The sequence below is a fragment of the Neofelis nebulosa genome, chromosome 3 (assembly GCF_028018385.1).
Source record: "Neofelis nebulosa isolate mNeoNeb1 chromosome 3, mNeoNeb1.pri, whole genome shotgun sequence".
Classification (NCBI taxonomy): Eukaryota; Metazoa; Chordata; class Mammalia; order Carnivora; family Felidae; genus Neofelis; species Neofelis nebulosa.
In genome coordinates this window covers 201,903,573-202,128,158 of record NC_080784.1, presented here as the reverse complement: position 1 = coordinate 202,128,158, position 224,586 = coordinate 201,903,573, and the positions used below count along the sequence as shown (strand labels likewise).

Sequence of the window (224,586 nt, the reverse complement as noted above, 5' to 3'; positions counted from 1 at the left end):
TTGAGAAGGAAACACTCAGGCAAATTGCTTGTTCCAATTTGCCTTTAGTCGTAGTGACAGTGGTGGTGACGATTGATGACAGTGATGGTGGTGGTGACGATGCAGGCAGTATGTGTGTGGTGTTATGCCCAGAATTTGTGATCCCCAAAGACCACCAGGGAGCCGAGTCCGATGCAAAAGCAAAAGAGCCTTTGTTCGAGCTAGCTCGAGCTCAATCCCCTACCTGCACCGGCGCAGTGGTGAGATGCCGGGGAGAGAGAGCGGGAGTTTCAAAAGCACAAAGGTTTTATAGGGATCATGGCCTTAGCTGACTGGCTGGAGAAGGGTCGTGGCCTCAGCCGATTGGCTGGGGAAGGGTCGTGGCCTCAGCCGATTGGCTGGGGAAGGGTCGTGGCCTCAGCCGATTGGCTGGGAAAGGATAGAACAATGGCTGCCAAGGTGTGGTCCCACATCAGCAATTATCAGCGTCATCTGGAACTTGCTAAAAATGCAAATGTTGGGCCTGGTGGTCACAGACCCACTGAGTCAGAAACTCTGGGGGTGGGGCTCAGCAACCTGTATTTGAACAAGTCTTCCAGGAGATTCTGATGCACCTGAAGTTTAAGAACCACTGGGTCTGGGGCGCTTGGGTGGCTCAGTCGGTTAAGCGTCCGACTTCAGCTCAGGTCACGATCTCACGGTCAGTGAGTTCGAGCCCCGCATCGGGCTCTGGGCTGATGGCTCAGAGCCTGGAGCCTGCTGCTGATTCTGTGTCTCCCTCTCTCTCTGCCCCTTCCCCGTTCATGCTCTGTCTCTCTGTCTCAAAAATAAAATAAACGTTAAAAAAAATTTTTTTTTTTTAAATTAAAAAAAAAAAAAAGAACCACTGGGTCTGAGGGTCTCGAACATGTTTGGCCTCAGTGTATACAGAACGTTTCTCGCTGGTCACCTATTAACCATTGGCTGTCAGCCTTGCTGTGCTATAAATACCTAGCACCAAACACCATCCCCAGAGACTCTGATTAATTGGTTTGGGGAGGGGTAAAATGCTCCCAGGTCATTCTAAGCCTGGACAGGGTTGAGGGCTCCTGCCTCTGGCCCCGACCTGAGAGAAGCCCTCCCTCTTCTACTCACACTTTCCACGCCTCTCACACTCCCCTTCCTCCCACCTCAGACTTCAGAAGAATGCATCAATCGGTAAGTTACTTAAGGGGAGGAGGCGTGTTCTGAGGTTTGAGCCGGAACCTCTTTCTGCGGCCATGTCGGGGACACAGTCGCTAGTCGGCCGGCCTAGGTCTGCTCTTTCATGTGGCAGTGGCCACATGTTGGGTACTCTGCGAGGTAGGCTCTATTACTATCCCCCTTTCACAGATGAGTCCCAGAGCGTTCGGTGACATGTCCAAGGTCACACGGGGAGGAAGAGGCAGAGCCAGAATTCGAATCCAGGCCCCATGCGGTTTGGCTCAAAGTACAAAGCTCCTTGCTCCTAACCTCTAACCCTTACCACCGTTCAAGGCAGGATGCCTTTGATGGTCCTGCATCTACTTACTGGTTTTAGTGTATTCTCCCTCTGCCCCCAAGGTCTGTTGGACCTTGGTTAAGGTCCCACATGGTGTTGGCTCACAGCCTGCCATGGATTTTCTTGAAACAAGGCTAAATAACGCAAGGTCAAGAATGGAGGGTAAGGCCTTTTGACATTTGTCCTCGGCTCATTCAGACTATTAAAGGGCAGCAAAGAAACTTCCAGATAGGTAAAGTTGGCAGCCGCAAGCTACTCGTCCCACTCTCCAGAGAGCACTTCGTCTCTGGCATCCATCATCCCCCGCCCCAGCCCACCCAGAAACGCAAGCAGAAATCTTCTCTCTAAGGCCGACCCTGGAGGGGCTGCCGTCCAGCTGCGTAACCGGCTGAGGTTCCCCACCACCCACTGTCCCACACAACGTTCCCCAGCACGTCCAAGCGGCAGTCACGGGTCCGGGCGGTGCGAGACAGACGAGCCTTAAGTCTTGGAGGCCGTGCTGGAACATTCCTTGTGAGGCACATGCTTCTCTTTCGTGCTCCCCTTTGCCACGTCATCGCCTAGCCCCGGGCTCCGGGAATTAGGATGCGGACATCTTGGAGGGGGGATTATTCTGCTGTCCCGTCTTCTAAGTCTCTTTCCAGAAATTTTGTTTTATCTTGCCACGTTTGGGTATACGGTGCATCGTTCACTAATCCTTGTGTCTAAGGAAAAGGAGGGCCCAAGACTCACATTTTCCCATATGATATCCCATTGAGCCGCACCATTAATGGAAAAGACTAACCCTTCTCTCATTAAGCTGCAGCGGTGGCTTTCTTGTGAATCAGGTGACCGTAGTGTGTGGGTCTTCTGACGCAGTGGTCCCGAGGTGGCACGGCGAAATGTGGAGCACGGGGCTGGGCTGGGCTGGGAGCCCCAGTCTGCAGTGCTTGCTAATTTCCACTGTAGTCAGTTTCAAAGTACCAACGTAAAGCCAGCAAGCTGGCAACTCCTAAAATTTAAGCGGGCTCTGGTGTCCCATAAGGGTTGGCCTAGCCCCGCTACCGCGGCTGGTCTATTTTTGCACCCACGCTGCACACGGACTGTAAACAGTGAGACAGAACGGCCAAGGTCTCCTCATACCCATTTGCCCCCTGCCCGTAAAGCCCCAACCATTTTCCGACATCCCCAGCACTGCCTAACGCGTTCTGGCCCCCGAGTTTGCTTGGCCGCTTTGGTTAGCGCATGCGGACCGGAGAAGGCTGCTCCCCCAGCCCGAGTGTCAGATCTCCGCACCACCCCCCGGGAGCTGGTCTCTGGACCAAAGTGCATGTGGTCGTGACTCTCTGTGGCACAAAGCGTGAGCCCCGATGATGCGCATTTGCAGGGACAGATCTGCATCTGACCGCTTTGCCTGTATCTCAACTGGTTCCAAATGTGGATGGGAAAGAAAGGGATGCTATTTATTACCCTCCCCATCCCAGCAGCAAAATACACAGTGCTGAGGGCCCCAGAGGAGCGTCCAGTCTCGTCAGAGGGGTGCAGGGAAGGCTCTTGAAGACGTAAGTCCTGCTGTTGGGACGTGGATGATGATTACAGACTCGGGAGGCAAAGGGGATGGGAGGTGGGTAGAACTGTTCCGGGCGGCAGCAGCAAAGTCCTGTGCAAAAGCCCAGTGGCAGGCAGGGGCGGGCACGTATGAGTCCACGAGAGGAGACAGGCTGCGTGGCTGAAACTGGACCTCACAGGGTTCCGTGGTCCTTGTTAAAGATTTCCTTTTTCTCCTTAGAGCAAAGAATACCGCGGAAGCTCGTGAGTCAGATGTGCGTTTTTGGAACGTGTAGACCAGGAGGCTGGGGCAGGGCAGTTAGGAGTCATCTGTGGCAGCGTCTAGGTCAGCAGCCAAGGTAAGGACAGGACAGACACCAGGCTGGCCAGAGAGGTGCTCGGAGCGTGTACAGCCTTTCTCCTCGCAGCCGAGCTCAGACCAGAGGGTGGGTGTGTGTAAAAGAAGGCATCTAGAGTCTTCTCATTGGATCGTCACTCGTCGTCCCCACCAGCGCCACCTCCTATCTCTGTAACAACCCACAGCCCATAATGCACGTGGGGACGGGAACCCAGTGGAGGAGGGGGGTCGCGGTGTGTCCTCGGTCTCCCCTGCATGGAGCGTGTGCTGTGTTTGCACAGCCCGGCCCCGGGCGTCCCCAGGGCTAGAGCTGGCAGAATCGGTCTGCGATGGGATGAAAACAGAGAGTCCACAGCCTTTCCGGAATCACGGGCCCCTAACTGCGCCAAGCACAGTAGTGGGGCAGCAGGGCCGAGGAAGAGCCCAGAAGCACTGGCATGTGATACAGTCCCTTGGGCCGAGGAGGCTACGCTCGTGAAGCAGAATAACTTTCACGCAAGGTCTGCGGAAGCTGAGATGGCCTTCGACCTTTCAGAGATCCCGGTGCTGCTGGGGGGGGGGGGGGGTCCGGATTTACCAAAATCAAGTTACCAAAGCAGACACTCCCAACTCCAGAATGCCTCTGTGCAGAGGGCCCACATGACAAAAGTGGTTTCTATGTAAACCGGGTTCTCAAAACGCGGCAAGAAGGAAACCACCGCCTGTTACGGGACTCAGCAGAATAATGAAATGCTTTATTCAGCCACAAGAGGGAGCTGGCGGTTAACTCTGGAAATCCCGCCTGCTGACCAGTCGCTCTGATGGGGAACATCCTTAACCAACCAGGGAACTGCCGTGGGAGACTTCTTCTGTCTCAGAGCTACTCCTTCCTAACAGAGTCTAATTTAGATTTTAAGAAATAAAAATTCAGCCCACAAACGGTTCAGAAATCTCCCGAAGCCCACTACATTCTGGGCTCACCAGGTATTGGCACACTTTGACTCAGGGGACATGGGGCCACGTCTGAACACATGTCTGGTTGTCACAACTGGGGAGGGTTCCTGGCATCTGGTCAGTGGAGGCCAGGGATGTCCCTAAACATCCCGCAAGGCACAGGACGGCCCCCACCCCCAAACAGAGGATTAGCTCACCCAAAATGTCCACAGTGCCGGGTTTGAGAATCCCTGATTTCAATGAGAAGAGTAATTTTCATTCCCAGTGGGAAAGACCTCTCCCGGCAGTGCTTTAAGTGTGGCCAGTCTGGAAGCTCTTGGATACTGTCCCTGCCCACTGGGAGCAGCAGTGCCCCTGGGGAACACGTCTCCTGAGGGAGAATTGCCATCTGGCAGAACGGCTTGTCCCCTCCCAGGGGAAGTCTGAGGGCTGAGTGGGGCCGCCCACAGAAGACACTGCTGTAGGTGTCATTAGGTACCAGTCAGGCCTCAGGTCCCCAGGGTGGGTGACGTAGGCCTGCAGGTCAGGGATTCCGTGGTCTGTGTCAGGGTCCTGGGGCCCTGAGACAACCTCCAAGGTGACCAGGCACTAGCTGCTGGTTCAGCCAAACATGGGGATCAGTCCAGATGAGAACCCTGCGGCCAGATGCATGGGACACGGTGCGTGGGACACGTCTCATGGGACAGGAGAACAAGGATGACACAATTGGAGAAAAAGACGCGCCTGGGTGGCTCAGCTGGGTACGTGTCCGACTTCAGCTCAGGTCATGATCTCGTGGTTCGTGGGTTCCAGCCCCGTGTCGGGCTCTCTGCTGACAGCCCGGAGCCTGGAGCCTGCTTCGGATTCTGTGTCTCCCTCTCTCTCTGCCTCTCCCCTGCTCACGCTCTGTCTCTGTCTCTCTCAAAAGTGAATAAACATTAAAAATAGTTTTTAGAAAGAGATGGAGAAAAGGCTTCAGGCCAGGAAACGCCAGCCCCGCCCGGAGACCCCCGCATTCCCAGCAGAACTCCATGGAGAGTCTGGGGAGCAGGGGGGCCCCGAGGCTGGAGGCAGCCTCACGCCGGGCAGGCAGGGTGGGGGTGGGGGTGGGGTTCAGAGACCCAGGGCCGAAGAGGTCCCTGAGGAAGGGAGCCACGTCTCCAAGCCAAAGAGAAAGAGAAAACTGCAGGCAGGGTTCGGACACGGGGTTTTCATTCCACAGGCGGCAGGGTCTGCCATGCTCACTCAGGCCTTCTAGGCACTTCTCCGCCTGTCCGTCTGTCCGTCCGGCCCCCCGGTGGCCCTCCCCGTCCCAGCCGGCTGGGGCGGGCAGGTGGCATTATTCCAGCTGGATCTTCCACATCGGCCCCCACCCAAACCGTAACCTACGGATGGCTTCTTTCCTTTAGCGGCTTCTTGGGGCTCTCGCCGTCGCTAGCTTCATTCTCCTGCTGGTTCAGCCTTTTGCTGCTTAAAACAAGGAAGCAATGCAGTGGTCACAGCGTGAGTCCAGATCTGTCCAGAGGCAAGAACTCATCCCATCTGATCAGACGAAAAGGCAGTGACAGGCCATCAAAACAGCCCCACCCCCTTTAACTGGGGTTGTCCAGAGACAAACACGGCCTCCGGTTTCCCTCTGTTGGGGGGGGGGGGGTGGTCACCTGAGGGCCACGGGGTAAAGGCAACCCCCCACTCAGATGGCTGGGCGCACCGGGACGCACTGACCCTACTGCAGACCCCAAAGTGTCTGCAGCCAGTGGGGGCCTGGCAAGGCGGGGACCGTTCAGGCCGGGTGCTGGCAGGACGCGGAGCTAGGTCATGGCCGACCCGGCCAAACTGGACACGAATAGTAGCAGTGACAGGGATATCAACAGCTCCCATCATCATCCATCATTTCTGGGACCCTGTGGCTAACACCTCTGAGAAAGGTGCCTGTTTTCCTGCCCGGACTGTAAGCGGTCAATACGCATCCACTGGCAATAAGCCGGGCCCCCCCCCCCCCCCGGTACCTGAGTGATCCCGAGGGGTGGCCCCCTGCTGCAGGGTCATCGTCGGTGGGGCCCCCCGGGTTCCCTTTCTCCCGGGGTGGGGGCTTCTTCCTCCTCGTCCTTACAGGCTTCTCTGCAGAAGACACATAAACCCAGACATTGGGTGACGTCAAGCACGTGACAGCTCCCCTCGGCCTCACCCCGACCCAGCCGGGCATCTGCTGAGGACGTCTGCGGCCAAGGAGACACTCTGTGCTTTCTGCGATTACACCCATTTAACTTGTAGGGAAACTGAGGCCCAGGGAGGTGACGTCCTTTCCCAAGCTCACACAGCCGTTACGTGACGGAGCTGGGATTCGAACACGGGGCTGCCAGGCTCCCGCTGGGTTTCTGCCACGCCCAGCTGACCCGAGCTTCCGAAGCAGAAGGACCCTGACAGAGCAGCGTTGTTTCAAGAGAGCCCTGTGTTCTCACACACCCCTCTGTCTCTATCCCGTCAGCCGGCTACACCACTGTGAGGTCACAGTAGTTGCCGCCGGCAGGGGGCCAAGGGCTAATCACCCCCGTCTGTAAGTCGGGGACACAGAGGCCCGGGTGGTGAGGTGCAGACCTCAGAATCCAAAGTACTGAACGCGGGAGAGCAAGGCGGCCCTGGGGCTAAGTGAGTCCGCTCGTTGATGGGCAAGGACACAAAAGCCCGGAGAGGGTAAGCACGGTGCCCGAGGCCACACAGATGGTTAGTGGCGGACACGGGACTGGAATCCATACTCCCGCTGCTGTGCACCGCCTTCCACGACTTACCTGACGAGCCACGCTTGCTTGAAAACAGTCTGCTTTCGGCGAGGGGCACCCGGGCCAATGCCGCCAGCTCTGAGACAAAGCTCTGCTCGGCCTCCTGGATGCAAGGACGGAGGGTCATCTGGGTCCCCCTCTGCCCCGTCCCGCCTCTGCACCACAGTGAGGCTGACGCCCTCTCCAGGGTGGCTGATGGCCCCGCATCCCTGGTGGCAGACGGGTCTCCAAGAAGAACCCAGAGACGGCAGGAGCAGGGCGGACGCGTGTGTGAGCACAGGAACCAGCACTTTCCGGCTCCTGCCAGGGAACTGTCCGTCCTCACTCACGCCAGCCAGGGAGCCCCATTTTACAGAGAAGCGTGCAGAGGTGAGGGCTCAGAGAGGGACACGGCACCTGCTTCCGCCCGACTTCAGAGTCTGAGCTCTTAGCTGCCGACGCTGTGGCTTAACCACCGACCTGGATTCCGTGACTTATTAACTGCGTGACACTAGACGGTGACTTCAGCTCTCAGAGCTGCAGTGTCCCCACCTGTACCTGGAGTACGACAGTGACCTTGTCCTCAGTTATGGGACGACGAGGTCAGATGGCGTGTGTAATGCTCTTGGTTCCGTGTCAGGACAGACGCTCAGGGAACGAGCATTAACCACCTTGGCTCTCACCTGTCGCTGCCACACCGGTGGGGACTACTCTGACCGGGCCAACACTCTGTTAAGTGCTTCCATTCTGGAATATCTGATTTTGTTTTTAAGGCACCCACTTTGCTTTAAAAAAAATTTTTTTTTAATGTTTCTTTATTTTTGAGAGAGACAGAGACAGAATGCGAGTGGGTTAGGGGCAGAGAGGAGGGAGACACAGAATCCGAAGCGGGCTCCAGGCTCCGAGCTGTCAGTACACAGCCCGATGCGGGGCTTGAACTCATGAACCATGAGATCATGACCTGAGCCGAAGCTGGACGCTCAACCGACTGAGCCACCCACGCGCCCCTATTTTAGTTTTTTTTAATGTTTATTTATTTTTGATAGAGACAGAGCGTGAGCAGGGGAGGAGCAGAGAGAGAGGGAGACACAGAATCCGAAGCAGGCTCCGGGCTCTGAGCTGTCGGCACAGAGCCCGACACGGGGCTCGAACCCACGAACCGTGAGGTCGTGACCTGAGCCGAAGTCGGACGCTCAACCGACTGAGCCACCCAGGCGCCCTGCCACTTTGTTTTCATAACCGCACCTTATGAGACTTCCCTGTGATAGCTACCCACTTCATTTCACAAGGGCCGAGCCGCCCGTGTGTCCCAGGGAGAGTGCAGGCCTCGGTCACCAGCCGCACTGCCTCCGTGACTCTGAGAGGCCCACGTGATGGTGAGCCACGTGCAGGGAAGAGCTCACTTCTCCTCTGGCTCAACAGCGGGGAGACGATCGGGGCGCAGGGCCTGGCCCCCCGAAGCTGCTCGGGAATCAGCACAGCGCTGCCCGCCCCCAAGGCTCACGGCCAAGCCGTCAGCCAGCGAGACTCAGCCAGGGCCAAGGTCTTTTTGCGGCGACCTGTGGTCACGAGAGTGGCCTTTTGCTGCTCCTGTTCCTCCCTAAACCCTGGCCCGCTCCGTGAAGGCGCTTTTCCGACACTCGTACCTGTAGCTGGGTCTCCAGCTGGGCTTCCAGATGATCCATAGCCCTTGCCTTCTGCTTCCAAGCATCCAGGCGGATCCGCTGGTGCGCGGTGAACTGGGCCAGAAACTCTTTCTGCCGTGCCGCCATCCTGGCAGAAGGAACGAAGGCCATCAGCGCCGCCCCAGCCGGCGGCGGGTTAATCAGAGACCCAGCACAGACGTGCCCCCGGAGGCTGCTGAGTCGTGGGAACTGGGGAGCGGAAGCCGTCCTTGGGCCCGTGGAGCCCAGAGAGAGGAATGGCCTTGGCCGGCAGGATTTACGGTGGCTGCACGGCCTGTGACAGCGGCCACAGCTGGAGTCCCTCCACCTGGGGCGGGGGGGGGGGGGGGGCTGACTCATCATAAACGTGAGTCACGCTCGCGACTCTGCAGAACCCCGCGTGTGCGTTTTTCGTTCGGTCCCGCTGGGTCCTCAGTGATACGAGCAGGACAAAGGGTAGAACGCTCAGGGCAGGAGCCACTCAGAGGGGGCGGGGGCATCCCTGGGGTCCCGCAGCTGCCCAGTGACTGGACGGCATGAAAATCATCTCAACCCAGGGGTGGGGGTGCATTCCCCTGAAAGGGCCAGAGACCCACCAGCTACCCATCCTTATGGAAAACGTGCAACGCGATGCTCATCTCCTAGCCTGCAGCATCCGAGCCACGTGCAGGGAAGAGCTCACTTCTCCTCTGGCTCAATGGCGGGGAGACGACTGGGGCCCCCCTGAAGACGGGGGCCCGTTACTCTGGGTGGCACAGCTCCGAGCGGGGGCGGCAGCAGGGTCCCTGACCGGGAGACGGCCCCCGCTTGCTTTCACCTTGCCTCCCCCCTACCCTGAATCCCCTCCTTCCTTGGCTGACCTTCCTCAGACCCTCAGCAAACAGGAACATCCCATCCCATCCACCTTGTTTTCCTAACGGCCCTTTGCCTCTTTCTTTCCAATCTTCTGTGAGTTCCTACAGCTGCAGAAGCCACGTTTAGTGTCAACAGGGAGCTGTTCACGGAGTTTACCGCAGGCACAGAATTGCACCTTGCTTTCGCTTCATGCTCCTCTGCCTGCCAGTCATAGCTTTCCCCTCTTCTTTGTAGTTGCCTGGCAAACTCCTATTCATTCTACAAGACCCCATCACTCATCCATCCATCCGTGTACAACTTCATGTATACATAAAAACATCCCTGGCCTGCCAGGTGCTGTCCTGTGTTTTGAAGATACAGGTGCGAACAAGAGACTCACAGTCCCTGACTTCACGAAGCTCCACTTTGAACTCGGGTAGAGGATAGATGCGGAACAAATAATTGATACAGATGAGGTCAGTGCTCTACAGTACAGCCTCCCCCACACCCTCGAGGAGGCTGCATTGGTTTCCTGGAGCTGCTCTAACAAAGGACCACAGGCTGAGGCGGGGGAGGGGGTGCTTAAGACAACAGAAATCTATTCTCTCACGGCTCTGGAGGCCAGAAGGCTTCGATCAAGGGGTCAGCGGGGTTTCTTTCCCTCCAAAGGTTCTAGAGGAGAGCCCACTCCCTGCCTGCCCCAGCTCCGGGCGGCTCCCGGTGATCCCTGGCATACGTCCGCACCGTTCCCATTCCTGCTCCTGTCTTCACATGGGCTTCTCTGTGTGTGACCAAATCTCCCTCCACCCCACCTGCCCTTGGATTTGGGGGCCCGCTGGAATAATCCAGCATGATCTCTTCTCAAGATCTTTCACTTAATGATGTCTGCAAAGATCTTTCCTCTACATAGGTCACGCGCACGGGCTCCAGGGATTAGGACATGCATACACAGGTCACACGCACAGGCTTCAGGGATTAGGACACGCACACACAGGTCACACGCACAGGCTCCAGGGATGAGGACATGCACAAATCTCCTAGGGGCCCCCATTCAGCAGCCAGGCGGCTTCTTGCTGTGAGCAGCCTGTCCTGTACCCGTTCTGCCAACAGTCCTGGTCACTCTCGGCTGCCACCCTGACTTCCTGCCCGCTCCCCACCATGGACTTGGCTAATGGGCCTGCCAGGCAGTGAGAACGCTATCCGGGGGTGGGGTCGGAGTGGGGCTTCCCCCCGCACAGCCCGGAGATCCACGAAAGGGTCCAGGGGAGACTGAGACACAGCCGCCTGTGTTTACGCGATGCCCTGGCTACACGTAGACACAGGACAAGACGGGAGGCCAGAGGCCACAGCTCTAAGCCGGGAGGGGCGGTACAAGGACATGGGACTAGAGAGCGGCCGAGAGGCAGACAATCCTGCCTGCGGAGGGACAGCCATGTGGTGCTCTGGCCCGAGCATGACCCCCTTCGGCACTGCTGATCCTCTGGCACCTTCCGGAAGGAGAGGATGCCCTACTGTAGGATCTGAGTCACCTGGACGGGTCATAAACCCTTTCCTTTTGGACTCCTATTTGGTTATGGAAGTGGGTGTTTAAAAAAGCATCCCTCCTGAAAGAGTCCCGACTGCACAACTGTTTCAAGCCGCACTGCGCACCGTGCAGAAGGCACAGCAGTGACAACTGTGCTGGTGGTGAAGGACATCAGGCGTGGGGCGCTGGCCGCGAGCCGGCCCTGCTGTGGGCGCCGCAGTCTCTGTGGGTCCTGACGGTAACGCCCTGTGAGCCAGGAGCTACCGTCACCCCACTTCACAGGTGGGGAGCCTGAGGCTCGGGGCGTGAAGGGACCTAGCCCGCGTGTGGCCAGTCCACCGCCGTGTCACCTGGCACCCCTCAGCCGGGCTCTCCCACGATCCCACTGCTCCCCGGGGATGCAGCGTGGAGTACGCCCTCGGACCGAGAATTGCTTCACGCGCTTAGTCTCGTAACGTTCTTTTAAATCAACGATCCCTTCTCGCTACACGGCTCTGTCCCCAGGAGCCCTGGCGGACCTTCACCAGAAACTGCGAGCGGACGGGCACGGAGGAAAGGGCACCAACAGCCACGTATGAGCCTCTAAGTCACAGCGAGAGTCGGTCACGCACCCGCACCCCCACGGGGCTTTGCTTCCATCTCCCGTAAACCTGGCGGGGAGGTCGGACTGGGGGCGGCTGAGGCCCCTCCTCTTGGGTCACTGGGGTCCAGGTGAAGCCCCTGGGCTCCATCCATCAGAATCCCTGGAGAGGAGGAGTGGGGTAACAGCTCAGATTCCTGGGTCCCCCCGCAAAGCCCCCGAGTCTGAGTGTCCAGGTGGGGGGCCTGGCATCTGCATGCTCGGGAGGAGAACCAAGTGAGATGATGCCCCCCCACGTCTGAGAGCTGCTGGGCCCGAGTCAGGTGGATATCCGACCATCAGGGCCAGGTGGCACCTAGGCGCGGGATGGCGGGACGTTTCCTGACCACTGCCAACGGCCGTCGGAGGATTTATGGACAGCGTGTGCGGGACTTAGTCCGATCCAGGGGACCCTGTGGTTTTTGTTTCCAGCCATCCGATGAGGGGCTGGAATCTACTCTGAGGCCGCGCATGGAGCCCACGCCTCCATCCTGCAGGGCCGTGGCTGTCTGCTGCTTCCAGCCACCGGGACGCCTCTGCCTAGACAAGGGACCATCACCTGTCGTCCTTCAGCGCCCCTCCCCTCCCCCACGAGAGCGCCCGCACAGATTTATTGCTGTTCCCCTGTCCGTCTCTCCCTCCAGGCTGTGAGCTCTGGGGTGATAGGCATTGTCCCCAGTGGCTAGCTCAGGGCCCAGCAAACAGTCGGTGCTTACAGGGGCATGCTGGGTGGCTGTCCACACTTGGGTGGACAGTTTCCACACAGGCCAGTGGCTTCTTCCGCCAAACACCTGTGTCTGTGTCTGTGTCTCAGTGCCTTCTCTGGCCACGGGGGCGTGTCTGGCCAGCTCAGGGGCCGGAAGTGCTGGTGACATAACACCCCCAGGGCAGACCCTCAACCCGTGCGGAACAGGGCTTGGCAGACAAATCCCCTATCTTTCGCACCCCTTGTTGACATAATTGGAAGTTGAATTTTATACAGTCTCCCAGAAGGTCCAGAGCGGGATTGGGCCTCAGTTGCCGTGGACAGGCTGCACGACCACAGGGTTGGTTTGCTTCTTCTCCATTGCGGTAGGCCACACGGTGCCCCCACAGGTGGCCTTGCCCTAATCCCTGGACCTGTGAAGACGTTACGGTACGTGGTAGCCGGGTCTCTGCAGGCTGGGTTAGGGTTATCGACTTTAGGATTCGGAGATTCTCCTGGACTATCCACGTGGGTCTCAATCACCACAACGCTTACAAGCAGAGAAGTTTCTCCAAATGGAGTCAGATGAGGCAGAAGAGGAAGGCAGAGGACTTCAAGCATCGAGACGCAGGGACCACGAGTGACGACCAAAGAGAGGCCACTAGAGGCCGGGTGGCCCCCAGCCGACAGCCACAAAGCAAGGGGACCTCAGTTCTACAGGGACCCGCGTTGTGCCGGCGACCTGGGCAAACCTGGGAAGATTCTCCCCAGAGCCTCGTCAAGAGCCCACCGGGCCGACACCTCGAGCTGGGCCGTGGGAGACCCACAAAACCAGCACCCGCCGCGGGGACCTCAGGTCCGCAGAAGCGTGGGCCGCGTAGCTGGCTGTTGTCAAGCCAGCAGCGGGAACCAGCTGGGGGCCTCACCTCCCTGCTCCCTCACGGTGCTTTCTGGGGTCACTTCCAGGGTGAACAGCCTGCTACCAGCCCCCGTGCACGGGGGGATCCCACCCCACCCGGACTCGCTCGTTCCCGTGTGCCAGGCCCCGTCCTGGGGGCCGCGTGTCGAGCAGGGAGCCCGACCGAGGCACGGGGGCCTCCACTCTGGCAGCCACGTGCACGCACCATCGGACGCTGACTGCACGGAGCAGACTCTTGGCAGGGGAGGAGGGCGCACAGGACAGAGGGGGCGAGCTCACCTCTGGTGGACGGCCTTGCAGGCTCCGCCAGATCCAATCACCGCCTTGCTCCCCGGCGAAGGGTCTCCGAATCCCTGCTTTGTCCGCAGCTTGTAATTCTCCGTTCTCTCACCTAGACCATTTAGCACACAAGGTCAAGGGGCATGCTTGGGGCTGGCCTCTGAGCCAGGTCGGGGGTGGGGCCGGGCACAGAGATCGGCAGGAGACGCGCTCTCAAATCGTGGGCCACTTACGCAGCACCTGCGCTGCCCCTGGGAAAGGCTCCGCGTGCGTGAGAAAGCGAGGCTTCCGTCAAGGACCCTGCGCCCCCGGAGGAAGGTGACCCCTGCTCTCCCTACAACTGCTCAGACCCCACTTTCTTGAGAGTGCCAGGAGCAAAGGTGTAGAAGAAGAAAGATTCCACTGCAGAGAGGCCACCACGGGTGAAAATTCAGAGCAGAAAGAACAAAGCGTTCGACAGGCGGTGCTGTGGGTGTGCAGCCAGCCGCTCCCATGTGGGTGCTTTCCGGGCGAAGTCCGGTTGGGCCGGAGCTTTCTAGAACACACAGGTTTAACCTGGATGGTCTCTAACCGGGGTGATCTCTGGGGATGTGGCATTCTAGGACTCCTAAAAGAAAAAAAAGAAGGAGCACTGAACGAAGCAGCAGAAGGAGCTTATGTGGTCAGCTAAATTGTATCATTTCAATGTATTTCCTGGGAAATCCTCGCATGAGAGCCGGGGTGTCAGGGAAACAGGAAATCTGAGCTGAGAGGATGCATCGAGGGTGAGCCCAACCCTAGCCTCACAGATGGGGAAACCGAGGCCTAGAGAGGGAAGGGAAGGCCCCGGCTCCCGAACACCCTGTGGTGACCATCTGTCTGTCTCCTGCTGACAGAGACCATCTGGAGTCATTGGGCAGATTTCCAGGCAGGTGTCCAGATTTTACTTTGAGTCTGGGATTCAAAGTCCCCAGGACAGGGGAAGAAAAGGCACCTGCTGTGCTTACTGAGGGGACTGATATCCCCAGAAGACTGCGCCCAGGACCTGCTGCCCATCGTTGGTCGAGGAATCGGTTCCAGCTCTGGGAAATCCAGGCAAAACCCATCTGAGAACATGGGGTTCTACGCTGTTCTGAAGTCCCGGATGCAGGGAGGGACGTTACAAGCAGAGGCCTCGAGGAAACTGGCTTGTGTCTATTCTTATACACGTATTGTTGCTGGCTTTGTGGATGTTGTCCATTCTGTCACCCGGGTGGCCTCTTGTGAGGACACATGGGGGAAACTCTCTGGGTCTTAGGAACATCAGGGCCACTGATCTGTTCTCACTCGCTGTCACTGCACAGCTGTAACTGATGAAGTTCCCATCCCTTTGGCCACTAGGAAGCCCAGAGTCAAAACCGTGTCACCATTAGGTAGAGATCTGATGGCTTATGTCCCAGATCATGACCTCACCTGAACCCCATCTGACTGTCCTATCCTTGTCCTGATTCATCTACTTTTTTTAAAAAAAAATTGTTTTAACGTTTTTTATTTATTTTTGAGAGAGAGAGAGACAGAGCACGAGCAGGGGAGGGGCAGAGAGAGAGGGAGACACAGGATCCGAAGCGGGCCCCGGGCTCCGAGCTGTCGGCCCAGAGCCCGACGCGGGGCTCGAACTCACGCGAGATCACGCGAGATCGTGACGTGAGCCGCAGTCGGCAGCTTAACCGACTGCGCCACCCAGGCGCCCCTTAAGTTTTTTTTTTTAAATGTTTATTTATTTTTGAGGCAGAGAGAGACAGAGCATGAATCGGGGAGGGGCAGAGAGAGAGGGAGACACGGAATGGGAAGCAGGCTCCAGGCTTCGAGCCGTCGGCACAGAGCCCGACGCGGGGCTCGAACTCACGCGAGATCACGCGAGATCATGACCCGAGTCAAAGCTGGACGCTTCACCGACTGAGCCCCCCAGGTGCCCCCTGATTCATCTACTTTTTAAAAATCCTCTTATACCGTGTGGTCCCCTAGGTGGCTTTTTAAAAGCCTATTTTAGGGGGAGGGAGCAGGCAATCAATCAATCAACCAAACCGCCCCAGTAACGTTCGGAAGGTCTGACGTGCCATTGAGTCCCAAAGCAGGAGCGCGTCTGGCCTGCTGTGTGCGGGGCTTCCCTGGGGAGGGGGCCGTTACCCTGCAGGGTCTTCAGGTGCTGCAGCCTTCTCTCCTCGTGGTCCTGCATGACCCTCCTGATGTGCTGGTAATATGCCCGCACGAGCCGGCCGACGCCAGCACTGGTCACGTAGACGCTCTCCACGGCCGCCTCCGTCAGCCCTCTCTGCGGCAGGAGGGGGAAGACACAGCAAAGTCACGCGCGGTCCCCCACCCGCGTCCTGGCTCTTGGCTTCTACCACGCCCGACCTTGACTGGTGGGGCAGAGGGCAGAGCATGGGTGGGTGGGTGGCTTAAGCCTGTCTCGGTGATCTTATGTCCTTGGTCAGGGGTGCTCTGGGGACGGCCGTATGACCGGTTCTGGCCAGCGAGACCCAGTGTTAGGGAAAATCTGTCGGGGGGGCGGGGGGGGGGGGGCACCTGGTGGCTCAGTCGGCTGAGCGTCTGACTTCAGCTCCGGTCATGATTCCAGCCCCGTGTCGGGCTCTGTGCTGACAGCTCGGAGCCTGGAGCCCGCTTCGGATCCTGTGTGTGTCTCCCTCTCTCTCACTCCCCCACTCACTCTCTCTCTCTCTCTCTCTCCAAAATAAAATAAAAACATTAAAAAAAAAAATCTGTTGGGAGACCTTCCCTTTACAAACATTAAGGCAAAGCTTAGGATATGGGTGAAAGATTTTGCTGTCTTCTTTTTCCTGCCTGGAATGCAGATCTGACGTCTGGAAAGGCAGTGGCCATTTTGAGACTACGAGGGAGCGAACTGATGTCAAGAATGGTGGATCAGGAAGAAAGAGCCCGGTCCTTGCTCGCAGCCTCTGTGCCAGCCTGGAACCACCTACTTGCACATTTCTTGTTATGTGGGCTGAACAACGTCTATTTTTTTGCCATTTGAGTATGTCTTTTTGTTACCTGCAGAAACAGGCAATCTTAAGCGATACACCTTCAGACCCAAAGCGGAGGCTGAGATGCCCCACCATCAGGCACGTGCTGGCCGTGCCCTGGCCAAGTCACCGCCCTTCACTTCCCAAGATGATGGGCAAAAGGTCAGAGAAGTCAGACGCCAGAGGCCCCCGTCTCAACAAACATCTATCAGATGGTTCCAGGCTTTGAGCAAGAAAAAATACCCACTTATTGCTGAGCGGTTACTGCTGCGCGGTTGGTTACGTTACGTTCCTGGAGCCGCGCTATGTCATGGCGCCGTGGGAGACGTGCAGGGGTGCGTGGAGGCGGGGAGGCGGAGCGGGTGGCGGAGCTGGTCTGAGCCGCCTGGAGCTCCCACGACCCCGCTCATCGCTCACAGAGCCGGTGCCCTCTTCCCCTCCCCTCTGCTGACCTCAGCACCCTCACGGAGGGGTTCCGACTCCATGCCTCCAAGGCCCCCGGCCCTGGCCTCGAACTTTCTGCAGGAACTGCCTCCGATGGCTGCGCCCTTCCTTTCGCTTTCATTTAGCTCACGGAGCCGGAGCCCGGAGACAGGAAGCCCCTCTTCTCCACCTCCCTCCCAAGTCAGCCGAGCCACCGAGCCACCGGCATCATCAGGCCTCTGTCCCCCTGTCTTCCTGCCACAGGGGGGCGCTGTTCACTCCCCTCTGTGTCCGGCCGATGCAGGTCTCACGGAGAGCGCTTGCCTGCCTGGATCGCCAGCCCAGCACCTGTCACGGGGCTTGGCACCAAGAAGCCCCACGACTGGGACATTCTTCCAGAAACTGAACACCTGTTCTTTCTCGTAGCGGTGTGTGTGGGGAGCACTCCTCCCCTATCCTGACTCAGGCTCCCTTTGGGAAGGGACCATGTTCACGTTTCACTGCAATTTCATGCCGCGACCATCTATCGGGGAGGAGCTGTAGACTTTTACGGAAAGGAGGTGACCCTTCCCAACATGGCAAACCGGGCCCGGCCCTGATGTCTGGATGGCGGGCAGCAGACATGAGCTATGTGGAACGAGGGGGGTGTCTCAGCAACGTGGGTCCCCTCTCTTTGCTGTGCATATAAGTACGGTGTCTGTAGCAAGCGGAGGTTTCTTGCCTTTCCTTATGGTCTGAGCCCGGGAGGCGGCCCCGGGGGAGGCAGAGTGTGTCCACGCTGTGCGGGGAAGACTGGGGTCCAGTCCCACTCGGCCACTTCCAAAGCCTGGGAGTCTTTAACCATGTCCTTTGCCCGTGATAAACCTCAGTTTTCCCATCTGAACAAAGGGAAGGAAAGGATCCTTTCTGGGCAAGGTTGTGGGCAGAGCCTGCTGAGACACGGCCGGCGAGGCACTCAGGTAGGCTTACGAGCACACCGCTGTCATCTTTCTCCCTAGGGCTCATGGTTGGGGTCGGTTCAAGCAGGACACCCCCGCCCACCCAAGCCGAGCTGGTTTTAGCTGCACTCAGCTGTCAGGGTCAACTCTGCAAGGCCTCGTGTCCACCGAGGCAGCCAGAGGCAGGAGAGGCTCACGCCTGTCTCTCTGTGGCAGAGGCTGTCTCCGGATCCTGTGTCCGCCACTGACCGGCCGGGCGGCTCTGGCTGAGCCCACGTCCCTCTCAGAGCTACTGGAAGGGCCGGGCCAGTGCTCAGAATAACGTTACAGGCGGGAAACCCCGCCGTCCTGTGGGGGAGGCGATTCCCGCTCGTGGAGGAGGAAGAGGGGGCTCGGAGAAGCCAGGTGATTTCTGCCAGGCCCGAGGCTGCTGGACAGGGCACCGCGGGGCCGGTGTCCCAGGCTGCTGCCCCGTCCACACCCTTCCCCCTGCCTGCCCAGCCCACCCCAGTCCCTCTTGCCTCCCGGGGCCCCGGGGCCGGGGGTTGGCTCGCACCTTGAGGTCGTCCCAGTCTTTGGCCCGGCTCTTGGTGGCCGCATTCCGCGCGTGGGCCAACAGGGCCTGCCCGATGGCTCTCTCCGTGTGCTCCTGCAGGAGCCGCCCCACCTCCTGGGCCTCGGCCAGGAGCTGCTGCTGGAGCTGCAGCCACATCTGCTGTGCCTCGTCCTCCAGCCTGCTGGCCTCCTCCACGACTCGCGCCTCCTGGAAGGGACGGGAGAGGGAGGAGCCCACGCTGCACAGAAGCCGCGGCCAGGGCCAGGACTGGGATGTGGGCCCCAGGAGGGGTGGGGGAGGGACTGAGAAGGGGCAGAAAGTGGGGACCTCTGGGCTCGCAAAGCCAACGATGGGTGAGCCGGGGCGTCTGTTCAAGAATCCCCCAAGCATTTATTGAGCACCAACGGTGTGCCCAGTGCCCCCTTGTGGCCCCTCACACGTACAAGAACTTCCTCATTCTTCCAAAATCCTGTGAGGCCTGAACGCTAGGAGCGACGGGGACACAGAGGCTCAGAGACACTAAGTAACTTTGTAAAAGTCACACAGCAGACCTACGTTCTGAAGCTAGACCTGAGTCTGAGCACAGTCCGGGACATCATGGAAGCCAGGGCAGGGTCCTGGGACTGCCCTTCGTTATGGGAATCGGAATTAGAGAAGGAGGGGAGGGGAGTCAGAAGGAGGAGGGCCAGTCCTGCCTGCTTCCCGCTGCACGCTCCTGGGGAGAGTGAAAGTCACTGTGAGCTCGTCCCCCACTAGTGGTCAAAACGCCAGCTGCTCCAATAGCTCGGTGACTCCATGAGCCCTGCAGTCAGCCTGCCTGGGTTGAGATCCCAGCCTGGCAATTTCCAAATCCTTTCTTCCCATTTGTTGAAACGGAGAAGCCCCTTTCTCCCAGCACCCTGATGGCGACCGTACGTGTCTGTTTTGTGATTCCACCTGCATATTTAGCACAATTCTCGATACGGCATGCACTAAAGCCCTCGGGCACACGGGGCGCCCCCACGGGAGGCTGCCATCATCCCACCCCCCCTGCGATAATAGGCGCGGCGGGATGTGGGCTCCGGCAAACACGGCCGAACCCGGACCCGGCACGGCCTGGCTGGGACGGGTAGGGCCCGACATGCCGATCTCACCAAGGCTCTGAGCAGCTGCCACTGATGCTCGTCCAGACACTGGGAGGAGCCCTGCTCAAGGGCGTGCTGCTCACGCAGTTCCTGGAGAAGACTCTTCTTCCCGGCAAGTCTCATGTGGGTCAGGGTGGTGATGGCGCTGCCCCGGAGGGCCAGCCTCCGCAGGGCTGAGCACAGCAGCAGGTCGTGTCCCTGTAGGATGTACCACGTGGACCTTTGAGGAAAGCAGGCAGGGGGCCGGGAGTCAGTGCTGTTGGCTTCACTGAGGGTGACGGTTAACTTTGCCAGCTGGAATGTTCACAAGGCGCCTGGACATCTAACCAAACATTATTCTGGGTGTTTCTGGATAAGATGAACATTTGGATCAGTGGGCTGTGTAAAGCAGACCACCCTTTCTGATGTGGGTGGGCCTCATCCAATCAGTGGAAATCCTGAAGATCAGAAAAGGCTGACCCTTCTATGGGTTGCATTGGCCTAGAACATGGGTTTGGTTTTTTTTTTTTTCCCTGCCTTTGGACTTGAACTGAGATACCAGCTCTTCTGGGGTGTCAAGACTTCAGACTCAGGAGTGAAAATATACCATGGTCTCTCCTGGGTCTGCAGCTTGCCAACTGCAGATCTTGGGACCTCTTGGTCTACATATATTTCTCCGGTTGGTTCTGTGTCTCTGGACGACCCTAATACGTTGAACTACCAAGAAATGCCTCAAGTAATCACGCTCCACAGGGAGCCCCTCCAGAAGGAGGGAGGTTGGAATTATCCGATCTCATGTTGCCTATTCTCCATTTGACATGGGTATTCTCACCTATATTCAGTCATTTGTTCTTTGATTCGTGTTTTCAACTTTATCACATCCTGCCCCAAGTTTCTGATGCATTTATGCAGCTTTCTTCAGTACACATCCACATGAATTTCTTATATTAATTTTCCAAACCAACACATCCCAAACTGAAATTGTGGGCTGTTTCTGAGTTCCCATCTCAATGACTCAAGTGAAAAATGATGGTCTAGCAGACAGGCCCAGCGTTTGGTATTTTCTGACAGCCTGAAAAGCTGAACAGAGTGGGGGCAGTCAGCCTACCAAGGAGGAGAGACCAGGCAAACACTCCAGGCTTTTCAGCTGGGGGCTCTTGTCCTAAGAGTAAGGAATCATCCCTCACAGAGGCTTAATTTTGAATCCACTAAATTCAAAACTGGGGTAGCAGACCTGCCACTATGGGAAATCCCTGCTAGAAGTAAGATAAATCCTCTCTGGAGGAAGATCCCATCATTCAAAATCTTAAATTATCTCTTAAGTTATCAAAATTATCTTAAATTGTCAAAATGTTAAACTTTGAGCAACAGCGTCTAGCATTCGATGAAAATAATCAGACTTGCAAACAGATACGAACTGACCAAAAATAAAGAGAAAAAACAGACAATAGAAACATACCCAAAAGATACTGGCTGTTGGGCTAATCAGACAAAACCTTCACAACAATTATGATGAATATGTCTAATAAATTAAATAAGTGAAGAGTTTCAAGAAACAAGTGAAAGCTGTGAAAAGAATCCAATGGAAATTCGAGAACTGAAAAACAGTAGATGGACTTAACAGCAGATAAGACATTGTTCGAGAGAGCGTGGATGGGATGCTAGCTCAAAATAAGTGTCTAGAACTGAACCACAGAGAACAAAAGAATGAAAAATAAAGGACAGTATGTAAGATGTATGTGAGATAAGGCAAAAAGTTCTAATAAAATGTAGAAGCGGAGCCCCAGAAAAGTAGGGAAAGAACAGGCAAAAGGAATATTTAAAGATATGATGGCTGAGAAACTGATGGGTATAAAACTGAAATGGCTATAAAACTGATGAAAGACTGCAAATCAGAGAAGGCTTAAGAAGCACTATAGATTATTACACAAACAAGAAATGCCCACGAAAACCACACGCATGGTTAGATATATCATAATACACCAATGAAAACCAAAGAACAAAAGGACATCTTAAAAGCAGCCAGAAATTATTGAAATCAGAAGACAAAAGATTATCCTTAAAAGTATTTAGAAAAAGAAAAACCAAATTAGGATTCTATACCCACTGAAAACATTCCTCAAAAAGGAAGATGAGATAGACCTTTTCAGACAAGCAAAACCTAAGAGAATCTGTCACCAGCAGATCTGAAATAAAGACACAGGAAACAATCAAGAGCAACTGAAACGGTAAATATGTGAGCAAATCTAAAGAAATACTGACTGTTGGGGTGCCTGGGTTGCTCAGTTGGTTGGGTGACCAAGTCTGGCTCAGGTCATGATCTCGCAGTTTGTGAGTTCAAGCCCCACGTCAGGCTCTGTGCTGATAGCTCGGAGCCTGGAGCCTGCTTCGGATTCTGTGTCTCCCTCTCTCTCTGCCCCTCCCCTGCTCATGCTCTGTCTCTCTCTGTCTCAAAAATAAATAAATCATTAAAAAAAAAAGAAATACTGACTGCATAAAACAATAATTATAATATCTCACAGGCTTGAAAATAGATAGAGAAGTAAAATACCCACTAAGAAAAGCATAATCTATGAGGGAGGAATAAATGGAATTAAGGTGTTCTAAGGTGTCACACTGCCCAGAAGAAGGAATACATTAATGTACATCAGATTTTGGCACAGCAAAAATTTAAAAATGTTTAACCATTAAAAGCACAGTAAAAGAATACATAACTAACATGCCAAAAGAGAGATAAATTAAAATGATTAATAATAACAATAACAATAATAATAACACCTAATCCAAAGGAAGGCAAGAAAGGAGAGAGAAAGGAACATAGAGCAGGGAGAACAAACAAAATAAATAGTAAGGTGACAGATTAAAAATCCAAATATATCAGCATTAAGATTTACATTAAATATAAATGGACCAAATATTAGTACACTTAAAAGACACAGGTTTTCAGGCTAGGCAAATCTTGCAGTTGCTCCCTATTATCTTAGCAGGGCTCACAGAATTTTCCTGTGTGTTGTCATCTCCTTCCCCTGTATTATCCCATAAGATAGTTATCCCCCTACTTCTTGATGTATACACAAACTAGTTTCCTGGAAAAGGCTGGCAACTAGTAAGAATAGTTTTAACAGAATAATTATTCTCATAGAAAACAAGGAAAAATATTTTAGAGTAAGATGAAAATATGGTATTACACTAATAGCTACAGAAAAAACAGACTAGGATATACATTAATAAATTGAGAGTGATGGAAACTGGGCACAAAGAGTTTTGTTTTTTTTTTTAAGTGATGGAAACGTTCTAAATTTTGATCATGGTCATAGGTGCAGAACTCTTGTCAATTTACCAAAAATCACTGAATTGTACACTTAAAATAATGTATGTGAATTATACCTCCAAAAAAAGTGTTTAAAAAGTTCCTATCAAAGACAGCTCTACAAAGCAGGTGTGATTAGCCCATTTTATAGGTGAGGAAATTGAGGGCAAGAAACGGTAAGTCATTTGCCCAGAACATTTCTGACTCCACGCCTTTATCCGTGGCACCCTATCACTCTCTTCCACGTTTACATTTACAGTTCGGCTGGTGTCCAGACCACACAGTAAGAATGGCAGGGGACGGTTAACTTGTCCCCTTTGCAGATGAGAACACTGAAGCTAGCATGGATCACACAGGCCCCCACCCTGCAGAAAGCTGTACTCACTCTTCACTGAGGCCACCAAATCGGCCCAAGACTTGGTGGACGATGCTCTCGTGGCCATCTCGCAGGTGCGTCTGCAGCACGGTGGACAGGGTCCACTCCTCCATCCACACCTAGGCCCGGCACAGAGGAACAGGGGTCAACTCACGGTCACTTCACCCATCACTGCTTTGTTGGAACATGCCTTTTGTTTCTTGTCTCAAAGGTCCTTTTCTCCCCTGATTTCATTAAATATTCCCCTCACCGTTCCTTCTAGAGATTTTTAAAGTTTCTTATTTGCATTTAAATCTTAAAGCTAATTTAACATTCATTTCCTGCGGTTTGAAGAAGGGATCCAATTTTTTTTTTCCTGCATAAATGGATACTAATTGTGCCAGCACCATTTATTACCTAATTTGTCTTTTTATGACTGGTCTGTCGTGCCACCTCGTCTTACATAGTTTCCATACACACACAAATGTCATTCTAGGCTCTCTGTTTTGTTATGAGTCTCTTTATTTCTGCAACAGTACCACACTGCTTTTTTTTTGTTTGTTTGTTAAATGTTTTTTTTGAACGTTTATTTATTTTTGAGACCAAGAGAGACAGAGCATGAGCAGGGGAGGGGCAGAGAGAGAGGGGGACACAGAATCCGAAGCGGGCTCCAGGCTCTGAGCTGTCGGCACAGAGCCCGATGTGGGGCTCGAACTCACGGACCGTGAGATCATGACCTGAGCCGAAGTCAGACGCTTAACCGACCGAGCCACCCAGGCGCCCCAGTACCACACTGCTTTAATCGCTGTTGCTTACAGCAAGACTTCATAGCCAGGCAAGTCCTCCCATATTCTTACACAAAACTGTCTTAACTATTCCTGGTTGTTTTTCCTCTCCTATGAATTTTAGCATCAGTTTATCAAGTTTGGGGGGAAAAAGCTTTTTGGATTTTCTTGTAGTTGAACTGAATTTATAGATTAATTTGGAGCGGATGACCGTCTTCCCAAGATCGAGTTTTCCCATTCAAAAACACGGCATTTCTTCTCAGTCTTACTTCAAGCCTCCAATGACATTTTATAAACTTCTCCATTAAGCTTTTATACACATTGGTCAGATATATTTTTAGGGACCCTACGGCTTTTATTTGGAAGGGGATCCTTATTTATGTTATCGCTGGGTGCTGCTGGTATATGGGAAACATACTGGTTCGGGATGCTGGTTTTGTATCTGGGAAGTTTACTGAGCAATCTGAATAGTTGTAATCGTTTGCAGATTCTTTGGGCTTCTCAGTGGAGACAGTCACGGGGTGCCTGAGTGGCTGAGTCAGTTAGGCATCGAACTTCAGCTCAGGTCATAATCTCACAGTTTGTGAGTTTGAGCCCTGCATTGGGCTCTCTGCTGTTAGCACAGAGCCCACTTCGAATCCTCTGTCCCCCTCTCCCTCTGCCCCTTTCTCTCCCTCCCTCTCTCTCAAATACACACTTAAAAAGACTTCAATGGAGACAGTCATATCATCCACAAAAACCTACATAGGAGCCACACAGGTCATCGATTGTGTGGTTTAGATCTTATTTTTATGGCCTGATTTGTCATCTGATCAGTCTATCATGTTCTGTGAGATGAGGTGTTAGAATATTCCATCATGATTTCCATCTGTTCATTTTTCCTTTTAATTCAGTCAAATTTTGCCTAATGCATTTTCCTGAGGAATTGCTTCTTTTACGTTATATAATGACCCTCTCTTATCCCTCAAGAACGCTTTCTGCCTAACGTAGTTTGTCAACTTTCTCTTGGTTGGTATTTGCCTGGTATATAACTTTTGGTGTCATGATGCTGTAGGTGAATCTCATACTGTCATGTAGCGTGGGGAAGGTTTCTCTGCAACTTACATGAATTTGTTACTATTCATTGTGACTAATGGTATACTTGGACTTATTTCTACTATCTTGTGGTTTCTAGTTGCCATGAATTTCCTTTGCACTGTTCCCCCCCTCCCCTTCTATTTGCCTTTTAATGGGACTGACTGAGCAGTCTCCAGGAGCACAGCTGTGGTTAACGAGCTGGGTTATGGCTCAGTGCAGGGAGGGAGAAGGTGCACCACGGGGACACGGGAGACCTCTCAGGTAGAGGGTGTTAGGCCTGACTGTAGGATTTAGGCTTTGGAGGGTTCAAGGTAGTGGAGCCTTGTTCTGGATTGGGTGCTGTTGAAAGGGGTCATGCAGTGATGGGGCATCTCTGTAAGTCCGTCCTAAAAGGAGGGCAATCTGGGGTCCCCGGGTGGCTCGGTGGGTTAAGCGTCCGACTTTGGCTCAGGTCATGGTCTCACGGTTCATGGGTTCCAGCCCCGCATCGGGCTCTGTGCTGACAGCTCAGAGCCTGGAGCCTGCTTCAGATTCTGTGTCTCCCTTTCTCTCTGCCCTCCCCCGCTCACACTCTGTCTCTGTCTCTCTAAAAAATGAATACAAATTAAAAAAAATTTGTTTAGAAGGAGGACAAGGTTGTCATTGCGGAAGAAGCAGCCCTCAGTCATCTCAGCCAGGATAGGGGCACGGTTGGTCATTTCTGTGGCTCCGGCAATGTTCACGTGTTACCTGCGTTCAGACACGCTTACGAGCTGGTCTCACTTTGTCCCCATCCTTCCCGGTCACAGAGTGGCCTTGTCCAATGTTGATGTTCTGTGACGTGGTTCAACAGGAGACCCAGGCCCGTGGGTCTCAGGCGGCTCCTGCATGTGAGGGGCTAGTCCTGTCTCTCTCACGTGGGGAGACTTCATCCCGACCTTACACACTTAACCTGTCAGTACAAAGCTCAACTTCCCTTCCTCCAGAGTAGGACAAATGCAATTCCGCTGTTCCGTCCTATTTTCTAAACTCCTCGTTTTTGAACCATTGATGTTCCTTTTGTCGGTATTCTTATTTCCTTTTCTCTACTGCTTTCAAAGTTGTGTATCGTATACCTATTCCTTTTGTGGATTTAATTTTCTTAACAAACATTCCTGACTCCGCAAACCTAAGCAGTATTTCCTTGACCTTAGAATTCATGTCTGCCACCAGTTCTGGAAGTCTCTTATCCACTGTCACTTTGAGCACTTCCTCTCCTTCATTCTCTCCATCCCCTCTTTCTAGGATCCCATGAGAAAGCTCCTGTGGGACATTATCCTTCTGGTGCCCACGTCCCTCCGTCCCTGTCCTATGTCCCCTCTCTGCCCTGCATTCTGGACCTCATTCTCGCATCTATCTTCTAACATTTCACACCCTGCCCCGTCAGCCGTGTTGAATCTGCCATTTAACTGACTCATCCATTAAATATCTGCTTCCATCGCTAGAATTTTCATTCATAAAAGTATATGCTTTTTTTATGTGTTGTCTTTTTTCCCTGCGTCCTGTTTTAACAGCTAGTAATTCCTTCTGCTAAGGTTTTTTGTTGTTTTAAACATACATCCTTTATAAGAGCTCCTTGTTTATAAAATTATTTTAATGTTTCTTTTTGAGAGACAGAATGCGAGCAGGGGAGGGGCAGAGGGGGAGAGAGAGAGAGAGAGAGAGAGAGAGAGAGACAGAATCCGAAGCAGGCTCTAGCCTCCGTGAGCTAGAGTGCTGACCCTCGTCGCTGCTACAGGTAATTTTGTGGCTTTGGACAAGTTTACTCTCTGTTTCAAACGTTTATTTTCTAAGGAGAGAAAGGGGAAAGGAGCCAGCAGTCAGGACATGCCCGGTACATGCTAAGGGTTTTGTAGTGCCCTCCCACAAACAAGGTGGGCTTACAGGCAGGGGGGGTTCTAAAGCTAGCACTTCAGGCAAATGATGTAGTACAGAGGGAGGGGAGCACCGCCATTTTAAAAAACACAGTCGGGGTAGGTCTCATTGTGAGGGTGGCCTCGTGTGAGGGTGACATGGGAACAAAGACTTCTTGCAGACACAGCAAGGCAAGAGCAGGCCCGTCAGCTGGAGGAGAAGAAGGCCAGTGTGGCCGGAGCAAAATGAGCCGGGGAGGGGGGGACGGAAATGAGCAGGTCACAGGGAAGCCCGGTCCTGATATGCAGGGCCTCGTAGGGCACTGTGAGGACACCGGCTTTACACACGAAAGGAGAAGCCACTGGGGGTTTGGAGCACAGAAGTGACACAACGTGACAGGGTCTTTTAGCAAACCTGACGTGCTGGAGATTGTAAGATGCACAATCATTTTAAGTATCGCTAAGGGAAAAAAAAAATCGCTGCCAATTAAATTACGATGCACCGCAACTTCCAGGCTGGGAAAGCACGTTTAAAATGTGCATCTTAAAAATTAGTGTCATGTGGTATGTTTTTAAAGTATCACTCTGGCCGCGGGTTGAGACTAGATCACAGCGGGGGAAGGCGGTTTCAGGGGGACCAGGGGGCCGGCCGTCTTGGTGATCTGACAAGAGGTGTGGTGGCTACGACCAGGCGCGAGAGCAGGGGGGGCGAAAGTGGCTCCACTCTGGACTAGACAGAAGGCAGAGTCAGTTGGATGTGGGGTGTGCTAAAGAAGGGTGAGTCGTGGGGCGCCTGGGTGGCTCAGTCGGTTAAGCGTCCGCCTTCGGCTCAGGTCACGATCTCGCGGTCCGTGAGTTCGAGCCCTGCGTCGGGCTCTGGGCTGACGGCTCGGAGCCTGGAGCCTGCTTCCGATTCTGTGTCTCCCTCTCTCTCTGCCCCTCCCCCGTTCATGCTCTGTCTCTCTCTGCCTCAAAAATAAATAAACATTTAAAAAAAAAAAACTTAAGGGGCGCCTGGGTGGCGCAGTCGGTTAAGCTGCCGACTGCGGCTCACGTCACGATCTCGCGTGATCTCGCGTGAGTTCGAGCCCCGCGTCGGGCTCTGGGCCGACAGCTCGGAGCCCGGGGCCCGCTTCGGATCCTGTGTCTCCCTCTCTCTCTGCCCCTCCCCCGGTCATGCTCTGTCTCTCTCTGTCTCAAAAATAAATAAACATTAAAAAAAATTAAAAAAAAAAAAAAAAGAAGGGTGAGTCAAGGCAACCCCAAGGGTCTTGGTCCGGTTGACTGGAAGGATAGAGGAAGGACAGAGAAGAGTGTGGATGGAGAGGGTTGGCGGGAAGACGGGGGGCATTCTGTTTCGGGCATGCGACATTGCACATGCCTACGAATCACACGCACAGAGATCTCAGGCAGAGAGCTGGGCCGGGACACATTGCGAGCTAGAGACATAAATGAGCGAGTTGCCGACCTCAGCCCCACCACCACGAGGAACAGAATCCTGCCGAGGACTGTGTAAGTGAGCTTGGATGCGATCCCCTCCCAGCCGAGCCCCTGGAGGAGACTCCAGCCACAGCCTTGACTGCAGCCGTGAGACCCCAGGCAGGGGACTCCGTGTCTGGACTCCACCACTGAGGCGGCAGAAGCGAGAGAGCCAAGCAGCGGTTTCAAGGAGGAGGGGAGAGCCCAACTCCAGAGAACAGGAGCTCTCGATATGGAAAGTGGGAGCGTGGACGGAGCCCAGGTGCTGTGGCTGAGTGCGGCAGGAGAGGCCGGGAGCTCAGCATAGGCGGGGGCAGGTGTGGTGGCCAGGTGATGGAAACCCGCCAGGGGTGGGGTGGAGAGGGTGCGGGCAGAGTGGGAGGTGGCACCAGGACTCAAAGCCTGCTGGACCGACTGCAACGCGGTGTCCCTGACAGCGGTAAGTGCTACGGGGCACGCCGACTGCCACGTTCCTTGTCAAAGGTGCGAACTCCGTGGTGGCCTATTATTCTCCTACTTCTGCTGTTTGCGCTGCAAACTTCGTAGCTTGAAACAACACAAACTCATGATCTTATACTTCTGGAGGCCAGAAGTCCAAAATGGGGCTCAAGGGGCTAAAATCAAGGTGTCAGCAGGCTTCCACACCTTCTGGAAGCTCCAGGGCAACATCCATTTCCCTGCCCTTTCCAGCTGCTGGAGGCCACCTGCATTCCTTGGCAAGTAGCTGCTTCTTCAATCCTCAATCCGGCGATGGCTGGCTGAGACTTTCTCTAACCAACCACATCACTCTGACTCTCCTGCATCACCCCCCCGCCACTCCCTTGTAAGGACCCTGGATAGTCCAGAATTACCCTATCTCAAGATCCAAAACTTAATCATTTTTGCCAAGTCCCTCTTGCCATGTGAAGTCACATGATCACAGCTGTTGGGAATTAGGATGGGGGTTCCTCTGGGGGGGGGGGGACCTAACCCAGCGGACTGGGGAGAAGCCCAGAAACCGACATTAGAACACATTACTTTTTGAGAACCACTATGCTACAACCTGTTCCAATCGGGTAATTGACACATTCCATACTATTTAACAACTTCCTGGAGTCCTAAGACACGAAATCACCAAAGCCCTTTGAGTAGAAGACAGTTTCACAGTCTGGGTGTGCGTTTCATTTTCCACGAATAGTTTGTTGGTGCTTTTCTTCTTACCACTAAATATTCACCCGAGTCACAGAAAGCTCATCTGTCACTTTGATCGTCAAGGAGGAAATATAGCAAGCGAAAGTGCACACGGACCTCTAAGTATCTTGTGGAAATTGACTGCAATTAAACGACCAATCAGTCAATTAACTGTGACATATACACATGGAGAAAATGGTCTTGGGTCATACTTATCCAATCAGCTGATGAGGTCAGTAACTATCCTGCTTGCTTCTTGCATGCAAAACTCCTGAAACACTGCTACACAAGCCAAGGAAAATTCACATGCACGCAAATACAGAGCAAATAAATAGGAATTAATAACCAGAAGCTATGCGATGTCTACGATTTGCTTCAAATAACTTAAGACTCATAACCAGAGGGTTTCCGATGCATCGTGGATGTGGGTGTAATAATTTATCGGAAATGAAATTCTGGATCTTTTTTCGATGTCAATATCATTAAGTAATGAAACAGACGCTGTGTGAAAGGTCTTATCTTGCATTATCTCACAGCAGCCCTATTGGGTATTTGATCCCAATTTTTCACACCGAAGCAGAGATTCTGAGACATTTAGCAAGTTGTGCAAAATCCCAGAGCCGTGAGGAGTCAGCTAACCGGCCAAGGTCACCCAGCCCATTAACGGGTTGCGCTGACTCAAACCCAGGCATCCAGCTTCCAAGGTTAGGAGCCCGCCTGCATTTAGGGAGCCTTCATCAGGGGCACGTTAGACTCACCTGGCGATCTTGTCCCCGTCCCTCCCCAGAGACTGTAAATGAAGCGGCCTGGGCCCAGAATTGCTAGGAATCCGCCGATTCAGCTTCACGTACATCCCTAAGGTGAGCCTGTGATAATTTCCAAGGCCGCACTGTTGTTGTTGGTAATGCAGCACACTTTTCCCGAGCCCTTGCTGTGTCCCAGCCCCTGGGCTTTCCATAAGGGAGTGTAAAAGTGAAAAGCAGCGGTGCTGTCCTTCAGGAGCTTAGAGCCAAAGGCAGGACACAGTAACCAATGAAAGGAAAGCATGATGCAGCCGACAGAGGACTGAGATAAACCAGAAGGAAGTCCAACAGGAAACTTGGTCTTGTGCTGCCCTGCGGCTCTGAGTGGCCGTGTGTTTGCATGATGCTTCCTCTTACTTACTTGGTACTTTGGACAGCTCCAGTCAGCTGCTCTGGAAAACCTGCGTTCCTTTCATCAGCCCAGTGCTCTTTGGTAATGATGGGTGTACTTGGACTTGGGAGACCCATCGTAGAGATGGTGGGGGAAGGTTGTTTCTTATAACAAGCACGGGGTGGGGGGCAGTCCGAGGCTGGGACAGTGACGCACACTCTCTGTCCCTCCCATCCTGAGCTGCCTCCATTCTCCTGCCTCTGAGTCAAAGGAAGGCTGGGCCACCCCAGGCCTGCTGCACACGCTCTGGGCAGGAAGAACAGGGAGTCCTGAAGAAGGCGATTTCTCCAAGCAACACTTGGCTTTTGTATTAGGTATTGGGAAAGGAAAGCTCTTTGCAGGGACCACACTTTGAGGCCAAGACTATCGGCCACTGCTAGATACCCGGATATTGAACACATTAGCTTGAGAGCCTCTAGCGTGCAGGAAGGCCAGGGAGAGAAAGGACACGCAGGTGTCTGTCACACTTGGAAATTCCCCCTTTGTTGGACACATTTTAGTTGTTCTTTAATAAAATTAATGTCTATTTGCTTCCTATTGCGGTTGTCACACATTCCCACAAATTCTGTGGTTTAAAACAACACAAAATCATGACCTTACAGTTCTGGAGGCTCCGGGGTTGGGTGGGGGGGGATCCGCACCCAGCCTTTTCCAGCCTCCAGAGGCGACTGCATCGCTGGGTGCGTGGCCACATCATGCCGACCTCTGCTCAGGTCGCTACTTTTCATTCTCCGACTCTGACCCTCCTCCTTCCCTCTTACAAGGACCCTGTGATTACACTGGGGCCACCTGGTGACTCCACCTGGAGAATCTCCCCATTTCAACACCCTTAATAGAATCACTTCGGCAAGGTCCCTTCTGCTGTGTTAAGTGACGCGTTCACTGGTTCTGGGATTAGGATGTGGACGTCTTCGAGGGCCATTATTCTATCTACCACATTTATACGTGGTTTTAATATTGAAACAGACTCGCACTGAAAAGCGGGAGTTCTATGTGTATAGCAGCCTCCCCCCCATGACCAAGTCCACTCCCTTATAAGCCACCTTTTGGCCTCCCGTCATTCTAGAGAACAGGCATTGCTGCCCTTTCCTGATGGGTCAGCGGGAGACATTATCTAGTGACTTCTCAGCCTCTGCTCTCCTCCCCGGCCCACCCTGGCGGCCCGGGGCTGGCAAGCACAATCTCGGTACCGTGCCCAACACGGGCACTAGGGGACGCTCCATGGACGAAATCTCTCATTATTCTTCCTAAGTGTAAAGCATGCGGATCCCAGACCTGGTTTTACAAAATACCCACCTGCTTGTCTTGCTCCAGGAGATCTTGGAAAAGTTCCCACTGCTGTTTCCGGAAGCGATCGGACTTCTCCAGCTGCCAGGCTGTGTTCTCCTGGACCTCCTGCCTCAAGTTCTCACAGTCTGCCTGGGACAGGCCAGTCATTCCTGGGAGCGTCTGAAGGAACAGGACGTCCACAAACTTCTGGAACGTTTCCATGGTGCTGCGGTACAGCTCCTGAAGCCGAGAGCCACATGATGGGGTTATAAGTCGTGGTCTCACTCTGGGCAGGGCCGTGGGCTTCCCACAAGACAGAGAGCAAACCCAGGGGAGGGAGCTCTCAAGCCACAGACACACACACACACACACACACACACACACAGGAAACACCTGCTGCCTTCCAGCCCGTTCACCCCGACCCAGTCCTGCCCTCTGCCCCACAGGCCCTGACTCTCTGGTGACCCCTCTGAACCTCCGTCCAGATTATTTTTACCACCCCTGGCCTCTCAGCCTCCCTCCACCCCCCACACTTAGGCCGGTTATTTGCATAAGCCACAGATCTTATTATAATTCCAGCTCAAATAACCTGGAACCCCTCTCTTCCGGTCGCTTTCAGGGTCACCTAGCAGGGCTGCCGGGAGGTCCTGCCCCACTTTCCACCCTTGTGTTCCCTTCAGCCCACCTCGCCCACTCCAGTCTTTTCCCGAAAATGTATTTCTTTAAATTGAGGCAAACCAAAAAACACATGTATGATAATATATTAAACACCTGTGATTCCACCACTCAGATCTTTTTTTTTTGTAGGTTAAAAATACTAAAGTTTACAGGTGAAATTGGAATCCGTTATGTTCCTCCTGTCGTTCTTTTCCCCCTCCCTCCCAGCATCCTCAGAGACATCCATCCCCATGACCTCAACATCTCTCTTTCCAGCTTGGATTTCTACACCCTCACTCCATATTATGTTCATAAATGTGGCTTTCGTGTGAGTTATCCACATAAATGGCATCTTGCGGCATGTTTCACGACACAGAGGCTTTTTCAAGCCACTCCCTTGTCCCAAATCCAGACACTTTCATTCCTGGAGTGGACTCCTCTTCATCCTGCAAAACCCCTGCAAAACAAGCCCTTCTCTGTGAAGCATTCCCTGGGTGGCTCAGACTAATGTGGCTGTCTCTGACCCTGGCTTCCCACAGCTCTTTGGTCAGCTGCCCAGGGCACTGAAACTACAATTTATTTGTCACCCCTCCCCCAAACCACAGTTCTCTGAAAGCGGGGGCCACATGATATCCAGATCGCACCAACATCTTGCGTCCTCCTGGACCAAACACCTGGGTTCAGTACCTGAATGTATCACGCACGGACGTGATGTCCAATGCCCATTCTGCAATCTCTGCCTGAGAACTCCCCACACATGTCCCAAAACTCAAGTTGCGGTCTCCTCTTCGGGGAAGGCCTTCCTGACTGCAGGGCTTGATTGGACTCAGTGTGATTTAGGCTGAACACCTCCTTCCTTCTGGGGTTCTGGAACCTCGGTGCAGACCAGGTAAACAGCACCCATGTGACTGACCCCCCCCCCACCTCAAAATCCTTGGACTCCTAAGCTCAGGAGAGCTTCCCTGGTGACACCAATCCACACAGGTTATCACGCTGCAGGGGTGGAATTATGCACAGCTCCGCTGGGAGAGGATTCTGGAAGCCTGCTCTCGGTTCCTTCTGGACTTGGCTCGCCCCGTGCACCTGTTCCCTTCGCCGATTCTGCTTTGAATGTCTTCACTGAAATTTAGCATAAGCGGGTTCTGTGCTGAGTCCTACAAGTCCCCCCACCAAATGATCAAACCTGAGCATGGTTTGGGGGGCACCAAAGAGGAACCCTTCCTTTGCTGCCCCTCTGGCACCTGCCTCCCTTTGTGGTCACTGGCTGTGTCATTGTCCTTCTCAAGGACGAGACCAGGAAGTTTCTTAACAGTCTTGTCTTACTACCTAAGCATCTGTAGGGCCTGACATAGTGCCTGGCACACAGCAGGTAAAACGCTATAACTGGTAATAATTATGAATTCCTACCATATACCAGGGGATGCCATGAACACTCTTCTTGTATAATCTCTTTCGATCCTTGTAGCAGTGCAATGATGATGTTCTATTATAACTACCATTATTTCAGATGAGGAAACTAAGGCACTGATCAGGAAAGTAACCGGACATGCTTTGTAGAGAGTGGGTCCTGGCCACTGGACGGTCGGACTCGTGCTCATAACCAGTATGCTACAAGGAGAGCACACTCTTTTTTTGAAAGAAAAATAAACATATTCTCAGCACCTGGAATGGTGTACCTAGGTCATACCTGGTGTGTTCAATGAATAGAAATTAAATTGAATTGAAGTCGGTGTTAATTAAACCCAACGAACGTCCTGCTTTAAGGAGCTCATAGCCAAGCTGGAGTTTGTTCAGAATACAGTGATCACGACGGGGACATAAGTGACCCACAGCCTTTCGAAGGTTTAGAGAGCCTACCGATAATGGACAAACAGCTCATTTGGACCAATCCTCCCTCTGAGAATGAATGAAAAACAAAGCTGGACAAAAGGCTTATTAAATGATCATGAAAGTCCCAAGAGCCAACAAGACAGCGAGGAGAACACGAGCAGAGGTCGTGAAGAAGGCACAGTCAGAGAAGTGTGCCCAGCTCTGGGGCTGTGCTTAGCCATGGGGAGCGGGTCCATTCAGGGGAGACAGCTGAGCACCTGATAGGACTTCTGATGGCCACCAGCTCAAAAGGGAGCTCATGGCTCCCCAGGGGTGGGTCCTGGTAAGTCATTCCATGCTTAGCATCAGAACCCAAAAAGCTCCACCACGAATGCAATGGAAGGCAACAGGCTCTGACTGGTTTAAACAGCTGCAGCCCAGAGTCAGTTCATGGGGGTGGCCCAAGACATTTCAGGCCCTGACCTCAAATTAAGGTCACCTTGAACCCCAGAGGCCCAGTCATCTGGCAGAAGCAAAGGCAAATCCTCTTTGGAGGACATGACCGTATGCCTGAAAATACTTTCACAAATAAATGTACACATTTGGAATAAGGCATATAATAAAAAAACAAAGAGGCACACAAGGAGATCAGACAACATCACCAAAGACCCCACAGACAACAGACATCAAAAACAAGCCCTCAGGTACCCCCGGGGGCGTAATTATAGGACGCGGACTTTAAAGTACTGATGCTCGCTATAGCACGAAATTAAAAGCCACTCCTGAGACTCGAAGCAAAGAGCTGGCCATGTGGCATCAGCACATCCTCTGGCGGGGCTGGGGCTCGAGGTCAGGCAGGTCCGCGTGGCTGAGCCCCGGTAAACTGCGGACCACGGCTCAGGCGGGCTTCCGTGGCCGGCCACACTCAGTGCGTGATGCCGCGAGGGTCAGTGCCGTCCACACTCGGTGGGAAAGGACACCTGAAAGGGTCGGGATGGGAGCCCTGGATTCTGCCCCACGCGCTGACTGTGCTCTGCATGCTTGTGCCGGAATAAACCGTAACCGTGGGCAGAACAGCTTTCCGTGGAGTCCTTCTCGAGGACTTGGGGACCCCCAAACTTGCATTTGGTGTCAGGCTTGAGGGTGTCTGGGGATTCCTCCCAAACGCTCCCTGGGCGCCTAGAATGATCACTGCTGCCTTCTTTGAGGACAGTTTCATTTTTGCTTTTATTTTCTTCAGCCCTGACTCTTGGGGGGAGACTCGGAAGCTGAGAGAGGGCTCAGGCTGGGCAGGCTGCTGTCCCACCTCACTCCTCAGCAGACCCAGCACGGGTGGGACAGTCCGGAGTGAGATCCAAATCAACAAGTAGGTCGACGCGGCACCCTGGAAGGGGACGGTGGCAGCCCAGCCGTGTGCCCATCACTACCAGGACGACTCTGGGCTCGTTCCAGCCGTCTCTCCACGAAGCACCAAGACATGTTCTTCAGCGGCCACTGTCTCCGTCTCACCGAGAATGTGCCATTTGTTTAAAGGCCGAGCGATGGTGAGAATTTAGAAACATGCCCTTTTCTCCGCAGCCTGAGAACCCTCAGGTGGTCATCGAATTTATCGCACAGCCTCCGTGCCCGTGACATCATGATCGACGTCCTGCCCAGAGAGGGGAGATGACGACTCCCCGTGCCTGGGTCTGCGGAAGAGCCAGCCAGACCACAAGGCGCATCATGTCCTGCATATGTTCTGTGCTCACACAGCCTCCCGGGCAGGCAGTAATGACGACCGCGGTCGCGATAATATGTTTTGAATGCTCACCACGGGCCTGACGAATGTGCGAGCTTGTTTAAGCCTCTGAATAGCTAGTCCTGTGGAGAAAGCTTATTATTCCCGTCGTAACAAAGGAGATGAGATGCTGACCATCAAAACAGAGCCCGACCCAGACTTCTCGCCGCCCCCACCCGCACCATGCCAGTGCAGGCCCCCATGGTCTCCTGCCCGGACCGCCGCAATGCGTCCCCAGGTCCCCGCCTCCACCTCTGCCCCCCAACAGTGCCTTCCCTGCACAGAAGCCAGAGGGATCCTCGCAAAACATGAGCCAAGTCACTTCCCTACTCAAAACACGCCAGTGGCTTCCCGTGCTGTTCCGATGTCAGTGCGGATGTCTTCAGATGGATTGCAGGGCCCTTGGGTGGAGGCTGTCCGACCTCGGCCCGCGTCCCGCTCCCCTGCCCTCCCGCGGCGGCCGCATTGGCCCCCGTGCTGCTGCTGGATCCCCGAGCTTGTCGCTGGCCCCGGAGCTTTGCAAAGATGAGCACTTTATTTATTTGGTCTGCAGCTGACTAGGTTGCACAAAACAGGGCTCAGTAATACTGAATGAAAAGGAATGAACAAACTCCCCGCGTCGGCAAGGAAGCCAGATTCACACTCTGCAGCAAGAGCTGTGCTCCTCAGCCTGGGGCCTGAGATCCCCTGTTCAGTGTGCTCAGCAGTCGGGTAGCCAGGGAGGTATTTACTGAGCACCTACTGTGTGCTGGGCCCTAGGCCCCAGCCCTGCTCTCCTGCTGCCATAATGGTCGATAACGTTCTCCGTCTCCGTTCTGCAGATGAGGAGGTGAGCTCAGAGAGGTTAAGGCTCTTGCCCGAGGTCACCCAGCGAGGAATGGCTCTGCCAGCATTTAACCGGCTCATTCAGCTTCTCTCTACTCCACCTGAGGGCTTCAACCTCTCCTTCCGGAAATACCAGGAAAGCAATTCCCAATAACCAAAGGAAACGATTTCCACAATGAAGGAACATAAAAGAAACCAAAGTTATCTGGAACCAAAGGGTTCAACAAGAGCTGATAAAAAGAGTCTGAGGGGGCACCCGGGTGGCTCAGTCAGTTAACCGTCTGACTCTTGATTTCGGCTCAGGTCATGATGTCACAGTTCCGGAGACTGAGCCCCGCTTCGGGCTCTGTGCTGAGAGCACGGAGCCTGCTTGGGATTCTCAGTCTCTCTCTCTGCCCCTCCCCCACTCACTCTCGCTCGCGCTCTCTCAAAATAAATAAATAAACATTAAAAACAATGGATCCGAGGAAACATGGCTGGACTAACTCTGGGAGACAAGCTGGCACAGGACTTTGGTTACGTCCTTTACAAGCAGCTACGCAGATGCACGCAGTCACAAGGACCTTCTTGTGCCGTGCGCCTCCAAGGACCGCCTCAGAGGCACAGAGTCCAGCAGGTGTCACTCCTGGTTCGCACCGGACAGCCTCTCCTGATGCTAGAATAAAGGGGGTCTTTAATCTCAGCCCGAGCTCTCACAGGCCCGGCAACCAGACCCAAGCGCAGGAAAACCAAATGCATAACATCGTAAGGACGCCACTGGAGGGATGGGGCTGTGGTCACTTCGGTGTCACCACAGACCTTTACTGAAGCGAATGTAATTCCTGGCAGCCACGGAGACTGGCCAGGCACTTCCGTACACGCTGCCGTTCCTCCGGCAGCAACGACCGGCGGGCATTTCGTTCTTGCTTTATGGAGAAGGAAAGTGGGTTCGGTTGAAAGATCTTCGCCTCCAATCCCAGCTCAAGAGAGGGAGTGTGTCAGCCTGCCGGAGGGGGGGTCGGGGGCCGTGGGGCGGGGCATTCAGAGCAGCTGCCCCACGAGTGTTAGCTCACTGGACCACCCCACCCCCTCCAAGACAGTGGTTCTCAAACTCTGCCGCATCGGAATGTCGTTGGGATGGAGGAAACCGAGGCACAAGTCAGACAAGCTGTTCCTGATCATGTAACTGGCGAACAGCCTGGCTGGGATTAGAACCCAGGCCGTCTGGCTCCACAGCCAGGATGTCACTACTACACGGCCCCCACACTGAGCAACACGCTTCGTGGCAAGAACATCAGCACCGAAGGTAGAAGGACTTCTTTTAAATCCCGTCTTCACTACTCGTTGACTCTAGAACCTGAGCAGGACGGTGGGGCCAGCACAGGGAGGCTGTGTAACCAACGCAAGTCACACAGCATTGTTAGCATCCAGGGTGGGCCTGGGACTCAGCTTTCTCACTCCCCGTGCAGGGATCTGAGTCCTGACAAGGTTGTTCGTTTCCTGCCTGGGGGGTCTGGGACTTTGACTAATTGAATCCCACCCTGCACATTTCTCGAGAAAACCCTTCCCAGCTCCACATCTGCATAGGAAGGAAAATGCAGTTTTCACCACACAGGTTTCTCATTTGGATTAAGTGATCAAATACTCAGAAAGCACTTAACACAGTAGCTTGCCTGGAACAAAGATCGGCTTCTGTATCAGTTTCCTGTGGCCGCCATAGCAAAATCCCATAAACCATGTGACTTTAAACAACAGAAATGGATTCTCTCACGGCTGTGAAGGCAGAAGGCAGAGACCAAGGTGTCGGGCAGCACTTGGAGGGCAGCACTCCCTCCAAAGGCTCTACCGGAGGGTCCTTGCCACCTCCTCCAGCTCTGGTGGCCCCCGGTGCTCCAGGCGTGTGGCTGCCTCGCTCAGGATCTGACATCATCTTCATGTGGCCTTCTCCCTTCTTATGAGGACGCCAGTCATTGGATCCAGGGCCCCTCTCAGTCACTATGGTCTCATCTCAACCAATTACACCTTCAAAGACCCTATTTCCAAACAAGGTCACATTCGGAGATTCCAGGGGAACTTGAAATTTGGGGGGATGCCGTTATGAATAGGATTGTGTCCCCCAAATTCAAATACAGAAGCCCTAACCCCAATGTGACTGCACCTGGAGATGGCCCTCAAGGAGATACCGCAGGTTAAGTGGGGTTATAAGAGATGCCCTCAGCTCACAGGGCTGATGTCCTAACACGAGGAAGACACCAGACTACTCTTTCTCGCCATGAGCACAGAGGAAAGGCCAAGTGAGGACACAGTGAGAAGGCGGCCATCTGCAAACCAGGAAGAGGGTCCTCAACAGAACCCAACCACGCCCCCACCTTGATCTTGGACTTCTGGCCCCCAGAACGGTATATACAATGATATATACATCCTCTGTTTAAGCTCCCCTGTCTGGGGCACTTTGTTACAGCAGCTGAATGGACTCATACAGACCCTATTCACCCAGTATAGCTGCCACGACGGTGAGGGTTTGCACTTCCCGCCTTCACACGTTTTTCTGGGCCTGGGATGTCCCCCCAACTCCTCATCCACAGGGCCTGTCTCCTCCCTTAAGGCTTGGCTCAGGCATCACTTCCTACAGACAGTTGTCTTCAACCTGGCCTGAAACCCAGGGCATCCCTCATGCCCCCTCCCTGTACCCGAAAGCGGGATGTTACAAGGGGAGCCAGCCCCGAGGGGGTGTGTCCCAGATGCCCGCGGCTGCCTCAGGGCCCCCCGCAACCCCCTGTGTATTCGGTGTTCACGCCACTCCCAAGAAGAAGGGCTGTTATTGTCCCCATAGCCCAGGCGGGGAAACAGGGAACCAGAGAGGCCCAGGGAAGTCTGGAGGCCACACAGTGAGGAAGGGGAAGAGCCAGGACGCCGACCCAGGCACTTTGGGTCTGGTGTCGACCCTTCACACGCTACCCATCATGACGGCACTTGTCAACTTCCTTTGCGACGACACGTCTGCATTTCTGCCTTTCCAGCAGCTCAGGGTGTATACCCGAGGCAGGCGCTCTGTGCCTCAGTGATCACCATATCCCTGGGAGCCCCTGTCACTCCGGAGGGCGCGTGCGCACGCCTGTTCTCCCAAAGCCAGCCCTCCAGGCAAGCAGGGATCCCCCCGCCCCGCTCCTCCGGAACTGCATGAGGTTGTCCAGTGAGAAAGGGGGGTGGGGGTGCCGGCACTCCGAGCCAGGCCTCGCGCTCCCTGCTCGTCACGGCTCTACCCTGACGACACCCACAAAAGCCGGCCTACTTTCCATCCTGGGTGAACTCACTTCCAAAGGCCGTTGCCTCTAGGGACACTTGGAGGAAAGAGCCCTGAGCTCCACAGAAAACAGAAGGTTTTCTGGTATATGAGGTGGGGAGGGACCCATGGCGGGCGTGTGCCCAGCCAGAGGGCCGGGGCTGGACCCAAACCTGCATCTCTGGGGCCCCGGGCGGGAGGATGTGAGATTCCCACACACACGCAGATCCTGAGGGTTCTCTGAAGGTCCCTCCGTGATGCCACATACCTGGCAGAGCACAGCCATGGCCTCGGTGGTCCTGACGTCCTCCTGTTCCTCCAGGTAACTCTGGGTCAACCTCTGTCTCTCCAGGACTTCGTGAAAAGCCTGTGAGTAAAACAGGGGCTGAATCAATCCCACAAGACAATGCTGATTTTTTTTTTCTAGAAAAAAGGACCCCTGCCTCTCAGATCTGAAGGATGTCCATCCCTGATTTATATACAAGGAGGGGCACCTGGGGGGCTCAGTCAGTTAAGCGTCTGACTTCGGCTCAGGTCATGATCTCGAGGTCCATGAGTTCGAGCCCCACATTGGACTCTCCGTTGTCAGCGCGGAGCCTGCTTGGGATTCTCTCTCTCCCTCTCTCTCTTCCCCTCCCCTGCCCCACCCCAAATAAATAAACAAACTTCAAAAAATGTATATACGTGAAACCAGAGGCACAGGGATAGCACGTGGCTGCAGTTTGCAAATTTGGTCGCCTGGCCACAAGCCACCCAGACATCATTCTGTGACTAAACTGCTGGGGACCACCACCCAGGCTCTGGGAGACCACCCAGTGGAGCCCACCGCCTGGCAGGGCCGGTCCAGACAGGCCATGAGAGGTCAGTGTGGTCAGTGACCAGCCAGGCCCACCCTGACCACGTGGCTGGGCCCCGCCCTGAGGAGCCCAGAGAAGGGCAGGGAGCAGACACAGGGGTGCATCAGGGGGTCCCAGACACGATCAGGGAGGCATGGCAGGTCATAGCGACAGAGGGAAAGATTCCTCTCAGGGAGGGCCCACAGGGGAAAACTCCTCGTGTACGCTGAGTCTTTAAGGACAAGGAAGTTTCCCTGGAAGACGGGGAACCCACGCTCCTGGGGTTCTAGGAGCCGCTGCAGCTGGGACCAGGTGGTACGAATCCATCTGGCCCTGGCGTGGAGCGGGAGCTGGGCTGAGAGGGAGGGGCAGGGACCAGAAAAAGAAAGGACACCGGGTCTGGGTGAGAGTTGCATTCATTCATTCATCCGTTCATTCATTCCTTTATTCACGTATTTATCCTTTTTCTCATTCACTTGCGTATTCATCTATCCTTTTACACACTCGTCCAACCTGTTCTTCCCACACCCATGTCTCCTGAGCACCAACGTGTGCCTGGCCTGGGCTGAGGTCCTGGGCAGCCTGTGCCATGCGATGTTGGCAGAGGGGCCAGTACAATCATAGCCTCTCTCACTCTTTTAAAATTTTTTTAATGTTGATATATTTTTGAGACAGAGCATGAACGGGGGAGGGTCAGAGAGAGAGGCAGACACAGAATCCGAAGCGGGCTCCAGGCTCCGAGCTGTCGGCACAGAGCCCGACGCGGGGCTCAAACCCACGAACCGTGAGATCATGACCTGAGCCGAAGTCGGACGCTTAACCGACTGAGCCACCCAGGCACCGCAGCCTCTCTCACTCTTAGTTCTGATACATTTTCCCGAGGACAGAAACAGCTCCTGCCCCGCTTTACTGCCTGGAAGGGACCTGGGAGGAGGCTCCTTGAGGAAGGGGGCAGCTGGACCTTAAAGGGACTTCAAGGCCTCTCCTCTGTTCTCGAGGGTCTCCTCTCCTGGCTCCTCACTGGGGAGCTGCCGCTGCCCTCAAGGTGCCCATGGCGGGGGGGGGGGGGGGGGCGGTGCGTGCCTGTGACCATGCGGGTCACCGTCCCTCGATCCCCCTGGCAACACCAAGATGAGGTCCACCACAGGCCAATGCAGAGCAGAAGGGACCAGACAAGCAGTCTCGCTGGACCCTGACAACCCACGAGGTAGGTGCCATTACTCCCAGTGTGCAGATGAGGAAGCTGAGGTCTGGGGGGGTGAGCGATGCGTCCAAGGTCACTTGGCCCCCTAGCAGCAGAGTCGGTGTTCCAACCCATTTCCAGGCAGCCCCCGTGCCCAACGGCCTGACCACCGTGCAGGAAGGACAAGCAGACCCCGACGCCGCCCATTAGCGGGGAAACACAGGGGCAAAGGCAGGGTCTTCTTCCCTCTGAGAACCTGAGCCGGGGTTGTTTCAGCCTATGCCAGGGACAGCTCACTTCCTTGCCCTCAAGGACAGTGACCTCTTGTCTCTTGTCGGCGAGTCTCCTCGTCCCCTTCCTCGTCAGGACAAGGGCATTTTCTAGCGTGGCCACCTCCCTGGTCCTGCCGACTCAGCCTCACAGGCACGGTCCCCGGGGCCCCTGGACGTGCTAAGGTCACCGGGCTGACACGTGGAGGCGAGAAGCTGACCTCGTGCCTGGCAGATGTCAAAGCGTCTGGCCTTCCTGGCTCGGTCATGAGGACCAAGCCCCAGCACTCAACCTGCGTGGCCGTTCCCGGGACGGCCGTGCCCGTGGACATGGTGGGGAGTCAGGAGCAGGTTTACCTGGAGGAACTCGGCCGGGTCGGAGGTCAGCTGTGCCTCGGCCAGGAAGCCCCTCTGCTCCTTTTCTTGAGCCAGCTGCAGCTTCGCTGTCCCCTCTGCCTGGTGGACCAGCGACGCTTTAACCAGGTCTTTGCCTCGCTGCACAAACTCTGAAATGGAAATGAGCCACGGGACGTGGCAGGTGACTCTCCCGGCAAGACCTTCCTGTCTCCTGCCGGCACCGAGGAAGAGCCACACGGTTTGATCTTTCAGGCACGTGTGCTTCCAAAAGGCCAATGTTAGGAGCTCCTGGTCCCACATTATTTGAGGGACCCCCACTTCCCCTCGGGCCCAGTGCTCAGGACACCACACGAGGCTTCACTTAGCTGTTATGCAGGGCAGCCGGCCAACCTGACGAAGAAGAGGCATTTTCCTGGGGCACAGTGAGGGAGGTGGGGGTGACGCAGGGAGGGACAGGTGGTAGGGCAGGATAGAAGAGACGGGGTCTGCTGGGAGACAGTGACATCTCAGACTGTAGTTGAGTCAAAAACCAGGAGGATGAGCCCAAGGGCAGGGCCTCTGCTTGATGGGGGAGGTTACAGGAGGGAGAGAGGCCGGGGTCTAAAACCACCCTCCACCCCGCCCCCGGTCACTCAGCCCGGCAGTGTGGCACAGCCCCGGGCGCTGGGGCCGTCCCAGGAGCAGGACCCAGCCCTGCTCCCAGTCTGCTCCTGGTCCTGAGAGGTTGACACAAGGGTTAGGGAGAATCAGTGCCATGTGGATGAGGGACGGGGTGGTGGGGTGGGAAGGATGAGGCGTGACAGGCAGTGTGGGACCCCAGAGAAGGATCCTGGGAGAGGAGACAGAGAAGGCAGCCAGATCCTTCTCCCCAAATGGGGGCGATGTTGAGTGTTGAGGCTGGAAAAGTCCATGGGGGCCCGGCTACAAGGGGTCTGCAGTCCTTGGAGATGTTTGCTTCAGCATTTCATACACACACACACACACACACACACACACACACACACACACCTTCCACACTTGAGACACAAGCACACTTCCTTGGGTTTTGTCTGAGAATCTCCCCCTGACTGTCTCTTTGCCTCCCCTGTCTTGTCCAAGTTCAACAGAGCCTGATCACTGGGGGCTGTGTGTCCTGTCCCTGCCACTCTCTGCTGCTGGGGCCTCTTTCCGCTGGTAAAGCCCAGGCCATTGTGTATGATGACCCCCAAGGCCAGATGTGCTCATTCTACACAGTCCAGAGCGCCAGCCAGCCAACGGCAGGCTTCCACGTGGTCACACCGTGATACCGAGTGACACAAAGACCTTGTGGAACGGCCTGGTTGGAGTCCTGAGGTCCCAGCACTGAGTGCCTGCCCTCTGGCCCCCTCTCCCCAGGGCAGCGGGCAGGCTTGGTGGAGGGGACATGAACCACTGCAGACAAGAGGACCAGGTCCCTGGCTGCGATGAAACCCAATGCTATGGATGGAACTGCGTCCCCCCAAATTGATACACTAAAGCCCTGCCCGCCACATGACTGCATTTGGAGACGGGGCCTAGACAGAGGCACTTAAGTTGAAACGAGTTCATGAGGCTGGGGTCCTAATCCCATAGGGCCAGGGCCTTAATGAGAAGAGGAACAGGTACAGGAAAGCTCATTCTCTGCCATGTGGGGACCCGGGGAGAAGGTGGACATCTGCGAGCAGGGCACGGTCTCTCAGGATCGGCTGGAGCTCTGATCTTGGACCTCAGGGTCCCCACAACTGGGAGGGAAGGAATGTCTGCCGTGTGAGCCCTCTGGTCTGTGCCATCTTATTACGGTGGCCCGAGGTGACCAAGATACCTGGACACCCCCTGGTCCGACAGTGTCCACACCCGTGTGGCTGTTGGAACCCGCTGGGGAAACTGTTAAGCACACGGGCCCCGTGCCCGGCAGACACCCTGAGGGCAGAGAGGCCCCAGCCTCTGCCCGGCCACTATCATGGCCCCAGGCAAAGGCCATCACAGAGCCGCCCGTGAGCTCTTCTGCCAAGGGCCCGGGAAAGCGGGTGCGGGCAGCGTGTGCCCCGCAGGTAAAAGACGTGGCTTCCTTTTTTCTACTGATGTGACCTGGACTGGGTCTCCGATGCCCTCAGTGCCTTGAACCTTAACCTGCGCACCTCCCAGGGCCCACCTTAGCCACATCAGGTTCCCTCTCCTGCCCCACACGCTCAACCACTGCCCGCCCGCACCTGCCCTGCTAAGCAGGGCCCTGTGCCTTGCGTAGGGCTGCAGGCTGCAGCTGAGTGGCATGTGTCCTTTCTAGGCATTTCCACGCCCCTCTGCGCTCTGCATAGTCCAGGCGCTTTTCCTGCAGGACCCTGGGGCCTCCGTCAGCCCGGATCACTGGGGAGTAGACGCAGCGGGCAATCCCTGACCCCAGGGGCGGCCTGTATCGAATTCTACCTTAGGGGGAAGGCAAGCAAGCCTCAGAGAAGTTACGAGATGTGGTTCCAGGGGCAGAAAGGCCATCGCAGGCTGTGCTGGTCTCCCGGGCGCTGCTCCACGTCTCCTGACACTTCCAGGCACTGCCTCCCAGGCCCGGGCCACCCCGCACCACCCCCTCCCAGGCGCGGGAGGGCTGCGCCCCGGACCAGGCCACCGCTCACTCACCCCTGCCGAAGCGCTCCGCCTCTCCCCAGAAGGCCTTGTGCTGCTGTGCGAGCAGCTCCTCCTTCTGTCGCCCGGACAGCCTCCCCTCGACAGTCAGCAGCTCCAGGCTGCGGGACAGGGCAGCCAGTCGGCATCTGGTCTCCTCCTGGATTTGCAGCTTCAGGGACTCGATCGTCTTTGCCATGTGCACCCGCCCCATTGTTCTCTCCAGGGCGTCCTGGGAAGGGAAACACCCTGGGTCAGCGCCCTGTGGCACAGGTCTGCTGATGGCCACGGGCTGCGTCCACCCTGGTGCCCATACCTCCCTGGGAGCGGAGGCCGGACCACCGGGCTGTCCTTCTGAGCCTCCCGTGTCTGCCCCTTGGATGCGGACAAAATCACCCCTTACGGGGGTGTGGAGAGGCCGACACGGGGTGGTATACAGAAAGCACTTAGTACACAGAGAGCCCTTCTCCAGGGCTGCTCTTCCGGGAAGGGATTCAATCCGTGCCCATGGCCCAAGAGGAACATCCACCTTCCTTACGTCCCCCCGCCCCTCCCCAGTCAGCTGGGCCTCTGGCCTCCGCAGCCCTAGAAAAATAAGGTGAAGGAATAATAAAGGTTACAGGAATCCTCGGCTTCTGAGCCTCAGAGAGCCTGAGACGCGGGGATTGAAGAGACCTTAGAAGGTAAGACTGACTTTATGAGCGGCTCCCTCGAGGTCAGACTTTAGAATGGGCCCGGCCCCGCCCTACCGCAATGTCATCACTTAGGACAGGACTCGTGGAAAAGACACTTCCCCAGGGCAGGAAGTGACCAGAGCCAGTCGGGACACTGTGGATCCGGAAGCTTCAGAGGGTAGCTGCTCACCTGACAGAATGAGTGTGAGGCCCATGGAACCAGGGGGGAGGTGCTGCTGTGCCTAGGAGGCCCCAGATCCCGGGGGAAGGACGCCTTTCCCACCCGGGCGGGGCCCCGGCAGAGCCCCGAGTCAGTGTCTGCTCCCTTCTCCTCCTCCATGCCTGCAATCCTGCCTCCTCAGACCGCCTCTCCATCTCCTTCCCGCTGGCTCCGGTCACAGCCAGTTCAGGCCCCGGTCACTCGTGTCCTGCTGTCCTAGCCTCCACCCGTCCCCCTGTGCTCTGCACCTGCGTGGCAGACAGGGCCTTTCTGAGATGCACACACAGAGATGTCCTCTGGCCTGAACCCTCCAGTCACTGCCTTCAAACCAAGACTGACCCCAGGGCATGGTGCCCCTGGTCCCCAAGGACCAGGCCTGGCTTCTGTCTCGAGCCTCGTCCACACACCTCCCTGCACCAGGCTGCCCTGCGTGCCTGGCTCTCAGCTCCGCCGGGCCTTTGCACACTCCGTACCCCCTCTCCTCTGCCTGCTTGTCCTACTCACCCTTACTGGCTGGGCTGTGTGGTGCCCTCCCTGATCTTCCCCACCCCCACCGGGCCCCTCCTCCGTGCTCCACTGCCCCCGTGCTTCTGTCTTTAAGGAGCTAATCACAAGGGACAGTCCCAGGCCGGACTGAGAGCCCTTGAAGACCGGGTCTGTGTTCTGGCAACGTGAGAACAGGGCAAGGATAAGGATCCCCCAGTTACAGACAAGAATGCTGAGGTTTATTCCGGAAGGCCACGTAACTAGCCCAAGGACAGTGGCTTTGAACCTTCCTCTCCTATTAGAGGCACCAGCCAGCAGCTGGCAGGCCCATGACCACTAGGGGGCGCAAGAGGATAAGCCCTGGGCGGCCGTGTGCCTGGCGGGAGGGCTCTGTTCTGCAAGGACCCAGACAGGGCGACACTGGGAAGCAGTGCCCCCAGCCACCACAGCTGCCACCTCTGAGGTAGCAAGGTGAGCCCTTGCCGCTCAATAGTGACAGCACAACCTCCGGATGTATATTCAAAGAAAGACAGCAGTGGAAAGAGGCGAGCACGGGCAGAGGGGCGTCAGATGGGAGGCGAGCGGTCCCCTTTGCTCCGAGAGTGTAGCAGGGAACTCGACAGGTGCCTCGGCTAGAACTTGACTCAGCCTCTCAGAGCAGCAGACTATGGGCACAGGGTCCTCCTGGGACACCAAACTTATGGAGCTGCTGTGAGGATTAAGTAAAACATGTAAAGTATTTAAAATAGCAGCCGGAACATAGTAAGTGTTCATGAATGCAAGCTGCCGGCATAATTATCTACAAGCCCCCACATTGCTCTTGGCATGGCTTATTTATAAATTTTTTTAATGTTTATTTATTTTTGAGAGAGCAAGGGAGGGGCAGAGAGAGAGGGAGACACAGACTCTGAAGCAGGCTCCAGGCTCTGAGCTGTCAGCACAGAGCCCGACGCGGGGCTCGAACCCACAAACCTCAGGATCGTGACCTGAGCTGAAGTCGGACACTTCATCGACTGAGCCATCCAGGTGCCCCGATCTCAGCACAGCTTTTTTGGTCAAACATCCCAGGAGATTGATTCTGGTGACCTCTGGGGTCCTTCCCAGGACCCTACCAGTCTGACACTCATGATGCCATGTGAACATTATAGATCCAGCGGCCCAGGCCAAAATGCTCAGACACCGACCCAAGAACTTATATCCTTAGGGAGTTTATCAGCAACATAAAGATGCTACTATTTTTGGGATTTTTGCTGTTGTTGTTGTTCTGTTTTTTGATACCTATGATGCAGGCAGAGCCTTGCTCTCCTGTAGAAACAGATTATAGGCCTTTGCCTGCGGGCATGTGGCCCGCAGGAGTCTAATTGCTAACACACACTGAGCATTTCCTGTGTGCTAGGATCTGTTCTAAAGGCCTTACGTATTATCCACTCTCTAACATTCTCAGAGCAGGTGCTATTCTGACTCCCCACTTTACAGAGGAGGAAACTGAGTCACAGGGAGGTTAAGTAACCTGCCCCAAGTCATACATACAGATAACAAGCAGCAAGACTGTGGTGTGAGCTCAGGTCTCCAGCTCCAGTCTGTAACACTGTTTCTGTAAGAGAAGGAGGCCCACAAGGAGGTGCCCATCAAATGTTGGCTAAGAGAAGGACATATTGATAGCCTGGATAGTGCCTTCCCTTCTTCCTATTTGGAAGTTACTGGCTAATACTTGGGCCGGAGTCAGCTAAGGATACATTTTTTTTTTCTGCATCAATATCCTGTTGGCAGAATGATAACTGAACAAAAAGAAAAAAAAGAAGGAAAAAAAGTCTTTCTCTTTTGATCAGCATTAGTATCAGCAGCCTTATCAAATTAAAATCTAATTCACAAGGTTTGGACGGCAAAGCTGGAAGCTTGTTGCCCAGGCTCAGCAATGTCAACCGACAGCACGCGGATCCTAGGCGGGTCGCTGAGCTGGCTCCCGCTCTGCTCATCCCAAGTATCTGCCGGACCTACCTTCCAGCAGCACCGAGGAGGGAAAGGAGATCGTATGTGGACATGATGCTATGTTCTCAGACAGCTGCTGCACCGCGGGCGTTTGTGAAAATGCATATCCTGATTCGGGTAGGGAGGTGCTGCATTTCTAACAGGCTCTTGGGGGCTACGGATGCCACTGGTCTGTGGGCCACACTCTGAAGCCGAGTGGTTGTGGGAAAGGCGCAGGGCCTGCTCCGTAGGTCTAAGCTGCTGGGTCTCTGAGCCAAGAACCGGGTGGCTGCTACAGGATTCTGAGCTGGGTGTGACCTGGGTGGGTGCATGGGCATGAGTTTCCGAGGTCAGAGGAAGGGGGAAATGGGTACATAGTGTGCAGGGCAAGGCCAAAACCACCACTGGGAAACCCCACAGTGACTAGGGTATTACGGGTCACAGAGCACTTCCTGGGGCCCTGTGTGCAGAAACTCCTAGGACTACTCTTTTATAAATAGAGTAATTGAAGTTCAGGAGGGTCAAGTAATTGGTTCAATACACACACAGCTTCAAGTGGCTGCACACTAGGTTCAAAGTCAGATACCAGTGGGTTATATCTCCAACTATGTATCAGAATTGTTTAGGGAGCTTTAAAACCAGCCAATACCAGGGTCTTCACTTTAGACCAATCAGGTTGGATCTCTGGGCATGAGGTCCAGACATGGGCATTTTCTGAAAGTTCTTCAGGTGATTCAGAGCCATCAGGAAAGCAAATGAAGTTCTGTCCACACAAGTGGGAGTCAACAATGACTACCCACTATGCTCCCCTGAAGCCCTAAACACTCCAGACTGATTAGGTCAGAATCTCTGGGATGGGGACCCATCTGGGACCCAAGCATCAGTCCTTTCTAAAGCTCCCCAGATAACTTCAGTGTGCAGCCAGGATTGAGAACCAGTGCTCTATTCAGCAGTAACACAAAGATGGTCAGCATCTCCACTTGAGGAATGGGTGAGTGGATATATGGATGGATGGATGGAGGGACGGATGGATGGATGGATGGACAAATGGGATAGATGGATAGACAGATGGATGGAGGGATGGATGGATGGATGGATGGATGGATGGATGGATGGATAGACGGATGAACAAATGGATGGATGGATGGATGGATGGATGGATGGATGGATGGATGGATAGACGGATGAACAAATGGACAGATGGATGGATGGATGGATAGATGGATGGATGGATAGATGGACGGACGGACAGACAAATGGGATAGATGGATAGATGGATAGATGGATGGACAGACGGACAGATGGATGGATGGACAGACGGACAGATGGATGGATGGATGGATGGACAGATGGACAGATGGATGGATGGATAGACAGACGGATGGATGGATGGACAAATGGGATGGATGGATGGATGGATGGATGGATGGATGGATGGAAGGAAGGAAGGATGGATGGATGGATGGATGGATGGATGGATGGATGGATGGATTCACTGCTTTTCTCTGGGCTCTATATCCCCATCTACAACTTAAAGCTGTTCAACTTGATCTCTACGGGGCATCAAACTTCTGGATTCTCCTTCTCTAGAGTGAGTATCTTCATGTTCCCTCCCCAGCCCCTCCAGCATACCAGAGCCTGCAAATCCTGAGAGTCACGCAATAACCCTTCGGCTGCAATCATTCTTTCCGTGAGAGTCACCATGAGCTGTCGGGCTTTGGAGCTGGAACACTTAAATTGGTCCATAAGAAAGTGCTGGATATTTTCCATCTGTTTCCAGAAAGCTTCCATCTGTGAAATGAGAATGAGAAGCAAGAAGGTGGGTGTAGAAAACTTATTTAAGAAAGCTATAAAGCTAGATGGCTCATGCTTGAGAATTACAATTCATTCCTTATCACAAACTGAGATTCTAAACAATTCTGCAATTCCGAGGAGCTTATCTTGGCAATAATCGAGTTCTATAGAGAGGTTCCTCCTCGGAGTATTGTAGGTGCCCGTCAGTTTCGAGGTGGCTTTTCAGCAAACACCAGTGGTCTGCTGATAAGGAAGGCAGGCACAATGAGATCACCCGGCGTAAACAGCTTAAAGACTCTTAAACAGGCCATGATTGCTGCCTGGGGAGTGCGTGAAATTCGACAGTGTGCTCCTGGAAGCTTCCAGATCTCTGAAAAGGATTAAATGTGTTCTGGGAATAAAAGCACGAATGGCTGTTTACATTTTAGTTATTGCCCTCAAAGTACAAAAGAGCAAATCTGGCAGAGACGATGCCAACCATGAAAAAATTCTGCTTTGAAATCTTTTTCCTCCGCCCTCCCCCCGCCCCCCTGCATCTCCTCAGGAGGAGAGGTGGGAATCACGGAGGGTCTCAGAGTATCGGGGCTCATCCAGCCGCCCAGAGCTGAGAGCCGTGACACCGGCAGTCAGGACAACTTTCCTTTACCGCACGCAGGTAGATGCCAGGCTCTGTGCTTCACGCATTTTATTTCCAGGTGAAGTGCGTATTGGCTGGATGCAGGGACAGGCTCAGAAAGTTAGGTCGCTGATCACGGAGCTGACGGGAGGCAGGGGCAGAGTTGGTGAAGGTCCACCCAACTCCCCAAGGAGTGGTTTCCTTCCCCGTGGCTCTGCCTCTCAGACGCTGAATTCGTCTGGGCACCTCTGGCTACACCGGGCATGGTGGCACCAGAAGCCCACCCTGACCTTGTTGCAATGGCGAAGGGTGGAGATAAACGCAACCTGAAACACTGAGTCACTCTGAGCAGCCCCCTCCCAGGGGCTGGGCACGGCCGAGAGGCAGCGCTCACCTGGGTGCCCTGGCGCCTCGTGTACTCAGTAACCCGCTATTTGCCCCAGTCGGCTGGCAGCCCATCCATCAAACCTCCAGCCTCCCACCTGTCCCTGCTGCCAGATGACGTCCTTCCCGACGGCTCTAAGGGAATGTGACTGTCATCCATGACACCCCACACACCCCCAAACAGAGATGGATGTCCAGCCGGCTTTGGCACTTCCCCTCCAGCCCCAGGGAGCCGGGGTGCCCCTCTGTTCTTAGAAACTCTTGATTCCCTTGATTTCCGGGACATGATTTTCTCCTGGTCCCTCAGAGTCCATACTCTGCCTTCTCGTCTCAATTCCCCTTGACTCCTCCTCCTTAAATGCCGGCAGGATCCAAGACTGGGCACCAGGCTGCCTCCCCTACCCACTGTACAGACACCCTGGCCGGGCGTCTCCAATGCTGGAGGTTGCCGTACTTCAGGGCATCTTGGGCAAACTATGAATCATCTGTCTGAAATACGCAGACATGGACACACAGGTCCCTTGCTTCGGGAGCCTGAGGACCCCGGAATCCAGGCTGAGCGCCCTCCCTCTGCCATCTCATGCCACGAACATCCTCGCTCCCCGTGTCATCCGACCCGAGCTTAGCGGACACTCTCCATCCTTTGGCATCTCCACCTCAAGATGTCAAGCCGGGACTCACGAGGTCCCCTCCCAACTTGGCTCTCGTTCTGGGGTCCTTATTTCCTCCGCGCGGATCCTCTACACCCGTTCCTCCCCCAAACTTCCTTATCTGCCGTCCTGTCAGCTCTCCCACTTTTTCTTACCCCCCTGCTCCTACTTGCATTTGCCTTCCACGAAATTCCTACCTCCCTAGCCCCAGAGCTCATACCTCTCCCCCACACAGCAGCCTGAGTGGTCCTTCTGAGACAGAAATGGACCCAGCCACATCGGCTGCCAAACTCCAGTGACACCTACCTCCCTGGCACAAGATGAAAACCCTCGGGCCAGATCTCTGGCTTTATCTTGCTCTGCCAGCACCTCGCCCCCACCCCCACCCCCCGGCTCCCTTCTCTGCCAGCATCCCCTGGCCAGCATCCACCCACACGTCTCCCAGAAAGCCTCTCAATGGGTCTCTTCTTCTATAAAGACTTTCCTAACCCTAGGGTACAACGAACTTCTCTCTCCACGGCACCCCAGCCTTCCGCTGTTTTCACTTATCACAACGCTTGTGAGCTCTAAAGTCTGCATTCTCCTCACCTGTCAGCTCCCCCGCCAGACCAGCCTGTGCATCTGTCTGGCAAGGCCAGGTCTAAGTTCATTCTGCATCCCCAGTGTGCAGCACAGTCCTGGGTGCCAAAAAATGTTTGTTTAATACCTAACGTAGGAACGGGGGCAATGGAACTGAGAAGCAAGAAAAGGGATATTTGAGAGAAGCCACCCTGGCTAGAATTTAAACCCAGCTTTCATGAGTGACGCCTCGGGCTGGAGAAGTTAGCTGCTCACATCTGTTCTAATCCACGGGGTGGTATGACATAGAGGGTTAGAGCAATCTTTGCTGAGAATGATCAAAAGATCAATCTAAAATTTAAACAAGCGGAATTCATTGGAATTCCCAAGGAACCTTGGCCCCTTAATTATACCTTCTCTATCACATAACTTCCGAAACTGGATCCCTGGCTCTGGGCAGAGCGCAACAGGGAATTCAAGTATGAAGCATGCTTCTAGAAGCCATCTCTTTAATCTCGCCAATTTAACTGTCCCAGAAAGCAAGGTTTTTATACAGGAAAAAACTAATCCATCGCATACATTATCTATTAGCTGCTCAGAGTATTCTCGCTCCTTCTTTTCCACATCTGCCAGAGTGATGTATTCAGAATCGCCAGTCCCCAACATTTCCGTGTTTGATAGTTTGACCTGAAGTCTCTTTTCTAATTCCTCCAAGTCCTGGGAAAAATAGGGGAAAAAAAGCAAAAAAAAGCAAGTAAAAAATCTAATATATCTTAAATTCTACAAAAGAAATGCTTTTATCTTTCATCATATTATCATAAAATATTTCTTAACCGTAACTTCCCTAGGCATTGTCCTACTTAAGGTTTGATGACAGAAATCTATTTTTCTCATTAAACATAGAGCCTCAAGAATACTAGATTCTTTTCTTCTATACTCCTCATTCCACAACCGCCCCCCCCCCAATAGAATGTATTTTTTAAAAATGATGAAATAATGTGTTTCACTCCTTAAAGTCCTGGAAAATACCATCACATCTGGGGGTTGGAGGGGGAATCCTTCTTCCCCACTCCTCTGGTTTCCGTGGGGAAGGAATACTCTCTACACCCTAGGGGAGGCGTGAAGCAATGCGATTGGTGGGTTCAACAGCAGGAAGTGTGCACCCATAGCTTGTCCAGCCTCTTCCTCTTTGGCATGGACCATTCAGGGGAGGCCATTGCTGTGGTGTGGCCTTGGCCCAGGGTGGGCTGGGCAGGCCAGAGGTGGCCAGCTTCGCCCCAGACGAGGCAGGTATTTACCTAGTCCTGAGTTTATGACTCTGCTGCTCAGCTAAGCCACGTCCTCCAAGCTGCCCTGTGAAGCTGACCTCTCTGTATCTGTCCCCTTGACTCTGTCTCTTAATCAACTCAGAACTGGAGCAGGAGCCCCCTCTGTACCGGGTCCTTCAGGCCCCGCCGTGGGGCGCGAGAGGAGCCCCGTCTCCTCCAGGACCATGTCGAGAGAACTGGAATCTGCGCCGGGGTGGCTCCAGCTTCATTCGGAAAAAAGATGTTGCTGAAAACTGCTTCTGCGCGTCCGTGGTGAAGCTGTGCGTGATTTCGGGCCCTTGTCACTACCAGAGAGAGACGCTGGCTCCTGCCAGAGGGAGAGCCTGATGTTCGGGGAGTTGGGGTATTTCGTCTGGAGTCTCTTCCCTGTAGGAAGAGGCGTGCTGGGCTCGACGCTCAGCCTCGAGGACCCCAGATACCTGCGCCTCCAACCGCACACACCCCCATGATGCTGCTTCTCTCCCAAGAGCAGCTACCGGTCTGAGTACCTTTGTCCTTGTCTAGAAGTCGGAGGGTCATGATGAGCATTAAATAAAAGTACACAGGTGCGCCTGGGTGGCTCAGTCGGTTGAGCGTCCGACTTCAGCCCAGGTCATGATCTCGCGGTCCGTGGGTTCGAGCCCCGCATCGGGCTCTGTGCTGACAGCTCGGAGCCTGGAGCCTGTTTCAGATTCTGTGTCTCCCTCTCTCTCTGACCCTCCCCTGTTCATGCTTTGTCTCTCTCTGTCTCAAAAATAAATAAACATTAAAAAAAATTTTTTTTTAATAAATAAAATAAAAGTACACATTGGAGGCACTTGGCCAGACGACCTCTCGATAAGCAGCAGCCACTGCAGTGATTACCCTGCTGTGCCGGTACTGGTGTTGGAACCGGCTCCTGGGTCTGCAGACTACAAAGCTTGTTACCGTTTTCGTGTAACACAGCTTCGTTATTACTTGTGCAATTCCCAGTGTCGCCATGATTATTGTCATTTATTCACTGGAGAGTCATTTAGACTCAGCCTCAGTTTCCTCAGCTGTAAACAAATAATAACGGCTCCTCCCAGGGCTGTTGTGAAGACTGAATAAAATAATGTGTGAGGGGGCGTCTGGGTGGCTCCGTCGCTTAAGCGTCTGACTTGATTTCGGCTCCGGTCATGATGTCACGGTGGGTGAGATCGAGCCCCTTGTCGGGCTCTGTGCTGACAGCATGGAGCCTGCTTGGGATTCTCTTGCTCCCTCTCTCTCTTCCCCTCCCCGCGCACTTGTGCGCTGTCACTCTCTCTCAAAATAAATGCATAAAGTTAACAAAAAATTGCGTGAAAACCCCGTGTACGTTGCCTGATGATGACGATCCTGGCAGCGGTGATACCGAGGACGGTGACGATGACCACCGTGGTGTACCGTGTCCTCCCTGGGGTGTCTTGGTGTCTCCTTCCCCATGGGATGCAGGAGAGTGGGGAAGAAACCTTCTCTCCCAGTCCCCCAGGTATCATGGCGGTGGTGGTGGCGGTAACGATAATGGTGTGACGATAATCATAAGAATGATTATGATGATTGAGATGATGGTGGCGATGACAATGATGGTAGTGGTGGTGACAGCGGGGATTAAACGGTAACGATGGTGAGGACGCTGCTACTGATGAAGTGGGAGACGGTCGTTGTGGTCGTAACGAGGCTGATGGTAGCCACCATGTATTCAGGGTCTAACTATTACTGTGCCACACGTGTCACGCACTTTCTCTCATCCCTTCCATGATCCCATAGGACGGGAATTATTATCCCATGGCACAGGAGGAACCTGGGATTCTGAGAGTTTGTGAAGGAAAACCAGGATGTCTGACTCTGAGACCCGGCTCATTTCGCGGCACGTAAAACAACGGAAACTTCATGTAAAAGACCGAGAGGAGGGGAACGCAAAGTAGGACAAACCGTTGTAACCAATAAACCGATGATGTATTTAAAAATACCCCACCTTGGGGCACCTGAGTGGCTCAGTTGGTGAAGCGACAGACTTCGGCTCGGGTCATGATCTCGCGGTAGGTGGGTTCGAGCCCCGCGGCGGGCTCTGTGCTGACAGCTCAGAGCCTGGAGCCTGCTTCGGATTCTGTGTCTCCCTCTCTCTCTACCCCTCCCCTGCTCATGCTCTGCATCTCTCTCTCTCTCTCTCTCAAAAATAAACATTAAAAAAATAATTAAAAAATCCAAAAATAAAAATACCCAACCTTGGGCAGAAGCTAAAGGTAACAGTGGTTCTCTCTGAGTAGCGGGTATGACCAACACTCTTCTCTTTTTCCTGCTTTCAGTATTTTTCCAAATTTTAATAATAACCTATGGTCATTTTTACATTTGTACACATACTTTTGTATGACTGCACTGTTCAAAGGCAAATATTGAAATAAATTATTTTTACACGTGAAAGCAAAAATAGTTTCATACAATGTTGTGTTTTACATATTGTAATAAACTCTCACTAAGTTACCTTGAGATACAGGTTGAAGACTTACTTACGTTTTCTTGTTTCGAAAGAATCCTCTGGTATAATTCATCATCAGACTTCTTTTTGGGAAGAAGATCAAGGAGGCACATTTTTAAAATCTGAATAAACATCTATGGCCAAGAAGGAAGACATAACGGAAAGGTTTAAAAATGGTCTCTCTCTCTTCCTCCCTCCTTTCCTTCACCTGCTCCCAGCCCCTCTCCCCATCTCAATCTCTATATATCTCTTCACATGTACATATTTTTACTATAGAAAACTATCTCAGATTATAAATCACGATGATAGTATTTTCATGAAGCTTCTAAAAAATATGCTCTACTTCTTTTGTTGTCTTTTTTAAATTTTTTTTAATTTTGTAAATGCTTTTTTCTTCATTTTTGAGAGACAGAGCGAGAGCAGGGGAGGGGCAGAGAGTGAGAGGGAGACACAGAATCTGAAGCAGGCTCCAGGCTCTGAGCTGTCAGCGCAGAGCCCGATGCGGGGCTCGAACTCACAAACCGTGAGCTCATGACCTGAGCCGGAGTCGGACGCTTAACTGACTTAGCCACCCATGCACCCCATATTATTTTAATTTTTTTAATGTTTATTTATTTTTGAGAGGGAGAGAGAAAGAGTGCAGGTGTAGGTGGAGCAGAGAGAGAGGGAGACACAGAATACAAAGTAGGCTCCAGGCTCTGTCAGAGCCCGATGTGGGGCTTGAACCCACGGACCGTGAGATAATGACCTGAGCCGAAGTCAGACACCCAACCGACTGAGCCACCCAGGCACCCCTTGATTCAAGAAATCTTCATTAGGCGCTTAATGTGTGCCATTCCTTCCACGTTGCCCATTTCCCTGTGAGTCAAGAAAATACAAAAGGCAAAGAGTGTTGCTTCTTTGTGGGAAGAATCAGAGGGACAGTTGTTTGGACCTGGGATGTATGACATCATCCACTCCAGCCTCCTGTCTTGATGGACGGAGGCCTCCTCTAAACCAAAACGTGTCCTCCCATAAGTGGGGACACCCCAGAACGTCCAAGGGTGCTATCTCCATAATTTGTTTAACCATTCACCTACTTTAGGACCTGAGGGCATTTCCAGTGTGGGGCTCTTACGAATAAAGCTGGTAAGAACATCCACGTACAGGCTTTCATGTGAATGTTAAGTTTCTCTGGGGTAAAGGCACAAGAGTGCAACTGCTGGGTTTTGTGACAAACTGCCTGTCTTCCTGTGCAGCACCTTATATTCCCACCAATGTACGACAGATCCAGCTTCTTCGCATCCTCACCAGCGTTTAGTGTTCTCATCACTTGTTATTTTAGCCATTCTGATAGGTGCCTACCTCACATGGTTTTAATTTGCATTTCCCTAATGGCTGATATCGTCAAGCACCTTTCTGTCTGATTTTTGTACGTGTATGCTTGCCAACTGTATCTCCTTTTTGGTGAAATGCCTGTTCATGTCTGTTGCCCATTTTCTAATTGGATTGCTTACTTCTGTTGAGGTCGGAGTGTTCTTTATAGATTTGAGGCACGAGCTTCCTGTGGATACATGGTTTGCGATGTGAATGTTTCTCTTTCTCTTCTTCCTTACTGGGGTCTTTTGCCGAGCAAAAGTTTTTAATTTTGATGAGGTTCAATTTATTAGTTTTCCCTGTGTAGGTCACATTTTCAGTGTTAAGAAAGAACTCTTTGCTAGGGTTAAATCCTGAAGATTTTCTCTTCTGTTTTTTTTTTTTTTTTTTTTCCAAGATGTCTTACATTTTACATTTATGTCCATGATCCATTCGGAGTTCATTTTTGTACGACATGGAGGTCTGGCTCGAGGCCCATCTGTGTCCGCTTCTGGACGCCCATTTGCTGCATATCATTTCCTGAAAAGCTTATCACTCCTCCACTGAATTGCTTTTGTACTGTCGCCAAAAGTCAGATACTTTGGTGCAGGGGGTAACACATATTGTTCTGTAAAGGGCCACTTTACCAATAGTAAGCGTTTCTGGGTTGGTAAGCCATACTGTCTCTTGCAAATATTGGATTCTGCTGTTACAGCATCAAGGCAGCCAGGGGCAATTTGGGCAAGAACAGGCATGGCCAGATCAGCCCAAGGGCCATAGTTTGCAACCCTCGTTCTAAGGTTTGTTAAACACCGTTCTGTGCCAGGCTAAGATATAGATTATCTCATTTGGTTTTAACAGGATGCAGGAGGTTGGTACAATCTTCCCCACTTCACAGACAAGGACTCTTGGCTGAGAAATCTGGATAAACTGGCCTCATGTCACAAGGGACAGCCATGAGGGACAGAACCCAGAACTTTCCACCAAACTTCCTTATGCTTGCCCGTGCTAACGAGCTCTAGGAACACAATGTTGTCCTGGCTTCCTACCCACTGAGGTCGAGGCTGCATAAGGTAACGTTCTTTTCTCAAGATGTTGGTCTCAAACCCATTTTCCTCTTGACCCCAGATGGAATCAGTAACGTATACCGGTCTTGCCTCATTCCTTTCAAGTTAAACATTTTGTAATTTGGAAACTTTACAGGCTCAGAGGAATGTGTCAACCAGGACAGGGTCCCAGGTGTCCTTCCCCCTGGATGACATGTGACATCACCACAGTACAGTATCCACTCCAAAACTGACATTGGTCCAAGTGCAGTTTACTGCAGACTTCAGTTTCCACTCATTGTCACCGGCAGTCGTGTGTGTGTGTGTGTGTGTGTGTGTGTGTGTGTGTGTGTATTTCTGTGCAACTTTACCCCAAGTACACGTTCATGTGGCCACTGCCACAACCAAGACGGAGAATGTTCCAGCACCAGGAGAAATCCCCTAGTCCTAACGATCCCTCTAATGGCACCCCTCCCCCCCACACACCCTAATCTGTCCTCATCTCTGCTCTTCTGCTTTGAATGCTGACAGATGCAGCTTCCCTCCACCTCCTGATGAGCCCAGTGTCACTTTCTCCCTCAGGGGCCACCAGGGAGCTCTACGCTCCTGGGCTGAATGATGGTTGCATCTGGCCTGAGTCACTTGAAAAAAAAAATTTTTTTTTTAATGTTTATTTATTTTTGAGACACAGACAGACAGACAGACAGACAGAGACAGAGACAGAGAAAGGGAGACACAGAATCCAAGGCAGGCTCCAGGTTCCGAGCTGGCAGCACAGAGCCTGACGCGGGGGTTGAACCCATGAACGGGGAGATCGTGACCTGAGCCGAAGTCGGATGCTGAGCCGACTGAGCCACCCAGGCGCCCCACCTGAGCCACTTTTTTATTTTACTTTGTCATTGGCACGTAGTCAACCACGGTGTTGCCGCAGTTTCAGCTGTAACAACACAGAGATCCCACGGGTTCGTACGGGGCGCCATCTGTCTGTGGCCTGAGTCACTTCTGAACTCTGACCTGTGGTGACGGATCTCTACCAGAGAAACGGAACTCGAGGTCTCTGCGAGAGCTTGCCGTGTTTCTCCAGGTCCCGCACCTGGCGGAGATGTGCCCCGCAGTGAGGGAAAGGCCACGCGTGGAGAGCAGTCCCCAGGGCGGCCTCGGTGTCAGCGTGCACATTTCTACGGGGCGCCTACTATGTGCGGGCACACAGACCTTACACTCAGCCAGACCTCTTCTGGGTTCTGTGTCTGCCATTCACCAGCTCTGCGATTTTGGACAACTGACGCGACCTCTCTGAGTCTCAGGTTCCTTGTGAGGGTAAAACAGAAGTAAGGGCTTCACTGAGATCAGACATACAGAGCGCTTAGCCTAGCCGAGTACGAGTGCTGACCGAGCAGTGCTGTGACAGTGCTGGTCACACCGCCCAGCAGAGCCCAGAGCTCTGCCCGCAGAGACGACTTCACTTCCTAGAAATTCTACGGGGTAAGAGCTGGAAAAACATTATCTTTATACCTTTCCTAAAGTGGCCCAGAGAGGGGAAGCGACTTACCCAAGGTCACACAGCCCGTAAGTGTGGGAGGGTGGACTAGAACCCAGGTCTCTGACTCCTAATCCAGTGCTTCTGGAACTTTCCTAGGTTCCAGCTTATGTGTCTCCCTCCAAGGAAGCCTGGCCATCTCCCCCACACTCGGGCCCCCCTTACACATGCTCACGGCACTGTATCGTTTGTTCAGACCCACTGTCTGCATGGTGTACTTGTGTGGTTTACTGCTGTGTCCCCGTGGAGAGTGGGCTCCATGCAGGTGGCGGCTGTCCTTGTCCCCGTCCCTGTCCACTGCGCCTGGCAGGGAGGGGAGGCTGCCCACATATAAGACGGGCAGATGAGTGACGGTGGATGCTTCCTCCAGGTCCCCACAGGCACCTGCTGTCTGCTCTGGGGGCGAGGTGCCTGGCACCATGTCACTCGCAAGCTGGACGGGGCTCTGAGCCCAGTAACAGTCAGCCCTCCAGGGAGCCCAGAGCCTTTGAGAAGATGGCCAGGGCCACCTGCCTGCAGGTGGGACGCGATGTGGCCGAGCGAAAGCAGGCGGGCTGCGGCCTCAAGGCCACGGGGCTCTCCAGGCACAGTGGGGCTGCCGGAAGAGGCTCTATTTCTGGAGTCCTGGTAGGATTCCTGGTTTCCAACACTGGCCCCTGTTTACGAGGCCCTTCCTGCTCTCACGGAGCCCGCATTTCTTTTCACTGCATCCCCAACTTGATGTTTTTATTTTTCTAGTTTCTAACGAAGCACCTCCCAGGCATGTCTGTCTGTGTCTCCGTTTCTACGTCTCTGTCACCCTCTCCATTGGTCCCTCTCCCCTTCTCTTTGCAGCAGGCCTCCCCTCTGTAGATCTCATCCTTCAATCAATAATTTGGGAGAAATCGTTCCTCTTTGTAAGCCCCCTGGCCCCGATGCCTGGCCGGCCCTGCCGTTCTGCAGCCACAGTGGGACGCATCCCTCCGCCCCCCCCCCACCCCCCCCCCCCCTGCAGCCTGGATCCAGTGCTGATTCACTGGGAGGCCAGGGCATCTGGCAGAGATGAGTCTTGGTCCGCTGCCCTCTGTGGTTCTGATGGCGCCCTCATCCGCTCTGAGAACGGACGCCTACAACAAGGTGCCTGACTGCCCATCTCAGCTCCAACTTTGGGCTTTACGACTCAGGGTGAGTCCTTCTCTCTGTGCCTCAGTTTCCTCATCTGTAACGTGGAATAACGATGGCACCCACCTCTCCTGGTTGTGGTGAAGTTCAGAGCTAACTGCCTGTGTAACTCGCCCAGGGCCCAATACATAGTAAGCAATCAACAAAGTTAGTGCTCGTGAATACAATATTATCTTCGCTATTATCACTCCTTTAAAAATGCTGTGCTCTTGGGGCGCCTGGGCGGCTCAGTCAGTTAAGCATCTGACTTCGGCTCAGGTCATGATCTCCCGGTTCGGGAGTTCGAGCCCCATATCCGGATCCTATGGCCCCTTTCACTCTACCCCTCCTTCGCTTGTGCGCGCACGCTCTCTCAAATGAACACTAAAAGGAAAAATCTGGGCGCCTGGGTGGCTCAGTCCGTTAAGTATCCGACTTTGGCTCAGGTCATGTTCTCGCGGTTTGTGAGTTCGAGCCCCGCATCGAGCTCTGTGCGGACAGCTCAGAACCTGGAACGTGCTTCAGATTCTGTGTCTCCCTCGCTCTCTGCCCCTCCCCCGCTCACGCTCTGTCTCTGTCTCAAAAATAAATAAACGTTTAAAAAAAATTTTTTTTAAAAAAGCAAAAACCACAAATCAAAACGCTGTGCTCTTTTCAATGCCTTTTACCCCCGTCTCCATCAGGAAGTGTGCCCTGGGAGGAGGGTCTCATCTTTCCACCCCACCCCACAGCTCTGGGTCAAGTACAGCCTGTGCCCCATGAACAGGCACAAATTGCTTCTCTATTTTATTGTCAGAAGCCTGTCTCTATTTTATTGTCAGAAGCCTTCCTGTCATGGAGGCTCCACTGTCACTAGGACCCAGTCCCTGAGGGCACGCAGGACTCGGTGCCCATGGAGGGCCTGTGTTCACGACCCGGGAAAGGGCGAGAAACTTGGCTGGCCACCTACCAGGTGCTTCTCCCGCCTCAGCGCCGTGTCCAGATGCAGCAGATCCTTTAAGTGAAGGTTATAGATACACAAGTCAAGGTCCACACTGAAAAGTCCAAAGAGAAACGGAAGGCCTTTGAGAGTACTTGAGGTGGGGAGGGGGGTGACAGGGAGGGAGCACATCCCTGCTCACTACAAGCCTCGGTGCATCCCGAGCCCAGATTTTAAATTCTGCAGCGTGCAGAGGTTCCCAACAGCCGCCCAAGTGATTCATCCATCACTTGTGACCGGAAGGGAGCAGCTGTCTGCGACGTGACGGGCAGAAGGCAGCAAGAGACGGAGGCGGGAGAAGAAGGACACCCCATTCCGGCATCGTAACGTCTGCATCACAAGCCCTCTCCCCTCCGCCCCTGCAGGCAGACATTCTCATGCCCATTTTACAGATGGGGAAACAGACTTAGGAAGTCAATTAGCCGTCACAGGGTCACAGGGCAGGTCAGTGGCCGGGCAGAGTTGACCGTTTGTCCGGGGCGGGCACACGCACTCTGAGCAGCCCCATTCCCACCCAAACTGTGACGAGCCCAGTAAGTTCCCAAAGCTCCTCAACACCCCTTCCCAACCACTGTCAAGGTCGGCACAGAGCTCAGGGTCTGGGCCCACTCCTTCCACAGCCCTGGGCTGAGGTGGGGCCCGGTTCATTTCACGGGGGCAAGGCCCCTGGGACGTCACCGAACTTAAAGAGCAGAGAAGTCTGAGGACCAAAGCACAACGCTGTTGCCTCTGTCTTCAGCCTCTCCCACGGGCTGAGCAGCTTGGTGATTTACAGCACAGGCTTTGAAGATAAGGTCAAACCCAGCTGTACCACTCACCTGCTGTGTGACCTCCGGCATGTTACTCGGCCTTTCTGTGTCCCTTCATTCTTTGTAAAACGAGGGCAGTGATAGCAGCTACCACATAGTGTTAAGAGGAATTAATTCATTGATTAACTTTTATTCATCCATCACTGAACCTGTCCCAGGCTCCTACGGGGCAGTAGGGACACAGCAGTGAATAAAACAGACCCGGTCACACTCATGAGACAATTAATCCCTGCAAAGTGCTCAGTACTCTGCCCAGTACACAGAAGGTACCCGATCAGTGCTAGCTGCTGTTATGCAACGCCCAGGGCACGTCGATGATTCAACGATGCCCCTAATGTCTCTCCTCGGGGCTCAGGCTGGATTCCATAACCCCCACGTTGGCCAATACCACATGGTGAGCTCCAGCTCAGACCCTGGGTGGCTGTGTGTCCGTGGCTGAGTTGCTTAACCTCTCTGGGCTTCCATTTTCTCCACTGACAGTGATATGGTCCACGGGTCTGTTTCTCCATCCCTTCCCCTGCCTTACCTCTCACAGATCAGCACCTCGGGGAAGCTGTTCACCCGGACGAAGGTGCGGCTGAGGAACCTGTCGTCACTGGCCGTCGAGTGGATGCTAGACGAGGAGCTACAGTCCTCCTTCTCGGCCTGGCTCAGGCTCCCCAGGCTGCTGGAGGGGGAAGCCTCCACCGGCTGGTTCGGCAAGATGGCCTGCTTTAAGTTTTCGTGCAGAGAAGGGTTGGAGGAACCGTCGGCCAGCGGCTGGGGTCGAGGGAGAGAAAGCTCGCTCAGTCCACATGACCTATCGTGACTTTGCTTCAGTAATTCCGCCAGAGATATAGGACAAGAGTCCCAAGAGGGCCAGGCTGGGGACACACTGGGAGGGGAAGAGTAAACAGATAGGGCCCCGTGCCCCAGGGTCACGCCCACATCCACACTCCAGGGACCAGGGTCATAGCTCTTGTCCCCAGGAGGCCAGCCCCTCTGCACTAGGCCCCTACCCCTTAGCCATGAGCCTGGGTCCGCTCACCAGTGGCCCACCTACACCCCACACCTGGCCGCCAACTCTGACCTCCACCTGCTCCCTGCCCCCACTGCTTCTGCCTCTGTCCCAGACCCCCGGCTCTGCTCTGTGCACTGACCTGCTGACCACCTGGCTCTTCCCCACCTTCACTGACCTGGGCATCACCTCCTGAGCCCAGGCCTTTGAGGTGGTTCCCCGCTGCCCTTAGATAGGCCCGAAACTCCTTACCAAGGGACTCAAGCCCACATGCTGCCATGGCCACATGAGGTCACAGCCTAGTGCCTGGCACAGCTGGAGGGCTCAACAAATGTCAGCCACCACCTCTGTCCAGCTTGCTCCACTGCTCCAGAATGTTCCTGCCCAAGTAGTACAGAGCCGGCTGCCAGCTCCAAACCTCCCTCGTCATTCCATACTTCTGGGTCTTTCCAGATTCTGGTCCCCTTGCCCGCAACAGCCCTCACTCACTGTCTGCTGGGCGGAGGCATCCCTCCCTCCAGACACAGACCCAGAGCCTTCCATCCCTGGTAGCCCGGCCCAACCCATGCCGGTTACGGCACACCGTCCTACAATCTCTGCCCAGACGGTGAGGGCCTCCAGGGTGAGGACGATGCTGTCCCAACCACTGGATAATCCCCAGTGCCCAGCAGGAGCCTGCCTGGCAAAGAGTGTCGACGATGAATAAATGCCCCTGGTCTGGGAGTTTTGCCCCAACACCCACCCACCAGATAGCTAAGTGAAGGAGGCAGTTCCCAATGAGTGTCCCTGGGAGCAGTCCCAGTACTGCAGAAAAGTTCTAATCTGGGAAAGTCTGTGTTCGGCACAGTGAAATCATTTCTGTGGGGCAGGGATTTGCAGAACCTGGCTCTGGCTGTCTTCAAAAGCAAATAATAACCAAGGAAACCGAACAAGTACAGAGCGCTTGGCTGCCACATGCAGGGCTAAGCCCTATGTCTATAATCCCATTTGACCCTCAAACAATTGGGGGAGGCAGGAGGGCCCATCACCCCCATTTGCAGATGAAGAAACAGGAGGCCAAGTCAGAAAATGGCCCATAGTAACGGCCGAGATAAGAGTTAGGATGGAGTCTGTGTGACCCCAGAGCCCGTCTTGTTTACGGCCAGGAGAGCAGGCAACATTTTCCTCCAGTACTGGACCAGGGACTCTTTCTTCCAGGGACAGTCTCAAAGCCAAGGGCTCCTAGAAGCACCGTGGGATGGGCTACTGTCTGCAAATCTCCTGACTGCAGGTGAATTCCTGGCTTCAGGTGTAAGAGACCTATAGCCAGGGGACCTCGCACAGGTCATTGGCCTCTCTGGGCCTCAGTTTCCTTATGCATGAAGAGGCAAGAACAGTATGATTTACCTTATGGGAAATGCCTAACGCATGAGAAATGCTTAGCACTGGGCCAGCCCCACAGTCAGTGTTCAGCAGGGCGGAAGTGGGATCTGCGAATGAGGAGCGATGCCAGGAACTGTGTTAGGGCCGGTGTTTGTGTTACTGCTAGAAGAGTAGGGTGCTGCCCTACTGTGCTGCCACTGGTGTTCCTGGGGACACCTTGCTATACCCTGTCCCCGACAATGCTGTCATAAAGCGGATTCATCCTAAAGTTTTAGTCCATTCCACAGCCTCAAAATTATCCTTATTAAAATGACTTACCACAAAACCCTCAGAGAGGACCCAAAACCACTGCCCACTCCTACCCCCATCTCTAGGGCATTACTGAATAATTGCGTTTCTAAGACGGAGCTGAGGACTCTTACCCGGAACTTCTGATTGATGGGATAGATGACTTTTGCCTTCAGTGCAAATGCTGTGATGTTGCTGTTGAAAGATGGCTCACATTCCTGGGAAGGAAGAACACATGGCATTGGGTGCTTTCTAGAAAATGAAGGATAAGCCGCTAAGAGTTACAAAAATGCCACACCCCATTTGTAACAGTGGCCTTGGAAAGGGACTGTAACAGGCTCATTTAGATCCCAGTAGGTGATCACTTGTTAGAAGGATGGGTGGGTGGATGGGTGGATGGATGGGTAAATGAATAGGTGGATGGGTGGACACATGGACAAATGGGTGGATGGATGCATGGGTGGATGGGAAAATGGATGGATGGGTAGATGGATGGATGGATGGACAGACTGATGGATGGATGGATGGATGGATGGATGAATGGATGAATGGATGAATGGGTGGATAGGTAGATAGGTGGGTAAATGGATGGATAGACATATGGACAAATGGGTGGATGGATGAATGGGTGAATGGGAAGGTGGATGGGAAAGCGAATGGGAGGATGGATGGATGGATGGATGGATGGATGGATAGATGGATGAATAGATGAATGGGTGGATAGGTAGAGAGGTGGGTGAATGGATGGATAGACATGGACAAATGGGTGGATGGATGAAGGGGTGAATGGGAAGGTAGATGGGTAGGTGGATGGATGGATGGATGGATGGATAGATGGATGGATGGGTGGGTGGATGATGGATGGATGGATGAATGGATGGGTAAATGAATAGGTGAATGGATGGACAGATGGACAAGTGGGTGGATGGACGCATGGGTGAATGGGAAAGGGGACAGGTGGGTGGATGGGTGGATGGATGGATGGATAGATGGATGGATGGATGGATGGATGGATGATGGGCAGATGGATGGGTGGATGATGGATGGATGGATAGATGGATGGATAGATGGATGGATGGATGGATGGATAGGTAGATAGAGAGGTGGGTGAATGGGTGGATAGACATATGTACAAATGGGTGGATGGGTGAATGGGAAGGTGGATGGGAAAGCGGATGGGTGGGTGGATGGATGGATGATGGATGGATGGATGGATGGATGGATGATGGATGGATAGATGGATGGATGGATAGATGGATGGATGGATAGATGGATAGACGGATGGATGGATGGATGGATAGATGGATGGATGGATGGATGGACGGATGGATGAATAGATGGATGGATAGATGGATGGATGGATGAATGGGTTGACAGGTGGATAGAGAGGTGGCTGGATGGATAGATGGACATATAGACAAATGGGTGGATGGATGAAAGGATGGGTGGGTGGATGAGTAGATGTTATATAGCACATTCCTTATTTAATTCCAAGTCTTCAGCTTTGAAAGAAATAAGTATTTAAATAACATGACAAAAATTTATGAGCGTTCCTAAAAATTGTGAACCATCTTTTAGTGGAAAAGAAAACAGAGTAGTTTTAGCATTGCCAGGGGCGTAAACATTTACACACGGTAATATTCACACAAGCCTCTGGATCAGAGCCTTCAATGAAAAGCAGTTGGGCAAGTCTTTTCACTTCTCTGAGCCTCAGTCTTCCCAGACAGAAAACAAGGTACCGTATGTGCCCCTAGGTCCATGAGACAAAGCACCCAGCAGAGTTGCTGGGACAGAAGAGCCGCGAAGCAAGCGTGGGGAAGAGGTGCCTCCCCGGGGAGCCTTCTCTGACCGCAACTGGAAAGACTTACTCCCGGCTGCTCAAGGTTCCCCACATCCTCTCTGTATCTCCCTCTGCTGGAGCCACCCCCTGCATTTTGCTGGGCGTGCTGAATAAATATTTTGGAAACCACCTGCTGGGCATGATGGTGAACAGGCAGCCGAATCAGGAGCCTGGCGCTCCAGACCACGAGAAATCTCGACCTGCCGGGCAAAAACTGCACCCGCATCTACTGCAACGCTGTCCAACCAAAATTTCTGAAGAAAGAGCTCCATAACCAATGATTTCTTGTTGCCAACTTTACCTCGGGATAAGATACCCTATCACAGGGGATACAGAAAGATTTACCACTACCTCATGATGCGGGCACTGGGACAGCACCCGACAGCGGTGTGGCCCAGGACGCCTCCCAAGTGGGTTTCGCCGAGATGCCCTTCTGAGCAGGGTGGGGGTGGAAGCCACATGGCGAGGGCTGGACCTTGTCATTTCCACCTGTGCTTCATGACTCACAAAAAACAGACTTAGATGACGAGAATGGGGCAGACCACCCACGTGTGCCACCGCCAAGGGCCCCGCTGCTGAGTCTACTGTCTTCATTTCTCATGGGGGAGACGAGACACAGAGCAGTTAAGCCGTGAGCCCAAGGTCACACAGCTGATAAACGCCAGAACCGGGATTTGAGCTCAGATTCCCTCCTCTTTGGCTGACACCTTTCTGCCTCTTTCAATGTCATACAAAAAAGAATGAGGGTAAGAGCCAGGAGGTTAAAAAGGAAGTGGGTGTTCAGTAGAGAAGAGCCCTGGGCTGGTGTCCCCACACTCCAGGAGCACAGGCCACATCCTGAGATACTTTGTTATTCCCACACCCCAACCTGCCATGTAAAATCAACCACAAATTCCACACTCAAACTCCTAAATGTCATTCAGACCCACAGCCCTGGCCCCAGCCACCACCATAATCACCCGAAGGGCTTCAACAGCCTCATAACTGGCTCCCGTCCATGCACTGAGTGCCTACTATGTGCTAGGCTCTTAATGCCTTCTTGATCATTTAATTATCACACGTCAGCCAGTTTGGGGAGATCTGTACTATTTCCATCGTCCCTATTTTATGCAGCAAGGCTCAGAGGTTAATACCTTCCAATTCATTCTCTACGTGGCAACTGAATGATCTTTTGAACTTGGAATCCCCCTCACTGCCGGCTTAAAACCCTTCCTGGCTTCCCTGTGATCCGAGGGAGGAGGGCAAGGCCTGCCCTGGCCCCCAGCATCCAGTCCCCATCTCTGCTTGAAGCTGTGCAGGTACAAAGGCAAAGGAGGACGGTAAGATTGAAAAGGCTGATTTCAGAAGAGGTTACATAATTTGCGGGGTCCAATACAAAGTGAAAATGGGGGGTTGTGCATCTTATCAGAAAGTGATTAAGAATTTCAGGACAGCAGGGTCCAGAGAGCAGAAGCAGGGCCCGACTGAGCTCAGGCCCTGTGTGTTTGCGCAGGCTGCACGCCCGGGGAAGCCGGTCCGGGCTGCTTTCCAGTGGACACTCGCCTGCTCAGAGAAAGCCGGGGAAGCGGAGGGCACCACTGTGCTTTTCTAAACTTCTTACAAACAGAGGCGAAGAGAAAGCACAGCATGGAAAGGGTGGAAAATGAGAGGAAGGGTGTGGTCTGTGCCCTGCAGGGGAGATAGACAACAAAAATTGCACTTAATGTGAAAAACATAATTAGAAGAACAGGATGAATAGGCTGGGGTCCACCCGAGATGCAGGGAAGCAGAAGCCGGGCCTGCACATCAAAGCGTCAAGCCCAGCTGACGCGTTCCCGCAGCCGTCCGGGGAGCCTGTGAATGCGCCCCATCCACCTGCAGTTTCCACCCCATCCACCTGCAGGATGCAAGCCCATCGAGCACCGAGGACCGACCCCGTGACGGTCACGATGTTTGTCAGGATGAAGGGACCGAAAGGGCTTGGCAAATGGAATCCAGGAGAAAACTGGCTTCTGCTGTTTTTGGTTTTGTTTTTGTTTCTTTTTACAGCTTTTCTTATTAAGTTCAGATGCCCTCCAAATTCTGATGACCCTCCCAACAGCAGCAATACAATTATACAGAAAATTGTTCGTAGTGCAAGTTCACAATGTAAAACTTCCTCAGCTGAAGCAATGCAATTATTCAGAAAATTAGTGAAAGCGTAATCGCAGGAAAAGAAAAGGCATCTCGCTCACCAACATCAAGGTGTTCTTTCAGTGAGCGCGTGGATGCGACCACAGAGGAGCCATCCCCCCAGCTCTCTTCATCCTGGGCAATGGCATGCCTCAGAGCCTTCTGGAGTTTTCGGTTTGTTTTTGACCGACGTGAGCTATTTATCGAAATGAGGTTCATGCCAGGAGTGGCCTGGACCACAAATGCCTTGGGTTTTCTGTGCATTTCAGGACATCGGCGTTAGAGCTCAGCTCGCCCGGTCAGAATCAGTCCTGGCTGCATTCCTTGACAAGCTCAGCCTGCAGAAGGCAGGGCATTTTGGCAAAGCCGGTCACTGGAACAGGCAGATCTTTAACTTAACTCTTGGCAATTATTAGCTAGATAATGGACATCGGCTGGCATAGCTAAACAGTTAACAGGTAAAGCGTTACTGGGAAAAACAATGAGTGTGGCTTCCGGGGAGGTAAAAGGACTGGGCTCCCCTGCAAACGCTGAGTGATCGCTGCAGTCCTGCAGTCGGAATATTTGCAGAGTTAGCAGGTGATCAGACAGGTTAGGTTTCTTGTCCGATGCCACACAGCAAACAGGTGACGGGACTGGGGCCGGCTTCTGGGGTCCTGGATCCCCAAGCCTGTCGTGCTTTCATCATCTCCAAAGCTGCCCTCTGCGTGAGCAGGGTTGTATCCAGGCAATTCAACCACAGAACGCGTGCAATTTAACAATTTCTAGCATATTCACAGCTATGCGCAGCCATGACCACATTCACTTGGGGAACACTTTTACTGTCTCCAAAAGAAACCCTTTCGCTGTCACCTCTCTCCCTCCCACACCCTCCTCCCCAAGCAACCACCAACCTCCTTTCTGTCCCTGTAAATGTACCTGTTCCGAACATTTTATATGAATGGAATCCTCTGATAGCTGGTCTTTTGTGACTGGCTTCTTTCAGTCAGCATATCTTCAGGCTCCATTCGTGTGAAGCAGGTACTAGGATTTCGTTCCTTGTCATGAACACAGTGCACACGTTCTCGTGCACACGTATGTTCCCACTGTTGGGAGCATGGTTTTGATAACACGGATGATAGGGCCAGAGGGCCAGAGGGTGAGGGAAAGACACACAGACACACGGAGATGCGGACAGAGAGACACGAGAGAGAGGGACACACAGACAGCTGCACCAACACACGCAAGTGCAGCCACATGGGGACACCAAGCGCCTGGGACAGAGAGGCAGGGAGCATGAGCCGGACACACAGCACCTGTGTGCCAGGGGCCCGCTCCCGCTGCAGCCCCGCGAGGGCAGCTAATCCATCCATCGGGCCGCGTAAGGGAAGCCTGTGTCCAGAATCCTCGGGAAGATAGATCTGCCTCGTGGGGCTGCTCAGAGAGGTGCTTGGGGGTAATCCACACGAGTGCTCACCATCATTCAAAAGTGACATATGTGAAAATGCCTGACATTCAGTAGGTGCTAAAAAAAAAATCTCAGTTCAGTCTTCCCCTTTTCTCAGGACGTTCTCCATCCCTCCCTCTCCCTCTCTTTCTCTCTCCCTATCTACCTGTGCAAATGTCTATATTTACCTTTGGGCAATTGAGGGTAAATGGCCAGGATCCATAGTATTTTCTGGGGACCGGCAAGCGTCTAGAAATAGCACACCTTTGGAAGAAACGCCCTCCTTATCCACAGAGCTCATGCATGAAATGATGCCCCACGGCGAGCCCAGGCTGGGCAGTGTCGGGGCCAGTGAGGAAGGAACGGGGAGAATCCACCTTCAACATGTCTATCAAGAGGTCCAGAGCCCGAGTTCCTGGACATTTACTTAACATTCACGTAAAAGAAAGAAAACGAAATGGAAACAAACTTACGTACAAACACTCACAGAGGCCTCATTCAGAAGAGCCAAACCCTGGAAACAACTCGCATGGTGATATATCCCCACAGTGGACTGAGCAATTAAAAGGATAGATTGGGGGAGCCTGGGGGGCTCAGTCGGTTAAGCCTCCAACTTCGGCTCAGGTCAAGAATCTCACAGTTCGTGGGTTCGAGCCCCGCGTGGGGCTCTGTGCTGACAGCTCAGAGCCTGGAGCCTGCTTTGGGTTCTGGGTCTCCCTCTCCCTCTGCCCCTCCCCTGCCTCAGGAAGAAGTAAACATTAAAAAAAATTTTCAATAAAAATTAAAAGGGATGGATTACTGATAAGTGCAGCCATACGGTAAAAACCTCGAGAGCAGTGTGTTGAGTCACTGTCAGCACAAGAAAGCACAGGATTCTAGAACAGTGAGACCACAGTGGTGATGGGAATCACACACCTGCCACTTCTGGAAGGAGCAGGGAAGGTGGTAGACGGGGGGAAGGTAAACCAGAAAGGAGCATGGGGGAGGTTTCTGGGGCAACAGAATGTTCCAGATCGGGGTATTGGCTATAAGTGGAAAACTTAAAATTTGTGCACTTTGCTGTATGTAAATTATACTGCAGGAACGAAGCCTGTTGGGAAATCTGTCAGGGGCTCATCTGGATGACATCTGTGCTGCCAGGCGGGGCACACAACACCCAACGTGCGACTCGGCAAACAAACCCAAACACGTGGCTTACGTCCACAGCCTCCTCCTTCGATGTCTGTGCATGTCTCTTCCTCCTCCTGGATGGGGAGCCGGTTTCCGAGGGGTCCTGTACGTTAGACTCCAAATTCTTGAGCAGACTCTGAGCATCGTCTTTCTAAAATCCAAAGGTGGGGGTGGGGAGAACACAGGGAAGCCGGTCAGCCTGGTGCCCCCATAACTCGAGCCGTCACCTCCTCACCCAATGTGTGCACATCTCCATGCCTCTGCCTGGCCCCTCTGTGCGTAGCGCCCTGCCTCCTGCCTCCTGCCCCCGCCCGGGGTCGGGTCAGCCACACAGCCTTCACGACTGTCCCATCCCCACTGGATCAAAAGTTACTCCATTGTTCTTCTGGGTTGGTGGCCCCTGGCAGCCTGTGAGCTCCTTGGGGTAACAGCCTACTGCGGGAAACAGCCCATCAATATTAATTTTCCTGCTAACCCCCATAATGCCACTGGATGCGTTTAAGAAAATATTTCAGGTAACGGTACATTATAGAATGGTTTGTATTGGGAACCACGGCTGATCCTCATTATGGGAAAGGTTCTGTATTTGTAAATTTGCTTACTTGCTGACATTATTTGTAACCCCCCCCCCCAAATCAACACTTGTGGTGCTTTTGGGGGTCACTCCTGGGCAGGTGCAGGGTGGAGAGAATTTGAGCTGCCTGACTACATTGTCAGGGTCTCCTACTGCAAACAGGTGGCCCCTTTTGTTCTTAATGCCATTCTCCTCTCACACATCCGTGCTTTCTGTTGCTAATGTAGTTGTTTAAAATAACCCCTAAGTGTAGTGCTGGAGTGTGGTCCGTTGTTCCCACGGGCAAGAAAGCTGGCGTGTGCCTCACGGAGAAAATGCACTTGGATAAGCTTCGTTCAGGCATGAGTGATAGTGCTGTTGGCCGTGAGTTCAATGTTAATGCATCAACAATATGTGCTAAATAGAAACACACATAAGACAAAGTTACGTATTGGCTGGTTAATGAAGATGCTGTGGCCAGAGTCTTCCAGGAACCCAGCCCTGTGTCTCCCCTGGGAGCAATGATGGAGTCTTTGCTAATTCTGGCTTTGCAGTGATCTCATAGGTCATGATTATCAACCGTATTTAAAATCCCATCACGCCAGAGACACGTATCAAGCCCCTCTTGGGGCTGCTCATGGATATAATCTTTGCCTTGAAGAAATATCGCCCGTTGGTCATTGAATTAGTCGGCAACTGCTACGAAGCATCACTAAGCCTCAGGCTTATTCTAGTCACTGGGAATGGAGTAATGAAGGAAGTAAACAAAGCCCCTGCCTTCATGGAGCTTACATTCCAGTGACAGAGCGACATAAATAAATACGTAGAGAGTAGGGGTGGTAAGTGGTACAGAAAAAAATGACGTAGGACAGGAGGATGGAGAGCAATAGGAGGGGAAGGCCTCTTGGCCAAGGTGGCATTTGAGAAAAAGCTTTTAGTGAGAGAGCCAGCTATTCAGATAGCTCAGGAAAAGCTTTCCAGGAGAGGACACCACAAGTGCAAAGGCCCTGTGGCAGGAGCGTGTCCAAAGAAGCCCTGTGGCTGCACCAGCGTGGGGTGTGGTAGAGAGGTGTAGATGATGAAGCCAAGGACTCAGGGATTGTTTGTTTGGCAGTTACGGCTGACCAATACAAGGGTTCCACAGGCAAGCACCTAATCAGATCATCCTATGGTAGTGACTGCAGGAGATAAACCTCACCCACTCCACACGGGGGCATCATTATTTTGCTCCCCAGTGAAAAATAACCAGGAAGCCAAGGATCGCCAGCCACTCGAGGACAAACTCTAATATGAAAGAGAAACCCCAAACAAACCAAAAGAAAAAGTGAACCAAACATAGATGCTGTGTGGGCAAGAAGAAAACTTCAAATGAATCAAGCAACTATAATATCCTCAGGGAGCCAAGAGAAGATGTTACTTGCACCAAACAAGAACAGGGCAGTAAAAACACGGAGCATTCTGAGGACAAAAAAGAACTCTTGAAAATTAAAAATGTGGAAAGCTCCATACAAGTATAAAGTGGAGAAGAGCCTTCCAGAAAACGGTAAAAAGACAGAGATGGAAAACAGAAGAGAAGGAAGGCAATGGGAGGTCCAATTCAACCAAACCAGGAGCCGAGTTCCTGAAAGCCAATAAAGTATGTGTGTGTGTGTATGTATATATATATATATATATATATATATATATATATATATATATATATTTAAAAAAAAAAAGGAAAAGAATCATCAAAGAGAGTGAGTTTCCACATCATAAGGCCTCCTGAATACACAGTAGGAGGGAGGGGAATCTATTGATTGTCAACAACATCCATCCTGGTACCTCTTCTAAGCTGGGAGCAAAGATACTTCCTTCCAGATTCTCCAGGGGAACAAAACAAAGTTATCAGTGATCAGAACAAAATCCCATGTCTCCACATCAACAATGGCAGTTGGAAGGCAATGGGGAAAAAATGCCTTCAAGATTCCCGGATTGGCGGGGGAGGGGGGGTTATTCCCAGTCTGGCGTCCACAACCTAACTGCTCTCACCAAGCTAAGTGTAAAGACAGAAGGACACAGATACTTCCAGACACAGAAGTTCTCAAAAGCACCTCCCTCTATCTCTCTCGCAGGAAGATCCAGGAGTTCATGCTCTACCCACGTGAGGAGATTAGCCCAGGAAGACAGTGCAGGAGATCCCTGGAAGAGGATGTAACTCCAGGGAGGTGAAGACGTTCCAGGGTGACGGCCGGAGAGGTCCCACTGGTGACAGCAAAAGCCTAGAGTATCCGCTGCTTGATGTTGAAAAACAAAACGGTCCCTGGGAGGGCTCCTTAAATGTAAGTGGAGATTACCCACCTCCAGAGATTCTCATCAGTGAGTCTGGGATGGGGCCCAGGAACTGGCATTTCTAACAAGCTCCCAGGAAATGCTGTTGCTGGTTTGGTGCAAATGAGTCACAGTGGTCCAGAGAGCCAACCCGGTTGAGACGGGAGCAGGGAGCAGGCGAGAAGTTTCCCGGTGTTTGCAAGAAGATAAAACCTATCAAATGCTTAACGCCCTCAAGTGTCTCGACAAGAAATGTGTATAAAAGGCGGGGTGTTCGGTGTTATATGAATGAGCACGAGAATCGAAGCAAATGGAAAAAAACCTGGGTAACTATTAATTTCAGCAAAAACAAAAGGCAGTGAGAAAAAGGAAAGTAATCACAATTGCAGCTGATCCTTGACTCACGGTGAAAAAGTGCTTCCAGAATCCTGACAAAGGGAACACTGAACACTGATTGAAACAAAATTACCCAATAACCACACAGGGAGGGTGGTGGCGGCGGCTGGGGTGGGTGTACATATGAAACAGAAGAAAAGAGAGCTGAACCCTCCCGGGGGATCCAGGGGTCCGCAGTGTGAAGTCAACGCTATGCCTGAAGCCAAAAATGCAAGAAGGAGCCAGGGAAGCAAGTTCTTTAGAAAGGGGAAGAAAATTACCCTAAAACCAGCTGAAAGAGTTGGACGCATTGCTTTCTGAGACGCGGTAAGTGAACACTTGATGAGCAGGTAGAATGCCAACGCAAATAAAAAGTTTTGATGATGAAATAGATACAACGAACACACAAAGGAAAAGGAAAACAACAGAAAGAAAGCGGTGCAAGGTAAAATTATGAGCTGGGTGAACTGGACCAGAGGAGAACAGGGAACCCAGCAGGCAGGAGGGAAGAAGTACCTCATCTAGCCTGAGGGGGTCTTTTCTCTGCCTCCTGTGGGATCAGCGGGAAAGGTCAGAGAGTAGGGAAAGCCGAGAAAGGTCACTGCAGGCAGAGAGAATGGCTGTGCAGAAGTGGAGAAGCGTCGGGAGCAAGGAGATTCTGGGTGGCTGGAGAACAGGATGCTGTGGGTGCCTGGGCACCTTGTGTTGAGGCTGGATGTCCCGGGGAAGGTGATCACCGTGTACTCCATTTCCTTACGCTGGGAAATCGGACATAATCTTCTGTAGGTGACCAGCAGTCACTGGAGGTTTTTAACCCAGACAGTCAGATTGCTGCGTGGGCATTTTAGAAAAAGAGACGTAGGGAAGAGAAGAGGAAAAAGGAGTCGACGTAGAACGCTGTTGCTGGGGCGCCTGGGTGGCTCAATTGGTTAAGCATCTGACTCTTTTTTTTTTAATTTTTTTTTTCAACATTTTTAAATTTATTTTTGGGACAGAGAGAGACAGAGCATGAACGGGGGAGGGGCAGAGAGAGAGGGAGACACAGAATCGGAAACAGGCTCCAGGCTCCGAGCCATCAGCCCAGAGCCCGACGCGGGGCTCGAACTCACGGACCGCGAGATCGTGACCTGGCTGAAGTCGGACGCTCAACCGACTGCGCCACCCAGGCGACCCAAGCATCTGACTCTTGATTTCAGTTCAGGTCACGATCTCCCAGTTCGTGAGTTCGAGCCCCGTGTCAGACTCTGCAATGGCAGAGCAGAGCACGCTTGGGATTCTCTCTCTCCCTCTCTCTCTGCCAAACCTCCCCCCCTCCATGCACACATATTCTCTCCCTCTCTCTCTCAAAAATAAATAAATAAACTTAAAAAAAATAAAGAAGGCTGTTCCTAAGGTCCCATCCAAATCATCAGAAAACCCCGTCAGCCCTACCCTGGAGCCAGAGCCCCCTCTAAGGCTACTGCCCTAGTCTGAGCCACCATTAGACCTTCAACCGGACTAATGCAGGCCTTAGCGGCCAGCTGCACAAACCCAAACCCCGTGAGTCTCAGCTGTGACACAGGCCACCGGGCCACCGCTATGGTGTGAAGGTTTGCACCCCACCCCCCACTCACAGGCTGAAACCCCAACTCACAAGGTGATGATGGCATTTGGAGGTGGGACCTTTGGGAGGTGATTAGTTCCGGAGGGTCCAGTCTTCCCGAAAGGGAGGAGTGCTTTTACAAAAGAGTCCCGGGGAGTCCCCGACCCTTGTACTCTCTGAGGACAGTGAGAAGTCAGCAGTCTGCAACCTGGAAGAGGTGCTCACCAAGAACCCAGCCGTGCTGGCCCCTGATCTGGGACTTCCAGCCTCCAGAACTGTCAGAAATAAGTTTCTGTGGTTTGTAAGCTACGCAGCGTATGGTATTTTGTTACTGCAGCCAGGACAGACCAAGACAGAGACTGACCGTTACCACACCAAGTAGCAGATGGCCTTCAGAGCTTTCGGCTCTGATTTAGGTGTTCAGACAGACTGGGGTTGAAATCCAGCCCCCCCGTTTATTCACCATGTGGCCCTGGACCGAGAACAACGTTGTGGAGCTTCGATTTCCTAACCTGGCATGTGAGGATAATGACAGTTCCCCCACTCAGAGGTCTGGAGCGAGAACATAGAACCCAAATCCCACAAGCGCTTGGCTCGGAACAGGTCACCCAGCAAAGGCTCTGTACGTGTAACCTCTCTCTTCACACAAGAAGCCGAGGTCTCTGGGTGTCCCTTAATCACCAGCGGGATGTGACAACCTCAACCTTGCCCATAAGCATTCAACACATTTTACTTTCAGCCTTTATCACTCCTTTCCAGCAAAAACGCTCCCCCGAAGTCCAGGGTCAATATGAAAGAGCCCGCATTTCCACCTGCTGGGCTTGTCTCCTTCTCCAATGGGCCAGGAACTCAGGCAACAAGACCACACACCTCAACTCAGATCCTACCAGACTTTATCCTTCAAAGAGGTCAAAGCTGCAAGGACCCAAGACAGTGATCACATCACTCCTGATCGAATGAACGCCTTGCTGCATGCCAGACCTCTCCGCACGACACCCGATCCCGCAACAAAGGTCACGCGAAGCCCCCATCGATCCCCTTCGTGCATCTAGCCTGTGACCACTGCCTCTCATGGAGAGTACAGTGACTCTGGGCTTAGACGCGCATCTGTCACTTTGGCAAGTCACTTCACCTCTCTGTGCCTCAGTGTCCTCAAACGCACAGTGGGGTCACTGACAGAACAAACTCACAAAGCTCTTTTGGGGACTCAATGAGATAATTCAGGTAGACGATCCGGCTCAGGGCCCGGCACACAGTCAGCAGTTAGCAGGTGGTAGCAGTATGGTTTCCCATCACGGAGCTCAGCAGGCTGTGTTACAATCAAACGTTTACTTGCAGCCTTTTTCTGGAGGCTGTGAACCTCCAGCAGCAAGGGCGGGGTCTACCCTGCACGGGAATGTGGCGTCTCAGCCCCTCAGGACGGTGGCTGCCAGAAGGCGCTCATCAAACTTTGATCGTAGGGATGAATGAGTGAATGAATGAATGCATGAATGCATACCAGGGTGGCAGCCGGGTCTACAGAGGCTAGTTGGGTCACCCACCCAACAGGAAGCAGAAAGGATGGGTAGGGATCGCAGCCCCCCCCACCCCACCCCATCCACCGCGCTCAGCCGGGCCCCTCGGCCAGCTGCGAATCCAAACCCGTGGTGCCACAGATGTGGAGACTGACGCCCAGAGCGCTTTAGCGGCCGTCTGTGAACGCACGGCGGAGTCGGACGGAGCAGCCACTTCTGGGGGCCCCAGGGCGGTGCCCTCCTGTCACTCCACCGCCGCCCTCCCCTCCCCCACTCTGGAATGGATCTCCAGCCCCCTTCCCAGGGCAGAGGGGAAGCCGGGGCAGGACCAGGTGCGCGCGTTGCCCGCGATCTCGCTCGAGTGCGCACAGGGCGCAGGAGGCCCGCGCGCGCGCGCGCGTCCCACACCCGCGCGTCCCGCCAACCTACCCACCTGGTGCCGTGGGCGCGGGCGGGCTGCGCGGCAGCCGAGCCAGAGGCCGAGGCCGAGGCCGAGCGCGGCGCCCAGCAGCACGGCGGGGGCCAGCAGCGCGGGCGCCGGCCGCACCGCGTCCCGGCCCAGCGGCAGCCGCGCGTCGCTCCCGCAGGCCGCCGCGCCGCGGGCCATCGGGGGCGCTCAGGCGGCGGGCGGGCCGCATCGCCCCCGCCGCCGCGCGCCGCCTCGGCCCGCCGCCCGGGGCACCGTCCCCGCCAGCTCGGCGACAAGCGAACTCGGGGACCGGGCGGGCAGGGGCGCGGCGCGCTCCACCGACTCCTCCGGCCTGCGCGCTCTCCAGCCTCCGGCTCCGGTCCCCCTTCCCGGCGCGGCCCGGCCGGAGGGAGGAGCCTGGGTGGTCCGCCCAAAAGTTGGAGCCGCCCCCCGCCCGGCCTGCCCTCGCACTGAGCATGCCTGGAGCGAGGCGCGCGGCTCGGCCAGGGGAGTCCCCGGGGCCTCTTGGCTTCCCGGGAACGAAGGAGGTGGGGAGGGGGGTCCCCCAGCCACGGAGGAGGGTGTTGCTCGGTTAAGTTTCTCGAGCGTGTAAGATGGGCTAAGCATTTAGCCTGTTGATGTCAGTAACTTTCTCAACAGCCCTCCGGGATGGGTACTTATTCTCCGCCTACTCTCCAGACGCGGAAGCTCAGGGGTCACGGCGGCTAAGTGACCTAGTTGAGAGTCCGACTCCAGTCCCGCTCCTCACCCGGACCGGTCGGCCGTCTGTGGACCACACAGTCCGCCACTGCCTCTGAACTTGTTAGTCTGAAGGCTCCTGTTTTAATCCCCTTCTATGGATAGTCAATAGTTTCCTCTATGATAATGTGTAGAGACAAGATTGTTACACCCAGCCCGCACTAGGAACGAGACACTGCGTGGTCATTCATTTGCTCAGTCTTCACAGAGAACCTGCTGATGGAACCAGCCCCAGGCCCGCAAGGGACCAGACGAGGTCCAGACACCGGGGATCTCACGGCTGTGCGGGGAGATAAACAACTCGAGGAATTCACCATCTGCTCTTTGCTTGAGCAAACATTTACTGAGGAGCTCTTGTCTTGGGGACGCATTACCTCATGAACCTTCCAGGTGGGCAAGGTGGGAACTATTACCCAGATTTACTTTTTATATAATAAATGGACACCCAGAGAGGAAGAGTTGCTCATCCCAGGTCTCACAACTAGGAAATGAGACAGATACATTAACATCCGTGTCTGGCTGGCTTCAGAGCTCGCACTCTCCACTACTTAAATGTTTCCTTAGAAGCATCTCCAAGGCTTCTGGGAACCTGTATGGGGCAACAACCTGAAGTTCTTGCTTTTTATGCTGGCTGTTTCTTCGGACATTAAGAACTTATTTTTTAAATGCAGTGTTCTTTGCGTTTTACTTTATTGTAAAGTTGTTTGGCTCTTAAAACCACCCTGTAAATTACTCATGTCAAATAGAACGGATGCTTCAGCAATATGCTGGCATCTAGCCTTCGGCCTTGGCTCACTCCTGGCATCCTGCCAGATACCCCCTGCCCCCCCAGGGCAGTGGTACCTCTTGTGGGGAGCCTGGCTAATACATTTTCAGACTCTCAAACCCCACTGCCTTGTCTGTGTCGAGTCAGGGAGGGCCTGTCCTTGGAGGGGTTGGGGGAGAAGGAACGGACAGGTGCCAGTCTTACTGGCCTGAGGCTGCTCGACAGACTGCAGGATAGGAAACTTCTCCCCAAGGAGCAGGTCACTGAGGACTCAGGGAAAGCAAGAGGAAGCAGAGAGACTACTCTACCTGGCTCTCTCCCGGTATCTGTGGCCCCTTCCTTCTCTACAACCATACCCCCTTGGACAGTTCAAGGAGTTTGCTCACCTGCTGCCTCCTGGCTCCAGGCACCAAATCCCCTCTCTCCGGTTCCCCACAGTGGCTGGGGTGACTAACTGTCTGCCCTGGAAATTGGTAGATACCTAGGCAGGTCCAAGGGCTAATCCACAGTAAGGGTTCAGGAAATACGAGCCCAATGGGGCCAAACTAAATCCAATAGAAAGTGAGAGTGGCCTTTCCCTCTGATTCCTGATCCCCGAGTCTCCCTCCCAGCCCCTCTTTATCTTGTCCTGTCCCCTCAGGGCTCTCCAGGACACAGGGCTATCTGCCTCTCTAGATGCTTCTCCGTTCTCTGATAAGGGGCTGGTGGGTCTGGAGCAGGCTCTGGGGGCAGCCCGGTGTGTGCATGTGTCACGGAAGGCTCCCCGGAGGAGATGGGTCTGAGCTGAGAACCGGGAGGCATCAGTGGAGGGGCACTTGGAGCCTCTGAAATCTTTGGGAGAAGACGAGTGACCCGATCCGGATCTGATTTGGGTAGAGAGGAGTTCCCAGGCGTGGCGCGAGCAAACCCAAGTGTGGCCCCAGGCTCGCTCCCGCCCTCCGCCCCACGCCCGTCCCCCACCCAGCCTCCTCCCAGCCCGCCCAGTCCCAGATGCCCGAGCGTGTTCCAGAAAACTTTCCGCGGCGGCTCGAACTGAGCATGCTCGGCGGCGGGGCGGGCCTGGGGTCCGGAAGCTCCGGCGACTCAGCCGCGCCCGCCACCTTGGGGTCGCCGTTCCGGAGGCGCGATGGGCGCGGCGGGCGTCGCGGGGAGCGCCACGTGGGTGCTGGCCGGGGGCCTCCTGGCCGCAGCCCTGGCGCTGCCCGCTGGGCCCGGAGGCCGAGGCCGGCTCCCCGCGGGCCCGGGTCCCCTCGGGCGCCCGCTCGGACGGCAGCGTCCCCCGGGTCTCCCCGCAGCTCCCGGGGCGGGGCCCGAGCGGACTGCGCAGGTAAGGAGGGCGCTTCCCCCGTCTCCGGTCGGACTCAGGCCGGGCCGGGCTTCGTCTACACCGGCGGCGGGGAGGCCCCTTCGAGTTGGGGAGACTATCTGAGGGAGGGCAAGCTCCGAGTAGGACGCTTCGGGTGTTTCTAGTGTATCGCGCTCAGACCCGCGAAGTCCCAGGAAAGGAGCAGCGCGCGCGGTGTCTGCGGGCTTGGGCTTTGCCGGCCGCCTGGGTCGAATCTCGCTCCGAAGCCTAAAAGCCCTGTGACCTGGGCGAAGTCGCTTCACTTCCTGTGCCTCCCGATTCCTGGTCTGTAAGCCTTTGCAGCGACCACCCCGCGGGTGGGTGCCGAGGTAGGCGAGTTCGCTTGGGTGCAGCGTCCGCAGAGGGGAGCACGCCTGGAGTGCAGCGGCTGTTAGAAGCCCAGTTGGGATTCCTGGCTGGAGTTTCATTGACCGTCTTGGTTGCTGAATTTACCCACTTCCCACCTTCCCCTCCCACTGTGGCCACCAACCTGGGAAGGCACAGAGCCCTGGCTGTCTCCCTAGATTCCCCTTTCCCCTGCCTCCAAAAGTGTCCATCAGTTCTGCGTCCTGCCCCCCCTTACCCAATCCCCTGGACTTTCTGCAGCCCGCTCCAGCCCTTAGCTTCAGTCCCCACTACTTAGCCTCTGGCCTTTGGTGACTGTTTCTTCTGAGTCTCCCCCACCCCCTAATTTGTGCTCTCTCCCACTCATTTCCCCCAGATGGCTGACGTCCAGGATGGGGGATCTGTCTGTGGTGTGCGATATATTATGACCACTTTCCTCCCCAGCCCACACCCCCCTCCCACCAATCCCTGGGAGAGTTAGGCTTCTGTTCCCAGAACTGCCCTTTTCAGTGGCCTCTCCCCTCAGGCCTTGGGGTCCTCCCCATCCTCCCCCAGGGTCTGGCTTCCCTGGTCCTGTTGGGTTCAATGCCTGCAGGCCCCAAGGTGCTTGCTACACGTGCTACAGATTTTTAGGGCCCTTCAAGGAGATTCTGTTCATTTTCTATTATTAGATATTCACTAGAGAAGACAAAGTAATAACACCGTTGATTTACTGAGCTTTTGAAAAGTCCCCATGGCAACATTTCACAGGATCCTTTCATGTACTCCTGTCCCGTGAGGTGGGACGTGTCTGGCCCATTTTGCAGAGGACAAAATCCGGCCGGGGAGCCACCCATCCCCCCAGGCCCGTGCCGTGCTCTCACCCTGGTCCCCGTGTTCCGAGCCCCCCCACCTGGCCTGCTCCGCACTTGCTCTGAGAAACCAATGCCAGAACATTCTTTTGGACACTTGTTGCTAGGCTCCACAAGAAAGTGCTTTGAAAACCTGAAGATAAATGCTTAGTGTTACCTTATTATCTGTCCCTTCCTGCAAAGGATAAACTGAGAGGCGGTTACAACCATTTCCCAGATGGCCAAAGTAATGCTCTGTCCAGCACGGGAGCCACTAGCCACGTGTGGTTATTTAAACGTAAACATTTCAAGTGCTTAATGGCCATGTGTGCTAGAGGCACGGACTATAGAACATTCCCACCATGGCGGAAAGTTCTGTCGAAAGTTCGTTGGAAGGAGAGAAGGCCTTGAAGGGTTGAGTGGACAAGACGCTTCTGAGTTAGCTGTTCACTTCTGGTGTTTACGGACAAGTTTCTAGGTGCCAGGCCCTGTTTGGGATATAAGAGAACAAGCAGTCTCTCCTCTTAGGAAGTCTGCATTCCTGGGGCAGGACAAGGCCTCAACAGTGGTGCCAGGCAGTGGTTTAGGCTGCAGAGAGAAATACAGTGGGCAGAGTGGGCTGGGAAAGACAGCAGTGAGTGCTGTCTAGTCGAGTGGTCAGGGTGGGCGCTTTGAGGAGGTGGCAGGTGAGCGGAACCCTGGGTGGAATGAGGGAGGGCAAGGCCATGTCCAGGAGAAGAGCCTTCTGGAGTGCCACGCCAGAGGCCAGAGGTGGGGTGTACCTGGTGTGGCCCAGGACCAACAAGGAGGCAGGGGGGTCGACAGAGCGAGGGGGGGGGGGAGGTACGGAGGTGATGAGGCCAGAAGGGTGAGGAGTGGCAGATCAGGAAAGGTCCTGTGGCTTATGCTCAGGATCCCAGCTGTGATTCTTTTTTTTTTTTTTTTTTTTAAATTTTTTTTTTTTTTCAACATTTTTTATTTATTTTTGGGACAGAGAGAGACAGAGCATGAACGGGGGAGGGGCAGAGAGAGAGGGAGACACAGAATTGGAAACAGGCTCCAAGCTCTGAGCCATCAGCCCAGAGCCCGACGCGGGGCTCGAACTCACGGACCGCGAGATCGTGACCTGGCTGAAGTCGGACGCTTAACTGACTGCGCCACCCAGGCGCCCCCCCAGCTGTGATTCTAAGCAAGGTGGAAGGCAGGTGAGTGTTGAGCTGGAAAGTGACACGCTGTGGCTCATCTTTCTAAAGAACCCCCGCCTCCCCCTGTCCTGGGGGCAGGGGAGAGGATAGAGGACCGAGAGCGGAAGTGAGAGCAAGAGTGGAGGTGACTGGGAGACCAGGCCAAGGTGGAGGGATGCTGGACCAGGGTGGTTAGAAACAGGGGTTTCTGATGTATTTCGAAGGTGGAGCCAGTGGCTGTGGATTGAGAGAGAGAGAGAGAGAGAGAGAGAGAGACAGACAGAGGAGTCAAGGATGAGGCCAAGGATTTCGGCCTGAGCACGTGGAAGAATAGAGATACCATTGGCTACCTTAGGAATTCGGTTCTGGTCTTGCCGAGTTCAGTTTGCCTCTGAGGTGGGCATACAGTGGAGTGTTAGATGGGCAAGTCTGGACTTGGGGGAGGGATCCGAACTGGTGACGCCGGGCAGTGGTCAGCTGAGAAATGGCTGAGCTCACCTTGGGGGGAAGCGTGGATTGGGAAGAGGGAGGCCTTAAGGCAGCGCCCTGGAGCGAGGTCGGAGCCGGTGGTGAGGCAGGAAGAAGGAGGGATCCAGCAAAGGAGATGAGAAGGTGTGGCTGGTGTGACAGGAAGGCAACCAAGACTGCGACCCAGAAGTCAGGGGAGGAGAGCACTAAAGGGAGAGAGGGGCTCGGTGTAGGCAGAGCATTGCCCCCCAAAGACCTCCACATCGATCCCGGAACCAGTGAATGTGTTAGGTTACCTTGCAAAAGGGAGTTTACGTTGCTGATGGTTACTAATCAGCTGACCTCAAAAGAGAGAGAGGTCGTTGGATTATCTGGCTGGTGCTGATGTCATCACAAGGGTCCTAAAACATGGAAGAGGGGGCGGAAGGGGGGGGGGAGGAGATGTGGCGTTGGAAGGAGGTCATGGCGATGCAGTGTGAGGAGACCCTGCTGCGGCTGGCCTTGAAGATGTGGGAGGGGGCCCTGAGCTAAGGCGCGTGGGTGGCCTCCAGAAGCCAGAGAAGGCCAAGAGATGGACTTTCCCTTCGAGCCTCCAGAAAAAATATGTAGCCCTGCTCACGCTTTGATTTTAGCCCCTTGAGGCTCACGTCACACTTCTGGCCTCAAGAAGCATAAAGTAATAAATGCTAAATTATTATTTATTACTTTATTAAGAGCACTTTGAGCTCTTAAGTTCATGGTGGTTGTTACAGCAAGGATGGGATGCCAGTACGTTCCCATATCGGATGCCGCTGGTGGGTCGTTTGCAGTGAGGACGGACAACTAGCCGTTAAACGGAGCCTTGTAGAGGTCATGGTGACCTTGTCAGGGGCTGCCATTTTGGAGGCAGGGATGACCAGGGAGGGGAAGGCTGGGCATTGAAAGGGGCTATCGGCTGCCTTCTGAGCACCGTCTCTGTGAGAGCAGGCTGCTTCATGGGGCCAAGGAGCCCCTGGAGAGGCACCCTCCAGGCTGGTGATACCCAGAAGCCAGGGAGATCCCTGGATACTTGGCCAGGGGTTCCTGGCACCTGGCCCTACCAAGGGCTTTCATGGGTTGTTTGCCCCCTTGGAATCTGCCCCTTCGAGGGGAAATGTTTGTTGGTAAAGAGACCATCATCCCTTGGTGAGGTCAGGGGCCAGGTCTGGTGTGCTCGCCTGGGGGTGCCGAGTGCACAGCCTGTCGTGCAGCAAATCCTGGCGAGAGAATGGGTGGAAAGTTCCAGGGGGCAGGGGTTGTACAGACATGCAGATGCGTGGGTGTTGGGTGCACTGTGGAGCCCCTGTCCACTCTAGAGACCTCGTGGATGTGTATTTTGTAAGTTAATAGCCTTTCTGTTTTAGAACAGTTTCAGATTTTAGAAAAATGGAGCGCATAGTACATAAAGTTCGTATATATCTGCCCTGACCACACACCCGGTTTTCCTTGCTAACGTCTCACCTTAGTATAGTACGTTTGTTGTCGCTAATGGACTAATACTGTTATTGTTATATTATTATTAAAGTCCATAGTTTATTCAGACTCTCTGAGCTTTTTTGTTTTCTTCTTTTTTTTTTTTTTTAAATTTTTTTTTTAACGTTTATTTATTTTTGAGACAGAGACAGAGCATGAATGGGGGAGGGTCAGAGAGAGGGAGACACAGAATCTGAAACAGGCTCCAGGCTCTGAGCTGTCAGCACAGAGCCCGACGCAGGACTCGAACCCACGGACCGTGAGATCATGACCTGAGCCAAAGTCGGCTGCTTAACCGACTGAGCCACCCCGGCGCCCCTGTTTTCTTCTTAACCTAATGCCCTTTTTCTGTTCCAGGATTACATCCAGGACACCAGAGTATAACATTCAGTCATCTTGTCTCCTTAGGCTTCCCTCGGTCGTGCCGGTGTCTCAGACTTTCTTTGTTTTTGATGAACTTGGCAGTTTTGAGGGTCCTGTCCGTTGTTTCGCAGGGTGCCACCTCCCAGGATTTGTCTGGGTGCATACCATCAACATGCCCTACCGCTGTTGGTGTTGACCTTGGCCTCCTGGCTGGAGTAGCGTTGGCCATCATTCTCACTTTTTGTGTTTCTCATCTTCCTCCTCCTGTATCGTACTTGCTGGGAGGAGGTCCCTGTGCGCCGCCTGGATCTGTGTTGTTATCGTGAGGTTGTTTCCCCTGCCGGGTGGCGGTAAAGACTCACTCCGTCCACACTGCTGTATCACAACAGTGTCTGACAGGCGGAAGGACTCCTGGGGGAAGGGGTACCTCCTGCCTGGTGGAAGGCACTTTATGAACTGGCGGCTGTATTGGCCACGTACTCCTGTCCGAGGAGACTCTGGGGACGGTGTTCACGTCGGGTGTGAGGGACCCGGCAGACCCCCAAAAGAGCAGGCGTGCGGGGCAGCTCCTCCGTCGCTCAGTCACTGTTACTGCTGTTACAGTGACACATGGACATGTGCTTCTGCTTGTAGGAGATAAACCACTCAGTTGGCATGGAGAGAAGGGGGCCTCCCTCTCCGGCCTGCAGGGACACCACCCCTTTCCCCAAGGCCACCCAGGCTGACGCTTCAGAACCTCCTTCTAGACTTTGCCACATGATAGGTGGTCCTGATACTTTATGTAGCATATTGTTAAAAGTATAATTATTCATGAAATATGCAATTAGTGTTAAGTGGGTTATTGAATATCTGCATTCAGTATCTACCTACGTATCCCGTTTCCCGAGTCTGGGGACTTTACTGGAAAATGAGAACGGTGTTCACTTCACTAGCTTGTGCCGAAGACTGTTTGTGTAACTCATCTGAGTGCACAGCAGGGGACCCGGCCCATTTCAAGGGCTCAACCAGGCCAGCTTTGTTATTATTATTAATTTTACGGTAGAAAGGTCTGGGCCTTTCCAGGGCCCAGTGTTTTACAGAGGTGGAGTGGGAGAGTTAGCTGGGCCCTGTTTGGGCAGGTTTCATCACTGAGCAAGGTGAAGCAGGCTGGGAGGAGGCTTTGAGATCTTCACTTCTTAGATGAGGGTCTGAGGCTCAGAGAGGCTGAGAGACTTGGCTAAGGACACACAGCACGTAGACTGTTCTGGCTAGAACCCACTTCTCTGGACTCCCTGTCGAGTGTTTTACGAGCCACTCCATAGGAACTTGCAAGACTGTGGGAAGGCAGAGGCTGGAGTCCCAGCCAGTGTCACAGGGTGGGCGAAAGGCAGAGCTGGGATTCAAACTCAGGTCTATCCGAGTACATTAAAATTTTGACCACACGGTGCTGCCTTCCCAGACAGCCTCCCCAAATGCAGTCAGGACTGAGCTGATGGCCTCTGTGGGAAAGAGAAGGTAATCCCGTACTCCTGGTGGGGGTGATTGCTCTAGAAAAATTTGTTTCAGATTTCCGGGTAAAAGTGCAGCTCCTTTCTGTGTGAGCCATTTACGAAAATGACGTTCAATCACTTCTTACAAGTAGGGTCTTCAGTTAGTGACTTTGGCCTTTGAAATTTTCTAGGACTTGCCCCATTTGATTTGGCCCAACGTAGAAAGCTCTCGCCTTAAGACCGAAGGTAAGTTTGTCTTTTGCTTGATTGTTTTCGTTGCTTTGGCCCTGAAAGAGAATTAGACTTAAAGTCACAGCCCTCTTGCCTCCACCTGCCTCACATTCCACTGACCTGCCCACCTTGGGCAAATACATCATGTTATCCACTGACCTGATAGGGCAAGGGCAGTGCGTCGCCCCTCCAGCAGCTGGCCGAGCCCTAGTGCACAGAACAGGGCTCAGGGTCAGGTGGCCTGTCCTGAGTCTCCCCCAAAGGAGTCTGATTGAATACAGAATGTGCATATTAGCCAGGTGTGTGAGTTTCCCGCGGCTGCTCTAACAAATCACCCCAACCTTCGTGGCTTAAAAACAACACAGATTTACTCTCTTGGAGTTGTGGAGGGCTACAGTTCAGAATCCGTGTAGCTGGCTGAAGTGAAGGTGTCGGCAAGGCCGTGCTCCCTCCGAGGCTCCGGGGAGAACGTTTGCTCCTTTTCCAGCCTCTCTGGCTATGCTCCAATGCAGTCCGTGGGTCCTGGCCCCTTCCTCTATCTCAGCACCAGCAGGCCGGCGTCTTGCCTCAAGTGGTCCCATGGCCTTCTCTTCTACCTGTCAGCTCTCTCTGCCTCCCTAAGGACACCTGCGATGACATTTACTACCCACCCAGATAGTCCAGGTGATTTCCTCATCTTCAGGACCTTGATTTAATCACATCTGGGAGGTTCTTGTTGCATACAGGATGACATATTTACTGGTCCCCTAGATTAGCTCCTGGGCACCTTCAGGGGTCATTCATTAGTCAGCCCACCACATCAGGAGACAGAAATTGAGCTGAAACTCACCTACAGAAAACAGAACTGGCTGGCCTTGTAACTGAACCGTGCAAGCCTGGGCGTGGCCAGATCCAGGGGCTCCGCGTGCCCCGGCCACGTCTTTCTTTTTCATCTCAGCCCCACTTTCCCCTAGGAGCCTTTGGGGAGCTGTAACAGCCAGCCCTTATGCAGTGGAAGACTTCTCAATAGCTTGGCAAGGGCTCTAGGGGCGACCGATGGGCTCAGCCTGAGTCCTGTGTCTGTCCCCGGCCCCATCACTGGGGCTGTGGGTGGACTCTTCTGGGCTCTGTGCCTCATTCTGCCTCCTGGGGACTTGGATGGACTGGGGGCCAGGCTGGCCCCGCTTGTCTGCACAGACTGAACAAGATGCTTCCTGAGAAGAGGAGGGGCCTCGCTGACAAAACTGTCTTTCCAGCAGAGTCTGCTCGGCACAGATTAGAAATACACCTTCCTCGGGGATCCTCCTTTATACCAGGGCTGCCCAGATCTCACTCACTTGCGGAGTTAAAAGGTATTTCCCAGGTCTTTGGTTACTCTCTGCCGACTTTACATTTTCCAAAATACAGTTTTCGTTTGAGTAAACTAGGTTGAGATGATCTCACTGCAGTGGTAGAGAACCTTTTATTCACTGATGAGGCAGGTCTGTGGGCGAGAGGGAGCAGAGTATACTACTCTGTGACTGCATTAAGAGCAGGTATGGAGCAGTAAGATCCCTGGGAGGGGCTTCAGGGAGGGCTTCCTGGAGGAGGTGCTCCGGTACTCCCAGCAGCGTCCTGAGAAGTGACAGTTTAGCAGGACAAGGGGATGGAAGGAGGAGCTTCCAGGCGTGTGGCAGCCAGAGGCAGGAGAGTGAGGGGACAGCCCAAGAACTGCATAGACAGTGCAGATGTCCCTTGTGCTGGTGGCCAGAAGGGGGAGGCCACTGAGCGATGATGTGCTGGGTGGTGATAGTCACGGTATGGCCCGGATTCCTTCTCTACTGTCTGTCAACCCCAGAAGCGCCTTGTTCAAGTTTTCATCAGAGCCTGTGTTTGGGCCTTCTGAGGGCCAGGGGCGTGAACAGGTGCACCAGAGGTAAAGCCGAGTGTGGCCTCAGATTTTATGTCCGGCAAGTTTGCCGAGAAAGCATGTGTCCCTTAGCCTGAGAGACTGGGTGCAGGTCCAGAGACGTGCGTCCAGTCCCGCTGGCACCTGTGTGATTTATTCAGACCTTCCTGAGTCAGCAGCCGGCCTGGGAAGGCGCCCAGTCCCTTCCATGGCGAGGCCCCAATGCTCACCATCATCCCCTTTCCAACTTCGTGACCTGACTCAACCCCAGACACTGTCCGGGAAAAAAGTTACCAGTTTTATCCAGGATCCAGTTCCACACCTTTTTTGTTGTTGTTCAAGTGCTTACTTATACCAACATGTATTTTGAAGTTATAAAAGTTGGCAAGAGCACTCGTAAAGATCTTGCTGTCCATACACTGTAAGGAAGACCGAAAGGGAAATTCGTTCTCAATCAGAATCCAGTCTGTGTCTGGATAGAAGGTAAACGTTGAAAATGCACGATTCTGCAGACGTGTGAATTTCTGGCTTCGAGCCCTGGTTACTCCTGAGCGTGTTCACGTCTAGCCTGTCATCTCGTTTGCTCCATAGGGAGCCCCATCTCAGGGATATTTTAGCCACGTCCCCAGGGGAGGGAGACTGAGGCTCAGAGTGTTCTGGGGCCCCATAGCCGATCCACATCCCCTCCTGACAGCTCAGCCAGTGTGTTTTTTTTTTTTTTTTTTTTTTAAATTTTTTTTTCAACGTTTTTTATTTATTTTTGGGACAGAGAGAGACAGAGCATGAACGGGGGAGGGGCAGAGAGAGAGGGAGACGCAGAATCGGAAACAGGCTCCAGGCTCCGAGCCATCAGCCCAGAGCCCGACGCGGGGCTCGAACTCACGGACCGCGAGATCGTGACCTGGCTGAAGTCGGACGCTTAACCGACTGCGCCACCCAGGCGCCCCATCAGCCAGTGTGTTTTAAGTGATGTTTCTGTTACTCATGGCGCCTGTGAGTTGTCAACATACTGACACAGGGCGAGTTCTGGAGGGACCCGGTCCATGTTGGGTGACTCAGTAGGCACTGTGTCTGGCAGTGGCCAGTCCTCCCCAGAGTCACCATCAGTGGTGCTCACCAGGGGCCCATTCTGCAGGAGACAGGTCATCTGGAGGACCCAGTGAGGTGAGACTTACTCTCCTGTCCACTGTGCAGTTAGGGAAACCGAGGCACGGGCAGGTTAGATAACTTGTCCGAGGACACAGCTGATGAGTGACGGAGTCAGGATTCGAACTCAGGGCCGTCTGATGCCGTGTGTGTGTGTGTAGGAATCACCCAGGGCCCCCTACCTTGCCTGGCGGTCTGATTCGGTAGGTCTGGGAGGGGGCCCGGGAATGTACCTTGTATCACACACCCACCATGAGCAGCACGCACTTGGAGAAACACTCTCTTTAGGCTCGATAGCCCCTCAATGAGCCTGTCTCGTATTCCCGGCAGAGAGAGGATAAGTCATTCATTCGTTCATTCATCCACTTACTCGTTTTCAGCAAACCCCTCTCAGGCGCCTTCCGCATACATGTGGTCTGCCTCCCGAGTCTGTCCCTGCGTCTTATCGCCTTCCCGCCCATCCCTGCAGACGCATCGCTGTTTTGCAGGGGGAGCACCGTTTGGAAGGAAATTCAGCAGGAAAAGTGAGGTCTTTAACCCACTCCTGGCTTCCGCAGCCTCCAGTGAGCCCTGGACTCCATCCACACTTGCTTTTACCCCCTCGGGGCCCAAGAAGACTTTGTCTAAAAGAGAGTCTCCTATAACTCAGCGCCTGGTAAGTAACGCATTTGGTATGTCAACAGAAATACCAGAAGTTGGCAAGAAACCAGTTTGGGGCCAACGGTGTCGGAAATGCCACGGGCTTTGGTCCTTCAGAAAAGTCTGGCCCTTCTCTTTCACTAAATAGAGTTTTCAGTCCAAAGAGCTTTTCTCTTCTGTACCACGTCGAGTGTTTGAGATGAATCGGAGGTTTGAATCTGAGCCGTGGGCTGCTGGTTCTGAAGCGGGGCTCTGGTTCTGCTTCAGCTGGACCGATTGGCTGCCAGCTGTCAGAAACACTGCTAGGGACAGTAACGGTGAGTGTGTAACGAGTATTGGCTGCGCCAGGCCCCGGGCTTAGCATCGTCTGTGCATTATCTCACTGGAGCCTCATTACGAGTTCTGTACACAGGTGCTATGTTTAGGGAGCAGGATGAGAGAGATTATGAAACGTGTTCAGGGTCCCGCAGGTAAAGTGGCTGAACCCGAGTCGGAGTCCCCGCCCCTGCTGTTGTTTTTTGTTTGTTTGTTTGTTTGTTTTTTCTTTCAAAGGTTTATTCCATTTTTTTAAATGTTTATTTTTGAGACAGAGAGAGAGACACACAGAGTGCGAGCGGGGGAGGGGCTGGAGAGAGGGAGACACAGAATCCCAAGCAGGCTCCAGGCTCTGAGCTGTCAGCACAGAGCCCGACGTGGGGCTCGAACTCACGAGCCTCGAGATCATGACCTTAGCGGAGGTTGGACGCCTAACCAGTTGAGCCACCCAGGCGCCCCTGCTGTCGTTTTCCATTCTGTTTTGTTTGTTGGCTCACATAGGACTGCCTTTTTTTTTTTTTTTTTTTTTTTTAAGTTTATTTATTTTGAGAGGTGGGAGGGGCCGAGAGAGAGAGAGAATCTCAAGCAGGCTCCACATTCAAGTGTGGAGCCCAACACAGGGCTCGATCCCACGGCTGCGAGATCATGACCTGAGCCATAATCAGCAGTTGGACGCTTAAATGACTGGGCCACCCGGGCGCCCCAGGGCCGCCTTTCACTTACAATTTCATGACCTAAGATGGCGTGAGAGCCACTGCGCTCAGGCAGCAGGCTGCCACGGCCACGAGCCCCTTCTTGGCCCCGCTGCTAAGTGTTTGAATTAGTTTCTTAGAACTGCCAAACCTGGTGGCTTAAAAGAGTGACATATATTCTGTCACTCTCTCTTCTAGAGGCTAGAAGTCCAACATCAAGGAGTGGGCAAGAGCCACGCCCCCTCCAAAGGCTGTAGGGGAATCCTTCCTTGCCTCTTCCACCTTCTGGTAGCTTCTTTGGCTGTGGCCACGTCACTTCAATCTCTGCATTGAGATTCTCCAGAAAAACAATAAGAAATTGTGTGTGTGTGTGTGTGTATGTGTGTGTGTGTGTGTACTTCCTCCTCCTCGCGGGAGGTTGGTCTTTTTTGTTAACGCCTCAACTGATTGGGCGAGGCCCACCCACATTCTGCAGGGTCATCTGTTTCACTCACAGTCCACATATTTAAATGCTAATCTCACGTAAAAGAAAAAAACTGCCTTCACAGAAACATCTGGATGCGTTTGGTGAAATACCTGGGTGTCACAGCCAAATTGACCCATCAAGTGTTTGATCAACTGTTTCCACCTTCACATGGCCTTCTTCTGTGTCTTTTTCCTTTTCTGTCGCTTGTAAGGACACCTGTCATTGGATCTGGGGGCTACCTAAATCCAGTCCACCTAAATTTAGAATGGAAGGATCTCATCTTGAGATCCTTGGTGGCATCTTCAAAGACCCCTTCTTTTTTTTTTTTTAACATTTATTTATTTTTGAGACAGGGAGACACAGAGCATGAACAGGGGAGGGTCAGAGAGAGGGAGACACAGAATCTGAAACAGGCTCCAGGCTCTGAGCTGTCAGCACAGAGCCCGACGTGGGGCTCGAACGGACCACAAGATCATGACCTGAGCCGAAGCCGGCCGCTTAACCGACGGAGCCACCCAGGCACCCCCAAAGACCCCTTCTCTAATGAAGGTCACATTCGCTGGTTCCAGGGGTCAGGATGGGGAACTCCTTTTTGGGGGGCCACCACGCACCCCCCCCACAGTGGTCATCATTGTTCTTTGCAGTCTGTGTCACTAGGAACAGATGACTTGTGGCCTGGCCTAGTCGCACGTCTGTACTCCCTCCCCTCCGGTGTGTATATGCTCAAAAGCTGTGTCTGGCAATACCGTTGGAGGATCAGAAGAACAGAAAGCCAGGTGCCTGCTTGAGGGCTCTCAGGCTTGTTAGGATGCTGGCGTGTCAAAGGCACTGGGGGAGGTGGCGGACGGAGAGCCCCCCTGGGGTCAGGGACCTGGTTGGGCCGATGCTGGGATGATGCCATAGGCACACTGTCTGCACCTTCTCAGGGACATGACTTCCCTTCTCTGCGTCTTTGTCTCTGTACAAAGAGAGGGTCAGGCTCTGGAGAGGGGGTGTACGTGTGGAAGCATCACAGGATGTGGAGTCACACGGCCGGGGTGGAGGCCAAGCTTCCTGCCCCTGTGACCTGGGGCAAGTGAGTCGACCTTCCTGAGCCTTAGTTTCCTCGTCTGTAAAATGGGGGAGATCGAACCCATGTCTGTAAAGGGATGGGCATGTGGCTGGGCTTGGCAACTAATGGCCACTCTTCTGATTATTGGTATCACTGAGGGCTGCCTTAGTTTGCACATATGGTCCCCCTGCAGGAAGTAGGTGGGCGGGGCAGAGCGGGAGGTGTGGCCCAGGGAAGCTTCCCAGTGAATGAGGTCGGAATTCCGTTTGGTTTAAAGGATGTGCCCATATTTTGGAAGCCAGTCCCCGGAGTCGGGGGGTAGGGATATCCCAAGGGCAGACACGGACAGATACTGGTTGTGATTATGAGGGGCAGTGATGGTTGGCATCTGGTGGGCAGGCCCTGCCTTTCCTCTGGGATTTCCCAGGAAAGCCACAGAGGAGCTGGAGGAGGCCCGAGCTGGGTGGATTCTCCGTGTTGATGGTGGATCAGCTCACAGAGGCTGCCCCAGCACCCCATGATCCGAGCTCCCTTGGCCCCTGCTGTGTGTGGCTGGTGGACCCCGTCACCCGGTGCCCAGGAGGCACGCAGGGCGCGTGAGCAGCCCTCATAAGATTATTCCACGGCTCTGCTCACATTCCCTCTGTCAAAGCATCAGCCGTGCTTTGCCTGTCCCCCTGTGACAACGGGTGTTGTTGACATGCGCCCCCAGACTAGGAGAGAGCTTGGGTGTAACCACATACACACATTCTTTGTTCCTCACAGCCTTCAAGTTCCAGTCTTTTTAATACTCTCTTTAAAAAATCTTCAAGAGGCACCTGGGTGGCTCAGTCAGTGAAGCGCCCGACTTCGCCTCAAGTCATGATCTCACGGTTCATGAGTTTGAGCCCCGCGTCAGGCTCTGCACTGAGAGCACAGAGCCTGCTTGGGATTCTTTCCTTTTCATGCTCTCTGCCCCTCCTCTGCTCTCTCTTTCTGTATCTCTCAAAATAAATAAATAAACTTAAAAAAAAGTTTAAAAAATCTTCAAGGTCATTTAAGGCAGTTATTAGACTGCCAGAAGTAATCCTCTACTCCTCTTTTAAAAGTTCATCTTGTACATTCATGTATTTATTTGTTTATAATTTTTTACATCTTGTACTTTTTATTAAATGTGTATAATAATTTTCATTTTCTGATAATTTCCATACTTTATTGTAGTATGGAGACATCTCGAGGGATGTTCAAGGAACTGCTGAGGACGGAGTAATTTTTCAGAAATGCGCAGTGGTAGGTATTCACAGGTGGCTTGTATTGAAGAGAAAATGGCTGGGTTTTGACCACATCGCATCTTGGTAGAGTTATGTATTCAAGGACTGGCCAATCATGGGTTATCCACCTGTGTCTGGACACATGAGTGAAGAAATGACATACAAGTGATCTTCAGTTTTATAGGTAGAACCAGGACCAAGAGTTTTTGGTGACAATTAAATTCCTGTTAGTGAAAATGCACTGTGATCATTTTTTTTTTTTTAATTTTTAAAATGTTTTTGTTGTTTATTTTGGAGAGAGAGAGAGAGAGAGAGACAGAGTGTGAGTGGGGGAGGAGCAGAGAAAGAGGGAGACAGAATCTGAAGCAGGCTCCAGGCTCCGAGCTGTCAGCACAGAGCCTGAGGCGGGGCTCGACGACACGAGTCACGAGATCGAGACCTGAGCCAAAGTGGGACGCTTAACCGGCTGAGCCACTCAGGCGCCCTGTGCTGTGATCGTTTAGAACGGGAAAGAAAGAATGATGTATTTTCTTTCAGATTTTGACATTGATAGGGTGCTTGACAGTTTAAAATTTTTATTTGGTGTTTTTTACGTCTTTGATCCTTATGAATCCTGTGAGCATTTCACATTATTGTTGTGTTGGGGGTCCCACAACCACCCTCAGGCTCCATGATTCACTAGAAGGACTCATCAGAACTCAGAAAAGCTGCTAGACTCAGAATGGATTACAGCAGAAGGGTACAGGTTAAAGTCAGCAAAGTAAAAGGCACATGGGACAGAGTTGTTGCAGCACCAGGTGGGAGCTTCCCACTGTCCTTCCCTGTGGGGTCGTGTGGCCGGTGTTTCATTTTCCAAAGCACCAATGTGTGACATCACATGCAAAGCATCGTCCCCCAGAAGCACGCACCCGAGCCTTGACATCCAAATTTTTAGTGCGGGTCCATCACATAGGGGTGCAGTGGCCCCTCCGGAGGTCACCTTGACAGAGCTTGGCGTAAGGCCCCCACCTCCAGCCATATTGTTAGCACAGACGGCCTGGTGTGGCCCAAGGCCACAGGTACACACAGATACGCTTCTCAGCTAGGAAAGTCCAAGGGCTTTACAGGCTAACCAACCAGGAGCTGGTCAAGGGGCAGTCCTTTCTTCCGAGTGTGCAGGGTCTGGGCCATCCAGACCTGCAAGGTTAACCCTTTACTGCACAAGCTCGGTTTTATCTCAGGCCTTCAGCTGTCCTGCCCCCCTTCCTGGATATGATTGGTGCAAACGGTTTCTCCTAAGTCTTTGTGGAGATGTTTCTGCCGTTTGCATGCAGTAATGAGTGTGTGTGTGTGTGTGTGTGTGTGTGTGTGCATGCATGCACACCTATGTGTATACATACACTGCTTCCCTCCGTCCTCAGCTCCTACATCGTTTCCAGCTGGTCTGGCTGAAGGCAGGGCAGGGGTGGTGGGGAAAGCTTGGCAAGGTTGCAGGGCAAGGTTGCAGAGGCCAGGCGGGGAGCCCAGCTACATGGGCCGCCAGGCAGCTTCCGGCAGCCGAGCCATTCAGACCCATGGCCAAGCAGAACCTGCCTGCATGGGGGAGACTGGCCGGGAGGCTGGAGACGGTCTTGCTCCTTGCTGGAGGTCGGATGGCAGTCAGAGGCTCTGGGCAGGTCCCCGGGGCTGGGCTGAATCTTCAAAATGACCAAGGGAGGGGCGCCTGGGTGGCGCAGTCGGTTAAGCGTCCGACTTCAGCCAGGTCACGATCTCGCGGTCCGTGAGTTCGAGCCCCGCGTCAGGCTCTGGGCTGATGGCTCGGAGCCTGGAGCCTGTTTCCGATTCTGTGTCTCCCTCTCTCTCTGCCCCTCCCCCATTCATGCTATGTCTCTCTCTGTCCCAAAAAAAAAAAAAAAAAACAAAAAAAAAAAACGTTGAAAAAAAAAAAAATGACCAAGGGAGCAAGAGCCATTGTTTGCTTTTCTTGGTGATGCCGGTGGCCACAATGTCCCCAGACTGACTGCGGTTCTGTGCTTCAATATGCTTTTTGCCATTTCTCTGTAGGAGTAATTTCGCTGCATTTCAGGGTCCCAGTTCCCTTTGAAATGGTCACCAAGCAACAGCTTAGCAAAGCATGAGTCAAGACACTCCTGGGGCCTTTGCAATCAGACCTGATATGTTGTCAGGACCCAGTGAGACCGTAGTGCCCTTCCCTCCACCTGGAGACCTGACGTGCACGAAGTTGAGCTGGCGGGGGTGGGGGTGGGGGTCATACTAGGAAGGTTGGACTTTCTGGGGGGGGGGGGCGTTTATCCTAGGAGGTTGGACTTACCAGTAAATCTGCTCCTGTGTCACCTCCTGTCCTAGGTGTCCGGGCAGAGCGAAATGCAGACGGCTCAGGTGAGACTGCTTGTGGTCAACGCCGGGACCCCCGTGGCCACCAACCTCTCAGATCTGCTCCTGCTTGACAACATAACCGGCCTCTCCGTCAGGGGGTCGACTGGAAACCGGACCTCGGCAGGATTCCAGGCTTTCAGAAAGAAGTTTCTGCAAGGTGAGAGCAGAGTGTGTTAGGTCAGGGAGGGAAAGTGAACATACTTAGAGACGCTGGCGGAGCGTGCGATGTGCAGCAGATGCTTCCTTAAACACGTGACGTGGGTTCACTCCCAGCGGAGTTCCCTGTCAGGTATTGGCGGAGGAGACCTCCGCCTCCGTGGCTCAATGTCCACACCCGAAAAGCTGGATTGGTTACTTAGGTTAGAGAGAGGCAGGATTGGGGGAAAGAGGTTTGAAGAAATATGTACTTTTATTATTTTTATTATTGTCTCAATTTTTGGTCATGAAAAATTTCACACGTACAGAAAGGCAGAGTTTCTAGTGAACCCCGGTTCATCCACCGCCAGACGACCAGATTTATCAGTGAAACGCAGGTCTTGTCTCCAGGTACAGGTGGGAGCGGTTTGACATCAGCCCCGGAAGCACGCGCACGAGATGTCCGTGCGTGTTCTAGCGTGGTCTCTGGACTGCCTCTGCCGCCGTCACTGGCTGGCTTTTGGAGAGGTGTTTCCTGAGGCAAGTCGCATGGGTTAATTAACCAGGCTTAAATTTTTTTTTTGATATTTATTTTTTTTTGAGAGCTGGAGAGACAGAGCGTGAGTTGGGGAGGGGCAGAGAGAGAGAGGGAGACACAGAATCTGAAGCAGGTTCCAGGCTCCGAGCTGTCAGCATGGAGCCCGACGTGGGGCTCGAACTCACGAGCCGTGAGATCATGACCTGAGCCGAAGTCGGACGCCCGACCGACTGAGCCCCCTAGGCGCCCTGGTTAATTAAGCAGGTTTAAACGAATTAGTTGTTAGCATGATTAGTTGTTAGCATGATTTCAGGACTATCAGTCTTCTTAGGAGGGTGAGACTTCTTTTACTCCGAGTACCCACCTCCTCTACAGAGGAAACGACTGCCCCCCGTGACCATTATGCTGTTGTGCCTGTCACATGCACAGGACTGGCCCCTCCACTTCCATGTCCAGGGTCCACATTGCTCAGCAATCAGCCCACGCTTTCCCTCTGGGCCTGTGTAGGGCCTCAGAATCGTTCTTGAGCCCTTACTATTGACTGAAGCTGCCAGCAGATTTGGCCCGTGAGCAGGGCAATGTCTTTGCTGGCTGTGGTTTAAGTAATGTCGTAAGGACTGTTACGATACGTCCCAGCTAAGTGATCCTCAGCGTTTTCTTTCAAAGATGCAAAAATAAATCCTCCCCATTCCTTAAGCTGGTGTTCAGAGGACAGAACGTGGGGCCACAAGCAGAGCACAGACTCGGTCTCAAATGGACCTAGATTTGACTCCTCGCTCGGCCACTTTGGAGATGTGTCTCCTCTGGAAGTGACTGAACTTCTCTGAACTTGGGATGGCCCACGCGTGTATCAGCGCCTCACAGAGTCCTAGCAGAGACCAAGTGAGACAGCCTTGCCTGGCTCTGCCCTGGCGTCCCTCCCCACACCTCCCGGCTGGGACCCGGCTGGCCTGCCTCTCTCCTCTCGTTCCCCCAGTGCCTTCCGTCATCTGTGGTCCTGCCCGACCGCACTTGTCACTTCCCTCGCCTGCCGGCTTCTGCCCTTGCCTCTGGAGACGCGTCGACTAAGAAGTTGCTGTGGCTGAGGCCAAAGAGGTTTTTGCCTGCTTTCTCCTTGAGGATTATGATGACTTCCCGTCTTACATTGAGGTCTTTCATCCGTTTTGAGTTTATTTTTGTGTGTGATGTAAGAAAGCGGTCCAGGTTCATTCTTCTGCATGTCGCTGTCCAGTTTTCCCAGCACCACTTGCTGAAGAGATATGCTTTCCTGCTTTGTCAAAGATTAGTTGGCCATACGTTCATGGGTCCATTTCTGGGTTTTCTGTTCTGCACCATTGATGTGAGTGTCTGTTCTTGGTGCCAGTACCATACTGTCTTGATGGTTACAGCTTTGTACTACAGCTTGAATAAAGTCTGGGATGGTGATGCCTCCTGCTTTGGTTTTCTTTTTCAAGATTGCTTTGGCTCTTCAGGGTCTTTTCTGGTTCCATACACATTTTAGGATTATTTGTTCTAGCTCTGTGAAGAATGCTGGTGTTATTTTGATAGGGATTGCACTGAATATGTAGATTGCTTTGGGTAGTATCGACATTTTAACAATATTTGTTCTTCCTGTCCAGGAGCATGGAATCTTTTTCCATTTTTTTGTGTGTCTTCTTCAATTTCTTTCATAAGCTTTCTATAGTTTCCAGCGTATAGATTTTTCACCTCTTCGGTTAGATTTATTCCTAATATTTTATGGGTTTTGGTGCAACTGTCAATGGGATCGATTCCTTGATTTCTCTTTCTGTCGCTTCATTGTTGGTGTGTAGGAATGCAGCTGATTTCTGTGCGTTGATTTTATATCCTGCAACTTTGCTGAATTCATGAATCAATTCTAGCAATTTTTTTGGTGGAATCTTTTGGGTTTTCCATATAGAGGATCATGTCATCTGCAAAGAGTGAAAGTTTGACCTCCTCCTGGCCCATTTGGATGCCTTTTATTTCTTTGTGTTGTCTGATTACAGAGGCTAGACTTTCAGTACTGTGTTGAATAACAGTGGTGAGAGTGGACATCCCTGTCTTGTTCCTGACCTTAGGGGGAAAGCTCTCAGTTTTTCCCCACTGAGGATGATATTATTGTTGGGTCGTTCATATATGGCTTTTATGATCTCGAGGTATACTCCTTCAATCCCTACTTTCTTGAGGGTTTTTATCAAGAAAGCATGCTCTATTTTGTCAAATGCTTTCTCTGCATCTATTGAGAGGATCGTATGGTTCTTGTCCTTTCTTTTATTGATGTGATGAATCACGTTAATTGTTTTGCAGATATTGAACCAGCTCTGCATCCCAGGTATGAGTCCCATTTGGTCGTGGTGAATAATTTTTTTAATGGATTGTTGGAGCTGGTTGGCTAATATCTTGTTGAGGATTTTTGCATCCATGTTCATCAGGGAAATTGGTCTATAGTTCTCCTTTTTAGTGGGGTCTCTGGTTTTGGAATCAAGGTAATGCTGGCTTCATAGAAAGAGCTTGGAAGTTTTCCTTCCATTTCTATTTTTTTGGAACAGCCTTGAGACAATAGGTGTTAACTCTTCCCTAAATGTTTGGTAGAATTCCCCTGGAAAGCCATCTGGCCCTGGACTCTTGGTTTTTGGCAGATTTTTGATTATTAATTTGATTTCCTTACTGGTTATGGGTCTGTTCAAATTTTCTATCTCTTCCTGTTTCAGTTTTGGTAGTGTATATGTTTCTAGGAATTTGTCCATTTCTTCCAGATTGCCCATTTTATTGGCATATAATTGTTCATAACATTCCCTTATTATTGTTTTTATTTCTGCTGTGTTGGTTGTGATCTATCCTCTTTCCTTCTTGATTTTATTTATTTGGGTCATTTCCTTTTTCTTTTTGATCATACTGACTAGTGGTATGTCAATTTTGTTAACTTTTTCAAAGAACCAGCTTCTGGTTTCATTGATCTGTTCTACTGGGGTTTTTTTGGTTTGATAACATTAATTTCTGCTCTCATCTTTATTATTTCCTGTCTTCTGCTGGTTTTGGGTTTTATTTGCCGTTCTTTTTCCAGCTCCTCAAGGCGTAAGGTTAGGTTGTGTATCTGAGATCTTCCTTCTTTAGGAAGGCCTGGATTGCTATGTACTTTCCTCTTATGACCGCCTTTGCTGCTTCCCAGAGGTTTTGGGTTGTGGTGTTATCATTTTCATTGACTTCCATATACTTTTTAATTTCCTCTTTAACTTCTTGGTTAGCCCATTTATTCTTTAGTGGGATGTTCTTCAGTCTCCAAGTATTTGTTACCTTTCCAACTTTTTTCTTGTGGTCGATTTCGAGTTTCATAGCGCTGTGGTCTGAAAATATGCATGGTATGATCTCGATCTTTTTGTATTTACTTAGGGTTGATTTGTGTCCCAGTATATGTTCTATTCTGGAGAACGTTCCATGTGCACTGGAGAAGAATGTATATCCTGCTGCTTTAGGATGAAATGTTCTGAATACATCTGTTAAGTCCATCTGGTCCAGTGTGTCATTCAAAGCCATTGTTTCCTTGTTGATTTTTTGATTAGATGCTGAATTCTGTGATTCAGGTTGTGCAGATTGTTGTGTTAATCCTCCAATCCGTTTTCTAGGCGTGTAGGATGGTTTAGTGTTGGTCTGGCTCTATTTCATGGACGCGAGCGACACAAAAAACTTCCATGCTGTTCTGCCATCTTGGCTTCTCTATTCTCAGTTTTTTAAGAGTCTCTTATGGTTTGGCTCCCTCCGTCTCTCTTTTTTTTTCCTTCCCCTCCCCCGTGGTCTTCTGTTAAGTTTCTCAGGATCCACATAAGAGTGAAAACATATGGTATCTGTCTTTCTCTGTAGGACTTATTTCACTTAGCATCACACTCTCCGCTTCCATCCATGTTGCTACAAAAGGCCAGATTGCATTCTTTCTCATTGCCACGTAGTATTCCATTGTGTATAGAAACCACAATTTCTTTATCCATTCATCAGTTGATGGACATTTCGGCTCTTTCCATAATTTGACTATTGGAAAAGAGTGTGGAAGTTCCTCAAAAAATTAAAACTCAATCTACCCTATGACCTAGCAATAGCACTGCTAGGAATTTACCCAAGGGATACAGGGGTGCTGATGCAGAGGGGCACTGGTACCCCATCGTTTATAGCAGCACTCTCTAAGAGCCATTTAGACACGACCTGCCACCCTAGTCAACGAGGCGCAACAGGGGTTTTGCAGTGTGATTGAGGAATAGCCCCGAGCTCATCGGCATAAAGGTCCGCCAGCACTGACCCGCCAGTGCCTCCCTTTTGCAAATTCTCAGGGAGAAATGAAAATTTTAGGAGTGAATCCCTTACAAATTGAAACCCAAATATATTCAAGTCCGAAAGGAATTAAAATCTGAGATCAGAATCTTTGCCCTTCTAAGTTTGAAGTCCAAAGTCCAACTTTCTCAAATTAAATTAAAATCCCCCACACCATCCTCCTAATATTTTATTCTATCCGCCCCCCACCCACCCCACCCGAGGGCTACAACTGTCTAGAAAGAGCTGGGGTCCCTTCAGCAGCAGAAAGAATGCAGATTCTTTGTCTTAGAAGCTGAATGAGCAGAATGCCAGGTTTGCATGCCTCAATTCTGAAAAATTCCAGAGTTAAGGAACACAGGAGACTTTCATACACACACAGTGTGGTCTGTCCCCACAATGGAGTAGCAGTCGCACTGAGAAGAAAGGAAGGACTGGGGCGCCTGGGGGGGCTCTGTCGGTCAAGCGCCTGACTTCGGCTCAGGTCCTGATCTCGCGGTTTGTGAGTTCGAGTCCCGTGTCGGGCTGTGTGCTGACAGCTCAGAGCCTGGAGCCTGCCTCAGATTCTGTATCTCCCTCTCTCTCTGCTCCTCCCCCACTCACGCTCTGTCTCTCTGTCTCAAAAATAAATAAATAATAAAAAAATGAAGTCAGTACTGACCGATGCTACAGCATAGATGCACCTCAAAAAAATGTCGGTAAAAGAAATCAAACACAAGCAACACCTAGTATATGATTCCATTTCTACCAAGTGTCCAGAAAGGCAACTTAGTCCCCAAAAAGTAGAACAGAGGTTGGCTACGCCTTGGGGTGAGACGTAAGTTGTATCTCAAAGATGTTAAAAAAAAAAAAAAAAAAAAAAAGTATCACAATCTCGGCCCCACCACCACCAGCCAAGAAGCCAGGGTCAGCTCTGGCCGGGCACAGCCTTGTCCCCAGACCCAGCACTCAGCACTTTCATGCACCGTGGCTAAGGCTGGAGGCACCCGTCGTAAAGAACCGGGACAGAGATGTTCCTTATTGGTTTTAGTTCCCTGAGAGCCTTTGGTCCCTGGCAGGTGCCTAGAGCCACCTGAGGACATCAGCTCAGTGGAAGCATCCACTGTTAGTACTTAAGGTGGGCATCCTCTACCTCCAACATCAGATGGGGGCAGGGGGGCGCCTCCAGGAAGCGGGGCTGAGGGCACGCTGCCTCCTGCAAAGCTAGAAACCCACATGGTGGCCTCTCCGTCACCCGATCTCGTCTGGGGTTCCTCTCTTCCCCGGCGGTTCGTTCACCTTGGGGTCCAGGTGTGGCCCCTGTCCAGTAGCGGAGCTGGGAGAGCTGGAAAGTTCGGTTCTGGCTTCCTACTAAGCAGAGCTTTGAGCCACGGACCCTGTCTTCCAGGGAAGCTTCCCTTGAAATCCAATTGGTTTTTGTCATGAAGCAGTCGAGGGCCAGCTAGAGACCATGTGGCTGGAGGGGGCCCCACGTGAACCCATGGTGACCTCTAGAGCCCCTTCCGGGTCCTGCCTCCCCGTACCCCTTGCTGTGCTCACAGAACCAGCCCCCCGGAGGGGTCAAAGTAGTGCTTACTGTCGGTCTGTCGGCCAAGGCCCAGAAATCCCGTGGAGACCGTCTTCTTTAGTTGTGTGGACCGGATTGCGGGGGGTAAATAGGCCCTCACCTGGACCCCAGACAAAACAAAAAGGTTCTGGGTTTCCCAAATGTGTGAGTGAGCCTTATCCTGGACCAGGAAGACTGACCCACCCCGTCCCGGGCAATGCTGGCTGGGCCCGGGGGCCAAGGTAAGACCGAGCATGTGCTGACAGCCTCTTCTAGGTGACAAAGAGGGACCCCATGAGTGGGCATGCGTAGTTCACCGTCCTGATGTTGGGCACCTGAGACCCGAGCGGTGCCCTCGCTGCCCACGTCAGCGATGATGGTGGCTTCCGTTGATGTGTGGCTTGTCCGGGGTGTGGTGGAGGGGCCCCTTCTTGACTCACACCTGCTTTCTTTCTGAGCAGTTGGAGACTCCTTCTCGGTCAGCTACACAGCCTCCATCCAGGCCGGAGAAATTGGGAGCGGAGACGTCCTGATGCTTCCTGCCTGGCTCACCTTTCAGAGCTCAGCACTGGTATTTCCCTGTTACTCTGATTTCTGTCTTGTCGCTCTTGTTTTGGAAGCATTGACACTTGGGGCACGGTATCTGTTAGCTTTTTCCTTTCTTCCCTCCCTCCCTTCTTCCCTTCCCTCCCTGCTTTCTACCCTCTCTCCTTCCTTCCTTCCCTTTTTCCTTCCTCCAGTGATACTGAATTCCAGACAAGTGCGTGGGCCCTTGAATCTCACACACTTTGCCATGAACCTGGCTCCCTAGCATCTCATCGGGACCTTAATTACCCAACTCCTGTGGGCCGGACATTGGCTTGTTATAAAGATAAGTCATCACTAGCTTTAATTTGTCGCCCCTGTGTTTTGCATACAATAGGCATTCAGCCCAGTAGTTACTGTTTATGTGAGTTCGCTACGAGCTGCCTCGACAGAGTTCCACAGAGTGGGTGGCTTAACAGCAAACAGACACCTATTTTTTACATGCGCCTGGGGCCAGAAGTCTGAGATCAAGTTGTGGGCATTTGGTGCCTTCAGAGGCCTGTCTCCCTGGTGTGTAGATGGCTGTCTTCTCCCCGTGTCCTAACGCGGTCATCCCTCCATGTGTCTGTGTCCTATAAGGACACCAGTCGGATTGGATCAGGGTCCACCCTAATGGCCTCATTTCAGGTTAATCACCTCTATAAAGTCCCCACCTCCAAATACAGTCACGTCGTGAGGTGTTGGGAGCTCGGGCTTCGACATCCGGGTTTTGAGGGGACACGATTCAGCCTGTAACACCATTACTGTTAGTGTCTTCATTTTTTCAGTCACCTTTTAATCTGCATTTACAGTGAGTGTGGTTGGTTGAGTGTCATGCCAGGATGCTGTGCACACTGTGGGGACACAGGAGGAGAGTGCGTCCTTGTCCTCAAGGACCTCATGCTCTAGTCACGTTGGTCACTTTGTTATGACTTCAGCCCCTGGAAAAAGTACCTTTTACTAGATGGAGAGAATGAGGCTCCGAGCGTGACTGTCCCAGGTCACGCCACAGAATCCTAATCGGACTGCACGGCTTCCCGCTCCTTCCACCCAAGGCTGATGGACCAGTGTGTGACTTTGCTGCTGCACTAGGAAAAAAATCCTAGACAAAATAAGATAAAAGAAAGATTCCGGAAAGGTAAAGACCTGATACAGGGAAACTATCAACCTGTCAGACGAGACAAATGTCTTAGAAAATAATCAGGTACAAAGTCAGGAACAGAGGACAAAGAAGGATACAAAAATAGTGGCAACATGACCCAGAAGAAATACCATCCCAATTTCAGAGGACAGGAAACCAAGTAAGTGAAAATCAGAATTTAAGAAGGTGACAGAAACCAACAGTGGGAAACTCAGAAAGTCGATGAGACTGAAAGCCCGCCCCTCCTCATCCTGGAACATTCAGACCTCAGACCCCCAGGAAGTGCTCCGGGGAAGGCGGGTGTGGGGCAGGGCGGCGGGGGAGGGTTGGAGGGGCCCCTCACTCACTCAAGGGCGCTGCCCAAGCCGCCGCGTCTTAATGGGTCCTGTCTGTTCCTTTGCTTGATGTGTTGCTGTCATATTGACTCTTATTTCCATAAGAAACCCTCACACTCGCCCTGGTTCCGTGAGACCAGGGACCTCGTCTTTCCTCTTGACACCTGTGTTCCCAGTGCCAAAAAATAGACCTCTGCACAGGAAATAACCAGTAAATATTTGTTGAGTAAATGAATGAACAAATCTGTAAACTAATGAATCTCAGGCAAGTTTTTATTTTTTAAGTTTATTTATTTATTTTTGAGAGAGAGAGAGAAGGCGAGCGTGAGCAGAGAGGGGCAGAGAGAGGGAGAGACTCCCAAGCAGGCTCTGTGCCTGACGGCCTGTGATGCAGGGCTCGAACCCACAAACCATGCAGTCGTGACCTGAGCTGAAATCAAGAGTCAGATGCTTCACCGCCTGAGCCACCCAGGCACCTCTCTTTTATTTTTTAATGTCTCTGAACCTCAGGGAAGGGGATGATTCTCCTCCAGTCTTCTGGAGAAGACTCTCCAGTCTTCTGTGGGGAAACGATGTGTCTCTGTGCAATGGCCTGCAGTTTCCTACCCCTTCCAGACCTTCAGGGGGCTCTCTAGGCAGTTCTGCAGATGGAAAGGAAAGTGCCCACCCACCCACCTGAAGATTCCAGAATTCCGAGCTTCACTGGCCTGCATTCGGGGCTCCTGCCTGCCGGCTCTGGTAGACGGTCAGCATTGCCCCGACCTAGATTCCGCCATGGAAATGGGTCCTGGGGGCCCGGTGCTTGCCGAGTGAGCGAGCGAGTGCTGGCAGTGGACAAGGGGCTCCTGTACCGTGTTCTCAAGTCGTTTCATCCGATTGGACCTCACAGTCCATCGGGGGACTGCTGGGATTCCATCCGTGACGTGGAGAAGGTCAAGTGTGTTTGGGGCTGATAATGACCCAAATTCTGAGTGAGACTCCAGTGGCTGCACAGGAGAGCACTGGTTAGCTCTGCGTGTCAGTCAGTCCCAAGACGTCGGATACGACAAGAGGGGGGCGGAAATGACCGTTATTTAAACAGGCAAGCACTCCACAGGATGGAATCCTTCCAGTAGAGTGGGGGCGATGGCCGACCCGGCAGAGCCTGGGAACCGCCCCCCGGCTGTGTTTCAGAAGCGGTGCGGCCTCGGTGGGCTCGGCGTCCCCGTCGGAACGATGACAGGAGCAGGAAGGGTCTCACCCGGATCTCTTCTCGTTCTGGCGTTTAAGAATGGCATCAGAGTAACGGAGGAGACCGCAAGAATACAGCACCCGCCCCGCCCCGCCTTGTTCACGGTCTTGTTTCCGGTGCTTGCCGTTACCCGGACCGGCCGTGGTCTGGAGCCTGACGTTCCTTCTGACCTGTGATCAGCAGGTCAATAGTAGTCTGAGGCCATGTCACAAGGCCCGTGCCATTCACCTCCTTCATCTCATCCCAGGGGTGTGTAATCTGCACATTATCACTAACTGACGGGCGAGTACAGGGCAGAAGGCATTTTGCGAGAGAGCGAGCGAGCACATTCACGTAACTTTTACTACACTGTATTGTTACTTTTAGTTATTGTTGTCAGTCTCTTACTGTGCCTCATTTATCAGTGAAACTGTGTATATGTACAGAAAAAAACACATCTAGGGGCGCCTGGGTGGCGCAGTCGGTTAAGCGTCCGACTTCAGCCAGGTCACGATCTCGCGGTCCGTGAGTTCGAGCCCCGCGTCAGGCTCTGGGCTGATGGCTCGGAGCCTGGAGCCTGTTTCCGATTCTGTGTCTCCCTCTCTCTCTGCCCCTCCCCCGTTCATGCTCTGTCTCTCTCTGTCCCAAAAATAAATAAAAAACGTTGAAAAAAAATTAAAAAAGAAAAAAACACATCTAGTGCAGGTTCGGGCATCCACTGGGCGTCCTGGAATGCGTCCCTGGCAGATAAGCCGGGGCGGGGGGGACCAACTGTGGCTCCCACTCACTGATTCCCTCAGCAGGAGGTGGTACAGCCACAGGTGCATGGAGTTTGGATCTGGAAGCCGCTTTCTCAAACACACACACGCGTACCCCACGTTCATACAAGTTTAGATAAAACACACCCTAGGTGATGGATGGCTAACGGGGAAAGACCTAGAACATTTATGTCAAGTGTCTTATGAAAATTTCCTGCCCACCTTACACATAATGCAGTCACCATTATATTTTACTTGGTCCGTGTTTGCTGACTTCATGCTGTGATCTAAAGCGTGTTCCTGGGGGCGCCTGGGTGGCTCAGTCGGTTGAGTGTCTGACTCTTGATTTGGGCTCAGGTCATGATCTCCTGGTTCATGAGTTCAAGCCCCATGTGAGGCTCTGCGCTGACAGTGTGGAGCCTGCTTGGGACTCTCTCTCTCTCTCTCTCTCTCTCTCTCTCTCTCTCTCTCTCTCCCTCCCTCTTCCCCCCTTCTCTGCCCCTCCTCCACTCATTCTCCACCCCCCTCAAATAAATAAACATTAAAAATTTTTTAGAAAAAAAAAGTAAAAAAAAAATAAAGCGTGTTGCTCAAGCCTTGAAGTTCCCGCAGCAAGCACGGGGCTGAGGATTTATGTTTTGCAAAGAGCTGAAGTCAAGCTTTGTCACACACTTGATTGACGCTTCTCTCGGCTTAGACCTTGGGTGTCAGAAAACACTGGGAGGAGGGACCCGGAGAGAGAGAAGGGCATGGAAAACGTTAATCGAATGTGTGCTTCTGAATGCAGCCTCATATTTGTTGTTGTTTTTTGTTTTGTTTGTTTGTTTTGTTTTTAAATTCCCTTTCCCCCTAGAAAAGGACCTGGTAGTGTTTTTATTTCCCTTCAAAGCCTCCATTAGGTTGGCCTGCTGGCCCTCAACGGGTTTGGGCTGCTACTGTAGCTGCTGTGGGATGTGGGTAGGGGGTTCCACTGGAGATGGACTGTCCCTCCCGTGAGACAGAGAGGCCTCCGCAGCGGCTGTGATAGAACAACACAGGGCTGCCTCGCTCATAGGCTCCAAGCTCCAAGCCTCAAGGCCAGGTTGTACACAACGATACCACGACTACAGCCACCAGCGAGAATGCTTTCGGGGCTCCCTCTCCGTGCCACGCACACTTCTAGATTCTATCCTGGCTAATTTAATCCTCACGGCAACCCCACGAGTCAAATAGGGTTCCCGTTTTACAGATGAGAAGACCGAGGCACAGGGAAGTCAATACCTTGCCTAAGGTCAGGCTGCTGGTGAGTGAGGGAGCCTGGTGTGAGTCCTGGCAGTCTGGCTCTGACCACCAACCCAGTTGCCAGACCTTCTGCCTGCTCTCCCAGGAGGAAGTGTGTTCTCACCGTGCGTCTTCTCTGATGCCACGCGCTTGGACAGATAGCTGTCCTAACGCCCTGCGGTCTCCCGTTTCCCCGTAGCTCCCGAGCAGAGGAGATGCGACCCGAGCAGGCAGACCTGTGGGGCGTTGGGGTTTGGGGGCCGGGCACATCCCACCGAGAGGTGAGCTGAGCAGAGCCCCGTCCACCGCCGTCGTCGGCAACTTTTCCTGAAGGAAGCGGTGCTGGGGAGGGCCCGTGGCTCCTCCGTCCCGTGGCAGTGAGCTGCAGAGTCTGTCCTCTGCCCCGTCTGGCCGGACCCCAACCCCAGGCATCTCACCACAGGTCACTCTGTTCCTGCTCTCTCACCAGTTAGGGAAACTGGTGATTGGATTCACACGCACCTCTGGGAGAGAACGAGGCTCTACGTTTCCACAGACCTTTTCCCTGTTCTTTTAAAAAAAATTTTCTTTTTAAGTTTATTCATTTTTGAGAGAGAGAGAGACAGCGTATGAGCAGGGGAGGGGCAGAGAGAGAGAGAGGTAGACGCAGAATCGGAAGCAGGCTCCAGGCTCCGAGCCGTCAGCACAGTGCCTGACTCGGGGCTCGAACTCACGAATCGTGAGACCATGACCTCAGCTGCAGTCGGACGCTCAACCAACTGTGCCACCCAGGCGCCCCACCTTTTTCCTGTTCTGAAGGGACTTCAAGACCCCCGCAGGCCCCTGACCCCCAGTAGTCCAAGGCCCGGTGCCTATCCAGGCACAGCGGGTGGCGGGTGCCTCAAATGTCAGATTCCCAAAACTTGTTGATGAAAGCATTTTTTTCTTTCTTTTTCTAGAACAGAACGCAACTAAAAGCCCTTTTCACCATAACAGCAGAAGAGAAGATAAAGGTAAGAGAAAATGCCCGAGCTGGACAGCCACCTTACGCCCCGATGTGCCTTCATGCTGGTGTGTTGGTCCCTGGGTGTCCTCAGAGCCAAGGGGAGGGGCGGCCGCCGGCCTTGGTAGTCTGCGGTCCCCCAGCGTGGCTACAAGCCGTCGGCTGGTTTCCCGAATGGCCCTTCCATCTGGACAGGATGGCGTATACACACGGTGGGACCACACCTTACACTACCTCAGCACCTGCTGCAGACAGGCATTCTGAGCGGTTCACACACGCTGAATCGTGTGATCTTCGCGGCAGCGCTGGGGGGCTGGGTTCCATTTTTAAATCGCCTTCGCTTCATAAATGGGGAAACCGAGGCATATCTGGGTCAAGTAATTTGCCCAAGGTCACCTGGCTAGCGTGTCCGGGTTCCCAAGACCACTCCCAGGCTCGGTGCTTCACTAGGAGGACACACAGGACTCTGCGTATAGTCACGCTCCCGGCTGATTTCTTACCGGAAAGGATGCGAAGGAGAATCGGCGGAGGGCGGAGGGGCACGGGGCCAAGTGTGAAGGACACCGGGCCTCAGCTTCCAGAGTCCTCTCCCGGCAGAGTCACACAGGATGCCCTTCGTTCTCCAGCAGCAGGTGTGACAGCACACATCAATGTTGTCACCAGGGAGGCTCGTCAGAGACGGGCCCCAGGGTTCTTCTTGGAGGCTGGGCACACGGGCACCCTTGTCTGGCATGTTCCAGACTCCCAGGAGTGTGTTCGGTATAAACCACGCTGTTTACACAGCCGCCTAGGCACAGTGAGCCACTCTTATCAGGCAGCGGTGGTTACTGTCCAAAAACCCAAGCTCCCGCGTGCCAGCCGAGGCCCTGCCTTGCACGGTGGCCTCTCAGAGGGTACCAGTCTCGGGCCTGTGAGTGTGCTTTTCTTGCGGACGTTAGAACCAGGGTTTGAACCCTGGGGCTCCAGAGCCCTGCGGCTGGGCCACGCCGCCTCCTAAGGAGCTAAATCCCTGTCCAAAAGAGATGGAAATAAAATCCAAGTCTGGCTAGAGCAAGGAGAGGGTTTCGGGGGGGCAGGGGAGGCAGGAAGATGGGTGCAAGCCATCTTGGCTTCTCTGTGAGCCCCTGGAGGCTTGGGGCCGTGTCTGCTGCATCCTTGTGCCCCACTCCGCGCCCTACCTTCTGGGTGGCACTCAGTAGGTCAGCCTCCCTTGGCTGAGCTGATCGTCGTCAATGCTGGCGATTGCTGCTTGCTGTCTAGTCGCTGCGTGACTGTAATAAAAGTCAGAGAAGGTTCACTTCGTCGATGTTTGTAAGCCCTTCCCCCGCTCCCCAGGCCCTCTCACGTGGTTGGAGTTGAGCCACACCCAGGTCTTCGGGGCAGCCTCCAGGCCACACACTGCCTTCAAGGGAAACAGGAGTGGGTGCCCACTGTGGGGTGCAGACCCATGGGTGCAGTCAGGCAGTGGAGCATTGGGTTGGATGTCAGCCCTACCGCCCCTGGTCCCGGTGACCCTGCCCTTGTGGACCACGTTCAAGGAGATCACCGTTGAGTGGGGAGATGAGGCATACAAAATGCGATGGCCTTACAGCGTTGTGGGGCATCAGGTTCTCGGGCCAAGGGCCTAGCTTTGACTCCCTGTCTGTCCACCGACTGTATGTGACTGTGGATGCGTTACTTACCTCCTTGAGTCTCCATTTCCCGGCTATGAAAGGAGACTGACCATAGTACCCCTTTCGTAGGGTGGTCGCCAAAGTAAATGGATCGAGGTATGTAAAGCACTCAGCACAGTGCCTGGTGTTTTTTTTTTTTTTAATATATTTTTTAATGTTTATTTATTTTTGAGAGAGAGGGAGAGACAGAGTGCAAGTGGGGGAGGGGCAGAGAGAGAGGGAGACGCAGAATCCGAAGCAGGCTCCAGGCTCTGAGCCATCAGCACAGAGCCCGTCGCAGGGCTCAAACCCACAAGCTGCGAGATCGTGACCTGAGCCGAAGTCGGACGCTTAACCGACTGAGCCACCCAGGTGCCCCGTGCCTGGCGTTTTTTAAGTGCTCTGTAAGCGTCAGCTGCGGTCTTTGGGATCGTTATCACCTGCACATGCAGACAGCACCCTTCTGCAGCTGTTCTGTGGTTTTCGTGAATGGGTGTCACGTGTCAGGGTCTCAAGCCCAAGGGGCCATCGGGTGCCATAAGTGTGAGTCAATCCCCGTGCGAGATTCCAGGGTGTTGTGGAGTCTGGGGCAGCCTGGAGACTCAGATCACCTACCACCCGCTGTCCCCTTGCCCTCACTGAGACATTAAATGAGAAGAACAAAGGTCAGACCACACACAGCTGCCATGACTGAATGTGTGAGGTTGTGACCCCGAAATCTAGGTCATACATGCTGCAGATATGGGCAGTAAAGAGTGCTGGGTAGACGGCAGGCTTCTTGGAGGAGGTGAGCATTCAGCTGGAGGTCGTTAAGGGAAGGACCTAGTTAAAGACGGAGGAAGGGTGTTCTAGAATACGCCGCTGAAGATCTGACCTCGAGGCTGAGCCGGTTCAGCTGTTGGTGGGATGTGAACCGAGGTCTCCTGGCACCGGATGACCCAGCCAAGGCTCTTGCCAGCTACAGGATGTGTCCTAGCACGGCTGACGGGGGCACCTGTGAGGTGACGTCATTACATCAGGAAAGTGTGAGAGTGAACGGGAGGAGCCGGGCAGTGAGGATGGAGGCTCCCTGCCATCATACAACTAAACAGAGTAAAGGCATGAAGTCTGCGCTTTGTAGGCTGGGATTCTTCAACCCCTGGAGGAGACCCCATCGTCTCCTTTGTTTTTCTCTTACCTTCCTGAGGGTGAAATCGGCAGGTGTCAGCCAAGGACAGCAGGGTCCCCATTTCCTATCTCAAGCCCTCTTGCCCTTTCTGTCTGTTGCATGAGAGGCTCCGGGAGGAAATAATCACGCTGTATGTGCTGGACACGGGTGTTCAGATTGCGCCGGACCTCCCCACAGCTTCTTATGTTGGTGCTGTGTGCTCACGAAAGGGCTGGGCGCCGGGGCAGAGATCGGGAGAAGGGGGATCTCAGATCCAATCAAGAGAGAGATGTTTAAACTACCTGTTACGTCCCCCAAATTCATGCAGAAGGCAGTTCCAATAATCATTTTAGTCGGATCTGGGGGGAGAAATGCGATCAAGTTAATCCGTTTCACCTGCAGATACAAATTTATGAAACTAGGTGAGAACACTGTGACAATTAGAGAGTAATATAGGAGGATTTCCCCTAGCACATATTAAAAAATTCTAAAGCTACGTTAATGCCATATGCAGCTCTGCAGGAAAAGCCAGACCAAGGGCATAAAATAGATTGTCTACACAGATGTACGTATAAAAAAAAGGTATTTCAAATCAATGGGGAAAGAGTGTATCATTCATACCATTTGTGGGCAACTGGCTGGATCTCTTAGAAGAAAATAAAGCGAATTCCCTCATCAGATTAAAATCTAGATAAAACGATTTGTAAAAAATAAATATAGGTTAGCATTATATGACAGGAAGAAAACCATGAGGGAGAACCATGGATTTGAGTACACAAATAGTTGAAAATTTTACATTTAAAAACAGCATTACGAAAGTGACAAACCTGGGAAAATACTTGTAACATACATAAAAGGGGTTTAGTGTCTCCGACATGCGAAGAATTTCTATTAATAAGAAAGAGAATGCGTCTGTAGACAGCTATATGCTATATGAGAATTTCTCAAACACGGGGATTTGCAGCGTGTACCTTTGTGCCTTTGTGGAGGGAGCAGGTAACTGTTGGCAGGATCACATGGCTTTGAGATGCTCTCAGGATGCGAGGTGTGCACTCACACATCATGTCCACCTTCTCTGTGTCACCTCATGTTTGGATTACTGCACCAGCCTCCTAACTGTCCAGTCCTACTCCCCTCCAGCCCATCGTCCTCACTGTAGTGTTCTTTCTATAAAACCCAAAACCTGCTTGCTTTTCTGTTTCTGGAGGGACTCCCTGTTGCCTGCTGGATTCATCCCAGTTATCTCAGGGTAATATTCAGGATCCATCAGAAAATTTGGTCTTCTACTGTCCCCAGGTGCTACTGGGTCCTTGTGTTTTCCACATTGCTCTGGTCTTGTATATGCTGTTCTTTTCTTACCTGTGCTTTGGACAATTCATAAATGTCCTGAAAGACCCTGTCCAACTTCTGCACATCTGTGATTCCTGAACCTCCCCCAGGCATGCTGGTAGGCCCCTTGGCTGGGAATCCCACAACGCTGAGACACCTGATAAACCTTGTCATTCTGTGACATTGGCCTAGTTCCCTTGGTTGGCATTTAATACATTTTTGTGACATCCGAACAGAATTTGTGCCCTGGAAGAGACTTTAAATGTTATCTGGTTTCACTTTCTCATTTGAGAGTTAAAAAAACAAAAATCTGTGTCTGGAGAGTCTCTGGGAACTGGCCAGGGTCCTGAAGCTTGACAGGGTTAAAAGTCCTGTTGGGCAATTTGTTCCCAAATCTGCTTATTCACCAGACTGGTACCTCAGCAAAGCTCTGTTGGTAAGTGTGATTGCCTCTACCTGTGACTGCCTCTAAGCTCTCACTCCTGTCAGCATTGTCAGCTGGGAAGCCCAGAGACTGTCTGCTCTCAGAGCTGCCCCTCAAGGGTTGTGGGAGACACATCCGCAAGTAAGTAACTCCCCCTGCTTCTTGGATCTTTAGCTCAAAGTGAAGGATTTCAGCAAATTACTCTTAAAGTCAATTTCAGAGAAATCATTCTGTATGTTTTTCTCTTCAAACTTTTTTCTGTCTTTTGAGGCATAGGTGGGTGGGATTTAATATACGACCATTGTGGACAAAGAAAACACCCTCCCGGTATCACACAGACACACACACAGAGACACGTACACACACATACGCAAAGAATTGGAAAAGTAAAGTAACATTAGCACATAATCTCACCAGCAGAGGACCGCTGCTAACACGTTGGCTTCTTGCCTCTGTGGGTCTTTGAATTTATTTATTACATAATTGAAGTCAACGTGTACATAATTCCTCCTGGGGCTTTTGTAACTTGATGTTAGATTAGAAGCACTGAAAGCATTCTTTTTGAAAGGACTTTTTTCCCCATCATTGCTCCTCTTGAATGCACTGACAGAACTCATCAAAGGAATCTGCTCTCAGCCAATACGTGATTAAAACGATGGCAATAGCACGTGATTCTTTGTCAGAGACGAGAGGGAAAGTCAGAGCCTGGGGACAAGGAGGCTGGGACCACTCAACTGCTTTTCTTTCTTTATTTGTTAATGAAGTTTATGGTAAATAAACTCTTTGAAATCTGTTCTTATACTGATTATCAGTGGAATTTGGCTGCGAGATTTTTAGAGGAAGTCTTAAAAGAGTGATTACCTTGGGGCTGATTTCTGGCGCTCTAAGTGCATACATTTCTGTACCCGTCCCTGTGGTGGCTGGTCCCACCAGCCCCCAGCCTACCAAGCCAGACATCCAAGGACGCTTTTGGCCCCCATCTCTAGCATCCCACACATCCGTTCCAGCACTCAAGTCACCATAACCAGTGGACTCTGTCTCCTAAATGTTTTCCCAATTCCTGCCCTTCCCTCCAGCCTTCCAGTCGTCACAGTAATAGCAGCTCAGATTTGCTGACTGATGGCTCTGTACTACATCCCTAGCCAGTAGGTCCTATTTTCTGTGTGTGTGTAAAGTACACATACACAAAACTTACCATTATGGACATTCAGTATGTTCACAGTGTTGGGCAACCATCACTGCTGCCTAGGTTTGGAGCCTTTTCATCTCCCCAAAGGGAAACTCTGTTCCCATTGAACAGTTGCTCTCCAATATCCCCTCCTCCCGCTCAGCCCCTGGCAACCACTGATCTGCCTTCTGTTTCTACAGGTGTGCCTCTTGTGGCCATTTCATCTCATTGAATGTGGCCTTTTGCTCCAGCTTCTTTCCCTTAGCGTAATATTTTCAAGGTCTATCTGTGTTGTAGCATATGTCAGGACTTCATTCCTTTTTATGGCTGATTCCTATTCCATTGTATGGGGGGGGGGGGCGTGGACCACGTTTGTTTATCTCTTCATCAGCTGATGGGCATCTGGGCTTCCCCCATCTTCTGGCTATTATGAAGAGTGCTACTGTGAATATTCAGGTACAGATTTTTGTTTGAGCACCTGTTTTCAATTCGTTGGGGTACACACTCAGGAGTGGAATTGCTTGGTTGTATGGTAATTCTGTGTTTCACCTGTCTAAGAACCGTAAGGAGTACTTATTTTTATTTCATTTTAGAGAACGTGCAAGCAGGGAAGAGAGGCAGAGGGAGAGAGAGAGAGAGGGAGAATCCTAAGTAGGCTCCATGCTGAGCATGATGCGGGGCTCCATCCCATGACTGTGGGATCATGACCTGAGCCCAAATCAAGAGTTGGACGCTCAACCGACTGAGCCACGCAGGTGCCCCATGCCTGCCATAGGCACTATTTTAATCCTCATTTTACAGATGGGGGAGATTTCAGCTTGCAGAGAGGGAGGCCCGGGGTCCCACAGTGTGGTAGGGGGCAGAGCTGAGAGCTGAGCCCTCAACTAGGGCCAAGTCCATGGTCTTTATCAGCAGATTCTACTGCCTCCTGCAGCCTTGTCATCATTTCTCTGTTGGCTGTGACATCTCGTTTATCCTCCTCCAGGCTGATGCCACGCAATGGCCAGATCTACCTTTCTAAAATACTGATCTGACCGTGTTACTTCCTGGCTTAAAACCCTGCAGTCACCCCCCCCCCCCAAACCATTCGGACGCTGCTGCAAATCACTAACCTGCTCTTGAAGACCCTTTGGGACCCGGGGTGCATTTCCTCCACATAGCAGGTCCGGCTCATGCTGTTCTTTCTGCCTGGCTTGCCCTCCTCCCGGCCCATTCTCCTCTGTCCATGGGTCACCTCGTGTAAAGCCTCTGTCCTTTGAGCTAGGCTAGGAGCTGCACCCCTCCCCACCCTACTTCTCCAGGCTTCTCCAGCCTCACCCAGCCACACTGTGTCACCCCAGCTCGCTTGCTTGTCTGTTTTTTTCTGCAAGATTGTGAGCTCCTTAGAGCAGGGCCTGGATCTTTTGTTCCCCACTTGTCCTTTGAGGACCCATCACTGGGCTCACTGAATGAACTCGATGTCAGGAAAGTTGACCACCACATCCAAACACCGAGCCAACCTTGGTTGCCCACTGTGATATATTCACTTAAATAGAGAGTTTCAGGCAAAAAAAAATTATAGCAAAGCTTGGTTTCTGCACATGTGAGATGGACATAAGAATTCTGAGTTTAAAGTATTGTTTCAAAGACTATAAAGGGAGTAAGGCCTCACCTCTGGCAAAAGTTCAATAAAGACCCTGATGGTTAAGAATAGTTTTGAAGAATGGTTTGCAAAGGCTTTTGTCCAGACACTGAGAGATTTTTAAAATCCTGCCCTGCCACTCGGTCCAGAAGGGTGAGCTGTATACTCAGAGTGGGAATCACAATGTTCAGGGTGACCCAAGACCTTGATGACCTAATGCAAGGCTCCTGGTAAAAGGCCAGGCTGGAACCTGAGCCCCAGAGAGGCAGCTGTGGTGTGAAAGCTTCTAGTCCAGACTGCTGGCTGTGAAACCCGGATTCACTAGTGACTCATTCTGTGATCTTGGGCCATTTATTTAACTGATTAGCACTATTGAACTCTAATTTGTAGAATATAGACTGAAACAGTACCCACTTTCTGGTATTATTATGAGATGTTAATGGATTCATGCATGTAAAGCACTTGGGGCCATCTCTGGTGTTTACTGTCTGCTGAATCAGGTTAACTATGATGATGGTGATGGTGACGATGGTGACATTATGGTGATGCTGATGGTGATGATGACAGTGATGGTGATGATGGTAATGATTATATTGGGCCTCCGTCTTCCCATAAAGCTATATCTTGAGATCTTACTCTTTAGCCATTTACATGGAGGAGGAAAGTTGAAGAGCAGAAACATTTTGGGCAGGAGCAGGACCTAGCTTAAAGTAGCAACATGGATGAGTGAAGGTTGAAAGAAGAAAGTGAGAGTTGTGAGTGGGCCTGCCCCAAGCAGGCAGTCTCTACCTGGATGTGCTTACCACTTGGCATCAGATTCCCAAGAGAGAAGGGAGAAAGATGGCGGGATCCGTAGAGCTTCCCTGCCTTTGTCCTCTTCCTAGATACAGGCATTCATTCCTGCATCGCATCGGTGTCGCTGAGTTAAGCTAGATCCTGCGCCACAGTCTGCCACACTGCTTCTACTCTTCAAATTCTCTTGGCCATGTGATTGGCCAAAGGAAGGTAAGACCTCAGGTGGAGATTCAGAGATGGTGAAGGTGGGAAGAGGAGACAAGTTTGGTGGTTTGACCCCGTTGGCCCGTTCTACTTCATGAAGTAGGAAAGGAAGAGAGAGACAGAGGGGGACAGAGAGATCTCTTCCTGCCTTTTACAGTACAGTGACCCTGCCGGCATGTAATTCTGTGCTAGTCTTTGTTTCTGGTTCTCATCAATCAGGCAGGGAACTTCTACCTTGGTGGGAGGTTGGGACTCCAGATGTGTTTAGAAAACCCCACAGCCCCCTGGACAAAAGCAGTGTGCTCTAATGCAGGGAGAACACAGACTTTGGAGTCAGGCAGGGCTGGCTTTGGTTTTTTGGCTACTACGCACTTTGATTACCTACTTAATCTTTTTCCATCTCCGTTTACCTGTCAATGGAATGGGGACAATACATCCACTACAAGATTGCTGAAGATTGTATGATGTAAAGCTGACACCTTATTAGTTTCCTGGGGCTGCTGTAACAAGTTATCGCAAACTGGGGAGCCTGGGACAACAGAATCTTACTCTGTCACAGTTCTGGAAGCTAGAAGTCTGGAGTTAAGGTGTCAGCCGAGCCGTGCTCTCTTTGATGGCTGTGGAGAAGAATGCTTGCCTCTTCCTAGCTTCTGGTGACTCCTGGAAATCCTTCCTTGGTTGTAGCTACCTCACTCCAGTCTTTGCCTCCGTGGTCACATGACCCTCTCTGTACGAGTCTGTCTTTATAAGGACACATTCATTAGATTTAAGACCCACCCTAATCCAATATGAACTCATCTTAACTTGATTATTGTTTCCAAAGATCTTCTTTCCCAATACAGTCACATTTATAGCTATTGGGGGTTAAGACTTAAGCATATCCTTTTGGAAGACACAGTTAAACCCATTCCAACGTGTTTTTTTTTGTTGTTTGTTTTTGTTTTTGTTTTTTTATTTTTGGGACAGAGAGAGACAGAGCATGAACGGGGGAGGGGCAGAGAGAGAGGGAGACACAGAATCGGAAACAGGCTCCAGGCTCCGAGCCATCAGCCCAGAGCCTGACGCGGGGCTCGAACTCACGGACCGCGAGATCGTGACCTGGCTGAAGTCGGACGCTTAACTGACTGCGCCACCCAGGCGCCCCAGTTAAACCCATTCCAGGCACCTAACCTAGGGACCGGCATGCTATTGGTGATCAGATATCAGCAATTCCCTGTATCTCTCCATTCTTCTTCCTAAAGCTGAAAAAATAAATAAATAAAATATAAACATTTGCCTTCTGACACTAATCATTAGAGAAATGCAAATCAAAACCATGATGATTCCGTCTCATATCAGGCTGGCTACTATCAAAAAAGAAGGAGGAGGAGGAGAAGGAGGAGAAACAGTTTGGCTGTTCCCCCAGAAATTGAAGATAGAATTATTATATAATCCTATTATTCCACTTCTAGGTGTATTCCTCAAAGAATTAGAAGTAGGATCTCAGAGAGATATCCATATACCCATGTTTATAGCAGCATATTCACAAAAGCCAAAAGATGGGAGCCACCCAAGTGTCCAATGATGAATGAATGGATAAACACAGTATGATATATACATAACAATGGAATTTTATTCAGCCTTAAGAAAGAAGGAAATCTGTTTCTTAAATCCCACATATGAGTGAAATCATGTATTTGTCTTTCTCTGATTTATTTCACTTAGCATAACACTCTCCAGTTCCATCCACGTTGTTGCAAATGGCAAGATTTCATTCTTTTTGATCGCCGAGGAATATTCCATTATGTATATGTGTGTGTGTATACACGTATATACATATATAATGTATAATGTATATACATATATGTACAGACACACACACACACACACACCACACCTTCTTAATCCATTCATCAGTCAATGAACATTTGGGCTCTCTGCATAGGTTGGCTGCTGTCGATAGCACTGCTGAGGAGGTAGATACTGAGGTGCACATGCCCCTTTGAATCAGCATTTTTGCACCCTTTGGATAAATTCCTAGCAGTAGTGCAATTGCTGGGTCATAAGGAAGTTCTTTTTTTTTTTTTTTTTAATTTTTGAGGAACCTCCAGACTGTTTTCCAGAGTGGCTGCACCAGTTTGCATTCCCACCAGCAGTGCAAGAGGGTTCCCTTTTTCTGCATCCTTGCCAACACCTGTTATTCCCTGAGTTGTTAATTTTAGCCATTCTGACAGGTGTGAAGTGGAGAATGGAAGGAAAAATAAAATAAGACACAAACAGAGAGGGAGACAAATCATAAGAGACTCTTAAATGCAGAGAACAAACTGAGGGTTGCTGGAGGGGAGGTGGGTAGGGGAATAGGCTAGATGGGTGATGGGCATTAAGGAAGGCACTTTTGGAGGTGAGCACTGGGTGTTATATGGAAGTGATGAATCTCTAAATTCTGCTCCTGAAACCAATACTATTCTATATATTAACTAACTTGAATTTAAATTAAAAAAAAATAAAATAAAATAAAATTCTGAGACACACTGCAACGACATGGATGAACCATAAAGATCTAATGCTAAGTGAAGTAGTCAAATTCACAGAGACAAGAGAGTAGGACAGTGAGTGCCAGAGGCTGGAGGATGGAACGAGGGTGGTTTAATGGGGACAGAGTTTCAGTTCTGTAAGAGGAAAAAGTGCTGGGGACAGGTAGTGGTAATGATTTCAGACCAACATGATTGTACACACTGTGATGTACGACTGGACTGGACTTAAAATTGGTTAAGATGGTAATTTTTAAAAAATGTTTATTCGCTTTTTGAGCAAGAGAGAGAGAGAAACAGAGCATGAGTGGGGGAGGGGCAGAGGGACAGGGAGACACAGAATTGGAAGCTGGCTCCAGGCTCCGAGCCATCAGCACAGAGCCCAATGCGGGGCTCCAGCTCACAAACGGCGAGATAGTGACCTGAACCAAAGTCAGAGGCTTTATCGACTGAGCCACCCAGACACCCCAAGATGATAAATTTTATGTTATGTGTATTTTACTACAATTAAAAATATTATTAAAAAAAAAAACCTTAATGGTTAAATATTCAGAATTCCAAGGGAAAAGGGAAAACTTTAAAATTCCTAGAAAGCCAGAAACAGATCCCTCTAAGAAGTCATCAGACACAGTTATGTCAGAAGACAGTGGGGCAGTACCGTCAGTATTCTGAAGAAAAATGATTTTGGACCTTGAATGATAGATTCAGCCAAATTATAAATCAAATGAGGGCAAAGTAACAACATTTTAAGACATATGAAATAAAAAATGTTTTCTAAACAAATTTACTTGCAAACAAATAAAATACTGAGAATACTCCCATCACACTGAAAAAAAAAAAAAAGCTTCCAAGAAAAAGGAAGAAATGGGATCCAAGAAGCATAGTTTTGCTTTAATCAATGATGTGTGACAACACAGAAAGCTGTAAATAGAGGGCTCCAAATGACAGCAGCAACCCTGAAAAGTAACCAGTTCTGATCAGATCAGAATGCCAAAGCATTCCGGGAATGATGACTTTAAGAAAAAAAAAAAAAAAAAATCCACTACTTGCAACAGATAATGTCATTAAGGAAATGGTATATAATAGGAAGAAAAAAGAAAGACAGTGAGAAACTCCAGGGAAAACAAAAAGTTACAGAGAAAGGACTGTTAGTCCAAAGTTAGTTAACAAACTAAAAATATGGCATGATTTTGAATAATCGGTAAAATGTAAGAAAAAGGATTGAATTAGAAATATATTGCTTTGAGGGGCAGATATTTATTAACATAGGATTTTTTTTTTACTTATTTCTTCAGTGAATAACATTTGTATAATCATAATAATAGTGTCTTAAAATTTTTTTTTAGTTTTAGGTTTTATAATTAATCTATAAATGACAAAGAATTGTGATTGCAAAACAAAATATATGTTTTAAACCTAATAAACTGTGAAAGAAAGAAGTGGGAAAGGCAAGGGGGGAGAGGCAAGTGTGGGACATTAACTTCATTATCTTTTTTTAGTAAGACAACAAGAAATCGTCTCTAAATGTTGTAAAAACTGAGGTTTAATTTTTTAATTTAAACTTACAAAGATAGCTAATTGAAAAACTAAAAATAATCATTATAATTAGAAGGAAGGGCAGAGATATTTATAGGTCACAAACCCCACAAATTTGTAAGGTAAAAATTCATGAGCTAAATCCACATCTGTCAAAGAGGGAATAATGTGTTAATAATTATATAATATGGCATATATTTGTATATGTATGGTATATATACGTATTACACATAATATGTTACATATGTACCTATAATATGTTCATAGTAATTCAGTTAATAGTATGTAATGCTGATGAATCAAGAAATAGAGATATATGTATAAATTTTAGACTTCAATTTTATGTAACCATCTGGTTTACTAAGCCATAAAAACTAAAAACAGTATCTGTTTAAGATATTTGCCTCTGGGGGCCCCCTCAGTCGGTTAAGCGACCAACTTCGGCTCAGGTCATGATGTTGTGGTTCATGAGTTCGAACCCCACATTGGTCTACAAGCTTTTGGTACTGGAGCCTGCTTGGGATTCTCTGTCTCTCCCTCTCTCTCTGCCCTTCCCCTGCTTTCATGCACTCACTTTCTCTGTCTCAAAATAAATAAACTAAAAAAAAAAAAAAAAAAAAAAAAAAAAGATTTGTCTCTGGGAAGCTGGGTTAGAGTGGGTAGGGGAAGGCAGCAGGACATTTGCTTATCATTTTATACCCTTGACTTTTGTTAAGAACTCTTTTCTGTAGTAGATTTACGTTACTGTGGTTTTTATTTTTTATTTTACTTATTTGTTTTAAGTTTTTTAATGTTTATTTAATTTTGAGAGAGAGACACAGAGCATGAGTGGGTGAGGGGCAGAGAGAGAGAGGGAAACAGAATTGGAAGCAGGATCCAGGCTCCGAGGTGTCAGCACAGAGCCAGACATGGGGCTCGAACTCACGAACTACGGGATCATGACTGGAGCCGAAGTCAGAGGCTCAACTGACTGAGCCATCCAGGCACCCTACGTTACTGTGCTTTTTAGAAGTAGTAAAATGGCTACAAGATTGCTCCTTATATGGATTGAATAATTTATAGAGACTTAAAATATTTAACTGCTCTTTGGATTTTGCAACATTTAGGATACATTAGGATACTTTATATGATGCTCTGCAAAACAGTCTTATATAATACAGAGCTAAATTTGTGTGCGTATTTCTGGACCAAGCCAACCTTGTATATAAACTTTTATGCATAGTTTTGAATTCTTCCCTGAGGATAGAATCCTAGGTATTAAACTGCTGAGTTAAAGAACTGACTGTTTTAAAGCCTTCTTGTTATGGACACACACATTTTGTCCCTCTTATTTTTGAGTATAGACGTTTTGTTGAAAACACTCCAAGGGGTAAAAGTGTTATCAAAATGTGAGGCTCTTGGTCCAGGTCTGTTTTTGAGGTCACCTTCTTTTTTTTTTTAATTTTGTGAATTTTATTTATCTTTTTATTTTGCGAGAGAGAGCGGGAAGGGGCAGAGAGAGAGAGAGGGAAGGAGAGAATCTGAAGTAGGTTCCGTGCTGTCAGTGCAGAGCCCAACACGGGGTGGAACCAATGAACCGTGAGCTCATGACCTGAGCTGAAACCAAGAGCTGGACATTTAACTGACAGAGCCACCCAGGTGCCCCTTGAGGTCACCTTCTGATAAAACGACTGATTAATGGCCACCGTACAGCTTCTCCATTATGGTACCAAAAGGAGTTGCCTTTGTCTACACAGCCCACAAAGGAAGACACGGCAAGAATCACTCGGGTTTGGTGAGCAAGTGTTAAGGCCGGATACTCTTCTAACGACTTCATTCATTCAACTTCGTTCATATTCCTGTGTACTCCTCAGTACGACCGTTGGACGGCCACTGTCTCCATTAGACAAGGGACGGAACAGAGGCAAAGAGAGATGAACTGATCTGACCAATTCTACACAGCCAATAAGGCAGAACTGATGTCACACAGCCTGGTGGTCTGAATCCGGAGGCCAGGCTTCACCCTCTCTGCTGTTTACGGGCCCCCCTTGCCTGTGAACAGGAGGTGGGAGGTGGACCTTGGTCAGACCCAGTCAGTGCCCACAGGGAGGGTACATCCCACAAACGGAGAAAGGACCCCCTCCGACAGCCTGGTACACGGTAAGCACCCGATAAGCAATCGGTGATCAAGTAGCACGATCAAGCCAAGCTTTGCACGAATCTCTACATTACTGTTGTCTTTGATCTCCCTGCGGTGATGTATTTTTATCCCCATTTCACAGACGAGAAAAGTGAGGCTGCCAGAGGTTAGGCCTAAGCCACTCATCCATGGCATCACGGCTCTTGTGACGGAGCTGGAATTTCAAGCCAGATCTGGAGAGCTAGAAATCCAAAGCTCTTTACTTTGTCCAGAGTGCCTTTGAGAGCATTCAAGGAGTTAATTCTTGTGAAACCCTGAACCTAGGGGTTCTCAACGTGTGTTCCTCGGACAAACAGCACGGCAGCGGCCCCTGGGAGCTCGTTGGAAATGCGCCACTTGTGAGGCCCCGTCTCTGGGTCTAGGGGATCAGAAACTCAGGGTGGGATGCAGTTCTGATGCGTGCTTAAGTGTGAGTCAGCCCAGAGTTTGACCCCTTCTGAGTTCTTGTAAGATGCCAGCTGCTGTTGTCTAGACCCTAAGGCAGAGGCGGAGGGAGGGGCTGACGGCGAGTGTCCGGAACTTACCAGCTCCTCTCAGTGGATAGATGCCAGCCGCCCCTGGCCCATCCCAGAGGCACGTTTGTCCCGGGCTCTCGCTGGCTGGAGCCCAGAGGACGCCATCGAGGAGAGAGGCGGCTGGGCGAGTTAAGCCCACGGGAGCTCTAAGGGCCACCTGTCGGGTTGTTGAATCGCCCGGCAGCTGGCTGCCCCTGCTGTGTCATGCTTCCCTGCCCTGTGTATCCTTCTGCTTGGTCCCGATGTCCAGAGTGGGCTGCGGGCTGCCCCTCTGATGGGACGTGTTCCCAGCGAAGGGAGCGGGCAGTGTCGAGGGGGAGGGAAGGGCACGACAGGTTCTCCTCTGGCGTCTGCAGAAATCTGCGCCTAACTCGAAACAGTTCACGGATCCCCAGTGCCCTCTTAGGGTTGTTACATAAGGATTCGGGAATTTAACACTCTTGAGGCCTGTGAGGTGCCAAGCTTGGGGCGGATGGCCCTACTGTGTGCAAGCCACCATGCTCGGCCCCTTGCAGTGTTTGTCCCGCTTGACGCTTAGAGATGTGCTAAGGAAACAGGCTCAGAGAGGTCCAGCGACGGGCTCAGGCAGCCCAGCCAGTGTGGACAGAGCTGGGTCCAAATCCAGGCTGGTCTCGCTGACTCCCTGCTTCTTCTGCTGTAACTCTTAGCTGTGACCCGACTGAAGGCTGTGAAGTGTGACCACTGACAAGTCCCCCCCCCCCCCTCGTCCCCTAGGTTGTCCCAAACCATGGCCTTCATGCAGCAGGATTCTTCATAGCCTCCATCGCCTCCTTCGTGCTGACCTGGGCCACACTTTTCTTCACGGCTCGCTATCAGTGTTTGAAGGGAAGCCTGATCACCAGACATCAGGTGAGTCTCCACATGCATCTTGTTGCCGGAGGGTAGTCGGGTCGGCGGTAGATGTGAGGTTGATTGAAGTGTTCCCTCCAGTTCGATGGGTTGATTGATCCTCAACCCTGGATTGATGTCCGAATCCCCAGGGAAACGACAAAATGCTCGTGTCCAGCCCTGCCTGCAGAGACTGTGACTGGACCGTCCCAGGATGCGCCCCCGTCCTTAGTGACTTTTTTATTTTTATTTTTTTTAATGCTTACTTATTACTGAGAGATAGAGAGACACAGAGCGTGAGCAGGGGAGGGGTAGAGAGAGGGGGAGACACAGAATCGGAAGCAGGCTCCAGGCTCCGAGCCGTCAGCACAGAGCCCGTCGCGGGGCTCGAACCCACGGACCGCGAGATCATGAACTGAGCCGAAGTCGGTCACTTACCCAACTGGGCCACCCAGGCGCCCCCTTAGTGACTTCTAAAGCTCCCCAGATGATTCCAGCAAGTGGCCGGGGCTCAGAGCCCCTGCGGCCTGACCGAATAAGCGAGCGCCTGCCTGTGCGGATAGCGCTGTGTTCCCGCCACACTAATTCGGGGCCTGGTCCACACTCCCTGCGGGAAAGTCTTTGGAGGCTCACTCCACCCTCAGGGGGAGGCCGGATCCTTCAGCTGTGGAGCTTCACCGTGCGTGGGCAGCTCTGGGGACAGTATGGAACTAGGCTCAGAGTCGTGCTGGCTGAGGAGGGACGGAGCTGGGGTATATATCACGCCCCGGTGGTCATCGGTCGAGGATATGGGGGCAAAGGCGCTGTTAGAAGGTGGGGGAGGAGGGACTGCCCTTCCCACTGAGAAGGTCCTTTGAGACCAGAAAAATGAAGCAGGGACTGCCTGCAAGTTACAGTTTTATTCAGGCTGACTTACAGGGAACGGGGCGCTCTGCGATCCGGGCCCTGCATGGCTGTTCTCACAAAGTCTGGACCATAGCCCACGGGTGTTACAGAGCGAGGGGACGTGCCGAGGGCTTTGTAGTGAGACCAGAGGGTCCGTACGTACCTCCCAGGGTGGACGTGTGCCTGATCGACAGCTCTCCTGGAATTAGATCTCATGGGGCCATCTGTGCATCAGGAGGCCGAGAGACTGTGTTATCTTTAACCAATTTACGGAGAGCCAAAACAAGCCACCCCCTTCCAGCCTTCACGGGCATTTCTAAGGAATGTATATTAACCTCCAAGGGGCCCGGAACACGTAGCCCCAAGAGAGGAGGGCCACAGATGGAGTCAGTATTGTCCACAGTCCTACAGGGGCCAGGACAAAGGGTGACGTTATTTCCTGGCGTGGGCTCTGAAGGCCCGCAGAAGCCTTTAGGGGAAGCAGTGTAGATACTGGCTGGTGGGTCTTGGGCCAGTGGGTCTGAAGTGGCGACGGGGTGTGGGTAGGAAGCAGGCGATCTCTGCTACAATCTCCATTGCCTCCTGTGGAGCCTGGAGCTTAGGAGGTCCTGAATCCACGTGTGAGGATATGAAGGAGCCCTCGGCCCATCAGTGGATGGACAGACGGGAAGGAAATCAGGGCGGCAATTTTTAGAGTGAGAGGAGCTCCGTGGAGCCTCCCCTGGAAGGCGCTGCTGGGAGTAAGCATCCGTTGGCAGCTTCTTGGTCCCTCCAGGGCCGTGGAGGGCTGGAGCTGCTGTGACCCAGGGTCCCCCAGGGGCCCAGCAACTTGAAAGGAACACAGCCATCTGTTCCCCTCACTTTATTTTTTTTAATTAAAAAAATTTTATTTATTTTTGACAGAGAGAGAGAGAGAGACAGAGCATGAGGGGGGAGGGGCAGAGAGAGAGGGAGACAGAATCCAAAGCAGGCTCCAGGCTCCGAGCTGTCAGCACAGAGCCGGACGTGGGGCTCGAACTCACAGACCACAAGATCATGACCTGAGCTGAAGTTGGATGCTCAACGGACTGAGCCTCTCAGGCGCCCCTCCCCTCCCTTTATATTGAGGAAACTGAGGCCCATGAAGTTAAATACTTGCTTCAAGTGGCCCGGGGACCTGGCTCCTGGGGGCCGTGTCTGGAGGCTGGAGGTCGTGTCCCATTGTTCACTTTATGTCTGCTTCCTGGAGGAGAGGATGGCCATTTCAAAGTGAGATCGGCCCACAGTGTCCGTGGAGGCAAAAGTGAGGGGGAGAAAAAGCGTTCCTCTAATCAGACCTCCAGCTTCTCTCTCAAAGCCGTTATCAATCACAGAAGAACAAAACTTCCCGGCTGCTTTGATGAAGGAGCAGAAATCCTTTGCCGGAGATGAAAGGCTGATCATTACAACCGCAGAGAGGAAAGCAAAGTGTTGACTTAAGGTCTGAAGACCCTTGAAGTTCACAGGATGAACTCTTTTCACATCTTTCTTTATTTTTGGCAGCCTGAGGCAGCCGCTGAGACAGTGTGCAGTGAAAACAGTGCGATAAAACCCTCCTTCTGCCTTACGAGTTCGATCATCTTGGGACCAAATACCAACTCCTTGTACCTTAGGAGTTTGACCAACTTGGGACCAGATACCAACTCTGACTCTTCGTGAGCCGTGTGAACTCAGATAACCTCATTTTACCCCTCTGAGCCGTGGTTTCTTATATGTGATGTGGGGACAACGGAACTTAACTGTGTTGTGATAGTTTCATGATAATACACCTACAAGGCACAGGGACAGGAATTCTTAAATATTAGCTATACTTATCACCCAGTTTTCAGGATTGATATTAAGGACACAACAGATACATCTATCCAGTCATGGCGTTGGGCTTAATTATCTCTGAGGTCATTTCCCTCTGACAGTTCTGTATTCTGATTCGAAACCAGCCAGATGCATGGAATTGAAGTTCATCTGCCAACTGTAATTTTCCTCTGCATGATGATGATGATGGTGATAGTGAAGGTGGTGATGATAGTGATATAGTGATGATGATGATGATGGGGATGCTGGTGATGATGCTGGTGGTGGTGATCGTGATATGATGATGGTGATGGTAATGATGGTGAAATATTTTCATAGGTCTTTACAGGTTGCAAAGGCCTCTCCATCCATTGTTTTGTTCGTACACACGGGAACCCGGTGTGGGGCTACTGGAATTATGATCCCATTTCTTTGATGGGAAGATGGAGGCTCAGGCAAATGCAGTGTCTTGCCTGAATGTACCCTGTTCGCAAGTGGTGGGGCCAGCAAGGTCCTCCCGACTGCAGATCCCTGCCTTCCCTCGTGACTCTCAGCGACGTGACGTTCACAAGAGGGTTCACTCGGTTGTGTCTGAAATTCCCCTGTAGGTTCAGCATCATGAGAACAAGCTGGAGTACTCCCAGTTCACCTCGGCCAATGGTATCAATGAGGACCTTGCTCTCGATGACCAAATGATTGACATTCTGTCTTCAGAGGACCCCGGGAGCATGCTTCAAGCCTTGGAAGAGTAAGAATTCTCAATCACATTATACTGGGTTGGATGTGATGAATGTTTTAACTTCACTGGCCTCAGAGCAAACCCTGAGTACATTTCATTCATTCATTCATTCATTCATTCATTCTGTCATCTGTTACTCGGTTATCATAATGGAACTACTACTGTGCTTAGTATTTGGAAAAAGGGATGGATGAGACAGAGTTTGTGCTAAAAGCTGCCTGATCTAACGGGGAAGACAGACACACAAACTCAGGTGACCATACAAGTTTGACGAACATCCTGCTAAAAGGAAACTCAAGGCTAGCTGAGCCGAGAAAAGGAAATAATGACCTCTGAGAGAGTCCTGGAAACGCTTCTCAGAGGAGGTGGTGTTTTAACGCATTCTTGAAGCATGGATAGAAGCTTTCCAAGCGCATTAGGAGAAGAAAGACTTTTCAGGCAGAGGGAAGAAGGGGCCGATGAAAGGTTGAGCAGGATGCATCTGGTCAACGCAGTAGCTGGGTACGACGGACGGGCAGATTGGGGTAGTGAGTACAGCAAGACAAGGGAAGAGGCAGCTGGAGAGACAGGCCCGGCCAGGCGACGTGTCTGCCGAACTGAATTTGATTCTTGTTCTTTATTAGCACGTGCTTAGAATGGACCACCTGTGCACAGTAGAACGCGGAGCCGGACACGGTTCTGAAAACCTTGCGGATACCAACTCATAATCCTTCTAGCAACCCAACCGAGCAGGGATTATTGTTCTTACCAGGGATGAGGATTTGAGAGTCTCTGGAGCTTGCCCCAGGGCGCACACTTAGGAACGAGAGAGCCAGGTTCAGGGCCAGGCTGCCTGGCTCCGGGGTGCATGCCTCTAACCAGGATGCTGTTGCACGGCCCACGGTTTCTCCTGGCCGGCACAGGGGTCACGGTCTACAAGGTGACTCACTCGGTTCATCAACTTGGCCTTTCCTCGTTTCCTTTTGGCAAATATTTACAGAAAGCTTCTTTCCGTGTTTCCTATCTCGGCGTCCAGTTGTCTTCCAAAATTCTGTTTCGTCTTTTACTTCTTCAAGTGTATGAAGCATAATTATTGTAAAGTCTCTGAAGCTTTATTACCTTTACCATGTTCTTGTGCCTGTTGTCTTCTGTTCCCCTTAGTTTGTGATCAAATTTCCTCTTCTCCTCGGATGCCTGGGTAGTTTTGATCGTGTGCCAGTGTGTGTGAAAATTTGTGAAGACATTGGAGGACTGACTAGGAGGAGGTTACCACCTTCTAGGCGATGGGGGGCGTCATTCTGGATGACCCCCCATACAGAGACTGAGACCACGCAAGGCAGGGCTTCTGGTCCTCCAAGGTCTGGTCTGTTTCTGGCATATCTTTACTTCTGAGGCATCTGTACCAACCAAAGGGTACAGGCTGACCTCTCCTTGGAGTCTCTGGACTTGAGTTTCTACCTCCCCGGTTCTGCAGCTCTGTTGAGAACTCTGCAGAGTTTATCAGCCCTTGAGGCTGCCTCTCCTGGTACTTAGACGCCCTGGGGAACAGAGTGGCCCCAGATGCGGGGCTCCCCTCTCTGAGTTTCTTTGTTCTGCTAGGTCTTGACCTCATCTTTTACTTCTCCTTGTTGGTTCTCAGATGGTCTCAGAGTGATTTGGTTTTTGCCCAGCTTTTCTTTTGATGGGATAGTTTGTCCAAATTACCTGGACCACGAACAGAACCCATCTTTGTGTAAACCCCACTCTAGGCGAGGAGTAGACACAGTCCCGGCCACAGAGGCAGCCTGTGAGAGAGATGGACAGGGAAACAGGCAAGGCCCAAAATAGCACAGAGCAGTAGCACCCTTGACTGGTCCCCAGAGTTAGATCAGGGTTTAAGTCTGGGCTGTGCCACCAGGCGCCCTTGGTTCAGTTACGTAAGTGAAGTCTCAGGGTGAGAGGGGCTAGGTCTTGTAGGGTTCTGGATGTCAGGGAACGGCCTTTTAATTTTAATATGGGCAGATCTGTACGTTCAAAGGCCACTCTGGATACAAATGGACAGTGGCTTAGAAGTCCAGGGAGATTGTTGGAGATGTCGATGTGTGACTTGGGGCGGAGCTTGGGATTAGCCGGAGGAGCCTACAGAACTTGGCAACTGATTGCCGTGTGGCTGTGAAGGCATGATCAGGGGGCGTAGTTTGGACACTGAAGGGGAGGGGACAATTCAGGATGCCTCCCTGGGATGCTGTGTTAGACTGATGGTTATTAGCAACAGAACCCCATGGGAACCTCCCCAGGCTGGATTCCATTTAGGACACACTTCTTCTGATCGTACATTCGGGATGCATAGCTCCACCTGCTTGTTTCCCACTGGGGAGTGATTTCTATCGATTGGAGTCATCACCATGCCGATTAGCTATAATATCTTCTATTTGTGCATAATACCCCATATTCGGGAAGCATTTAAAAATGCAAGGTCTCGGGACGCCTGGGTGGCTCAGTCGGTTAAGCGGCCGAGACTTCGGCTCAGGTCACGATCTCGCGGTCCGTGAGCTCGAGCCCCGCGTCGGGCTCTGTGCTGACGGCTCGGAGCCTGGAGCCTGTTTCAGATTCTGTGTCTCCCTCTCTCTCTGCCCCTCCCCTGTTCATGCTCTGTCTCTCCCTGTCTTAAAAATGCAAGGTCTCTTTTCCACATGTTGGTTTGGTTCCCATGCTAATGCTTTTTGGTAGGGCATCTTATTTTTGGCGTTTGCTAGCTGAAGAGTCCGATGCTCATCTAGGCAGAGAGGTTTATCCACAGCCACAAATCTAGTAAGTGAGTCTTCTCTGTTTAGTCTCGGCCACGTTGTGTTCCGCAAATACCCTCTGAGCCCGAGTTTCCTCATCTCTTAACTGGGGGAAACCAGGAACACCGTGGGAGACTGTACAGCTTAATGATATGAAGGAGACTTAACGGCAGAGTCCTCACCGCAGCGTTCCCTCCGAGCCGGGGTCTCACCTGCAGGGACGTGAGCAGATGGAAGAGAGAAGCGTTCAAGACGGGCAGCCCTTCTCTGAGTCTTTCTCAAGAGCCGTGCAAACAGCAACTGAGCAGCTCCGGTGCTGTCTCCCCGGAGCCTGGAAACGGAGTGCCGTGGCAGGAGACGGACCCAAGATACCTCCGGAGACAGAGAGCACGGTCTGTGCTTCCTTAGGAGCGACTGGTCACTGGTCTGAGAAAAGCGCTCTCCTGTGTCTGACTCGTGGCATTTTGTGAGCTGAGGGAGGTTCCGAGCCCAGGGGGACTTCCGTCCTGCCTGAGGGGAGCCCCTTCCCAGCCCAGCGCCCTCATGCACTGTCGGGCCTTCAGCCACGGAAGTGCAGGACTGTCCTTGCACGGAGCTGGGCCTTGTTCACCCATTTCTGGGTCCAGGGTCGTGCCGCTCGGCTCACTGAACTTTTGGGCAGCCATTCAGGCGTGATCTTTCATTTTAGCTTAAGTCCCCAATCAGAACACCAAGGGAAGCACGTTAAAGTTTGTCACACTACTCAAGAGGGAGGAGGGAGGATTGGATGGGCAGCGGGGCGAAAGGTGGGTGGCTTACTGGCAAAGATTTGTGAATGTCCCATTACATTACATGGTAGGAGCAGGTGCATCACCAAAGTATTTCCTGGCTTTTTGTCCGTTTTCTTCCAAAACATGAAAACGCAAAGTAGAGTGAAAGGATTTAGTCTGTGTGATCAGCACCTGGATATTTAATTTGCAATTAGGTGGTAGTCCACCACCTCCGGCTGGAGGAAGTAGGGCTGTGATTAGCATATGTGTGTATATTAATACATATATAATAGTGTATGTGATAGTAACTTACAATAGTAACAGCGTATAATGTAAATAGTATCAGGACTAGATGGGAAGGCATTAATCGAAGTGCTTGGGGCACCTGGGTGGCTCGGTCGGTTAACATCTGACTTCGGCTCAGGTCACGGTCTCACGATTCGCGAGTTCGAGCCCCGCGTCGGACTCTGTGCCGACAGCTCGGAGCCCGGAGCCTGCTTCGGATTCTGTGTCTCCCTCTCTCTCTGCCCCTCCCCTTGTGCTCTGTCTCTCTCTGTCTCTCAAAAATAAATAAACATTAAAATTAAAAAGAAGAAAAGAAGCGATGGCGTGTAGGGAGCACCGTCTTCCTCGATCCCCGCGTTGTGTGAAATCAACAACAGCCACTGCAACGTGCTGGTCCTGGTGTGTGAAATGCCATGAGGATTGAGGTTACCGAGACTGTATTCCTGTAAGTCACCTAGGAGCTCCAGAATTTTAGATTTATTTCTCCTTGGAAGCTGGTCTTGTTTGGCCTGAAGAGTGTTTGACACTGATGTGCAAGCCTGACCTGAGAGTGCGTAGCCTGCGAACTGCCTTTGTCTCTCGCTCCCCTCCCCCACCCCACCCGCCATCCCGACATTCGGTATTTATTGAACACCAGTCCTGTTTCAGGCTCCATGGTTGCATGTTCATTTTAGGGTCTTGGCGGTTTTTTGATTTTTTGATTTTTGATCACCGCGTTGTCAGTTACTTTTAATCTTCCCATCTTGACTTCTAGTCAGGCTTAGGAGCTCCCAGAAAGAAAATGTCACTCAGAATGTCAGGGGCTTAGCATGCATGGAAATCTGTGATTGTCTCCCCACTAAAAATAGCTTTTTTTCTCCAGCAAATAATTTATCGCATTTGTAATTCTTATGTGAAATTTAGCTGGGCTTCTAAATATGCCATGAGGTGACTCGATTGCCACCTCTTCTAAGACCCATCAGAGCCCTAACCTTGCTGTCTCTTGCTGGTTTATTTTTGACAAAGAGCATTCCCTTGGTTGGCGTGGTGTATCTTTTACATCATTAATTCGTAGGCTGCCTCTCGCAGAGAGGATCTGAGGGACGGGTCTCTCCTTTGGTTTCTATCAGGTTCCTGGACAGTTGTCGTAATAGATACAGCTCAGCCCCGGACCTGCAGAGACGAGAGGAAAGAGGAACCAGGCAACCACCGGCTGCTCCCGAAAGCTTCTAGAAGCGTGGAGAGCCCACAGTGTCTTAGCACCGGGCCCGCTCTGGCCCTGACCTCTGCCAAGCATCTCTGGCCCATGTTCTTAGGTCATTCTCACCGCGGCTCCTGAAAGGAGCTGGTGTTCAAAAAAGGTTTATGGGTTTTGCCTAAAGGTCGCACGAGTGATAACGGGTCTGTGCTTTCCGATCCGCTGTTCTATTGACAAAACACAGCTTTTGAAGAAGATGGTGTGTAGATTTTTCCAGAGAGGCAAAGGAAAATAAGAGAAGAAAGTCCAGGGCTGTGTCTCTTTGCAGTTACTCAAAGGAAGCTCATTGCTGATTTCTGATGTTAGCACCGCCTTCTAAGCTGTCTCAACGTGATGGTTTGTACCAAGTAGGTGTTCGGGGAGTATGTGTTGAGGTGAGGCTTTTCAACCTATGTCTTTGTGATTTTCACCGGCCATATGGTGTGTGTGTGTGTGTGTGTGTGTGTGTGTGTGTGTGTGTGTGTGTTTTACAATGGCGTCCTCTTTATTCTGTATTGACACTCTACAGAGATGTGATTTTGTTCCTTATGTCTGGAACTCAGGGAAATGAAGCGACTCACCCGAGTTTCCTTAATTCATTTGTTCTTTCATTTGGGTTGCTTGCTCGTGGGTGCGATACATTTTTAAAACGTGGGAGGCCCTGGCCCGACGCTGGCAAAGTGTCCTGCTGTGGGTCCCCGTGGGACTCACGCAAGCGGGATACAGACGCGCCCATGGATAACCGCGCAATTCCACGGCGTGGTGGGGACTATGAAGGAGCAAGGCGCTCTGTTAAAGAATGGCGGGGGCTCACTCTCGCCTGGGGCTCCAGGAGGCCCCTCAAGAGCAGGGTCAGGGAGCTGAGACCTGAGTAATGGGCACCTGGTGGGGGCCACATGGACGGAGCTTAGGAAGGGATGTGGGCACTTGAGGGTCTAGGAGGGGATGAGGCCGGTGTAGCAGAGGCACGCGGAGGTGGGCTGGAGGGTGGGCTGGAGGTGGGGTGCCTGGAGCAGCCTCCATTATTCACCCTAAAATTCCTGTGTTCTTGGGGCGCCCGGGCGGCTCGGTCAGTTAAGAGTCTGGATCTTGACTTCGTCTCAGGTCGTGATCTCACGGTTTGTGAGTTCAAGCCCCGCATCGGGCTCTGCACGGACAGCAGGGAGCCTGCTTGGGATTCTCTCTCTCTCCCTCTCTCCCTGCCCCTCCCCTGCTTGCACACACACTGTCTCTCACTGTCTCTCAAAATAGATTAAAAAAAATTAAAAAAAAAAACAACAACCCTGTTTTCTTTACAACATTCACAGCTGCCAGAAGCCACCTTGCTTGTCTTTTCTTTCTTTTTTTTTGTAATGTCGCCTCTGCTTTGGCAGCTGGGCAGTAAGGTCACAAAGGCAGGGACTTTCTGTCGTGTTCGCAGATGTGGCCCCGGTGCCTCAAACGCGGCCTGGCGCACAGTAGGTGCTTGTGGGGTGATGGCACACGACAGTGATAGGCTTGATGGAGAGTCACCGGCAGATAAATTAGAGGCTGTGTGGTTAACTTGACAGCAAAGATTGGGGGGAAGGACGGCACCACTCAAACCAGCAGTTAGCACAGCACGTTCCCAAAGGTGACGTGTCCTCACGGGCTGCCCAGAGTTGCCCTGCGGGCTGTGACGGGGACACCCTGGCAGAGTGACGTTCATTCGGCGGCCACCAGTTCCCGTGGGCGTCGTCCGAATGGGCTGTGCGCGGGTCCGTCACTCGGGGCCAGCTTCCCAGGAGGACCCCCAGGGCGTAGGTGTGTGGGACATCCCTCCCGCAGGCTCCACGCGGGTCTGTGGAATCAGGGGACGCATGAGGGAGGACGAGCTGCGCCTGCTGGTGGCTTCGCGGTGGGGTTTGTGGCAGCTGTGAGCTGAGCCCCCGGCAGAACGTGACACAGCTTCCTAAGACCAGGAAAGAGGGAGGATTGAGCTTTGAGGAAAGATCCAGAGGCGCTGCTGGGCTTGGCCACGTGAAGACGCCTCTCAAGACTCTGGGTGGGTGTGTCAGGAGGAGCCAGATGCTGGGTCTGTTCAGATGTGACTTCGAGTTCGGGGCCGGACGTGGCTGGACGGAGACTGAGGAAGGAGCCTCCGGAGAGCCGCATCGAGGGGAGGGGAGCGGGACAGCGCCCGCGGGAACTGCAGCATTTACACGATCGGGAAAGTCACAGGACACCCGGGGAGTGAGGGCAGGAAGGCAGAGAACAGGGGTCCCAGAAGAAGGGGTGGCCATCCATGTCTGATATTTCCTGGAGTTCTATCAAGTGAAGACTTGGAAAGGTTTTGGTTTTACCTCCACGACATGCTGAGGACCAGAGCAGGGTTGGGGAGCATGGGGCGAGTAGCATGGCCTCAGTAAACCCCTGTGAGTCCTCCATTATGTGTTGCCGTGCAGGGGGCAGAGGTGGGGAGCTTTGCCATGCAGGGAGGCAGAGGTGGGGAGCTTTGCCGTGCAGGAGGCAAGGGGTGGGGAGCTTTGCTGTGCAGGGGGACAGAAGTGGGAAGTGCAAGGGGACAGAAGTGGGGAGCTTTGCCGTGCAGGGGGGCAGAGGTGGGGAGCTTTGCCGTGCAAGGGGACAGAAGTGGGGAGCTTTGCCGTGCAGGGGGCAGAGGTGGGGAGCTGCAGATTAAGGGGAAGCTGGGGCCAGGAAAAGGAGCCTTTAGGGGTGATGCCAGAGGCTCTGAGCCTTCCAGGGGGGACATTTCCTCCACAGAGAGGAGGAGCCTGAGGGTTTGGGGGAGGGCAGGGAGAGTTGCAGGAAAAAAGGAGAAGGTGGGAGGGGATGGGAGCCAGGTGTCAGCCCTGGGGAAGGAGAAGGTCCAGAGTGCACGGAGGTGCGTGCTGGTGTGTGGATGGGACGCATCCGTGTGATGCTTGCCACTGGGGTACAAAGTGAGGACGTCGGGAAGAAGAGGGTAGGACTGCAGAGGAGCCTGGGACAGTCCCGCCAGCGAGGGGAAGTGGCTTACTGGCAAAATCCCAAGAATTCCCGTGCACGTAGAGTGCCCATTTGAGGCGGGTGGTCCCAGCCGGCCTGCATGAGGGGCTCCCTCCTGCAGTGCTCTGGTGGGAGGTACCGAGCCCCCCGAAGGGTGGGTGGGAGAGCCCAGGGGTTAAGAGAGCAGGTCGAGAAGCAAGGCTGCCTGATTTGGGTCCCGGCCGTGCCACTTCCTGTCGGGTGACTGTAGATGTCATATCTGTCAAGTGGGGACAGCCGTGGCTGCCTCTGAGGGTGCCTCTGGGGGGCCCCAGGCTGTCTGAGGGGAGCAGGAGCGGCAGGAGAGAGGGATTTCCTGTGGCCGCTCTAATACAAACTCGGGGGCCCCGAATTTCTTTCGCACTGTTGGAGGCCAGAGGCGCAGAGTCGGTTTCCCTGGGCTGAGTGAGGTGTAGACAGGGCCACCCTTCAGACGGTGTAGGGTGGAGCCGCTCCCTCTTCTTCCAGCTTCCAGAGGCTTCTCTCAGTCCCCAACTTGTGGCCACAGCCCTCCAGTCTCCGCCTCCCCGTGGCCTCCTCCTTTTCCGTATGTATCCGGTCTCCTCAGCCCCCGTCTCAGGGAGACAGTTGTGATGGGATTCAGGACCCACCGCACAATCCGAGGTAATCTCCCCATGTCGTGATCTTTCACTTAATTCCACCCGCAAAGGTCTTTTTTTTCTTATAAGGCCACGTTTACAGATGCTGGGGATGAGGGCCTGGTGTCTCTGGGTGACCATTGTTCCGGGAAATGATCAGAAAAATCTTAAAAGAACGAGGGAGGAAGCAGAGACTTGAGGGGATCCGTGGGCTGGAAGGTTCAATGAGGTGAGTCCTGCTGTTGTTTCTGGAATGTTCCTGAGGGTTCTCCTCACACAAGGACCATTAGAAATGGTCATCTCCCCATTAAGGAGTGGTTGGTCCAGAGCTCAAACCTGGGTCCTGTGACCCGGGCTGGTTCCTCTGCTGCTTCCTCACACACTAAGCCCATATGATGGAGATCCATCTGGATGGTGAAGACACCCCGGGAGGGAAGGGGGCCCGGCCTGGGGGGCGGCTCTTCTCTGCCACCGGCGTAGCACTCCTGCTTCCCTCCGTGTGGCTGGGGTGTGAATGGCTCCCTGCACGTGGCGGGGGCCTGGAAGTCCTTTTGGCATTGAATGATTTCACTTCATGAGCTGTTGCCTGCTGTCTCACTGGAGTTCTCGTGGGGGCTGGCCACAGTAAGAGGCCAGTGATAACTCCCTTCACTTTTCGAGTTCAACTCCCTCTCCTCCCTCCCTCCGTCTCTCCCACCCACCAGCCCTCCAGCCCCCTTCCCGTATGGATCTGAAAGCATCTGCTGTGTGCCGAGCACTGGGTGACACGGTGGGGACACAAGCCAGCCTCCGGCAAGCTCCCTGCCTTCGGGCCTCCATTGGCGCCCTCGCCACATGCTTTTGTAAGGCTCGGTTTGTGTGTCTGACTCCCACGTGAGCCCCCGAGCCCTTGTTTGGAACAGGTCTGGCAGCGCTAGCTAAGTATCAGCAGCGTCTTGTGAATGAGTCTGGGTGAAACCGCACTGGGTGTTGGAGGGTCTTTAGGACCCTTAGGTCTTTAGGACAGTGTCAGGCAGGGAAGGGGGGCGTTCTTGGCAGAGTGATCCCGCGTGTACAGGGCATGGGCGTGTGACAGTGCCTCCTGATGTCCTCACAAGGCACAGAGAGAATTCAGGAGACCGGACGCGTGGGAAGGTGTCCAGGAGAGGCCTTAGCGTCTGAAAGAAAGCCTTCACGGACTCCCCAATTGCCTCTTCCCTGCCTCCCCCCCCCCCAACCCACCATGCAGATACTCATGCCTGGGCCGGTCCTGGATTTCTGGAAGGATGGATGTCGGGGTTCACCTAGAGCCTCACTTGACAGACACAAGCACACAGGCCAGCTGAGGCGGAAGCCCCGCCCTCACACCTGTGCCTTGCCGCCGGGTTCCCAGGAGGTGCTTGCTGGGTCCCCGCCAGTGGCTGACAAGCCAGAGCGGGATTTGTGCAGGGGACAGACCGGGAGAGCAGAGCAGTGGTAAGGCCCATCTCGTTCCCATGGCAACCCTCACTGTCATCTTCCCAGCAAGGTGAGGGTTTCTTGGAGGAGACACTTTCCTGCTTTTAGAAGCAGGTGTTTTGTGAGCCCCCCCCCCTCCACCGCCGCGCGCCTGGCGCTGTGCTTGGCGAGGTGCCGGAGAGGAAGCCGAGAAAAGCGAGGGCCCCCGGGATGCCCGCCATCGGCAGGGGGAAATGACTCCCACCCGGACACGTACCGCACAATGAGTAACCCTCGGGCCGCGCCTCTGCCGTGTGTGGGTGGTTTCCACGTGGTCCAGCGAACCTCTGCAGGGCGGGACGTGATCTTCTTCCTGACTTCGCATCCCACGGAATCCACACCACCGCTTCCCCGGGCCAGGAGGTCCACGCAGCCTCTTAGGGGGTTCTTGAGATGAAAGGAATCACCTCAACTGTTGGAGTGGCTGAGGGGGGTCACTACAGAGCTCTCACCTCCCGTCAACCTTGAGGTCTGCACCAGTTGGGAAATAAGACCTGTATCTGGCATGTTCTCCAGCCAAAAATCGAAATCACTCGTCACTTTCATTACTTTGGAAAGCTCGATCGGAGGATGTGGCTTTATGTGCAGGCGTGATGAGCCCCACGGTGAGACACTGCAGCCCCTCCCCCCTCCAAGAAAGCCGCCTTCGGGGACGTCCTGCTTCCGGTCAGCAGGTACTGTGGCTGCTCTTGCCAAGTGCCAACCCCTGTCCCCCTGTCGGTTCCCTCACAGAGCTCCTCCACGTGAAGGGGCCCCAAGGAGAGGGAGACCCGCATGGCCCTTCCCCAGCATTGGCCACTCAGGTTGGCCAGTCCCAACCAATGGATACTGGTCACAGACGGCAAGTGCGTGTGCCAGGCAGGAGGAGAGCCCGCTTCCCTGGGGATGGCCACCCAGGGAAATGAAAGACTTTTCAGGGCCCTGCCCTGGGCCACCAGCTTGACTTTACTATACACGGCCGGGCAGCACCAGCCACAGACAGCATCCAGGAGAGAGGTTGTCACAAGCACGGGAGAAACTCCCTGTGTCCCAGGGAAGAGAACACCCCATAGTCCCTGACTCCGATTGACGCCCATGTTTCTTTTTCCTGCCTCTGCTCAGCCAACTTGTTGAATAGTGAATAGTGAACAGGGCCAAGAATTAGAGGGGCATAAAAGGCCATAGTGTGCAAAACGAATTGTCTTCTCATCCCTGTGCCCAAAGGCAGTCCGTTCCCCGTGGCAGGCAGCCTGGGGGGGATCATCCACAGCTATCTGCATTTTTACACATGGACTCTTTTTTTTTTTAATGCAAAGTAATAGCCTATCTCGCGCACTGTTTTGCTCCTTTATGTTGCCCCATTTTGCAACAATCTTGGGGATTGTTCAACATCCATAACTATGTATAACAGCCTGTTCTTTAAGTGGTTGTATAATATTCGTCTTTTAAAAAAATGTTTATTTTGAGAGAGAGAGAGTGAGCGAGTGTGCACGAGGGAGGAGCAGAGGGAGAGAGGAAGAGAGAGGATCCCCAGCAGGCTCCCCACCGGCAGCACAGAGCCCCGCGTGGGGCTCCATCCCACCAACTGTGAGATCACGACCTGAGCCGAAACCGAGAGTTGGACCCTTAACCGACGGAGCCACCCCGGGCACCCCCAGGGGTTGCATAACTTCCTAGTAACAGGAACGATTACTGAATTCACTGAGAATTTAATGTAAATGAAAGACAGCTCTGTGTTACGTGCATGAACCCGTCTCCCCGCAAAGCAGCCTCCGAGCTGAGGACTGTTGACAGATGAGGCCAGAGCACAGAGAGTGTGCGTCACTTGCCCAGGGTCACAAGGCAAGTAGGAGGATGTGAGTCCCGGCGGTCTGAGTGCGGAGCCGGCCGCGTTCGTGAACACCGTGTTCCACAGCCCCCAGCAAACGCGTGGCCGGTAACCTCCTGCGTCGAGGGCTGTGCGCACGCGTGCAACCTTAACTGCAGTATGAGTTCTTCACGGTGGAATTGCTGCATTATTGTGAACTTTTCATGGTTGCTGTCAGACTGCCCACCAGAGAGGCCGGGCCAGCTCCAGCCGAGTCCCTGTGTCGCACATGCTCGTCCCCGTGGCTACGGATCGTCGTAGCCGTGGTCAGTCTGATGGGAAACCGAGGCTCCTTCCTGTAGCTTTCACCTGCGCTTTTCTTGTAACGCACGAGGTGGGACGTCTTTTGCACGTTGAAGACGTGTCTGTGTTTCTTTGTCTGGTGAGCAGAGGAGGTGGCCTGGGCTTAGGCTGGACGGCTTGAGTCACAGCGCTTGCCCCCCACTCCCGATCTGCCGTTTAATCGTTCGATGACCTTGAGCACTGCCTGTAACCTCCCTGTGCCTCAGTGTCCTCATGTGAACCTGGGAGTGGTGACAATGCCCACCCAGTGGGAGGTGAGGGTTTAACCAGCTCACGTACGCCCGGGGCTGAGAACAAGGGCTCTGGATGGGCTCGTGGCGAGCGGTTCACCTGTTTCCAGACCCTTTAGTGCTTGGCTCTGTTCTGCCCACTGACATCCACGTTTTTCTTTTCTGTGACTCAGCTCCATAGATGTCGCAGAAATGGACGACAGTTACTCAGCGCCTCTCAGCTCCTAATTCATTGCTGTGCCTTGTGCCTGAGCGTGTCATGTAGCTGTTGAGTCCACAGTGGGCTGGAAGGCTGGAAAAGCTACTGTGAGCCCAACCAGCGGGGTCCCGGCTCCTTGGAGATCATAGGCTGGTGGGGGAGACAGGCATTCATCAGAGAATCACATGGAAAAACACATGATTACACTGACCAAGCTGGGCGCCACGAAGGAGGTGATGCCTGGGGCTCTGAGAACCTCGCCCAGAGTCCCCTCTTGCCGGGAGGGGTCTATGGGCTGGGGGTTTGGTGTGTGCTCAGTGACCAGTGAGGCTGACTGGGGACGGCAGTGGCTCAGGCAGGGACACGGGCTTCAGGAAACACCAGGTCACCGGCTTATCCTGCAGGGCGGGGTGCTATGGATGGTCGGATGGAGAGGGAGGCCGGCCCGGTTGTGAAGGCTGGACTGCTGGGCGTGGGCTTCGGGCTTTGAGTCGGACTGGGGTCTGTCACCCTCGGAGAAGGTGAACCCTCAGACCGCCCCCTTGCCGCTTCAATTTCAGTGGGATTTCTAAGCTCCTTTCTTTTCAAGCATTCACCGATTTGGTGTCGGGATGCTTCCCCAGGGATTTAGTTCAGAAGTTTTACTTTGAAAGTCTTTGCTTTGTTGTTTCTGCTACTTTTGTCTGTTTTGTCACGAATGCGTGAAAATATCCAAGACGGTCATTTGACACTCATGTACACAGCTCTCTTTGGGACGATATTCCTTCCCAGTCACTGCAGCCTGACGTTCCTAAACATCCTGGGTATTTCGGTGCTGGGGGAAGTCAGCGCTGTAGGAGACGTGCTGTCCCCGAAGACTCTGGCCTGAGTGGTGATCACCGTGTACAGCCCAGAAGACCAGCCGGCAGGTCAGCCCTTTACGGCTCTCGTTTCTTCTCTCGCTCGCTCATCCCCTCTCCGATGGGTGTTCCCCGAGCACATTCTCACCCAGAGCCACTTTCCAGGCACTGCAGATGCTAAGATGGGCTAGGAGTGCTCCACGATCTCTGGACACTCGCGCAGTTCACAGAGAAGACAGACTCACAGAGGGTCCCGGCAAGGTGGCACGGGGTACAGGTGGCTGGGGACAGGACACTGCACAGGGTGGGAGGGGAGGGCTCCAGCTCTGCCTTCACCAAGAAGGCGTGGCCTCAGGCAGAAGGAGGAGCCAGAGGACGAGGGCGGGAGTCAGGTTCCCAGATAGACAGATAGATGTGGCCCCGTGGAATTAGGCTTTCCGGTTTATCCATCTGGGAGACGTGTAACGAGCAACGTGTCTTGCAGGCACTGTGCAGGTACGGCAGGGACCAAAGTAAAGTCCTTGTCCTCACAAGCTGTCCGTGGTCGGCGGGGACAGAAAATAAATAAAGATGAAATGTACGGAGGTGACAGGTCAGTGGGTCAAATGGGGAATGGCAAGGACTGCGTGAAGTAGATGCCTCGGGAACAGCCTTCCGGACAAGGTGGCATTGGAACAGGAAGCCCTGGAGGGAGCCGTGAGGGTGGCGTCCCCTCCTCCCTGGGAGAAGAATGGGGAGGACTGTAGCATCTTGCTGCTAAAGAGAATCCGTGGCCTGGATTCTTGGCCCAAGCAGAAATACTCTCTCGAGCACGCCTCGCAGGTGGTTATTCCATTTCTACTTGGATATCCCATGGTCAATAGGAACCTTCATCCCTCGGAGTTTGTTGTGAGTTGAATTGTGTCCTACAATTGTGTCCTTTAAGAATTGGGAAGTTTAGACACACACACACACACACACACACAGGGAGACACCACCCCCGCCCCCCCCCCCCGCACCGCCCCACAAAGACGGAGGCAGAGATGGAAGTGATGCCTCCACACGAGGGTTGCTGAGCACGGCATCCACACCGGCAGCCAGGAAAGGGGCACAGCCTCTTAGATTCAGAGGCAACCAGCCCTTGCAACATCTTGATTCTGGGCGTCGCACCCTCGCTGGTTACAGCAGCCCTGGAGACAAGTACAGCTTCTCGTCGTTGTGTGGGTGGCTTGTACACCTTCGAGGTCCAGCCCGTTTTCATTTTTTTTTTTTAAGTTTCTTCATTTATCTATTTTGAGAGAGAGACAGAGCTGGGGAGGGACAGAGGGACAGGGGGAGAGAGACTCCCAAGCAGGCTCCATGCCCAGCCCCGAGCCCGATGTGGGGCTCAAACTCACAGACTGTGAGATCGTGACCTGAGCCAAAGTCAAGAGCCGGACCCTCAACCGACTGAGCCACCCAGGCGCCCCTCCCTCTTGTTTTGATCCAGAAGTCTACATTCGTAGTTCTATGTGAGCAGAACCAGCGAATCTGTGCACGTTGTGGCGTCATCCTGATACTATCCTCTGCAGGGTCTCTCCCTCCCTCTTGTCATCTCATGGCCACTTCCTGCAGCCTGACCATCACCCTGTCTTCACTGGCCTGCGCTGACCTGAGATCCATCCCTGAGCCCCAGTCCGTTCTCCACATACCAGCCGGGGTGTGGTGGGGGATGGTTTCCACAGCCCTGACCACTTACTGGAGGCCCCGTGCTGCCTTGCTCTTTCCTGGCAAAGTCCTGATCCTCGCCACAGCCCGCAAGGCTCTGTGTCATCTGCCCAAGGCCGTTAGGCCTGGAGTGTTGATATTTTGTGTGCATGTGATCACGATGACCAGATTTCTGTGAGGCGGTCACGAAGAAGACAGGAACCGGGGACAGTGATGGGAAGTGTAGGGAAGCGGATGTCAGGGGATTAAGAGGAAGACCTTTCTGTTTGAGCTCTCCGATAATGGGCAGCCTGCCTGGAGGAGCACTTAGCTCCCCATCACCGTGTGTGTGCAGCACAGAGGCTGGGGGACTCCTTGGCAGGGAAGGTGTTGAGGAAATCTGAGCGTTGGTTGGAAAGATGATTTAGCAGACATCCAAGGTTTATCTTATCTCCTCTTTAAATGTTTCATCCTAAAGTTTCTTTCAGATGCTCTTCAGGTAGAGGAGTTTCAAGAGCTATCTATCTTCCTAGCTGACTAGCTGTAACCCATCTGTCCGCTCATCCATGATCCATCCGTCCAGCCACCCACTCGCTAACCCACCAACCCAGCCACCAACCCATCCCTTCATACGTGTGTATATCCCACCCACCCATCCGTCCATCCATTCATCCGTACATGTATCCTTCCGTCCACCTACCCTCCCATCCACCCACCTACCCTCCCATCCATCCACCCACCTACCCATTCACCCTCCATCCATCCCCCCATCCATCCGTCCACCCACTCATCAATCCATCCACCCATGCATCCACCCACCCATTCATCCATCCACCCATACACCCACTTTTCCACCCATCTACCCACCATCCACCCACCCATCCATCCGTACACCCATCCATCCGTACATACGTACATGCATCCTTCCATCCACCTACCCTCCCATCCATCCACCCATCCATCCATTCACCCATCTATGTTTGTCATGTTTCCCTCTTATCTTCTTTTCTTTGTCATAAAAATGATATCAAGGAAGACTGGACAGACACAGACACAGCAACAACAATGTGAAATAACCTTTCTTAGCATCCGTTTTGTCTCAGGCACTAGCTAAGCGCTTTGCGCGTGTTGGTGTGACTGAAGCAGCAGGACAGAGGGTAGATCCGGAGCCACGTGTTAAGGCTTCCAATCCCTGCTCTGCCACCTAATAGCTATGCTACTTTCAGTCAGGCATTTTAATTTTCCTGTGCCTCAGTTTGCTCACGTGTTAAAAAAAAGGTTAATCACCTACTTTATAAGGCTGTTATGAGGATTAGATGGGATGATGTTTGTAAAGCTAGTAAAACAAAGCCTGTGCGTAAGAGGCACTGCTATTCATCCTCTTAATGGCCTTCATTTGACACAGTGATAACATTCTCATTAACCAGCCGGGAAACTAGGCTCAGAGACACCAAGGCGCACACGTGAATCACCCAGCTCTGAAGGGACGATGCTAAGATTGGAAGCTGAGTGGCTGTGACTTCCAAGTTCATCGTGCTTTCAGACATAATGCGGTGTGCGCTGCCTTTTGCGACAAGGTGATTGGCGTGTGCCTGAAAGGGAGCTGGGAGGAACGTTCCGGAGGGATTTGAAGTGGGCAGAGGAGCGCTCACTCCTTTTGGTCTGTTGCAGAGCCGACTGGTGTGTGGGGCTGTGGCCAGTGCGGGGGCCAGGGGCGGGCAAGGAGAAGCTGGAGGCCGGCGGAGGGCGGGCCCGACCCGACTTCTACACGGAGGGATCAGCAAGAGGAAAGACTGTCACAGAGGGAGGATGCAGACCGCCCATTCCTGGTAGCCTACAATCTGAGTTCTTACCAAACCAAAGCGTATGGTTCATCGTAACTTTTAACTGATGTCTTGGCTCACGTACGATGACTACGTTTGCTCTGAGTTAGGCTCTCATTACCGTTTTGACAATGAAGATACTCAGGAGGTGTGTTCCCTGCTCGACTTGCATTGTCTATGCCTTCAACATCACCAGTACACTGATGTGATTTATGGTCCTGACAGGGGATCCCCCTGCAGGATCACTTTCCGTGGAAATGGACTCCTAGGAAGAAAATTCCAGTTTCCCTAGTACTGTTTGCTTTTTGTGGGTCTGTTATTCCAACTTGAAGGTCCCAGATTTATATTGAAAAACGGCCATGGCTGATTTCTTTTTCCTTCTGGATTAATTACCCTCCAGGCCAGTGAGGTCTCTTTCACATTCAAGAGAACGTTTTCTGCCTTGTGTATCAAATCCGACCCTAATTTTGTTCTGACACCTTCCTCGCCGTTTGATGAGAACTCAATTAATTTTTTACATGAAATCAATAGGGGAAAAGACACTAATGTCATTCTCTTTTCTTTATCATCAGTAGCTAACCATCAGAGTCCTAATCAGTTCTGGGATAATTTAAACTGGGCAGTTTCTTTGAGAAAGATGTTATCATAAGCAAGCCTGTTAAGAAACGATAATGGCTTACATTTATTAAGTGCCTCTTATGGGCTGGACATCATTCTGCACCCGGTGTGAGTCTCTCATTTACAAGAGTATGTATATCGTTCGTACGGTGTAACAGAACTGGCCTGAGCAAATACACTCACCTTACAGTGCAGTGAAAACATGACATCTTTGTGACCTGAGAAAAATGAATATTCCCTGAGAACGCAGTGTTGGAATCCCACCAACTCCGCCAACTTGTAGTAAGAATTTCAGCCCAGCATGTGTGACTCACAGTGTCTCTGTCCCATGGAACCATTAGAGACTTGGGGGGGGGGGAGGTGGATATTTATGTGCATTTCATTAGAAACAATTTAAAATGCCGTAGGGGATGGTGGGAATTGCCTCCACAGCAATGGATCCAGTCCCGTATGTAGACGATGAATTCCTAATTCTTATTTTCCTCTCCTGTGGCCATTTGGGAAATTTAACAGATGAGAGTTGGCCTCATTAACTGCATGGCATTTTAATTGGTTTAAAGGCACATTTTTCTTTCCTTTGTGGCTTTGGGGACACCCTGGCAGTTTTGACTGTTGCCCTCTTCTGACAGTTTATCCATGGTGATTAACATTAAAACTGTTTGGACAGGAAGTGCTCATGAGATTGTCTTCCCGGGCAGTTGGGAAGGGCGAGCCATGCGCGATATTCTATTCCGCCACCTGTCCCCTGGGACAAGGTTAGCCAAGGAACTATGATTACTTAGAACCAATAAAATTTGAGACGCTACCCCGTGCGTTTTATATTTCTTACCTCTTTTAACCCTGAACACCACCCTGTGAGGGTGCCCCCCCTTATCCTCTGGGGGAGCTAAGTTCTTTCCCCGGGTCCCTTAACTGGTAGGTGGTTGGACGGCAATGACCTACAGAGATGTCCTCTTGTTCATTCCAACCCCCACGTCCCTGGTAGAACACTGGGAGTTCACCCGACAGGCAGCCGCAACACTCTCTTGTGCAAGTTAATCAATGAACCAATGAATGAATGATGGATAGAGTGGTCGGGCAAGATGTAGGAGTTTCGTATTCAGCAGTAACAAATCACCGCGAACTGGGTGGCTTCAACCAGCACAAATGCATTGTCTTCTAGTTCTGGAGGTCATAGTCCAAAACAGGCCTCCCCAAGAAAAGTCAGGAGGTCAGCTCTAGGGGAGAATCCGTTTCCTTGCCTTCTCCGGCTCCTTGAGACTTCCCCTCTCCCGGGCTCCTGGCCCGTCCTCCATCTTCAGGGCTGATGACCCCGTACCCCCCACCCCTTCCTTCCTCTCCCGATCCCACTCATCTTCTGCCCCCTCCTCCCACTCTTAGAGACCCTTGTTATTTATCTCTCTACCATTAAGGTCAGCTGATGAGCCACCTTAATTTCATCCGCAACCTTGTTTCTCCTTTGCCACGTAACCCAGCGCATCCAGAGGTTCTGGGGATTAGGACGTGGATGTCTTCAGGGGACCACGAGCTTGCCTGCCACAAACAGCTTCATTAAAGATGTGAAATCTACTGTGTCTCTCTCGGCAGAGAAGTAATTTTTTTTCTGAGCCTGTGGAACATGGCCTCGTTCTTTGGATGTTTAACCCTGCACGTGCTTCTTTCTTGCTTTGTGACCTGGGACACTCAGCACACACACCGGCTCAGTGAGTAGTGGTGGAGAAAATGAGAGACGAAATGCCTGAGCTGTTACTTAAAAGTAGACTGATGAGGGGCGCCTGGGTGGCTCAGTCAGTTGAGTCTCTGACTCTTGATTTCGGCTTGGGCCATGATCTCACGGTTCATGTGTTCGAGCCCTGCGTCGGGCTCTGTGATGACAACGCAGAATCTGCTTGGGATTCCCTCTCTCCCTCTCTCTCTGCTCCTCCCCTGCTCGTTCTCCCTTTCTTTCTCTCTCAAAATAAAAAAATAAACCTTAAAAAAAAAAAAAAGGCTGATCGGGTTATGTCTAAAGGACACAGGAGCTAGTTTGACCTGAGATGGAAAAATTTGAGCACCAAAAAGAATTATCACTGCAGTTGATTGAAACCCACCAGATACATAAAAATTTGTAATTTCACAATGATGCAGGACAGGAGGAGGGGGTGTTCCTAGGTCCAGGTAAACACTTGGACTCAGAAGACTCCCATAAGCTACACTTGACCCCGTGTAAGCAGATGGCCAGAGGGGCAGGAACATGGCTTGCCACGAGGACATCGGGCATTCTTCCGTGGGTGTCCTTGCCCCAGGTCACATTGTGGACTACGTCGCTGTCTGGGAGGTGTTTTCTCGCCAGGCGACACAGCTCAGTGCAAGGAGATGTAATCCACATCAGGGCTCAGGTGGGAGCCTTCCGGTCTTAAAAGCTTCATACCCCACAGGAGCCAGAATCTCCTGTAACAACTCACAAGCATAGCTTCCAGGGTCCCCCCACAAGGGACATCCCCAGTTCCCAGAGTCACTTCCCTTGAGGAAGTCCAGAGTGTGGCTTCCCTGCTAGACATTCATGGCTCATGTACAGGTGCCCCCATCCAGATGTGATCTATCAATCAGGGGTCATTTGCCCCGTAAGCCATGCTGCCTGGTAACACACTTCATGTTCTTCTTGTGAGTTTCCCAGTAGAAGTTATCCAAAGCTCAGATTCTCAGGGATTTGGCAAAAGTTTGAGCATCCTTTTGTTTTCAAATACCAAAACAAAATAAAACAAAATAACAACAAAATAAGGAAACAAACAAAAAAAAAGAAAAACACGGACCCAATCTCATTTGTCACCATTGGAAGTTGCTGTGGCATCAGTTGTAATTAGCAAAGAATCAAACATCCATTCTGTCTACAGGCTTTATGTCAGAACAACTGGATTGTTTGAAGACTGTCAGCTTTACGAATGTGGAAGTGATAGAATTACAAAATGAACATTTTCCAGCCCCTAATGAAATCGTGGATCTAAGTTAACAGTTGCACTTGGATGCTAAAACGATTAGGTGAAGGTTGATAGACTTTGTGATGCAGGGATCATGCTGGCGCTTACTTGAACCTCCTGATCGCTCTTAGAACTTAGCCATCCCTTGACCTTATAGGAAACATATGGTGCCACTTACAGGCTATTTTGGAAAACAAATTAAGTCTGATTCTAATCAAGATATGAGATGTAACTAGTACTTTACAGGAAATACAGAGGAGAGAGGAACAGTGACACCCCATGGAAAGAAGGTGGAGCATTCTGCAGGATGAATAATCTAGCTCCCCCAACAAACCAATGGCATAAAAGAGAAAAGGGAGGGCAGAAAAAAGTAGATTTAACTGACATTGTGGGATTTTTTTTTGGTTCTTGGTTTTTGTGGTTTTTTTTTAGTTTACTTACTTTGAGAGAAAGAGAGAGAGAGAGGGAGGAGAGAACAAGCAGGGGAGGGGCAGAGAGAGAGAGAGAGAGAGAATCCCAGGCAGACGCTGCACTGTCAGTGGAGAGCTTGATGTGGTGCTTGAACTTAGGAACTGTGAGATCATGACCTGAGCTGAAATCAAGAATCAGACACTTAACTGACTGAGCCGCCCAGGCACCCCAAAAACTCTTTACATTGATAGTTACTGTGGGACTATTTTAGGTTTTGAATTTTTCAAGTAACCCAAATGTGCAACACTAGAAAAATGGTTAAAAATCATGGTACATCGCAAAACGAACTATTTTGCAACCACTGTAAAGGAAACTTTTATGGCTTTAAAACAATTTTTTTTTAACATTCATTTTTGAAAGACAGAGACAGAATGCGAGCTGGGGAGGGGCAGAGAGAGAGAGGAGAGAGAGAGAGAGAGAGAGAGAGAGAGAGAGAGAGAGAGAATATCCGAAGCAGGCTCCAGGCTCTGAGCTGTCAGCACAGAGCCCGACTTGGGCCTCGAACCCATTAACTGTGAGATCTGACCTGAGCCGAAGTCAGACACTGAACCGACTGAGCCACCCAGGCGCCTCAAACTTTTATGACTTTTAAACACCACTGGAAGTTTCCTGTTACAGTGCTAATTGAAAAAAAAAAGGACAGAATTGTTTTTGCATCAGTGTAAATGGTGTGCAAACATGGAGAAGGGTAGGCTTAGAGAAACAAACTGGAAGCAAATACAGCCAAATGCCTTCATTGGTTGTGTTGAAATATTGGTCTTACAGTAAAGGAAGTCTTTTTCTGTTTGTCTTTGTTATCCACACTCTTCATCATGAGCATTAATTTTTCTATGCATCCTTTTATAGCTATATAGAGGTATGATGAACATACTGTAAAATTCACCCGTATTAAGAGTATAATCTGACACATTCCTGTAAAGGATCGAGTCATGCGACCACCACCACAATCAAGTTCTAGAACCTGGGACCCTGTGATGCATCTCATTGATTTTTCTTGAGTAGACTTTATTTTTACAGCAGTTGTAGATTTACAGAAAAATTGAGAAGACAGTAAGGAGAGTTCCCCCCTACACTGTACACAATCTCCCCTGTTGTCAGCAGGTTACATGGTTATGGCACACTTATTACAATCAATGAGCCAATGTCGGTCCATTCTTCACCAAAGTCCGTACTTCATTCAGATTTCCCTAGATTGTCTTTTATTTTTCTTTTCAAATTTTTATTTAAGTTCTAGTTAGTTAGCCAACAGCGCAATATTGGTTTCAGGGGGGAGAATTTAGTGATTCATCACTTCCATACAACACCCAGTGCCCATCCCAACAAGTGCCTTCCTTAATACACATCATCCATTTACCCATCAGCCCACCCACTTCCTCTCCATCCACCCTCAGTTTGTTCTCTGTCGTTAAGAGTCTCTTGTGGTTTATTTCCCACTCTTCTCTTTTTTCCCCCCTTCCCATAGGTTTATCTGTTTTGTTTCTTAAATTCCACATAGGAGTGAAATCATATGATATTTGTCTTTCTCTGACTGAGTTATTTCGCTTAGCATTATACACTCTAGCTCCATCCACGTCATTGCAAATGGCAAGATTTCACTCTTTTTAATGGCTGAGTAATATTTCATTATATATATATATATATATATATATATATATATATATATATATATATACCACATCTTCTTTATCCACTCATCAGTAAGTGGAAATCTGGGCTCTCTCCATAGTTTGGCTGTTGTTGATAGTGCTTCTATAAACATTGGGGTGCATGTACCCCTTTGAATCTGTATTTTTATTTTTATATCCTTTGGGTAAATACCTACTAGTGCAGTTGCTGGATCATGGGGTAGTTCTATTTTTAACATTTTGAGGAACCTCCACACTGTTTTCCACAGTGGCCGCACCAGTTTGCATTCCCACCAACAGTGCAAGAAGGTTCCCCTTTGCCTGCGTCCTGGCCAACATCTGTTGTTGCTTGTGTTGTGAATTTTAGCCATTCTGACAGGTGAGGTGGTATCTCATCATGGTTTTGATTTGTATTTCTTTGATGATGAATGATATTGAGCATCGTTTTCATGTTTCTGTTAGTCATCTGGATGTCTTCTTTAGAAAAATGTCTATTCGTGTCTTCTGCCCATTTCTTCACTGGATTATTTGGTTTTTGGGTGTTGAGTTTGATATGTTCTTGATAGGTTTTGGATATTAACCCTTTGTGAGATATGTCATTTGCAAATATCTTCTCCCATTCCCATAGGTTGCCTTTAAGTTTTGTTGATTGTCTCCTTCACTGTGCAGAAGCTTTTTATTTTGATGAGGTCCCAGTAGTTCATTTTTGCGTTTGTTTTTCTTGCCTCCAGAGATGTGTCTAGTAAGAAGTTGTTCTTGCTGAGGTTAAAGAGGTTGCTGCCTGCCTGTGTTCTCCTCTAGGATTTTGATGGTTTCTTGTCTCACATTGAGGGCTGTCATCCATTTTGAGTTTATTTTTGTGTGTGGTGTAAGAAAGTGGTCCAGGTTCATTCTTCTACACGTTGTTGTTGAAGTGACTGTCTTTTTTCCATTGGATGTTCTTTCCTGCTTCGTCAAAGATTAGTTGACCACATAGTTGTAGGCCCATTTCTGGGTTTTCTGTTCTGTACCATTGATGTATGTGTCTGTTTTGGTGCCAGTACCATACTGTCTTGATGATTACCGCTTTGTAATATAGCTTGAAGTCCTAAATCGTGATGCCTCCCACTTTGCTTTTCTTTTTCAGGATTGCTTTGACCATTCAGGGTCTTTTGTGGTTCTATACGAATTTTAGGATTGATTGTTTTAGCTCTGTGAAAAATACTGGTGGTGTTTTGATAGGGATTGCATTAAATGTGTAGATTACTTTGACTAGTGTAGACATTTTAACAATATTTGTTCTTCCAGTCCATGAGCATGGAATGTGTTTCCATTTCTTTGTGTCCTCTTCTATTTCTTTCCTCCGTGTTCTGTAGTTTTCAGAGTACAGATCTCTTACCTCTTTAGTTAGGTTTAATCCTAGATATCTTAACTGTTTTTGGTGCAATTGCAAATGGGATCGATTCCTTGATTTTTTTTTTCTGCTGCTTCGTTATTGGTGTATAGAAGTGCAACAGATATCTGTATGTTGATTTTATATCCTGTGACTTTGCTGAATTCATGGATTAGTTCTGACAGTTTTTTGGTGAAGTCTTTTGGGTTTTCTACATAGAGTATCATGTCGTCTGCAAATAGTGAAGTTCGGCTTCTTCCTTGTTGATTTCTTTTTGTTGCCTGATTGCTGAGGCTAAGACTTCCAGTACTGTGTTAAATAGTGGTGGTGAGAGTGGACATCCTTGTCTTGTTCCTGACTGTAGAGGAAAGGCTCTCAGTTTTTACCCCGTTGAGGATGATACTAGCTGTGGGTCTTTCGTATATGGCCTTTAAGATGTTGAGGTTATGTTCCATCTATACCTACTTTGTTGAGGGTTTTCTTTTATCAACAATGGATGTTGTATCTTGTCAAATCCTTTTTCTGCATCGGTTGAGGGGATCATATGGTTCTTATCCTTTCTTTTATTCATAAAACGGTGTATCGTGTTGATTGATTTGCAAATATTGATTTGCTCTTGCAGCCCAGGAATAAATCCCACTTGATCATGGTGAATCATTCTTTTAATTTACTGTTGGATTCGATTGGCTGATAGTTTCTTGAGAGTTTTTGCATTCATGTTTATCAGGGATATTGACTAGTACTTCTCCTTTTTAGTGGGGTCTTTATGTGGTGTTGGAATCAAGGTAATGCTGGCTTCTTACAATGAGTTTGTAAGTTTTCCATCCATTTGTAATTTTGGGGGGAACAATTTGAGATAAATAGGTATTAACTCTTCTTTAAATGTCTGATAGAATTCCCCAGGGAAGCTATCTGACCCAGGACTCTCGTTTGTTGGGAGATTTTTGATTACAGGTTCAATTTCTTTGCTGGTTATGGGTCTGTTCAAATTTTCTATTTCTTCCTGTTTCAGTTTTGGTAACTTGTGAGTCTAGGAATTTATTATCCATGTCTTCCAAATTTGCCCAGTTTGTTGGCAGGATCACCGCTAAGCCAGGCACGACCCCGGTAGTGTCGGACTTCTAAAGCTTCACGTTTTGTGCTCTGCTGATGCTAATACCTTGCGGTAATCTCCGTAAGCAGGGTTCCCTCCCCACCACCCCCAAAACCCGCAGTTCTTATCTCCCCCAAATCAACCCTCTGCAGCTCCTACTTTCCACGATTCTACTTGTAGACTTGCAGTTTTGTTCTCTTAGTCCTCAGATTGATTTCTTGCGTGCTCAGAATGATTTGATACTTACCCAGCTGTATTTGAGGGACGAGGCAAGCTTAGGGTCCCCCTGCTCCTCGGCCGTCCTAACTTCTCCCTAGTTTTCCTAATGTCCTTTTTCTGTTCCAGGATCCCATCCGGGGCACCGTATTACTTTTAGTTGTTATTTCCACAAGATGACTTTTAATCAGAACAAAGTAAAATCGGCTTTATGTTAAAATCCTCCGGATATATTAACTGTCCATTTTTCCCTTGGCCTCCTCGTTGTTGTTGAAGCGTTACTTGTTGACAAAGACCAGGCCTTATATTAGTTGTATTCCTGGTAGTTTCCAGCCTGGCACCCTGCATACTGACTACTGAAGAATCTGCTAATTTGGCCTCTGGCCGACAGTAACAGGCTGGAGCAGGAGGGAGGGAGGAAGAGAAGGAGGAAAAAGGGAAAAAGAAAGGCATTACCTACAAATCGTTCAGAACTTCAGAGCTCTGAGGGACCTTCGGTGTCTGCTGTGACTTCACGGAGTGGACTGCTCTTGGCTTTTGTGTCCCCCAGGTTGGAGATTGCAACCCTGAATCGGGCCGACTCAGCCCTGGAGGCTTGTCGAACCCAAATCAGCAGAGATACCATCGCCCTTCTGCTGAAGAATCTGACCAGCGCTGGCCACCTCTCCCCCCAAGTAGAGAGGAGGATGGGCTCCGTTTTCAAAACGCAGTTTCTGTTGCTGGAGAAAGAAATACAGGAGGAGTATGATCGGAAAATGGTGGCATTGACAGCTGAATGTGACCTGGAAACGAGAAAGAAGACCGAGAACCAGTACCAGAGGGAGATGGTGGCAATGGAAGAAGCAGAAGAATTGCTGAAACGTGTCAGTGAGAAGGTAAGGCAGCTTTGAAAGGAAGGCTTCACTCTCCTGTCTGCTTTCTCTCAGGGATTCATCATTTATCCATCCGTCTGCCCGTCCATCCGCCCATTCACTCATCACCCATCCATCTATCCATCCACCCACTCACCCCCCCATCCACCTGTCCATCTATATACCCATTCATCCATCTACCTATCACTCTTTTAATCCACTCATCTATCCACCCATCCATCCATCTACCCACCACCCTTCCATCTACCCATCCATCCATCCATCTATCCTTTCACCCACCCAGCACCCTTCCATCCATCCATCCACCCATCCATCCATCTACCCACCACCCTTCCATCCACCCATCCATCTATACATCCATCCACCCATCCATCCATCTACCCACCACCCTTCCATCCACCCGTCCACCCACCCATTCACCCATCCACCCATCCATCCATCCTTTCACCCACTCACCACCCTTCCATCCACCTGTCCATCTATACATCATCCCTCCATCCATCCATCCATCCCTCTACCTACCATCCTTCTGTTCGCCTCTCCATCCACCCACCCACCACCCTTTCATCCACTTGTCCGTCCATCCATCCATCCATCCATCCATCCATCTAGAATTTATTTAGAAAGGATTTATTGATCACTTACTGTCTCCATGCACTGGGCTAGGCAGGGAAGTACAGAGGAAAATGAGACATGGTTCTTGAGTTCAAGAAGTTCACAGTTCAATGAACGATCTTCACGCTTAGAAGGTGTGACCTCATCCAACTATTTGAGAATAGAGATGTGTTCACAGTGCTGTGGGAGGTCATGGGGAGAGTAGAAAGCATGCATCCACAGAGAGCGTGGCCCAGGGAGGTGGTGACGTCAGCGTGTGTGGGTGTCCGTCTGGGCTGCATGGTGCTAGACGGCGGAGCCCTCCAGCACCAGCTCCATTGTCAGACAGACCTGGACTCCCTTTGCAGTATATTGCGGTTTGGCCCCTGGGGGCCTGGATGAGCCTGCCTGGCTGTGAACCAGGGCTGAGGGCGCCCCCTCTCAGGGTGACTGGGAGAGGTGATGCAGGAAAAGTAGCCAAGAGGTGTTGGCTGCCCCAAGCTCAGTGCACAGTGCTCAGCTCTGAGAGTTCTGACCCTCGGCCTTCCCAGGGCTGGCTTCTGTTGACCAGAGATCAGTTCTCATTTCTCTAAGAAACCCGTCAGTTTGTGTTTTGAGAGGAATCATACTAGAGTTCTTCACTGAGTGCATCCAGTCAAGCCTGATACCTGCCTTCCTCTGTGAGAGAGGCTCAGTCCCTGGGACTTGAGCCCCCATTTCCTGGTCTAGAAATCGGTCATCCTCAGGAGGTCTAATACCTATTTAGGAAGGAACAGGCTTCTGAACTGCTAACTCCTGTTCCCCAGCCTGCCGGCCATGCCCAGATTCCCCTGGACGTGGACAAACAGGGCCCACAGCTTGTGGCGCTCCGGTGGTCATCTGTTGTCAGCCTGCAAGCTGGGTGGTGATGAAAAGAGGCGAGATTCATGCCTTGCCCCCGGGGTCCCCCTCCCCTTAACATGCATCTCGTTTTAGGGTGATGCTCATTTTCTGCTCGGCTCCTGTATGAACTTCCTGTGACTGCTATAACAAATTACCACAGATTTAGTAGCTTAAAGCAAGGTATTTTTATTCTTTGACAATTCTGGGGGCCAGAAGTCCTAAATCAAGGTGTCAGCCGTGCATACGCTTCAGAAGTCTCTAGGGGAAGGTCCTTTCTTGTCCCTCCCAGCTTCTGGTGGCTCCAGGCACTCCTTGGCTGGTGGCCACATCACTCCAGTCTTGACTTCTGTCTTCACATGCACTCTTTTAGCCCGGGATGTCATCTCTTCTGTCTCTTGTAAGGGCACTTGTCTTTGGAGTTAGGGCTCACCCAAACAGCCCAGGATGGTCCCAGGAGATCCTTAACTTAATTACATCTGCAAAGATCCTCATTCTGAATAGAGTTACATGCACAGGTTCTGGGTTAGGATGTGGTTTTGTGTCTGGCAGGGGTTGGGGGCACTCCTCAGCCACCAGCTTCCTGCTGGCTGACCCCGCTCTCTGACCTCCCTCCATGACTGTGCTGGTCAACACCAAGTTTCTCTAAGCCACGGGCTTCTGAAGACGGTGCTGAGCTCACAGAGCAGTGATTTGACCCCTAAACCATCGCACAGCTCGTCTTTCTCTTCTCTCCTAGATTTGTTATCATTTTTGTTCCTATGAAAATAATACACGTTCTAGGAAAGAGGCTTGGAAAGTACTAGAAAATAGGAGACAGCAAACTAGACCCATGAGCCCAGCCTGTTTTTGTCTGGCCCATGGATTGAGAATGTGTTTTTACATTTTTATATTTTTTTAATTTTTTAACATTTATTTATTTTTTGAGAGACAGAGCATAAGCAGGGGAGGGGCAGAGAGAGAGGGAGACACAGAATCCGAAGCAGGCTCCAGGCTCCGAGCTGTCAGCACAGAGCCCGACATGGGGCTCGAACTCACGAACCACGAGATCATGACCTGAGCTGAAGTCGGTCGCTCAACCGACTGAGCCCCCAGGGAGCCCCTGTTTTTACATTTTTAAAGGATGGTGAAAAATAAAAGCAAAGCAAGAAAAAAAAAGTAGAAGGATAGGATGTGTGACAGCAAACCTTAAAAGATTTATCTGGCCCTTTACAGACAAGTTTGCCAACTCCAGCTCCAAAACATAAAAAGAGAAACCTTGAAAAAAAAAAAAAGTGGCACCCCCTTTGCCATCCAAGGTAGACATTCATTCAGTCTGGTTTTTTTTGAGTCCCTACTGTTGCCTGACCCCAGAGATTTCAGCATCCATTTTGGCCTTTTGCTTTCTATATGTATGTTTGTTCATTTATTTTGAGAGGGAGAGCAAGTGCATCAGCAGGGGAGGGGCAGAGGGACAGGGAAAGAGAGAATCCCAAGCGGGCTCCGTGCTGTCAGCGCAGAGCCCGACACGGGGCTCGAACTCACGAGCTGTTGAGATCGTGACCTGAGGTGAAACCGACGGTCAGACGCTTAACCGACTGAGCCACCCAGGCACCGTCTCTATTTTTTTAACAAAGTACAGTTTAGGCAGTTCATAAAATTGCGTATGTTGCTTGTTCCCGCTTAATATCACGGTGTAAATGTTTTCTGATCTTATTAGACGCTCCCGCACTTCGCGCTCACCGCATGCAGGTGTGGTTCTAAGCACGGCGCGCAGACCTCATCACATCTTCACACCCCCTGAGTGAGGTGGGAATTGATAGGATCCCACTTTTACAGCTGAGGAAACGGATTTGGAGAAGGTCACCTGCCCGAGGACACGTGGGTGGGGCCAAGACGCAGAGCCACCAGGCAGCGAGCACCAACCCCGCACCCCCCTGCAGCCATGGTGCGTTGGCACGCCATACCCCCCTGCTGCCCTGTGCCAGGCTAACCCATCCTGCTGCCTCCTACCTTTAGCTCCCAGAAGGCTGCCTACAACAATGTGGTTGTAAGTGTTGCCTCATTATTGGCGCAGGTAGTTGGGGTCCTGAGAAGGGATGGCGGGACAAGCGTGTTCCTGCCTGGCCTCACTCCCCAATCTGCTGGCCCGCAGCAGGAGGCTGCCATCGCTCTGGGTCCTTTGGGTCACCCTGTTCAGAAACCGGTCGCCTTGCTTGAGCCAGTTCGCTTCCAAAAATAGCATCTGAACGGCAAAAGTCTTCCCTTCCGGTCCGTGCAAGCCACTCCCTGTTAACAAAAACTACCAGTGACCTCGTAACTTACCTATATGTTTATCACAGTCGTCTTTAAAGAAAATGCGTGAAAATATTTTGGGCATATGATTCCATTAAGAACTAGTTTTTTATTTAAAAAATTTTTTTAATGTTGTTTATTTTTGTGAGAGAGAGAGATAGAGTGTGAGCGGGGGAGGAGCAGAGAGAGAGGGAGACACAGAATCGGAGGAAGCAGGCTCCGGGCTCCGAGCCGTCAGCACAGAGCCCGATGTGGGGCTCGAACTCACAGACTGCGAGATCGTGACCTGAGCCGAAGTCAGACACTCAACCGACTGAGCCACCCAGGCGCCTCATAAATCCAGGCTTCGAGCTTCTTTTAAAAAATGGGGAGATGTGCCGCGGTGCGTCCGTGTTCTTGCAGAGCCCCCGTTGGTGGGCTGAGCAGTGGGTGGCCCGTAGGCAGGGCTTCTCTCCATTGTGCCCACTCTCCACCACCCCTTAGCGCCTCTCATACCAGGACACCTCACTCGCTTCTATATGCTCACCTGCTCGACAGGCCCTTGGTGGGGGGCTCCCCTGCTTTACAGCATAGCCTTCTCATCTGTGCCCCAGGAGGACTGAGCTCGGTCAGGGGGTGAACACATTTCTGCAGGTCTCTGGACCCTGAACGCAGGAGGGCAGCGTAGATGGAAGCGAGGGGGGCTCGCATCAAAATTGGTTATAGTGGGCGCCCGGGTGACGCATTCGGTTAAGTGACCGACTTCAGCTCAGGTCCTGACCTCACAGCTGGTGAGTTCGAGCCCCGCGTCGGGCTCTCTGCTGACAGCTCGGAGCCTGGAGCCTGCTTCGGATTCTGTGCCTCCCTCTCTCCCTGCCCCTCCCCTGCTCGCTCGCTCGCTGTCTCTCTCAGAAGTAAACATTAAACATTCTTAATTGGTTTTAGGGAATGCTTCACTACGACACGAGCATATCATTGCTTCGTGCCTTATTCTTCAGAAATGTAATTCTGAACAAGGACAGATAACTTTATTTTAGGGTTTCCGTGCATGCAGGTGCACTCTACATACGTCCTGACTGTGAGAAGCCATGTGGATTTCACCCGATGTTTCACTCCTGTTAATTACAATAAATTGGGGTGTGCGGCTTGAATTTCACACTGTCAGGAAAAGAAGGTCGCTTTGATGAGTGAATCAGCCTAACTGGGCACCAGCTCCTGTCTCAGCAGCAGATCGTCCTGTGGTGCCCACACCCCTCTGACTGTGGGTGAGCTGCATTCTCTAATTCAGATGAAAGCTGTGAATAACCACTTCTGTCCAGAAGAGTGGCTCACAGAAGTCTGATCCGATCCTTTTTGTACAATCAGCTTTTTTTTTAATGTTTTTATTTATTTTTGAGACCGAGACAGAGCATGAGTGGGGGAAGGGCAGAGAGAGAGAGGGAGACACAGAATCCGAAGCAGGCTCCAGGCTCTGAGCTGTCAGCACAGAGCCCCACGCGGGGCTCGAACCCACGAACCGTGAGATCATGACCTGAGCTGAAGTCAGACACTTAGCCAACTGAGCCACCCAGGTGCCCCTATACGATCAGCTTTTAAAACAAGACCGTGTGTTTTCTGGTGGCCGAGGCAAACCGTTGATACGGGGGTGGTCCCTGGAGATGTGGCCGGGAGGACGCGTGTGGAGGTCCGTGACCTCGGGGGGCTGTGGCTGGTGCTCTTCACAGATGTGGGGTGTCGTTGCACCCCGAGGGCAGGGATTGTCCTGGGTGGGCTGCTGGGCTTTTGGGGGGCCCTGTGTAAATAACACTCTTCTATCTGGGCCAGATTCTGAGCAAATTCAAACGTAAGGAACAAGAACTAGAAAGGCAGAAGCACGTCTGTATCACCTTTATAGGCTTTTGTGAGTGATCGGAAGCACAGCAGTAGGTCTGGGCGCCTGGCCACATGGGTCACTGAGAACACAGAGCATTGGCGGGCATACGGTGGTCCCTCCTTAGCCGGAGGGGCTACATACAACCCTCTCCCTCTGTCCCCATCCCCCTTCTGCCTCCCCTGGGTCTCCATTTAGCCTACACAGCCACCACCCAACCCCTCCTGCCACCTGAGACCATGGTCTCTTGACCTTGACCCCTGGGATGGCTGTGCTCTCTGCCTCACGGACACGGGCACCTTCCCCTGGCTTTGCTCCAACGTCTATGGCTGCAGAACACAGAGCCCGAAGATTCTGGTTTCACCTCCTCTCCTCTCCTGGCACGGGTAGGAGCTGGGGAGAGACCCTCAGCTTCCCGGAGCTTGTGTGACTTCACCTGTGAAGTGGACTGTGTTCATTTTGTGTCCCAAATTGCCACACGTCTAGCAACTTCACATCACACCCACTGACCATTGTTTCTGCGTCCGGGAGTCTGGGCACAGTTTAGCTGAGTTCTCTGCAGGGTCTCAGAGGCCTGCCGTCTGGGCCTCAGCTGGGCTGCCTTCTCTGGAGCTTGGGGCCCTGGTCCCAGCTCTTCGGTAGTGCACAGAATTCACCTTCTTGCAGTGTGGACTCGGGCCCTCAGCTCCTGTAGGTTGCCCTTCTCCACGTACTGTTCTTCTTAAGAGGCTGCTCGTTTCTCCCAAGGCCAGCAGAAGAGCGTCTCTCTGTTCAGGAAGGCCCAGCGCATCTTTCCAGAATGCTCACCTCCTGTGTTCAGGCCCACCCAGGATCCTTCCCCGCCCCCCCCCCCCGCCCCGGTTAACTTCAAGTCAACTGATCAGGGACCTCCGTTACATCATCAAGACCCGTTCACTTTTGCCACGTAATAACCAAGTCATAAAGTGACGGTCCTGTCAGGTTCAGAGTTCATGTCCACACCCAAGGGGGAGGAACCTATATGATGTGTATGCCACGGGGCCAAGAAGCTGGGACCATCTTAGAAGTCTGCTCCCCAGGGGGAATTAATTACACTCTCCTCCTGGGATGTGGGTCTCTTCTGGTAGTGGGATGTGAAGGCAGCAGGAACTCAGTGTAGGTGTGTCTTTTCCTTCCTTCCTTCCTTCACAATGACCACAAAGAATGCAGGTCTCCAGTGGCCATTTCTTAACTACCCTGCCTCCTTTTTTTACCCAAATCAGCTCAACTTTGGCCTGATTGCTGGTATTTTCCTCTTCAATTGAGTTAAGAATGAAAGATGATGGGGGGCGCCTGGGTGGCGCAGTCGGTTAAGCGTCCGACTTCAGCCAGGTCACGATCTCGCGGTCCGTGAGTTCGAGCCCCGCGTCAGGCTCTGGGCTGACGGCTCGGAGCCTGGAGCCTGTTTCCGATTCTGTGTCTCCCTCTCTCTCTGCCCCTCCCCCGTTCATGCTCTGTCTCTCTCTGTCCCAAAAATAAATAAAAAATGTTAAAAAAAAAAAAAAAAAAAAAAAAAAAAAGAATGAAAGATGATGGGAATAAGCCCGAGAGCCTAACAGCACAATCCATTAATGTTTCCATTCTGCAAGCTATTTTCGGGCAGTTTGATTTGCAGATTTCCATCCCTGTGAATTTTCTGCTTTGAGATTGTTCTGAAAAACATTAAGATAACGGTGAAGGACAGGTTGCAGCAGTATTTCCCAGAGCTTAGCAGCCTTATCATTGCCAGCTTGGGACGTGTGTGTGTGCGTGTGTGTGTGTGTGTGTGTGTGTGTATTGCCATGTGAGTGTATAGGTGCTGTGTGTGCATGAATGGATCCGTGTGCACACATTCGTATGCACTCTGCATTGCAATATGCATGTGTGTGCATGTGCATACATGTATTCACTGTGTGTTGCTGTGTGTATATATATTTGCTGTGTGCACACGCATGTATGCATGTGCATGTGTGTACACACGTGTGTGCACTGTGTTGCTGTGTGCATGTTGTAGATGTGTGCACCTGTGTGTATGCATTGCGCATTGCTGTGTGCACGTATGCATGTGTGTGTGCATGCATGCACATGCACTAAGTATGTGTATGTATATTTGCTGTGCGCATGTGCATACATGCATGTGCACATGTGTGTTCTGCACTGTGTGTTGCTGTGTGCATGTGTTTGGTGTGTGCATCTGTGTGCATGGATGCATGTGCATGTGTGTGCGTGCATGTGCACGTGTGTGCGTGCATGCATTTGAACATGTGTGTATGCACTGTGTTGCTGTGTGCATGTGTGTTTGGTATGTGCGCGTGTGTGTACCTGTATGCATGTGCACGTGCGTATGCATTGCGCATTGCTGCGTGCATGTGTGCATGTGTATGTGTGTGCATGCGTGCGTGTGCACTAAGTATTGTGTGTGTGTATATTTGCTGTGCGCATGTGCATATATGCATGTGCACTTTGGTCTTGTGCACTGTGTGTTGCTGTGTGCATGTGTTCGGCGTGTGCACGTGGGTGGCTGGACGCACGTGTGTGTGCGTATGCATTTGAACATCCGTATATGCACCATGTTGATGTGTGCACGTGTGTGTGTGCACTTGCATGTGGCACGGGCGTGCCCGGGCGTGCCTGTTTGATGAGTAATCTCTCACGTTGCGCCTCCCTTTCCTGCAGTGGGCTGTGGAGTGCAACGGCCTCCTGCGGACCCTGCACGGCCTGGAGCAGGAGCACCTCAGGAGGTCCCTGGCTCTGCAGCAAGAGGAAGACTTTGCCAAGGCGCACAGGCAGCTGGCCATTTTCCAAAGAAACGAACTGCACAATATCTTCTTTACCCAGATACAAAGTGCCATTTTCCAAGGGGAACTGAAGCCAGAGGCGGTGAAAACGCTGCTGCAGGATTACTCCGAAATACAGGTGAGGCCTCACATCGGCTCGCAGTGAGGGAAGAGTGACTTCCCCGCCCCGTCTCTCGTCTCTCGGGGGGTTTCTCCTCTCCCGGAGTGAGTCCCGTCTCTTCCTTTCTCTTCCTTTTGGTTGCATACAGTGAACTGACCGCCTTTTCCTTCCTCCCCTTGACGTGTGCGTGAGTTGCCAGTAAACCGGGCAGTCGGTGGCTTGAAGCCCAGGCCAGGGACGCCGGCTGACTCGGATTCGAATTCCTGTCCCACCAGCCATCAGCTCTGCGAATTGAGGCAAATTGCCTGACTCCCCCGATCCCGTTCCCTCAGCCTGCAGAATGGGGGTAATAGAGCGGATTCATGGAAGAGCCTGTGCCTGGCACATTATACCCTTAATATATATACAGCAGTTAAAAATCTATAAATACACGTGTGCATGCACATGTGCGTGCATCCGTGTGTACCTGGGGTTTACTCTCTGTGGATACTCCTGGGTGAATCCGTGTGTTTGCGTGTGAGCCTCGGTGTGAATGTTACTAATCCCGATGGAATAAAGTCCCGAACATCAATGGGAATAGCCGATCTGAGACCGTCACCACCGCTGCTGAGGAATTTCTCCGGCCCGCACGGGATATTTTGCACGCGCGTTTACACCTGCAGAGTGAAACCACCGGCTTGCAGCCATGCGAGCAGATTTCTGGTCCCGGCACAGGCCCGGCGAGGGAGAGCTGTGAGGAGCAGGGCTGTGCCAGAGGAGACCAAGTGACCGTCCCCGAAAGGCTCCCGAAAGTGGGTTTTCCAGGGTGAGAGGGCCCCCGTCAGGAGGCACCACGCGTGAGGAGAACAAGCCAGCCTCTCCGGGTTGTTCCCACTCAGACTTCAGCGGGAGTAGATACAGGAAGGATTCCGTTGTCTTCCTGGTTAGGCCTTCAGACCCCATGGCGTCCCTTAAGTACTGACCAGTTATGGAGTCATCTTTCTCCTCATGGCGGGCGGTGGCTGACTGTCAACACGTGGGCGTTTAAGCTAGAACGAATGCGTGATTGTTAGCAGTAATGGGATCAAGAAGGTGACTTCCATGGGTGATAATTGTCCCACAGCACAGGCATCTGTGCTGCAAGGCGCTTTTCCTTACGAAACTGGCTCGAGTCAGTGGTTCGCACGGACCCGGTTTTTGTGGAGGGCAGGAATATTGCCTCAGTGTTCCCGGTAGATCGATTCTGCTGCTGGTGAGTCAGGAACACGCTGGTGTTCGGCCGTATCGGACCGACCGTTCTGCTTTTCCGTCTGGACGGTGCAGGTTCCCAGGTGTCGGGAACTGGAGACATCGCAGCTTTAGGGGGAGAGGAGACTGGCCGTGGTATCATATGTATCTTGTAGAATAAAGCGTCGATCTCTCTGGCGACCCACTGCGGGGACTATGTTTCCACGGATGGGGAAAGACAGCAGAGCCACCCAGTGGGATAGCACAGCTTAAGCCAATGTTTTGATTACCGTTGGTCCAATGACTGCCCATCTAACTACTGTGCCACTGGTTAAAGCGGCATTTGATAGCAGCCTGAATTTAGAGCACAGAATTAGATCACTGAGTTCAAATCCCTGCCCGGCCACTGGCCAACAGTTTGCTGTGGACCCCGTTTCCTCCTCTGTGACGTGGGAACAATTGTTCTCTCTCTCTAGATGAAGTTAGATAAGGCGAGGAACACTCCGGGCCCAGGACGGACCCAGAGACGATACCCAGGTATCTGATAACCTCATAACCCAGGTTATCATCAGCGTCTTGTGTTGGCTTGGCCTTTGTCATCTTGTCGCCCGTCTCCTGCCGGAGTGTGGAGGGTCGGGGGGTCAATTCAGGTGTCTGATTTACCGGTGCTGTGTTTTGCGAACCGCGTGGGCGGAGGCTGAGCGACTGAGCAAAATCCGCTTCGGGACAGAGAGAGACAAAGCATGAACGGGGGAGGGGCAGAGAGAGAGGGAGACACAGAAGCGGAAACAGGCTCCAGGCTCCGAGCCATCGGCCCAGAGCCCGACGCGGGGCTCGAACTCACGGACCGCGAGATCGTGACCTGGCTGAAGTCGGACGCTTAACCGACTGCGCCACCCAGGCGCCCCTGCACTCATTTCTTATTAGTATGTAATTTTCTTCTAAGCCCTTGTTAATGGCAGGGCGGTTGAAGGTGATCACCCCCATGCCCCTACCCCTGTGCGTTTCCTTCAGAAAGGAAATGGAATGCTTTACATGCCTAGAATGTTCTCTAAATGTTAATGAGGCATATTTTCTTGATTTTTTTTTTTTTTCTAAACAGGAGAAATTGGAAGAGTTAATGGACTTTTTCCAGGCTAGTAAGAGATACCATCTAAGTAAAAGATTTGGCCACAGGGAGTACCTGGTCCAGAACATGCAGTCGTCAGAGACCCGTGTGCAAGGCCTTCTGAGCGCCGCTGATGCTCAGCTGACCGTGTTCATCCAGAAGCATGAGAGGTGAGACCTGAGAGCCATCACAGATGACACACACAACCCCCTTGCCCCATCGTTCCTCATCAGGGATCGTCCACGCTGCTCAGTCAGCGAATACACTGACTGCTCCTGACTTCGTAAGATTCTCTAGTTGGAAGAATCCTTTGCATTGTAGAATTTTAAAAACGTAAGTGATGGTTGAGACAGCCATACGACGAACCTTCCCTGTGCCCATCATACAATCTCCATGATCAATCTTGATGTTGCCCCACATCCCCCCAGAGTTTGTTTTTTTTTTTTTTTTAGTGTTTATTTATTATTATTTTGAGAGACAGAGCGCAAGGGGCAGGTGGAGAGGCAGAGAGAGAGGGACACACAGAATCGGAAGCAGGCTCCAGGCTCCGAGCTGTCAGCACAGAGCCCGACGTGGAGCTCAAACCCACAGACCACGAGATCACGACCTGAGCCGATGTTGGACACTCAATCGACCGAGCCACCCAGGCGCCCCTCCTCCAGAGTTATTTTAAAGCAAATCCCCAACATCTCGCTGTGAGATCAGTGGTGGAGGCTTACATGGGCTGTGTGGTGGGAGAGCCCACTTCCCCTTGAACTTGGGCACTCTGCTGGCTTCTGCATTCACCTCGGGAGTGAAGTCTGAACATACAGAGGCTTGGGGCACCTGGGTGGCTCAGTCGGTTTAGCGTCCCACTCTTAATTTCAGCTCAGGTTGTGATCCCAGGGTCATGGGATTGAACCTTGAGCCGGGCTCTGTGCTGGGTGTGGCGCCTACTTGGGATTCTCTCTCCCCCTCTCTCTGTCTCTCTCTCTGTCTCAGTCTCTCCCTCTGCCCCTCTACCCTACTCAGGTGCACATGTGCTCTCTCTCTCTTTCTAAAATAAATCAATACGTACACACACAGATGCTGGTCTTGGATCACACGTGGTCTTTCTCTGCAGCTCCAGGGTGCCGTGTGGTCGGTGGAAATGCACCTTCCTGCCAGGGCAGCCTCTGCTCTTCTGCAGCCTGCCTGCCTCCTTCCTTCCTTCCTTCCTCCCTTCCTTTCTTCCTTCCTTCCTTCCTTCCTTCCTTCCTTCCTTCCTTCCTTCTTCCTTCCTTCCTTCCTTCTTTCCTTCCTTCTTTCCTTCCTTCCTTCTTTCCTTCCTTCTTTCCTTCCTTCTTTCCTTCCTTCTTCCTTCCTTCCTTCCTTCCTTCCTTCCTTCCTTCCTTCCTTCTTCCTTCCTTCCTTCCTTCTTCCTTCCTTCTTCCTTCCTTCCTTCTTCCTTCCTTCCTTCCTTCCTTCCTTCCTTCCTTCCTTCCTTCTTCCTTCCTTCCTTCTTCCTTCCTTCCTTCTTCCTTCCTTCCTTCCTTCCTTCCTTCCTTCCTTCCTTCCTTCTTCCTTCCTTCCTTCCTTCTTTCCTTCCTTCTTCCTTCCTTCCTTCCTTCCTTCCTTCCTTCCTTCTTCCTTCCTTCCTTCCTTCTTCCTTCCTTCTTCCTTCCTTCCTTCCTTCCTTCCTTCCTTCCTTCCTTCTTCCTTCCTTCCTTCCTTCTTCCTTCCTTCTTCCTTCCTTCCTTCTTCCTTCCTTCCTTCCTTCCTTCCTTCCTTCCTTCCTTCTTCCTTCCTTCTTCCTTCCTTCCTTCCTTCCTTTCTTCCTTCCTTCCTTCCTTCCTTCCTTCCTTCCTTCCTTCCTTTCTTCCTTCCTTCCTTCCTTCCTTCCTTCCTTCCTTCCTTCTTCCTTCCTTCCTTCCTTCCTTCCTTCCTTCCTTCCTTCCTTCTTTCCTTCCTTCTTTCCTTCCTTCCTTCCTTCCTTCTTCCTTCCTTCCTTCCTTCCTTCCTTCCTTCCTTCCTTCCTTCCTTCTTCCTTCCTTCCTTCCTTCCTTCCTTCCTTCCTTCCTTCTTCCTTCCTTCCTTCCTTCCTTCCTTCCTTCCTTCCTTCTTCCTTCCTTCCTTCCTTCCTTCCTTCCTTCCTTCCTTCCAGGTACTTGATTGCAAACAACAACACTTGCTCTTTCTGGTTATGAGAAGCTCTGAAATAAACAGAGGCCTGACTATAAAGCTGGCTTTCCCAGGACAGTCTGTGGTTTTCTCAATTGATTCTGCCACCTTGGTAATTTTATTAGGGCTCTGCAGCTCTCCCGCCCTACCGAATGAAGATGCTGTAAGGTGCAAATTATGCAAACACTCCCTACCCAAAGATGCTAATGAATTTGTCACTGCAGTTGCCTTGACACTCCTGATTAATTTTCACTCAAGTCAAAGAAACCGTTCCTTGCCTTGAACTGAAACACCGGACAGCTGGTCGTACTGTCGTGAGCCACGACTAGGCAGGTGTGTCCTATCTCTGACTTTTAAATTCTATTTTAAGAAGTTGGCCTAGACTTCTGTTTCTAAGGCATGTATCCACCGTTCATTCATTCATTCATTCATTCGCCTATTCACTCCTTCAAGAAGCTTCCATGGACAAACTACCCTGTGGGAGCAGAGGGCCCAGCCCAGCGATGCAGGCCGACTGGGACTAGTAGTGGGAATCACAGCAGCAGACTGCGTCGATCAGGATTCTGGAGAAAAACAGCCAGTCAGATAGATACGGGGAGTTGGCGCGCACAGTGACAGAGGCTGAGAAGCCCACCATCTGTCATCTGCAAGCCGGAGACTCAGCAAAGCGGGTGGCAGAGTTCAGTCTGAGTCCAGAGGCCTGAGGACCAGAGGGGATCCCAGCCTGGGAGCAGCAGAAGGTGAGGCGAGGAGTCCAGCTGAAGCAGTGAGACTGGAAAGAAGGGGGCAGATTCCTCCTTCCTCTGTCGTGTGTTCTGTTCAGTCCCCTGCTGGATTGGCTGGGGTCCCCCCACGTGGAGGAGGGTGGGCGGTCTGCTTTACCCTCTAATGTCTCCTGGAAACCCCCTCCCAGACCCACTCAGACACAGCGCTTACTGTGGGTGCCCTGCGGCTACCCAGGTTAACGCGAAGAATGAACTCTTCACAGGGTGTTTCCTGCCTTCACTTCTTGAACTTCCGTTGTTTTTTTGCTTTGTTTCGTTTTTAATTGTTTCTAATGTTTATTCTTGAGAGAGACAGAGTGCGAGCCAGGGGAGGGGCAGAGAGAGGGGGAGACACAGAATCCGAAGCGGGCTCCAGGCTCCGCGCTGTCGGCACAGAGCGCGACGCAGGGCTCGAACTCACGAACCGCGGGATCGTGACCTGAGCCGAAGTCGGACGCTCCACCGACTGAGCCACCCAGGCGCCCCCGCTTGGACTTCCATCGTGACAGTCCCATCACCAGGAACTCCTGACCCACCGTCTCCTCTTGGAAAACTGTGGTGGCCCCTTGAGCGCCACTCTTTCCCAGAACTCTTGCCCAGCCGGCCCAAACTCTTGGCCCAAACCGGCGGGTTTCTGAGGTTGAGCCTTCTGTGCACGTCTCTAGTGACGCTGACTTCGCCCTTCCTGTATTTCGGGAACTTCCTGCCTGCCTGTTCCGCTTCTGCTCCTTCAGGGTGAACGAAGACTTTCTCTGATCAAACCAAACTCATGCAGAGATGACCGTCCAGCCACACCAAGAGCTGGGCTGAGAGTGGGTTTGCAGTGTGCCTCAGCCACCTCTCTCTCTCTCTCTCTCTCTCTCCCTCCTAGAGCAGGGTACCTGGACGAGGACCAGATGGAGGCCCTGTTGGAGCGCACCCAGACGGAAGTCTTTTCCATCAAACAGAAGCTGGACAATGACTTGAAGCAGGAGAAGAAGAAGCTGCACCAGAAATTAATCCTTAAGAGAAGGCGAGAGATACTGCAAAAGGTATGTAAGGACTCGCGCCCTTGACGCTTTGTGTGACCTTCCCGAGCCCTCGCGGGGCGCCGGGCACCGCTGGGGTCCGGAGCGCGGCCGAGGATCTCCCAGAGCCACGTGCCGTGCCTGGCGGAGACTCACTAGAACGCAGTGTCCGGAAGGTCCCGCAGGTGCCGTCCAGCCTGGGCAGAGCAGAGAGTCCTGGTGTGTTGGTCCCGCCCACCGGGGCCGGGAGTGAGGGCAGGGGGAGTGAAGAGTGAGCGATGGGTACCCTCGCGCTCAGTGAGGGCTTGCTCAGCCCTGTGCTAAGTTTGCTGCAGGAGATGTCTCACTGAGTCCCTACATTAACCCTGTGAGGTCAGTACTAGCGTTTGGTCCTTTTGTTTTCGTGTTAGCTTTATTTTTTTACATTTGTTTTAATGTTTATTTCTGAGAGAGAGAGAGAGACAGAGTGCGAAGGGGGGAGGAGCACAGAGAGAGGGCGACACAGAATCCGAAGCAGGCTCCAGGCTCCGAGCTGCCAGCACAGAGCCCGACGCGAGGCTCGAACCCATGAACTGAGATCGTGACCTGAGCTGAAGTCGGACGCTCAACCCACTGGGCCACCCAGGCGCCCCTGGTTTTGTTTTGTTAATGAGAACCCTGAAGGTGAGAGAGCCTAAGTGTGGCAGCTCGAGCTGACCGGGGGCTTGTGAAGGACTGACACTCAGACCTCGCGGCTCCAGAGGCTGAAAGCCTGAGATCAGGGTGGGGCTCGAACTCGCGAGGACCCTGGTGTGGGCTGCGGACGGTCGACTCTTCGCTGGGTCTGCCCACGGTGGGAGCCCTGTGGGGTCTCCTTTGTGAGGGTGCGACTCCCGTCCACGAGGGCTCCACCCTCATGATCCCGGCACCTCCCAAAGGCCCCGCCTCCGAAGGCCGTCACATCAGGTGTTGGGTTTGAACGCATCAGTGCCCGAAGGGATGCGCACGTTCGGGTCATAGCGCTCAGTGGTGTGGCCACGGCGAGATACCCAGTAAGTGGCAGACATGGGGCCGAACTGAGGCCGGTGTGACTTGGGGCCTACGCTTTATCCTCATCACTAACCTCCTCTGCTCTTTGCCCACCTTGGGAGAGGCGAGACCCACAGGCAGATGTGAAAATGCATCCCGACGGGCTCACCTCACCCATACACTGAGTCCGGAAGCACCAATGTGCTCGATGCGCAGGAGGCCAGGATGGACGCTGGAGGTGGTGGGCGGGAGTCGTGTTCAAAGGGAGGCGAGAGTGCACTCTGCTGTGACCAGCTAGACTGGGTGAGGGCGGGGGGTGGAGGGGGCTCCCCAGGGAGGGTCCCTTGCGCCAGGCCGATGGGGAGCCCTGAAGGGTTTTCAGACGGAGAGGGACATAATCGGATGTGGGATTTAGGAAGCCCACCTAGGAGCACCCTGTGGGGGAGAGACGGTGGAGCCTGGAGGGACGGACCCACGAGAGGCTTGGGCAGGTGGGAGCTGACCGGGGCCTCCACAGTGTCCCCGAGCACGGTGGGTGGGGACAGATTCAGAGCATTTCTGGGGCATACGGGGTGACACCTAGTATCGTCTGGTCCCGTTCTGGAGGGAGGGAAGGGGTTGCAGACCAACTTCCTAATTTGATCACTGGAAACCCTGCTTTTCATGATCAAGTTTTGGCCCCAACGTCAAGCGCTGATTTTCGCCTTGACCGCTCAACTCCACCCCATCCTTGACCGTTGTCTCATGCGTCTCCACTGGCTTGAGGATGAAATCAGTGGGGCCCAAGGCCACCTTTCTCTGATGGTCTGGCCTGATTTCGGGTTAGGATCCGGAAGGGTGGACGGGCTCCAGGGACTCCAGCAGGCCTCTGTGAATATTGTTTCTGGACCGTCCCGTGTCCTCACAGAACAGAACAGAGACTGTCTGCCGGTGCTGTGATAAGTCCCAGCAGGACGGACATCTTTCTGCTTGTCTGCTCGCCCTCCACCACAGGGCCCTCACCCCTCCTGCTCTCTCCCCAGGGATGTGCTTTGGCCACATTTTTCTTTTTGGTTTTTAATTTCTTTTTAATGTTTTTATTTATTTTGGAGACAGAGAGAGACAGAGCATGAGCGGGGGAGGGTCAGAGAGAGGGAGACACAGAATCTGAAACAGGCTCCAGGCTCTGAGCTGTCAGCACAGAGTCCGACGCGGGGCTTGAACCCACGGACCGCGAGATCATGACCTGAGCCGAAGTCGGACGCTCAACCGACTGAGCCACCCAGGCGCCCCAACATCTTTCTTTTTTTTAAGTTTATTTATTTTGAGAGAGACAGAGACAGTGCGAGTAGGGGAGGGGCAGAGAGAGAGAGACAGAGACAGAGACAGAATCCCAAGCAGGCTCCCCACTACCAGTGCAGAGCCCCGTGCAGGGCTCGATCCCATGAACTGTGAGATCATGACCTGATCTGAAATCCAGAGTCAGACGCTTAACCGACCAAGCCACCCGGGCGCCCCTTCTCTCCTTGCATCTTAACCTGACTGAAGTGTGCCCTCTTCCCTCGGGTCCCACTCGGATCTCTTGCCTTGAAGGCCTCCCCTGACCTCCTGACGTAAGTTGTCTGTCCTGGATCTCAGGGTGGTTTTTTTCCCGTTACCCCATCCGGTGCTGGGGTTCCCGTGTGCCTGGGACATGGTGAGGGTAATAGACACTCCCTGTCGTGAGCTCTGCAGTAGGCACTCCTCTGAGTCCTACACACGGTGAAGCAACTCACTGAATCCTCACAAATGCTGTGGGAGATACATCCTGCTATTGCCCCCATTTCGCAGATGAGGATATTGGAGGCACAGAGAGGACTAGACATTCTCTTTGGGTCACTCCTCTTGGCCATGGAGGTGCCAGGATTGGAACCCAGGTGGTCTGCCTCGTGGGCTTTACCTACTCAATAATAAGCCTTGGGGCTCATTCGATGAAGCGTCCGACTTCGGCTCAGGTCATCAGCTCACAGCTCATGGGTTCGAGCCCCGCGTCGGGCTCTGTGCGGACAGCTCGGCCTGGAGCCTGCTTCGGAGTCTGTGTCTCCCTCTCTCTCTGCCCGTCCCCCTGCTTGCTTTCTGTCTCTCAAAAAATGAAACATTAAAAATTAAAATTAAAAAATGATCATACAAGCCTCGAACAAATGAAGCTCTCACTATATTTTGGGTTACTCTCTTTTTAAAAATTTCGTTTAATGTTTACTTATTTTTGAGAGAGAGAGAGAGAGAGAGAGGGAGACTGAGCAGGAGTGGGGGAAGGGCAGAGAGAGGGAGACAGAGAATCGGAAGCAGGCTCCAGGCTCCGAGCTGTCAGCACAGAGCCCCATGCGGGGCTTGAACCCACGAACCCTGAGATCGTGACCTGAGCCGAAGTCGGACGCTCAACCGACTGAGCCACGCGGGCGCCCCTAGTTTGGGTTCCTTTCTTGAGGCTAGTTTTCCAAGCGTGGTCGTCGGGAAAGGACCTGTCAGCGTCCTGTGCCTCCTGCAGCCGGTTTGCACGGGGTCCCCCGGGGGGCTGTGCGCACGGACCCTGCCCTCGCTTAGCTCTCCTGCCTGAAACCCCCGCAGCACAAGGAGCAGCGGAAGGAGCTGCTGTCCGTCGGGGAGGCCCTGCGAGCCGCCGAGGACGCCGGCCAGTTCCTGGGCCGCTGGGGGAGCCTGCTGGCGGAGCACAATGCCGCTCTGGAGGCACTACAGGAGCGCCTGGACCAGGCCGCCCTGGAGGACCTCAGGGCCCTGACCCTGTCGCTGTCCGAGAAGGCCACCGAGGAGCTGCGGCGGCTGCAGAGCTCGGGGGTGGCCCAGGAGCTGCTCAAGCACGGCGTGCCCTGGCTCTTCCTGCAACAGATCCTGGAAGAGCACGGCCGGGAGCTGGCCGCCCGGGCCCGGCAGCTCGAGGCCGAGGAGAGGGACAGGGACCAGGAGGGCGTCCAGAGCGTGAGGCAGAGACTGAAGGACGACGCCCCGGAGGCCTCCACGGAGGAGCAGGCGGAGCTGAGACGCTGGGAGCACCTGATCTTCGCGTGAGTAGCCCTCCCCCTCCTCCACCCCCCGCGAGAGGGGTCCCGCCCGTGGTCGTGGGGACAGCGGGCACTGCATAGACGGGAGCGGGGACGCCGGTTCCTTAGTCACAAGGACCGGCGGCCCAGGGGATGGGGTCACCCAGGGCCGCAGCCGGGGCCAGCGAGAGGCAGGCTTTGTAGCAAGAAGAGGGTGAGGTTCCCATGGAGGGAGGTGACTGGTGGCGAACAGGACCCTCCCCTCTCTGCTCCCGGGGACAAGGCCCTTCGTCGGCCGGCCTTCTTACCAAGGGGACCAGGCACAGCTCCTGCCCATGCAGGACATATCACATGTCGTTGCTCATTCGAGGCCATTCCGAGCCCGCCTGGTTTCACCAGATGTCAACGACGTGTGATGTTGGCCCCTACTCTGAGGCCTTCCAGGTCTCACTGTCTCTTCACCCGGCCCCTCCCTTCAGTCACCGATTCGGTGACTGGGCTATTTGATTTCATTCTTAATTCGAGAACCGTGTAATGACATCCGCCTGTGAGTAGGACGTACTGGGCCACAGCTGGCCACCACTTCTCGTATAATAACTGGAAAATAGCAGATAAATGGCACACCTCCTGTTTTTAAAGACGCAGGGGTGCTGTGGAAGTGATGAGGACCAGCCCAAGTCACCTGCCTGAGGGGCCAGAACGCCACAGCCCTTCGCTTCCCGGTAGCGTTTGGCAGCTGTCTGCGCAGACGGAGATGTGGTGTGGCCCAAATGGGGCACCTTTTGTGGTGTCAGAGAGACCAGCAAAGCGTTTGGCAGTTGTTGAGGGCTGGCCCATTAGATCGGAAAGAGAAGGAGCTCCAAACAAGGCCAGCGTGGGGCTTTAGAGAGGAGTGAGGTGTGGACTGCGTAGACCAGAAAGCCTGGATTTAAATCCCACCAGCTGAGTGTAGGAAAGTCACCTGACCAACTTGAGCCTCATTTCTCTTGCCTTAAACGACAATAGTAAATCACTTAGGGTGCGGTCCGCAGCACGTGATACTATCGAATCGGCAAAAGGCGAAGAGAATATTTTATAAGAAGGAGTCAGCGGTAGATGTTTCTAGGCTTGATTCAGTGGCTCGGTGATTCTGTCAGGGACCCAGTTCTCACCGTCTTTCTGCTCCACTGCCCTCCATGTGCCTCCTTGGTCTTTGGGCTCATCCCCTCATGGTTTCAGAATGGCTGCTGCAGCTCCAGGTGTCACACTCATTATCCCTTTTGAACATCTTAGGCATCAATCGTTCTGATACCACCGGTCACAAGCCCATGCCTAAACCACTCACCGGTAAGGAGAATGACACAGCCATGATTGTCGTAGACCAGAGGCAGTAAACGTTTGTTTAATGACATGCAGATAAGCGTAGTCACTGAGGGCCACTTGAATTTTGTTGCAACCAGACGCACTCTGTAAACTAATGAACTTGACTGGGTTCCAGTAAAACTTTATTAACAAAAACAGGCAGGGGCCTGGACTTGGTCCACAGGCCGTAGTTTGCCAGTCCCTGCCTTAGACCAGTTGCAGAAGCCCCACCCCGGGGCTGTGAGGGGTGTGTAGGGTAGCCCCTCCAAACAAAAGCTGAGCTGACAAGGGGCAAGGTAGTGGCCCTGGGTTAGGTCATCAACCACATCTAACAAGCTGCCACCTTCACGGCATCGATGAGGGAGTACATGGGTTAATATATTTAAATCCTTTAACACAACCCTTGATCTGCAGGAAGTGGGAAATGAGTAGTAGCTTTACCTCTAATATTCCTGTGCTGGAAGAGCTCAGATTATCAGGAAAGCAGACACAGAGAGAGGCGATCATTGACAGACGATGCCCAGGCAGGTAACCATACGGGGCACCCTGCAGGATCCAGATCTTTGCCAGGCTCCGAGGGAGGTACGCTGTGTGCACCCACCACCGGCCTGGCACTGGGAGCCAGAGACGAGCGGGCGTGGGCCCCCGGTGCCTTGCGGCAAGGGGGCACGACCGGGGATGGGGCAGCTTGACAGAAGTCGTGGTCCTTATCTGGGGGTGAAACGGAGAGACCGGTGTGGCCGGTGTGAAGGAACAAAGTTAAAAACCAGCAGCGCAGGAGGAAAGAACAATTTCCACCCTCCACTGGGTCCATTTATTTCCAGTAATGAAGTAACCGTTTGCCTGTATGAACGTGATTGTGCCCATCTGGCAGGAACAGAGAGCCTCTTTTCCTCTTAACAAACGGACCTACCAATCCATATTCCTTAAAGCTGCTTTTCCTTTCAACAAACCAACCAGCCAGCCCAGAAATTTAAGCAAATAAGCAAACCCAAACAATCCGTCCGAGCAAATAAACAAAACTCAGCCCCATTTAGGATACTTTCCTTGGTATAGACGCTTCACCGTCTGAGCTGATTCTTAGACACAACTTAATTCTGAATCCAGAGTTCTGCCTGTTGGAAGTTGTTGCACGGACAGGAGGGTGGAGGGGGTGTTGTGGGTCGGGGGTGGCGGAGGCCGGAGGGGAAGGAGTCCTTTTCAGCATATCGGGTCAGCCCGTCTGTGTCCCCCCTCTGCCGGGCCGGCAGGCTGCGTGCTGGGCATCGGTGGTCCCTCCCACCTGCCCCCCTGTGATGGGCATGGGACGGAGGGCATCTTCCTGCCAATGCCCGTCCTTCCTTGGCAGTTACCTCTTGTGGAACGGGATCTGTCCGGCTTCCACCATTTTGTGCCTCCTCCTACGCAGTGCTGGTCCCCGGGACTGACCTCACCACCAGGGAGAACGGGTCCTCGGGTGTCTGCAGGGAGTACAACCTCTCAGTTCTTCCCCATCTCTGCTTTATGGTTCTCATGTATTTCCCAGTCTTTGTTAGCGTCTGTTTTCTTGGACACACAAGACGCCGTCTCCTCTCCAAGCCGGTAAAAAGCAGACCCTTACACACCACTTCCTAGTCCCACGAATTGTTCTCGGTGATTCACTCTGTATTCCCCCAGAGTCCCTTCGCACGCTGCAACCCGCTTTGGACTCTTCGAGGCGTATCAATTAGACCTGACATCCCCATTACCAGATGGTCGTTGCCTTCAACATCATGTGGATCCATTTTGCGGAGAGTATGACCAAAACCGCCTCTGGTTTAGTCATTCACCAGGAAAAGAGAATTCTCACCTTGCTGTCTGAAAACGCTTTATCATTTTTCTAAGGGTCGAGGAGGGTCAATGCACACGATACACATGCGTTTGTCTACTTTGCTTATTCAAGATTCCAAAAGGTTGCAGCCTTTATTACTGAGGCATTCTGAAAAAAAATGGCTTTGCACCGTCGTCTTAAAACACATTTTTAGAAACTTTCTGATTTCAAGCAGGATGGAGTTGCTGTAAACCTGGTTGGGTAAAGTAGGAATTAACAAGGATGTGCTTTTTTTTTTTTTTTTTTTTTTTTTTTTTGCCAGGGAAAGCATGCGTTTGAGACTTCTTTCCTGAGCTCCTGCCTTCATTTTAAACTCCTTTAGGGCACAGATCCTCCCTGTCTCCTGTGTTTCCATCTTATCTTTGTGCCTACACAGCAGAGCATTAAGGCCGGGCCACCCTGGGACCGATGGGCTTGAGGATGGGCAAGAATTGTGCCTCAGAGTCATTTCAAGGTTACTTTCACTTTGGATCCCACGTGCCCCGCAAACACAGTGGGGAAAAGGTTCTCCAGGGGGTAAGGTACCAAGGAGCAGCTGGCAGCTTCCTGGCAATCTTTTATTTTTATTATTATTTTTTAACGTTTATTCATTTTTGAGACAGAGAGACAGAGCGCGAGCTGGGGAAGGGCAGAGAGAGAGGGAGACACAGAACCCGAAGCAGGCTCCAGGCTCTGAGCTGTCAGCACACAGCCCAATGAGGGGCCTGAACTCACAAACTGTGAGATCATGACTTGAGCCGAAGTCGGACGCTTAACCGACTGAGCCACGCGGGCGCCCCTTCCTGGCATTCCTTTAAAACAGTTGACAGACCCCATGAAGTGAGAAACCCAAGACAGGATGTCAAGACATGGGCCTGGGGCCTTCACACTATTTCTGGCTGGAGGCCCACGTCAGTGGAAAGTCCTATTCTATTTCCAGAAGAGAACTTGCTAGCTGAGCTGCGGTCCCAGCCTTCCTCACTGAGCTTTGGGCGTGGTAGGGCTGGCCCCGGCCTCCCACGGTGGTCCTGCAGGTTTTTCTAAAGCAAGCACAGGGCATATTTTATGCAGCCCGTGTGGATTGCACATTACCGGAAGAAGGAAGGAAAGCCGCGGTTGTCAACAGAGAACACTTGTCAGATGAACTAGTGAACAGGCATGCATTGCCCGAAGCAGGAAGCACAAGAGGACTCTCCCTCACTTGCTCGCTCCTGGCCCGGCAGGAACTTCTTCTGCGCTGGGGTCCCCAGCAGACTTAGCCTCACATCTCCCCAGAGACGTGGGAAAGTGAGCTTGTGGTCTGTCCGCCCGGTGGAGTGGGCCGTGGGCCTTGCCAGAAAGGAAGAGTGGGCACTTTCCTCGGCCTCCTCACCTGTAAACTGAGGATCGAGTTGCTGGAAGGACTGGCAGTGACGGAGGTAAATGGATCTTTCCTGCGGCTGCCACAGCAAAGTGTCACAAACCGGGAGGGTATTCTCTGGCTGCCTTGGAGACCGGAAGTGTGAAGTCAAGGCGTCAGCAGGGCCGGACTCCCTCTGAGGACATGAGGACAGTCTGTTCCTGGTTTCTCTCAGCTTCTGGTGATGCCTCTGCCCTTGGCATCCATCAGCTTTGTTCTGTCACTCCAGTCTCTGCCCCTGTGGTCCCAAGGCTTCCCCTGCATATGTCTCTCTTCTCTTATGAGGACATCGGTCATGTTGGATTAAGGGCCCATCCTACTCCACTATGACCTCGTCTTATCCTACTTTCGCGTCGGCAGAAACCCCGTTTCCAAATAAGATCACGTTCACAGCGGGGATTGGGACTTGAGTATCTTTTGGGGGGACACACAGGTCAGCCTTTAGCAGGAGATCAGTCAGCACATTCCCAGCATGGAACGGGTTTTCTCTGAGTGATGGCTGTCGGGCATCACCTCTTAAGACCCAGGCACTGGCCCCAGCCTTTCCCCTCGTCCTCCTGAGCTGAGCTGGCCACCCCTTCTCCAGGCTGCTGGGACCTACCGCATGCTGCTGAGCGGGCTCAGCGGACGACGCTGCGTTTTCATGTGTTCCTAAAGCGAGAGCGGGCTCTGTCCCCGGTCAGGAGGGGCCGGAAGGTCTGCTGTGGCCCTGCAGACACCCTCACAGCCTCGTCCCACTGTAGCTTAGCTCCGGGACAGGGGAGTGTCCAGCACGACATAGCTCGGTGCTTGAGAGATCGCCGTGGAGGGAATGCGCCAATGAAGGCACGATGAGCCTTTCCAGGCGTGGACTGAACGTGTGCATTTTGCTGTCTGGATCCCCCCACCCCCGCCAGCCCCCCAGCCCGCTTCCTCCGCATAAGAACGTCTCTGTTCTGGCTTTTCCAGGAAGCTCTGTTCCTCGGCCTTCTCCCAGTCTGAAGAGGAGCTGCTCAGGATGAGGCAGGAGGTTCACGGCTGCTTCGCCCAGATGGACAGGAGCCTGGCCCTCCCCAAAATCCGGGCCCGCGTCCTGCTGCAGCAGTTTCAGACCGCCTGGCGAGAAGCAGAGTTCCAGAAGTTGGACCAGGCGCTGGCTGCCCCTGAGATGCAGGTGAGAGTGATGCCCGGCGGCTCCTTGGTGGCAGACGTGGGGCGTCTCTCAGCCCCCGACGCCCCCCCTGGGTTCATCCCACGTCGCTCTCCTCTGCAGCCGTGTCGGCATCCGGCTACTCGTAGCACCGCCAAGCTCTTCCTGACCTTACGGTGCCCGGCCCAGACCCCCTCGCCCGGGCCCTGCACCGCAGCCGCTCAAGGCTCACACCTGCTCCCTCCTTCTGGGCGTGGCTCCGGGCAGATGGGCACCACCCGGCCTGAGACGCGCTCCCCCAGCCACACTCAGTGACCCGCTCGGGGTACAAAAGGCTGGCCCTTCCGTAAGTGGCATAAGGAGGACGCTTAGCTCAGGTGGGGTCAGGGAAAGAGAACCCCCCACCCTCGGCCTTGTAGCGCGATGATGGGCAGCTGCCTTTTGGGGGCACCTGTCGTGTGCCTCGAAGACAGACAGCTCTCGGAGGCCATGTTTGCCCCCGAGCCCCCCCACGGAGCCGTCAAGGCTACACCTTACCTGAGAGCCCCGCCCTTTGCCCTTCCTGACCTGGTCCCTCACTGCCTACATGCTCCCGGCTCCTCTGTCAGGAAACCAAGGTCTCCCCATCCCCATCTCTGGCTCTGCCGCTGGGGAACCCAGCCCAGGACGAGACCTTTGAACTTGCTGTTTCTTCTGCCAGGAACACGCCTCCCCCAGAACCTCGAGGGTCCAGCCCTTTGTGATCTGTTTGCATCCCAGCTCAGACGCCCACCCTGAGCACCCGTCCAGAAGAACCCCCTCCCCAGGCATTCCTCACGTGGCTGTGGTCCGTGACTCCACATAATCGACCACTGCCTGAGACGCCCTGGTTTCTCAGCCCGCGCCCTGCCTGCGTCCCCACCGCAGACAAGCTCTCTAACCCCTTCACCACTCCGTCCCCACCACCTAGAAAGTGCCTGGCGCACAGTAGGTGTGCAGTTCATTTGACTGAGCCAGCCAATCACCAGGTGAACACAAGAGGTCAATCTTCTCTTGAGGCGATGCTGTGTTGAGATTCAAAACCTATTCAAAGCGCTTAAGCCAACACTGTCTCCTGCAAGTTCACAGCAATGCCAGGAGGCAGGTTTCCAAGCTCACTTTCCTGAAGAGAAAACCACCCAGCAAAGGAAAAGTGAGTTGACTGAGGCAGGCAGGAGGTGGGAGAACTGGGCTTGGGCTGGTTTTTCCTGACTTTAAACCCACTGCTTTTTCTTTAGGGGAAGAAAAAAATCAAAACAACAAAAAAATCAGACATATCCTCACTGAATAAAAAGCAGTACAATGCAGAAACAGCTTGGAAGGTTTCATATTCTTTCACATTAAAAAAAAATGTTTTTTTTTTCCTTTCTGTTTCTTTTCTTAGAAGGGTGCAGGATACATAAAATGACGGTAGTTAGAGAGTAAGGAACAAATGATCAAAGTGGTTCCCCTCCCCCCCCCCAAGTTTTGGAACAGCGACTAAACATATTTTCACATAAGTGAAGCAAGGTGTGTTTCCCCTGCTTTTGGGCTGACCAAGGGCCAATCCTGGCAGGAATTAAGTTTTGGATTCGAAAGTTGCTCAAGGTGCTGGGTTTGGAGAGAGAGGTGGCCCCGCGTCCTGCCTCCGAGGGGCAGAGGCCCCGCCTGTGAAGTGCGCTCCTCGATCCCCTTCGAGAAATGCACACACAGGCTGGTGGCCGCGGTTGGCTGAGCCTGACTCCCTTCACGAGGACGGTCCTGGGAAAGCAGAGGGGCCGGTGGTGGAGGACTCTGCCGGTGCCAGCAGCGAGAGCTGCTCTGTGTATCTTCACAAGCACAGGGACACCTCTTCTGTCGAGTCCCCTGCCCGGAGAGGCTGCCGGATCCGGGTGCCACGGCTGGGCCTCGGGGGCCTCGGGTTGGTTGTGCGGCCTGACCTCAAAGCTTTGGCTGTGCCCTCCGGAGTCCCTTTTCTGCCTTTGGTGGACCAAAGGCCCACGCACTGAGCTTGTTCAGGAAAATGTCCATCTTTCCCCCCCTCTGCCGGCCTCAGACACCTGTGCGGGTGCATATGCTGTGGGAGCTCCTCTCGGCTTTGGGAGACAAGGAGGGGGGGCGCTGTGCAAACCCACTGGCAGTCACTCCCCTGCCCGTGCTTTCTCCTGCCCCCTCTAGCAACAGTCCAAGGCAAGAAAGCCGCGCTCCAAGAGTAAAAGCAAGACAGACCTTCTGAGGAAGTGCATCGAAGATAAAATTCAGCTCTTTGAGGAGCAAGCCCCCGAAGACCTGGTTGAAAAGGTCAGTCCTCCTGCCTCCTCCGTTGCTCTCACTGCACACACGGGGCCGATGCCACCCAGCTCCCAGCACACACGGAGTCCCCGGGGGCCCTCACTGCCCGTCTCTGTTCTGCCGTGGTCCCGCAGCTGGGACCCAGCCCTGCCCCTCAGGCCCTTCCGCCCATCCTGTCTGGAACTCTCCTCCCTCCCCGCCCGGTCTCTAGTTCCATCTCTGCTTCGTCCTTCGGGCCCCACGTCTCAGCTGCCGCCGCGGTGGCCGCCGTCGCTGTGCCTGGCTCTGCGCCCAGGCGTTCGCACGTGTTATACTTTACGTCCTTGCGTGTACCACGCACAAACATGCGGGGCCTTCCACGTTCTTCCCTGTTCCTGGATGACCCCTGCCGCCTTCCCTTACCCGGATAGATGAACCTTGTCTTTGGCCCTCCTGAGGCACCGCCTCTGTCCTCAGGTGTCCCCTCCCCCAAGAAGCCTGATCAGATCACCCGGTTCTTCCCCCTCCTTCCTCCTTTCTTATCCTGACACTTACCCCACTGTGCGTTCACTGCGCTGGGACCCTGAGGCGGCATGATGCAGTGGCTCGGGTGTAGCGTCGACAAACTCTAGGACTTCAGTGGCGACGGTCCGTCCTGGCCTCACTCTCATGGTTGGGGGAGACGGACAGAAAGCACTTAAAACCACAGACCCTGATCAGTGTCGTTAGGACACAGAGGAGGTGATGCGACAGTGATGAGACGGGGCTGGGGGGAAGTGAGACCCACCAGAGGCGGCCGAGTCAGGTCAGGTCTCTCTGGAGAGGTGACGCTTAAGAGTTGATACTGTGCCTTCGCTGCCTGGGTGCCCGCCGTGTCCCCAGCACCCCTCACAAAGGGTGGGTTCCTGAGAGGAGGGGTTCAGTGGGTGGATCTATCAGACCATCTCTGAGCGGCCGTTTTCTTCCTGCCTCCTGTCCGTGTCCTTGTCTAGGTGTATTTAGTGCAGGTGTATTTTTCAGATCGCAAAAGCATAACCTGGCCGGGAGCCGCAGAGCCTGCGCAGGGTGAGAGGTCAGTGGCTCCTTCTAGGGGTGACCAGGCTGGGATGTCTCAAGGGACACAGGAGGCAGCACCCTGTTCCCACCCAAGTTCTCTGCGAACCTGAGAAGTAGGACGAAGACTGAGGCGGTTAGAGGTGAAAATGTCGGCGTCCTCGTTGCTAAAGGCTAGCGCTGAAGATGGAAATTAGTGTGAGAGCCAGATGGGCTTGCTGAGCGGCTACCTGGTCACAGGCTTCCCTGGGGCTCTCTGGGTGGCCTTCCTGGAGGAGGTGAACACGAGGGCAGCTCTCAGGCAGAGCTAGCCTGCCTGGTGGGTTGTGGTTGCAGTTCACCAAGGAGCAGCAGAGGAGAGAGGTGCTGAGGGGCAGCCTGGGGGCCCAGTGGGGCATTTCCTCCAACACAGGCCAGTTCGTGACCCAAACACATCAGGCTCGAGGTGGATGTTGCTGCAGAAGGAAAACTTGAGGTTTGTTTTGGCAGGGAGAGTGGGTGGCCTGAACCACGGCCAAGGACATGGTGCAGGTTCAGGGGAGCCCAAAGGATTGGCAGCCCTGTGAAAAGGCTGCTTTGCGGGAGTACAGGGTGTCCCGAGGGTAGGACAGCCGGCCACGGTGGAGGGTCTCACGTGCCAGGCTGAGAAGGTGAGCGGAACCTCGCTGGCCCCGTCGACGGAGGAGAGGGACAGGCTGGATGACTACTGGGTGGCCGTGAGTGGTGACAGATGACATCCTGTCCCGCGGTTCCCTGAGCCAGACTCTGCAGCCCGCCCTGCCCTGCGTTCACCTCCATCGTTTCCGTGTGAGTCGTGCGTTTGTCCTGAGATCCAGCCAGGCCCTTCGCGTGTGTGGAAGACGCAGCCCTCTGCCCCACTCTGGACGATCGCTGGCATTTCCAAGGGCAGTTTACGTTTCATGTTTGTCCTGTGCACTGATTTAAGAACTTAACTCCCTTCTTGAGATACACTAACCCTCCAGTAAGAATAGTGCTCATTTATTTTGTTTGCCTTTGAATGCCTGTGTCTCTGGGCACCCTACTCAGGACTTTCTGTATACATACATGTTGCTTATAGGTGACGGGCATAATTAAAAATAGACCTACCCTATGACCCAGCAATAGCACTGCTAGGAATGTACCCAAGGGACACAGGAGTGCTGATGCATAGGGGCACTTGTACCCCAATGTTTATAGCAGCACTCTCAACAATAGCCAAATTATGGAAAGAGCCTAAATGTCCATCAACTGACAAATGGATAAAGAAATTGTGGTTTGTATACGCGATGGAGTACTACGTGGCAATGAGAAAGAATGCAATCTGGCCCTTTGTAGCAACGTGGATGGAACTGGAGAGTGTGATGCTAAGTGAAATAAGTCAGGCAGAGAAAGACAGAGACCATATGTTTTCACTCTTATGTGGATCCTGAGAAACCTAACGAAACCATGGGGGAGGGGAAGGAGAAAAAAAGTTAGAGAGGGAGAGAGCCAGACCATAAGAGGCTCTTAAAAAACTGAGAATAAGCTGAGGGTTGATGGGGGGTGGGGGGGAGGGGAAAGTGGGTGACGGGCATTGAGGAGGGCACCTGTTGGGATGAGCACTGGGTGTTGTATGGAAACCAATTTGACAATAAATTTCATATCAAAAAATAAAAATAAAATAATTAAAAATACATACGATACAAATCAGGCACACGCTTTACAGATAGATAAGTAAGAGCTAAGCCATCTGAGAGCTAGGTGCTCCTGCATTTGGGCACCCCACGTCCCGTAGAAGAAGCCCCACGAGTGTCCAGGGACGGGGGGTGGGGGGGGCGGGGCTCCAGCTTCTGAACCTCCGGCCCCTCGCCCTGGTGCTGCCTCTGCGTCGAAGGCCCTGGTCAGGATTGACGGGGAATATTCTCACTGTGGTTACCTCCCGCGGTTGTTCAGTGTGGGACAGACACGCCTCGGCTCCCGCATCTGTCACGTGAGGATTGGGACAATCAGAACCTAGTAGCAACGGGGTCACTGGGAGGAGCAAACAGACAGAAGGGTACTTCCTAGCTCTGAGGGGGCTACAGTGCTGGTTTTCCCCGATGACGCAGCAGCCCCGTGTGTGTGCGCCAGAACCCAGAGAAAGGCAGGAGGCCTTTGTCAGCTGTAACCTTTTAATGACAGGCCATCCGCACAACCGGCCACCTCACTGTGGCAGGTGCCGATAGAATGCGCGCTCTCAAGCCAACGGCTTTGACGTTCCTCCCGACATCGATCGGCCGCGTCTCTTAGCACCGGAGCCAGAATTGTTCAGAATTTCCATCTGCAGGGTAATTTTGGGTGGAGATGACAGCCCTCGGTGTGAGTGCCAGCAGCTGAGAGCGGTCTGATCGTGTTCCAGGACTGGGAAACCCCTCACAGCTCGTGCGGCTGGAAAGAGGGACTGGGTCAGAGACCCGTCACAAAGCCTCAGTCTGGCCGGCAGTGTGGGGTTCCCAAAGGGACCCTGGCTTCTCTCGTTGGGGCTGCCAAGCACACTGGAGGCACCTGCTGGGTGCCCCCTTTCTTTGCTAGAATCCGAGACAGCGATCCCTGTAACCCTCAGTCCCGGGTGGATATGTGCCTCGTCTGGACGCTTCCGCCTGAAGGGATTTGCCCAACGTCAGTGCGTACTAGAGCTGGGGGTCGGATGAGGCACATCTGCCGTGTTGTGTGACCCAGCTGCGACAGCGAGGAGGTTCAGCCTCCCAAAGTGGCTCTCCCGTGCCCTGCCCGCGTCCCCCTTGCCTTTCCTCCACTTCTTTCCCTGCCTTTCTCGTCTTTCTCCTATCCTTCTGTCTCCTTCCACTTCCTCCTTCGGAGATCGTTTTGTGGACTGCCTCCTCCGGGCCCGGCTGGTCTCGGTTTCTGCTCTTAAGATGTTCACAGCCTCAGGCGTGCGGCCACTTGGCGCACCAGCCGTTTGGAGGTTCCCCTCCTGCTTTCAGATAGAAAACCCACCCCTCTGACCCGGGCTCCGCCGTGGGTGAGTGGCTGTTTGACTGGTTCACAGAGAGTGGTGTGAATGATGCAGGGAGACAGACAGACAGACGAGGATGGGCTTCCTGCCTGACCACTTTTTCTCCACAGCTGAGGAGCTAATGGAGTGAGGAGTCTGCTCTGGTCACCAGCAGCTGCCGGAGGGGCCGGAGTGTGCCTGTGATCAGAAATGGGACTCAGGCAGCGACACCTGGGCCTTCTGATGGGGGGGGGGGGTCACTGTAAGCTCACAGGTGCATCATTTTAAACCTGAAAGACTCTGGAGGGCACATACATTTTTAGAATAAGTTAATCCAGTTCCTAAATAACTTTCTGTTGTTTCTGTTGTGATGGCATGAAACTTACAGGTGAATTTGAGAATTGGCATTCCATCCCCCAGAAGGCAGAATGTTTCTTTTTTTATTTGGATCCTCTCTTAGGGTCTTGAAGAAGATTTACAATTGTTTCTGTAAGTAGGGTGACCATATATCTCAATCTTTTGGGACGGTCCCAATGACCTTCCCGTTAGCTCCTTTTCACTCTCAACTTCGTGATAAACCATATGGTCACCTTAGATGAAAGGTATTTCTTTGTGTGATTTCTAGATCCAATATAGGTTTGCTCGCAGTTGTGAATGGTAACCTGCCTTCTTTTTTAACCTTTTATTTATTTTTATTTTTTTGAGAGAGAGAGAGAGAGAGTATGTACGCATGCAAGTGGGGAAGGGGAGGAGGGAGAGGGAGGGAGAGAATCTTAAGCAGCCTCCACGCTCAACACGGAGCCTGATGCGGGGCTTGATCCCACGACCCTGGAATCATGACCTGAGCTGAAATCAAGAGTCAGACAGACGCTCAACCGTCTGAGCCACCCAGGCCCCCCATGGTAACCTATTTTCAATTGTATTTTTGACATATTCATTACTGGTTTAAAGAAACGTTACCAGTTTTTATTAATAAGTCTTTCCAGACTGTCTCTGTTCTGTCTCTGGAGCCGGACATCTGCGTCCAAGTCCTAGCTTTGCCACTTGCCAGCTGTGTGACCTTGAACAAGTTTCTTAACTGTTCTGTGCCCTATTATACTCATCCTTCAAGGTGGATAATAGAAGCCCCTGTCTTTTAGGATTCTTCTTGTGAGAATTCACCTGCTGCTTCTGTTGATTTTCTGCATAGTCAGTCACCATGTCGACAAATAATTGCAATTTCGTTGCCTCCCTTCCCAGCCTGTGCCTCATTGCTTCTTTCTTATCAGTGTTTCCATGTCCTTGTCTGCCGCTTCCATCATCTCTCTTGTTTCCCCTGATGGATTTCGCCCTGAGTTGTGGATCCCATTTTCCTGCGTCTTGGTGTGCATGGTAATTTTTGATTAGATGCTAGGCATGGTAGTTTTACATGCTGGGTACCAGACTTTGTGGCATTTTCTTTAATAGTGTTGGCGTTTGGACATGTCGTTACATTGTTTAGGATTCGTTTTATCCTTTCAAGACATGCTTTTAAGTTTTGTTAGGTTGGAATTAAGAGCTGCCTTTAGTCAAGAGCTAATTTATCACTATTACTGAGGTACTACCCATCTCCCTGATGCCCGTGTGCTTTTCTCACTCAGGCTAATAGGAACACTGACTCTTCCCAGCTCTCTGTGGGCTCCAGAAATCGCTATGCCTCTTATTTTTGGTGGTTCTTTTCCTGATCTGGTACAGTTTTGTTTTTTCCTCAAGCATGCCCAATGCTTAGCGAAAGCCTTGAGAATACCCCGGGAGGTCTCTGGAGTATTCTCTCTCTCTCTCTCTCTCTCTCTCTCTCTCTCTCTCTCTCTCTCTCTCTCTCTCTGCAGCTCCTTCCTCTTTGGGACTCTGCCCTACAAATTCTAGACACAGTGACTTCCCAAACTCTGGTTTTCTTTTCTTAGCCCGGTGCACCTGCTGGGCTTTCCCCAGGTCCGCATCCGATGGTGCACCCTAGGAACTGCATCCAAGCAGTAAGCTGGGGCAGCTGTGGGGACACCTTGTCTATTTCCTTCCTCTCTGGTACCCCAGTGCTGCCCAGTATCTGAAAACTATGGCATCATATATGGGATCTGGTTTTCTGGTGGTGGGAAAGTAAATCTGTTTTTGGTTCTTCCATCCTGGCCAGAAGTAGAAAATTTTGACCTATCCCTTTGTCATAGGTTTTGAATTTTACCCTATTTTTAAAAAGTTTTTTTCTGGGGCACCAGGGTGGCTCAGTTGGTTAAGCGTCCGACTTCAACTCAGGTCATGATCTCATGGTTCGCGAGTTTGAGCCCCGCCTCAGGCTCTGTGCTGACAGCTCAGAGCCTGGAGCCTGCTTGGCATTTTCTGTCTCCTTCTCTCTCTCCCTCCCCCGCTCATGCTCTGTCTGTATCTCTCTCTCTAAAAATAAATAAACATTAAAAAATAAAAAAAAATACTTGTTACTGATTTTCTTTTTTTTTTTTTAGTATTATAGTTAAAGAATAAAGTATATATGATAATGATACTTTGGAATTTATCATGGTTCCACTGCGGCTTTATAAAAGTCCTATTTTGAAAGATATTTCATTTGTCTTCAGAAAGGCTGGGTGTTTTCTGTTAGGTATGGAGAAGGAAGCCCTAGGAGGTAGGTAAAAGCCAGGACCTGGGAAGTCTGGAGGCTACACTAAGAAACCGAGCCTTTGAGGCAAAATTAGTTACTTTGTAGAGAATATTTGGGGGGACATACTCACTTTTAATTCTGTATCGAGCCCCTCCTTTCCTGCCTGGTCTCTACTCTCTTTGACTCTAGGGGATGTGGGCCTTGTCTTAGTCTGACCTGCTCTTTCCCTTGTGTTCATAGGGCTGAGCCAGAAGCTAAGCCTCCAGTCCCCGTTCCCATTAAGAAATTTCTCGATTTCTGTAAACTAAAGGGCCCCACGGCCAGACCCTCTGCAAGGCTAAGGGTCTACTGTGGGCTTGGTGGCTAGGGTCACCCTACAAGGGTCAGTTATGTCAGTCCCACTACCCTCTCCTGGAGGACAACCAAGGAGGGCTTCTCAGAGGTGGGTGCCTGATTGAGGAAAGGGACATTCGAGATTCTTCCCTGACTTCCAGGAGACTCTGACCAGCTTGGTGCCATTGGTTGGATCTGTAGGACTGGAGGGCTGCCCCTCAAAATGTTGCCTGGCCAAGATTTTACCTGCTGAATGCCTTGACCAGGACGGAGAATGTGTCTGTTCCTCCTGTCCCCGTGCCTGGGCCAATCCACAGAGCAAGGTAAACTCATAGCACAAATTATGGGACTCATTTTTACTTTCCAGCTAGTAGAAATAGGTCTGTCTGTTTATCTGTCTACATCTCTCTCTCTCTCTGTCTCTCTCTCTCTCCATATCTCTTTCTCTGTCCCACCTGTCTCTGCTTTTTACCCAACACTGAAGCTTGAAGACTTTCCCTATCAGTATATGAGAGTTCCCTCGTGGTGTTTTACAGCAGCTTAACATATCGTGGTGCGTGTGACGCTTAAATGATGTAGCTGGTGCTCAGCTCATAAGACATTTAGATTCTTTTCAACCCCTTGATATTTCAAACCATCTTGAATTCTGTTCGTATAGCCTCTCACTCTGGTGAGACAGGTGAGGGCAATAATTACTATTTCCATCTCATGGATGAGAATACTGAGACTCGGAAAGGTGGAGAGGCTTGTCCAAGGTCACGTCGCCGGCAGGTGCCCAAAGCACAGGCCTCTTTTTTTTTTTTTCTTTTTAGCCTTTATTCATTTTTGAGGGGGGGAAGGGGAAGAAAGAGGGGGACAGAGGATCTGAAGCAGGCTCCGTGCTGACAGCACAGAGCCCGATGCGGGGCTCGAACTCACAAACCATGAGATCATGACCCGAGTCGAAGACAGACCTCAACCCCCTGAGCCACCCAGGCGCCCCAAACCACAGGTCTCTCTGCCCATCCCTGTGTCGCTTTAGCAGATCCAGAAATGAGGGGGATGTTTCAGCTAATCTTTGATGTGTCTGCTGCTGTTCTGGCACACAGTTCATATAAATTTCTCATGAATATTCTTTGCAGACACTTAGATGTGAAGGAAAATGACGTGACCGTGCCTGCTGCTCCCCCATTATTTGTGGTCTTATTTGAAGGATGCTGTCCTCCACCTGAGTGGTACCCATTCACCCATTCGTTGTGTGTCCACTGTTTCCGGGTTTCGTGACACGCACGTGTACACAGTCCAATAGCAGCCCCTTCATTCAGGAGTGGGACTCACGCCCTGCGGTCGCCCGTGCAGCCTGCTGTGTTTCTGCACCCGCCGCGCCAGTCATGCAGAGGTGGCCGGGACTTCTGTCAGGCACGCCTCTCCACACCCTGTCATCTCAGAAGTGACTAGAGCTTAAGCATGAAAATAATGTGCTCATTTTCCGATGACCTGACAAGAGAGAACGGTGACGGCACAGGTTCTTATGAAGCTTAGAAGAGAAGGTGCGTTGCCGGGGGAGGCGTTTTAGGAAGGGGAGAGAACATCCGTCCATCCAGCAAAGACTGGGAAATCCTGTACGTGGTTCCCTTTGCGTCTCCTCAAGCCCCCGTCTTGTCGTTTGAGGCAGGCTCTGTCAAAGTCCTCCTGTCCTGAAGCACGATTCTAACGGAAGTTGCTTAGAATCTTCTTAGAATCCCACCATCCCCAGACAAAATCCAGATTCCTGAATGTGGCATTCAGGCCTCACAGGCTTCATTTTACCTTTCTAATCTCTTCCACTCTGCCTTTCACTCACCAGAAGGTTACTAGAGTTATCTTTGGATGGCTTGAATGTAGTAACTTGTTTCTACATTGTCCATTTAAAAATTTTTACTTTGGGGACACCTGGGTGGCTCAGTCGGTTGAGCGTCTGAATTCAGCTCAGTTCATGATCTCATGGTTCGTGGGTTCAAGCCCCGCATCAGGCTCTGTGCTGACAGCTCGGAGCCTGGAGCCTGCTTTGGACTCTGTGTGTGTGTCTCTCTCTACCCCTCCCCTGCTTGTGCTCTGTCTCTCTCTCTCAAAAATAAATAAATATTTTTTAAAAAGCTAAAACTTTACTTTTCATTTTTATAAAATGTAGGCATGCATTCTTTTAGAATCAAATAATTCTACAAGGTTTGGAGCCACACACACATACGTTTTCAAGTCCCCAGAGGTAATGACCTCTAATTTTTTAGTTTGATCTTTTGGCATTTACCTCCGTATTTCCAAATAACATGCTTATCTTGCTGTTTCTTCATTTCTCTACTTTGGGTACTATTTTTTTTTTTAATGTTTATTTATTTTTAAGACAGAGACAGACAGAGCACGAGCAGGGGAGGGGCAGAGAGAGAAGGAGACACAGAATCTGAAACAGGCTCCAGGCTCTGAGCCATCAGCACAGAGCCCGACGCAGGGCTCGAACTCACGGACCGTGAGATCATGACCCAAGCAAAATCAGAGCCACCCAGACACCCCTGACAAAGGTTGAGGGGGGGTTGGTTATTTTATTTTGCATTTAAAGACATCACAGCCCCTAGAAAAAACTACTTTTTTGAAATGCACTGAGTCAGAGACACACATAAGGAGGCAGTTTAAACTTCCCATTTAAAATGAGAGTACTTAGCAGCATATTATTTTGAAAATGAATTTTTATTACTTTAGGTAGCCTGAATATTTAATGAAACTTGTCACAGAAATGCAAACCCGTATCCTTTCCCAGAGCCTTTTTTAGACAAGGATGGAATCCCTCCCTGCAGGCACATGCTTATGGTGCTGGAATTAACAAAGTAAACTTTCCAAAGAGAAAAAAAGGATTTGGGAGAATCTTTCTTGTCTTAATTCCGCTGTCCACGTGGTTCGTGCAGCACACACGAAAAGCTTTACGCTGCCCCCACGTTTTAGTTTTGAATTTGTGTAAAAAAACCTCAAGATACCCTCATGGCCGCCTCACCCTGCCCTGCCCTTCTGCAGGAGACACGGGTTTCAGGATATTTGGGCCACCACCCGTCCAAGGATGGGGCCGAAGGAGGCCGTTCGGAGGTCACGGTGACAGGAAATCTGAGCTCATGGCAGGTGTGGGAGAAGGGCACCGCTCCTCCCTTTCTGGGTCACCTGCCTGTAACTCGTGTTTTTCCTCTCGAGGAACTCTCCGTAGGTTTGCCATAGCCCTTCCCACTTCCTCGGGGTGTGTAAATATGTCACCGTTTAATCAGACTGTGGCCTTTAAATATGTGTAGCCTCATCCCCAAAGGCAAGGGAATTAAAAGCAAAAATGAACTATTGGGACCTCATGAAGATAAAAAGCTTCTGCACAGCAAAGGGAACAATCAACAAAACTAAAAGGCAACTAACGGAATGGGAAAAGATATTTGCAAATGACATATCGGACAAAGGGCTAGTATCCAAAATCTATAAAGAGCTCATCAAACTCTACACCCGAAAAACAAATAACCCAGTGAAGAAATGGGCAGAAAACATGAATAGACACTTCTCTAAAAAAGACATCCGGATGGCCAACAGGCACATGAAAAGATGCTCAACATCGCTCCTCATCAGGGAAATACAAATCAAAACCACACTCAGATATCACCTCACACCAGTCAGAGTGGCCAAAATGAACCAATCAGGAGACTATAGATGCTGGAGAGGCCGTGGAGAAACGGGAACCCTCTTGCACTGTTGGTGGGAATGCAAATTGGTGCAGCCGCTCTGGAAAGCAGTGTGGAGGTTCCTCAGAAAATTAAAGATAGACCCACCCTATGACCCAGCAATAGCACTGCTAGGAATTTATCCAAGGGATACAGGAGTACTGATGCATAGGGGCACTTGTACCCCAATGTTTATAGCAGCACCCTCAACAATAGCCAAATTGTGGAAAGAGCCTAAATGTCCATCAACTGACAAATGGGTAAAGAAACTGTGGTTTATATACACAATGGAATACTACGTGGCAATGAGAAAGAATGAAATATGGCCCTTTGTAGCAACGTGGATGGAACTGGAGAGTGTGATGCCAAGTGAAATAAGCCATACAGAGAAAGACAGATACCATATGGTTTCACTCTTATGTGGATCCTGAGAAACTTAACAGAAACCCATGGGGGAGGGGGAGGAAAAAAAGAAGAAGAAGAGGTTAGAGTGGGAGAGAGCCAAAGCATAAGAGACTCTTAAAAGCTGAGAACAAACTGAGGGTTGATGGGGGGTGGGAGGGAGGGGAGGGGAGGTGATGGGCATTGAAGAGGGCATCTTTTGGGATGAGCACTGGGTGTTGTATGGAAACTTAATTTGACAATAAATTTCATATAATAAAAAAATAAAAATAAAAAAATAAATATGTGCAGCCTATCATATGGCAATTATACCTCAATAAAGCTTTTTTTTAAAAAAACCCATGCGTGGGGAGGTATTATTATTCCCATTTTACAGATGAGGACATAGAGTCATACGCAGCTGAGTGAATTTGCCCAAGGTCACGAGCTAGTGAGTGACAGTAAGTGACAGAGCTGGAAACCGTACTCGGGCCTCTGGCTCTGGAGCCCTTGGCCCCCCTTCACCCCTGTGCCTACTTGGGTCCTCAGTTGGGAGCTTTTTCAGGGTCAGATTCTTGTCTCACTCATCTTCACCTCTTCTCTACCCCCGCCCCCTCTCCTAAGTGCATCACACATTCCTTTATATGATACCTACTTGGTGCTCATTAGTCAGTTTTTGGATTGATGAATGAAAACACAAATGGATTTTCTGTCTGCAGACTTGCAGGAAGAAAGTAGCTGTGGGAGAAAGGCATTTGCAGGAAGACTGGGAAGATCCTTAAAGCACGTTAGAGACCCCGCGTCCCCATGAAGAAGCCGTCAGACACGGCTCTTGGGTCCCACTCTCCCGAGGCTTTGCCCAGTCTTGGAGGGACGTGGGGGCACCGCATGAACTGTGTGGATGCCTCAGGCTGAGTGTGACTGCCAGCCAACCCAGGAGGTCCAGGTGTGATCCGAAGTCACCATGGGAACCCATCAGTGGGCAGGTGACTGTCACCTGGTTGTCCACATTAGGGCAAGGTGGGGGTCTAGTAGCACCCTCTTGAGAACGAGGCTTCTTGTTCCCGTTCGAGCAGGGAAATGAACGTCTGTCTTCCAGACCAGCTCTGTCTGTCTGCCATACTTCTGTGTCTTCTTGCCTCTGGCCCCCGATGTCTGTGGGCGTTGCCGTGAACCAGATATGCAGGTGCCTATACTGTGTATCTTTGCAGACCCTGCCTTCCGTTGGTGGCTCCTCTCCGTTCTCTGAGGCTGGTCAGAGGCCCTGCCTCTCCAAGAAGCGTTTGTAGGGCCCCCCAGACAGAAGTTTCTTCCCCAGCCGGCAAGCTGTCTGTTTGTTCCTTTGGGGGACTTCTTCCCTCTCCACCCCCATCAGACTTCTTCCCGAAGGTCAGGTTGTAGAGGTGAAATCTGCGCTTTTCAAACTGGGCCTTGTCTGCTTCCGAGGGACACGTGGATGGACATGATGGGGCTGTGCAGCCACAGGAGATCCGGGGTCGGCATCCTCCGCCAGCCCCCACATCACATAAGTATTCGTCCCTGTGTCAGCCACCCGAGCCCTCTCTGAACATAAACAGATGAATATTAAAAATAGGTTACATGAAGGGGCACCCGGGTGGCTCAATCGGTTAAGCGACCGACTTCGGCTCAGGTCATGATCTCGCCGTCCGTGGGTTCGAGCCCCGCGTCGGGCTCTGTGCTGACAGCTCGAAGCCTGGAGCCTGCTTCGGATTCTGTGTCTCCCTCTCTCTCTGCCCCTCCCCCACTTGCACTCTGTCTCTTTCTCTCAAAAATAAAATAAGCGTGAAAAATTTTTAAAAAATCGGTGACATGGCAGAAAACAGAATTCCACAAAGTGTTTCAATATTTCTTATTGTGGTAAAATATAGATGACGTGAGACTTACTGTCTTAACCGCTTCTGCTCATACAGGCCAGTGCCATGCAGTACGTTCACCCTGTTGTGCAAAGCATCCCCGCCATCCGTCTTCCCAAACTGAACCTCTGTCCCCACGAAACACCAACTCCCCGTGTCTGCTGCCCCCAGCCCGTGGCACACATCATCTGCTTTCTGTGTCTATGGACTTGACTGCTCTAGGAATCCTACAGTGTCTGTCTTTTGTAACTGGCCTATGTCACGGAGCACGCCGTCCTCCAAATCGTAGCCTGTGTCAGAATTTCCTTTCCTTTTAAGGCTGTGTGATACCCCGTCCGTATCTGGGTTACGTTTACCTTTGGTTTTGCAAATGGAATTCCACACGTGCTTTTTTTTTTTTTAAGTAACTTTTTAAGGTTTATGTATTTATTTTGAGAGTGTGTGTGTGTGGGCAAGTGGGGGAGGAGCAGAGACAGAGGGGGAGAGAGAGGTTCCCAAGCAGGCTCTGTGCTGTCTGCGCAGGGCCCGACGCGGGGCTCAAACTTATTAACCGTGAGATCATGACCTGCGCCAAAACCAAGAGTCGGACGCTTAACCGACTGAGCCACCCCAGGCGCCCCGAAATTCCACACACGTTTAAAGATTAAAGGAAAGACTTCACCAAGACACGTGTTCAAGCAGGCCGCTTTTTGGCTTGTGGCGTCCCTGTGAGGGGAGGGGGTACACATTAAAGGGAGCTGCCATCAGGGGCTCGGGGGGCCACGTGTGAGAAGCATCAGGCCGCCTTGTTCACGTGGCATCTTTTCTGGAGAAAGGAGAAGAGGCAGTGGGGACATAGAGAAGACACACTGATGTCAGAATGAACTGCTTGGTTGTGGGACCCAGAGGAGTGGATGCATTCCCTTGTCTGGGGTTTCTGGAGCCCCTCAGGTGCTGGGCCCTCCCCCTGAGGGGCTCGGGTCCCCGCTGGGTCAACGGTGCGGTGAGGGCCAGCAGGAGGAGGAAAGGCAGAGACGAGAGTGACAAGCATGTGCTCGGTGAGGGCACTTCTAACACAGTGGTTGGAACCGGGGACGGAAGGACAAATAGAGGATCTTCAGGAAGACGAGGATGCCGGGCATTTCAGTCCCGCGGGGAGCCCCCAGGCACCCGGGAAGGGTGGAGTCCCAGGGGTGCGGTGGGGGGAGCAGAGGAATAGATGAGACTTTGCAGGCGTACCTCTGCTGGGAGCGGCGTGGGAAGGGGCTCAGAGCCTGTTCCGAAGTTTAAACTTTCATCCTCTGGATGGGATTTCACTCTGGGTAGCCACGTAATTCCCTGCACCTTCCAGAGTGATAAATGTGGAGGGAACAGCCAGACTCCAGAAGCCCCAGCGAGGCGAGTGTTTGCAAGCAGAGACACCCCGTGGTCCTAAATTGCACGCTGCACCTCCCAGTGCTTGCTTCTTTGCAAGTCGTGGAGGCCCTTCCCGAGCCCCCCCACCCCCACCCCCACCCCCAGTGAATGGGTGCTTGAGCTCAGCCTAGCGGGGTGCTGTCTGGAAGTCCTCTCTCCACACCCCCCGCCACTCACCTGTGTGGCTTGTGGCCTGCCGTCCCCAGGTCCGCGGGGAGCTGCTCCGGGAACGCGTGCAGCATCTGGAGGCCCAGGAGGCACGATTCGCAGAGTCCCTTGCCTCCCTGCAGTTCCAGAAGGCCGCCAGGATAGCCAAGACCCTGTGGGCTTACACCGCCCTCCTGAGCGTCCAGGACCTGCTCTTGGAGGAGCTGAGCGAGTCGGAGACCCTGACGAAGCTGGCCTGCGAGCAGATCCTGGGGTCGCACAGCCCGGTGAGCGTGGGGGCTCGGGAAGGAAGAGGGGACGATCGGGATGGGCTCCTCTGGCTCCCCTCCCACCCCCCCGCCGGCAAGTGGGTGGTCGCCTGCCCTGTGTATGCTTCAGGGTCGCAGTGAGGACTAAGTGAGGGAACTTACAACCCCGAGGCCGCTCGATTGCCTTGCCCCTGAGAAGTAACCTTTTGAATTACAACATTTTTAACACCTCTGACACCGGGATGCGTCTCCCACATCCACAGCAGCATCGGGAGCTCCATCACAGAGCTGTGAAAAATAACAGTGTGGCTTTCAATTAACGGCGCCCTAGATGCAATGAAATACTGCACTGTTGTTTACGTTTATGATCACATTTGTACGGTTATTCCCGCACGCCGCATTTTTTTCAAGGTGCGAGAGGTGTATTCATAAAACAAAAGCCATGGAAGTAACTGAGGACTAACCTTAGGTCCTTGAGGAGAGTGTTTTAGAATTTCGTATGTTATTATCCTACCTATAGAGACGAAAAGGAATTCAGGCTTATTGAGCATATGCGAGCAAAAGCGCTAACAAGCTGTGAATGGGCATACTCTCATTTGAGCGTTAAGAGTTCGTAAGCATGCATCTAAAAATGACCTGTTAAGCGCGATTGAGTGTAAGTTGCGGTCTTACTGCTGGACCTTTATGCTCCCTGTCACACATTATATCGCTTAGTTATAGCACTGTGCTGTGAAGTAGGTACTGCTGTTCAGTTCTCGGGTAGAGAAATTGAGATCCCGGCAGGTGGCATATCAAGTTCTTTGTGAAGTCCACGCGGCTAATGAAGAAATGCCAGGAGCGGAAGGCAGTCTGTTTCTGACTTAAACTCTCTAGGTCACGTTCATGGACTGTCCACCTTGATCTTGCCGGTGGGGGCTAAAAGTCATAAATAACATTAGATTCTGAAGAGTCCAGAACTACTTTTCCCATAAACATCATGCGTCCTGCACTGTGACCACAATTATGACGTTTATTTCTGTTAGGGATAGAAAGATGTGGAAACGTTGGCATTCCAGCACAAAACATCTGGATGCTAAATAAATAAAAATGAGCATACTTCTTAGTGCTTTGTGAGTTCACAAGAGAATGTGGAAAATTCCCAAAGGCCAAGGATATCCTGGGGAAGGCAAATCCAGAGGCTCAGATCCAGGGAAAAAGACTGAAACCTACAACCCAGGGATTTGGGGTTCATTTGGGGGAGACAGGAGATGAGGCTGGGGGTGTTCGAGGAGGTAGGACACCCAGTGAGGGGGTGGGAAGAGAAAGTCACCTGCTGTCAAAGGTGTTACCAGGGAAACCTGTCCTTCCCTCCCTTCCCCAGCCCTGCTCTGGGGGTGGGGGTGGGGTGGGGTGGAGGGGAGTCTCCCCGTGAATTTGTAGTCAAAGGCTCTTGCTGCTGTGAGGAAGGAATCCAAAAATACTTTAGCCCTCCAGTTAGGAAATCTCTAAGCTGATACATTAAATTAAAGTGGTTTATATATACAATGGAATACTACATGGCAATGAGAAAGAATGAAATACGGCCTTTTGTAGCAACGTGGATGGAACTGGAGAGTATGATGCTAAGTGAAATAAGCCAAACAGAGAAAGACAGATACCATATGGTTTCACTCTTATGTGGATCCTGAGAAACTTAACAGAAGACCATGGGGGAGGGTAAGGGGGAAAAAAAAGTTAGGGAGGCAAACCATAAGAGACTCTTAAAAACAGAACAAACTGAGGGTTGGGGGGGGTGGGAGGGAGGGGAAAGCGGGTGCTGGGCATGGAGGAGGGCACCTGTTGGGAGGAGCCCTGGCTGCATGGAAACCAATTTGACAATAAATTTCATATAAAAAAATAGACTAAAATAAAATGGTTGTAGGTTGAATGACGCCTCTGGTGCATGGCCAAAGCCACGGCACATCTTCTCTAGAGAAAAATAGCCTCAATCTGGGCAACTCGGGATTTTCACAGATAAATTTCAGCCACATAAGTATTCTCAATTGAATTTCGGAGTCCCCTAACACGTAAGCAAGACGAGATGATGTATGTGTCGGAGAAACAAAACCCAACAGATTAAAATCCCTAAAGACGTCGGATGCTCGGATTAGCAGCCTAGACTATAAAATCACGATTTATGACATTGTCTTAAAAATTAAAGGTGCTACCAAAATGATTTTAAAGTTTCATTCACCTGGAGAGCAAAGCAAGTCTCCAGTTGCGTATATGTGATAGAAGACCCAAGATAATGAAAAGAAAACTTGATAGACCGTTGATGAGTCGTTCATGATAGTGAGGGGTTTCTGCACACCCCCCTCTTTCTGTGGGCGATCAGACGAGACACGGGGAAAGATACCAATGAACTGAATAGCCCATTCATCAGTCTGTATTTAATGTGTACCTACAGAATCTTACAGCTGGCAATTAACAAACACATCTTCTTCTGCAGCACACGTTGGAACAGTTAAGGAAACGACTATATAATATCATTTTGACCACCTTTTTGAAAGAAAAGACCAATTAGGTTTAAATCCACTTAAGAAAAGGTCATTACTCCAAGCCCATACTCTGGAAGTTTTAAAACTTACCTCTGAATAAGTCATTGGTCAAAGAAATCATAATGGAAACTTCTAAAACTGTAGAACAGAAAAATAATGTAATAATGTAAATAAAACAGATCAAAATTTGTGGGATTTGGCTAACGCAGCTTTTCAGCTCTAAGAGAAACGAATGCTCTAAACTTAAATTAGAGAAGAAAAGCTCACAGTTACAATCATATAAAAAGCTAGCGGGTAACAGTGACAAATTAATCTGTAGAAAGAAGGAAGGAAGGTTGCATAAATAAAATCTTAAAAACTGCCAAAATCCAACCAAACAAAACTATGATAGAAAAGATCAATAAAGAGAAGAGGTGAATTTTCTGGGGAAAAAAAAGTCTAATACAATATACAAAGCTCTGACACAAGTGACCATTTAAAAAAGAGATAAGGGATGAGTAAATAATATTGTATGTATGTATGTATTTATTTAATTTATTTTTAAATGTTTATTTATTTTTGAGAGAGAGAGAGAGAGAGAGAGAGAGAGAAACAGTGTAAGTGGGGAGGAGCAGAGAGAGGGAGACACAGAATCCGAAGCAGGCTCCAGGCTCCGAGCTGTCGGCACAGAGCCCGACGTGGGGCCGAACTCACAAACCACAGGATCATGACCTGAGCTGAAGTCGGGATGCTCAACCACCTGAGCCACCCAGGCACCCCTGGGACAAGTAAATAATGAAAAGCAACATAACTATAGATGAAGTAGAGTTTTTAAAAACAAAACTCTACCAACGATTTCATGTAGATAGACTTGCAAACTGAAATAAAATGGAAGAATTTCTAGAAAAATGTAAATCATCAAAATTGACTCAAGTAGAAGTCTATTTATAATCCTATTGCCATGAAAGAAATTGATTCAGTAATTAATAGGTCTTCTAAGACACTCAAAAATACACCTACCCCGATAGTTTTATAGGTGAGCTCCAACAAACTTTTCCACCTCATCTACACAATATTCCTGGTGTTAGAAAAATAGGGACTATTCCTCATTTTGTGAAGCTCAGACAACCTTTACACTGAAACCAGACGTGGGTAGTATGAGAACAATGAACCCTTCACCCTTACTTGCAAACTTGGATGTACATACAGTTTGTAAACAAAAATTAACATAGGCCAGCCAGCCATGAAATAATGAGTACAGCATGGCCAGGTTCAGTTTTTCCCAGGAATAGAAGGTCGGTTTAACCTTAAAATCTCCATTTACAAAGTTTGCCAGATTAGCAGATTAAAGGAGAAAAGAAAAAACTCGCACGATCGTCTCAGTGTAACAGACAAAAACTTCTTGGCAAATTAGTGACAGGAGGGAATCTGCACAGGGTATTTACCCAAAATCCACGGCAAGTATGGCCGAGGGGTGATGGGCATGGCCCTGAATTATAGGTGAAGGATGCGAAGCCTTCGGAGGAGGGGCAGGTCAAGGTCGTCTCTCGATTAGGGGCAGAGTAGATATGAAGAGCCTCTGGTGTTCGGTTCACATTGTGTCTGCTCCTTCTGGGTGCCCTGGGCAGCCCGTCAACTCAGCCCTGAGATGCTCGGTGGCTCTTTTTATTTGAGACCACCCTGATTTCTGTAGTCATTGGGTTGGATGTGACGCTTACATTTTCTGTTTATCTCACAGCCTTTGGGGGTAGCACCAAAGCTTCCTTATTCTTGAATGTGTTTGCAAGAGTTGGAACCACGGGTCCTGAGTCAGATGATGTAATTATGGAGTTGGTGGTAAGGCAATGGATGTGATGCCAGCATTTTCTCGATTTGCGTCTGGAGGGAAGACAAACCTGTTGTTTGGCTCCAGATATTAGACTTTCATTCCACAGTGGATCATTCTGTCAAAACCGCTTTCCCTGGTGAATGGGCTTCTAAGCTGTTAAACCCTCAGGGGACTTAAAAAAAAAGCATGGCATGAAATGCTGTGAAAGAAATGAGTCCTAAGAAAAGTGTATCGTGTATCAGGTGCACCTCCTTCGATGGAAGATTTAGACTTATCTTGTGAAATGGGAACGCACACGAGGCATAATTGAATCACGGAGGCAAGCGGCGGAACGGGCAAGTCTGCATAGGACGGACTTCCTCGGCACAGATCATGGGACCCCGGACTGACTGTACCCACCGAGTTCACACCGTAGCTTAGATTGCTGTGTTTCCCTTCTTCCAAGTCTGAAGCCGGTGTCTTCCTCTGTTCATGTTCTGGCTTACTGCCCTCTTGCTGTCAATCACCCAGTCTGCGGATTCTGCCTGAACTGTTTTCTTTCCCTCGCTTCTGACGTCTGCCGCCCAGCTTCACTGCTGGCATGAATCTAGGCATGAAAAAGAAAAATAACACTACTGGTAAGTCGCTCACATTAATCGAGCTCTCGTTAAGTCCAAAGCATCCTGTTAAGTGTTTGAACCTTCTGTCAATCCCATGATGCATTGTTTAAAAATGTTTCCTGGGGCACCTGGGTGGCTCAGTCGGTTAAGCATCGGACTTCGGCTCAGGTCATGATCTCAAGGTTCGTGGGTTCGAGCCCCGCGTCGGGCTCTGTGCTGACAGCAGACCTGAGCCAAAGTCGGACGCTCAACCGACTGAGCCACCCAGCTGTCCCAACCCCATGATGCTCTTATACACATTCTACCCATTCTAGAGGCTCAGGAAGGTTACATCATTTCACCGAGCTCCAGCAGCTGGCAAGTAGGGCTTACCCCTTCTCCCGCAAGGCCCGGCTCCTGTACGCACATCAGTTTCCACCCCCCTCCCTCTCCCTACTCTGGTCCCCTCCACCCTGCAGCCAAGGAATCTCTGAAACATAAAACCGATCATTGACAGCCCCACCCCAGCTTTGTATTTAAAAACCTCACCTCAGGGTGCCTGGGTGGCTCAGTCTGTTGAGCCTCTGACTCCTGGTTTTCAGCTCAGGTCATGGTCCCAGGGTTGTGGGATCGAGCTCCGAATCGGGCTCTATGCTGACAGTGTGGAGCCTGCTTGGGATTCTCTCTCACTCTGCCTCTCTCTGCCCTTCCACTGCTCGTGCTCTCTCTCTCTTTCTCTCTCAAAATAAGTAAGTAAACATTTATTAAATAAATAAATAAATAAATAAATGCCTCATTTCCACCACTTGGGGACGGACCCCGCGTTTCAAACCTCTGGACTTTCTGTTGCTTCTGCACACTTGAGAGACATTCAGGCCTCCGTTCCTCTGAATCACCTCTGTCTGGCTTCTTCACCCCTTTGCAAGCTCCTATCCATCTTCTGAGACAAGCCACATGTTGCCTCCTCTGTGAAGCCACCCGTGATTCCCTTGGGCAGAGTTGGTCTCTTTCAGCTTTGCGCTCCCACGTCCTCCCTCCTGAGTCTCGGCGATAGCAGATGATGTCTGTTTCCTGTCCCTATAACCGCACAGCTGTCTCCCACACTGGACTGCGAGTTCCCAGAGTCTGGGGGCCGTGTCTCATGCACTCCTGATCTCCGGTGCCCAACGAAAGGCCTGGACGTGTCTGTCAGTCTGTCTATCATCTCGTTGTCTATCCATCTCCCCATTCCTTCAGCAGATACCTCGGGAGTGGGTCCCAGAGAAACCGAGCTGAGGGGTACGGCCCAGAGTCAGAACAACGTGACATCACCCCTTAGTGTGGCACCCAGGCAGCTCTGTGCCTTCAGAGAGATTTTCCTATACTCTCTGTGCATCCGCCACCTTATCTCTAATGGCGTGATAGCACCCTCCTACCTTGTACCGAATCGCGTCTGGCCGTGTACGCGTCGGGTACGTGCTGCTGCCATTATTACTATTATGAATAATGAAGACAGTTATGCTGATGCTGACTGTTGTTCCTTCTACCAGCCAGGCCCTGTGCTCCCTGCCCTCAGCAATTCAACTTCAGTAAGGAGAGCAGGCATGAGGGAAGACCGCCCCAGAACCGAGCCTTGGATTCCATTTGGGCAAAGTGGCAGGTGGGCGGACGGGTGGCGGAAGGCATTTGGGGGGACGGAGCGGCCTCTGGGAGAACTGGACAATAGCAGTTACAACCTTTAGGACACAGTCCATTCACGTTCTGTGGCCAGCCAGGGCTCACCCGGTCTTGGAAAACACGTGTGGCACTCTCTGTGCTCTACTCATGCCGTGGAGAGACAGGCAGGGGCGGGTTCGAGCCTTCCTTCCCCATGTGGTGGCCGGGGCCGGCGTCTCAGTGAGAGTCTGGTCCGGGACCAGGCTCCAGATGTGCTGACACAACAGACTGTCGGATACTCATTAACGCTGTTGGAAGCTCTGGGCTGGTTTCTCTTTCCATATGGGATGCTGCAACGAGATGGATGGCCATAGTTAGAAACCTGCGCGCGTTAGAGGACCCTCCTCGGAAGTGTCCAAAGTCTTCCATGGCCCTGGTGGGCAAAACCCAAGTGCTCACCACACTTCGCCTTTGGTTTACCTCTCTGGCCCTTTCTTCTTCTCTCTTAGTTCTTGAGTATTCCTGAGCTGGAAGTGGAGGGGGTGGGGTGCTTTGAGAACCTTTTGAAAATTAGATGCAAACTTTGGCTCCTCATTAGGAAGGCAGACTCTTTGACACTTACTTTAGGAAGATGATGGACCACCATTGTCTCATGGAGCCCATCCGAGGCCCCTTAGGACTAAAGCCCAGCCTTACCCTCCAACCCCACTTAGAACACTGGCCTATCTGCCGAGTAACGGATTCAAGGTGCCTGCCTTCTACGAGTCGTGGGACCTTCCAGTGTCCCCTGTGCCCCTTACCCACTGAGCTGTAGACAGTCTCTTGTTCCCAGATTATCCGACTCTGGTGGCCTAAGAATGCAGATTTCTTCTGTTCGGCCAATGAGAGGCAGATTAGCCAATGATTAAGGACACAAACCCTGGATTCCCCTGGCCTGGCCTCAAATTCTGTCTCTGCCACTTAATTACTGCATGAAACAGAAGCTTGCTTTAACTCGTCTGCCTTAACTTCCTTGTCCATAATGGGGAAAATAAGACTATGCATTACTTATGGCAGAAAAACAGACCCCCTATCAATGGAACAGAATAGAGAACTCAGAAATGGACCCACAAACGTATGGCCAACCAATCTTTGACAAAGCAGGAAAGAATATCCAATGGAATAAAGACAGTCTCTTCAGCAAGTGGTGCTGGGAAAACTGGACAGCGACAGGCAGAAGAACGAACCTGGACCGCTTTCTTACACCAGACACAAAAATAAACTCAACATGGATGAAAGACCTCAATGTAAGACGGGAAGCCATCAAAATCCTTGAGGAGACAGCAGGCAAAAGCCTCTTTGACCTCGGCTGCAGCAACTTCTTACTTGACACGTCTCCAGAGGCAAGGGAAACAAAAGCACAAATGAACTACTGGGACCTCATCAAGATAAAAAGCTTCTGCACAGCGAAGGAAACAATCAGCAAAACTAAAAGGCAACCAACAGAATGGGTGAATATATTTGCAAATGGCATTAAGATAAAGGCTTAGTATCCAAAATCTATAAAGAACTTACAAAACTTAACACCCAAAAAACAAATAGTCCAGTGAAGAAATGGGCAAAAGACACGAATAGACACTTCTCCAAGGAAGACATCCAGATGGCCAACTGACACAGGAAAAAATGCTCCACATCACTCATCATCAGGGAAGTACAGATCAAAACCACACTGAGATACCACCTCGCACCTGTCAGAACAGCTAACATGAACAACTCAGGCAACAACAGATGTCGGCGAGGATGCGGAGAGGGAGGATCTCTCTTGCACTGCTGGTGGGAATGCAAGGTGGTGTAGCCACTCTGGAAAACAGTATGGAGGTTCCTCAAAAAACTAAAAATACAACTACCCTATGACCCAGCAATTACATTACTAGGTATTTATCCAAAGGATACAGGTGTGCTGTTTCGAAGGGGCACATGCACCCCCATGTTTATAGCAGCGCTATCGACAAGAGCCAAAGTATGGAAAGAGCCCAAATGTCCATCGATGGATGAATGGATAAAGAAAATGTGGAATATATATACAACAGAGTATTACTCGGCAATCAAAAAGAATGGAATCTTGCCATTTTCAACTACGTGGATGGAACAAGAGGGTATTATGTTCAGTGAAATTAGCCAGAGAAAGACAAAAATCATATAACTTCACTCATATGAGGACTTTAAGAGACAAAACAGATGAACATAAGGGAAGGGAGACAAAAATAATATAAAAACAGGGAGGGGGACAAAACAGAAGAGACTCATAAACATGGAAAACAAACTGAGCGTTGCTGGAGGGGTTGTGGCTGGGGGGCTGGGCTAAATGGGTAAGGGGCATTAAGGAATCTACTCCTAAAATCATTGTTGCACGATATGCTAACTTGGACGTAAATTAAACAATTATAAAAGCCAAGAAGACTGTGCATTCTATAGGGCCCTTACAGGACTCAGTGAGACCAATCTCTGGAAGCACTTAGCACGGCGCCCAGCACGCTGTGGGTCCTGTTGGGGTGCTGTGCCCCCGTGCAGGCCTCGCCCCCGGGCGGACGGATGTGTGCTGATGCCCCACGTATGTCAGTGGCAGGTGCCAGCCGCCAGGCACGGTGCTGAGCGCTGCAGTCAGGGAGGTGGGGACGTCGCCCTGCCCTCTGGGGTTCACACTGTACAGAAAGGTGCAGGGACTTCAGGCAGCTGCAGACACGGGGCAGCATCTTGGTCCCGATAACAACACACCATAGTCTGGGGGCTGAGGCAACAGACACTTTTCTCACGGTTCTGGAGGCTGGAAGTCCAAGATAAAGGTGCCAGCGGTCACCTGCTGCTTGGAGCTTTCTTCCTGGCCGGCAGACTCAGTGACTCCTCACGTGGCAGAGATTAGGGGCTCCGGTGTCTCCCTCCCACTTCTTAGGACACTAATCCCATCATGGGGCCCTACCTTTGACGACGTCTAAACCCAAATGCCTCCCCAAAGCCCCACTCCCAAACACCATCCCATGGGGATTAAGGCTTCAACACATGAATTGTGAGAGGCCCCAGACACTCGGTCTGTGACGGGCACGTCGTACAGGGGAGGTGAGTGGGCGCCTTAGGAGAGGGGGAGTCTGTATCTTCCAAGGGACCTCAGGAGCCCTTCACTGAAGAAGTGCTCCTGAGCCAGGGCTTGAAAGGAGACCCAGAATTGGCCAGGCAAGCAGAGGAGGGCCCCACAGGCGTCAGGAGCCGCGTGCACAAGGGCCAGGAGGCGTGAGGGGTCCCGTCGCAGTCGGTTCGTGCCAGGTCACGCGAGTCCGGGAGGTCGGATGTAACCCCCGGCCCACTTATCTTGTGCTCACCGCCACCCCTCTGTGCGCACACAGGAGCTCCAGGAGCTGGGGAGGAAGCTGGAGGGCAGGCTGGCGAACCAGGAGGCCGCGCAGCTGCAGCGGGCGCTGGCCAGTCGGCAACAGTGGGCCAGCGACGGGCCCGGGCTTCTGAACGAGCCCGAGGACGCGGATTCCGATCGGCAGGTCTCCGCTGTCCTGCAGCAAGCCCTGGGCAAGGGCCGGAAGTTACTGGAACACCAGCAGCAGAGGTGAGCCCAGCGCCCTGTGGCGCCATGTGGCGTCGGTCCCCTGTAAGCCTGGTTGGCACCCGGCCCCCCAGCTCCGCCGGACGCGGTCCCCGGGCTGTCATGCTCCCGTCTCAGGCATCCTCCAGCGCTCAGACACCTGCTGCTAACTTAGCTCACTTGGTCCCTGACATCTTCTTATACTTGGTTTCATTGAAGTTTTTACTGAACATATGTTTTGAACTTTTTACTTTTAAATAATTATAGACTCACAAGAAGGGGCAGAAATAGTGTGGGGGAATCGCCGTGTGCCCTTCCCCGCAGCCTCCCCCAGTGGCAGCCTCGTTGGTAACCATAGCGCCTTATCCAAACACTGACTCAATGCAGCGAATGCAGGCCTGACTCCGGTCTCACGGTAAACGTAACCGTTTGCATCCTGCTTTGGAACAGACAGAACCCCGGTCTTTGTTAGGGCTGCACTTTGCATTCTTCTTCCCTAACAGACCACTGGCCTTTGCCAAGAACTCTTGGGAAACGTAACTTTTTAACAGCTTCATCATTTTCCACCATGAGTAGAATGTTGATGTGGAAAAGACAGGGTGCAAACTATAGACACAGTGTGATTCCCTTTATGAAAACGCACACGCAGAAATTAATTAGAAGGAAACAGACCAAATTGTAACGGACGTGACCCCCGGGTGGCGAGATTCTGGGTTAGTTTAATTTATCCGATTTTGCTTGCCTATAAACACAACAGCAAAGTGCAGTTCTTGTGTGGAAGTCAGAAAGCCTGAGAGGGACCCTCACGTGAAAAGGTGGCACCAGCGTCTGTGGCCAGTGCCAGGACCAGGCTAGCAACACGGTTCTGGGTCCATGTCCACACAGGGAACGTGGTGGGCTAGGACCCCAGATCTTGGTCTTTCTCGAGCGTGACAGCTAATCTTAAGACTTGTCCAAGTAGGACCACAGATGGCCCAGCAGAGCCACAGAAAAGTCTCCCACAAAACTTCTCCCCTTGAGGAGCCCTCTGTCCTGGTGGGCCTCCATAATATGTTATTTGCAAAGTGTTCTAGGCAAGAAGAGGTTTAGCCTCTTGTGACCATCTATTTTAATAGATATTTTAAAATATAGATTCATGATTTTTTAAATGTTTATTTACTTTTGAGGGGGGGGGAGAGAGAGAGAGAGAGAGAGAGAGAGAGAATGCAAGCGGGGGAGGGGCAGAGAGAGAGGGAGACACAGAATCCAAAGCAGGCTCCAGGCTCCGAGCTGTCAGCACAGAGCCCGATGTGGGGCTCGAACCCATGAACTGCGAGATCATCACCTGAACCGAAGTCGGACGCTCAGCCGACTGAGCCACACAGGCCCCCCCTTGAGATCGTTATTTAAATAACTAGATGATCTTCTCCGAGGGTCACATTTTAACTAAAGTGGACTCACGTAGATTTTGTCTGCACTCTAGCTGGAGGGAGGAGCGAGACCACAGCGTCGTGCTCGAAGATTTGCTGGAGAATATGGAGTTTGACACCTTCACGACCCTGTACAGCCAGGTGAGCCCCCGTTAGCCATGCTCTGGGCCGGCCCTTGTCAGCACATCATGTCACCTGTTCCTCCGAGTGCTCATGTCCTCACCTGTAGCACGCGTGGCGGGGGTGACAGTGGAGCCCAGGGAACTGCTGGATGGATTTATGACAGGCGCCTGGCCCAGGGCCAGCAGGCCGAGGACGTCCCATCGGGCACAGTGGCAGCAGCGGTGACAGTACTCGAGACCTCCCTGGTCAGCTGCTTTTCCGAGACTGAAAGGGCTCCCAGACATTCTGTTCTCCTCTTCTCGGTCTGGCACAAGTGTGACCTGCACAGAGCAGGTGCCACCGGGAGCAGAGCTGGCCATGAAATCAGGTTTTACTCTCTTTAAATGCTCTAGCCTTCCCATTTCATGCTCCTTCACATTCCCTTTAAAGCAAGACGCGGCCTCGTTGCTTCGCGAATAAAATCGGAAGGGGATGCCGCCTGAGACACGAAGGGCTCCAACCCAGCGAGGCGGGAGGCTTCCTTGTGCTGTGGGAGGGGCGGGGACCCTACCTGCATTCCTCACCGAACTCCTTACCCCCTCGCGGCTCCAGCGTGACCACTGCCATTTGTAGACAAAGTGGATTTTTTTCTTCATCACATAAGGCATGACTTAGAGTCCACTTAACTTCAAAGACCCTGACATCCTCTGAAGAGGCTTTGTTCCTGAATAAATATTCACTGTGTGCCTAATAAGCACCAGGGACTATCCTGGACACTGGGATTTCGGCAGTCAACACAAAAGATCGAGTCCATTGCTCTCAGGAGCTGGAAAATAAATCAAGGCGTATAAATGAAAGGTGTACGAGGGGCGCCTGGGTGGCTCAGCCGGTTAAGCGTCCGACTTCACCTCAGGTTAGATCTCACGGCTCGTGAGCTCGAGCCCCGCCGTGCTGACAGCTCAGAGCCTGGAGCCTGGTTCGGATTCAGTGTCTCCCTCTCTCTCGGCCCCTCCCCTGCTGGCTCACTCTCTAATACACAACAGAAATCCATGCAGGAAGCAGGGAAAGGGTCCTGGTAAGAGGGAGGCAGGAGCAGTCACGGTGAGAAGAGAGGGCTGGGTGACAGTGACAGAAGCAGAGGTTGGAGGGACACACTTTGAAGATGTCGGAAAGGCTGTGAGCCAAGGCGGGCGGGTGGCAGCTAGAACCTGGAAGAGGCAGGAAGACGTGTGGCCCCCCTAGAGCCTGAGCAGGGGCCCTGTTGACATCCTGACTGTAGCCCAGTGGAAGTGACCTCAGACTTTCGTCCCCCAGACTGCAGTGTTGTTTGGAGCTGCTGTCTGCGTCTCCCCAGTATGGGACGGTTCTACACGCTCTGGCCCTTTTTGTGCTCACAGAATCCTCTGCCATAAGGGTTCCTGTCACCCACTTTACAAATAAGGAAGCTGAGGACAGAGGGAAATAAAGGCACTGCTCCAGGACACACATAGTCCTGTCTGTGCAGTGGGGCTGGAAGCCAGCTCGGGTTTGCCAGAATGCAGAACCCATACTCTGTCTCTTTTAACCTTTTGTTTCGACACAATTTTAGGGGCGCTTGGGTGGCTCAGTTGGCTAAGCATCTGCCTTTTGAGTTTGGCTCCGATAATGATCTCGCGGTTCATGAGATCGAGCCCCAAGTCGGGCTCTGTGCTCACGGCACAGAGCCTGCCTGGGATTCTCTCTCTCCCTCTCTCTTGGCTTCTCTCTCTCTCTCTCTCTCTCAGAATAAATAGATAAGCTTTAGGAAGAAGATATGAAACAATTTTAGATTGGTAGGAAATTGCCAAGATAGTATAGAGAGCTCCAGTACCCACCCCCCCGCCACGTTTCACTGGTTTCCCCCCACGGCTGCATCTTACAAAACTCATATAATATCAAACCAGGAGACTGACATCAATTACAAAGTGTTTGTCCAGTTCTGTGTCATTTTATCCCGTGTAGATCCATGTAGCCGGCACCACAATCAAGACACAGAACTATTCTCTCGGGAAAAAGACGTGCCTTTGTCCCTCCCACTCCCCCCGCCCCCCGCCCGTCCCCAACCCCCAGCGACCACTGAGCGCTTCTCCATCTCTGCATTTTGTCAGTTCTGGAAAGAAAGATGCACGACAGGATGTGACTTATGGAGATTGGCTCTTCTCACGCAGCATCCATCCAGCGGTGGGCCATGGCATAATTGGGGACCATTCCCACTTGGCCCCACTGCAGGCGCCAGAGCCGTGCCCGCGGAGCAGGAGTTGAGAGCATCTGGGAGGATAGATGGAGGTTTTGGACGTGTCCTGATGACCAAATAGATTCTTCTTGACAGCTCTGTGAATTTGGGAATGTATTTTCAAGACTGAGCTGCTAAAATATTTATCTCCCTGGGACAAAAATCCTAAGACCGTCACCCGTTAGGACGTGTTGTTCGTCAAGGTCGGCGCGGTGAGGTGCAAGCTTCCTGTTAACCCTTCTAGGAGCTGAGACTGGCGTCGTACCTGTCCAGGCTGGTGATGGTGCCGGGGGGCACGCTGCGCCGGCTCCTGAGCGTGGCTCTGCCCACAGCCTCGCCGGCCGAGCTGCTGGCCGCGCTGGACTCGGGCAGCCAGAAGCATCCGGACCACTCGGCGGAGAATGATGGTGGTGGGGAGCAGGCCGACCTGGGCAGGAAGGGGTGAGTGCGGTATCCAGGCTGCTTTTGGAAAACGGGGTGAGATGCCACGAAGGCAACAAATGGAGGGAGGAAGCAGGCCCGGGACACACACACACCTTCCCGGTCCGCACTTCATCGCTCACGGAGCAAAGGACACCCGGACCAGGGGCCGTGAATCCTTTTGAAGCCATGGTAGGCCTAAGTATTTCGTCCAGACTTTTATTTTCATTGCCAATTTATTTTCCAAGTAGAATCTTAAGGTGTTTCCCCAGCCGTAAATGCCACACACACACACACACACACACACACACACACTAAAGTGTAAAAAAAAAAAATGCATCAAAGGAAAAAGAAGGAAAAGAAATACCCATGGTTCTAATACCTGGAGAAAAGGGCCATTAGCATTTTCTTGCAGTTTCCTTGCAGGGTTTTAGGAGTGCGTTTGGTGTGTGCACGGGTGTGCGTGCGCGAGTGTGTAGAAACATGTCGGAGTACGTCTGAGTGTGCAGCAACCCCAGTATGTGGCACCTACCTCCCCCTTCGCAGCCGAATGGCACAGTCAGGGGCGCCTACTGCCTTCTCTCTTGGCCGCGTGCAGATGTCCTTCTGTACAATCGTGATCACTTAGACTATGATCTCTGCTGTTTATTGGTTTAAAATTCATACTTTCCACAGTTCTTGAAACACCTTCGTAGGAGGTTTGGTTTGGACTCCTGTTTTGCTCAATTATGGACAACGCTGCATAGACGCTTCCCTTCAGGAGCAGGTGCCAGGTGTGAATCTGGGCATCACGGGCTCTTTAGAAGGCAAGGCAGGAAGCAGGGCTGTGCAGCGAGGGGGTGTGGGGAGCAGCCGGCGGTGCCGCCGAGAACAGAGTTTGAGGGGGACGAGGTAGCAAGAAAAGCCACGGCCGCACCCGGAAAGAGTGTTGGACGCCGGGCGGTGAAGCCAGCCTCCTCCGCCAGGACCCCCGAGTCCGCCGAAGTGCTCACCCACGTGTGTGTACATTATTTTCCTGAAGAAGGGGGCAGTGTCTTTTTCTCCATCTCAACCAAAAAAAGGAGGAAGCACCGCCAAGGGCGAAGAGTAGGGCTGGGTGAGAGGCAGGGTGGGACTGTGGGGACAGGAGCTGTGGGGTAGGGGTGTGAGTCCACGGGGGGGGGGGCCAGAGGGGTCCCTCAGGGCAGCGGGGCCCAACAGTTAGGGGCTAGGTGTGGGCGTGGTCAGGCCTGAGTGGGTGTGATCAGGGCTGAGTGGGTGAAGGCGGTGCTGAGTGTGGGTGTGGTCATGGCTCGTGTGGGTGTGGCCAGGGATGGGTGGGGGCCTGGTCAGGGCTGTGTGTGGGCGTGGTCAGAGAGCTGCACTGCGCAGGGTGGTTTCTCTCAGTGCACAGAGAGGGAGGGACATGCAGATGGCAGGTGTTGGAGGTGACCCTGAACCTGAATGTGGCCACCCTACTGGGCTGCACCTTCAGCCAGTTCAGTTTGGGAGGCTGGTGAACAGCGATTGCTGATAGACAAGGCAAGAGAACCCAGAGCGGCCGTCACCATGCGTGTGGGGCAAGAGCTTGCCATTTCTTTGTCTGGCCTCGTGGCCAACTGGACTCAGTTCTGGAGCTCTAGGCCACTTGTCACTGTCTCTGAGGTCAAGGGAGTCCCAAGCACCTAGTGCTCGGTCACAAGCTCAGGGGCTTGGGTTTCAAGCAACCAAATCTGATGGACTGATCTCAGCAAGAAGGCATGTGGCGGGGGAACCTGTCAGAATCCAGGTAGAGCCGAATCCCCAGGTCCCGGGATGGGCAGGACCAGGAGAGTACGAAAGACCTGCTCTCTGGGGTGCTGCCCTCAGAGGACCATTTTCTCTGCCCAGGAGTTCGCTCCCGGGAGAGCGAGGCTGACACCATGGGAGAGGGTCTGTCTCCACCCCCAGCCAGGCAGTGTGCACCAGCAGAAGCAGAGTAGGAGCCTGGCCAGAGCGGAGCACGGAGAGGACTCTCAGCTCCACAGTGTTCTTTAGTGAACTGACCTGAGCCCAGGGCCCTCCAACATCTCCCTCCTGTCCCTCTCCTGTGTGACCCTGCAATGTCCTTTCTACAGCAGAGAATCACAGTCCTCTGCTGGGCACTAGCGCTCCCTGGGCAGCCCTCCTTCCAAGCTTCCACCGGGCCATTGCGGCTCTCTTAATATATTCGTAAAACACTACTGAGCATTAGTAGCATGCCCGCTGTTGTAGCATTAGTAGCTGTGGGAGAGTGAGGAAGACAGAGTCGTTCCGCATGGAGTGTGCCCTCCAGGGATGGGCAGTCCATACGTCGGCACAGAGAACGCATACCTCCACGAACGCTCCGTGTGCTCCCTCTGTGGGGACGCCAGACTCCGCTCAAGTGTCTCCACCTCTCGGCAGCCTTCTCCTGCCTGACTGATGTCGCCCGTTGCCCGGCTCTGACCCCCGGACCGGGAACCTCCTGGGGACAGAGATTGTGTCTTGCCCAGAGAAGGTGCTCGATCAGCGTGCCTTGAGAGACAGACAGAGCCGTGAAAATGAGTTCTTCCTGTCCGCTCAAGGTCACGTTGAGGGATGGCGTGCCATCGCGCTTTTGGGGATCGTGGGTCACTGGAGGAGCCTATTTTTCCAGATGACGTAAGACATTCCTTTCTTGCCTTCAGGAAGCACCAGGGCTGGTGGCAAGCCCTGGAAAGCAGACTACGGGGAGAACTGATAAGCGGAGGATTGGAAAAGATGCTCTGGGCCCGCGAGAGGAAGGAGAGGTAACACTGGGCACCTGCTCCGGTGGGCTGGGCAGCGGGTCCGCCCGGCTGCGCCTGTGAGCAGGACGGGAGGCCAGGGGCCCCCGAGTAACCCGGGGGAGGGTGACTCCAAGCTACCCACATTCCTTCCCTAAAGACTACAATTTTTACTCGATGGGCTTAGTTAAGGAGCTGAAGATAAGCCTCTAGCTGTCAGAGAATGTTCTCTTACCACTTATTAGCGCTTTAACGACGGTAGTTATTTTAACTAGTGACTCAGTGGCCGTGGGATTTGGGACCATCTGGCTAACCCCTAGGCTTCCAGGCTGGTGATTTTTCGATAGCATCAAGCACCTTTCTCTTTTAGCTGTGGTTTCCGCACACCTGGATGTCAGAAGAAAGTTGGGGGCAGGATGGTTTTAGGTCGCTCCCACCAATTGAACAAGTACATCCCGTGTTTCTTCCTAGAAAAGCTTTAGAGAAAGAGTGAGGTCAGGTGGATTCATAACAGGGTAGAAAGTGACGATACCCAGTATGTGCTCTGGAAACGGTCGATGTCCAAGGGAAGTGTGTACCCTGAGGCCTGTCCCTTCCGTAATTTCTTGACTGAGGTAAAGGGGCCGACGCCAAGCGTCAAGAACTGTCCATGATAAAAATCCTGGAGCCACTGTTAATAGTCTGGATGTCAGAATTTAGTCCCATAGAACTTAGATCAGGGTTTTGAGCTCAAGCCAAGAAAATCAAATGCAAGCTGTGTAAACATCAAGTGCCCCACGAAGGAGCAAATCAGTTCCTCCAGATAAGGACGGGAAGTGAAAGCACTCCCAGGCTGCATTGATGTAAGTGGGGTGAGTACAGATCGGGGGAATACTTCCCCGCCCTCCCCCGGCTCGTTCCGCCAGCCTTTGCCCTGCCCGGAGGCACTGGGGAGCCATGGCAGGAGGAGGAGAGACTGGATCACACAGAGCTGGGTGGAATCCTTGCTCAGATTCATACCAGCTGCAAAGGCAGGAGGCAAGGGAGCCTCATCTGTCACATCTGTCCCAGAAGGGCCGGCAAGCCTGTCAGTGACTTCCAGGAGGTGACCCCCAGGGATATGGCCTCGTCATGCCCTGTGTGGGCACGGAGAGAACCCTGTGGCCTTTAGGTGGTAGTTCTGGCCGTTGTCAAGAGTATCCAGGGATCTAGGGGCTGGACTGCTCATGGACAGGATTCCAGCAATCCTGTTATGGGACATTCCCCCCAAAAGTGTAACTCCTGTTTCAGACACAGTCTGCCTGACTGCTGACTCTTGCTTCGCAGTCCGATCTCATCAGCTTGCGTTTGGTATGAGTCTCACGGGCCATGATGTCCCGGTAAATGTTGAATAATTGACTGGTGGGGAGAGAGCCAGGGTGGGGTTCTGCCTTGTGCCATTTACCAGTTTCCGTGCTATCCCTACTCTGACCAGGGCTGATGTCAAGCTAGTGACATGATAACAGCGGGCTCACAAAACTCCTGCAAAGTTCAGTCGTGAGTCAGGAAGAGTCGTCTGCAAGCCATGCCACTTGCTGCGGGCTTCGGCTAATTTCAGGGGCAGTCTCGTGATCACAGGGAGAAAGTCTTCCATTGAAATGATACCTGATCCGGGGGCACTCAGTCGGTTAAGCGCCTGACTTCGGCTCAGGTCATGATCTCATGGTTTGAGCCCCGTGTCAGGCCCTGTGCTGACAGTTCAGAGCCTGGAGCTGCTTCGGATTATGTGTCTCCCTCTCCCTCTGCCCCTCCCCTGCTCTCTCTATCTCTTTCAAAAATAAACATTAAAAAAATTTTTTTAAATGACCCCTGATTGGGGGTGCCTGGGTGGCTCAGTCGGTTAAGCTGCCGACCCTTGATTTGATTTTGGCTCAGGTCACGATCTCACGGTTCGTGCATCGGGCCCTGCACTGGCAGCATGGAGCCTGCTTGGGATTGTGTCTCTCCCTCTCTCTCTCTGCCCCTCCCTACCCCACTTGTGCATGTGTGTGTATGTGTCTCTCTCTCAAATACATAAATAAAACTTTTCAAATTACTTAATTAATTAAATGACATCTGATTGAGGACCTAAGGATCCAAGGCGGGGAGAGCTCCATCAGGACACTCAGGAGGGCCACTTGCCAAAAACAACACATCTGATCATCTGTTCTTTCTCTAGCATATTGCGGAAGCCATGTCCCCCTCTCAGAGAGAGGGCGGCATTGCCTGGAAAAGGAAGCTGGCCACACCTGTCCCTGGAGTCCGTCGGAGAAGTGGCCGCTGTGCCCATCGTAGGGGCAGAAGCCATCGATTTGTTGAACACAGGCGAGAAGCTCTTCATATTCAGAAATCCAAAGGAGCCAGAGATCTCGCTACATTTTCCTCCCAGGAGAAAGAAGAAGAACTTTCTGAATGCCAAAAAAGCCACTTGGGCCTTGGGCCTGGACTAATCCAAAGGGAGCTCTCTGGAGTCTGAAGACAGATTTTTTTTTCTCCTGCACACGTGTGTGTGTGTGTGTGTGTGTGTGTGTGTGTGTGTGTACATGCCCACATCCACACACATTTGTAGCATGCGACTCATAGATAGAAATTGCACATGCATAAGACACCAACACCCCCAACATCCACGACTTTCAAGGACTCAGTTCAAGCTGGTCTCCCGAATTTCCAGAAGGTTCTCTGTCCTTAGCAGCACAAGGGACGTGACGAGACACAGGACCAGCCTTGAGCACTGTGACGCTACCCCTCTGAGGGTGTGGAGGAGACCCCAGCCCCCAGGTTGTACCCTGGCACCGCCTGGCTGCTTATGGGCTGTGTGTCCAAGGGGGCTCTCTGTTCTTGCATTTTGTATTTGTTACATATTCTGTTTTTATCAAGGGAACATTCGAAAATACATTACACAGAACTCTTCTCAAAAATAAATTACACAACGCTCTTCTCGGTGGAACTTGGTTTTGCTCTGTGTAGGAACCCTTTATTTTAATTACCTCTTGGGTCTTGGCTGGACGTCGTGAACAGCAGAGATTTGCCCTCTATCGTGCCAGCGGCCGGAAAACATGCCAGCCGTGGGGTAGACGATCTCCAACTCGAATCAGTTATTTCCAGCTTTTGCAAATGAGGAAATCCAAAGGCTGAAGAAGGTGAGGTGATGTGTGCAGGCTCACAAAGTCAGTAAGTAGCAGGATGGGGGTTCCTATGCTTTATGGCCCCAAATCCTCACCCTTGCCCCACACTCGCTCGGTGGGCACAGTGCCCACGGGTCCTGGTGTTTCACAGAAGCTTTGATCTGCTCTCACCCCTCCTACCGTCACACGTGGTCAAGCCGATGATGTCTGGTTGCAGTGGGACTGGCTCACCCCATGAGCTTTCCCGAGGGTAGGAAGTGATTGAGAAGGGGATCCTGTCACCAGCAAGGGGAGGATAAGGGCTCCTGATGAAGCATTTGCTATGTGAGCATCGCTTTTGCTTGCAGCTACCTCAGCCCACTTCTAGTCCTCACTAGCGCCCCAACAAGGTGGGCATCACTTCTCCCCGGTCACAACCAAGGAAGCTGAGACTCCGAGAGTTTAATCACACCACTACAGGGGAAGGGCCTGGTTTGGCAACCAGATCTCCCAACGTCCAAACCCTTATCTGCCACGAGACATTTTGTGGGTTGGCGACCAGAAAGCCAAGTCTTTGCACTTTCCCACCAGCAGGCATGTCACGTGGCGAACCTTTGCTGGGGGCCGTACCTCCATCACGAGCCGTCCCGTGGCCATGTCGCTGCATTCGTGGAGATGCCCAAGCAAGCAGTTCAGATGTAGGAGAGGAGAGTTGATGGGGCCAGCTTTCCCATCAGAAGGCCCGGTGAGCAGAGAAAGGACAGAGAACAGTGATTTTCGCGCAGAGGGTAGTGGAGTGGAAAACGCATGGTCTTCGGTGTAAGATGGCTGGAGTCCGTCCCGCCCTGCCACTTGGGAGCTGTGTGTCCCTGGGTAAGTCACCTGACCTTTCAGAGCCGTATGTTCCACACCAACAAAATGGTGACGCAAATCCCTTGGAGGATTAGATGAACCGGATCCATAAAGCACTTGATTGTGGCGTGGGCCTGCCACGCGAGTGTCCTCCTCTACCCCTTGAAGGTGACCCATCTGACTTTCTAATAGTTTCCGGCATCTACAGTACTCTCCCAGGTGTATGCATGGTTGAAAGTAGATTGCACACGAGGATCTCAAACAGAGCTCAACATTATGGGCTGAAGGTTGATTGAAGAGGCTATCGGCAACAACGGGACGAGCCCAAGCTGTTTAAAATAAAGCATTTCCACCTAATAATAACTCCCTGTTGTAAGCGGCAGAGAAAGACTAATTACTTGATGTACTTTCTCTAAACCTACTGCGTGACAAATGTGAAGACAGGCTAGGGGAAGCCTGTGCTTCTGTGACCAGGTAGATCAGATTCAAACCCTGGCCGGGCAACTTCTGAGCAAGTCACTTTACGGCTCTGAAGCTCAGCCTCTTCGTCTGTAAGGCAGGCGTCCTAATACCCACCTTAGAGTCAAGGTGCCGTAAAGAGTGTGCATGGTGGCTCTTAGGTCTGTCTCGTCCAATCCCCTGTTGGCACACGATACGTGTAGCTTCTTCGTTTTGTTATATTTTTACCTGCTCACAAAATTGAGCTTTGTGGCTCATTTCATTCCTGTTGACACTCTAGGTGAAGACAGTGGCCCCGCTAGAAAGGCTGTTCCTGCCACAATACATGGAAACCTACTCATGAGTGAGAAGCTCCAGGGAACTTGGATTGAGGGGACTTAGCTCAAGTTTGAGCTCCTTTACTTATAAGCTGCATGAAATTGAGAAAACGGCTAAACCTGCCTGCAGCTCGGCTCCCTGTGGATTCTGTCTACGATGACGAGTTTAGTCTGAGAAGAGTCGACAGACACAAAAATAAATAAGTATTAAATACAAGGGATTAAATAGATATATGAAAACCATGCCGCGGGATTTGGGGTTGAGAGCCAACCTGACTGGGGATATTTGGGAACAGCTTTATGTTTCTGACCCCAAATCTTTGTCTCCAGGCTAGACTTCTTGGGTTCCAGACACTTCCGTCTGTTGCTTGCTGGACATCTCCTCTTGGACCCCTCGTAGATGTCTCAACCTCAGCCTGTCCAGCCCTGAACTCATCAGCTTCCTATAAAACCCGTTTCTGCATGGATGTCCCCTCTCTGGGCGGGTGGTTCCAAGCTGCCAGCCTAGACGCCTTCCCGTTTCTGAGCCCCCAGCTATGGTGTCCGAATCGTGCTGATTGTATCGTTGCATTAGCCTCGACATCTGTGTCCTCTTCTGCCCCCTACTCTGCCCAGGCCAGGGTATCACCACGTCTCTCCCGGTTAGAACTAGCACCTCCTTCCCTCCACGCTGGCCCCAGTCGCTTTGCTCCATGGTAGCCATATCTAAGTCACTCCCTTGCTGAAAGACCTCCAAAGACTCTCTGCTTCTTCTAAGACCTCCATGAATTGTCCTCTGACTGCTTTCCTGGCTATGTCTGTAGAGAGAGCCCCTACTTTCCGAGGAACCATTGAGTGACAGTGTGACAAAGGATTAAGGTGGATCCGGGTTTGGATCTGCCATCCACTGGGTGGCCCAAGGGAAGCCACCGATCTGTGGATCTGTTTCCTCACCTATTTTAAAGAGTTAATGAAATGATACCTGTAATGTGCCTGACACAGGGAACACACAATAAACGTTAGGTATTATTATTGTCATAGAAAGCTTTGCTTTTTAAAGTTTTTTTTTTTTTAATGTTAATTTATTTTTGAGAGAGAGAGACAGAGCACAAGCAGAGGCAGGGCAGAGACAGAGAGAGGGAGACGCAGAATCCAAAGCAGGCTCCAGGCTCTGAGCTGTCAGCCCGGAGCCCAGCGCGGGGGTCGAACCCAGAGGCTGCGAGATCATGATCTGAGCCAAAGTCGGGCGTTCAGCCGACTGAGCCACCCAGGCGCCCCGGAAGTTTTTATTTATTTAAAAAGTTTTTTTAGTGTTTGTTTATTTGTTTTGAGAGGCAGAGAGAGAGAGTGTGAGAGCAGGAGAGGGGCAGAGAGAGGGGGAGAGAGACAGTCCCAAGCAGGCTCTGCACTATCATCACAGAGCCCGATGTGGGGCTCAGTCTCACAAACCACGGGATCGTGACCTGAGCCGAAAGCAAGAGGTGGACGCTTAACTGACTGAGCCACCCAGGTACCCCTGTCCTAGAAAGTTTTTAAACAGAGGAGTGCCGTTATCCAATTTGTTTCAGGAAGGTAAAGGCCTTGTGGAGGATGGACCAGAAGTAGAGACAGTTGCTTAGGCTTTTCATTGACTTCCATTCTCCAACACGCAGCTGCAGGTAGGGAGCGAGAAGGACCGGTCCCATCCCTGCCTTGTGCGCGCCCTTGCTTCTCTGGCCCTCGCTCACCAAAGGCAACGCCAGCCGCCACACCACGGACAACCACAACACTGACCGGTACCACCGAGTTCACCTTCGTTTGGGAATTGTCTTCAGGGAAAGGGGTTTCCTCCCCCAGCCCCAGGAGATGAACCACGCTGGCTCCCCGCAGACCGTGAATTTCAACAGTCTCTGAATTCTAACTGGGATGTGTGGACCATTATATTTCATGTGTTTCTTTGATACAGCTGTGACTGCTTCAGTCTACCGAGTTGCTGTTTGGTTTTTCAGTCTTTAATCTGTTACTCTCTTTTTCCTCCATTCCTGCCTTCTTTTGAGTTGGGCATCTTTTATGATTCAGTTTTATCTTCTCTATTGAATTTCTGTATGTCTTTTTTTAGAGGCTGCCCAAGGGTTTACAATATACTCTTTTGCTAATGATTTTCCACCTTCAAATAGTCCTATCTGCCTTCACGAATAATATAAGAATCTTATACTGTATACCTAGGATTCCCTTTTCCATCCTTTCTGATGCTATTTGCCACATTTTGCTTCTATCTGTGTTCAACTCCCATATACACCAATATCATTTTACTTTTCAGAAGCAGTTATCTTTTAATGAGATTTAAAATGAGAAAATTGTATTTTGTGTTCATGCAATATTTACAGCTTCTGATGCTTTTAAAAAAATGTAGATCCATATTTCCATCTTGTATCATTTTCCCTCTACATAATGTCTGTAACATTTCTTCTAGTGCAAGTTTGCTTGGTGATGAATCTTCTCACCCTTTATGTCAAAAGTCTGTTGCCCTCATTTTCGAAAATATTTTTACTGAGTATAATTCTAGGTTTGCAGCATTTAAAATTTTCTCTTTCGCTACTCTAACGATATCCCTCTGTCTTCTGGCTTCCACTGGTTCTGACAAAACGTTTGTTGTGTTGGTTTAGTGGTCCTCTCCATAATCTGTATTTTTTTCCCCTCTGCCTGTTTGAAAATTTTTTAATGCAATAGCAGCCTCTTTTTTTCTTTTCTTCTTCTTTTTTTTTAATCAGAGGTTTTCAGCAATTTGGCCATGGCTGCCCTTGTGTGGTTTTCTCCTTGGGGTTTGCTGGCCTTTGGGGGACTTGTACAGTTTTCATCAACTATTAGAAACATTTCGGTCTTTATACCTTCAAATAATTTTTTGTCCCCCTTTCTTCTCCTCTCCTTTGGGAGCTTCAGTGCCACCTGATCTGCCTTACGTTGTCCCAAACGTCACTGAGGCTCTGTTCTTTTTTTTCACTCAAGGATATCACATAACTTGCCATCATCATGTCTCTTTAAACTCCCCTTGGCTGTGACAGTTTCTTAGATTTTCCTTATTTGTTTTATTATTTTGATGTTTATTTATTTTATGTATTTTTTAATTTAATTTTTTTAAATTTACATCCAAATTAGTGAGCATATAACGCAACAATGATTTCAGGAGTAGATTCCTTAGTGCCCCTTCCCCATTTAGCCCAGCCCCCCTCCCACAACCCCTCCGGTAGCCCTCTGTTTGTTCTCCATATTTAAGAGTCTCTTATGTGTTGTCCCCCTCCCTGTTTTTATATCATTTTTGTTTCCCTTCCCTTATGTTCATCTGTTTTTGATGGCTGTGGCAGTTTTGAGCACTGGTCTGATATTTTGCAGAATTTTTCTCTGTTGGAATTTTCCTGATGGTCTTGTCATGATTAGACTGAGGCTATGGTTTCTTGAGAGGAAGACCACAGGGGTAAAATACCGCTTCATCACATCACGTCAGGGGGAGATACCATCCACTCGACTTATCGCTGTTCGTGTTGCCCTCGCCTGCCTGGAGGAGGGGAGGGCTTGGCAGGATTCTCCACTAGAGAGAGTCACTGTTCTGCCCCTTCCATGCTGTACCCTTTGGAAGAAAGTCACTAGGCACAGACCACACTTAGGGAGTGGACAGCGGTGCTCTTGGAAGGTGGGGTGTTCGTATAAGTTATTTGGAGTTCTTGTGCTGGGAGATTTATCTCTTCTCTCCCACTTACTTGTTTCTTTGAGTATGTCTTAATATCCCTATGGACTCATGATATTTATTTTAGACTTTGGATTAGAACCCAGTGCTCCTGTATTTATTTTGTTGGTCAAATTGTTCCAGCTCTGGCCACAGGGACCTATTTCCGTTGGCTGCTGTGTCCCTTTGACATACCCCCCCCCATCATTGCGGGTGTGTTTGTTTGTTTTGGTGCAGTTGCTTCCTTTCTGGCACCACAAGATTCTCCTGGCCCATCGTGGAAACTGGCCCAGTCTTAGAATCAGCCATGTCTCCAAGGAGTCCTACTTCCTTTTATCGGTGTGAGAAATGACTTGTCCCTGGAGAGTTCTTTACATATGATTTTTCTTTTATTTTTTTTATTAAAAAAATTTTTTTAACATTTATTCATTTTTGAGAGACAGAGAGAAGAGCATGAGCGGGGGAGGGGCAGAGAGAGAGAGAGGGAGACACAGAATCTGAAGCAGGCTCCAGGCTCTGAGCTGTCGGCACAGAGCCCGACGCGGGGCTCAAACTCATGAGCCGTGAGATCATGACCTGAGCCAAAATCAGACACTCAACCGAGCCACACAGGCGCCCCTCTTTTCTTTCTTTGTTTTTTCCCCTTGTGCTTTTCAGGAGCTTCCAAATTTGTTA

The 224,586-nt window shown here is 51.9% G+C and overlaps 2 protein-coding genes and 1 long non-coding RNA gene across 12 annotated transcripts; 2 read left to right on the top strand and 1 right to left on the bottom strand.

Annotated features, from left to right (window-relative positions):
• Window positions 1-4,096: 4,096 nt before the first annotated feature.
• Window positions 4,097-80,063, bottom strand: EVC (EvC ciliary complex subunit 1). 5 transcript variants are annotated; one of them, XM_058723123.1, is made up of 21 exons: window positions 79,677-80,062; window positions 72,941-73,063; window positions 66,460-66,543; window positions 64,205-64,437; window positions 62,840-62,924; window positions 56,868-56,966; window positions 53,629-53,766; window positions 50,680-50,838; window positions 45,715-45,931; window positions 43,087-43,235; window positions 40,710-40,808; window positions 32,139-32,351; window positions 23,297-23,406; window positions 19,632-19,842; window positions 18,499-18,705; window positions 15,725-15,869; window positions 13,580-13,691; window positions 8,701-8,827; window positions 7,085-7,178; window positions 6,305-6,416; window positions 4,097-5,765 (listed from the first exon to the last, which is right to left on the bottom strand). In XM_058723123.1, exons 1-21 carry the CDS (start codon window positions 79,848-79,850, stop codon window positions 5,681-5,683), a joined length of 2,976 nt encoding a protein of 991 aa, XP_058579106.1. In that variant the 5' UTR covers window positions 79,851-80,062; the 3' UTR covers window positions 4,097-5,680. The 5 variants fall into 5 exon arrangements, with proteins under 5 accessions (XP_058579106.1, XP_058579107.1, XP_058579110.1 ...); XM_058723124.1 differs by having other exon boundaries at window positions 4,097-5,762; XM_058723127.1 differs by lacking the exon at window positions 79,677-80,062 and adding an exon at window positions 76,664-76,953 and having other exon boundaries at window positions 66,460-66,577.
• Window positions 80,064-82,207: 2,144 nt separating this feature from the next.
• Window positions 82,208-218,447, top strand: EVC2 (EvC ciliary complex subunit 2). Of its 6 annotated transcripts, none has more exons than XM_058723119.1 (22): window positions 82,209-82,504; window positions 88,864-88,918; window positions 92,405-92,571; window positions 96,280-96,348; window positions 98,676-98,862; window positions 105,685-105,794; window positions 111,430-111,483; window positions 127,289-127,423; window positions 130,705-130,844; window positions 156,718-157,042; window positions 165,471-165,548; window positions 167,839-168,014; window positions 171,619-171,778; window positions 175,349-175,803; window positions 181,296-181,500; window positions 183,652-183,774; window positions 198,264-198,491; window positions 208,387-208,601; window positions 210,040-210,127; window positions 212,584-212,780; window positions 215,426-215,527; window positions 217,680-218,447. In XM_058723119.1, the coding sequence occupies exons 1-22, from the start codon at window positions 82,304-82,306 to the stop codon at window positions 217,948-217,950; spliced, it is 3,741 nt and encodes a 1,246-aa protein (XP_058579102.1). In that variant the 5' UTR covers window positions 82,209-82,303; the 3' UTR covers window positions 217,951-218,447. The 6 variants fall into 6 exon arrangements, with proteins under 6 accessions (XP_058579103.1, XP_058579102.1, XP_058579100.1 ...); XM_058723117.1 differs by having other exon boundaries at window positions 165,309-165,548; XM_058723120.1 differs by lacking the exon at window positions 212,584-212,780 and having other exon boundaries at window positions 82,208-82,504; window positions 165,309-165,548.
• LOC131507854 (uncharacterized) lies at window positions 141,833-144,907 on the top strand. Its single transcript, XR_009259748.1, has 3 exons — window positions 141,833-144,396; window positions 144,493-144,604; window positions 144,812-144,907. It is a non-coding gene; the product is annotated as an uncharacterized LOC131507854 (long non-coding RNA).
• Window positions 218,448-224,586: the final 6,139 nt, after the last annotated feature.

What these genes read in the sequence shown, in the direction of transcription:
- EVC2 (XM_058723117.1), top strand. Translation starts at nt 82,304, where the DNA reads ATGGGCGCGGCGGGCGTCGCGGGGAGCGCCACGTGGGTGCTGGCCGGG. An exon ending in GGCCCGAGCGGACTGCGCAG is followed by an intron (nt 82,505 to 88,863) that starts GTAAGGAGGGCG and finishes GAAATTTTCTAG; the next exon opens with GACTTGCCCCATTTGATTTG. An exon ending in TTCATCCAGAAGCATGAGAG is followed by an intron (nt 168,015 to 171,618) that starts GTGAGACCTGAG and finishes TCTCCCTCCTAG; the next exon opens with AGCAGGGTACCTGGACGAGG.
- EVC (XM_058723123.1), bottom strand. Translation starts at nt 79,850, where the DNA reads ATGGCCCGCGGCGCGGCGGCCTGCGGGAGCGACGCGCGGCTGCCGCTG. An exon ending in CCATGGCTGTGCTCTGCCAG is followed by an intron (nt 32,352 to 40,709) that starts GTATGTGGCATC and finishes TCTCGGCTTCAG; the next exon opens with GAGCTGTACCGCAGCACCAT. An exon ending in TCCTGGAGCAAGACAAGCAG is followed by an intron (nt 23,407 to 32,138) that starts GTGGGTATTTTG and finishes TGCCGGGCCTAG; the next exon opens with GTGTGGATGGAGGAGTGGAC.